Source organism: Staurois parvus, unplaced genomic scaffold (genome assembly GCF_062004578.1).
Source record: "Staurois parvus isolate SC_StPar_1 unplaced genomic scaffold, SC_StPar_1.0 ptg000454l, whole genome shotgun sequence".
In the NCBI taxonomy this organism is placed as follows: Eukaryota; Metazoa; Chordata; class Amphibia; order Anura; family Ranidae; genus Staurois; species Staurois parvus.
This window is the reverse complement of record NW_028318250.1, coordinates 12,123,449-12,411,806: the sequence shown is the minus strand read 5'-3', so window position 1 is coordinate 12,411,806 and position 288,358 is coordinate 12,123,449.

Genomic DNA, 288,358 nt, shown 5'->3' with positions numbered 1-288,358 from the left:
GGTGTGATCCTTCTTCTCAACAAAGAAGATGCCAGCTCCTGCTGGTGATGTAGAGGGCCGAATAAACCCTTTTTCCAAGCTCTCATCAATATAACCCCAGAGGACCTCTAATTCTACTTTGGATAGAGGGCAAATTCGTCCGAAAGGAAGCAGGAGCTCAATAGGACAATCATAGGAACGATGTGGAGGAAGAGTATTGGCACTCTTCTAGTTAAATACATCCAGATAATCATGGCAAGCAACAGGAACGAGTTTCATTGTGTCGGGTTTAGGATGGATACTAAGAAGAGGAGTTGCTGCGCTTGGTTCTTTAGGAATGCAGTGATTCAGACAGTATTCAGAAGGGAAAAAGATCTCTCCAGGCAACCAACTGATGGATGGGTTGTGTGCTTTTAGACAGGGCATGCCGAGAATAACCAGAAATATTGGAGAAGTAATAATATCCAGACAAAGAAATTCTTGGTGTCCCGAGGAGGAGTGGCATAACATTGGCATGGTCTCTTGTGTCACAGGAACAGAACTGATACCGGAGCCATCAGCTAGATGGACCAAAAGTCTTTGTGCCTTGGTACGGAGAGGAATCTTGTTTTGGGTAGCGAAGTTTGCATCCATGAAACAACTACAGGCACCAGAGTCTATAATGGCTGGGACCGTAATCGTCCTTTCGGCCAGTTGTAATTGAAGGTGGAAGGAGAGTTGCGTTCGGCTTGCTCCTTGGGGATGCATCATATAGAACCAGCTAGGAGAGGACTTATGAGGTCTTACTGGACACATCAATACATAGTGACCTGCGTCACCACAGTAGAGACAGAGATTGAACTTCTGTCGTCGAAGACGTTCTGCAGAGAACAACGGTGGTCTCCAAAAGCTCCTTCTAGAAGAATTAAGATGTTCTCCTTTATTGATAAGTAACTCTGATGGGACAGCAGTAGTAGAGGTCACAGGGATCCCCATTTCTGAACATATCAAGATCTCCCCGTTAGTCTTTTCATCCAGTCTCTCCCGGATCCGACGATCGATGTGGATAGCCAAGTCTATCAGGTTCTCTAGCCGGGTAGGTACCCCCACTCGGGCAATCTCATCTTTCAGAGTGTTAGAAAGGCCAAGACGGAACTGGTAGCGGAGAGCAGACTCATTCCATTGAGTGTCAGAACTCCATATGCGGAAATCGGTAACATATTCCTCAATAGGCCTTTGGCCCTGCTGTAGCTTGCTAATCATAGATTCTGCAGTCTGACGCAGGAAAGGATCAGCATAGAGTTGTGCCATTGCTGTGAAAAAAGAGTCTACCGAAGTTAGAGCCGAATAGTGTTGCTCACGAAGGTGGTGTGCCCAGGATTGGGGTACATTCTTAAGGAGTGAGATAATAAATCCCACTTTGGTGCTTGGTGATATAATGGTTCTTGGAAGCAGGGAAAAATATAGCTCACAGGAGTTGCGAAAAGTTCGGAACTTCCTGTGGTCTCCCGTGAAAAACTCAGGTATCAGAACCCGGGGTTCCGGTGGAGGAGAAGTTCCATGAATCACACTGAACTCTGAGTAGTTACATCTGAGACTGCAGAGAGGTTTGTGGCTGTGGGGTCATCAGACTCGGGTAGTAGTTGACTCTCCAGATGCTCAAGGTTTCTTTGCAAATCTTGCATCAAGTAAAACAAGGCAGATACTGATTGACAAATGTCCCCCAATGCAGAGGCCTCCCTTTCAGACTCCATCCTTGGCTGACTGGTACTGTCACGTACCTGATGGGAAACTGAAATGACAAGGTCAGCGTCACTTGTGTCACTAGGGTCATCAACAGTCGGGCAGCGTGGTACAGAATCAGAAGGAAAGCCAAGGTCAGGAGCAGAGCCGAAGTCAGGAACCAGTATCAATCAGGAGAGCAATCAGAGTCAGGTGAGGAACAAGCCGGGTCAGCAACAAAGGAATCACACAGGAACAAGCAGGACACAGGGGAGCTGAAGACCAGTCAGCATCTAACATGGGCAGAGACACTCTTTAAATAGCCTGTCTGGCGCCAATCTTATCCGTGCGTGTGCACCTGCGCGATTGCACATTTGTGCGCGCATGCGCACAACCGACAACTCTTCTCCGGGAGTTCCTATGTGCATGCGCATTTCTAATCACAATTCGTCTTGCCGGAAATCCCTTACAGATGTCCTTGGGTTGAAGTGGGTGTACTGGGATGATAAATACTGGTATTCAGCTCCTGAAAGTGTTAAGTTACCCAGCAGCCGGAAATAAGCTACCCCCCATAGGCAGATCAAAATAACAATTTCACAAATACCAGACCTTAAAGTGGTTGTAAAGGCTGACGGTTTTTAACCTTCGTGCATTCTATGCACGAAGGTAAAAAACTTTTTGTGTGGAGCAGTGCCCCCAGTCCCCTGAATACTTACCTGAGCTTCATCGCGATCCAGTGCTGTTAATGATAGCCTTGGCTGTCCCAGGTCTCTGCCTCCTCATTGGCTGAGACAGGAAGTGGTAGCCATTGGCTCCCGCTGCTGTCAATCACAGCCAGTCAGCCAATGAGGAGAGAGAGGGGGCAAGGCTAAGCCATGGCTCCATGTGTGAATGGACACATGGAGCAGCTGGTGCTCCTACAGCATGCTGCTTGCTGTGGGGGCACCCGACAGAAAGGAGGAGCCAGGAGAGCCTTCGGGGGACTTGAGAAGAGGAGGATCCAGTCTGCTCTGTGTAAAACCACTGCACACAGTAGGTAAGTATAGACGTGTGTTATTTTACAAAAAAAAAAGGAACCTTTAGAATCGCTGTAATATACTTTGCTGTCTTTTTCAAAGTTCATATGTTAAAGCAAACTTCCATATACGGATTAGAAAATTCTCCCATTCTCTCACTAGAAATCAAAGAAATAAAGCCTTTCAAAAAATCACACATGCTGTGCATCTTCTACACAGGCCATTACACAAACTATTCCTTTTTATGCAGAAGTGATTTGAGTGGCTTAATAGCCACTTGATCACTTCTGTGGGTGACACAAAGGGGTCTCCCTCTCCACCTCCATCTTTCTCTGGCTCTCCCGTCCAATCATCGCCGCTCTCCGGTGGTGATGGTGGCACTACACAGAGAGAGGAACTGACATTGTTCCTCCTTCTCTGTGACCCCAGAAACTGGAAGTGATGAGGATTTGGTTCTTTGTTTACTTTGCCGTTAGCAGACAAGTAAGCAGCTGGAAGCCAGAGGAGAGATTTGGGGTCTAAAAGACCCCAGATCTCTCCACAAAGAGGACCTGTCACTGTCCATGTTTTTACAAGGAATGTTGTTCATCCCTTGTGAAAGAAATAAAGTTGATAAAAAAAAAAAACTAAAGAGACAATGTAAAAAAAGTTTCAAATAAAATAAATAATGTTCCGCACGCACTTGTAAACGGTGATCGCACAACACTTGTGACGTATTGTCATGAACTTCAGAGTGAGAGCAATAATTTTAGCGCCAGAACTCCTGTGTAACTCTAAACTGGTAACCCGTAAAGGCTTTTAAAGCGTCTCCTATGGAGATTTTTAGGTACTGTAGTTTGGTGCCATTCCACGGGCTTACACAATTTTAAAGTATGACATGTTTGATATCTATTTACTCAGCGTAACATCACCTTTTATATTTTATCAGTTAGGTATTATATAGTGTTTCTGTGCAATCAAATTAATTAAAGTGTATATTTCCAATAAATTAGCGTTTAAAAAAATGCTGCGCAAATACAGTGTGAAATAAAAAATTGCAACACTCACCATTTTATTTTGTAAGGCCTCTACTAAAAAATCTGTAATGTTTGGGGGTTCTAAGTGTAGCACCCTTTTAGTCAGCTAGGGGGAGCTAGACTCTAATAGCTATAAGGGCTGAGTAGCAGCCTGACTGTGATATCTAGTAGGGTCAAATTAATGTCAGAGCTGAGAGGCTCTGCAGACCAGCTCTGGTCCCTGCTCTAGAACTTTCAAGAAAACGGACGTGAGGAGTGGCTGGTCTGTACTCTTAGCAGATCCTGGCAAATCCCCAACAGGAGATTTGGCAAGGGACCAGGACAGCATTTAAGGCTAACTGAGCCTGCTCAGCAGCAGGAGAGTTGGAGAGAGTTTGGGGGGAAGATGAGGAAGTGAAACTGGAGAGCAGAAGCCTGGGAGGGGGCCCAGATGAAAGAGGGGCTCAACTACCAGCCGGAGAACCTTGGAAGAAGGAAAGCTTGAGAATTCACAAACCCCCTGAGAGAGGACCACCTGTGTAGCAGGGAAGGAGCTCAGCTAGAAGGCCTGGTAGCAGCCACCAACCCACCAGCAACACAGGAGAAGGACTAAGTGAGTAAACCTGCACCCCCTGGGCCAAATAGGGGAAGGAGCACTCAGGTGGGAAATCAGATTAGTGATTACCCGGTACTGTTTTATCTCTTAAAGTGACAGGCACTGGATCCTGCGATCAAGGATTCCCCCAGAACAGTTGGACAAAGGAGTATCTAGGGTCTGGGGTGGTACAACCGGAGATACTGTCTAGCTCTCCAAGAAGGGGATTTTGCTGCAAAAAACCTGTATATAGTTCCAGGAGGTTTTCCTCAGTTTCACAATTCCATTAGGAATCCTGTACACCCCTAACACTATCCCAATTCAAATCCCCTAATAAAGCGTCAAAACAAGCTGAAGGACTGGTTACTGTCTCCTGGGTGCAAGTTATTGGGAAAGTAATAACTTCTAAGGGGGTAGTGCTACATAAGTAACTTTCTAGCAAAAACTACTTATCTTTACATGTAGGAGAGAAGTGTCAGAATTGACCTGATAGGGAAGTAGTTAAAGTGTCAGCACACCAATAAGTGAAACTTTAGTTATAATTTGGGCACGATGAGTATGTCTCTGGCTTATATTTTTTTAATACTCTAACAGCAAATTCTCACTGCCATAATTCCTGATTATGTTTCTGTCCACCTGGGAGTTTTTGAGCATTCTGGCTTATTTTCACATTTCTGCTATTTCAATTGCATTATCCATATTAGAAAATAAATGACAAAACCCAACAAAGAGAGTCGCAATCCCTCATAATGGTAACAGCAGATGTAAAGTGCAGAACTCAAGCACATACAGTGCCTTGAAAAAGTATTCATACCCCTTGAAATTTTCCACATTTTGTCATGTTACAACCAAAAATGTAAATGTATTTTATTAGATTTTATGTGATAGACCAACACAAAAGTGGCACATAATTGTGAAGAGGAAGGAAACTGATAAATGGTTTTCAAAATTTTTTACAAATAAATATCTGAAAAGTGAGGCTTGCATTTGTATTCAGCCCCCTTTTCACTGATACCCATAACTAAAATCTAATGGAACCAATTGCCTTCAGAAGTCACCCAATTAGTAACTAGAGTCCACCTGTGTGTAATTTAATCTCAGTATAAATACAGTTGTTATGTGAAGCCTCCAGAGGTTTGTTAGTGAACATTAGTGAACAAAGAGCATCGTGAAGGCCAAGGCACCAGACAGGTCAGGGATAAAGTTGTGGATACGTTTAAAGCAGGGTAAGGTTATTAAAAAAATCCCAAGCTTTGAACATCTTACGGAGCACTGTTCAAGCCATCATCCAAAAATGGAGTATGGCACAACTGCAAACCTACCAAGACATGACCATCCACCTAAACTGACAGGCCGGGCAAGGAGATCATTAATCAGAGCAGCAGCCAAGAGGCCCATGGTAACTCTGTAGGAGCTGCAGAGATCCACAGCTCAGGTGAGAGAATCTGTTCACAGGACATCTATTAGTCGTGCACTCCACAAATCTGGGCTTTATGGAAGAGTGGCAAGAAGAAAGCCATTGTTGAAAGAAAGCCATAAGAAGTCCCTTTTGCAATTTGCGAGAAGCCATGTGGGGGACACAGCAAACATGTGGAAGAAGGTGCTCTGGTCAGATGAGACCAAAATTTAACTTTTTGGCCTAAAAGCAAATACTATGTGGGGTGGAAAACTAACACTGCACATCACCCTGAACACACCATCCCCACCTTGAAACATGGTGGTGGCAGCATAATGTTGTGGGGATGCTTTTCTTCAGCAGGGACAGGGAAGCTTGTCAGAGTTGATGGGAAGATGGATGAGCCAAATACAGGGCAATCTTAGAAGAAAACCTGGTAAAGTCTGCAAAAGACTTCAGACTGGGGCGGAGGTTCACCTATGTTTTTGGTTGTAACATGACTAAATGTGGAAAAGTTCAAGGGGTATGAATACTTTTTCAAGGCATTGTATATCCTACCAATAGAGTCTCCAAATAATACAAGAAACTGTCAGGTGGTTAAACTGACCACTGTCTACCAAAACTAAAAAATCAGATCTGTGGAAAGATGCTTTAAATAACCAATTACCTTATTTTTCGCTCCATAAGATGCACTTTTTCCCCCCAAAAAGGGGGGAAAATGGCAGTGCGTCTTATGGAGCGAATATGGAGCGGCCAGTCCGGTATTTCCGCCGTCGCCGCCACCGTGTCAGAATACCGAGCCGGCCGCTCAGCTCTTCTCTGCAGCAGGATTTTACCTGTTCCTCGGTCCAGCGCTGTACAGTCTTCCCGCGCCGGCATCTTCCTGTGCCGGTATCTGTGACAGCCAGGTGTCCACTGCACATGAGCAAGAAGCACTGTGCTTTGTGAATAGTCCGGCGTCTTCTGGGACACATGACAAGTCATGCCGGGACAAAGCACAGCACTTCTTGCACATGTGCAGTGGGCACCCGGCTGTCACAGCCGGGTGCCCACATTAAAGGAAGGACAATTCCGCGGAAGTGGGAGCAGATACCTGTCAAATTCAGGTACCCGCTCCCCCTCCCTCCCCAAAGGTCCACAGTCTCTTGGTCAGTCCCTGTACTGTCTGCAGTCTCTGGTCATCTCCTGTACTATGTCCGCAGTCTCTGGTCATCCCCTGTACTGTCTGCAGTCTCTGGTCATCTCCTGTACTCTCTGCAGTCTCTGGTCATCCCCTGTACTGTCTGCAGTCTCTGGTCATCTCCTGTACTGTGTCTGCAGCCTCTGGTCATCTGTACTGTGTCCGCAGTCTCTGATCATCTGTACTGTGTCCGCAGTCTCTGGTCATCTCCTGTACTGTGTCCGCAGTCTCTGGTCATCTCCTGTACTGTGTCCGCAGTCTCTGGTCATCTCCTGTACTGTGTCCGCAGTCTCTGCTCATCCCCTGTACTGTGTCCGCAGTCTCTGGTCATCTCCTGTAGTATGTCTGCAGTCTCTGGTCATCCCCTGTACTATGTCCGCAGTCTCTGGTTATCTCCTGTACTATGTCCGCAGTCTCTGGTCATCACCTGTACTGTGTCCGCAGTCTCTGGTCATCTCCTGTACTGTGTCCGCAGTCTCTGGTCATCTCCTGTACTGTGTCCGCAGTCTCTGGTCATCTCCTGTACTATGTCTGAAGTCTCTGGTCGTTTCCTGTACAATGTCTGCAGTCCATTGGTTCAGAGTATTTTTTCTCTTTTTTATCTCCTCTAAAACCTAGGCGCGTCTTATGGGCAGGTGTATCTTATGGAGTGAAAAATACGGTAACTCTTCTTACAGCAAGCACTATGTGACCCTACTTAAACAAGAGTACAACTTTAATAAGGTTCAGACTACTGTAATATTATGTATAGCATAGCCACTATCTGTCCCTCATTTTAAGGGACTGTCCTTTTGGAGGCAAATCCCTCTGCCTCTGTCCAGCTGTCCCTCTTTTTGCCCTAACATATATAAAATTGACGAAATTTACTTTTTTACTTTTAGCGTCATACTGCACTAAACCTTTTATTGAACCTCTAAATTATTGACTTTGTTATTTTAAAAAGGCAATAAAATGGAAACAAAGTGTTGAAAAAAGTACTTGTGGGTTTGAACAGTCATCATTAGTGTGTTAATTAGTGATGGACTGAACACCCCCTGTTCGGTTTGCGGTCAAACATTTCAACCTAGTGAAAGTTCAACCGCAAACTTTAAAATTAATGCAAGTCTATGGGACTTGAACTTGTAAATTCAAAAGTGCCCATTTTGAAAGCTTATATGCAAGTTATTGGCCATAAAAGGGGTATGGGGACTCAGGTACTGCCCTGAGGGACATGAATCAGTGTAAAAAAAATCAAAAAGTACCATTTTTAAAGGGGTAGTCATTTTTCATTGCTTAAATTAAAAAATAAAAAAGAACCCCAAAGAACCTGGGGGGTCCCCTTAAAACTACCTGCAAAGTTGCACATCTATACAATGTATAGAACCTGCTGCAGTAGGACCGACATTTTCTTAAAAAAAATGGCATTTTTCTAAAAATAAAAAAACAACAACATGGGGTCCCCTCTCTTAATCCTTACCCTTTAGGTCTGAAGGGATCTCACAGTAATTTTTTTTAAAGTATGTGGGCTTCCCCCACTAGGCTCTTTAGGGGGAACCGCACCTCACAAAAATGGGGGGGGGGGGTGCATGGGGTTCCCTCTAAAAGCCATACCAGGCCCTTTAGGCCTGGTAGGAATTTTAAGGGGAACCCCACCCCACCCCCCAAAAATGGGGGAAAAAAAGCATGGGGTCCCCCCTAAACTCATACAAGTGAGCAACCCCCTTCTCCAGAACTGTACCAGTCCACATGTCCACAAGGTTTCTTTGGGGTGGGGGGATCCTCCAAAAGCACCTTGTACCCATGTTGAGGAGGACAAGGCCCTCTTTCCGACAACTCTGGGCTGTGGTTGTGAGGGTCTGCGGGGGTGACTTATTGGAATCTGGAAGCCCCCTTTAACAAGACCCTGCTTGTGAATAGGTATGGGGTACATAGTACCCCTGCTCATTCACCAAAAAAATGTAAAATGTGAATAAAAAGACAACAACAGTTTTTGACAAGTCCTTCATTAAAAAAAAAAATCGTTCCATCGTTGTAATCCATCGTCAATCATGTCACAACAACGCCGACTTGCCGAAATAAAAAAAACTGACGCCCGCTGAGCTGTCTGCACCTGCCAAGCACTCGCCACTATCTGACATTTGCCGGTCAGATGTAAACAATTGGGCGGAGCTAGAGGTGGTGTCACCACTAGCTCCTCCCAATTGAGCCGTGATTGGCCAAAGCATTGCACCTGACCTGTGGTAAGGTGCATTGCTTTGACCAGTCACAATGCACTGTCAGAGTGCAGTGTATTGTGGGGCATTGTGGGCGATCAGCCCGCCGAACGCCCTTAGCATTTGAACAGCCAATGTTCGAGTCGACCATATGTCGACATCACTAGTGTTAATTCTTCGTTGCTTGCATAACTAGAGGGTGTAGAAAAAGTGTTTCTTTTACCTAAATACTTGGTGCTAATGGGTGTCCTACTTTCTCATTTCAGAAAGTTGAGAGGTATGTATAAAGGTTCAAACATTTTTGGAAGTGTGGGTAAAAAGGAATATATTTTGACACAAATCAGATAGATATACATTTGTTAACAAAGTTACATATGAAAAGAAGAGGTTGATTCTTCCTTAAGCTGGACATACATTTCTTTTCATTCAATTGTCTGGCTAAACGAAAGAAAAACTGTGCCAATTTCAGCATCTGCACATTCAAGGTAGATGGGAAAATTATCCCCACTGTGTCATTGTATTCCGACAGAGGGACTTTCTCACCATCAGTATAGACCAGTGGTCTCCTTGGGCAGGATGTGGCCCTTTGCTTGCCTTTATCCGGCCCTTGAGGCATTATTCCTGCCACTAACACCAACAATGGGGCACTATTGCTTCCACTGACACCAACAATGGGGCATAATTTCTGTCACTGACATCAACAAGGGGGCATAATTCCTGCCACTGACACCAACAATGGGGCATAATTGCTGCCACTGACACCAGCAATGAGGCATAATTGCTGCCACTGACACCAACAATGGGGCATAATTACTGCCACTGACACCAACAATGGGGCACTATTCCTCCCACTCACACCAACTACTTCTCCCCCTAATACCAAAGATTGGGCATTGTTTAGTCCCACAGGGCATGGTCCGGCCCCCCCTAAAGTCTGAAGGACAGTAAACTGGCCCTTTCTTTAGAAAGTTTGGAGACCCCTGGTATAGATTGATCTGTACTGCAGCCCATTGGCTGCATGCACTGATCGAATGGAGGCTTTCCAACATGCCCGCTTATGAAAAGTCGATAGAGGGTTTGGCTTCTCATGAACGAGAACTGCCATACATGGATCAAAATTCGTGCTGAATTGGCTGAATTTTTATCCATGTATGGCCAGCTTTAGACTGAGGAGCCCTTGTCACATATCCTGCACTTGGTATTGATGACCTTCAGGCATGTACTACACTAATTAGTAATCCTGACATGAGGGTAAAGATAATATGGGGTGTTTCTTCTATTCTACCTTTCAGGCAACATGTACCATGCATTCCTTGCTAGTCACAACTGGTACTAACAACATTCTTGATCTTTTATGGTAATAAAGAAGCATGGTTGTATGACATATACTGCATTAACAGTGCATGGAAAGGTAACAAGATGATATACACTACATGACCACTATTCTCTAAAAATGTTCTGTAGTTTGCTTCAGATGATACACCATTTGGACTTCAACACACTTCTCACAGCTCAACTAGCAAGGTGATTTCTTGAGAGGAATTAACTGTTTCACTCCCATGACAGCTATTCTATTCTCTTTTGTAGAAACAGCTTACACCAGGGGCATGTCTTTTTGTAGACAGTATTTAAAACTAAATCCATTAAAACACATTAGTTTCCTGATTTTACAAGAGTGATGCAACCTGAAATGTGGCGACAAAGCCTAGAGCATATCAGTAAATAGCAGCTAGCCTGTTTAATTCTTGCCATTCCATTTGGGATGTGAAAGTTGCAAACCTTGAATAAGGCTGATATGGGGATGCAAAACAAACCATCTGTCTTGGGGTTGAAAATGACAGATTCATGTATGAAGTCCACTTTCACATATGTTGCTGTTTTCTTCAGAGAGGAATATGACTTCGGAAGGCATCTGGAAGCTACTAGCTTTGAAGGACCTGCCATCACTCTGCTATAAAGCTGTGAAAATTGCTATTTGAATTTTTAATTTTAAAATTAAAAGCCACAGATTTCCTATATAGGAAACTATTTCAGTAGACATCTCCATATTTTATAATCACAAGGGCTTCGTGTTAATTGATCCTATCAAGATTACAGAACTGTAAGATCGCCTCTAATGTTGTTTTTATTTATAGCACATCAAGTTTAAATTGGTAATATGGTATCCTCCGTGGTTTATATGTATTTCACAATAAATAAAATTTCAAGTGAATCTAGATACCAAACTGTTTTTTTTATCTAGCTTTGGATAGAGGGATGAGGGGTTAGAACTTTTGTTGTGTTTTATTGCTGCCTGTGTCCCCTTTGGAGAGCTTTACCATCTCTATTTGTCACCAATATATAGGGACACCTGTTCTGGTGACAACTATCTACTGTATATCTATGTTATTACCTCTCTGAAAAATTCCCCCTTCTTTCCCATAGTTTCTACAAGATAGGAAGTAGAAGGAAATCTTCCCAGTTTACACAGATGGCAAAAAAAACAACTTACATCGATTTTTACAATTTACTATTCTTTTTGGCTTTAGATGTCCATCAAGGAACACTTTCAATGTGTGTTTTGTTATACAACTTTACACATGGTTAATGCTGATATAAACCCTAACTAGATGACATTTAGTTTTTTTATAGAATTGTGTATTATAAACAATTGTCATGTTTTTTTTCATAAAACAATGTTGTGACCTTTTTTCATATTTTGTACAACTACATGCTGACAATTTCTTCAAACCCCTTTCAATCATTTCCTGGCTAGATGCAGTCCTGTGTCAGCTGTGCACCTGACTTCCTGATGGTGACAATATTGGACTATGGCTGCGCATTTTATTTTAGCAGGACCACCTTTGTCCATCAAGAGATTATGTGACAGGGTGACAGGGTGTCAATGATGAGGCAAAATTGGGAGATAGGCACAGATAATAATCACCGTATAAGTAAACAATTACTTTCATTGCAGGCTCGGCAGATATTGTTTTAACAAAAGCTGTAGATTTACAAAGGCTGAAAGCAACTTTTGAATTTATAGAACAATTTTCTTCCCCGTAAGTGGCCTGTTACTGCTATATTACAGAATAAGAAAGGGAGAGCCTCTTCTTTATAAGCTAGGAAAAGGAGGTCCTGTAGGTCCTGTCAAGAGGAGGAGTTAACCCAAAGGGTGCTGACACGAGGACAGGCCAGGAAAGGATAGCTATGGTAAGTATTGATAACAATTTTCCATTTTATATATATATACAGTCAGGTCCATAAGTATTGGGACATTGACACAATTCTAACATTTTTGGCTCTATACACCAACACAATGGATTTGAAATGAAAAAACAAGATGTGCTTTAACTTGCAGACTGTCAGCTTTAATTTTAGGGTATTTACATCCAAATCAGGTGAACAGTGTAGGAATTACAACAGTTTGCATATGTGCCTCCCACTTGTTAAGGGACCAAAAGTAATGGGACAATTGGCTTCTCAGCTATTCCATGGCCAGGTGTGTGTTATTACCTCATTATCCCAATTACAATGAGCAGATAAAAGGGCCAGAGTTCATTTCAAGTGTGCTATTTGCATTTGGAATCTGTTGCTGTCAACTCTCAAGATGAGATCCAAAGAGCTGTCACTATCAGTGAAGCAAGCCATCATTAGGCTGAAAAAACAAAACAAACCCATCAGAGAGATAGCAAAAACATTAGGCGTGGCCAAAACAACTGTTTGGAACATTCTTAAAAAGAAGGAACGCACCGGTGAGCTCAGCAACACCAAAAGACCCGGAAGACCACGGAAAACAAATGTGGTGGATGACCGAAGAATTCTTTCCCTGGTGAAGAAAACACCCTTCACAACAGTTGGCCAGATCAAGAACACTCTCCAGGAGGTAGGTGTATGTGTGTCAAAGTCAACAATCAAGAGAAGACTTCACCAGAGTGAATACAGAGGGTTCACCACAAGATGTAAACCATTGGTGAGCCTCAAAAACAGGAAGGCCAGATTAGAGTTTGCCAAACGACATCTAAAAAAGCCTTCACAGTTCTGGAACAACATCCTATGGACAGATGAGACCAAGATCAACTTGTACCAGAGTGATGGGAAGAGAAGAGTATGGAGAAGGAAAGGAACTGCTCATGATCCTAAGCATACCACCTCATCAGTGAAGCATTGTGGTGGTAGTGTCATGGCGTGGGCATGTATGGCTGCCAATGGAACTGCTTCTCTTGTATTTATTGATGATGTGACTGCTGACAAAAGCAGCAGGATGAATTCTGAAGTGTTTCGGGCAATATTATCTGCTCATATTCAGCCAAATGCTTTACAACTCATTGGACGCCACATCACAGTGCAGATGGACAATGACCCAAAGCATACTGCAAAAGCAACCAAAGAGTTTTTTAAGGGAAAGAAGTGGAATGCTATGCAATGGCCAAGTCAATCACCTGACCTGGATCCGATTGAGCATGCATTTCACTTGCTGAAGACAAAACTGAAGGGAAAATGCCCCAAGAACAAGCAGGAACTGAAGACAGTTGCAGTAGAGGCCTGGCAGAGCATAACCATGGATGAAACCCAGCGTCTGGTGATGTCTATGCGTTCCAGACTTCAGGCTGTACTTGACTGTAAAGGATTTGTAACCAAGTATTAAAAAATGAAAGTTTGATTTATGATTATTATTCTGTCCCATTACTTTTGGTCCCTTAACAAGTGGGAGGCACATATGCAAACTGTTGTAATTCCTACACCATTCACCTGATTTGGATGTAAATACCCTCAAATTAAAGCTGACAGTCTGCAGTTAAAGCACATTTTGTTTGTTTCATTTCAAATCCACTGTGGTGGTGTATAGAGCCAAACATGTTAGAATTGTGTCGATGTCCCAATATTTATGGACCTGACTGTATATATATATATATATATATATATACTATATTGCCAAATCATTGCATTCAGGTGTTCCAATCACCTCCATGGCCACAGGTGTATAAAATCAAGCACCTAGGCATGCAGACTGCTTCTACAAACATTTGTGAAAGAATGGGTCACTCTCAGGAGCTCAGTGAATTCAAGCGTGGTACCGTGACAGGTTGCCACCTGTGCAATAAGTCCATCCATTAAATTTCCTAGCTACTAAATATTTCACAGTCAACTGTTAGTGATATTATAACAAAGTGGAAGCAACTGGGAACAACAGCAACTCAGCTACGAAGTGGTAGGCCACGTACAATGACAGATCGGAGTCAGCACATGCTGAAGTGCACAGTGCGCAGAAATTGCTAACTGTCTGCAGAGTCAATAGATAAGACCTCCAATCTTCATGTGGCCTTAGGATTAGCACAACAACAGTGCGTAGAGAGCTTCATGGAATGGGTTTCCATGGCCGAGCAGCTGCATCCAAGCCTTACATCACCAACTGCATTGCAAAGCGTCGGATGCAGTGGATTCTAAAGCAGTGGAAATGTGTTCTCTGAAGTGATAAATCACGCTTCTTTGTCTGGCAATGTTCCAATGAACATATCTGGGTTTGGCGGTTGCCAGGAGAATGGTATTTGCCTGACTGCATTGTGCCAAGTCTAAAGTTTGGTGGAGGGGGATTATGGTGTGGGGATGTTTTTCAGGGGTTGGGCTTGGTCATTTAGTTCTAGTGATGGGAACTCATAAGGCATCAGCATACCAAGACATTTTGGAAAATTTCATGCTCCCCACTTTGAGGAAAGAGTTTGGGGATGGCCCCTTCCTGTTTAAATATGACTGCACACCAGTGCAAGGTCCATAAAGACATGAATGAGTGAGTTTTGGGTGGAGTAACTTGATTCGCCTGACCTCAACCTGATAGAACACCTTTGGGATGCATTAGAGCAGAGACTGAGAGCCAGGCCTATGGACCCTATGGACTAAGAATGGGATGCCAATCATGTTCATGTGCGTGTAAAGGCATTCCAATGCTTTTGGCAATATAGTGTATAGTTGCCAATACAATTACAAAATAAAAATGTAATATTCAACAAACTAAAAGAGCTCCGAAACTGTTATTTTTCCCCACAAATGCTTGATCAACACTGTGTATATCTTTGCACTGACAATCAAGATGAGCCAAAAATTTCCCTCTGCTGCAAAGTCAAGAATACCCATTGTAAGCTATATGGACAAAGTAATGGGTCTCTTGAAAGCAAAAATACATACAGTTCACAAATAACTTTTATATTTTCCCTTTACGTGAACCAGCCTTTCTGGCATTTGCCAGTTAACATTTGAAAATAACTGTTCCAAATAATACATTTTAGGTAATTTATTTAAAGTGCAATCTTTACTTTGGTGGCGAGTGTCCTCTTACACATGCATCTCCATACCAAAACCAATTATAAAGTAGACTCAATTGTCTGTTTTTTAGAAGTCAGTTCTATTATCCCTTTCTTTTTTACAGCTGTAATTTATTTTAAGCTATTCTAGCTACCTAAGCTCTCTTTGAATCTTATATAGGTGAAAAGAACATTGGTGCAATCTAATGATGCTGATTTGTACCATGACCATCAGTGATTTTACCCTTGGGAGATCAGTGGTACCCTGGGACCTGAATGGCACAGGCAGCACAGATAAATGACAGTGACAGATAACTGTGGAATTACTTTTGATGCTCTGCTGAACATGGCTGGAGGAAACCACAAGAATGTCTTTGTTGCAAAACACAAATGGTACAAGTGGATAAAAACAACATTGAAAAAGGTATAGGACATGTTTCTAACCATTTAATTATAAGCATTACTGTGTTAAAAGATATTCATTATGCCATTTACATTTGCTATAGACACACATAAATGATATTTAAGGGTGAAAATTGCATTATATTGCAGTGTGACTGTCTCATTGTTTACATGTTTGCTCATCTATGTATTTGCTATTGCATTACGTATGGAAGTTATGCACAAGAGAAGTGCTTGGAGGCTCAATACAATAATATTGTATCTCTTTCTCCCTAACCATTAAAGTAGGATTCCAGTTAAAGACTAACTAGTCTTAAAAATGTTTCCTTCCCCCTCCTAACACCTATACTAACTAACCTATGTAAAACGGATGTATATACTTACCTATTTTCAGCTTGCTCTGGTCCAGTCATATGAACTAGTGTTAGCCAGCGTTGGCTGCAGAGAAGAGGAGAAAATGCCCGATAATAGCCATTAAAGCCTGTTGCGATGACATCACGCATAATCTCCCATGGTGCAGCCATTGTTGGCGATCCCTCCTCTCCCCTGCAGCTGCTGCTGTATGACTCCAGCGGGCTGAAATATGTAAGTACATACATCTTTTTACACAGGTTAGTTAGTATAGGTGCTAGTAGGTGGGGGGCATTTTTAAGATTAGCTAGACTTTAGCTGTAATTCCACTTTAAGATAAGATAGTAGAGAGAGTTTATTGCCATCAGCATATCAAGTGACTCCTATTTACAAGCAGCATTAAAGCGTATTTCCTCATCTGCAGTAACATTTCTGAAAACCACCACCATGTTTGTTTTGTGTTTCTATTCATACATCATACCTAAACAAAAAATTTTAAAGAAAATTACCTTTTAGATGTTTCCAATAGACACAGCGTGTTTACTAACAAATCGATTTTTGGAAGAACATTGGATTCTTGGAGATTTGGATGTATTAGGATCACATGGGGAAATGAATTACATTTTTTAAGTTGTTCGATAATTCAGATTTGAGTAAATTTGTGATTTAATTGAATTTGTAATTGTAACAGTCAGTCAGTTCAGTTCCACAGTCTAATGCAATTCTTACGATTGAAAAATTGGGGGGGGGGGGTGCAACATTTTGCATTATATTTATTTAGTTGAGTCTGAAAATATTGAAAAGTTTTGATATATGAATAATGAATCCACCTGAAATATTGAAACTGAAGACTAATACACTGCTCAAAAAAATTAAAGGAACACTTTTTAAACAGAGTATAGCATGAAGTCAATTAAACTCCTGGGATATTGATCTGGTCAGTTAAGTAGCAGAGGGGTTGTTAATCAGTTTCAGCTTCTTTGGTGTTAATTAAATTAACAACTGGTGAACTAGATGGGCAACAATGAGACGGTCTCCAAAACAAGAATGGTTTTACAGGTGGAGGCCATTGATTTTTTTTCCCCCAATCATCTTTTCTGCCTGTTTTTCACTAGTTTTGCATTTGGCTAGGGTCAGTGTCACTACTGGTAGCATGAGGTGATACCTGGACCCTACAGAGGTTGCACAGGCAGTTCATCTCCTCCAGGATGGCACATCAATACATGCCATTGCCAGAAGGTTTGTTGTGTCTCCCAGCACAGTCTCAAGAGCATGGAGGAGATTCTAGGAGACAGGCAGTTACTCTAGGAGAGCTGGACAGGGTCGTAGAAGGTCCTTAATTCATCAGCAGGACCAGTATCTGCTCCCTTGTGCAAGGAGAAACAGGATGAGCACTACCAGAGCCCTAAAAAATGACCTCCAGCACTCCAAACAATCAGAAACAGACTTCATGAGGGTGGCCTGAGGGCCTGACGTCCTCTAGTGGGCCATAGAGCTGGACTGGCATTCGCCATTGAACACCGGATTTGGCAGGTCCGCCACTGGCACCCTGTGCTTTTCACAGATGAGAGCAGGTTCACCCTGAGCACATGTGAAAGGGTCTGCAGAAGTTGCAGAGAATGCTATACTGCCTGAAACATCGTTCAGCACAACCGTTTTGATGGTGAGTCTGTGATGGTCTGAGGAGGCAAATCCATGTAGGGATGCACAGACTCTACAGGGTAGACAATGGCACCCTGTCTGCCATTAGGTATTGGGATGTAATCCTTGGACCCATTGTCAGACCCTACTCTGGTGCAGTGGGTCTTGTGTTCCTCTTGGTGCACAACAATGCTCGGCCTCATGTGGCGAGAGTATGCGGCAGTTCCTAGAGGATGAAGGAATTGATACCATTGAATGGCCCCCACACTCGCTGGACCTAAATCCAATAGAACACCTCTAGGATGTCATGTTTCGTTCCATCCAACACTTCCAGGTTGCACCTCAGACTGTCCAGGAGCTCAGTGATGCCCTGGTACAGATCTGGGAGGAAATACCCAAGGACACCATACGTCGTCTTATTAGGAGCATGCCCTGATGTTGTCAGGCATGCATACAAGCACGTGAGGGCCATACAAACTATTGAGTACCATTTTGAGTTGCTGCAATGAAATTTCAGCAAAATGGACTAGCCTGCTGCATCATTTTTCACTTTGATTTTTTTTTTATTTCAGTCCTCTGTAGGTTGATAATTTTCATTTCCATCAAACGATGGGACATCTTTATGTTCCTAACACATTACCCAGTCCATATCAGTATAGATATCCAGCATGATATTGTTCCCCATTGAGATCTGATGTGTTTTCAAAGTGTTTCTTTAATTTTTTTTGAGCAGTGTACAAGTACATACTTTACAAGCATCTGAGATGAGAAAGAGGCCGAAGAAACAAAACAAGTTCGAAAAACTAATTGGTTCAACATAACGAATTTGATGAAATTAAATTCGTGAATGAATGAATGAATGCATCCAAAACTAAACAAAAGTTGCACATGTCTAGTTTCTGAAGAGAAGTGTCATGACTGCAAGAGATTATCAATTATTTTAGCGTAATCTGTTCCAATAGCTGGGCTGGGGACTGGGGATTTCAGTTCTCATTAACAGACAGGATTAGTTATGGTAAACACAGCTTCCCAGTCCCCAATAACAAAGAGATCTAAGTAGAATTTTTCCTTGCTGTAAAAGAACGTCTTAAAAAAGATAAGATGCAATTTTTTTTAAGTTATGCTATGTGAAGGGGGATATGCAATACATTCAAAGTAGACAGTATTCCAATTTGACTGCAAAACTGGATATACCCTTTAAGCAAATTCATCATGTAGCACTGCAAAGCAGAGCCTACATAATATGAGCAAAAGTCTGTGGACCCCTGGCAATAGCACTTATATAAGCTTGTCAACATCCAGCTTCAAAACCATAGGCATTTAGAGATGACGCCCCTTTCCTCTTTGCAGCTATAACAGCCTTGGCTGTGAATCTGTACCTATTCATCGTTCAGCACAACCGTTTTGCCTTGGCATTTGGATTGTTGGGTACTCATGTTGGATGAGAAGACCTGACTCACAGTCAGCATGCCAGTTCATCCAAAGGGTGTTTCTTAGGGTTGAGGTCAGAGCTCTGTGCAGGCCAAATAAGGTCCTCCATATCATACTCATCAAACCATGTTTTATGTACATGACTTTGTACACCTGAACTCAATTACTTGGAAGGGTTTTCACAAATTTTGGGCCATTTAATGTACTGTACATTTAGAACCAAGATTTTTAAGACCATTTACAAAGATTGGAAATGTGTTTACAGCAAGCTGATCTCTTTTACATATTTTTATTTAAAAAAACACACTAAAAGACTATACATAATAATAAAAAATAATAGGATATATGGGATTAACATCCCTAGGGATCCAAAGGTGTGTATTCTGGGTTGGAAAAGGCGATTTTCAAAGTATGGATGTTTAGCAGTTAATCGTTTTCTGTTTCTGTCTCGGAAATTGATCGCACAAAGGTGGTTGTCTAGGACACCCCTCAAGCCATACATTATGGGTTAAAATGATAAATGAAGTAATACAGAAGGAACATATGGTATACCATCACAGAGGTAGTTTGTATAAATATGTTAAAATATTGGGTAAATGGGTTAACAACATAGAAGTAATGCCTATTCAGTGGGTGAGGGAAAGTCTAATGGCAAGTGGATAATAAAGACATTTTTTTTGTAAAATAAATAAAGAGTAACTAAATGTGTACTGGGAAATAGATACAAGTAGAGGATATGTGTTATATGTTAAGTATGTGTGTAAGGCAGAAGGGAAGTACATTGTGTTGTGGGGAGGAGGAAGGGAAGGGTAGTGTGATGAATGCGATCACCTGCCCATAGAATTTGATGGATATACCAGAATAGTACATTTTACTAATAATCTGGACTAAATGAATTGTATTTTATATATAAGTGAGATTGTACATTGGTTATAGTTAGTATGTACTATATGGATATGCTCTTTAGTAAGTTGTTTTCTTTAATCCTTCTTCTTCTACATGTGTGGGAGATAGTATGTGGAATTGTTTGTAAGATGCATTTATATGTAATATCAATAAAATGAAATATTAATGAGAAAAAAACACCATACATACCCTTTAAAGCCGCTTGTTGGTTGTGAACGCATAGCTTGTTTTTATTTTTTTTTTTTCCAAAAAAAAACAAAGTTTATTGAAACAAGATACAAGTGATCACACGAAAATGTACAGATGAAGTGTACATAGGACATACAGCAAAGCATGTATCATACAAAGGCAAATGAGGTCCAACGCAAAACCAAACAGTGTGGATGAACTAGGCCACGACAGGGTTGTGCCTGTAATATTTAGGTAGGCTTGTCAAGTGCTAAAAAGAAAGAGACGTTTGGCCTCCTACCATATTGTCTTGCGGTAAAAATCTGTGGGGGGGAGACGAGCAAATACAATACCTAAGTAGAAGTCAATACTACAGAATACGATGGTGGAATTGTGCGAATGTAGGAGTAATTGTCGTGGGAACCGCTGATTAATTGCGAGAGGTGATGCTGACCACCTACTCAATGTGCTATTGGAAAAATTGTCCGAGACGTGTGTAAGCATATGAAAAGAAAAGAAAGGAGAAGGCGAGAAAAAAGGGAAAGAAAGAAAGAGAGAAAAAAAAAAAAAAGGGGAAGGGAGGAAGGGAAGCAAATACGGAGGGTAAAATAAGAGAGGGGACAACTGTCAAAAATATCTTATCCTCAATACAAACAGTAACGGGAGTGGGTGGAACATACGCTGTCATCGGCGTCGAAAGAATGCGCATGTAACACAGGGGGGAGTATGATAGCACCCTCAGGTCAAATACTACTAAATGACACTATCGGGAAGTGTTTTTATTTTTTGATTGTGGGCAACTATTTATACACACTGATAGAATGGGAAGATTAATTTTCTAGGATTATTAGGGACTTTGTTTCACATTCATCACAGACAAAGAAACAGAAAAAGCAATATTATATAACACTGAAAATAAGAAATAAACAAAATGAAAAAAGTAGGATGTATATGGACAAAACCTATGTATTGTACATTTTGTGAAAAAGCTGTTTTTGCTCAATCTTTCTTATGGTAAGCACAAAGACCATGCTCTTCTAGTGGTCATTTATTTTAAAATGAATGTATAACCAAAACTTTTTTGTTTATTTTGTATAGTATTGGTAAAGATAAAATATCTGTCAGGTTATACGGAGACAACAGGAAATCTCACACAAGGTAGATTAATTCCTGTCTCAGACAGTTAACACTGACACTTATACTCAAGAATTTGACAAATGACCGCATAGAACAATTTTTGTTAGAAAACAATATTATAAGCAATAGTAAGCTTAGATTTACAAAAGACCAAAGCTGCCAAATAAATCTGCTTTCTTTTAATGAGGAAGTAAGCATTAAAGAAATATGTAAACCCAACTTTTTATAATCCTGATATGTATCTACTGTACCATGTACTTATATGAAGAAGTACCCTGTTATCTTTGTAGTGCTTCATTCCTGTGAAATCCCTGGTGTTTCTGCCTGCATTCCTACTAAAATCTGTCTTTAGCAGGCATGAAAGCACAGTGTGGTCAGTTTTTCTTTAACTGTGTTGGAAACTTAGCTTGCTTTTCTCCAATGATCAGTTGGATCAGGTGAAAATTAAGTTTTGTGTGTGTTTCTCCTCCCCCAGCTCTCTGAGTTTATTATGCAGCTGAGAACAGAGGGTATGTGATCATAGGGGAAAAAAAGGTGTTTACCATTTTTTTTATATCTATGCACAAATGCTTTCCCTTTCATCCCTATTTTAAACGGAATGGGTTGTTTTCAGGGGCGGACTGACCATTTGGAAATTCGGGCACTGCCCGAGGGCCCGGGGTTATTAGGGGGCCCCATGAGATGCCCCTGGTACCTTTTTCATAGGCTTTTTTGAGTTTGGGCAAGGCCACAGGGGCCCCATGATCCCCTATTGCCCGGGGGCCTCATGAGTTGTCAGTCCGCTCCTGGTTGTTTTACAAGGTGAGGGTTTACATATACTTTAACTTAGGCAAAGGAGTGACTGTGGATATATTATACTTGATCTTTGCAAAATAGTAATTTTTTAGGAGAGTATATAGGCATTTAAGATGCCTAGTATAATTTCTCAGCGTGTTTCCATGCCTGGGGACATGCAGGTGACATGTACAGCTTGGCAGCTATGGGAAAGCACTGGGAAAATACTCTCTCTCTCTCTCTCTCTCTCTCTCTATATATATATATATATATATATATACATACACAGTATATACATATTTTTAAAAAAAAAAGTATATAAATATACACACTCATTGGCCAAGTTATTAGGTACGCTTGTTAAATTGCTTGGTGACACCAATTGCTAATCACAGTGCAGCAACTCCTAGGCTTGTAGACATGGTGAAGACAACTTACTGAAGTTCAAACCGAGCATCAGAATGGGCAAGAAAGGGGATTTAAGTGACTTTGAACGTGGCATGGTTGTTGGTGCCAGATGGGCTTGTCTGAGTATTTAAAAAACTGCTGATCTACTGGGATTTTCATGCACAGCCATCTCTAGAGTTTACAGAGCATGATCCGAAAAAGAGAAAATATCCAGTAAGCAGCAGTTGTGTGGATGAAAATGCTTGGTTAATGTCGGAGGAGTATGGGAAGACTGGTTGCTGCAACATTCAGGTGGTACAGTCAGAATCTAGCGTAAACAACATGAAAGCATGGATCCATCCTGCTTTATATGATCGGTTCAGGCTGGTGGTGGTGTAATGGTGTTTGGGATATTATCTTGGCACTAGCAAAGTGTACCTAATAAAGTGACCGGTGAGTATTTATCTATCTATCTATCTATCTATCTATCTATCTATCTATCTATCTAAGAGAAAAACAAACGAAACCAGCGCTCCAATCTTCATGCAAACCAAGGAATTGTAGAATGCCAACCGAAGAGGTGCTGCCCTTCTGAGATCGGGAAATCTGACCACTAATGAATGAAAACAAACAAGGGCGCACTCTCATCGTGCATTACCGTGGTATAACACGTAATTTATTAAATAAAAGATCTGAGGAAGGGGGTTTAACTCCCGAAACGCGTCAGTTATCCGCATCATTAGACACATTTGCATTGCGACTGTTTTTGTGGATCACCTATACTTCTCATTATCAGGTTGGTTTGTGAGTATACATCCTCTTTATTTAATAAATTACGTGTTATACCACAGTAATGCACGATGACAGTGCGCCCCTTGTTTGTTTTTATCTATCTATCTATCTATCTATCTATCTATCAATCTATCTAAGAAAATGCTAGTACTAAGAATTTTTTCAGAGCTACCAATAAGATGATGAAAATGAGGACTGATGTCCCCACAATGTGTTGAGGTGCAGTCCTCATTCCTTCAAAATTCCAAGTCATTGATAAAAAATGTTTATATTTAAATTTCATGTCTGTGGTAAGCAGCTAAAAAGGTTAAAAATGTCATATAACTCCCACCTCTTCACCGAAACACAAAGGAAATAGTCCATTCTAAGACACATTGACATAAAGCGGATCATGCAGGTGGATCATAAAATCTCACTGAAACAGCTAGAAGGAAAGCTGAAATTTCACTAACAGAGACTTCCAAACCTATCCTACAACATTCTAGAAGTGATACACATCTACAAGTTTATTTTTTAATTGAGACTAAACTTGAGTTACATTCATAAAAAGTAAAAAGCGATTATGGTGATGTATTGGAAGAATCAGTTAGACACTGAACATGCTTATATTAGTAGGTTTAGCAGGCTTATAAAACAGAATAAATCTCCTAAGCAATGTATGCACTCAATTTGCACCATATCTGATCTCTAACAAATCATTCTGTGCAATAATATTTTGGTTGTCCGACCCTCTGATTTGTTGATCTGTAAATGCCCTCTTCTGGGACCTGAAATGTCTGCAATTGGCAGTTGCAGCTCTTGCTTACCATCAATATGTTTAAGAAATGCTAAGGGTCATGTATGAGAGCCAGTGCCCATTGCACTATAACCACCCTGTGAGGATTCCCAGGACAAAAAAAGGCAGTAAACTGCTATCTTCATGTTACTTATGTCAAATTATTACCATTGGGAAAGCAATTGGTGTTTTCGCGGTAGTCAATTTCATTATAGTCATCAAGTCCCAATCCTCTCTTTTCCCTGAAAAAAGCAACGTGGTCCCCAGTTATTTTACAGTATAGGGACATTTACATATTTTTGTATGTATGATTATGATTGACTTTTTCTTGTATTTAGTTCGCTAATCAATGAATTGCATGTGCTGTATGTTTAGAGGAATATATATGACTCTGCCCCAAATTACATCACCAATCTTGTCTCCAAATATCACCCAAACCGTACTCTCCACTCCTCGCATGACCTCCTGCTCTCTAGCTCCCTTGTCTCCTCCTCCCATGCTAGTCTCCAAGACTTCTCCAGAGCATCCCCCATCCTCTGGAACTCTCTACCCCAATTTATCAGACTATCGCCTACTCTGCTCACTTTTAGGTGATCTCTGAAAACCTATCTCTTCAAAGAAGCATATCCTGCCTTCTGCTAATAATGGAATCTTCTATTCCTCCTACCAGTCCATCCCACACAGTTACTAACTTTTGTACCACTAGCCCTTCCCTCTTAGATTGTAAGCTCCAAGGAGCAGGGCCTTCCTAACCCTCTTGTATTGAACTGTATTGTTGCTGTATTGTCTCCCGTTATGTTGTGAAGTGCTGAGCAAACTGTTGGCACTATATAAATTCTGTATAATAATAATAATGTAGTGCAATGCTCATTCACACACTGTGCTCAAATGCAGATGCATGCCCCTTTTTCTCCATTTCCCACAACTCCCTAGTTTCCTGGACATGGCTTCTGTTCCTCAGGATTGCTGATGAGGCAGAGGTAGCTGGGCAAGTGATCTGCAGCCAGGTAAGAGACCCTCCTGATCCCTTTGTCCTAGGGCCTTGAATTCCTCCAGCTGTTCACCTGTGTTACCAGAGCTACCCTGGACTTTATTTCAAAGGACACCATTTGTGAGGATAATCATAAGTAGCTGTGTTCTTTACTGTTTTACCTAAAGTGTTACTAAACCCAGGACCCTGCATTCAGTATATCTGGTCTCCCACAGTACATACAACACGGAAATGCAATTATTTTAGTAAATATAAACTGCTAAATACCTTTTCTTATCAGCAGTTAGAGCAGTCTTGTGACTTCTATCAGTGCTCAAAAGAGCACTGGTTAAAGCTTGCAGGAGGAGTTTTTTTCTGCTCTAGGAGGATGCAGAACCCCTGACCTTTGTTGCTGATTGGCCCTGTGAAGATCACATGCCCTCTCCCAATTAAAAAAACCTGTCTAGCAATACACACCAATCTGAGCATGTGCAGAGAGGCGCCACACAATATCTTATCAGGTGATAAGAGTGGGACACTGGAAGAAGGGGAGAATCAGAGAAGTCAGGATCAAACAGCCTTTTTACACAATGCAGAGGATTAACCCCTTAGGCTCCACAGTGAGTATAACAAGCATGCCTTACTGCATATACAGACTGATTTTACTGTTGTGGGTTTAGAAAAACTTTAAGATTCTCAGCTTGAATCTCTGCTGAGAAAGTCTTATAGAGACTATGCTATGCAGCCACTTGTTATCCTGATTGAGGTACGGAGACATTTTTAAAGAATCCTTAACCACTTGCCTACCGGGTACTTGTACTCCCTTCCTGCCGAGGCCAATTTTCAGCTTTCAGCGCTCTCACACTTTGAATGACAATTGCGCGGTAATGCAACATTGTACCAATATGAAATTTTTATTATTTTTTTTCACATAAATAGAGATTTCTTTTGGTGGTATTTAATCGCCACTGGGTGTTTTATTTTTTTGCGCTATAAACAAAAATAAGCAAAACAATTGAAAATAAAAGATTTTCTTTGTTTCTATTATAAAACTTTGCAAACAGGTAATTTTTCTCCATCACTGATGTGCGTTGATGAGGCTGCACTGATAGGCAGCACTGATGGGCACTGATAGGCAGCACTGATGGGACTGATGAGGTGGCATGGATAGGCAGCACTGATAGGCAGCAATGATGGGCACTGATGAGGTGGCACAGATAGGCAGCACTGATGGGCACTGATAGGAGGCATTTATAGGCAGCACTGATTAGCTGGCACTGATGATGCTGCACTGTTTAGCTGGCACTGATGATGCTGCACTGATAGGCAGTACTAATGGGCAGCACTGATGGGCGGCACTGCTGGGCATCGATGGGTGGCACTGCTGGGCACTGATGGGTGGCAGTGCTGGGCAGCACTGATGGGCGGCACTGCTGGGCACTGATGGTGGTGGGTGGGACTGCTGGGCAGCACTGATGGGTGGCACTGATGGGCACAGGTGGTGGCACTGCAGGACACAGGTGGGAGGCACTGATGGGCACAGGTGGGTGGCACTGCTGGGCACAGGTGGGTGGCACTGTTGGACACAGGTGGGTGGCACTGCAGGACACAGGTGGGTGGCACTGATGAGTACAAGTGGGCAGCACTGATGGGCACAGGTGGGTGGCACTTCTAGGCACTGATGATCAGTGCCTTGATGATCAGTGCCGATCCCTTCGCTGACAATTGCCGGTTCTCGGCAGTACTTTCCTCACGCTGTGACAGCATGAGGAAAGTGCAGCCAATAACCGACAACTGTATTTACCCGGCAATCTGCTGTGTCACTGGACACAGCTGATCATGTGGTAAAAGGCCACCATGATTGGCCGTTTACCATAGCACGTGATCAGCTGTGTCCTTAGGACACAGCAATCACTGGTGGTGTGTTCTGGAATGATGTTCTGGGGGCGTGTTCTGGAATTATGTTCAAGGACGTCGTCCCAGAACTAGACAACGTGTTGTAGACGTCCTTCGGCTATAACGCGGTTGGGAACTGGTTAAAAAATTCCACGTTTGTGCAGCTTTTGTAACATGTTCCCATTATTCTGCGGTGTACGCATGCTCTTTGCCACCCTGAACTTGTTTTGCATTATTGCTTCTATCTTTGCAGTTGTAAACTGCAAGTTACAGTTACTCCCTGTCTGATCATTCGACTAGCCTGTTCTGTTAAACATAAAGTCGGCAGCAAGTTTATAAATATGAGACAGACTTTACAGGACCATTTAGGCAGCATTATTTTGTTTAAACAATGAGGCTAATTAATCCTGCTTGATATTTCAGACAAAAGCCTAATCCCAGAGCTGTCCTAAATTGTGTTGCTATGTTATGTCATGTGCGCTGCAGCCAGTCTCCCATGAACCATTTATATCCATTGTCTGTTAGCGACTGATTTATGTAGTTGGCTTCAGAACCTCATCTATCTTCTCTCCGCCTGCCTGCTGCTCTGTGAGCTATTCAGTAGCTCTAACAGTGGCCTGCATTTCTGATAGGAATCCTGCTGTATCAATGCTGTGTGCTACAGCTTAGATCAGCACACATGTACAGAGGCCAAAAACAGAAGAGCTGTTCACTGACTATGCATTGTTATCCATCAAAGCTATTCATTTTCAATAGGTGCATTGGTTTTTCAGAACAGATAATAGAAGACAAGGTAGGGGGAAAATTAGCATATTACAGAAATACTAATACAAACAGACAAATACAATAATAGCAATCAAAACAGATTAAATTTTAGGAATAGGCTACAAATACTGTAGCTGTGGACTTTTGAAAAAAAAAAGACACTTACCTGTCCAGGAATCCAGTGCTGGCCTCTCCCAGGATGGTTCATCGCAAGTCTTCGGGCATGTTTACTAAGGGAAGCCAGCTGTGATTGCTTGTGGATTCACAGCTGGCTACCTATTGCACATGTGCGAGCTGCGCCGCACAGTATGGATGGTCCTGCATCCTCCTGGTACCTGTGATGTGTCCCAGAAGATTGCAGGCCGGGAGAGAACTGCTAAAACTAGTTACCCACTCTGCCCCCAAAAAACAGACTTGCTTAGCCTGCTGAAGCTTTTACACTGAATTGCTATCTGTTATGCTTTCCTTTCTTCTGCAGGGCTTTTCTGCACATCATTCATTTATTATCTGAGCTACCCCAGTGGATTTCTTCAAGGTTCACATTCTATTCATATACTTTGGTGCATAAATATATAGGATTCCTATTTAGGGACTTTGAAGGAGGTCCACTTGGGCAGGTATCCTGTCAGTTAGTTGTTCCTCGGCTAGACTCCTTTGGTTTTAAACCACTGCCAATGTTGTCATTGCCACTGTTGATGTTAGGTGGAGGTCTTTTGCAATTATGGCTTAAGCTGTTTTGCTTTTCTAATTAACTATTTTACTGAAAATTTTCAATTAAATGTAAAATTTTTTTAGTCAAACTACTGGGATCTTGGTAAATACCTCTTCTTTCAGGTTCTTTCCCTATTTTTTGTTCACACCACTACATTGCAGTGGTGTGTGGTGACAAAAAGTACGGCAGGCTCTATTTTTTTTTCCATCTTAGCACAGTGCGAGGCAATCCATCACCTCAAACCACACTGCTGCCAGTTGAATTTAATAAAAAGTCACTATGTGACATTTTAATAAAGTTTGTTTAAAAAAAAATGGAACCGATCTTGGCGCATTGGCACTGAAGTGATTCTGCCAACTTGCACCGCACACCAGCCACAGGAGCTGGAAGGTGCAGAAACTGGAAGATCGTTCTGTGCTTACCTTCTTTGAACGCAAATGCGCTTCCAATCCTCCTACACTGGGGATGATCTCTCAGTTGTACTCTTATCTCCCCCCTCCAAACAACTTCCCACCTACATACAGAGATGGACCCGAAACCTAGGTTTAGAGTTGGATGCTCAATATTAGTCCCAGATATTGTAAACAACCAATTCCTGTTCCTGTAATGCACTGGTGGTGGAAACAAATTATAAAGTTTTACTACTCTTAAACTGAGTACCCTCCAGAATCGGCCATTGTGTGCCTGGATTATGTTTTAGAGGGTGCCGTCAGACAGGCAACTTTTTCCGTTCATGGTCGACATGCCCTATTGTGAAACAATTTAGGCTGAAAGTGTTCCAGCTGCTCTCCGAACTCTTGGACTCCCTTTTTTGGCTTAACGTACTTTACTAAATCTTTAACCGCCAGGTTTTTCCAAGCATGATTTTAAGCTCTCCCTCCATGTGCTGACAGCAGCCAAATAAAAGATTGTGAGAGCCTGGAAGTCACCTACCCTCCACCTCTCTGACACAAGAAATACTGTAGAATCAACATGAAAATGCTCCATAAGAAAATTGAAACCAAGTTGACAGACAAAATGAACAAATTGCTGGTCGTCTGGCAACCATGAAGCTCTAAGTTTCTCCCCAGTGGTTTTGATTCTAGTGTCTTAGAATTGTGAGTATGGCTGTATATCTATTTGCTGTATATCTTTTTGATTATCTCCTTCTCCCACCCCACTCAGACGAAGACAATCTCGCTGGAACAGAATCCACCCTGTCTGCATATTAGGACCGAGGAGAACTGACTACAATATTGTAAGTGTCCCATGGTCTCCATCAAGATGTTCCTTGTGCTACAGTGACTGTCTTTCAGATTTCTGGAATCACATTACTTTTCTGACATACAGAACTGTTTTATTTACAGCTACACTCAGGAGATGCTTAGTCAAGGAAAGACTATTTGGCTACATACAGAGGATACATACAGATAATCACTTTACAGCCGTGTCTTATGGATAAAGTAAACTGTCTGGGAAGAGATTTTCTTCAAGGTGATTCATCTTAAAGGAACTCACACCTGTTATCTTTTGCAGTGTGTAGTATCCCAATGAGGCAATGGGGTTGGTTTACTAAAACTGGAGCATGCAAATCTAGTGCAGTTCTTCATAGAAACAAATCAGCTTCCAGTTTTCATTGTCAAATCTTGATCGAACAAGCTGAAGTTAGAAACTGATTAGCTACCATGCACAGCTGCATCAGATATTGCATTCTCCAGTTTTAGTAAATTAACCTTAATACATCAGTTACTACTTGCTTTGAAAAGAACTTGTTTACTGCGCAGTTGTTCAGGGCCCCAACACGGACCAATGAACACACCAAATGACAAGTTTTGAACTCTTTTTATTGTTAGCTTAGTTAGGGGAAAGAGATCTGTTGTCTTACATTTGTTGATGTTCTGTTGCCAATACTGTGATTTCATGTTTAACCCCCCTGGCGGTATTCCCGAGTGTATCGGGGTTAACTTTTAGTACCAGAAGCGGTAACCCCGAGCTACACTCGGAATTACCCTGCAGCGTTGCTCAGGGATTCCCTCCAGCACTTACCTTGTCCTGCACTGCCGCTATGTCCCCCCTGCAGCATCCCCAGCCATCTTCTCCAGTCGATGCCGGCATCCGTCTTCCGGGTTCCGTTCCCTGCAAGCGTTGGGATGTACGGGACGTACGGGGCACGGAACCGGTGGGAAATTCAAAAATGTAAAAATTTGACATTCACTCAATACACTAAAATCTGATAGTATCACATTACTGTATCAACCCATTTCACATACATTTTGTCCCTAGTGCTTTGTCCTGTGCCCTGCCTGCATTTTTACTGTTCTTTCTGCCTGGAAACTGAAAAACGTCCATGACATCCAAAAAGCGTCCCTTTAGGGCAAAAGCGGTTTTAGACCAGCTAGAGAACAGCGATAGTAAATTGGAACCACTTGCAGAATTGAGTGATAATGATTTGTGGGGAAATTCGTCATCAGACACTGAAAACGATTTTGCGACTAAGCTCAGTGATGTGCGAACTTGGCGCTATATTTAAAATGTCAATGTTTTTGGTTTGATTATATTATTGAATTAAATGTATTATTATATTATTATTTTGTATGATTATTTAGTACATTATAATTTATGATTTTGTGTTTCAAATTTTATTATACCTGGGATGTTTACTAGACTCTTGCTCGGACAGATTTCAGTGACTTATTCCTAAGAATTACAGGCCTACAATAAAAAAACAACATATTTCCATTGACAACAATGTACCGCTTTGAGCACAGAAATACTGACATAATCAGACCGCTAGGGAGGTTAATTTTTTAACTTGTTGCTCTTTTTGTATTTACCATTTATCTTACTTTCAAAGTCACAAATTTCAAGGGTGTCACTAGATTCAGGTAGGAGCCCATATATTTAGGATACCCACATATTTATCACAGCCAACTCCTAAGGGTATGCTACACAGAATAGGCTGCTATTCCTGATGAGGAACTCTGTGATTTCATAAACCTTCCTTTGGAATGCAATCGTGGCATCCATCATTGAAGAATAATGTAGATTTAAATTGTATCAACACAAAATATGTTCTGATTGTCAGAGACTTAAGTTGAGTGCTTTTGATCATTCAGTTATGCTAGGCATCATTGTTGTAACAATAAAGCAAAGCAACCAGCTGGAGGACTTCAGGGTATGTGCTACTTTTTGCTGAGCCCTTTCCTCTTCATTTATGCTTTTATTAATATTTTACACTAAGGAGAAGACTATTACAAGTTGTCTTTTTATCTGTATTTCAAATGCTGAAACTCTATTTACTGAACAGTATTCTGCCACAGTTCATCCGACCAATGAAAGATGTTATGCCAAACAATAATTCAATTCACAAAGATACATAAGTGGGTCATTTCACCCCAATTTGTAATTTTACATTATTTTTCTATCAAAATGTACAGTATAACTCACAACACAAATAGGTATAGAAAAGATACAGTATTTAAGGCCCAGCTCTAGCTAGAACCTTTTATTTTGTTTTGGATAGGGTTGGAAAAGATTAGAGCCTCTGTAAATTTTATATTTCAGTCCTAACCCTCTTTGAAAAGATTAGTTATCACTTCTTGTCCGGACAGGAAATTGTGGGAAAACTCTCTAACAAGAACATAAAATAAAAATGCATTAAATAAAAATAATAAGAATAAAAAAGAAATTGAAGGTAAGAACATGTGATAATGTTTTTATTGCTGTCTGTGCCTTCTTATATCATTGTTGACTGCATCCCCCTATGTTTTGCAGAGGAATCATAGACATGAAATGAGGCAAAATGTCTCCAATGTAGTCACAGACAGAATTAAAAACTTAACAGAAATGAGATATCGTTCCCATTATAACTAAAGCAACAAAAAAAAAGTAGCTAGACATACCCAAAATTGACAGATAATAGAAGTAGAGATGAGCGAATTATTCAAAAATTCGATTCGGCTGATTCGCCGAATTTTCGGAATAAATTCGATTCGATGCGAATTTATTCGCTGCGAATTTAACTTATTAAAAGGGTTTCTAGGCTTCAGAGAGCCTTTATATTAGTGCAGAACACTGTACCTTTAATTTAAATGCCCTTGGAGTCTGCTGGGGAAGAGAAATAATACTGTCAGTCAGTATGACATGCAGATGAGTGCCGTCGATCTTAGAATCACCGCACACTTCACTCATTTGGGCAGTCACGGGGCACGACGAAGAAGATGAAGAAGAAGATGAAGAAGATGAAGAAGAAGATGAAGATGAAGAAGAAGATGAAGATGAAGATAAAGAAGATGAAGAAGATGATGAAGAAGATGATGAAGAAGAAGAAGATGAAGATGAAGAAGAAGATGAAGAAGAAGAAGTAGAAGAAGAAGAAGAATGAAAAGAAGAAGAAGAAGAAGAATGAAAAGAAGAAGAAGAATGAAAAGAAGAATTAAAAGAAGAAGAAGAAGAATGAAAAGAAGAAGAAGAAGAATGAAAAGAAGAATGAGAAGAAGAATGAAAAGAAGAATGAAAAGAAGAAGAAGAAGAAGAATGAAAAGAAGAAGAAGAAGAATGAAAAGAAGAATGAAAAGAAGAAGAATGAAAAGAAGAATGAAAAGAAGAAGAAGAAGAATGAAAAGAAGAAGAAGAAGAATGAAAAGAAGAAGAAGAAGAATGAAAAGAAGAATGAAAAGAAGAAGAAGAAGAAGAATGAAAAGAAGAAGAAGAAGAATGAAAAGAAGAATGAAAAGAAGAAGAAGAAGAATGAAAAGAAGAATGAAAAGAAGAAGAATGAAAAGAAGAAGAATGAAAAGAAGAAGAATGAAAAGAAGAAGAAGAAGAATGAAAAGAAGAAGAAGAAGAATGAAAAGAAGAATGAAAAGAAGAAGAAGAAGAATGAAAAGAAGAAGAAGAAGAATGAAAAGAAGAAGAAGAAGAATGAAAAGAAAAATGAAAAGAAGAAGAAGAAGAATGAAAAGAAGAAGAAGAATGAAAAGAAGAATGAAAAGAAGAAGAAGAAGAATGAAAAGAAGAAGAAGAAGAATGAAAAGAAGAATGAAAAGAAGAAGAAGAAGAATGAAAAGAAGAAGAAGAAGAATGAAAAGAAAAAGAAGAAGAAGAAGAAGTAGGATGAGGATGAAGAAGAAGAAGAAGAAGAAGGATGAGGATGAAGAAGAAGAAGAAGAAGTAGGATGAGGATGAAGAAGAAGAAGAAGAAGAAGTAGGATGAGGATGAAGAAGAATTCCATTGCAGCAAAAAGTGTATCTGCAGAGAGCTCTGCTATTTCTGACAGTTCTCTGACAGTTCCTTCACATTTACAGCGGTTGAAACATTGTATCTATTTGTTTCCGAATAAAAACATCTGTATCCTAAATGGAAACAAATAGATACAATGTTTCAACTGCTGTAAATGTGAAGGAACTGTCAGAGAACTGTCAGAAATAGCGGAGCTCTCTGCAGGGACACTTTTTGCCGGCTGTAGAAGGGATGAAAATCGGCGGATCGGGGAAAATTCGATTCGTGCATCCGAAGTTTGCTAATATTCGGATTCGACGCGAATCAAATTTTTCCTAATATTCGAAACGAATTCCACTTCGCCAGGTTCGATTCGCTCATCTCTAAATAGAAGCACCCAGAGCTATTGCAGCAAGTTCCAACACAGAGGTAATTATGATCCTTCATCTTTTGCAAGACACTGAATTTGCTTTGTCCACCTTCCAACAAGGTAACTGTAAAGAATAACTGAACGTACACTCACCAACCACTTTATTAGGTGCACCATGCTAGTGCTAATAAAATATCCCCCACGCCATTACACCACTACCACCACCAGCCTGAACCATTGATACAAGGTAGGATGGATCCATGCTTTTATGTTGTTTATGCCAAATTCTGACCCTACCATCTGAATGTTGCAGCTAAAATCGAGACTCATCAGGCCAAGCAACATTTTTCCAATCTTCTATTGCCAAATTTTGGTGAGCCTGTGCGAATTGTAGCCTCCGCTTACTGTCCTTAGCTGACAGGAGTGGCTGCTGTAGCCCATCTGCTTCAAGGTTGTGTTGTGCATTCAGAGTGGTATTCTACATACCTTGGTTGTAAAGAGTGGTTATTTGAGTTACTGTTGCCTTTCTATCATCTCAAAACAGTCTGCTCATTCTCCTCTGAACTCTGACATCAACAAGGCATTTTCGTCCACACAACTGCCACTCACTGGATATTTTCTCTTTTTCAGACCATTCTTTGTAAACCTTAGAGATGGTTGTGCATGAAAATCCCAGTAGATCAGTAGTTTTTGAAATACTCAGACCAGCCTCGGCACCAACTACCATGCCACGTTCAAAGTCACTTAAATCCCCTTTCTTCCCCATTCCAGCTGATTAGCAATTTGTGTTACCAAACAATTGAACAGGTGTACCTAATAAAGTGGCCGATGAGTGTATAAATAATTATGTACAAGCAACAATAATACCCTTCGCATGCACCTTGCCCTTCCCATCCCAATTATACTTACCTTAGATAAGCCAGTGACCTACTCCGCGAGTTTCAGCCTATACCAGCTAATGTGTCTCTGTTCCTCCCAACTAAGCAGGGTTTGCCAAGTCCAGTGGGGGTGGATGCAAGCTCTTTTCAGATAAGTAGAATGGAATATACAGTATACTGTATAGGATGGAATGGGTGAGGGGTGGTTGGGACTTATTTTCTTTTAAAGTGTTCTGTATGTGTAGCCAAATAATTTTAAAAGTTGTGGATAAAGTATAGAAGGATTAAAACCCCTGGCACTTAATCTTTTGCTGCCTGTGTACCATTGGATTTTCTCCTTACGTGTCTTTTGAGGAAAACTCTAAAACTTTAGATTTTCCTTCACTTTCTGTCTTGGTGACAATGGTCATCAGTACAAACAATATTAACAGTGTACAGGGGCAGACTGGCCATTCAAACACTCGGGCAGTGCCCGAGGGCCCAGGGACATTAGGGGGCCCCATAAAATGCCCCGGTACCTTTTATAGGCTTTTTTGGGTGTGTTTTGAGTGTTGGCAAGGACACAGGGGCCCCATGAACCCCAATTGCCCGGGGGCCCCATGAGTTGTCAGTCCGCCCCTGACAGTGTAGCACACTTAAACCTATCTTTCTAATAATAATTTACACACAAAATTTTGTAGGCATCAAAGTTGTAATATATCAGATCAAAAATGTATATTCTGTATCTGACCACCTCTATCACCAACATCAACCAGTGGTCGCAAAGGTTGCACTTGCGACTGGGCCCTGGCATTCCACCACTGAAGGGGGCCCCTAGACGCAGGAAGGGGCCCACTGTTGGCTCAGAACTGCCCGACTGCTGCGTGGCAGGGGGCAGGTCTGGCGGTGTCAGTGCTGGAAGCCCCAAACCCCAGCTAGGAAAATAGAGGCAGAGGCTGCTGAGCTGACCTGCTGAGTACTTGCGTCCTTCCAGAACGCGTCCTTCCAAAATGCGCCCTCCCGCATGCCCCCATCTTTTGCTATTTTTTGTTTATAGTGCAAAAAATAAAACACCCAATGGCGATTAAATACCACCAAAAGAAAGCTCTATTTGTGTGAAAAAAATGACACAAATTTCATATGGGTACAGTGTTGCATGACCGCGCAATTGTCATTCAATATGCGACAGCGCTGAAAGCTGAAAATTTGCCTCGGCATGAAAGGGGTAAAAGTGCCCAGTAGGCAAGTGATTAATTAAGTCGGGAAATAATCTAGTGCATATTGTGAATCAATCTACCTATTGATATATGTGCGATTGGTGAGAAAAAGAGGGGTGAATCACCCCAATAGGGATACAGGCAATAGAAAATATGCAACACAGTATCTAACTCTTTCCAACCCAGTCAACTAAAAGTTTTGCCTAGAGATAGAAGTTTTTATCATTAAAAGGGGATTTTAATCATTAAAGGGGGGTTATGATCACTGTGTATAAATACATAATGGTCCATATTGTAAACTTTGTGGAAAGTTGGTCGATTTAAGGCCACTTTAAGAGGGCATTCTCTTTGCGTGAGGAGCAAATCATATTTAAACCCTGCAAACAGAAAGGCTTGTTTACAGTAAAAGCTGTAAAAATGCTGACTTCCTTAGAAGCTAGTTTTAGCCAATATTTTGTTAACCACATCAGCTCCAGAAGATTTACCCTCCTTCATGACCAGGCCATTTTTTGCTATTTGGTAATTGTGCCTTCATGCAATGCTGTACCTGAACAAAATTTATGTTCTTTTTTTCACACAAATAGAGCTTTCTTTTGGTGGTATCACCACTGTTTTTTTTTTATTTCTTGTGATATAAATGAAAAAAGACTGAAAATTTTGAAAAAAACAATGTTTTCTGCTTTCGGTTATAAAAAAATATGCAAAAAACTTAAAGTTAGTCATAAATTTAGGCCAAATGTATTCTGCTACATGTCTTTGGTGAAAAAAAAAATCACAAAACATTTATAATTAGTTTGTGTGAAGGTTATAGTGTCTACAAACTATGGTATATTCGAATTTACGCAGCTTTTACTTTCTGACTGCCTATCACATTTTTGGAGGTGCTAAAATGTCAGAGCTAAACAAAAACCCTCCAAATGACCCCTTTTTGGAAAGTAGACACCCCAAGGAATTTGCTGAGAGGCATCTTGAGCCCATGGAAGATTTTATTTTTTGCCACAAATTTTTGGAAAATAACAAAAAAAAAATTAGTTTTTTACACAAAGTTGTCACTTAAATGATATATGGCTCATGCATGATGTGGGTATAAGTGGCATGACACCCCAAAACACATTCTGCTACTTCTCCTGAGTATGGGGATACCATATGTGAGAGACTTTTTGGCAGCCTATCCACATACAGGTCCCCAAAATACAATGGCCATCTTCAGGCATTGCGATCGGCGGGTCCCAATCTTTATTCCCTTGCGTTAGGACAGGCAGAGTGATGTACTGGTACGTCACCTTACCTGTAGCTGCCATCTGTTTGCAGTACATTGCGGGCGGGCGGTCTTTAAGTGGTTAAAACTGGATATTTTTCTAAACACACAGAACAAAACCGGCTACTTATATTTATAAGTAATAACACCATAGATTGTTGATTCAGAGAATGTCCATATGCCTTAGAGGACCAGTTAGGATTTATTTCCCTATAGAGTCAAATTGAACAATGCTTTATAGGGGCTTTCTACCTTTCTCTGCTTCAAATGTGGGTTTGGGGTTTGTTTATGCAGGTATTTCATTTATGTATTTACAACATACAGTATAGTCATGTTTTTATTGGTAAAACTTGATAGGCTTGAGCCTTTTTTCAAGCCAACTAGGTAAACTATGTGACATTTGATGACAGATGACATGACGAATAACCTACAATCCTGCATACGTATACCTACAATTTATAAGCATCTTCTTCATTCCTATGTGCCAATGCACAGTAAATATTATCTCCGTGCAATAACATTGCCATAATAGCCACAATGACATGATTGCTTCCACACATATATTTCACACAAGCACAGAATGGATGCATGGGGAGGGGGGGAACTTATCCCAGCTGTATTAACAGTAATTGGTTTCTTATACTCCATCCAACCTTGTGTGTGGCGGTCCCACCTGCATCTTGCCATTTAATTCTGCCCAAGTCAACGGCAGCCCGAACACTCTAAAATACATCATCCATGGAGGTTAAGAAGCAATTTATCTTCATCTTTTCCATCTAATCTCATTTAACAAGGATCCAGATTATACTAATGATCCTCAGTTGTTATTTTATCTAAATGAAACTAAGAAAAAAAAACCCAGTGAGAGTCTGTTACGAATTTGGTGGATAAGATGAGACCTGCTACCCAAAGCGACCTTATTAGCTGCCACTACAGTGAAGTTATTGATTTTTGAAAAGCAGATCATTGCGATCCAACCCAGATGACCGTGATTTGTGTTGCAGCCATTTCCAGACACTGTTGTAACCTGTGTGTGTTTCACACGTCACATCAAGCAATAAGTCACCATGTGACAAAATTCAAGTGACAGAACATTTGCCGAGAGATTGATATGGTTTTTCAGAGTGCTTCAGTGGTCACGAGAACTTGCTGGTGACAGCTTGATGTATAATATTTGGATATGATTTTTTTTCTCAGCCACTCATGTGAGAAGACATGAATTGTGTAGGTTTTTTGGCATTGCAGATTTATAAACAAGCCAGTGCTAAATATAGTAGGTGCCACATACTGTCTTGGGGACTGATTTTCCATGCTGAGATTATTGTACATATGGATTTTTCTTAGAATGTGGCATGTGTGCTAATGCAGTATGTGTATTTATTCTAGAGAAGGACCTTTCTGTTACCTTTCAAACACAGCTCATATATTTTCCAGATGTCTTGAAAAATGTATGATGAATAGTTAAAAACACATTATTACATATTAAGAACTGTTTGTAAGTATGTTACAATACCTGTTAAAAGTATAATATATAGAAGACTATTTAGCAGTCTACCTTATGGTAATTTGTATGCATACTTTTTTTCTATGTATTTTCTTGAACTCAAAGCATTTGTAATTTTTCATTTTTTCTTTATTAAAATAACAAACATGTTATATTTACCTGCTCTATGCAATGGCTTTGCAAAGAGCAGACCCAAACCTTCTCTTCTCAGGTCCCCTGCCGGCACTCTAGGCTCCTTCTATTCTCGGTGTGCCACTTTAGGAAGCTGCTTCCTATGGGGGCTCACCTGCCGGCTCGCTCCCAAGAAGGTCAATGTGTATCATACACAGTGCTGCTCAGCCCTGCCCCTCCACTCTCTATTCAAAGGATTTGATTGAGAGCAGCAAGAGCCAATGGCTGCCGCTGCTGCCTCTGCAAGTAAAGAGAGAGGAGAGAGCTGCTGCAGATAGGCACAGCACTGGATTGAAATCGAGTTCAGGGGTGTGAGGGGGCAATATAAGGCAGGGCCCTAAGAGAGTAGGTCCAGAAACTCTCTCTTTCCAAATCACCCCTTGTCTCTGCCCCTACAGGCACTGTTCCTTGGTTCCACCCTCTACCCACCTCCCAGTACAGCCCTTTTAAAGAATGCAGAATCAAGTATCATTTTGTGGTTCTAAGTAATTTGTATGGAATTTGTTAATGATAACAAGAAAAACAGTAAAATATATCCCCTTCAACCAGCAACAACAGACCCCCCAGCAACATCTCCACAGCAACAATGGACCACCTGCAACGAAATACCGCTCTAGCAACAATAGACCGCTGGCAGCAACAACAGCATCTATCCACAGTCAGCATCAATAGGCCCTTCAGCAGTCAGCAACAATAGACCCCTCCATCTTCAATAGATACATCCCAGTAACAATTGACCCTCCAGCAGCATAAAATCCATCCCTAGCAACATTAGATCCCCCACCAGCAACAATAGTCATCTCCAGCACTAATAGACCCCCAGCAAAATAGATCCCCTCAAACAATAATAGATCCCCCAGCAGCCAGCATCAATAGACTCTCTAGCACAACCCAGCACCTCTTTGCATTACATATATCCAGTGCAGGAGGTGCCGCTGAGAAAAATCCCTGATGCAAGTAATGGGATAATACAGAGAATGCATTAAAGCAAAAAATGTCCAGCCTTTAGAACCACTTTATAGTGTATGTATGGCAAAACCTTTTTTTTTTGTAGGAAAGGGTTAAAAGCCATATGATTTTACAGTCTGTATGACAGTCTGTATCCTTCTTTTCCTCCCCTGAAGATGCAACAGAAAATGAAATCTTCCCAAAGAGGAATTTCTATTTTAGAGAGTTATCAGTGGAATATTTTCCGTTTGGAAGATTTCACACCACATTTTGTTCTGGTGCAAAACTCTAATATTTTCAATTTCCCCTTACTTTCTGTCTCAGTGACAGTGGTCACCAGGACAAAAAAAAAACAACTGCACTAATGCTTGATTCCCGCTGAATGACTGCTCTGCCACCTCCCACAGATAAACAAGCCAAGGGGCGGGGCCACCCAATGTTGTCACTGGGTGACCCCGCCCCCTTATGTTGGGGCATGCTGGGTCATTTACATTCTGCTGTCAGCAGATATTTACTGGTTGTTAAGGACACTGGCTACTGCCGGCATTAAAATACTACTAGCTTTCACTACTAAAATACTGCATCACTTCATAAAATAGCTAATGTGGCATTTTAGTTGCAAATTGCAAAAACATTTGGGAAAAAATGCTAAGAGGCATTTTACCACAGTTCTTAAAGCGGGGGATACCCCTTTTGAATTGAGCCCATTATGTAGTAAAGTCATCCTTTAAATTAAACTAATTCTGAGAACAGGTTTAGATGGCAAGTTTAGTTTACTGGTAAAATCCAGATGCACAATGGCGCTTGTAAATTATTATTAAAATTAGTGTAGGTGTTCTGCATTGGAAGGCAAGGGTACAGACAATAATAATAATAATGACTGCCTAGGGGAGTTATCAGACATATATCTGGACCTGTATATTGTGCAGGGGAGAGTATATACCAGTGGTTTCCAAACTGCGGCCCGAGGGCCAGATGCGGCTCTTTGCTTGCTTTTATCCCTTGGGGCACTATTCCTCCCACTAAAACAGACGATGATGCATGGTCTCTTCCTACTGACATCGAGATCCTTTCTATTCCCAGTAGCCAAAGTTTGGCCCCCATACAGTCTGAAGGACAGTAAACTGGCCCTTTGTTTAGAAAGTTTGGAGCCCCCTGGTATATACAATCGGAAGTTATTTGCATGCAGTACATCAATATACAGTAGACCTCACTACTATGATTGTTCAATATATGATAAGTTATCTGTCAGCCTTGAGAGCTAGACACAACTTTCTGAAATGGAAAAGAGGAATACATTATAGTACAGAGTATGTAAGCAAAGGACAGGCTCCTGCTACACCCCCAATTATGAGAATCGTAGTATTAATATGCAAAAAATTATTTGTTAAACTCACTAGTGCTTTTTCGTTTTTATTACCACCTTTCCTTCATATTGCCTTTTCAAAATAACAAATGAAATCGTTTAGATAGTGGTTCTCAACCTTCCTAATGCCGTGACCCTTTAATACAGTTCCTCATGTTGTGGTGACCCCAACCATAAAATTATTTACCCAGTAATTATAATTCATGAGTGTCGTTTTACCTCCAATACTGCTGCTTTCAACACAGTAGCTGCTTTTAACAGAGTAGCAGCTTTCAACACAGCAGCTGCTTTCTACACAGTAGCTGCTCTTTACACATCGGAAATATGTGTTTTCTGATGGTCTTAGGCGACCCCTGTGAAAGGGTCGTTCGACCCCCAAAGGGGTCGCGACCCACAGGTTGAAAACCACTGGTTTAGAGGATTAGTGAAATAGGCAAACAGGCTGTGCACTTTGCAGGTGCATTTGCACTAATTTTGCCCAAAGCTTAGTAAATGTAGTAAAGCTGATCATCCAATAATGTGTAAAAAAATATTTTAAAAAAAATATTTTTTATATTTGAAGTTCCTTTCCTTGCACCTGATTGAGTATTCTTTATAAAGTGGAGCTTTAACACCTTTATATTTACTAAGAAAAAAAGAGTGCAACTGCACTTGGAAAGTTCAGTCTATTTGCCTTTAGCTTCATCATTCACCTTTTTAAGTGAACCAAAAACTCTTTGTAACTAAGATTTGTGCTGAATATTCAAGTATGAAACTTTCCCAGTGTAAAACATAACTACAGTTGTGGCCAAAATTATTCAACCCCCACTGAAATTGAGTGTTTTGGCCAGTTTGACATTGCTTTTGATCATTCAGTCATCTTGCTTACATTTACATTAAAGAGGCACTTGTAGGTCAGACAAATATAACATAACAGTTATAATGAAATAACCACAAATGTCTTTTCTGTGCTCACAGCATTATCAGTTTTATTCAACCCCCAAGTGACATTCAATCTTAGTACTTAGTACAGCATCCTTTTACAGTTATAACAGCTTTTAAACGTGAAGCATAGCTTGACACAAGTGTCTTGCAGCGATCTACGGGTATCTTCGCCCATTCTTCATGGGCAAAGGCCTCCAGTTCAGTCACATTCTTAGGCTTGCGCACTGCAACTGCTTTCTTTAAGTCCCACCAGAGGTTCTCAATCGGATTTAAGTCTGGTGACTGCGATGGCCACTCCAAAATGTTCCAGCCTTTCCTCTGCAACCATGCTCTAGTGGACTTGGAGGTATGCTTGGGATCATTGTCCTGTTGAAAGGTCCAACGTCTCCCAAGCCTCAGGTGTGTGACGGACTGCATCACGTTTCCATCCAATATCTCCTGGTACTGAAGAGAATTCATGGTACCTTGCACACGCTGAAGCTTCCCTGTACCTGCAGAAGCAAAACAGCCCCAAAGCATGATTGACCCTCCACCATGCTTCACAGTAGGCAAGGTGTTCTTTTCATCATAGGCCTTGTTCTTCCTCCTCCAAACATAGCGTTGATCCATGGGCCCAAACAGTTCTAATTTTGTTTCATCAGTCCACAGAACACTATCCCACAACTTTTGTGGTTTGTCCACATGGCTTTTGGCATACTGCAGTCGACTCTTCTTATTCTTTGGAGACAGCAAGGGGGTACGCCTGGGAGTTCTGGCACGGAGGCCTTCATTACGCAGTGTGCGTCTTATTGTCTGGGCTGAAACTTCTGTACCCACATCTGACAAATCTTTTCTCAGTTCCTCAGCAGTCACACGGGGACTTCTCTCCACTCTACGCTTCAGGTAGCGCACAGCAGTCGAAGTCAGCATCTTCTTTCTGCCACGACCAGGTAGCGTTTCAACAGTGCCCTTTGCCTTGAATTTGCGAATGATGCTTCCTAAGGTGTCTCTTGGTATGTTTAACATCTTTGCAATCTTCTTATAGCCATTGCCCTTCCTGTGAAGAGAAATCACCTCTTCTCTTGTCTTCCTGGACCATTCTCTTGCCTTCACCATGTTTGTAACCACACCAGTAAATGTCTAGAAGGAGCTGAGTATCACAGTCATTTTAAAGCTGCCTAATTGGTGCTTATTATGCTTGATTGCTGCTCGGTGACATCCACAGGTGTTTTCAATACCTGATGGAAAGCACCTGTATGAACCTCTGTTCTTCAGAGTGGTAGTCTTTAAGGGGTTGAATAATTGTGGCAATGAAGAAACCACATAAGAACCATTTACTACTGTATTACATAAACAATTGATGTCATTTTAGTTGCATTTGGGTAGTTACAACGTCCTTGTAGGATTTGATTCTGAATACAATTCCAAATGTACACTATAGTCCCTAAACCCCTTTACAGCATTGGGGGTTGAATAATTTTGGCCACAACTGTATCTGAATGGTCAGAACTCAGATATATATGAAAGTTATATTGACTTTGTTTGGCCTCTCTGAAGCACCAACATTTATATGAAACTTCAAACAGACTTATTCAAGCCATTCATCTAGAAAACAGCACATCTCTGAAGCAAATGGGAATGGTAATTTAGAAAAAAGTACTTTATATCATTTTACTGCTATAAGAGGACACATTTCACAACATAATTGTACCTAAGAAGAAGGATTGTCTACAGGGACAGACAAAGATGTCCTCTGCAGTAAGTGGTGAACAATGGGAAGGGCATGAGATGTAAGGGTAGTTCTAAGCAAGACTAGTAAGAGCCTGATAACCCAGTTTTTAAAGAGGGTGAATAGTTTAAAGTGGTGCTAAATGCTCAAGTTTTTTTATGCATTCTATGCATAAAGGTGAAAAACCTTCTTTGGGTAGCAGCTCCCCCAGCCACCCTAATACTCACCTAAGCCCCCTCTCGATCTAGCAATGTGCACTGGAGTCTCGGCTATCCCGGGACTCCCTCTTCTCATTGGCTGAGAAAGCAGCAGCAGCCATTGGCTTCCACTGCTGTCAATCACAGCCAGTGAGCCAATGAGAAGAGAGAGGGGGGTGCTGAGCCACGAATCCATGTGTGAATGGACATATGGAGCAGTGGGTGCCCCCATAGTAAGCTGTGGGGGCACCTGACAGGAAGGAGGGGCCAGGAGAGCCTGCAGGGGACCCGAGTAGAGGAGGATCTGGGCTGCTCTGTGCAAAACTACTGCACACAGCAGGTAAGTATAACATGTTTGTTATTTTTAGAAAAAAACATTTAAGCCTTTAGAATCGCTTTAAGAAGATGTTTGATTACACTATTTAAAGAATAAGTTCACCTTTGGGAACGTTACATGTTCCATCCAATTTTAGAAGGGATGAGATTATTCTGCTGTCTGCTTTGCTCTGTAAGAAATTATCACAGGGAGATCACTGTCAGTGTGTGTGTAAAGGAAAGACCTGTCAGAGAGAGAGTGAGGGAATTTGAGAGGTCAGTTAGTGACTGCATCATTGGCAAGACCTGTCAGTTCAGAGAGCTGTACCTTCATTGCAGACTGCTTGACTGAGACAGAGAGTGTACAGCTGGCTGCTGTGATCTGGTCCAGCACAGAGCCCTGTCATTTGTGTTGTTGGGGATCTGGAGCATAAAACCCAGAGTAGCTGCTGCTATTGCTACTGCTACTGTGCAGGTCCCAACCAGAGACCGCTGTTGCACCACAGGATTCATCATTCATCCAATCACCATAGGAAGCCACCTGGGAACAACGCCATCTGAAAGGAAGTCCCCTCTATCATAAGAAGCCCACTACAACATATCCAGTGGAGCTGGTGAGCGGGTCACTGACCCATTTGTGACTTCTTTGTGCGTACCCATAGGGAGGATTTATTACCCTTTGTAATTACTGATAATTACCCTCTACTGAGCACCATTAGTCCTGTTGGCCAGAAAATATATATTGGCGTCACCTCCAGCTACCAGCTTCACAGACCAGCCTGTGTCTCTGCAGTGCGTACCTATTCAGCTCATGCCTCACAGTCCAGCCTGTGTCTCTGCAGTGCGTACCTCTGCAGTGCGTACCTATTCAGCTCATGCCTCACAGTCCAGCCTGTGTCTCTGCAGTGCGTACCTCTGCAGTACGTATCTATTCAGCTCATGCCTCACAGTCCAGCCTGTGTCTCTGCAGTGCATACCTCTGCAGTGCGTACCTATTCAGCTCATGCCTCACAGTCCAGCCTGTGTCTCTGCAGTGCGTACCTATTCAGCTCATGCCTCACAGTCCAGCCTGTGTCTCTGCAGTGCGTACCTATTCAGCTCATGCCTCACAGTCCAGCCTGTGTCTCTGCAGTGCGTACCTATTCAGCTCATGCCTCACAGTCCAGCCTGTGTCTCTGCAGTGCGTACCTATTCAGCTCATGCCTCACAGTCCAGCCTGTGTCTCTGCAGTGCGTACCCTCTGCAGTGCGTACCTTTTCAGCTTATGCCTCACAGTCCAGCCTGTGTCTCTGCAGTGCGTACCTCTGCAGTACGTATCTATTCAGCTCATGCCTCACAGTCCAGCCTGTGTCTCTGCAGTGCATACCTCTGCAGTGCGTACCTATTCAGCTCATGCCTCACAGTCCAGCCTGTGTCTCTGCAGTGCATACCTCTGCAGTGCGTACCTATTCAGCTCATGCCTCACAGTCCAGCCTGTGTCTCTGCAGTGCGTACCTATTCAGCTCATGCCTCACAGTCTAGCCTGTGTCTCTGCAGTGCGTACCTCCGCAGTGCGTACCTATTCAGCTCATGCCTCACAGTCCAGCCTGTGTCTCTGCAGTGCGTACCTATTCAGCTCATGCCTCACAGTCTAGCCTGTGTCTCAGCAGTGCGTACGTCTGAAGTGCGTACCTCTTCAGCTCATGCCTCATACTTCAGCCTGTGTGTCTGCAGTGAGTGCCTCACCTCCAGCTTCCAGCCTCACAATCCAGCCTGTGTCTCTGAAGTGAGTGCCTCACCTCTAGCTACCAGCAGTTCAGTCTGTGTCTCTGCAGTGTGTGCCTCAATATTGATCAAGTCTGAGAGTTTCCAGCAGTACACCAACACCAAAGGGATTGGTAAGTTTTCAAGCCCCAGAAGCAAGCAAGGGCGCAGTGTGTCCAGCCATCCCTCCAGTGCTACTTCTACAGGCTTCCAGTAAGGTATTATAATGTGGAACTATAAGTTACTCATATGGTATGTGCTTGCCTGGACTGTCCTGTGTTTCAGATTCAATCCATCAACAGTGATACTCCCAATACACAGCTACTGAGCTCCTGCAACTACGGTTCCATCTATCTAGCCCATCTCTGACATTGTACCTACACCGTGAAATCGCTCGTCCAGCCTGTGAGAAATACATCCATTGTGGATTCCAATCGAGTTTTCACACTGATGTCTCTAACCCCGTTCACTCCACCTGGTCATCAACTCATCGTCCTTCAAGAAATCCTAGGAGTGGAGTTGACTACAGTGCTTTTACCAGCCTACCTAACCAGGTCGGCTAATATCCGAGTCAAACATCAGCACAGCGTTGTCAACTTTGGTCTGTTCTCATCCAGGATATCTTGATTTATCGTACGTTTGATATTTTGTGTTTGAAAGAAATGTGGCAGCAACTTAATGACTTCTCTCACTTGAATGAATCCACTCTTCCTGGGTTTGCTTACATTTATCAACTTTATGTATCCGGCAGAGGAGGTGTTCTCGCGGGTTTTTACTGCGAGAAGTGAAGACTCTCGCTCGTCTCTGTGCCTGTTCATGTTTTGCTCTGCACCGGCATTGACCTACTCCTACTATTGTGGCCACGGTATATCGTCCACCTAAACCCAACAATGATTTTATAAATACGTTTTTTTGCTCTGATCACCCATCTTTGCTAACCCTTCCCTAATATAATTCTGCTGGGAGATTTTACACATAGACAATACCAATAATGCTCTCACAAATGACTTCATATCTTGCCTTGAAAGTTTTGGTTTACACCAAAAAAATTATTTTCCTACCCACTATAAAGGTCATGTCCTGGCCTTGGTTTTGTTCGGGTATTGATGTTACTGCACATGATCTGCCCATTTCAGATCACAAGTTACTGTAATTTAAGATCAACCAGGGGCGGACTGAGAACTCATGGGGCCCCCGGGCAATAGAGGCTCATGGGGCTCCTGTGTCCTTGCCCACACTCAAAAAAGCCTATAAAAAAGGTACCAGGGGCATTTCATGGGGCCCCCTACTGACCCCGGGCCCTCGGGCAGTGCCCGAGTACTCGAATGGTCAGTCCACCCCTGAGATCAACCTTTCATTATCCAAATCCACTCTGCCACTGGTCATTTCATTTTGGAATAATACGGATATTGATTCTATTGCTCTCTCCAGTGGTATCAACGGCTTCCACAGTAAAAACTCTTTATACACTCCTAATGAACTGGTTTCCCATTACAATAATGGCCTTTACAGTCTTTTAAATACCATGGCACCCTTAAGATCCTGGACTATTTCATTCACTCACTCAGCACCATGTTTCACACCAGAACTACATCAACTAAAAGCAAAAGGCCGTCAGTTGGAATGCCTCTAAGAAAACTGGACTTACTATTCACAAAGAACTGTAGGACAACCATATCCTTTACTATAAGGACACTCCACTCACTTTAAAGAATTAATCAGTTCAGGTGAGGATGGCACTAAGTCCTTGTTTTATGTAGATAACAGTATATTTAAGCCACTAGACGTTCTGCCACATCTGTACGACTTCTGTTTGTAACTCTTTAATTACAACACCAAAGTTGAAAAGATCCACCAACAAAATAACTGACTCTGAACCCCTCCCACAGTCTGTTTTCTCCAGTTCTCTCTGCCCCTCTCTCTTGTTCTCAAATGTCAAAGTTCCCTCTGTTGCTGATATAACTAACCTTTTTCAGAAAGCCAATCTCTCTACCTGTCAGTTAGATCCTCTCCCTACTGTTCTTGTTAAAGCCTGCCCTAATAACTGATCTCATACATTCCTCACTCACCTCTAGTATTGCTTCCTCATCTTTCGAAACAGCTGTAATGACCCCCATACTTAAAGGATAAGTTCGCATTTTAAAAAAAAATATTAACTGCCCATTTTATTTTCAGGTAAAAAAAATGTGCATTTACTATTTTTTTTGGAGCCTGGAAAGCATTGCACTAGCTATCAGCAGATCGCTGGTGCCATGCAGGACTTCTGCAAACTATCGGTGTATCTGTGTGCTCATACATCCTGTACAGACAAGCAGATACAGCCTGACAAGAAGACTTCATAAACTACCACAGAGCTCAACAGCACAGTGCTAGTTCATTGAGAACTACAAAAGCTGTCAGGACTTGTAGTTCATTCATTCACAGAACTCTGTGAATTAATGATGCAATCATGTGAGCAGAGCCCCGCACAGCTGTTTTCAAACACTGACAGCAAGTATAGGAGACTTCTCCCTGTGCTACTGTCACAGGTGGGGGGGGGGGGAGATCGGGCAGCAGCTGCAAAGTTAGGAACATGGTACATATTCCACCCTAAAAACAGGTGGAACCTGTAACATGTTCCCAAAGGTGAACTTATCCTTTCAGAGACCTGGTGCAGACCCCAGTGACTTCAGTAAGCTTCGGCCCATCTCCAGTCTTCCTTTTCTATCCAAAATCCTTGAAAAAACTGTTTCTTCTCAGGTCTTTAATTATCTCTTTGACTCACCTATTTGATCATTTCCAGTCTGGTTTCCGTCCCCTACATAGCACTGAAACTGTCTTGGTAAAAATCACAAATGATCTTATGGCAGTTGACTGGTTTCATAACTGTTCTCATCCTCCTCAATTTGAGTGAGGCCTTTTATATTATTTCTCATAATATCCTCCTTGACAAATTAGCCTCTATTGGATTCACTGACACACCTCTGAACTGGTTTAAATCGTATGTCTCTTGCTGTACTCAATTCATTCAACTCAAATCTTTAAAATCCCAACCATCTCCACTCTCTACCGGTGTGACCCAGGGCTCTGTTCTGGGGCCCCTGCTGTTTATAATCTATATTATTCCTCTTGGTCTTATATTTCATAAATTTTACATCCACTTCCATTGCTACATGGATGACAACCAGTTTTACCTGTCCACTAAACCTACTACCACCCATTCACTCAAATCCCTCATCAGCTGTTTACAGGAAATCAAATCCTGTCTCTCTTCCACCTTTCTCAGATTAAACAGTGACAAATCTGAGGTTCTCTTCATTGGTACAAAATCCACCTTGACAAAGCTTAACAGTTTTTCAGTTAATACTAATAACTGCACAATCTTTCCCTCCCCTCAGGTAAAGAGTCTGAGTGTCATCCTCAACAGAACACTATCTTTCCAAGCCCACATCAGTAATGTCACTCAGTCAGCATATTTCCATCTACACAAGATTAACTGCCTCCGCCTGTTCCTCACATCCAACGGCACTGCCATTCCCGTTCACAATCTGGTTGCTTCCTGTATAGATTACTGTACCTCCCTTCTCTTTGGTCTCCCTCAAGTCCCTCCATAAACTACAACTGGTTCAAAACTCTGCTGCACACATTATTACCAGAAGCTCTTCCTTTAATCACATCACTCCTGTCCTTCAGCACCTCCACTGGCTTCCGGTCAAATATTTTATTGATTTCAAGATTCTTTTACTTACTTTTAGGGTCATCCATAACCTCGCTCCTCTGTGTATTTCTGAACTCCTGCATTTCAACAGACCCTCCTGCACTCTTAGGTCTTCTTCCATCCACCTTAATGTTCCATCCACCCGTCTGACTACTATGGGACTGATAGCCTTTAGCTGCTCTGCTCCCTGGCTTTGGGACACCCTGCCACCTGGCATCCGCAACATTGACTTCCTACCCACCTTCAAATCATGTCTCAAAAGTCATCTTTTTAAACTAGCATACTCTGACTTTATTTGTTTATTTTGTAATTAATGTTTATGTATTGTATATTTATTTTATAGATTTCATTTTTTGCTGATCTGTTGCTATCCTTGTAAGGTGACCTTGGGTGTTCTGAAAGGCACCTATAAATAAAATGTATTATTATTATTATTATTATTACTCCTGCAGTCACAGCCCGATCTGCTACCTACCTGTGACAGAAGTAGAGTATCTTCTCTCTGAACTCGATGTCATTATTCGAAAAAAACTTGCCCATGCAGGGCTCTGCCCACCCAACCTCATCATTCATTCACAGAGTTCTGTGAATGGAAAACATAAAACTACCAACAGCCTTTGCGACTTTTGGCTTGTAGTTGTTGAGCGCTCTGGTAATTCATTGATTCTTCCTGTCATTGTGGAACTGACAGCTTACACTGACAGTCAGCAGGAGTCCTGTATTATACCTGTGATCTGCTGATTGAGAGTGCAATTCTTTGCAGGCTCCAAGTCAAAAAAATATTGAATGCACATTTTTTAACTGCAAAAATATGTGCATTTATAATTTTTTCTTTTCAAAGGTGAATCTATTCTTTAACCGCTTCCCGACCGCTCTAGAGCAGAAATACTGCTACAGGGCAGCACGGGTGCGCAAAATCATGTATATATGCGTGATTAAGCATTTCCAGGTAGGGGGCATGCGTGAGCCTTGCACGCGCCCTGCCTGCACCGCCATTCGCGACTGTCAATCACTGGGTCCTGGTTGGTGATTACCCACCGGCGCCCAGTGATTACCGATGATCACCGATGGGGAGGAGGGCTGCTTTGTTTACTAACAATCTTCCTCCCTGTTGGCTCAGGCACACTGCTCTGGATGGCTGTGCACAACCATCCAAAGCAGTGTGCTTACAGTGAAGCACACCCCCCGCCCCCTAGTAAAACATTTCCAGCACATAGTTAACCCTTTGATCACCCCTCATGATAACCCCTTTCTGCCCAGTGCCATTAGTACAGTGTCAGTACTTTTTTTTTAGCACTGATCACCGTATTGGTGTCACTGGGGATGTCAGGGACACCAAGTCAGTTCCCCCCCAGTGTCAGGATGCCCGCCGCAGTCCTGCTTTAAGTTGCTGATTGCAGCCATTATTAGTAAAAAAAAATCCCAGTATCTGTACTGCCATTTGTAAATGCTATAATTGTCACGTAAACCAATTAATTTACACGTATTGGGATTGTTTTAGCAAAGACATACATTTTGGCCTAAATTTATGACGGAATCTGATTTTTACATTTTTTTTTACTGGACATGTTTAACCGCTTCCATTCCACCCTATAGTAGAAATACTGCTACAGGGCAGCATGGGTGTGCAAAATCACGTATATATACGTGATTCATGCTCCTGTGGTTTTCACGCCCCTCCCACATAGCGTCAAGTTACCCATCAGTAAACCAGTAATCACATTTAACCCCTTGATTGCCAGGAACACGCTCACATACACAATAAACCTCCATTGCTAGTATAGTGTCTGAACTGATCAATATCTTTGATCAGATCAGCACTATACCAGCGTTCACATTAGTATACCATCCCCAAAAACACAGCGTTAGTGGGATCAGCCCCGGCACCTGCCAGCACCTGCGTTTAGCCCCTACGTTTAGTCCTCCCTTTCTCCCCCAGCAAATGCAGTGTCAGTAGGTCACTGTCACTTGAAACATTACACACAAAACCACCCTGTTTGCAGAATCAGGCTTGATCTCTGTTAGCACTTGTCAGTAAATTTTTTTGTAGCGGTTCAAGCAGTCCCTGACAGTCAGGTGCTCTTTTTCCCGTGAGTCGCGCTAGGTACCTATAAATTTAGTGGCCAAAATATCAATGGAAAGGTACTCTAGTGAAGAGGCCTACACGATTCTGAGCATGTCAGATGAGAGCGAAGGGAAGACTCCCTGACACAATCAGCCTCAGAATACAAACCTGTAGACAGCAGCGGTACCCTGACAGATAGCTCAGATGATGGAGAAGAGGTCCCTGCTATATTCTAATCACGGGCATACCACATACTTTTTCTGGCAGAGATTTCTTCCCTTTTTTTCATTCAGCCCACAGGCTGCATAAAAAAAAAGAACATAGCATATATACCCAACAAGGACCAGTGATGTACTGGTACATCACTGGATTATGAGTGGCATCATCCTGGGATTGTTTTTTTTCAGCCGGCGATCAGCTTTCATGGAAAAGTAATCCTAGTGGCTAATTAGCTGCAGGATTGCTTTTACAAGCAGCGGAAGAAGATACCCCCCTCCCCTGCTGCCTTCCACGGCCTTCTCGGGCAGTCCTGTGCCATCCGGGGAACCTGAGAATGGAGCTGGTGTTTCTGCCAGCTGACCATAGAGCTGATTGGAGACCAGAATGGTGCCAATCATCTCTATAGTCTAGGAAATCAGAAGCTACAAGCATTTCATCACTTCAATTTTGCAGGATATAAACAACGCCATTTGTAAATTGGGAAAGCATCTGATCACACCGATCTTGGTAAGATTAGATAATATAAGGGCAGAGGAGATATCTAGAGTCTGATAGACCCCAACTTTCTCAAAAAAGAATATATGACAATGCCCATTGAAGTTATAGGGGATATTTGCATTACCTGTGATAGCATTAAAAGTGATCCAAATAAAATAAAAATGAAAGGGACAGTGTAAAAATAATTAAAAAAATCAAAATAACTTTAAAAAAAAAAAAGCACTCTCGCCCCCGTGCGCGCGCACACTCCTGCGTTGACCCTATTCCAGTATGTAAACAGCGGTTGTACCATGCATGCGAAGTATCACTGCAAACGTCAGATCAAGGGCAGTAATTCAAGCACTAGACCTCCTCTGTAAATCTAAAATGGTGGCTTGCAAAGGCTTTTAAATCATTGCAACTGGATATTAAAAATGTATGCAGTTTGTCGCCATTGCATGGGGTATGTGCAGTTTTAAATGCATGTCATGTTTGGTATCTATTTACTTGGCATACCATCATATTTTATGTTTTACCAAATATTTGGCAAATATATTGTGTTTTTGTGCATTAAAAGTAAAAAATCTGTGTTTGAAAAATCGCTGTGCGAGTACTATGTGACATAAAAAATAGCAGCACCCACCATTTTATTCACTAGGGTGTCTGCGTTAAAATATATATAATGTTTGGGGGTTCAAAGTAATTTCCTAGCAAAAAATACATTTTTTTTTCATGTGAACAAAAGTGTCAGAAAACGCTTGGTCTTCAGGTGGTTAGAAAAGTGAGTGATGTGTGGCATAAACGTCTAATGCTGGGCATAGAATGCCCCCACCCCCCAAAACGACCCCTTTTTTGAAAGCAGACACCCCAAACTATTTGCTGAGAGGCATGCTGAATCAATAGAAGAATTTATTTTTTTACCACAAGTTTTTGGAAAATGACAAAAAATATATATATTTTTTTGCACAAAATTGTCACCTAAATTATATGTTGCTCACACATGCCATGGGTATATGTGGAATTATTCCCCAAAATACATTCTGCTACTTCTCCCGAGTATGGGGGTACCACATGTGAGAGACTTTTTGGCAGTCTAGCCAAGTACAGGACCCCAAAATCCAGTAAGCACCTTCAGGCTTTTAAAGGGCTGTATTTCCTCATTACACTTCCAGACTATCTATCACAGTTGCGGAGGCCCAGAAATGGCAGGATAGCACCAACCCCCCCCAAATGACCCCTTTTTGGAAAGTAGACACCCCAAGGAGGCACACCCCCCTCCACACAGCTCACAGAAAAGAAGCTTAGCCTGTCAATCTGCTGGAGGTCCCCATTTCACCATTTTGTCTTGGTGTCAGGAAAACTTGTCAGAAGCGACTCATGCTAATAGCAGAGGAACAAAGCAGCATACAGAAATGACACTTAGTGCTCTTAATTGAGACAGGTACACACTGTAGAGTGATGTGCTTTGTTCATATGTCATGTCTGAGGTTTACAACCACTTTAACATAAATATCCTGCAAGAAATACCTTTACTATATATTTATCAACTGGGAAAGAACAAACCAGAGATGGACATACTGCCTGGGAAACTTCTCACCTTTTCACCCATTTCAGCTATCTTTACATGTAAACTTCATAGGCCTTTACTGAAAAAAAATTTGTTTAACCGCTTCCCGACCGCCCTATAGCAGAACTACTGTACTATATATATATATATATATATATATATATATATATATATATATATATATACAGTTAGGTCCATATATATTTAGACAGGCACAATTTTAGTTTTTCAGGTATTGACCAAAACATATTACAACTATAGTTATATAATGGATATTGGCTGAAAGTGCACACTCTCAGTTTTAATTTGAGGGTATGTACATCCAAATTGGAGGAAGGGTTTAGGAATTACAGCTCTTAAGAGCAGTCCTTTTTCAAGGGACCAAAAGTAATTGGACAATTGAAAACAATCATAAATAAAATGTTCATTTTTAATATTTTGTTGAGAATCCTTTACTGGCAATGACTGCCTGAAGTCTGGAACCCATGGACATTACCAAAGACTGGGTTTCCTCCTTTCTGATGCTTTGCCAGGCTCTAACTGCAGCTGTCTTCAGTTGTTCTTTGTTTGTGGGTCTTTCTTTCTTTAGTTTTGCCTTCAGCAAGTGAAATGTTTGCTCAATTGGGTTGAGATCAGGTGATTGACTCGGCCATTGCAGAATATTCCACTTCTTTTCCTTCAAAAGCTCCTGGGTTGCTTTTGCTGTATGTTTTGAATTATTGTCCATCAACTTTGGTGCATTTGGCTGAATCTGGGCTGACATTATATCTCTAAACATTGCAGAATTCATCCGGCTGCTTCTGTATTCTGTCACAATGATCCAGTGCCACTGGAAGTCATGCATGCCCATGCCATCACACTACCTCCACCATATTTTACAGATGACGTTGTGTCATTTTGGTACAGATACATCTTAGTTTCATCCGTCCAAAGAATGCTTTTCCAGAACTGGTCTGGCTTTTTAGGTGTTTTTTGGCCAAGTCTAATCTGGCTTTTTTGTTCTGCAGGCTTTTGAATGATTTGCACCTTGTGGTGAACCCTCTGTATTTGTTCTCGTGAAGTCTTCTCTTGATTGTAGACTTTGTCAATAATATGCCCACCTCCTGGAGAGTGTTCTTCACTTGTCTGGATGTTATGAATGGGTTTTTCTTTACAATAGAGAGGATCCCACAATCATACACCACTGCTGTCTTCCCTGGATGTTCATGCCTTTTTATGTTGCTGAGCTCACCAGTGCATTCTTCTTTCCTCAGAATGGACCAAACTGTTGATTTGGCCACTCCTAATGTTGCTGCTCTCTCTCTGATGGATTTGTTTAGTTTTTGAAACCTTACAATGGCCTGTTTCACTTGCATGGACAGCTGCTTTGAATGCATGATGTAGGTTCACAGCAATACAGTAGATTCCAAATGCAAATACCACACTTAGAATCAACTCCAAACCTTTTACCTGCTTAATTGATGAAGAAATAAGGAAGGAGTAGCCCACACCTGGCCATGAAACAGCTTTTGATCCAACTGTCCAATTACTTTTGGTCCCTTGAAAAAGGGGGGATGGCTACTCTTAAGACCTATAATTCCTAAACCCTTCCTCCAATTTGGATGTACATACCCTCAAATTAAACCTGAGAGTGTGCACTTTCAGCCTATATCAATGATATAACTATAGCTTGAATACATTTTGGTAAACACTTGAAAAAATCTAAAATTGTACTTGTGTTCAAATATATATGGACCTAACTGTATATATATATATATATATATATATATATATGTGTGTGTGTGTGTGATTTTGCATTTCCGTTTGGGGGGTGCCTGCGCTGCCCTACCCACGCCGCCATTGGCAGCTACAGATGTCAATCGCTGGTTCCTGGATGGAGATTCTCCGCCGGCACCTGGCGATTGCTGAGTATCACTGACAGGGGAGAGACCTGTGTGTAAGCACAGCACAGCAGAGAAATATACAGCAGCATGTTTCCCTAGTAAAACACACAGCACACTGTTAACCCTTTGATTGCCTCAGATGTTAACCCCTCCCTGATCACTGTATTAGTGTTATTGGGATGTCAGTGGCAGTTAGTCAGTTCCCCCCAGTGTCAGAATGTCTGCTGCAGTCCCAATATAAGTCGCTGATCGCCACCATTACTAGTATAAAAAAAATTCTAGTATATATACCGCCATTTGCAGACGCTATAACTTTCACGTAAATCAATTAATTTAGATGTATTGGGATTTTTTTTTAGCAAAGACATGTAGCAGAATACATTTTGACCTAAATTTATGAAGACATTTGATTTTTTAAATTTTTTTACTGGATATGTTTTATAGCAAAAAGTCCAAAATATTGTTTTTTCTTTCAAAATTGTCATTATGTTTTGTTTATAGCGCACAAAAAAAAATAAAAAGTTCACAGGTGATCAAATACCACCAAAAGAAAGCTCTATTTGTTGGAAAAAAATGACATACATTTCATTTATGTACAATGCTGCATGACCGCGCAATTATCAGTTAAAGTAATTCAGCTCCATATTGCAAAAAATGGCCTTGTCAGGAACGGGGGTAATCCTCTGGAGGGCAAGATGTTAATGACCCCTGGGGCCCTTATTTTGATACCTTTGCCCAGTCCATTCTCAGCAGACATTGTCAGTCATACTATTATATTATCAATGATGTGCTTACAGTATATTGTCACAGTTGCCCAGGTATTGCCATGACTGCTCGTGTAGTGCCTCAGTTAATGCCATAACTACCCATGTTTTGTTGCAATTGTGTATTGCCACATCTGCATGTGTATTTTCATAATTTATTGACAAAAAGTTATTGACAAAATTTAGTGCTGTGGTACCTCCTGTATGTTCAAGACAGCACTGTTTATTTTGGAGATTATTTTCCACTGTGTAACCCTTCCTGCAAAGGCTTGTCAATGTTAAACCATGCTCCTTAAACAACATTATTTTGGTCAGCCCCCTAATTTAGCACATCAAGAAAGGTTTCATTATAGAATTGGGTGATTTACTATGTGCAATGACTGTCATTTCTACAATAGTTTAAAGTCAAATATAACATAATCATTTAATAAACATTACATAGTGATCTATGCCTCCTATAGCTCAATTGTACAATTATCCATGCAATTTGCAGTTCACTTTTACTACAAATGTGACATGTTTGCATTTGTTTTTGATATGTGTTGCACTGCATTACATAGCACTGTACTGTGATTTTTGATAAAATTAATAACATATATTAGAATAGGTCTCAATCCTATAGCATGGACTAAAAAATCCAAATTTTAATGTTCTCAGATAACTAGTATTAGTAAGTCAAATTCAGCTGGACTTGATCTGTAATGTCAAGGATATATTTTATCCAAGCCACTTCTTTAGTTCTAATGAATGTCAGGAACATTATTTAAGTACACACAGGTGTGAAGTATGTTCTTGATGCTCATTATAACTGAAGGAATAGCTTGGATAAGCTGCAAAACATATCCAACATTACAGAACAAGTCATTGAATGTAACTAACTACTACTAGCTATATCAACCTTTCTCAACTGAGGTGCTGCTTGCCGTAATTTGATGGCAGGAACCCATATACGTCATCACGAAAGTGAAACTGTGATGCTGCATAAATACAGCATGGGTTTGTGTGATCAAGTGCACTCCCAGTACAGATTCTGAGCTGTTTATCAAATTCTGTTTAAGGCAAGGTTCATACTCTTGTGGGTGCAGGAATGCGTGTAAATTGCACACGTTCCTGCACTCACAGCCAAAACATGCAGCAGTTAGCAAAAGCACAGATCTGACATTAATTCTTAATGGCGCCCCAGCTAAGATTGCCACCTCATTTCTTCAATCCTGAACACGTATTAATTATACAGGTTATAAGAGGCTAATTTAATGCAGATAAGGCACTGAGTTTAATTACCACCTAAATCAGGCACAGAACCTGTGTAATTAATATGTGTTTGGGTTTAAAGGAATGAGGTGGCAACCCTAGCCCCCACACATTAGAAAATGCAGCACATTTTTGGGGGAGTTCCTAGTGGCTGCTATTTTGGTAAACAGGTTGGAGACATTTTCTCTGTGTTTCCCACCCCCCTGGACCTTTCAAAGGTTTATGTCAAGAGGGCCGACTGTGTCTGCCCTTTCCACTACTCTCCACCATTCATAGACTGTACTATAGTTTCCATGAATGAAAAGTGAGGTATGAATTGAAGATATCACTTGATTATGAATATTTAACTGACCTTAGTCAATACCTGGGAGGCTGGCTCAGAAGGTGTGGCTATGGAGAAGATAAATGTTTGGTGGGGGTCTTTTCTCCTGGAGCCCCTGCCCCTTGGAAGCAGCTTGCAGGGATGTGAAGCTGTTGCTGTCAGTCCTCAGCATGTGCTTGTCTGAGGGTGGTGGAGGTACTTGAATGTAAAGAAACTTTCTAAAAGACACCGCATGTGCTGTCTTTGGACATTGTGAGTAGGACCTTGCCTAGAGCTCAAGGTGTGCCTGTGTTTTGAGGGTCAGACACCAGAGGATGCTACATGGACTGTGGCTGCTCTTACAGGGTCACATATCAACTGGCTGTCCCCACCTCCAGTGAGACTTAAGGATGCTATTGAGGAACTTTGCTTGAGAATTTCTCCTCCTGTACCTGCTAGTAATTTGGAGTCTCCTGCACCCTCATACCTCTACCGGCCTGCTTTTATGTACTGCAAAAAATCTTCAAAAAAGCACCCTGAAATGTATCAGTATTTGTAAGTAAAAAGTAAAAATCCTGCCTGTCCACCCATTTTAATTACTTAGCCTAAAGTTCCACTTTAAATAGAACATTACATTAAAATATCCTGATTTGTGACCAGCAACTAGTGAAGAGTGGTATATGGCATTTATGCTGTATCTCAAAAACTAGAGCTGATAGGGAAAAATTGGTGCCATTTTTTGGAATCAGCAGGTCAATTATACTCAGCAATAAGTACAACATTCAGCCTGGATTCACACTGATGCGGTGCAGAATTCGCAGCGATTTCTCTACGAATTCCGCACCGCATCAGAATCGCACCCTGTTCATGCGCACCTATGCGGGTGTGTATGTTAAGTTAATAACACCGTGAAATCAGTCCGCAAAACACAGTGTGATGCACAGAATCGGATCGCATAGGTGTGAATACCCATGTGATCCGATTCTAGTGCGGACCCAAAAAGGGTCCTACACCTTTTTGGTGCGGGTGCGGTGTGCGGTGTGCGCACTGCACACAAATCGCATGTGATTTGCACAGGAATGCGGTGCGGTTCCTGTGCGAATCACATGCAATGTACCGCATCGCATTATTGTGATCCTAGCCTCAAAGCTCCAAAATATGTATTGGCCTATGTTATTTATAACTGTCTATAAACCCTTTAATAGATTTATCCTTGGGGGAGGTGAAGGGAGTCTTTCTAAAGATGACACAGGCATTAGGGAAGGGAAAGAATTGTTAGGATTCTATTGCTGTTTGCCCGTTAGGAATATTCTTCTTACGTCCTGTAAGAAGCCAAAGCTTTTACATGCTGAAATAAACTCCACTGTGAAGAAAACACCACTAATGGAATCAGAACACAGAGCATCCATTCACAGGACATGGCTTGGAGTGATGTTTGCCCTTCTAATATGAAACTTATCTCCCTTCTGAATGATCCTTCAATGATATGCAGTGAGGTGAACATGGCTATCTCCACTATATTGTAAGTGTCTTTCTATGATTACAGGCATTAACATGAACGTTCAGATTGTTTTCAGATACTGTATATTTTGAGTTATTATCACAGTATTAATTTCATAGTACATTTTGATGCAACTTTCAATTTTTATATTCTTGCTCTTCCATATTTTAGTATTGTATATAATAGATATATTTATAGTGCAGCCACTTGAGTGAAATCTGTATTTGATTCTACTTCAATAAAGCTCCTGCCTAATAACTGTTGTGAAAGAAATATATTGGCCTACTAGAGGGTGTATTACATGGCCAAAATAAAAACATCAACGGCCAGGTGCTGAGGCTTTTGGTGAGCCTTTTTCTGGAAGGTCCACAGAGTTTCCCCTTAAATCAGAGTCCACAGAGTTCCCCCTTACATTAGAGTTCCCAGAGCCCCCTTACATCAGAGTCCCCAAATTCCCTTTTACATCAGAGTCAGCATGGTTCCACCTTACAGTGCAGCAAGGGGAACCCTGTGTACTTTAATACACTGCGGGGAACACTGCGAACTCTGGTGTAAAGTGAAACTCTAATGTAAGGGGTCTCTGGTCACCAGAGCCCCCCTCTTACATCAGAGTTTGCAGAGTTCCTTCTTAGATCAGCTCTGCAGAGTTCTCCCTTAAATCATAGCCCACAGTGTTCCCATTTACATCAGAGTCTGGAGAGTTCCTTTTACAGAAGAGTCCATAGTGCTCCCCCCACAGTTCCCCTTACATCAGAGTCCACAGATTCTCCCTTACAGGGCAAAGGGAAACTCTGCGGACTCTAATGTAAAGGAGAACACTGCGGAACCCTGAGGTTAGGGGGACTCTGGTCTATTGAGCCCCCCCCCCCCCATATCAGCATCCGTGAATACACTATATATATATATATATATATATCTAAAAGTGGAATGAGGACACAGATATATTACTGATTTATATCGGTGTTCCCCCTTATTTTACAGTCCCTATTCTCCTTTTACATTAGTGGTCCCCCTACAGACTCTATTTGGCAGAGGGCAGGGCAGTCTCTCTGAGGTGTGGAGCTGTCAGGCACTGACCTCTGTAACAGTAAATTGTCCGGTGTAGGCCAGGGCACTAAAGGCAGATCCTCCTCTCCTTCCTCTCCCCCTCCTTGCAGTCTATTTCAAATTGGTGGAAAAGCCTTCAAATGCCATGATATCACTGCGCCATGCACACCTGGACCAGTGGTCTGCCCCCTCTCACCCGAGCTGGCCTGAGATGTAGATGGAGAGATGTAAATTGAAGCAGCTTGAAGTGAGGAAGGAAAAGGGAGAAGGGTGAAATGAGGAGGGAGGAGCAGCAGCATGATATAGACTGCCAGTGCTCCAAGCTCAGCCAATCAGAAATCATCTGATATTAGAGCTGCAAATGTGCAGTGTTCCCATCTATTAACAATTCTGGATGGGAGCATTGCGCCCTGTTTTTCACATACACTCTTTTTAACCTCCTCTCCTCCCATTCCCCCTTGCAGTCTATTTCCCATCTAGTGTTCCCAACCATTAACAAGTATGGACAGGAGCAAAGCACCCTGTTTGTTCACATCCAATCTCTATAATGGACAATTGATAACTCTGCTCCTGGGGGAAGGGGGGGGGGTCATACCTCCCCTCCCCCCGTTATCTATGTCCCTACCATCGGCCCATTGCTTTCCATGTGCGGCCTGTTCTTTTTGGGCGACTGGGCTTATATTACGGTAGGGGCCTGGAGCTGCAGCTCCTATAGCCCCTGCGTTAATCTGGCCCTGATGCATTATTATCAAGGAGTTTGCAGACACATGTCCTGTTTTGGTGAATGTGTAGCCTCATTTTCTGTTTTAGGGAGACTTAAAGCTGACATGGTTTTCTACTACTACACATCTTCTACAAGGTTCATTGTGTTGTGAATTCAGAAATGGCCTGATATACACCAATGCCTAAAAAAATAGCTATTTGAGCAGTTGTGACCTTGCTTTGAGCTTAAAGAGGACTGGCCTTTCTCTTCTCACTTCTCTCAAAACAACAACATAACATTTTAACCCATGGAACGTCTGCTTTACTGGATGTTTCTAATATAATTCTCTGTAATCTACAGACTGTAATGCGTGAATACTTCAGAAGGTCAACAATTTCTAAGATGCTTTAACCACAATACCTGACACCAGTGCACATTCCATGGTCACAGTTACATAGATCACAAATCTTCCCTAGGCTAATATTTGATTTTACATCTAAATCTAGGAATGTCTGGATGCTTTATGTTTACATTTGCAGCCAGTAATGTAGCAGATAGTCATGGATAAAACTTGTACGATAGATTTAGTAAATATACTGTATATGCAAACTTTCTCTAAAATGAGTTGGCTACCCAGGAATGGTATAAAAATATAAAATATGATAATAAAATATTAATTGCTCCCCATTAACTCGTTGGGCACCAAGTTTGGGTCTTATAAGAGGATTACCCCCGTGGTGGGTTCTTCTGGGCTATGCTAGTCACCTGTAACAGGATCACTTTCAATACATATAGGGTACCTTTATTCTGTGCCATTTTCAACAATGCCCTGGGACTAGGCTGAGATCGTCGTGGGGGAAAACTCGACTATAAGACAGACCCCTGACATTAGAGAGGACTGATACACCATTTTCCAGTTAACTTTCAGGTCCATGTGTAAATGTACATCTTTCCACTGTAGACTTGCAATTGGGTGGGCTGTGACAAACACTGACCACAGCCACCTGTCCAGTGTTTTCCACTACTGTCCCCAGTAATAGAGTACCTAGCATAGACTCCACATGTGGAATCAACCTTTAACTCTTGAATTTCCATATTTCTGTACAGGATGGGGACTTCTGCGGTGCAGATCCACTCCCTTTGCTATGGGAGACAGAATGCAGGGTAGGGAGTGCTGACAACCTCTCTCTCGCAGCTAGTGGCAGTTGCACCTATAACAGGTACACGCAACTGACAGGCTGCTTGCTGACTGTAACTTAATTGCCTATGGCAACAACATGTGTAACTTGAACAAGGATGACTCTTTGTGCTCACTCTTCATACCTCAATGTGTTACATGACCCAAACCTTAGACCACAGGTGTTGGTTAGTTGCACTGCATCCCTTTGAGGCAGGAACAAAGTTTTGAAGCTATACTTGGAAAAGTGCAAAATGAACATCTCAAAGTACAACATGCAAAACAGGATTTTTACTATGTCCCTACTCTTAACTCAGGCTATATGCCACCCCACCATACAGTACCTGCAAAAGGTAGACTCCCTATGCTAAAAGGTCCATCAGTGGCATTTCCCAGCAGCTCATGTCTTCAGGGGCGAACCCAAGAAACAGAGGACCTGCTACGTTATGGCAGCAGCAGGCAACATACTTGTACTGCTCCCGGGTGTGGCTTCCTGATCTTCTCTCTTTCTCTCTTCTTCTCTCCAGAACTCTCAGACCCGGGGCTCCAGGGCTCTCCTTTGCTTCTCTTGGGTCTGAACCACTGTCCCTCTTTTATACCACAGGCTCAGTGGGTCTGATCTAGAGATAAAAAAACTAAAGAACCAGGAAAGGCATTAACCCTTACCCTCCCGTCCAGGGCAGCACCTAACTAGGACATGCTTCAACCTGCCTACAAACTCATTAAGTGAACAGTGACTGGAATTCACAATACCTGTACAGAAGGGGTTGCAGCTCCTCACACCTCTGGCTTTCTACCACCTAGAAGCTACTGAGATCAACAATTGACAAAGAAATCTGCGAAGAGAAAAATAAAGAAAAATAGATAGGAGGTTACATAAATTGGGCTTTAACTCATTGCCTCAGTAATAATCTAGTGCAGTCTGTACCCAGGGGCAAGCTTCCTTCCCTAACCACAGGTACTCGCTCCATGTGTGTTTAAGTCTGAACACACACCACTGCTCTCAGCTTTCTTACCTGTGAATCCAGCCACAGAAATACACTAGATTCTTGCCACAATTTTGAGTGATATCCTGTGTGCACGAGGTTTATGGGGACAACTAAACCCTGAATGGGTTAAAGTGGCAAGAGTCAGTGAAAACATTTTGCTTTCAGAGGAATCACTTCTCTTTCTGTCAACCTTCCAAGAATGACCTTCCCAATAACTCACAATTCTTGCCTACGCAGGTCTTGATTACCATGTGACAGTCAACCGCCAAATAGGTATGAGATCTTACCTATTTGGCGGTTGACTGTCACATGGTAAGGAGGACCCTGCATGAGGTTTATGGGGACAACTAGACCCTGAATGGGTTAAAGTGGCAAGAGTTAGTGAAAACATTTTGCTTTCGGAGGAATCACTTCTCTTTCTGTCAACCTTCCAAGAATGACCTTCCCAATAACTCACAATTCTTGCCTACACAAGTCCTCTTTACCATGTGACAGTCAACCGCCAAATAGGTATGAGGTCTTACCTATTTGGTGGTTGACTGTCACATGGTAAGGAGGACCCTGCATGAGGTTTATGGGGACAACTAGACCCTGAATGGGTTAAAGTGGCAAGAGTTAGTGAAAACATTTTGCTTTCAGAGGAATCACTTCTCTTTCTGTCAACCTTCCAAGAATGACCTTCCCAATAACTCACAATTCTTGCCTACACAAGTCCTCTTTACCATGTGACAGTCAACCGCCATATAGGTATGAGGTCTTACCTATTTAGTGGTTGACTGTCACATGGTAAGGAGGACCCGTGTAGGCAAGAATTGTGAGTTATTGGGAAGGTCATTCTTGGAAGGTTGACAGAAAGAGAAGTGATTCCACTGAAAGCAAAATGTTAATGTATCAGTTGGGAAACAAGCTTGTTTTCACACTACCGATACTTATTTTCGTGTTCTTTTAAAACCCCTACAGTTTTGTGTGTTCTATAAAAATTATATATACTTTTATATTATGATCACATTCTAAATTGGTTGCAGCAAGAGAAAATTTGCTTTGGTTAATATATGAGAAGATAATCTGCTTTCAGCTTTTCAAGTAATTATGTTTTTACACAGCAGGTGGCACTCTTATATAGTTCATATTTCTTTCAGCAATTTAAATCGATGGACAACTAGTAATTTCTTCCCCCTTGCCTATTCAAACATAGAAACATAAGATTTGACAGCACCCAGGAACTGTTTGGCAGATCTAGTCTGCACATTTTTGTATCTGCTTTAAAACAGCAGCCATTTTATGTTTAAGATAGCCTCATGTCTAAAGTGCGGAGCAACTTTTCAACTTAGGAAGCTTCACAGTAATTTTATTCAAGGCGGCTGTGGAATTGGTGTTCCTTAGTTGAATGCATTTTTCATTAACATGTCATACAAAAATAAAGGTTTGATCGCTGTATAAAAGTGGTGTTGAGCATTAATAATGGATTCAATTAAAACTAGAGTGCATTAACTTGAATTAAGCATTCACAAAACATGAATATATATTAATTGAACACAGTTTTTACATTGTATGTGTCTTGCAAATTCAACTGCAGTTTGCAATCATTTCAGTTAACTTAAATCGTCAATTAATTCATTGTAACTTCTGCCTAATGTCTTCATATTAAGGGATATTTTGCATCTGTCTTCATGAATGGAATGATTTCAAGCAGAAGTCTTTGACTTTTTTCATCTGTCAGCTACCAAATGATCACCACAATCTAGCAGCCTATATTGTTATGCCTGTTGACAGAAAGAAGAGAATATTCTTATGACAAAGCAGTACATCTAAATAATTGCTTTGTCAGATGATCACTATCACAAGACAATGATCACTGGTTAGGAATCAAAAAGGGTGATCTTCTAAGGCTCAATTTACATTAGCAGTTGGAGAAGATAAAAGTAGGTAGTTGAGCCTTGTTTTTAACCACTTACCCTGCAGAGGATTTACCCCCTTTCCTGACCAGACCATTTTTTGTGATACGGTGCTGCGTTACTTTAACTGACAATTGCGCGGTCATGCAATGCTGCATCCAAATGAAATGTACGCCCTTTTTTTCCCATAAATAGATCTTTCTTTTGGTGGTATTAGATCGCCTCTGCATTTTTTATTTTTTGCGCTATAAACAAAAAAAGACTGACAATTTTGAAAAAAAATATTTTTGACTTTTTGCTATTAAAGATGTCCAGTAAAAAAATCTAATTTCATCATAAATTTCAGCCAAAATATATTCTGCTACATGTATTTTCTAAAAAAATCCCAATTGTTTAAATTAATTGGTTTACATGAAAGTTATACAGTTCTAAGTACAAATAACGGTATATATATACTGGAATATTTTTTTTACTAGTAATGGCGGCGATCAGCAACTTATAGCGGGACAACAATGACAACAATACAGTGACAGCAATACAGTAATGACTGCTATACTATACTAATGACACTGGGCAGGAAGGTGTTACCATGTGGGGTGATCAAAGGATTAACTGTGTGCGCTTTACATTGTAAGCACACTGCTTTATATGGCTCTGCTTTGCAGAGCCATACAAAGCAGTGTGCAGGAGCTGACAGGGGAGAGATCTGTGTTGTTTATACACAGGTCTCTCCCCCGTCAGTCAGAGATCACCGGGTGCCGGTGGGGAATCACCGGCTGGGACCCGGTGATTGACAGCCGAGGCTGTATGAATGGTGGAACTGCAAAATCACGTATCTATACGAGATTTTATGCACCAGTGCCACCCTGTAGCGGTATTTCTGCTATAGGGCAGCACGGAAGCAGTTAATGTCCTACCTCAACCATCTCCCCTTTAGCTGAAAAGGCAGCCAGGCAGAGGTGTTCAAATGCTGCAGCTACGATGCTTTGCATCACGGCACAGCAGAATGATACCCCCTGTTGCACTTGGCGGGCAGTATTGCCACCGACGCAACCCATTCAAGTGAATAGGGTTACGCCACAACAGCGAGCCAAACATTAGGCTTGCATTTGTGTCACAGTATTCCCACTGAAAAAGATTGTTTGGCTGAAAAAAATCATAGGCATTTAGGAAGTGGAAATTTCACCTCTTGAATGCCTGTCATCCACAACTGCACCACTCAATGATAAGGGGTCTATCACAGATCACGTTTCACAGACTGACCCAGGTGTAAATGAGCCCTAAATGAATTGAAACTGTTTAAGTGAATGTTAGTTGAATAATGTGAAGCTGTGTTTGCTTCAACAAACCAACCAATTTGCTCCAAGTCAGTGACTCACTGTTGAAGTCATTGGGGTTGGATGGCATTCCCCATATTTTCCTCAAGGAAAGGTAACTTTAGTTACCACATTACCAAAGGGCAGATTTGCTATTAGTGCATCTTTGAAGATTAAAGGCCATATCCACGTAAATGATTAATTAGCCCTCCTAACTTGTTCCCCTTATGTGACCCCCCCCCCCCCCCAGAAGGACTGATATGATGGTGTGTGTTGGAAAGGGAAGGACTGGGCACATTAGGCCTTAGTGCCTCTACATATAACACTTCCTATTATTTCTTCCATTCTTAGTGATGGCAACCCCTTTTTGCCCTTCAGAACATTTTATTTCAAGATGAGAAAGATTGTAAATGTTTATGATGGACGCATACTGTATATAAAGGATGGCAGTGCTGACAGGAGGGGACTTTATGTATGTGAAAAACATTAAGAAACCTACAGTGGATAACTTTAGGATTGCCTCTCCTACATTGCAACGATCAGAAGGGGTTCCTGCTACCAGTGGAATGACAAAACTGAGTGAAGTAGCATGGATGGAAGAACAAAGCCCTACACAAGTAGGTTTTGTTCCTTTTGTGCATTTCATTGTAATGTGCTACACTGTTGGTATCTGATATGGGATACAAGGTACACCTTAAGAATTACATAGCAAAGCAGAAAGCAACTTACCTGCCTGCACAGTTGGCAGCCAAGTTACATTTATAACTGCATGTTTTTTTCCCAGCTGTGCTCTGCTGGGGAGATTTTCCTTTACTTCCTATCTTTGTGATACACCAAAAATGAGAAGTTTTACCTTCACGTACACTTTAAAGAAACATTAATCATTTCCCGGCCGCCCTATAGGAGAAGTACTGCTACAAGGCAGCAGGGCTGTGCAAAATCATGTATATATACGTGATTTCATTTTTTACAGATAGGGGGCGTGGGTGTGTGCGAGTGCCACCCTACCCATGCCGCCATTGGTGGCTACAGCTAAGATCACCGAGTCCCGGCCAGAGATACCCCGCAGTCACCTGGCAATCGCCGAGGAACATTGACAAAGGAGAGGTCTGTAGGTAAACAATAAAGATCTCTCCCCTGTCAGCACCATTATGCTGCTTTCTATTGCTCTGCGTAGCAGAGCAATACAAAGCAGTGTGCGTACACAGTAATGCACACACAAACACAGTAAAACAACACACAGCACACATTTAACCCTTTGATTGCCCCAGATGTTAACCCCTTCAGTATATATACTGGAATTTTTTTAAATTATTATTATTTTTACTAGAAATGGTGGCAAATTGCAACTTATTGCAGGACTGGGCATTCTGACACTGTGGGTAACTGACTTGGTGTCAGTGACATCCCCAGTGACACCAATACAGTGATCAGTGCTAAAAAAAAAGATTGACACTGTACTAATGGCAGGAAGGGGTTAACATGAGGGGCGATTAAAGGGTTAACTGTGTGCTGGGTGTGTTTTACTATGGGGCCGTTTGTTTGTGCTTCACTGTAAGCATACTGCTTTGTATGGCTGTGCTGTGCACAGCTATGCAAAGCAGTGTGCATGAGCTGACAGGGAGGAGAACTGTTTTGTTTACAAACAATTATCCTCCCTGTCGGAGATCCTGGGCAATCACAGGGCGCCGCCGAGTAATCACCAGCCGGGACCTGGTGATTGACAGCTGTATCCACACGTGCTCTTTACCTGGAAATGCAAAATCATGTATACATACGTGATTTTGCATACTCGTGCCGCCCTATAGCAGTATTTCTGCTAATGGGCGGTTGGTAAGCGGTTAAAGCAGAGAGCTTCCATGCTATGGTGTGTCCCTCGCAGGCTGGGCTGTCTAATAAGAAGGCCCAATGCTATCTCTGTTCTTGTTAACTGCACCTGAAAAACTGAAATTCAAGATTGCACCATCTCTACAGGAGAAGGGGAAGGTGTCCCTCTCCTCTGTTTACCTAACTCATTCAACTCTGTTAAAAAAACTTGAGATGTTGCGATTTGAGTCTGTATTTACAGCACAACATTTAACCAATTTCCTGAAAATTTGGAGGACCAGTTTAACAATCAACAGCAGCTAACAGGGTGGGCTAAATATGAAATATTTTATATTTACTTGACCCACAAAAATAAAAATCTAAACATTTTATAATTATTATTGAATGACACTATACTGTACATTCCCTTTAATATATGAGAAACTGCTGTTTAATACCTTCAATGGGATTATTCAAAATCTAGTAAAAAGTGTATAAAAAAATATAAGACGGTAGTACTTTAGACAGCCATGTTTAGAGTCAGCATGACACTCTTGCTTTTGTTCAAGTATCTTTTTCCTTTTAGCAATTTTAGTGAAGTGTAGATGATGCCAAGCATGGTAGCCTTATAGGGATGTGTCTTGTTGTTTTATCTACAGAATTAATTATGCAGTTTTTTTTAAGATACCGAGTTGCCAATCTAAATGCATAACCTGTGAAAGTTAAGCAGTTCAGCAATCAGCATCACTATAAAAAAAAAAAATTCCCAACATGATATAACTGCATTGATTTCCAACTCTTCTTCATTCGAAAGTGGTAGTAGTAGAATTCTATAGTAGGATATAATTTCTAGATTTCCTACAGAGAGTTGTAGTTTTAATTAGTGACTCAAATTAAATCCCTGTTGCTCCATGTGGATTTGGAAAGCATACTCTGTTGGTGGTATCTGAAAACAGTTGTTGTGCTGTGGCTTGGGCATTAAAGCGACCCAATCGCTATGTTACCAAAATAGAAAGAGAATCCTTCTGTAAAAGAAGCTTTACAATAATCTTTGGGGCAGTGTCTTAAATCTTTGCTCTCTTACAAAGCTCTAGGCGCTGCTGTGCCATCAGACACAGCGTTCTGTGCGTTGGATAGCTGGGTGCTGTGGTTCCTCCCACCAGCTGCTAAATCATTAAAGGACATAGTTGTGACATACGGGTTTGTTTACTAAAGCTAGGCACGGAATCACTCCACTTCTCTCATATGGGGTACCTTTATATTCATGACATTTTCACCAATGCCCCGGGACAAGGTTGAGGCCACTGTGGGGGAATACTCTACCTTAAAGCGGACCTCTAATTTTAGAGATGAACATACACCATGTACACTTGCTCAAAAACTGTTCCCCAGTTAACTCTCGGGTCCCCGGGTAAAGGTACATTTCCCCACGGTAGCTTACATTTAGGCAGGCCACAGCCACCTGTCCAGTGTTCTTCCACTAACGGTCCCAGTAGCAGCATGGAACCCCAATGTGCACATAGTGCGGGCTCCAATGTGCACTTGACTTTAATTATTGAAGCTTCGTACCTCTGTACAGGATGGGGACCTCTGCGATGCATTTCCGCTCCGGTCACTATGGGAGATGGGATGCGGGGTAGGGAGTGCGAGTCCCTCGTGGCTACAGACAGTTCCACCTATAACGCGTTGCGTCACGATAACACGTGACTTTGCCAGGGATCCCTGGAGAAGTTGTGTTATCGTGACGCAACATGTCGGACTAGAGCGTGGTGACAGTTACGCACAAAAGGCATCCATCTTTGGACTCCCTATGCAAGCACCCTGACTGTGGGTTATATAGTTCATGCCTGGTGGGTCTATGACCCGCTTTTAATGTGTGAGTAGGTCTTTGGCATTTGTATATGGTATAATAAACTTTGCTCTATTACACTATGGTGGCTTTTTCTTGGATTCCCTGTTTATGAGCCATTGGCAGAGTGGAGTAGTTTTGTAAAGGTGCCTTACCATTGTAATGGTTGATTAACCATGGGCTGTGTGGAAGCTGATCCTGTGTCCATCCAGAGAGTGAGATTAATCCCACCTGGAACTATACTGGTGATTTGTTATGCCTCATGACTCCTTGAGGGTCAAAGATTGGAGGCAAGCATGTACACTAGACGGTGACAGATGGTCTGATGCACTTGAGCACGTATTAATTTTCACGGTCGAAGATTGATTCATCACAGTTATACGTTTGGGACCTTGTGCTATATGATTTAATAATATTGTTTATTTATGATCACATGTATTTATATTTGGTTAATATTGGTTTCACTTAAATCACCTATCACTTATATTTAGTCACATGTTTTTGGGCTACACAGGTGCACCACTGTACACCTATATATTTATTCAAACAATTTGTGTTTTCACCCATTTAATAACGAGTTCTTTATTTAATTTTTTATGTCAATTATCACATGATATTAGCGCTACACCACCTTATCTACTTACGTTTCACCTATTCTTACATCAGCATCCTCAGTCCCCTTCACAATCCCCCTTCACATTACTGTCCTCAACCCCCCCCCTTGCATTACTTTCCTTAGCCCCCCCACATTACTGTTCTCAGCCCTCCTTAAATTACTGTCCTCAGCTCCCCATATTATTGTCCTCAGCTCCTCATATTACTGTCCTTAGCCCTCCCCTCTTACATTACTGTCCTCAGTCACTCTCATATTACTGTCCTCAGCCCCCATCACTGTACTGTCCTCAGCCCCCTTCACCCCCCCTTCTTGTCCTACCGTATACAGACAGGGCAGAGGGTGGAAGGCACAGAAGGTCTGGATGGAGAGTGGAAGCTGCAAGCTGGTGATTGGTTGCTAGGACAACCTTGCATCCTAGCAACAAATCACCTGCTTGTTAACTCTGGCAGCACTGCCCTCCATCCAGAACTGTCTTGTGTCCCACAGTGGGCTCTGTGAGGATGACAGCAGTGATGGCTGCAGGGCAGAACCAGCTCCTAAATGGCGGGACCATGGTGGTGCGGATGGGGCAGTGGCTCGGTTCAGATGCGGACAGCGGTCTACGCTTTAGTGATGCCTGATTTACAGTGTAGCATTTCTTTTTTATTTTCATCTTTAATGGAGGGCTTGTGGAGTCTTTATTTACTATTTACATTTTTTTTGTCCGAGAGTAGGTGTACTATATAGTATATATAAAGTACCTCATACTCATTCATGTGGGAGGGGGGGGGGGGGGTATTTGGTGGCTCTCTTATTTTTAAAGAGGGCTTTCAGATTCTGATAAGCTTGTCATCCACAGACACCTACAACCACAGGGTCAGGGATGGGGGAAGGAGCATTTAACATGGAGATAGGGTGATTTGCAGAGGGGTCCTTTCTTGGCAAGAAATCACAATGCTGAGGGCATTTGGCCTGGTATTGTTTTTGGGGGGGGGGGGTGCATGCTTGTCCTCCCACTTTCCTGGCCTCCTAGGCTGCATATTTGGAAATGGGTCTAGTATGGGTTTTGGGGGACTCCATTCTTTTTTTCTTGTTTTTAGCATCAAGTTCCCCTCTGACTTTCCCCTGAAGGCGTGGTATTGAATTTGCGAGGCGATGGCATGCGTTTTTTGTGGCAAGGGTCTCTCATTAATCTGGAATAGGGGTCTGTCTGGCATAGGTGAGGGACTTCCCAGCTGCCTTGTTTACAAATAAAGATAAGTGGCCTGGAGCAATAATGTACCAGCAATATACTGTATATTTCTTTGTAAATATCAGTTTTGCTGTAGTAGGTTGTATACATCATACAGATGCATCATTTCACAGGCAGGTTAAGGGCATTATTTAAAAGAATTTTGTATTTTACTGTTGTCCCAAGAAGCATTATTAAATTGCTACTCACTATAGTATGTATTCCCAGCCCCCCATGCCATTTGTGTGACAATTTGTATAACTAGAAAATGTCCATTAATGTTTTTTAACATTCAGCTTTCATTGACATCAGTTAGGTTCAGATTCAGAACCTAAACTTCAGTAATATTTGGCGAACCCACCCAGGACCAAACCCAGGAATGTTTGTCTCAGGTTTACTTATACTTAGATTGTTTTTTTTAATGGAAAAACTATACAGATTATGCTCTTATGCTACTAATGTTTAAATACATTGACAATATTGTTATTGCATAATGTTCCTGGTATTATGGCTTCAATAGCAAAAGCTAAAAATGTGCATCAATATGGAGTTCTATTTATTATCAAAATCTGCACTGCCTACACTTTAGTTCTCTAAACACCACTCTGCACAATTAACATTTCCCATTGGCCTGCAGCCACTTTGACATCTAAACTGCACTGTAATGCTTTTATGACATGGTTTTTCAAAATTTGGACATTGCAGATGTCAGCAAGGTACTATAGATATGCATCATGTCATAAGTGGTGCATGGTTATAAAATCGTATGAAGAAAGAGAGAGCAAACAAAGCTATACAGAAGTTGCCACCTCACAAAGTGCCCCAATAAGAACAACTCCATATAGCTCAAAGAAAGTCTTTGGTTTCATTGTCAACAAGATAAATACTTCAAAATGTAACTTTAACTTGACAAAAAAACTACAAGAAATGAATTTGTTAGATTTAGCAAGTCACAAGCATGAGCCATAGCTGGAGGAGCAACCTTGCTCACCCATGTGGTTTGATGCTTGTCATCAGTGTGACATAACAGAGCTAGGGAACAGTGTGAGAAAAGTCTGGTGTCAATCAGTCTTCTCACCCATGCAAGTTGAGGGGCTCTAGAATGTCTGTTCTGAGTAAAGAAAACTGGTTTTGCATTTTTTTCCAGGGTCCTTCTCAAGCCCATGATCTTTGTAGATTAGGGGGTGGGATGAAGCCTACAACCCTCGGGCCACATTTTGTCAGCAACCAGAATTCGGATTGTGTAGGTGTGCACAGCCAACTACGTTTCAAGTCTCCACCCAGAAAACAGAGGAGGACTTTGCCCCAGGCGTTAGGATGTGGGCCAGTGTGGCAGGGAGCTGTGATGTGATGCTTATAAGAGCTTTATGAGACTGGAAGAACAGGCAAGGGCCTGGTGGGGGATAGGAGGGAGGTTGATGCTGGTTGTGGATCCTCCAACTACCTTGTTTGTGAGGCTGGCTGAACACTGGCATAATGAGAAAAAAACTAGCAGTGTATGGTTAACTTAAAGTATAACTAAAGGCAATGTTTTATTTTTAGTTTTGGATAGAATTGAGAGAGATTAGAACCCCTGTCAGAATTTATTGCTGTCTGATTAATCCTCTCTATTTGTCCTGTTTACCATTACCATTGAAAGTGAAAGTAAGAGAAAACCCCAAATTTTGGGTTGTCCCCCGAAAAGTAGTAGAGGGGAAATCTTCCAATGGGGATGCTGGTTCTGGTGATCTGGGGGTCCCCAAGGAATTCCCCTGATTTCCTCTCACTTCCTGTTTGGCTATGAGACAGGAAGTAAAGGTAAATCTCCAAAATGGGACACAGACGGCAAAAGGCAAAAAAAAAATCTGACAGGGGTCATAGCCCTTCCTTGCTCTATCCAAAATGAAAAGTTTTGCCTATAGAACTTTAGACGCTTTAAGTTTCCAGGGCTATACCATGTCGGTGTTGGCAGCAGTCAGCTATGGCAGAATACGTTTCTACTTTTCCTAACTTCCTTTGCTCTGCAATCCTATTAGGTTAGGGCTCTTCCTACTGCGATTGCAGAGCAAATGAAGAGAATCATCAAGGGAACAAACGGTCGGTAGGGCCCAGTCCTGCGATAGTAAGGCGGTCATTCTGACACTGACACTGGGTGGGAACTGATTAACTGCCACTTCCACTGACTAATAAAAAGACACTGACATTGTACTAATGACACTGGGCAGGAAGGGGTTAACGTCAGTTGCAATCAAAGGGTTAACTGTGTACTGTGTTGTGATTTAACTGTGTACTGTGTTGTGTTTTACTAGGGGATGTGCTGGCTATCTCCTATCCTGTTTGCAGAGAGATTACAGAGAGATTACAGCCAGCACATCCTCACTGACAGGAGAGAGATCTGTGTTGTTTAGACTCACAAATCCCTCTCCTGTAAGCTGCTCTATCGATTACGGAGTCCCGGCAATGAATCGCTGGCCAGGACCCAGTGATTGACATCTACAGAAGCCAACGACAACTGGGTTAGGACGGTGTGCGTGCGCCCCTACCCAGAAATGCAGAATCATGCTTATTTACGAGATTTAGCGCAGAGCAGCCGTCCTGTAGCAGTAAAACTGCTATAGGGTGGCCGAGAAGTGGTTAAATAAAACAATAGCATCTATTAAATATGCTTAGAATAATAAAACAAATGTCACTGTAAAAATATGAAATTAGCCTACCTTAAAAATGGACAGTTTCAGTAGCGCAGTGGACAAGTCAGGAAGGCAGAGGATGGTGTGAGTCAGTAGGGCAGGGGACTTTGTCAGCAAGGCAGAGGACAATGTCAAGTAGAGCAGAGGTTGGTGTCAGTAGGGCAGTGGATGTTGTCAGTAGTTTTTTATTTTTAAGTTTTTAAATTTTTTTAACAGCCCTGTTGGGGGGCTTTTGTGAAATATCACTTTTGAGATGGAGAAAGGGACTGAGGACAAAGATTTCCCAGTCCCTTTCTTTGCAGCCTCAACTGCACTGGACAGTGAATGCATGGGAAGTACTCTATGCTGAGTGGTTTCCTGTTCATTCTGAAATTGAAGCATAGAAACACAGTTTACTTTACTTCAGTTATAAATGGACACAGGAGTGATCCATACTGATCACTTACTGTGTTTATTCAGAAAAGAAAATGACATATTTACTGGACCCTTCCCCTGCTTTCTATCTTGAAACATGCCCAACAGCAGACAAAGGGAGAGGAGAGGAAGGGGGGGATGGGGGTTTGGGCAGCAGCCCCTGGACAGGGGGGCGGGGGGTGTCACAGTTCACTAGAACCAATTGACTGTATTTTCCTCCTTCAGCCGCTGAATGCTGGAGGGAGAGAGATGAGGACAAAATACTGCTGATCGGTTCTAGTAAATGCTGTCCCTCCTGTCCAGGTGTGACCTGGAGTATGGGGAGCCACAGTCTGAGTTTCAGGAGGACAGGAGGAGGACCCTAGTGGCCATACCCCTCTCAATGAGGCCGCCAGAGGACACATGTCCCCCCTACCCCCACCTAGTTTTGGCCCTGCTTGTGCTAGAAGGTGGGGTGGAAAGGTCAGATATTTGCTGGGGGGACCTTTAGGAGAAGAGAGAACTTGTGCTAGATGGGTAGGATGGAGGAAAGTACAGATATGTGCTAGGGGGACACTGGGAGCAGAGTGGGCTTGTGCTTGAAGGAGACATAGGGGAGCAGATATGTGCTGGGGGCGCTTTGGGAGGGGAGAGGACTTGTGCTAGAATGTGGGGTTGGAGGATTTCAAATCCAACTACCCCTCTTCTAGCACAAGTCTTCTCGCCTTCCAATGTGCCCCCAGCACATATCTGCTCCCCTTCGTCTCCTTCAAGCACAAGCCCACTCTGCTCCCAAAGTGTCCCCCTAGCACATATCTCTTAACCCTGGTCCCCCCTCCCCAAATCACTCCTCCAAATGTTCACTCTTATCTGCCCTCCCAATTCCCTTCCTGGTCACTTTGTCCTACTCCGGGTCACCATCCATAATAAACTCACTGTCACTGCAGACCTCAGATCAGTGTGGCTCATGTAGAGCAGCGTCCCTCCTCCTGGCTCCTCCTCCTGCCTGTGTACAGGTGAATGTCAGAGTTGAGGAGGAGGCTTCAGTCGGCTCTGCAACATGTGCAACAGGCAGTCTACAGGGAAAGAAGCCATCTGCCATTTAAGTCCAGATTGCAGCAGTTCCCAGACACTCCCTGCCCCCCGTTTTGCTTTGCTTTTGTGGATTCCCTGCCAGGTAAGTGCATAGGGCTGGTGATGTCACTTACTGGTTTTTAGAGACTCTGCAGTGTCTGCTTGCATCCTTAACAACCACTGACAGCAGGAAGATGCCATGTATAATTATGGTAGTAATGTTGCTAATATAAATAAAATAAACAATGTGCGCTATCAAAACTTGTAAATGAGCAAATAAAATAGAGCCACTGCAATAACACTTAAAAGGTGATCCCACATTTAAAACATTAAAACATACATAAATAGTGCTGCACTAACTCATATAAACATAATAGACCAGAAACAGATTCAAATGAGATAGTTCAATCAAAATATGAAATATAAATTGCTTGAATGGTGAAAATCAATAAAGTGCTTAAATGGTGAAAAATCAATATGATGTGCTTCGGACAAATGAAGTCTATTTCAAAAAACACAGTGCTCCACCTTGACTTAGTGTTCCTCCAACTAAAAATATATATGGATGGCCGCTCACCTCTTACCGTGGAGCCCTAAATTAATACAGGTCAACCAAGCATGGTAATTCCAAAAAGATGCTCTAGATGGCAGCAGAGAGCTGATGACAGGCACCCCAATGACAGTATAAAGGGGACTCTTCTCAGCTTAGCTCCACATATAGAAAGAACAGAGGACATCTCCCATAGTATAATACTATAAAATGTGTAGTGCAGCGCTATAAAATCCTAAAAACATATAAATCCAAACGCCTGAGGCTAAAATGCACAAGGAAATGTCCAGTATAGCATAGAATAGAATTGTCCGTATCCAATATGAAATAATATTTCCCAACAAACACACTATGTATGACAAAAAATGCAACAATTTTAAATGTCCAATAAGTGATGGGAGTGGTGTAGGTACCGGAAAATGATAAGTTGAACAGGTGACTTCTCTATTCCCAGTGACACATGTGATCCGGTGACGTGCACGGAAAACGGTAAAATTGCACACTCACCAGAGGTGCAATATAAATGCGCATTTACATCAAATACACCAGAGGTCCCCTCTGTCCTGGGAAGGATGTAGCCTGGAATGGATACCTCTCCTGTGGATCATGGTGATGGAAAGGCACTTCTAGAGGTCCCCTTTAAAGATGGCTACGGTCGGGTCTGCTTTTAAATTTCTTTCCTCTGGGCCCTGGGATGGTCGCCTGGGGATCCTGGGGGATTAAGTGCTTGGTGTGGAGCAAAAAATAGTACCCATAGTGTAGTAATTATTCGTAAAATTGAATTCATTATAATCGATTTAAAATAGCAAATGAACACACTTAGGTAAAAAATGTAAATGAATTCCCATGAGCAAAGATGAATCTATGGAAAATAGGTATATGCAGCATAAAGCTGCTCTGTGCACTGACCAGCTGGATGAAAAAGATGGCCGCTGGACCTCCGTGATCCGGCGGCGTGACGTCATGGCGTGCAGGGGCTCCTCCTTAACGCATTTCATAACACATGTACATTCTCAAAAGGGGTGTGTGCCAACTTTTCATAGTATAATACGGTTTTAATTTCACATAAAAAAGTTCCAGAGTGTCACTCACATGACAGAAGCAGTAACAGATCGATTTGTAATTTAAAACTCCGGCTCCGTAAAAAGCAATGACGTCACTAGACTACGCCCCACAAGTTACGCTACCAACCACATGGCCACGTGGCTTCATGAGGGAAGCCACGTGGCCACGTGGTTGGTGTCGTAACTTGTGGGGCGGAGCCTAGTGACATCATTGCCGGCTTTTTACGGAGCTGGAGTTTTAAATTACAAATCGAATATTTATGTTAAACATATGCCATTTCTATGCACAATTAAACTAGCTGGGAATCACACTAGTTGTTCTGAGGGAAGAATGAACAAAGGTCATATTGCTAGTTTCCTTGCAAGGTCTGAGAAATCTTTGATGGTGGCACTATCAAAGTAAAAGTTTAAGGGTCACTGAGTTTCCACATAACAGCCTCTTTCTCCCTGCAATAATGAAACCTGCAAATACCTTTTAGGAGTTTTCTGCTGGCAGGTTTTTGGACTGGAGGGCTTGGGGCACTTTTTCAAAACAGAGAGGAGTGTTAATGGGTTTATTGAGGATGGTACTGAATATTCCTCTAAGCATGTGTTCCAAATCCTCATCCTCTGTGGTCTCTGGTAGGCTGCTCATGTGGACATTGTTTCGATACCCATTCTCCTGAGCTTCAGGTTTGTATAGGGTGGTGCAGTGGGAGATGTGGAGCCATCGGTTTTGTTTTCATTTTGCAGCTCTTTGACCATAGATGCCTGTGTGTCCAAGGGGGATTCAGTATCTTCTATGTGGGTAAGTGTCTGAAAGAGTTTGCTCTGCATGGCTGACAGATTTTAGAGTTTGCTCCAGGTGATCAAACATGGCCTCAAACTCTTTGTTGGCATCAACTTTAAGTGGCCAGATTTGGGGTGTGCTGTGTGCAGTCAACGTTTGCTGACATCTCCAAGGTACTTAGGGATTAAGGAGAGCGGGTAAGTTCTCTAGGCCTAGTGAGGAGAGTTCTCAGACTTTCTTCAATGTGTCTACATGGCTAGCTTCTGTGTGGCCACCCTCAGCTTGTGCTTAATAGACCCTGAAGAAGGAGTTTTGTCAGTTCAGACATGAATCCTTGCTTCTCCATCAAGGATGGTAGGGGTTAGCAGTATAAGTGGTGTAATTAGTGAGATAATATAGGGCAGGTGTCAGAGCTCCAAGCTGATGCATCCTCATAGATTCCTGTCCAGACCACATCCCCTACTTTACAAATGTGTGATCGTTTTAAATGAAATGTGTCTAGGGCAAAGATCCACAGCCAGTAGAAAAAAGTGTATTACACAAATAAAGTACACAATTTACTCAAGTAGACTTTTTACCACCTCTTTCTGGTCATCTGAATTATTTTTAAATGTTGATGGGGATGTTTTTGGAAGTCCAGGGACAGGTAGTTCTACTGCTACTGGGTCTGTCCTGTGAATGTTCTTTTTATTCTGGATGGTAAGTTTGTATGGGTAGGGCTCTCTTATATCGTTTTACATTTTCCTAATGCAATTACTGTATATTTACTTGTTGTTTGATTATTTTATGTACTATATTATATCTATCATACAGTGAGATAGGACATCATGGCTCTATATAAATAAGTCATAATTACAATTATTTACTGTGAAAATTCTGCATTACAGTGTAGACCATGCCTGTCTGGATTTTATGAGACAGGTTCATTAATTATACAGTTCCCATAAGCATGAACAGCAAGCATAGGCTTTCTAGTTTGTAGAATGCCATCCATTACCAAGGGCTTATTGTTTGTAACATTTCTTACAAGTGGGGCTGTCACTTGCTATAGCTGTAGGTGGCTTGTATGCAGATTAGGGCTACAAAAACTCTGTCAATTGTCAATTATATTGCTTTTAATGTATTTGTGTATGGTCCTAGAAAGAAAAAAAACAACAAAACTTGAAGAATGCTTATACACAAGCAATGTTTTTGAAACTTTTCTCAGACCAACACTCCCTACCTCTCCCAGTCTAATTTTGCAGGAAAAGCATTTGTGAACATAACACTGGATATATGGGATATAGGCAATACAATATGCAAAGATTAACCCCTTCATAAAGTGTTAATTCCACTGATATGTGTGTCTGGGTTTAATTTCATGCTTCAGCTGCATGTATGTGAGGTCCACCACCAAATGATGATGATCAGGATGCGATGCTCCCATGGGACAGACTACCTTAATGTCAATGTGTGTTGAAGCTTTACTTCTGCCTTTTCATCCATAAAATACAATTAGCAAGGTGTTATCAGGATATTGCCAGGGTGTATGTGCACAACAGTGTCTGTACTTGTCAGTTATGAGACTCAGTGGACACTGATTAGCCTGGAAGGATAAAGGATTCTTAAATAATGACAAAATTAACACCTGAATGAGGGAGACTTGTGCAGCTTTCAAAGACACAAAGAGCATCTCATTGCACAAAAACAAAACAATTGCTATTCCTTGCAACAACTGTCTAATATCATATAAAATGCAAGTTAATAGAAAAAAGTAAAAACTATGGTAGAAGTATACCTGGAAAGCACACAGTGCATGTCACTTCAAGAACACAAGTGTAAACTAGTCATTATGGTTAAAATTTGAGACAAAGTGACATTTAAATCAGATTATGCTTATTTGATTCAGATTGATTTGCATCTATATTTACATTAAGTACATTAGCCAAGGGTAACATAGTTGTAGTGCTCACCACCAAAGGGGCTGCTGAGAATATGTCCAGGTCTCCCTTGTTAGTACAGAGACTGGCTGTCATAGACCCATTTCCAAGAACACTGACAATACAGGCTCAATCTAGGCGATGTCTTTTTATGGATTTTATTTTCAGAAATCTTGAACAGGAGAGGGGATAAAGATTCAGGATACTCTAAACCAACAGCAGGAAACAACTTCTTACTAAATCGTCTTAAAGCAGCCTTTTCTGGAGGTAATAGGGAATGGGAAGAAGTCTAGATCTCACCAAGAGCAGTCCCAGTCAACATACCAACTTTTGGCACTTGACTCCCTCTAGTACATGTGCACCTTAGATCCCAAGCACAGTATTTTTGGAAAGCTGTCTTTTCCACTTGACTCATTTCAGTTAGGAAGACAAAAGATACTTTTCCAGACCAGATGTCCCAGGCAATGCCCCCCAGTAGAAATCATTTAGCAAATCTTGCTTCCGAGGCCCAAACTGTAGATCTTGTCTCACACTAGCTGCCTCCCAGTTGTAATATCCCCAGGAGAACTGGAACCCTCCTAGCAGAGAAAGAACACCTTGCCCAAGTCTCAAACATTTATCACCTCCCCTGCCACCTTTTGGGTGCCTTCTTCCCAGAGATTGTCAAGGGTCTGATTATTATTATTATTATACAGTATTTATATAGTGCCAATAGTTTGCTCAGCGCTGTACATTACAATGGGAGACAGAACATGAGACAGTACAATGACAATACAATGTGATACACGAGGGGTTTGAGGGTCCTGCTCCTTGGAGCTTACAATCTAGGAGGAAGGGGAAGATAAATATTCATAAATCGTGGCTGATCCTCCTATTCTACTTTCTGGAAGCTTATTCCAGAAACAGACAGGAGCAATCATTCACTGACCTTAGAGAAACCCAGACCAAACCAAAACCAGATAATTTCTCCACCAAATATAGTGGAGGCTAAAACTATATTTAGCCTATATTTTGGTAGGGAGCTACAAAGTGTTGACTGGCAAGGTGTATCAGGGCATGACCATATTTGATCAATGATGTCACCTAGGATCCCCCATGATGTAACTGAGCAAATATGGTTATGTACATATTTGGTCAATGATATCACCTGGTAGACCCCTCCCCTTTTGTTTACATTTAGATGTCAGTAGAAGAGCTGTCATTTGTTGGGGTCAGACTTTTTTTTTCTCTTAGCAGGTCAGTGGCCCCATTCATTATAATTGCTGAGGATCTGCATCACTGGTTGATGTGATTGATGATAGTTTTAAATCATGGAACATTTTTTGTCAAAGTGTGTGATGTCTATATTTCCAAATTATTTTTTTCTGGTGTAGGGGTACTTCCCACTTTTTCACATTGACGGATGGGGTGTGTGAAACTGGAGGTTTGTTAAAGGTTTTTTTTCTTATTAAAGCTTTTGAGAGCAAAATATAAAATACAAAATTAAAAAGAGAGCAACAACAGGCTCCACGTATGCCTCACAGGGCCAACAGAGAAAATCATAACAAAAATAGCCTATCCAAATCCCCACCCCTCCCCGAAAGGGGTTTTCAGATTCTGATAACCCAGTCAGGGTTGTGGAGAACAGACCCTTGTTTCTATCAACTTGAGGACAAGCTGCTTTGCCAGGGAGGTCTTTCCTGGCAGGGTATCCTCCTCATGTTGAGGGCATGTGACCTGGTATGGTTTTTGTTGCATGGGGTCCTTAAAAACTAGCCTGAGAAAGTAACTTTCACATTTAGAATTTAGCAGCAGTAGTAATACTACTGCTAAAATATCACTTTTTGCTGCAAGCAGATCATGCAAATATTGGTCCGAATCTGATCATGGAACCTATGTCTAGTCATAAATGCACAGGGTTTCATCTACTCATTGTTTGCAAATAAAGTCCTTAGGGTTCCCTATCCAACACCTGAAGCCCATGCGACACAAGTACCCAAATGGTGGGTGCATGCGCCCAGTAACACCTTCCTGGCCACCACCACTGACTGACTCTCCAACACTAAGCCACCATGCACTCCGTACCCAAACCGACTGCTAAATCTCACTTTCCCAAAGGTATTGGCTTACCATTACCTTCTTAGTAAGAATAGGAGACCAGTCTAGCATACTCGCTTGCAGAAAAGAACATTTACATTAATATTTGTTCAATAGGTACATCTTACAGTAAAGTATATTATATAACATCTCAACAGTGCAGATCACAACAGTTTCCATAACAGTACAGAACATCTCAAATTGGTACTTTTTTAAAAAGTTACTAGTCCCTAGCACACGATAGAGAGTTTAAAGTACACACAATTTACTAACAGTCTCTAGTCCTTACGTTTGATGGAAATAGCATGACTCCACTTTCTTCTTTTTCCTATTTAAGGTTAATCCTTATTTTCCCTACAGGAAGAGGTGTTATACTACACAACTACATTATGGGCCAGGAGTTCCCCAGCCTTACAGGAGAAACAGGGTGTCTTTGGCCTCCACTCGCTGCTACTCCCTCTTAACTTCTCCCACAACCTGCATATATATCCTTTGCTCAGCTAAGGTGATAGAACAGTTTCCTAGCAAACCATAGGCGAAACCTACTCCAACTATTCTCATCTCCCCAACATAGAAAGTAATTTCTCTATAGTCCAAGATGAGAACTAGGAGGAATCCTTGAGATAACACAGGAAGTGTGTTGAGGAAAAATGACAGCTCTGAGTTTCTGGCATAGAACAAATAAAACAAAATTCTTAAAATTAAATATATAACAAACTAAAATAGAAAAATAAAATACGTTCTTTATTAGGGTTCACATTTAAAATTTAGTTATTTATATATGTTTTCACCCAAGATTCCCACACATTTCACTAAAGATTCATACCTTTCCAATTGCATCCAGTTAAGTTTTTGCTGCACTAATTCAAATTTTCTATTTTAGCATATATACAGTATTATTCCACATTCATTTCCAAAGGCAATCTAATCTATAAAAGTGAATAATTTATTGCTGTGTTTCTGGGCAGAAAATAGCTACTAAGAATGTTTCCTTCATATGTATTCTTTGATACATAAAGTAAAAAAAGTAATTTCCTTCTACACAAATATGCTCTCCAAAAATGTTATTTTTGTGTGTCGGAATCGGTCAGCATTGAGCTTTGAAGAGGGACTGATTATTTTGGCATGTTCTTACTATAAAAGTATAGTACAAGTGTCAGCAAGTTTGTAAGCATTTAGAAATAGGAATAAATGAATTTGCCCTGGTCTGGTTCTTGAACAGTTTTGCAATACATGTTTTTCAATATTGGCCATTTGTAGGGATAATGAACAAGCCATTGTAAAAAAAAAATATTGTTCCTTATTTCAGGTGATGAATTTGTGAAGTATTTGACCAAACGTTTGAGATTTGCCAAGATTTTGGTTTTCCCTGAGAACCCATAGTGGACTTAAACCTGATCAAAAGAGGAAAAAGTGCAGTGCTGATACAGCAGAAATACATATAGTGGAGTCCAATTCAAACACACGAACATGAGTAAATGTGTGTAGTCATCAGAACAGATGTCAGTCAGTTCATTTATTATGCATAATCCCCCCAGGTCAGTCTTTCTGAATCTACACAATCCTTCCCTAGGTCAGTGATTCTTAGTCCACAGAATCCCTCTCTCTCTCTACATACCTCAGCAGCAAATTTTCTTCCTCCTGGGCTCTTACTGACATAATTGCCCTGCCCCTCCTCCAGTGATGCTGAACCTGCCCCCAGACCTGGATGACAACAAATTTGTGTGTGACTATGGGTCACACAGGAATGTATGCTGTGACAGAAGCTAAGCAGCAAGCAGTGACAAGCGCAGCTGTAACGCTTCTTGTGACGAACGTGATACCCGACCCTTGTCCTTCTCACTAACTCATGACAAAGTACTGGCCAATCTCAAACCATGCTGTCACTTATGTTACAAAGCCACTCTCAGCTGCACCCTGCAAAGATTTCCCAGCTTGCGGGATCACAATCTAGGTGCCAGCAGCGAGTGATTGTCACTGTGTAAGTTAATTAGGTGATTAACTCTTTAACCAACCACCACCACCTTTGACTGAAAATGAGGAAACTCACAATCTTAGCAATAAAAGCTATCATTTTAAAATAAACACCTTGAACACGTACTGTCACCCCAGACAGGTATGTTCAAAGAATTATATTACAGTAGAACTTCTTCAAGAGACAGGGATTCTTTAAGTTTGCATTAGAAACTTTAAAGACAATTTCAACACATTTCCAGATATGGTTTAAGTATGAAAAGGTCAAAACGGTGAAAATATAATATTTACAGAAAAAAGGGTGTTACAAGGAACAAAGAGGCAATAAAGCAACAGAGAAATAAAAAGTAGTTGAAAATAAAGAAAATTGGCTAATCCCTTGATTTTAGCAGAGGTCGGTCAATGGGCAAGGTGTTGTTGGCTCTCATAACTTGACAGATGTTTCTTGCTGGATGGTATACGAGAGCTGTCAAAAGGTCCTGACATTCCCTTTTTCTGTGGTATCAAAGGGGTGTTGACAGAGACCATCTAACCAATCATCCGGTTTAAGGGTTGGGTGCTGGGAGGTCACCACATTTATGACCATGTCCCAAATACAGTTTCTTATAAGTATTCATGTTTCTGAATACCTACTGTTTACAGTCTGCTACCATGCAGATTATTGTTCAGCATGAAATTAGCCTCCAAATGGATATAGATATGACAGGTCTCGGAAATCTGTTTCACATAGGAGGGGTGTGCAGGCCTAAGCCACTCTGGTACCTTCTGCATAGGGCTGTTTGGGTTCAAAATGCAACCCAATAACTGATGAAGATAAATATGTCTATATTCTGGCTGTGCTCTCATTATTTCATGAGTTATGAAATATGCTGAAGTTTTAGAGGCTTGGCTGATAACCACTTCATCAGGGATGTGTATTCTCCCTACTTCCATTTAAGGTATTTATGACCCAATGTCTGGTAACTTTCTGGTCATTGAAGTGGCTACGTCAGACACTTTTATGGGCTCTACGATGTATATTGTGGGTTAGATCCTGCTTGTCCTATTTCCAGGCTGATAAGGGGTGTCTGCCAGCAACTAAGATTTTGTGGATTGTATGAGCTGAAAGAAGGAGGGAGGGGGAGAGAGCAATATGTCACTGTGGCCATTTCTCTCTTCTGACAAAATGGCATGGAAGACTTGTGACCTGAACAAGATGGATGTCGCCTACAGCTTTCATGTGCCTAATGTGCACAACCATTACACTTGTCATGGCTGCCATTGAGATAACAATATTCCTCCATGAGTGCAATGTGTCAGAGCACAGTGGGCCCCACCCCCTGGGGGCCCGTGTGCACTGCACACATTGCACCTATGGATGATACGCCACTTCTGCAAACCCTAATGAATATTTTATAGGTAGTAAAATTATTATTGTTATACAGGAATTATATAGCGTCAACAGTTTGCAAAGTGTTTTACAATATAAGGGAGACAGCACAATTACAATACATTTCAGTACAGAAGGAATAGGAGGGCCCTGCTCGTGGAGCTTACAATCCAAAGGAAGGGGGAGGTGATACAAAAGGTGATAGCTGCGGGGGATGATCTGGCAGAGGTGATTCAAGTACAGTTCTTCAGTGGAGGTGGGGTAGGCTTCCCTTAAGAAGTGGGTTTTCAAAGATTGCCTAAAGGCAGACAGGGTGGGGGCTGACTGGACATGCTGTGGTAGGGAGTTCCAGAGGATGGGAGAGGCTCTGGAGAAGTCCTGGAGGCGAGCGTGGAAGGAGGTGATGAGGGAGCTAGAGAGGAGGATATCATGGGTGGAGGGGAGTGGACGATTTGGGCGGTATCTGTGGATGAGGTTGGTGATGTAGCTAGGGGCAGTGTTGTGGATGGCTTTGTAAGCTGTGGTTAGTATTTTGAATTTTATACGTTGGGTTAGTGGAAGCCAGTGGAAGGATTGGCAGAGAGGGGCAGCAGTCGCTGATCGGTTGGTAAGGTGTATGAGTCTAGTACCAGCATTCATAATAGACTGAAGGGGGTATAGCCTGTGTAACGGTAGACCAGTGAGGAGGGAGTTGCAGTAATCGAGGCGCAATATAACCAAGGCGTGGATAAGTTGTTTTGTGGTGTCATTGGTGAGAAAGGGGTGGATTTTGGAAATGTTCCGGAGGTTGAGGCGGCAGGATTTAGCCAGTGAGTGGATGTAGGGCCCAAAGCAGAGGTCAGATCCTAGGATTACGCCTAGCACCCTGGCATGAGGGGAAGGACCAATGGTTGTGCTGTTGATCTTAATGGTAAAGTGTGAGGGATTGGAACGGGGGGGGGGGAGGAAATATTACAAGCTCAGTTTTTGAAAGATTGAGTTTAAGGTAGTGATGTGACATCCATGCTGATATGTCGCTTAGTAGATTTGTGATACATGAGGATATTGAGGGGGTGAGCTGGGGAGTGGATAGATAGATCTGGGTGTCATCAGCATAGAGGTGGTATTGGAAGCTATGGGAGGTTATCAGTTGGCCCAGGGAGGAGGTATAGAGAGAAAAGGAGGGGCCCAAGAACAGAACCTTGGGGTACCCCAACAAAAAGAGGAGGCGGAGCGGAGGAAGAGGAGTTGAATGTGACACTGAAAGTGTGCTGAGAAAGGTAAGAGGAGAACCAGGAGAGAGCAGAGTCATGGATCTTGGAGAATTTGGATTGTGGGAGGGAAGGGTTTTTATCTGTTGCCTCTTTACACCCTGTCCACATGCACTACAGTGGTAACAGGCTCCTCACACAAAATTTAATCTCTGACATCTCACATTGACAGCATATAATTTATCCACAGGCTTAACAAAGGACTCGAACCCTGAAACACATTGGCTTGCAATTTGCAGAAATGCCACTCATTTCTGGACTTTATTCTTGGATCCCTTGTTAACTGCAAGAGCCATATGTTATCATGGATCCTTTTTTGACAATAGCTTGCCTATTATATAGCTTTGAAAATGGCCATAATTTAGTATAAAGAATCACCCCCCCCCCATAAACTTAAATGGAGTTTTCAGCTAAGTTAGGGTTTCCCAGATTTCAAGCAGGATTTGAAGTCACCCTCCCCCCATGGATCAAACCCAGGGGCAGATTTACTTTCTCCAAGTAGCAACCAATTGGTTGTACTTTCTAAATAAACCTATAATGGGAGTAAACAAGCGAATGCACTGAAATGATATAGAACAGCGAAATTATATAATACATTCATGAATATCCATTGTGTCTTTTTATCCAGACAGTATGCCAAATACAATTTTTTCTGTGCTTTAAAAAATGTGACTGTAACAATCATACTGTCATGAGGTAGGCTTAAACTGGATGGTTTAACAGTGCATCTAATAGATGTAACCTGCACTGTCTTTTAACTGACATGGCAGAGGCAGCTGGAGGTGGAAGGAAGTGACCTTAATATTTCATCTTGAGACCAGTAATATTCCCAGTAAAATGAATTGAGTTTGACAGCTCAAACCCAACAGGTGAACTGGCCTGATAGGAAAAGCTGCAGGAAATGTATATATAGAGAACATGTGTGGAAGCATAGCTGCGTGTAACAGAGGCTTCTTCATCTTCTGCATCTGCAGGTAGTGTGAGGGTAACCACTTATATACTTAGTAAAGAAGGATGACAAATGATCCAAAATGACCTCTTAGCAGGCCCAATTAGACAGGCAAGGCTAGCTCTAAAGAAAAAAAAAGTTTTAAACTATTGCTGTGTTAAAATAATTGCTCAAATATGTGTATACAATAAAAAAACAAATCCCTTTATTTTTGCAGGAATGTACACGTTTCAAAATCCAATCTGTAAAACATTTGTACTGTAATAATGTAAATTATTCAGAAAATATAAAATTTGCCTTTCATTCTTTCAGTATGAAGGAAAAGTAAATAAAAATGTATTTGTAATACTACCTGCTGTGATTAGAGAGACTCGTCATAAAATGAAAACATCCTGTGTGAGAAGGCTGTGATGGAAGTAAGCATTCATTATGGGCCTTATATAATGTCTTAGTAAAGTGTTTTAGCGGCACTGCTCCTTATCCTATGTGATAATGGGATTTGCAAGTTCAAACTGCATACAAGTGGGACCGCTAAATAAATCTACCATGGGAGTCAAGAAAAAAAAGATTGCGGAATCTGCTTGAAAGAGAGGGTAACAGAGTGAGAGAAGCAACATCTTAGTAGATCAGGAGATTATTACACAGGCACCCTGGATTTCATACAAAAACTACAAATATATAAAACAGATAAAACCAAAATAAGTTGTGAAGTATATTTAAAGGCAAAATATTTTTTTTAGTTTTAGATAGAGTCAGAGTCAGGCCCTATGCCAATTCTTTTTTATTGCTATCTGTGTCACTGCTTGAGAGATTCATCCCTCCATATGGAGGTTGCTATTGTCATTTAGATTTCCACTAATTTCTTACTCGGTTTCTAGGACAGGCAATACAGTCTCTGCAATGATTCAGGAAAAGCAAAAAAGAACCTAGTAGGGGTGTTGACCTTTTCCTACACTTGCTAAACTAAAAAAAAAAAAGTTGGGGCTATACAATTCAATTAAAATAAAAAAATGAGAAAAAAAAATATAGTTTTATTTTGATCAATTTATTGATGCACAAAGAATCCCAGTTCTTAGGCTCCATGCACACTGGGCATTTTAATAAATCTGGTAATGTTATCTGTGCAATGTCACGTTAAAAACGTTCGTTTTTCAGTGTTTTTAGTGCTTTTGCATTAGCGTTTATCTGCAATTTTTTGCATTTGCATTTTTTAGCGTTATTTGGCATTTTTTTTGCTCAAAAAAACTCCAAAAACGCTGCCATGTTTTACCACGTTTTATAGCGTTAGGGCGTTTGTCCAGCTAAAAAATTCCTCTAGAAATCCACTAGTTCTAGGGGTTTTTTTCAGCCAAAAAAGCCCCTGCCAAACAACGCTGATTACAGTCTATGTGGACATGGACACATAGGATAACATGCTGGGGGGCTTACTAGCTGTAGAAGAAAATGTCAAAAGCCAAAAACAGCAGCTGTAAAAACATCCAATGTGCATGAGGAATAATTATTATACAGGATTTATATAGTGCCAACAGTTAGCACAGCACTTTACAACATGAGGGCAGTACAATTACAATACAATTCAATGCAGAAGGAATCAGAGGGCCTGTTCATTAGAGCTTACAATCTAAAAGAGAAGGTCAAGTGATAAAAAAAGTAATAACTGTGGATGATGAGCTGATAGTATAGTTGTTAGGTGGAGGCTGGATAGGCTTCTTTGAAGAGAATGGTTTTCAGGGATCGCCTGAAAGAGGACAGAGTAGGAGATAGCTGGACAGATTAGGTTAAGCAGTTCCATAGGATGGGAAAGGCTCCGGCAAAGTCCTGGAGATAAGCGTGGGAGGAGGTGACAAGGGAGCTTGAGAGCACTAGGTATTGAGAGGAACGATGAGAACAATTTGGCTGGTATTTTGAAAGTAGGTTATGATAAATATTACAAACATTTACAAAACAAAGACCCTGTTTTCTCTGTTAATATCAGTATTTATATTATAGATTTTTAATGTCTAAACCCTGGGCTTCCATTACCACCTAGATTATTGATATTGTGATTCCAGCTGGATTTTGTGGCTGATGATACAACAGGGATAATAATCAAGTAAACAAAACAAAAAGTAAGCAAACAAAGCAAAATATAGTTAGACCTTAATGCCAATATTTAGTGAAATACAACTCATTTTTGGCATATCTCAAGATATGAGTGATTACACTGTATGATTACCCTTGGAGAAGTCCTGAGCAGATGTGACGAAATGTGTCAGCTCAGGCATTGTGATGTCATCTCATCAAACCAGAAGTGACCAGCTGGAGTTTGTTTCATTAAGATGGTGCCGTTCCCCAGGCTTTAGGGGACATCCTATGCAAACTTAAAGTGCAATCTTACTGTTGTACACTCAAATTTTAAGTGCACTGATGTTGTGAGTGCTGTTTTATTGGCTTTTATTTTAATAAAGTAGTTTTAAAAAAGATGAAATACTATGTTGTTTTCCCTTATGTCCCTGAGTGGATTCTTGCATACTGATTCAAGGTGATTTATTAACATAAATTGAAGATCATATTTGAAGGTTGGAGATAATTCTATCAAGGTACCTGGAATAGGAAAAAAACGCATAGTGACCTTTTTTTATGTATAGGTCAATTAAAGCGGAGCTCCACCCAAAAGGGGAAGTTCCACTTTAAGCTTTTGTCCCCCGCTCCACATTAAGGATTGACACCTTTGGGGAACGGGTACCCGAATTTGACAGGTACCCACTCCCACTTCCACTGCGATCACCTAGGCAATCGGAAGCGGAAGTTTTCCTCCCCACCTCCCTCCCTGTAGTCTTCTGGGGAACGTGGCAGGTCCCAGAAGACTATGGGGCCATTAACAAAGTGCAGAGCTTCTCGCACATGTGCAGTGGGCACCCGGCTGTGAAGCCGCAAGCTGTCACAGCCGGGTGTCCACACTGAAGATGCCAGCGTCAGGGAGAGAAGACAGCTGGTGAAACCAGCGGTGGTGAGGACACCGCTGGACCGAGGGACAGATAAGTCGCTGTATTTTAAAAGTCAGCAGCTACAGGTTTTTATTTTTTCAGGTGGAACTCCGCTTTAATTAAAGTGAGCGTATTAAGTGAATGGTGGTGGTGGATATAACAGCAGTGAAAGTTGTATTCTTGTTATATGCATTATTTATTATACAGTATATTTGATTATATGGATGCTTAAAAATATGGACAATCATATTTTTTTCACATTTTTTATTTGTCATGGTGTTATATTTTGGTGTAAGCACCAAGCAAACAATTATACATTTTTTGCACAGATAAATAGATTGCACAGCACTAGTTTGTATATAAATGCATTAATACCATTTGCTTTTGTAATCTGTGGCATGCTAAAAGCATCTAAAAAAGAAGTAGCATGCTACGAGGCACTGTAAATACACAAGGAAACACTTCCTGGCAACATATAATTTGTGAAGTTAAAAACAGCCAAAGCCCATGTGGCCTTTTCTATTATACACTATAGTTTGTTTAAAATAACTCTTTACAACTTTTCTTTATTAAACTGTTGCTGTCCAAATGTAGTTGCTTCTGTCCAAAATAAATAAAAATGGAAAAAAAAAGAAATATACACAATATTTATATGTGAGCGGAAGAGCATAAAGGAGAAACAAAAGGGAGAATTGAAAGGTTGGTAATAAAAGAGGAAAACATATAAAGTATGAGCTATTTAAAAAGGACATTTGGGAAGAAAAGATACCACAGAACAAATATACAAGTCAGAGATGGTCTTCTTATCTTGTATCCCATTATCTATGGTGTCATTTTTCTAAGATGAATTTAAAAGTGACAGCTGTAGTTCAGCTGGGTGTTACAGGTTGCATCTAAAGTTTGGCTTTCCAACATTCGTGCATAGAATAACACCTGTAAATGCTTTAAACAGAATTACTCTGCATCTGAGCACCAAAAACGCTGTTTAATTCATTTATAATATTTAATGCAAACTCATCCATCCATCCATGTCTCCATGCTTTATTTTTCTGAGAAATCACTGTGAAAAACACCACCTAGCATTTTTACCCCTGGCCATCTTGAGTAAGGGCAGGTGATTCACATAGCATATACTTCCTAGAATCCATGCACCTTTAGCTCAGTCATGCAGGCAGGTGGATATGCTTAGCTGAGAAAACCCCTCCTCCTATCCTAAAGACTCCAGAGATGTACAACATCATTTGTCTAGGCTTGGAGTCCAGGAATCAACTGAAAAAAAAAAGTTTAAAACAAGTAAATATGATACAATTTTATATCTATTTACTAAGGCTAGTAATGGTAAGGCTAAAGATTAAAAATAGTCAATATTGATCGAGAGAGGGTTTGATTTCTTAAAATAGGTTTGGTTCACCAACATATTTTTAATTTTCTGCCCTCTTTACAAAATACTGGCTTATTGCTCTCAAACTCTCTCTCAAACCACCCTGTCACACAGAAACACTATACTACTCCAGTTGCAATGCCATGCAACTTATCTACTTGATTTCATCAATTTAAAATTTTTAGGGGATGGATAAAGCAGTGCAATACAAGTCACAAAATAGCTACATCTCAAAAAAATATTGCAACAAACTAAAAACAAAAGGAACTTTCAAGTATGTCAAACATCTTCCTGTCACTAATACAAACTGTATTATTTGCATTATCATAAAAATAGATAAAATTACATTTTAATGCCCAGTAAAGCTGTTTTTAAAGTATGTCTTTTTTTAATTATTTTTTATCATTGCCTATATATATAAGGCAGGGAGAGGAGACAATGGGTCCTTTTTTCCCCTTTTGTCACTCTTGTATATTGCCCTCTATGTATGCAGGTCTCCTGGCTGGATTGTACATGTTTTATGGAGTACAGTGCAGATTTGACAAACAATAAAATAATGATATGTTTTCATCTTGTGATTGTGCTTACAATACACGTACTGTAGGTGTAACTTATATCCATGATAGATTAAAAGTAGTAGTGGGTGAATCTGCCAAGCTTTAAATTACTAAGGGTTCAGCGTATCTTGTCCTTAGATGTGAATCCCATTAAACTCTATTGGTGAAAAAAAAGTTTAACTTGAGATTTAAAGAAAAAACCTTATTTAATCTACATTGATTAAACTCTTTAATAAACAATACATTAATAATACATTACATTGTATATGCATTATATACACTTATATATGGTTACAATTAGGGATGAGCTGCCAGGTTGGCGCAAACCTACAGTAGGTTCAATCTGAATTTTGCTTGTTTGGAGGTTCAACAAAAAATGGTGTTCGGCCAAATGAAATCTCCAATGGCATCAGGAAGTGATACATATACCAGTGATATTACTATTCCTGCTAAATTTGACAGCTTCCTCTCAGGATGGTTGTTAAGAAGCTGGCACCCACTGACACCCTAACAGCCATGACTCTTCTTTACTCAGCTCATTCAGCTGTCTGATGGGGATTTCTACCATCTGATAGTGGAATGAAAAAAGGGGATAGGTTGTGTAGAAAAAAATGTGGTTACCAGACCCTTCAGGTATGATATGAATATAGAGGGGGACCCCATAAAAATCCACACCAGACCCTGGCCCAAGCTTGAAGCCTGCCTGTTCCAGATAGGAGTGCATTTGATCCTCTCCTGAACCATACCATGCTCTCTACATGAGAGGGGTATGCTGCCATGAGGACCCCTCTTGGCAAAGTCTATTACCCCATGCTAATGAGAACAAAGGAACAACTCCTTCCCACAACTCTGGCCCAGTGGTTGTGTGAATCTATGGGTTGGGGTGTATCAAAATCTAGAAGCCCACTTTGCAAATAAGGGGCCTCCAAATACCAGCCCCCTCATGTGAATTCACAAAAAACCATAAAGAGTAATTAAAAACACTGACAATAATATCAGGTAAATGTAACTGCTGATCTGAAATCAACCACAAAATAAAATAAAAGACAAAAAAAGCCAACAATAATAAGAAAAAAGAATTAAAAACAGCACTATGGCTGCTCTGTGCACCCTCCTTTTAAAATAAGGTGGTTAACATATCCAAAAGCCTTCTTATTGGCTCTTCTAAGCCTGCTGGCCTTAGTTTAAGGCCATACAGTGTATTATGGTTTAAGGAAAATTCTGCCAAGTGCATCCTGAACTTCACCCCTAACTATAAAGCATTGACCTGCACTGGTGTATAAATGTCTGAATTGACACTCATTTGTTTTTTATTTGCATAGAAGTTGTGACTAAGTGTTTTGATAAAATGGATTTTTCCATGAATTGCATTGATCAAAGCAGTCAATCACCCTCCAGTGACATAAGCATCGCCATCTAACTTTTTGGGGTTGTAGATAACATCTGAACAATATATATATGACACAAATAGTTTTTTGATGTAATAAAATATAATACTGTAAAGAATCCTGTGATGAGATAAATGGAGAAATACAATACCATGTAGAAATGGTTTTACTTGGCATGAAAATATCATTTTATCTGTTTTATGAGAATGCAAATAATAAATGATATATTGGTGATAGCAAGGTGTTTGATATCTGTGAAGGTACCTTTTTGTGTAGTTCTTTGCTTGATTTGTTTTTTGAATGAGGATTTTTTTCTTTCCTTATGGGTTTCCATAATTCAGTTCAATTCAACGTAACATATTTTAAGTGTATCAAAACAAAAAGTGTGGAAAGTCTTGCAATTCATCCTCTTTAGAAAGCAACCACAGTAGAAAGGCCAATCCCCTGCCATAATGCTGCAGAGAAGAGTTCTTGAATGTTGTGTGGAAGCAGTGGTCTTTCTACCAAGACCAGACTACCATATATTGAGACCTCAGTGGTTACTTTGACTTACTGCATTTTACACTTTCTTTCTAGTGTGACCACTTAGAAAGTGTGCCTGGACAATAATTTCTTTCACAGTCTTTCTGATACCTATTTATTATATAAGGAATAATTTAAAGGTCTCAGGGAACCCCTGCTAAAAGTGTTATATTCCCAGCTAATGGTACATTAGCATGATCAGTAAACCATGGATATAAGAATAAATAAAATAATAAACAATGTAGTGTATTTAATGTATTTAGGGCCCATAGCGGATGTTTTTAACACTTCCTATTAGACAAATTGTTTTCAGTAATAATCATGAAATAAATAATAATAAATGCTAGAAAATTAATGCAATTAGTGAAAATGGTAATGTCCCTTTTCATTGCTAGTCAATGAAGAAATACCAACCTACACTGATAGTCATTATAGTTTTCCCTTACATTAGTGGTTGTACCCCCTTAGATTGCTGGTCAGAGGGAAAGGTGCCCCTTAGATTGGGGGTCAGTGGGAAAAGAACTCTAATAGATTGCTAATCTTTGGGAGAATGTCCTTCTATGTTAGTGGTTGGTGAGAAGAGGGAGAGGTGCCCCTTACACTGGTGGTCAGTAGGAGAGTTGCTCCTTTAGATTAGAGGACAGTGAAAAAGATATCCCTATAGGTTGGTGGTCAGAGGGAGAAGGACCCCCATAGATTGGTAATTGGAGGTTATTGGGAAGAATGTCCCATGCATTGTGTGTCAGTGTGGTGCCTCTTTATACTGATGGTCACTGGTACCAAGCCAAGGGATGGAATTCCATCATCAGAGCTTGTAGGCGCACCAATTCTAGCACTCTACACAATACATTTCCTTGTTTTTGTGGCCGTAACCTGGCTTAGAAAATTGTGAAAATATGGTTATATACTTATATAATAAGTAATATTATAATACTTATAATAATAAAAAAATATGTGGAGCCATTACCTATTAAGGCTACATATCTACCTCTGGTACCCATAGGCAAATCTGTTACAGACCACACGGCTTTCTCATAGTAATGTAAGCCCAAAAACTATGAAGGCACCATAAGGCTGCTCAAGGTGCTCTAGCAAACTTTGGTTCCACAAAACCCTGGCTGAGAAAGGCTATCATAAAAAACATTTTCCCCACAGTTCAAACAGCAATTGTTTTTAAGTTATGTGGAGCATCTCTCTAAAGTGGTTGTAAAGGCCAGTGAGCCAATGAGGAGAGAGTGAGATTGGGGCTTAGCTGTGGCTCTATGTGTCTTATAGACACATAGAGCTGGACTCGGGAGTAAGCATGCACCAGTACCCCCAGAGAAAGTGTCTTACTATTGGGGGGCACTGGTGAAGGGGGAAGAGCCAGGAGTGTCGGTGGGGTCAGAGAAGAGGAGGACCTGAACCGTTAATGCCACTTCAATATTTAGGTAAGTTAAAAAGGTGATGTATCGGGATATATAAGGCCTCGTGCACACTGAGCGTTCAGTAAATTATATAAAAAACGGTTCAAACCAGTCTTTAAGTGCCAACTCACTGAGCCAGTGCAGTCCCTTCAGCCAAATATAAATACCAAAAAATAAATAACTAGAGCATAAGGCTCTAAAAAAAAGAAGCTGTACTGAGCGTTCAGCTCTGGTGTATGAGACTCCGGCATTTAGATGCAAGTGGAAGGCACAGGCTCCAGCCCCGATGGGGGACACAGAGCAGTACTAACGTTTAGGGCAGTATGCTCCCAGGGATGAATACTCGGAATTCAAAGTGCTTACATACTAGGCATTGGTCCCTGGAAAGTGCCAGAGTCTCCTGCACAAGGCCTAAAACTAGAAAGATAATTCATTTCTGAGTGTCATGTTTACCTTTTTCACCTTTTGGCATGATAGATGCATGTTCAGACTCAGGGGAGAAAACGTTAACATCTCCAATTCGTATGACACCTCTGAACCTCACTGCTTACATTCACTATCACATATTTTTGGAAGAAATAAACTGAATACGTTAAAGTCCCATGAATGCAATGTACTGAGCAGCAGAGCCTTTCTTTTGCAGAGATGATAATTTATTATTCCGAAATGAATTCTGCACCCAATTAAAATGAAGACCCTATTCCCTATCTGGAATCAGATAAACATAAATGTCTCACAATATCCCTTTCCTAAGCATCCGAAACCCCAGACACCATGGGAATAATGAATTAGATTTGCTTGCAGATACAATTGATAAATGTAGAAATTATTGTGCCATTCGCAGGGAGGAGGAAAGGGGGGGGGGAGTGGGTGTGAGGGACAAGGAAGAGGGGGGAGGGGGGTAGAGAGGTCGACTCTATTAAATCTGCAGGAATTGCTACATTTGACACAAAAGCTGCTATCACCCCAAGTCAAATCAAGAATAATATGCTTCGCTGCTCAGGATCACAGGCTGAAATATGTGATTGTCATATTAGCTTCAGCTGTAGCTGAAATCAATTTCTTCTGTGAGATGGGCAGAAAACCGAAAGGTAGAAAGGGAGAGGTGTAAAGGGGTTATTTTTTCACTTTTGTCTGAAGCTGTTTTTTTTCCTGCCTATATCTATATCATGTTTTCCCTTTGATAATAATGCAATGGTTTTTTTTTGTTTTGATTTCTAACTGTTCTGCTCAATTTCCAAACTATTATTATCAAATGCAGCAGTTGTGCAAAAATTCCGTGGATCTGCGATAAAGCAGTCACTGCTGCAGAGAGCATTTGTATACTGTATACTGAAAGCCTATTCTACACCTCAAAAAAATTAAAGGAACACTTTTTAATCAGAGTATAGCATCAAGTCAATGAAATTCCTGGGATAGTGATATGGTCAGTTAAGTAGCAGAAGGGGTTGTTAATCAGTTTCAGCTGCTTTGGTGTTAATGAAATTAACAACAGGTGCACTAGATGGGCAACAATGAGATGACCCCCAAAATAAGAATGGTTTTACAGGTGGAGGACACTGACACATTTTTCCCTACTCATCTTTCCTGACCGTTTTTCACTACTTTTGCATTTGGCTAGGGTCAGTGTCACTATTGGTAGCATGAAGCGATACATGGACCCTACAGAGGTTGTACAGGCAGTCCAGCTCCTCCAGGATGGCACATCAATATGTGCCATTGCCAGAAGGTTTGCTGTGTCTCCCAGCACAGTCTCAAGAGCATGGAGGAGATTCCAGAAGACAGTTATTCTAGGAGAGCTGGACAGGGCCGTAGAAGATCCTTAACCCATTAACAGGTCTGGTATCTGCTCCTTTGTGCAAGGAGGAACAGGATGAGCACTGCCAGAGCCCTACAAAATTATCTCCAGCAGGCCTCTGGTGTGTACCGTATTTTTCGCCGTATAAGACGCACTTTTTCTTCCCCAAAACTGGGGGAGAAATGTCAGTGCGTCTTATAAGGCGAATATGGAGCGGCCGGTCCGGTATTTCCACTGCGGCCGTGTCAGAATACCGGGCCGGCCGCTCAGCTCTGCAGCGGGACCTTACCTGTTCCTCTATCCAGCGGCGTGCTGTCTTCCCGGCTTCTGTAGTGTGGGCACTGGGCATGACAGCCGGGTGCCAAGTGCGCATGCGCAAAAAGCAGTGCTTTTTGTGAATGGTAAGGCGGTACCTGGGACACATGACAGATCCCAGAAGCCGCCGGACCAATCACAAAGCGCAAGTGCTTCTCGCTCATGCGCACTGGGCACCTGGCTGTCATGCCGAGCGCCATTACAGAAGCCGGGAAGACAGCGCGCGGCTGGATTGAGGAACAGGTAAGATCAAACAAAAACTCTGCGGAAGCAAGAGCGGGTACCTGTCAAATTCAGGTACCCGCTCCCCACCTCCCCAAAGGTCAGCAGTCATCTGTACTGTCCGCAGTCTCTGGTCATCCCTGTGCTGCCCGCAGTCTCTGGTCATCCCTGTGCTGTCCGCAGTCTCTGGTCATCCCTGTGCTGTCCGCAGTCTCTGGTCATCCCTGTGCTGTCCGCAGTCTCTGGTCATCCCTGTGCTGTCCGCAGTCTCTGGTCATCTCCTGTACTGTGTCTGCAGTCCATTAGTTCCAAATTTTTTTTTTCCTGTTTTCTGCCTCTAAAACCTAGGTGCGTCTTATGGTCAGGTGCGTCTTATACGGCGAAAAATACGGTATGTCTCTGACCAAACAATCAGAAACAGACTTCATTCTGGTGGGTGGCCTGAGGGCCCGACATCCTCTAGTGGGCCCTGTGCTCCTTGCCCGGCACCATAGAGCTCAATTGGCATTTGCCATTGAATATCAGAATTGGAAGGTCCACCACTGGCCTGGTCTGGAGAAGCTGTGGAGAATGTTATGCTGCCTGTAACATCGTTCAGCATGACTGTTTTGGTGGTGGGTCAGTGATGATCTGGGGAGGCATATCCATGGAGGGACGCACAGACCTCTACAGGGTAGACAATGGCACCCTGACTGCAATTAGGTATCTGTATGAAATCCTTGGATCCATTGTCAGACCCTACGCTTGTGCAGTGGGTCCTGGGTTCCTCCTGGTGCACGGCAATGTGGTGAGAATAATCAGGCAGTTCCTGCAGGATGAAGCAATTGATACCATTGAATGGCCCCCACACTCGCCTGACCTAAATCCCATAGAACACCTCTGGGATATCATGTTTCAGTCCATCCAACGCCTCCAGGTTGCACTTCAGACTGTCCAGGAGCTCAGTGATGCTCTGTTCCAGATCTGGGAGGAAATACCCCAGGACACCATCCATTGTCTCATTAGGAGCATGCCCCGACGTTGTCAGACATGCATACAAGCATGTGAGGACCATACAAACTACTGAGGACCATTCTGAGTTGCTGCAATGAAATTTCAGCAAAATGGACAAGCCTGCTGCATCATTTTTTCACTTTAATTTAAAATTCAGTCCTCTGTAGTTTGATCATTTTCATTTCTATCAAACGATGGGGCATCCTTATGTTCATAAAACATTACCCAGTCTATATCAGCATAGATATCCAACATGATATTTTTCCCCATTGAGATCTTGTGTGTTTTCAAAGTGTTTCTTTAATTTTTTTGAGCAGTGTATTATGTTCCATTACCTCATTTCTATAGGAGAGCTAGTGTGACGATAACAGTATTAACGTAAGAAAATCACCATCTTTTCGCTGATCAGTAATACTGGACAATATTTTGACTAAATAACTGTTGAATGCTATTTTTGTGTGCATGTTTATGATATATATTTTAGGGCCCATGCAGACTACAGTGTGTACAGTGACTGGCATTTTTCTGCACCTGATCAAAGCCAGTCACTGCAAGGGCACATTAAAACAACTGATTTATATGTACCCCATTCAAATTACAACACTGATGTGATGTGTGCTGCAATGGGGAAAAATGCACACATGCTGCATTTTTCCACAACGCATTAGATGCCATAGTGGGTTACTGCAGTGCAGTGCATTCTGTTGTGTGGAGGCTTGAGAGTGGATTCACACTATAGCTGTGCACAAAATTGCATGTGATTCAGACAGTAATCGTACTGCATTCCTGTCCAAATCACATGCGATTCTTTGCAGTGCAATCTGAGCCCATTCATTTTGTATGGGCTCAATTCGCACCTCACTCGCATGAAAAAAGGCGCAGGAACCTTTTTTTTTTGGCCAAAACCCCCAATGCGATCTGAATGGAGTGCAATTTCAATGCGGTGTGGGAAGTGCTCAGGATTCACCGTGTTTTCCGCACTGCATATATGTGAATCGGGTCTCTGTGGAGTGTATATTTGTATACTCTCAATAAATCAAAGGAAAATATGAACAGTGTGATGCTCTAAAACGATGCATTTCATCGGCAACTTACCGCTTGCTTAAATAGACACCAGTCCATGAGATACCTGCATTTTGTTGGTAGTACAGGGGCGGACTGACCATTCAAGCACTCGGGCACTGCCCGAGGGCCCGGGGTCAGTAGGGGGCCCCATGAGATGCCCCTGGTACCTTTCATAGGCTTTTTTGGGTGTGGGCGAGGACACAGGGGCCCCATGATCTCCTATTGCCTGGGGGCCCCATGAGTTGTCAGTCCGCCCCTGGGGTAGTATGAACTGGCCCTTAGGCTTGTAATGGGGTTATTACATAATGTGATTATCTTGTACATTTTTGGAATTTCTAAAGACACTATGAAGCCTTCCCCTAGTTGGTAGTCACTGCTGGAAAATCACTGCTTCAAGCGGTAGACTTTTTCTCGCATTAATTTGCATTGCAGGGCAGTTTTTAAAGATGTAGTGGACTGCAGAAAGTTTGACATGGTCAGTGAGTGTATAGTGGAGATGGGATTGACAAGCCATTATATTCTATGTCAATGTTTTCAATGGATTTTTAAAGTGCAACTGCAGCCAAAACCTTTTTTTCTTGTTTTTGGATAAAGTGGTGAGGGATTAAAACAGGCCAGATTTTTATTCCTGTCTGTGTCCCCTTCAGGGTTAATTTTGATGTCAAATTTCAATTTAGTTTTAGGCAAAGTTTTTTTTACTAAAATGGCATAATAGTTTAGTTGTATTTTAGTAATCTGTTATGTTTTAGTTTTAGTCGTATTTTAGTCGACTAAAATCTGCAGTACATTCCAGTAATCTCAAGGCAGCAGGCGGGCAGAGGAGCCTGCGTCTCTTAGCCAGTACAGCTTGCCAAAAAAGTCAAGGGGCTTTAACAAACAAGCAGAGCTTCGAGGAAAGCAGAAGTTCAGGTGAGTAAATGTTTCCGTTTTCGTTCATTGGTGAAAATTGTAATTGCTTTTCAACGTAGTGTTTGTCAATTGACTTAATTCTGATTTTATTTACATTTCGTTTTCGTCACTGAAAACATGCAGCTGACGAAAACTATGATGAAAATATTTTTGTGGATGAAATTACCACTGGTCCCCTTAGCGAGTTGCATCCTCTGTGTTTGTCCTGTTGACAATTATCATTGAAAGTAAAAGCAAGAGCTTACATTTTGAGCGGTCACTAGAATAGGAATAGAGGGAAAACCTTCCAATGGGGACACTAGCTCTGGTGATCCTGGTGACAATCCGGGATTTTGATCACTTCCTGTTAAAGCCACAGGGAGGAAGTGAAGAAACATCTAACCAATAGGACCCAGATGCACAAAATAGCCTGACAATAGTTATAATCCTTCCTTTCTCTATCAAAAACCATGGCAACAGCCCATCTAAAGAGAGGCTAAGAAGGCGCCGTCTTCAGCTATAAAGAATAGGATTGTTTAGTTCTACTTTTATAAAAGGGAAGCTGACTTCAACTAAATAAAGTATAACAAAATAGAAATATAAAGAATACAGAATTCTCAATAAATATAATAAGTGGATGAAACTAGAAACATAAGACAATGTCTCTGTTTTTAGCCCTATTACTGGCATGTGGAAAAAGAAAAGACACAGAATAAACAAAGAAAAATGTCATGTTTTTTTAAAGAATGTATGATTTAACTAAATATACCACTTATAGAAACACTGGCTACTGCCACAGTGAAAAAAGAACTTATCTCCCTCCTTTATTCTCAACTTCTTGTTAGCTTCACATCCACCCTTTCCATACCAGAAAGGCCAGGCTGGGAAGATGATATGAGTACTCTTACAGGGGATTTTTGGGACTGCATACTGGAGCAGGTCCAGCTGGTGTCTCTATCACTCATCCAAAGACTCTCGCAGCTGTTTATAATACATAGGGCTTATCTAACCCCAGTAAAACGTTTTCCATGTCACAGAAGGGCTAACCTAGACTGCCTTAGATGCCAGATGGCACTGGCAGACCTGATCCACATGCTTTGCTACTGTCCCAAGTTGACTTGCTACTGGCAATCAGAGGTGGAGACCATTGACAAGGCATATCAAGTGTAGCTACTTTGTACCCATTTAGTTTGAAAACTAGGCTATTTGAATGAAGAAACAAAATTAGAGTCCCAGCGCCACACTCCTTTTCCTTGCCCACAAGTTGCTTGCAGTGGAAGGATCTTACCAAGTCCTCCAGCTCTGGAAGAGTGGCAAATGCAGGTTAATACAACTCTCTTAAAAGAACACACAATTTATCAGTGTAGAGAGCCCCCACAAATTAAACAAGCTTTGGGACCCTGTGCCAGGGCTGGCCCCCTTGGCATCTCTAAGATAAGGAAGACTGATATTTATTTTTTTGTGTTCCAACCAACTATTGGACCCCAAAGTCAAAAGTGCATTTCAGTAGCTGAAAGCTGCTCTCTAAAGAACTGGTCTGAATTGCCCCTGAGTTCTAGAGAAAAATGCCTGGGTCTCACATTACAACATTTCTCCTTTACCTGGAGCACAGAGCCAGAAAACTTTACAGCAGTGCAGATGCCCTCTCCAGAACCCACTGTCTCCTAGAGGAAAGTATTTTTCCTGATAGGCAGGGGCGGACTGACCATTTGGAAACTCGGGCACTGCCCGAGGGCCTGGGGTCAGTAGGGGGCCCCATGAGATGCCTCTGGTACCTTTTTCATAGGCTTTTTTGAGTTTGGGAAAGGACATAGGGGCCCCATGATCTCCTATTGCCCGGGGGCCCCATGAGTTGTCAGTCCACCCCTGCTGATAGGTTTAGGGCTGGGGGCATAATGTAACAGAGTCTGGGCTAAAATTGCAGATAAGGTTGTGGATGGGAGATATTTGCAACACTGAATGTGGTTTGGAGCAGTTGTGGCCTCCAGGAAGCCATGTAAAGAAAATAGGTCTTTTTCTCTTTAAGATACTAAGAAAGAGATTGAGTCGGTCCACAACCTGGTCACCTTGGTCCATACATCCACCTGCCAGAATACCGGGTTCATTATAGAAGGGTTGGGAAACCTCTTAGCAAGGGGCTGTGCTAAAAACTTTTCATTACAACTCTGTAGATAAATAACTGGATGACTGGCTGTGCAAGAGCACTTTGAGGGTACATTGAGAAGAATTGTGAGTTACTGAAGCTTAGCAAAAGCCTCATGCATGGACTTTGAGACATTTACTGAAGTAAGGAGAACTTTGTTTTTTGTTTCACTGCTAAAGTGGAGCTTTATTTTATTTTAACTAGCTAAACAAAAATACACGTGGAACCAGCAATCCTTCAAGGAGACTGCATTATATGGAGCCTTCCTGCCACAGAGCTACCTGAGCATGTCCCCTACCACAGCTGTCAACAGGAAAGTCGCTAGGACTCGACTTACTACCTGGAACCAATGTATCCCTCCAATTAACATCTCTAAAATGTCAGGTAGAATCTGATTTTAGGGACAATGCTACCATGTATACAAATGACCACCTTATTTTACACCTGTGTGAAATACTAAAACACTGCATCTTGCTGATGTTTGTTGTATTTAAAACTGGAATCAATATGTGCTATTTCAGCTTACACCAAAGATGAAAATACGTGACAGATTTTTAAATTCAAGCTGTGAGTTTGCTCTTAAAATCTCCTTCTGTCTGTAACCTACCGAAATATTCATCAAGAGAGCCATATTACAAATCGATGTTTCTGTTATACTGTTATTAGCAGCTGTACATGTAGATATATCTAAAGCTTCTTCTGTAGCTCTATGTTCATTTCTTTGTGATATACAGTTTGAGTGTTGGGGAGGGGAGACTGCATTAGTGTTTTATATGTCGTCGGAGTGCAGTATATATGGGCGCCAGGAGGAAAGCACAGCTGGCAAGAGGCTGCCATGCTGTAAATTATATAGTCTTTATGTGATAACAGCCAGAGGTGAAAAAGATAGCAATCATTTGCATTTTGTACAAGCATTTTAGATGCTTGTGCTAAATGAACAGGGAAGGGTATGTTCTTTTTACTAGTTTTGGAGATTTTAATAAAAGTTTTTGTTTTCTTTAAAAGAATATTCAATTTCAGTTTTTGATATTTTGCCAGCACTGATCAAAAGCCAATCGGATGCTTGTTTTCCAGCATTCTCATTCAACAAAAGCCACGGAGGACGAGGAGCTGTACACACAGGCCGAAGGTTGGGTTCCTGCCAAACCAACTGTTTTTGACCGATTTTCAGCCTGTGTGTATCCAACTTAGAACATAACAATCATGTAGCCCTGAAAAGCATTAAGCAGAGCTTGCAAATGTAATGAGAAAATACAGAGTCCCCATAATTAAAAAAAAACTCTCATCAAACTAACATGTTGAGTAGTCATAGGTGTTGACTTTGATAAGTGAGTACAGGTCTTATCCAAGTCTGGTGACACCCTTGAAATTCTGTGACACAGTGAAACAGAAAGTTGTAAATAACATATTCAGTGGTGGACACTAAAAATAAGAAAAAAAAAAGGATGCAAACAAATCAATCAAAACAATTCAAGGTGGTATAACACCAAATGCGTTGGGGTCCTGAACCACTGTGCAGCAACAAATTCCTTTCCAAAGAAACAAGGTATCAACTGTTGTACTTTCTCTTTACCATACTACATACTGAAGATTCCACAGGTGTGACAGATACCTTTAAGGTGCTTTATCTTGATGAAAATCTCTTCCCAGACAGTTTACTTTATCCACCAGGAACTATTGTAAAGCAATTGTCTACATTTATCCTCTTTATTCAGCTGACAGTCTATTCTTGACTATACAATAGAGCCTATTTCTATTACACCAGCTCCTGATGAGAAGAAAAAATACAGTAGCTGAAGATAGGGCAGAATTCACATCAACCTTTTGTCAGTGTGTATAGCATGCTATATACACAGGTCTATAAAGTGCTACAGTATATTGAGCTAAATTATTATAGTCAGTTGCAGTGTGGTGGGCTACATACATTGTACTTCCCTGTGTTCACTGTTTTTTATTGTAATATACTATATAACTTTGAATTGCAGTGTGTTGGTTACATATTTTTGTGTACCCACCTCCCTGTTTACAGTGAATAGACCCCAACAGTCATTTTTAGTACTACCTTTTTTGTGTGTGTCAGCAAAAAAAAATTGTAAAGAAAATATGGGTTTGGGGTGTAGGTTTTTGGGGTATAGTGTTTTAGATGTGTAGTTTTGTGTTAGGCTTAATTATGTTTTATATAGACTTAAAAGGAAAGGCAGAAGTTTTTCACACTCACAGTTAGTAGGAGACAAGTAGGTTCTGCAACCTTGTGACTAACACATGATCAGTTTGCACTTTTGAAAGGCACGGCATGTGTGCCATTTCTTTCTAACAGTGGACATGCTATACAGACAAAGCATGAAGGACAGCAGGTCAAATGCGCCCTCTTCTTTCTCCTCCTTTACAGCTAATCCCATCATTGCCCTGAAAACTGATACGAGGAATCAGCTGAATTATTTCAGTACAGCATGGGTCACTTGATACAGCAGGATTCTCAAGAATTCTTGTTATCCCATGTGGAGGAAAAGGACAACAGGTGCTTAGAAGAACAACAGGCAGGGAGAAGCAATTGCCACTGATGTTCCTGCAGCTTCTAAGTAGGTTTGAGCAATGAAGAGGGTGTGGATAATAAAGTGGCAGACTGGATCTGCGTTCCAGAGAATGTAGGAAGGAAAGTACGGAGAGGAAAAACATCAGCAAGGCAAGATGTCACCCAAGGGCAGCAGCAACTTGCAGAGGAATGTAAGGAGCACCAGTCCTATTCCACTGGATGGCACTGCTCCATGGTTGCAGACCACAGCTTTCCCTGGAACAGATTCAAATAGCTCAGCAATCTAGGCCTTTTTTAACATATCTACTGCTGAAACCTTCATAGTTGATTACAGCCACTGCCTGCAGCATATATCAAGCATGGTAAATTTACCAGTAATTTGAGTACAACATACATGAGGACACATGATTATTCACCAGAAATCTCACAAGAATCTTTGCTTGCATCTGCTTCAATATCTGCATCCCACCCAAAAGGGTCTTCCCCCTCCACTGCCACATTTGGCAGTGTTTTTGACAGGTACCTGCTCCCGCTTTCTGCTCAGATCCCCTCTTTAAGCAGTAGGGATGGAAGTCTAACAAGGATAATACCACCTGAGGAAGTCATGGAACTCTGTGATGAAACATGTTGGGAGGAGCCAATGACTTCATGCTTGTAAACAGGAAGTCAGCAGGCAGCCACCTTGCGTGGGACATTTCCCATTGACTTACGAGTAAAATGTTGTGCACCAGACTTTGTGCACATTTTAAGCTGAGTTTTATACTATTTGGCTGATTTGAAATAAAAATAGTATTTTACAGAGAGCACTATCTATACCTTTCTTTTTTGAGCGTTCCACGCAAAATAACTGAGGGATTGTGGAGGATGGAGGTGGAGGAGACACCTGGACAAAGCTGAGAGGAACAGCGCTCTTGACATACATACCCTGACATACCCTAGGTATTGGGTCAAATCACAAGGTGAAAGTATTGGATTATAGGTGAGGGGATTTGCAAAATATAATGGTGGAAGATACGTTTTAGTGAAGTCACAAAATGCAGTGGCAGAAAGAATAAAGTATAAACAACAAAGGTGGCAAGAAATTAGTAACTGACATTTACTTCATACTTGAATAACTTTTATTATTTATAGGCACATGTTGTTATTTGATAGTGTTTTCCAATAATAGAGACATGTTGTGTGTACTGACTTATTTATAACTTTTATATTAATAAGGTGTCTTCTTCATGTTGTATGTAGACAATTTTTTTTATTTACTCACACTAAGGAAACAGAAATCCCATAGAGGTATTTAAGTAAGAGTAATATTCTAGGTGGTGCTGTAATATCATTAGAGATGAGCGAAGTATTCAAAAATTCGATTCGGCTGATTCGGCGAATTCGAGGAATAAATTCGATTCGAGGCGAATATATTCGCTGCGAATTTAACTTATAAAAAGGGTGTTTCTAGGCTTCAGAGAGCCTTTATATTAGTGCAGAACACTGTACCTTTAATTTAAATGCCCTTGGAGTCTGCTGGGGAAGAGAAATAATACTGTTAGTCAGTATGACATGCAGATGAGTGCCGTCGATCTTAGAATCATCGCACACTTCACTCATTTGGGCAGTCACGGGGCCAAAACCAGAGTGTGGAGCCACAGTGTGGCGGTGGAGGCAGCAGCAATGGGAGGCCATACAGCACCCTATGACAAAATGGAACCCACCAGCAGTGTGAGGAGACCTGAAAGTGGCACATGGCAGAGTGTGGCGATGGAGACAGCAGCAATGGGAGGCCGTACAGGGACCCATGAGACACTCTGGACCTGGCAGCAGCATGAGGAGGCGGTACAGGGGCCCATGACAGATTACGGGCCTGGCAGCAGCATGAGGAGTCGGTACGGGGGCCCATGGCAGATTACGGGCCTGGCAGCAGCAATGGGAGGCCCGTAATCTGCCAGCACCTTATGACAAAATGGAACCCACCAGCAGTGTGAGGAGACCTGAAAGTGGCACATGGCAGAGTGTGGCGATGGAGACAGCAGCAATGGGAGGCCGTACAGGGACCCATGAGACACTCTGGACCTGGCAGCAGCATGAGGAGTCGGTACGGGGGCCCATGGCAGATTAAGGGCCTGGCAGCAGCAATGGGAGGCCCGTAATCTGCCAGCACCCTATGACAAAATAAAACCCACCAGCAGTGTGAGGAGACCTGAAAGTGGCACATGGCAGAGTGTGGCGATGGAGACAGCAGCAATGGGAGGCCATACAGGGACCCATGAGACACTCTGGACCTGGCAGCAGCATGAGGAGGCGGTACGGGGGCCCATGGCAGATTACGGGCCTGGCAGCAGCAATGGGAGGCCCGTAATCTGCCAGCACCCTATGACAAAATGGAACCCACCAGCAGTGTGAGGAGACCTGAAAGTGGCACATGGCAGAGTGTGGCGAAGGAGACAGCAGCAATGGGAGGCCGTACAGGGACCCATGAGACACTCTGGACCTGGCAGCAGCATGAGGAGTCGGTACGGAGGCCCATGGCAGATTACGGGCCTGGCAGCAGCAATGGGAGGCCCGTAATCTGCCAGCACCCTATGACAAAATGGAACCCACCAGCAGTGTGAGGAGACCTGAAAGTTGCACATGGCAGAGTGTGGCGATGGAGACAGTAGCAATGGGAGGCCGTACAGGGACCCATGAGACACTCTGGACCTGTCAGCAGCATGAGGAGGCGGTACAGGGGCCCATGACAGATTACGGGCCTGGCAGCAGCATGAGGAGTCGGTACGGGGGCCCATGGCAGATTACGGGCCTGGCAGCAGCAATGGGAGGCCATACAGCACCCTATGACAAAATGGAACCCACCAGCAGTGTGAGGAGACCTGAAAGTTGCACATGGCAGAGTGTGGCGATGGAGACAGTAGCAATGGGAGGCCGTACAGGGACCCATGACACACTCTGGACCTGGCAGCAGCAAGAGGAGGCGGTACAGGGGCCCATGGCAGAGTGGCGAAGCGTAAGCAGCTTAAATTGAAGGCCATACAGAGGCCTATGTTAAAAATAATAACATGTTTGGGGCATGATTCATGGCGGATTTAGTCAGTTGTGTCAGGAACTGGTGGTTTGAAATCCAGACTAATCCACGCCTGATTCATTTTCACAAACGTGAGTCTCTCCACACTTTGGGTGGACAGTCGTGTCCTCCGCGGAGTTACAATACCTCCTGCCGCACTAAACACGCGCTCCGATGCCACGCTACTGGCCGGGCATGACAGCCTTTCAAGGGCAAATTCAGCTAGTTGGGGCCAAAGGTCAAGTTTCGTTGCCCAGTAGTCAAGGGGATTGTCTACCTCGGTTGGCAGGGTGCTGTCCAAGTAGGCCCAAGCCTGTTGTTTGAGGTCCTGCTCCAGGTCCACCTGATGCTGCTGCTGCTGCTGCTGCGGCTGGTTAGTAGTTTCCTCACTGCGCTGGTGAAGAAAGCTACTCATCATCGACTGCAGACTGAGGCAGCCGCTGCTGGTGGAGCTGCCACTGCTCCTACCACCCCACCCCTCCCCTGCTGCCATGGCAGCGGAACGCGAGCGCACAGGGCCCACAGTGTCTGAGGATGGACGTTGGCGCAGAAAGGCAGAGACCAACTGACTACATAGGTGGTTTTTATAGTACTTTATTTTGGCCTCCCTCTCAGCAGGTGTGAAAAAGGCCACCATTTTTGAACGGTAGCGAGGGTCCAACAAGGTGGACAGCCAAAAGTCATCCCTCTGTCTGATGGTTATTATTCGGCTGTCGCTACGCAAGCAACCGAGCATGCTATGGCCATTTGTGCCAAGGAATGTGAGGGACTCCCTGCCTCCATCTCCACAGCATACTGCCACGGTGCGTCTGGGTCCTCTGTCTCCTCCTCCTCCTCTACCAGATGCTCCTGCTCCTCCACTCCTGTCCGCTGAGTGGAAAAACCACCCATTTCACTCAATAATTCCTGAGCACCAATGTCCTCCTCTACCTCCTCCTCTTCTTCCTGTCCTGCCCCCACAGGGGTCATGTGGCGTTGAGATCTGTGCGCCACGTCTACCGCACCCTGACCAGCCATTGTTAACAGCATTTGTTCCAGGACGTGCAACAGAGGAATGACGTCGTTCATCCCATAGTCCTGCCGACTCACGAATAGCGTGGCCTCCTCAAAGGGCCTGAGCAAGCGGCAGGTGTCACGCATGAGCTGCCAATGGCTGACATCTAAGTTACACAGGGGAGTACCTTTATCCGCTTGTAACATCAGGAAATCGGTGATGGCCTTTCGCTGTTCGTAAAGGCGGTTAACATATGTAGGGTTGAATTCCACCTTGTTGCAACGTCACAGCATGAGGAGTCGGTACGGGGGCCCATGGCAGATTACGGGCCTGGCAGCAGCAATGGGAGGCCCGTAATCTGCCAGCACCCTATGACAAAATGGAACCCACCAGCAGTGTGAGGAGACCTGAAAGTGGCACATGGCAGAGTGTGGCGATGGAGACAGCAGCAATGGGAGGCCGTACAGGGACCCATGAGACACTCTGGACCTGGCAGCAGCATGAGGAGTCGGTACGGGGGCCCATGGCAGATTACGGGCCTGGCAGCAGCAATGGGAGGCCCGTAATCTGCCAGCACCCTATGACAAAATGGAACCCACCAGCAGTGTGAGGAGACCTGAAAGTGGCACATGGCAGAGTGTGGCGATGGAGACAGCAGCAATGGGAGGCCGTACAGGGACCCATGAGACACTCTGGACCTGGCAGCAGCATGAGGAGTCGGTACGGGGGCCCATGGCAGATTACGGGCCTGGCAGCAGCAATGGGAGGCCCGTAATCTGCCAGCACCCTATGAGAAAATGGAACCCACCAGCAGTGTGAGGAGACCTGAAAGTTGCACCTGGCAGAGTGTGGCGATGGAGACAGCAGCAATGGGAGGCCGTACAGGGACCCATGAGACACTCTGGACCTGTCAGCAGCATGAGGAGTCGGTACGGGGGCCCATGGCAGATTACGGGCCTGGCAGCAGCAATGGGAGGCCCGTAATCTGCCAGCACCCTATGACAAAATGGAACCCACCAGCAGTGTGAGGAGACCTGAAAGTGGCACATGGCAGAGTGTGGCGATGGAGACAGCAGCAATGGGAGGCCGTACAGGGACCCATGACACACTCTGGACCTGGCAGCAGCATGAGGAGGCGGTACAGGGGCCCATGGCAGATTACGGGCCTGGCAGCAGCAATGGGAGGCCCGTAATCTGCCAGCACCCTATGACAAAATGGAACCCACCAGCAGTGTGAGGAGACCTGAAAGTGGCACATGGCAGAGTGTGGCGATGGAGACAGCAGCAATGGGAGGCCGTACAGGGACCCATGACACACTCTGGACCTGGCAGCAGCATGAGGAGGCGGTACAGGGGCCCATGGCAGATTACGGGCCTGGCAGCAGCAATGGGAGGCCCGTAATCTGCCAGCACCCTATGACAAAATGGAACCCACCAGCAGTGTGAGGAGACCTGAAAGTGGCACATGGCAGAGTGTGGCGATGGAGACAGCAGCAATGGGAGGCCGTACAGGGACCCATGACAGAATACGGGCCTGGCAGCAGCATGAGGAGGCGGTACAGGGGCCCATGGCAGATTACGGGCCTGGCAGCAGCAATGGGAGGCCCGTAATCTGCCAGCACCCTATGACAAAATGGAACCCACCAGCAGTGTGAGGAGACCTGAAAGTTGCACATGGCAGAGTGTGGCGATGGAGACAGCAGCAATGGGAGGCCGTACAGGGACCCATGAGACACTCTGGACCTGTCAGCAGCATGAGGAGTCGGTACGGGGGCCCATGGCAGATTACGGGCCTGGCAGCAGCAATGGGAGGCCCGTAATCTGCCAGCACCCTATGACAAAATGGAACCCACCAGCAGTGTGAGGAGACCTGAAAGTGGCACATGGCAGAGTGTGGCGATGGAGACAGCAGCAATGGGAGGCCGTACAGGGACCCATGACACACTCTGGACCTGGCAGCAGCATGAGGAGGCGGTACAGGGGCCCATGGCAGATTACAGGCCTGGCAGCAGCAATGGGAGGCCCGTAATCTGCCAGCACCCTATGACAAAATGGAACCCACCAGCAGTGTGAGGAGACCTGAAAGTGGCACATGGCAGAGTGTGGCGATGGAGACAGCAGCAATGGGAGGCCGTACAGGGACCCATGACAGAATACGGGCCTGGCAGCAGCATGAGGAGGCCCGTAATCTGCCAGCACCCTATGACAAAATGGAACCCACCAGCAGTGTGAGGAGACCTGAAAGTGGCACATGGCAGAGTGTGGCGATGGAGACAGCAGCAATGGGAGGCCGTACAGGGACCCATGAGACACTCTGGACCTGGCAGCAGCATGAGGAGGCGGTATGGGGGCCCATGGCAGATTACGGGCCTGGCAGCAGCAATGGGAGGCCCGTAATCTGCCAGCACCCTGTGACAAAATGGAACCCACCAGCAGTGTGAGGAGACCTGAAAGTGGCACATGGCAGAGTGTGGCGATGGAGACAGCAGCAATGGGAGGCCGTACAGGGACCCATGACACACTCTGGACCTGGCAGCAGCATGAGGAGGCGGTACGGGGGCCCATGGCAGATTACGGGCCTGGCAGCAGCAATGGGAGGCCCGTAATCTGCCAGCACCCTATGACAAAATGGAACCCACCAGCAGTGTGAGGAGACCTGAAAGTGGCACATGGCAGAGTGTGGCGATGGAGACAGCAGCAATGGGAGGCCGTACAGGGACCCATGACACACTCTGGACCTGGCAGCAGCATGAGGAGGCGGTACAGGGGCCCATGACAGATTACGGGCCTGGCAGCAGCAATGGGAGGCCCGTAATCTGCCAGCACCCTATGACAAAATGGAACCCACCAGCAGTGTGAGGAGACCTGAAAGTTGCACATGGCAGAGTGTGGCGATGGAGACATGGGCCCCCAGGCCACGCTTGACTTTCTGGCCACATAGTCGACATACGGCTACGTTTACTTCCTCGGGCGGCTTGACGAAAAATTGCCACACCGCCGAGTAGGAAACTTTGCCCCCGCTACTCCTCACTGGCTGACTGCTACTTCCTCCGTGCACACCCGCACCACTACTGGCCGTGGTGGTAGGCTGCAGTGGAGCTGGTGCTCTACTCCGTGGCCGTTTGCCTCCACTGACACTGCTGTGACCCTGCTGCCTCCTGGGCAACCCACCGACTGTTTTGCTCGCTGCCAAGCTGGCACCCTCTTCTCCTGATGATGCGGAAGCAATAGCCTGATGACGACGAGGCTGCCAAGTGCGATCAGCCTCGTCATCATCAATTAGGGTCTCCGCCTCACTACTAGCCCCCTCGGCTGCGTGTGGGTCAGGAGACAGACCTGTCTCTAGACCGGCTACTGAGCCACTCTCCTCGCCAGTACTTCTTCGCCTGGCTGCTGAAGAGGCGGATGTCTCCCCCGTTCCTGACCGCCCTCTGTTAGCTCTTCCTCACTGTACAGTGGGGCTGAGCCCACAGCATGCGATACTTCGCTTGGTGAGGGAACACCAAAGGACAGGGGCAGGTAGAGGACGCGTGATTTCAGTGGGCTTGCTCCCGGGCCATGCCAACTAATGGTTGTGTCTGACGTACCCACCGATCGTTGGCTGTAGGTGTCAGAGGTGACCTGGGAAGAGGAAGACGACCGAGCCAACCAATCGATGACGACAGGGTTGTCGGTGGAGACACGACCGCTGGATGACACCGGGAGCACTGGCCTCTGGCTGCGACTAGTGCTGCCTCGACCCCTTCCTCTGCTGCCACGTCTGCTCGCTCCTGAAACATTGCCTCCTCTGCCACTCCTCTGCGTGTTGTCTGACATACTCTTTAATTCAACGATTCTGTGTCCCTGAGTAACGATTCTGTGTCCCTGAGTAACAATTCTGTGTCTGTCCCTGAGTAACAATTCTGTGTCCCTCAGTAACAATTCTGTGTCCCTCAGTAACAATTCTGTGTCTGTCCCTGAGTAACAATTCTGTGTCCCTCAGTAACAATTCTGTGTCCCTCAGTAACAATTCTGTGTCCCTCAGTAACAATTCTGTGTCTGTCCCTGAGTAACAATTCTGTGTCCCTGAGTAACAGTTCTGTGTCCCTGAGTAACAATTCTGTGTCCCTGAGTAACAGTTCTGTGTCCCTGAGTAACAATTCTGTGTCCCTGAGTAACAATTCTGTGTCCCTCAGTAACAATTCTGTGTCCTTCAGTAAAAATTCTGTGTCTGTCCCTGAGTAACAATTCTGTGTCTGTCCCTGGGTAACAATTCTGTGTCCCTCAGTAACAATTCTGTTTCCCTGAGTAACAATTCTGTGTCCCTCAGTAACAATTCTGTGTCTGTCCCTGAGTAACAATTCTGTGTCCCTGAGTAACAGTTCTGTGTCCCTGAGTAACAATTCTGTGTCCCTGAGTAACAGTTCTGTGTCCCTGAGTAACAATTCTGTGTCCCTGAGTAACAATTCTGTGTCCCTCAGTAACAATTCTGTGTCCCTCAGTAACAATTCTGTGTCCCTCAGTAACAATTCTGTGTCTGTCCCTGAGTAACAATTCTGTGTCCCTCAGTAACAATTCTGTGTCCCTCAGTAACAATTCTGTGTCCCTCAGTAACAATTCTGTGTCTGTCCCTGAGTAACAATTCTGTGTCCCTGAGTAACAGTTCTGTGTCCCTGAGTAACAATTCTGTGTCCCTGAGTAACAGTTCTGTGTCCCTGAGTAACAATTCTGTGTCCCTGAGTAACAATTCTGTGTCCCTGAGTAACAATTCTGTGTCCCTCAGTAACAATTCTGTGTCTGTCCCTGAGTAACAATTCTGTGTCCCTCAGTAACAATTCTGTGTCCCTCAGTAACAATTCTGTGTCACTCAGTAACCATTCTGTGTCTGTCCCTGAGTAACAATTCTGTGTCCCTGAGTAACAGTTCTGTGTCCCTGAGTAACAATTCTGTGTCCCTGAGTAACAGTTCTGTGTCCCTGAGTAACAATTCTGTGTCCCTCAGTAACAATTTTGTGTCCCTCAGTAACAATTCTGTGTCCCTCAGTAACAATTCTGTGTCTGTCCCTGAGTAACAATTCTGTGTCCCTGAGTAACAGTTCTGTGTCCCTGAGTAAGAATTCTGTGTCCCTGAGTAACAATTCTGTGTCCCTAAGTAACGATTCTGTGGCCCTAAAGTCTCTTTGGCCCTAACTCTGTCCCTAATACAGAGAGGTCTGTCTCTCTTGAATGACCGGAGGCTAATGGAGAATTGTAAGATGGCCGCAATTTATAGCTCGACCATTACACAGGGCTGTCTGGCTGGCTGCTGATTGGCTAATGCAATCACATGTCATGAATGAATGCATTATGGGTCAGCGCGCCTTGTCTGCGCGCCTTCCCAGAGATCCCCGCTCCGTCGCCACACATGTCGCCGCCATTTTTGGAAAAGTTCGATTCGCGCATCCGAAGTCTGCTAATTTTCGGATTCGGCGCGAATCGAATTTTTCCTAATCTTCGAAACGAATTCCACTTCGCCAAGTTAGATTCGCTCATCTCTAAATATCATGAATGACTTCAGGTCATATAAATCAAACGTCATCTGTCTAGACCAGTTGTTCCCAACCTGTGGAACCTCAGAACCCACATGTGTCCTTGGCCACTAATTTGCGACCCAAAAATAATTTAATTTCTGAAATATTATAATTTACAACAATTATAACATTACAAATAATGTGCAGTATTTTACAATGTTTATGCACTTTTTAAATAGTACACAAATGGCTTCTTTCCAAAATGGATTGTGCAGTAATCACAGCACTAGTGAAAATGAAAGTTCTGTTGAGGTAAAAACCCAATAAATACACGGTAATTAAAGCATATGAAATTAATCAGAACTAGTGGCAAAACTGGGGATGCTTCTTGCTCTTGATAAGTGTCTCAAATTCTATGGTATACAAAGCAACTATGAGGTCATGTTCAATGTTCATTCTGTTCTGGCTGGCCATAATAATACATATATTAGGACTAGCCATATCTGCAGTCCCGGCTGGATTTTTATTTATGTTTATTGCATTTATATTAGTACGACTGGTGTCTTTTATTGAGCAATGTTGTCAGGGCACTGGATGTTTTATTGGGGCATTAGAGAAGATTGCGGGGCACTTGCCCCATGGCCCAGTCCGCTCCAGGATAAAACCCACTTTTGGGTCACAACCCACTACTTGAGAGACATGGGTCTAGACTAGCTATCTCAATTCTATTGCTCCTTTTTTTTAATATTTTAATATTTTATTTATTTTTCGGTTACCATTTCAGGTATACAAAAGCTAATACAACAAACATATACATAAAAATATTTTCAATTTCATATATCCTTATATCAAACCATTACCACTCATCTAGTAAACCTTTACCCCTCTCCCCTCCCCCCCACCCCTCTCAGCCCTGATTATGCATTTACCTTCTTTTTCAATAATTCCTAATCTGAATGTAATATTTAATACTACAGTTATTGCACATATTCTAGGTATAGGCTTGATTTTTTTTAACTTTTCCCATTTTTTCCACCATACACAGAAAGCCAGCACTGGTGGTGGTGCAGGTGGTAAGGCACTAGTCTTGCAAGCATGAGGTCGTGAGTTCCAATCCCTGCACTACTGCGTGGTGACTTTGCAGTAGCGTTTAAATGCATGGAGCACAGCATCAATTTTATTGTTCCAATTGTTTGACATCCCTGTTTATGTGTTTGATCAGAGAGATAATCTGAATGACAGGGACAAATACAAATGTGTCCTTTTTTGGGTGTTTTTATTATTTACAACAGGTCAGGCAATGGTATTCTGACCCTCCTGTCTGTTTTGCTTTGAAATAAGCAAAATGGTTCCAAAAGGCTCTGGGTAAACATTGGCCTATCTATCAATAGACTGTGAATGACCTCATATATAGCATACAGACAAAATAATAAAGGTTCTTTATCTTCTTTTCATGCTGGAGCTTGTTCACCATAATTATCATCAAATATGTTTCGTATGGATATTACAAAGCTTTCTCTTACACTGTGTCTTTTATTTTATAATGTTATTCTGATTTCAGCAAATCATGGTTTGTTCTAAGGTATTAGGAAGGATAGTTCTTGGAATGAGGAAGCACAAAGGAGGACTCGGTTGTCTGAACTATACTTGAAAAGCCTTCTGTTCATGAAGTTATTTAAAGTTTATCTACAGTGAACACTAACAAATAACATATTTTTTTCTCCCTGTTGGTCTGTTAAATATACCATTGAAAGCGTTGTGCTATATCTGTTCTAGTAAGTGTGCAAGTTCCTATGCACACTGTAAAGTTAAAGTTATCTCAAGTAGTGTTATGAGCCCTGCCCAGTCTTCTCTTTAAATTACAAAGCAACTACTTTAATGCCCTATTTTTTTAATGATAAACCACACAGCACCTCAATGTACAACAGAGGGAGGCTTACCAGAATCATATGACCCTTAATTAAGAGTGGTCAACCAGCACTTGTGTATCAATCCAGGATATCCAGCTTTCCTCAAAACCACATGTCAAATGATGGTACTGCTGCGTTATATACAGTAGATCACTGTGCGTATAGACTCAGTTGGACATAGTATCATGAAAAAGAAAAAGACATGCTCTCCATTTTGTAATCCCAATTAAAACACCAATTTAATGTGGTAAATGCACTTACAATGAAAAGATGATAACCAGGCACTTCATAGCATGTAAACAAACTCGTTCCAGAATCCAAGATGGCCACAGTGAGATCATGCGTGTGTAGTGGCATGTGTTCTGTCTCTGCCCTACTAGTTTCACCAAAGATGACATCATGAGGAGCTTGGGACACATGCTGCCAATCATCCCGTTTATACAGAACAACACAAGAAGGAAGACATTCTAATTAGAGCAGAGTACACAGGGTGGAGATTGATAGTTAACCCTGCATACAAACTGCAGTGAAAGCTACATTCGGTGCTGTCTCGTGCTGTACTATAGCAACATAAGTGTTGACAACTTCTATAATGTGCCGTCGTGTGGCCAAAAGTAAAATTGACTACAAAAAGTTAAAAATAAGTGCAAAAAAATTTAACAAAAATAATCAACATAATAATATTCTTTGTATGTTGTTATAAAAACATTGATTTAGAAACAAGAAATGTATTACACAAATATTAAAAGATCTTATTCCCTAAAAATTCCTGGAAATATGTTAACCTCATATTTATGTATATAAATATTATTACTAAATATAGGATCTACAAAAATAATTATATAAAAACTATAGAAGCCCCTGAAATTTAACTGAGGTAAAAAAAAAGAGAAACACTGACCCAGAGGTCAAGAAAGAGGGACAAACTCAGAAATAAAAAATTAAAGTTAAATATAAAATTAAAATTCTAAATAACATTAGCAATAAAAATCTAAATCTAAGAAATCTAATATGTTACAATATTCTAAGAAGAAAAACCTTGTAGCCAAAAAAAGGAAGAAATAGAAAAAATAAGGGTACAAATCATTTCAACTACTATAAATGAAACAATTATGTCCCACTCTATGTTGAGACCAAATGGAGTATATCAATCTAGTCTCAAGACGTGAAATGTTTTTATGTACATTTGTACTTCTCCAATGAGGGTTATGGTTATCAATTGCCATAAACATTGTACCAGCAGGATTTTTATTATGACATAGGGCATAATGTTTAGATACACTGTGTCATCGAACTCCAGGTTTTATATTACCTATATGTCTCTCTAATCTGACATGTAATTCTCTTGTGGTCTGGCCCACATATTGAAGCACACATGGGCATTGGAGCATGTAGACCACACTTTTTGAATGGCAAGAAATAAAAGACCTAATGGTATAGTATCGTAAAGTCTGAGTCGAACTAAACTGTAACATCTTACGTTCTCTGATGGTATTAATGCAACACACATTTATTAATTGTCACAGAGGACAAGGGGGCACTCTTTACGTCTGGAGAAAAATAAATGTAATCTCCAAACACAGAAAGGTTTCTTCACAGTGAGAGCTGTGAAAATGTGGAATAGACTCCCTCAGGAGTTGGTTCTGGCCAGCTCAGCGGATTGCTTAAAAAAGGCCTGGATTCTTTCTTGGATACACAGAATATAACTGGATACTAACATTTATAGGTAAAGTTGATCCAGAGAATATATGATTACCTCTTGGGGAATCAGGAAGGACTTTTTTTGGATCATGGATCATGCTTTGCTGGGTTTTTTCTGTTCCTCTGGATCAATGGGTATAGGATTAGAACTTTTTTTTTAATGATGGAACTGGATGGACTTTTGTCTTTTTTCAGCCAGACTAACTATGTAACATTGCATTTTCTTCAAAGGTGGAAGCCTTCCATATTTTGGAAAGAAGTAGGTCTTTTCACGGGATCTATCACATTGGGGGCAATCATGATCCTCAGTGAGGAAAACAAATTACTGTGCAATCGTGGACCGAAAATCCAATTGTTCTTCAAAATTCTCCCCTGTTTCCTTATTATTCTTCTTATTTGTGTAGTGTTGGTCTAAAAACAGTGTAATAAAAGAAAAACCATACATATAGGAATTTGAAGAAAGTCTTATATTTTCACTCACAAGGCTTCCTTGTTCTAAATTGTCTGTATTGTTGAATACCTGATCCAACATTGTCTCATTCTAACCTTTATCCAGGAATTGTTCTTTTATCATTAAGGCCTGAGAGGAATAGTCCTCAATGGTGGTACAATTATGTCTCAGCCTCATAAATTGACTTTTAGGCATGAATGAAAACCAATAAAGACGATGGCCTGAGCAGATCGGAATGAACCCATTTCTGTTGTTTTAAAATATGTGGTAGTTTTTATTTTATCCCCCCAATATCAAAGTAGTTAAATCCAAAAAATATATTTTCACAGAGCTAGCCTCATGGGTTAAGTCAATACCCCTTTGATTGTTATTCAAAAAAGCCATGAATGAGTCAAGGGAGTTAGCATCACCATTCCACACCAGGAGGATGTTGTCTATGTATCTCCTCCAGAACACCAACTCAGATCTCTGAGCTGCAAAGACAACATTCTCCTCCCATTTAGCCATGATGGGGAGGGGAGAAGGAGTCGTTCTCCCAACTTCCAAAGAGGCTACTTATTTCATCAAGAAATAATGGATGGGGTCAATCTACCTATGAAAGAAGATAGGATATACCGAGACACCAATATAGGGAAGGGAGAAGAAGCCATTCCCCTAATTTCCAAAGAGGCTATTTTTCCCCAACAAATAATGGGAATGGTCTACCCACCCACAATGGTAGATGGGGCACACAGACACATCAGTATGGAGTCCCAGTTCATAACATATATGAACCTTTAGGAGATGTTAGAGAAGAAAGGTTCATTAGGGATCATGTGCTTACATCAGCACCAAAATTTAAGGCTTGATAGTAATTCAGAGGAACAACCATACACTAGATATCATGATTTTCTGTATGTTCTTCGGCATGCAGACATAGCACGGGCATTGCTTAAAGTACGAAGCCAATTCTTTACCTTGCTTGTAAACCCTTACATATAGCCTGTTAACTGATTGGCCTCAGGTGATACACAGAGATTAAACAAATCTTCCTACATACAGTCATGGCCGAAATTGTTGGCACCCTTGATATTTTTCCTGAAAATCATGTATTTCTCACGAAACGTATTGCATTAACACATGTTTTGCTATACACATGTTTATTCCCTTTGTGTGTATTGGGACAAAACAAAAAAAGGGAGGAAAGAAAGCAAATTCGACATAATGTCACACAAACCTCCAAAAATGGGCTGGACAAAAGTATTGGCACCCTTTCACAACTGCGGATAAATAAGAATGTTACAAGCATGTGATGCTCCTGTAAACTCACCTGGGGCAAGTAACAGGTGTGGGCAATATAGAAATCACACCTGAAAGCAGATAAAAAGGAGAGACGTTCACTTAACCTTTGCATTGTGTGTCTGTCTGTGCCACACTAAGCATGGACAACAGAAAGAGGAGACGAGAACTGTCTGAGGACCTGAGAACCAAAATTGTGGCAAAATATCAACAATCTCAAGGTTACAAGTCCATCTCCAGAGAACTAGATTTGCCTTTGTCCACAGTGCGCAACATTATCAAGAAGTTTGCAACCCATGGCACTGTAGCTAATCTCCCTGGTCGTGGACGGATGAGGAAAATTGATGAAAGATTGCAACGCAGAATAGTCCGGATGGTGGATAAGCAGCCCCAAACATGTTCCAAAGACATTCAAGCTGTCCTGCAGGCTCAGGGAGCATCAGTGTCAGCGCGAACTATCCGTCGACATTTAAATGAAATGAAACGCTATGGCAGGAGACCCAGGAGGACCCCACTGCTGACACAGAGACATAAAAAAGCAAGACTACAGTTTGCCAAAATGTACTTGAGTAAGCCAAAAGCCTTCTGGGAAAACGTCTTGTGGACAGATGAGACCAAGATAGAGCTTTTCGGTAAAGCACATCATTCTACTGTTTACCGAAAACGGAATGAGGCCTACAAAGAACAAAACACAGTACCTACGGTAAAATATGGTGGAGGTTCAATGATGTTTTGGGGTTGTTTTGCTGCCTCTGGCACTGGGTGCCTTGACTGTGTGCAAGGCATCATGAAATCTGAGGATTACCAAAGGATTTTGGGTCGCACTGTAGGGCCCAGTGTCAGAAAGCTGGGTTTGCGTCCAAGATCCTGGGTCTTCCAGCAGGACAATGACCCCAAACATACGTCAAAAAGCACTCAGAAATGGATGGCAAAGAAGCGCTGGAGAGTTCTGAAGTGGCCAGCAATGAGCCCAGATCTAAATCCCATTGAACACCTGTGGAGAGATCTTAAAATTGCTGTTGGGAAAAGGTGTCCTTCCAATAAGAGAGACCTGGAGCTGTTTGCAAAGGAAGAGTGGTCCAAAATTCTGGGTGAGAGGTGTCAGAAGCTTATTGATGGTTATAGGAAGCGACTGATTTCAGTTATGTTTTCCAAAGGGTGTGCAACCAAATATTAAGTTAAGGGTGCCAATACTTTTGTCCAGCCCATTTTTGGGGTTTTGTGTGACATTATGTCATATTTGCTTTTCTGCCTCTGTTTTATATTTGTTCCAATACATACAAAGGGAATAAACATGTGTATAGCAAAACATGTGTTAATGCAATACCTTTTTTGTGTGAAATACTTGATTTTCAGGAAAAATATCAAGGGTGCCAACAATTTCGGCCATGACTGTATGTTGTACAGTACCTGTTTATTTGCAGTCTTTTCTTCTCTACAGCTGTTCAAAGTCCATAATTTATAAAGCTTGTCTGAGGAATGAAGCAGCAGACAGAAATGACACTTAGTGCTCTTAATTAAGGCAAGTATACACTACAGAGTTCACTTCATATTTTATGTCTGAGCTTTACAATCACTTTCACGCAGTTGTCTTATACAAATGTTTGCATGTTATACTTAAAGAACTGAAGGAAAAAGTGTTTTTCATTTGGGATAGAGTACTTTGAGCAGATACCTCTAACAAGAACAATAGAAGATAGCACCTGTAAAATGTTTTATGACTTTAAATAAATTCTTCACTTTTTATGAGGATTTTTATGTCTTATTTTTATTTACTGGGACACATTGGGGCTTATTTACTAAAACTGGAGAATGCAAAATCTGGTGCAGCTCTGCACAGGAAACCAACCAACTTCCATGTTTTTTTGGTCAAAGCTTAATTACACAAGTGGAACTTAGAAGCTGATTGGCTACCATGCAGAGCATTACCAGATTTTGCCCTCTTTCACATTCTTTCATATCTATTCTTTCTCCTCCAAGTCTATGAGTCTGTTTATTTTTTTTTCTTATCACAGTTGTATACTTATGGTCATATTTATGAAGCAGTCAATGTGCCTTTTACCAATCATTCACTAGTGATAAATCAATAACCCCTTGAAAACACATGCACATGTAGGCTGCGTGCACACTGGCTTGAAAAAACGCTGCTCCTAGAGGAGTTTAGCATTTTGGCTATAGAAGCAATTAATGCTATTCTATGTGTCCATGCACATTAGGTAGTCTAGAGGTGTTTTTAAGCTCCTCATTTAGAGGCAGAAAAACCCCCTTTTGTTTTAGCGTTTTTGAGAATGATTTTCTGGAAAAGCAATAAATGCTCCTACACACTCCTAAACGCTAGTACAAAAAAACCACTCAAATTTAGCATTTTGTTTCTGAAAAGAGCACTGGCATTTTTTAAGCCAGTCTGCATGGAGCCATAAAGTACACATGCTGTGAAAGTTTGGTGAATGTAAGCTTCAATGCTTTTTAAATGTGCCCCTCAGTCCTGCCGAAATGTGTTCATATTATCACAATATTGTAAGCATACACTATGTGGTTTGCTGCTGTTTTTGTTTTTATTTTGTTATATTTCTCATGGGATCGGAGACAGAACCTGAATTTTCAAACATTAATGAAAAAATAGATAACAAACCTTACAAATGGTATGATCTGGCCGCGGCCCTTTTATTGTTGGTATTAACATATATGATAATAATTACCTCTTATATGTATCAAATAATAAAAGAAGTTCATAAAAGAACTAAAACCAACTGTTAATTAAAACTAAAGATTAGTTCAGCCATTACAGCTCAAACTAACAATAAATTGTCCAAAACTGTCCTCTTACTTAGAAGGGACAAAACCACACAATAATAATCCGCGACATCCGGGTCGGGAGGAAGGGGTGGCTCTACTTCTCTGTCACTTCTGTGCTTCTAATGACTAACGACTTCTTCTTCACCTTTCATAGGCTTTGCTCTAGACTCCTGACCAATGGTTGTTTTTCAAGATAGGTAAGTAACCAATCAATTTAAAAAATGTCATTTTTTTTTTTTTTAAACTCACACTCAGGGTCTGTCCCAGTTCCATAGGTAAGGTTCACTAATGCTTCCCCCCTACTTTAATTCCATGATGAAGGTGAAGTTAAACAAAATGATAGAATTGTTATACCCTTATTTTAGTCCTATGCTGGTAGTAACATTTTCCTTCAGGTTGCCCTGCATACATACTTCACCGTTTTTAGCACCTTTTTTCAATATTTCCAGTTTAATTGGTATTCTTGTCACCAGTAACTGTTTTTGCCATCATATACTTTAAAATCTTTAATAAAAAGCCTTCGAAGACCCACCTAATATTTTCAGATTTTTTTTTTAGTAATGTATTGTCAAAATGTGATTGACTGTAACTTCAATCTTCTGAATCCACACTGGTAATTGTCTACTTTCTCCTCCATACAAGGCTTCAGTCTCATAGCTAGTATTTTTGTAATACTTTTGTATTTCATTACTAACTAATCTATGCTCCTATAATGTGTACTGTACATATTAATGTATCCTTTATTTTAGTTTATTACTCAATGGACAATCTGTTTTGCAGGGTCATTTAAAGCTGTTAAGATGGGACAGTGCCAGGGGCGGACTGACAACTCATGGGGCCCCCGGGCAATAGGGGATCATGGGGCTCCTGTGTCCTTACCCAAACTCAAAAAAGCCTATGAAAAAGGTACCAGGGGCATCTCATGGGGCCCCCTACTGACCCCAAGCCCCCGGGCAGTGGCAGAGTTTCCAAATGGTCATGCTGCCCCTGGACAGTGCACATCTTAGTTTTTTTCTGCAACTTGCTGTGATATGCTTAGCATTTCTATGAGCAGAATGTTCTGTGGGTGAGTCTGTACATAAACCATTTACCTTTTCTGTTCTCTTAATGCACATCCTTTACCAGTGCTTCATTACTTAAAGTGGAACTTTAGTCAGAAAATTAAGTCCTGCTAGATTACTACAGGCTGGCCCCTTTTGCAGGTATAGCTATGTAAAACATTAAAAATAAATGCCTACACTGTTAAAAAAACAATAATAAACTGTCTCACCCTGCTCTGCACATGCTCAGTTGCTCTCTATTTTTTGGCACTATGCTGAAGATGTAGAGGCTGATCTGCTGACTGCCTAAAGATTTACTGCTGCTCAGGGGCTCTGGGCTTCAGCAAAATGGCAGCCTCCAGCATGAAAAAACAGAAACAATGCTGCAGGCAATTTGCAGCACTCACTCATTTTTGTTGCATTGATATTAATGTGGAAAATCACAACAACACCTACATACACACACCAGTCTCCTCCCTTTTGCCTGGTGCTCCATAGCCAACAGTACATAATAAAAAATACTTACTGATCAGAACACCAGAGCAAAATAATCTTTAAAAGTGATATTTATCTCCCACATTAAGCACAATCCTGTTTTTTTATGTAACTGGGCAAGAACAATCTATTTTTTAAATTTATACCAATTTATATTTCTATTAATTAATGGATACAGTATATCAATCAGTATCCTACTTGTCTTTCATTGAGTAATATGACTTTTCTTGAATAGTAGAAGATGAGCCTCACTATTATTCTGGGCAGAAAAGCATTATTCAGACAAATGTGATATACTTTAAGAGTGTACAGAGCAGGTAACTGCAAACTTTAACCATTAAATTAAATGATAGTCTGAAATATAAGTAAGGTTGTAATTGGAAAAGTAAACTAGGATCCACCAGTAGTCTCTTGTCTATATTGTTGACCTCTTTCTCTGTTCCAGTCCTGTTAACCATTTTTCAATTCCTGATTTATAGTCTTTACACTATTATCCTGTCTCTTCCTGTATCCCTTGCTTCTCCAATTACTTCCTTTTTTGATTCCAAACTTTTCTGGTCCCTCAGTACATTTCACGTGCCCATGTGACTTTTGAGGTATATCAAAACACAAAAGGTAAATTAATAAAAAAAGATTTTTATTTGTAAATATCAAACAATAAAAATATTTTCATGAAGCAAACTTATTTTTTAAAAAACAACAAACTGATTTACTGTACTCTGTTCATAGTTAGAGTGTCATATTTTGTTCATAATACTTACTGTTAAGTACCACAGAACAACAAATGAATATAGAAATAAAAAGCGTCACAGATCTCAACACGTTACGTGAATGCTCATTCACTTCATCTGGCATGGATGCTGTTGACAAGGTTTCTACAGACTATAAAACAAACTGGCAAAAATGAATACTCATAATATTGCAATATATATCCTTTAAAGGGGTGGGTGTGTACTTAAACCCCCATGATTAATCAATAGACCAATACTTACAAATCAGCTTTGAAAAATTAAAAACCAAGCGTCCCTGCTGGGCAGCTTTCTTTTATGGTGTTGGATCACCTTTTAAGGATAAATTAAGGGGGCAGCTAGAAAGCGGCAAGCCTGGGAAGCCTGTTTTGAGTCACAAGGATCTCACAGCCCTCACATGTAAGGCCCCAATGACTGTTGGTATGCACCTACTTGGCTGTTTTTAGGCACTATGGTTTATATGTTCACTTCATGTTTGGTTAAGGGCTCTTTTGATACTTTACACACTATCTTATGGTATATTTGCTTTCAGTATTTCATTTTTGTCACCTTTTTTCATCTCTTTCTTGCAAAATTGGTTTATCTTCATATTTACCTGTTGTCATCTTGGTTCACTTTAGAAAAAATTCTAGCATTGGGATATATGGTGAACCTCTTAGTTGTCACATGTTATATGTAAGGTACAACTTTGGTGATAATACTTTTCACTGAGGGTTACAGGTGTGAATATTTTTTTTAGGCTTCACTCACGCCTATGTTTGGTGTGACCATAGACTGTGGTGACCTTTAATTTCCATCCCTCTGTTACCTGCCCCCTCCCATTGTCCTGTTGGGACATTGTGAATGCTATTCTCACAGCTCTCGGGGCAGACACCCTTGGTTGTTACCATCTGGAAGTGTTGTAATTTATAAACCATTTTCAAAGCTGATTTGTAAAATAATAGGCTTTTCATTAATCATGGGGGTTTAAGTACATGCTGACCCCTTCAAAGGATGCACTGTATGTGTTTTAATATTATGATTATTTTTTTGCCATTTTGTTTTCTAGTCTGTAGACAACCTGTCAGTAGCATTCACCCCTGATGCCTGATGAAGTGATTGAAAATTCAAGAAAGTTGTTGAGATCTGTGACATACTTTTTCTCTATGTTCATCTGTTATTCTGTATTTATGAACACAATATGACACTGTAAATATGAATTGAGCACAGTAAAGTAGCTTGTTGTTTTGTAAAAAATAAGTTTGCTTCAAAAATATTTAAATTATTTGATATTTACAAAAAAATCTTTTTTATTAATTTACCTTTTTGTTTTAATATACCTCAAAGAAATCCCATGGTCATTTGAAATTTATTGTTGGGTTGTATTATGAGGAATGAAGGTACATCATTTCATGTAGCAGATCACTACACATATAATGTACTTTCTAGTCCCTCCCTGTACTTTTGCCCAATTTTTCTGTCTCTTCTGTATAGCTTCATTTCCCCAGTAAATGTCTGTGTTAATACCCTACTTTTGTGTTCTCTAGTTATTTCATTCTCTCCTATCAGTTTACTCCTTTCCCAGCCAATGGGAGAGCAGCAGACCCAGTTGTACATTTTCCCATTCCATAGTGAGCAATTCTAGTGCTGAAATATTTAAATATTAAGAAAATCATATGTGCTGAGAGCTTGCGCCCTGCGTGCTCCCAGCACACATGTCTGGTACTCTCGAAAAGGTCCCGATCTCCTCTTTTGATCGGGACCTTTCCCAATCATGTGACCACTGTGATGCCGAATCACGGTGGTCACATGACCTTAAAACCCCACCTAGCCTCCCGGCTTCTCAAACCCTTAAAGGGCCGGGAGGCGCAACAGAATTGGAAAATCGGTCAACAGAAACCGGCGTACATTCGGCCTGTGTGTAAGGCAGACGGTCCAACAGAAGGCTGGCATTTGTCAGGCTTCTGTCAGAGGCGCATGACTGAATAAGGTCTGCCAATCGGCTTCTGATTAATGCCAATGGGGGCGTTCCCCTGTCAGAACACAATAGCACAGCAGGGGAGACTGTTGGGCTGAATGAAAAAAAAAACTTAGTGTGGCTTTAGATCACTGTCTTATTGGTATATACAACCTCTGATCAGTTTATTGCCTGACTATAGAACATTAGCCTTGAGCACTGGTTAATGTTTAGGAGCACATACAGGAAAAATAAAAACACTCAACTTTAAGAGAGATAATTTTCCAAGGCTGAGAGTTGCTCTCCAAGACTTAGAATGGGAGGGAATATTGGCATTGATGAACACAACACAGAAATGGATGTTCTTCAAAAAGACTGTGCGTGAACACACTGCAAAATATATTGCCATGGGCAACAAGTTTTTAAAAGGCTAAAAACAAAACCTATGTGGCTTATGGCCAAAGTTAAAAAAAGCTATAAATAAAAGGAAATTGAAAACGAATGACGGATTGCAAAAGATAGCAGGACAAACCCCCAAAAATTCTTCAAATATATTATTAGTAAAAAGGTCAGTTCCAAGCATGTAGGCCCTTTACAAAATAATCTTGAGTAGGTGACGGGGGACAGAAATGGCAAATGTATTAAATACCCTCTTCATCTCTGTGTATACAAAGGAGCATGGAGGAGCTCTTGTCCATAATGGGCATGGTATTGACACAACCCCAGATGATCCACATTGGCTCACAATTGATATGATCCAGAAATATTTAGACAGAATAAAGGTGAATAAAGAACCTGGACAGGATGGCATACACCCATGGGTCCTTAAAGAATTGAGCTCTTTAATGACTGGCACAGTACCACTGGATTGACGTAAGGCCATTGTGGTGCCTATATTTAAAAAGGGAGCAAAATCTTTACCAAGTAATTATAGACCTGGTAACATCTATAGTTGGGAAGATACTGGAGAGTTTAATAAAAGACCACATAGATGAGTTCTTGTTTGAAAAAAATATTTTAAGTAACAGACAGCATGGATTCATGAAAGACAGAAGCTGTCAGACAAATCTGATTTCTTTTTATGAGGAGGTGAGCAAAACCTTGGACAGACGGGTGGCTGTGGAAGTGGTATACTTGGATTTTGCAAAAGCGTTTGACACAGTCCCCACACACGGCTAATGTGTAAGGTTAAGTCTACAGGCTTGAAAAAAATCCGTCTGTAAATGGATAGAAAACTGGCTAAAAAATCATATTCAGAGAGTAGTGGTTAAGGATTCATACTCTGAATGGTCTAGGGTTGATGTTGATGTACCCCAAGGTTCAGTACGGGGGCCCTTACTTTTTAATATATTTATAAACAATATATTGTCTGGGATTAAAAATACAATTTCAGTCTTTGCAGATGACACCAAGCTGTGCAGTGGAATAACATCCTTATAGGATGTCTTGAACTTACAAGCCGACCTCAATGCACTGTGTAATTGGACAACTATGTGGCAAATGAGGTTTAATGTTGATAAATGTAAGGTTATGCACTTGGGGGCTAAGAATATGCATGTATCATACATACTGGGGGGGGGTACAACTGGGGGAATCAATAGTGGAGAAGGATCTGGGAGCTCTGGTAGATCACAAGCCTAATAATGACATGCAATGCCAAGCTGCGGTTTCTAAAGCGAACAAAATCCTCTCTTAACCACTTGCCAGCCGTGCTATAGCCGAATGCGAATGATGGCTACAGCACGATTGTCCAGTTCTGGCAGGGAGTAATATGATGTCCTACCAGAACGCACCCTCTCGTTCTCCCCCAGCAACGCGCACCCGGCGATCTCTGTGATCACTGTGTCCAATGACACAGCAGATCACCGAGTAAATACAGTTGCTGGTTATCGGCAGTACTTTCCTCATACTGTCACAGGATGCAGAAAGTACTGCCAATAACCAGCAGGTTTCACAGAGCAGATTGGCACTGATTATCAGGACACTGATGATCAGTGCCCTGCAGTGTCACCCATCAGTGCCCAGCAGTGCAACCCATCAGTGCCAAGCAGTGCCACTCATCAGTGCTGCCCAGCAGTTGCACCCATCATTGCCCATCAGTGCCCATCATTGCTGCATATCAGTGCAGCATCATCAGTGCATCCTCATCAATGCCCACCAGTGCTGCTTCATCAGTGAAGCCTATCAGTGCCCTTCAGTGTTGCCTATCCATGCCACCTCATCAGTGCCCATCACTGCTGCCCATCACTGCTGCCCATCAGTGCCCATCAATGCTGCCCATCAGCACAGCCTCATCAATGCACATTAGTGAAGGAGAAAAATTACCTGTTTGCAAAATTTTATAATAGAAACAAAGAGAAACTTTTTTTCTTTGCTATTATTTTGTTTATAGTGCAAAAATTAAAACACCCAGTGGCAATTAAATACCACCAAAAGAAAGCTCTATTTGTGTGAAACAAATGATAGAAATTTCATATGTGTACAGTGTTGCATGACTGTGCAATTGTCATTCAAAGTGTGAAAGCACTGAAAGCTGAATATTAGCCTGGGCACGAAGGAAATAAAAGTGCCCAGTAGGCAAGTGGTTAAAAGAGGTATTAAAAAAGGTATATACTCCAGAGAGAGATATCATTTTACCTCTGTGCAAATCATTAGTAAGACCTCATCTGGAATATGCAGTTCAGTTTTGGGCACCAATTGACAAAAAGAATATTGCGGAACTGGAGAAAGTGCAGAGAAGGGCAACCAAACTGATAAGAGGCATGGAAGAGATCAGCTATGAGGAATGATTAAAGGAATTGAATTTATTCTCTCTTGAGAAGAGAAGATTAATGGGTCATATGATCAACATGTATAAATACATCAGTTGTTCATATAGTGAATTTGCTATAGAGTTATTCACCCTGAGGTCAATCACAAAGGACAAGGGGGCACTCTTTACATTTGGAGGAAAAGAGATTTAATCTCCAAATACAGAAAGGATTCTTCAAAGTAAGAGTTGTGAAAATGTGGAATAGAGTTGGTTCTGGCCAGCTCAGTAGATTGCTTTAAAAAAGTCCTGGATTCTTTCCTAGATACACATATCACTGGATATTAACATTTATAGGTAAAGTTGATCCAGCAAATATCCGATTGCCTCTCGGGGGATCAGTAGGGAGTTTTGTTCCCCTGCAGGAGCAAATTAGATCAACTGGATCTGGATCTGGATCTGGATCAACTGTGAGTATAGGATTATAACTTTTTTTTTATGGTTGAACTTAATAGATGTTTGTTTTTTTTCAGCCAGACTAACTATGTAAGGAGAACATGTACCTGTACAATTTACCAAAAGCATAAAAGACCTACTATGCACTGTTGGCAAGGTGTTCTTTAAATGCTCCCTTTTATTGACCTAGGTAAGTGTTGTGTGGTACATTTTAGATGATGACTTTGATTCATGCAGATCATATTTGTGCAATCAGTGGACCAATGCACCACTACAGTACATAGTAGGGAGCATATTAGCTGTCTGTTTTCAACTGGTATTAAAGATTCAGCTACCTTTATCTTCATATATTAATAGTCAGTTGCTTAGAGAAGCCCATGGCTAATAAATGTAAGAACAACAACTTGAAAGGATACATGGGTTAGAGAATTTAAACTCCTTAATTGTCATCACCTAACTTGACTCACCAAGTCAATTAACATCATAATCTCAATTTCTACTTTTTTTTTTACCAGAAAAAAAAATATATAATTTCATCGGTAGTGTCCTGGTTTTTGCATGTAACTGTGAATTTTTATAGTCAAAGGTTTGCTTAGAATAGTCACAGAAATAGCATAGCTATCCTTGCTTTACTCTTGATTAACTTAAATATATTATTTCAGTGTTTGGAAGGTCAAAAAACAAACACACACACTTCCCCACATACACACAGATATGCATGCCTTTCTATTGTATAGCCAAACTCTTATAGCTGTTGGAAGTAACACATATTTAAGGCATTTGTCAGGAAGAAAACTGTCTGTCATCATCTCCTGGGGTAACTGACATCTGCGGACATATCGTGCCAAGAAAATCACGGCAACATTAAACAATAACTCCTAATAAAGCTTGATGTCTAACACAAGGGCTGTGTGTTACTTCACGTAATCCCCATACTCCTGAAGCTTTCCACACTGCATAACAAATAATAGCTACATTAAAATAAAACACACTGTGAATTTTCTTGCATTTTTACAATTTGCATATTTTGCCATTTTTTACATGCACAAAAATAAAGAAGTTACCCATTGGCAGAGTTGCTATATGGATGATTACATACAGTACTTGAGATCAAATCCCAGAACACCATGCTTATGATGCATAAACAAAATTAGGACAAAACATGGCTGTAAGGTGTAACTTGTCCATTATGTTTTATTAACCGCTTGCCCTCCTGAGGATTTACCCCCCTTCCTGACCCGGCCATTTTTTCCGTTACGGCACTGCATTATTTTGACTGACAATTACGCAGTCATGCAATGCTGCACCCAATTGAAATCTACGTCCTTTTTTTCCCACGAATTGAGCTTTCGTTCAGTGGTATTTGATCACCTGCGCGGTATTTATTTTTTTTGCGCTATAAAAAAAAACCGACCAACAATTTTGAGAAAAAAACAATATTTTTGACTTTCTGCTATTAAACATGTCCAGTAAAAAAATGTTTAAAAATCTAATTTCTTCATAAATTTAGGCCAACATGTATTCTGCTACATGTCTTTGCTAAAAAAAATCCCAATACATGTAAATTCAATGGTTCACGTGAAAGCGTTTACAAATGGCGGTATATATACTGGGATTTTTTTTTTATTTATTTTTACTAGTAATGGTAGCGATCACCGACTTATAGCGGGACTGCGGCGGACATTCTGACACTGGGGGAACTGACTTGGTGTCACTGACACTGTACTAATGGCACTGAGCATGAAGAGGTTAACATGAGAGCGATCATAGGGTTAACTGTGTGCAGGGAGTGTTTTACTAGGGGGTGGTGTCTGTGTGCTTCACTGTAAGCACACTGCTTTGGATGGCTGTGCTGTGCACAACCATCCAAAGCAGTGTGCCCAAGCTGACAGGGAGGAAACAGTTCTCCTCCTCGTCGGAGATCCTCGGTAATCACCGGGCCCTGGCGAGTAATCACCCTCCGAGACCCAGTGATTGACAGCTGTGGATGCGAATGGCTGCGTGGGTAGGGTGCACACATGGTTCGTGCGTGGCCCCTACCCGGAGATGCAAATTCACGTATATATACATGATTTCGCGCACCCGTGTCACCCTGTAGCAGTATTTCTGCTATAGGGCATTTGGGAAGCGGTAAAAGGATAACCCATATTAAGAAAATATTATTTAAAGACTAAGTTTAGTCAAGAAAAAAAAATCAGTGCAAGGGATTTTACTTACTAATAACCTGATTTGTCTCTTGTGCTACTGGCTACAGCTTTCACTTAAATCTTCATCCTCTGACCCACCAGTGTGGCAGGAGTTAATAGAATTGAGGGAGCTGTACCAGGCACTCATCAAGCATTTCTGACTATGCCCACACTTTCTGCCCAGCTCCTCCATTTATAGAACCCGCACTAGAGCTTCTGTGAAAGAAACATAACACAGGTCTGCGACTAAAAAGCTGTTTGATTATTTTCATCTAATTTCCACATATTTTGGTGTGCTGAAAACAAATAAAATATTGAAAAAACTCCTAGACGTCATGATTTGCCACAAAATGCAAAATTGCATCTATGAATCGAGGATGGGCAGATTATTGGATCGAAAGGTCTGCCTTCTCCATTCATAAATCGTTTTCATTCTCATAAACTGTAGTACAGAGGAGGTGGGTGGAAAGATTGGGACATAGTTGGGTATTCTTTATACTGTAAATGCCTGTCACAGCTGCCTATCACACACAACAGGGTGCTACCATTCTACCACTCCCACCGCACCACAAGATTAAAGGGACAGGGGGTCGGAGGAGGAAGACTGCAAGGAAAGCAAGAAACAGCAGCACAAGCAACACATTGGATTGAAAGTAACGAAAGTTCATTGTGCTTCTTTTTTTTTTTTAATTTTGACTAAACCTAGGCTTTAACCAATAGAACATAGATATGTAAAATAGACACCTGCCATAAAAGTCAGGCTAATCAAAAATGAAACAACAAATATAAAGCAGAAAATATATGTCACTGCAGCACTAAGCTGAAACCTCTGTTGGGGTATTTATGGTAACTCTGGGTTTGATTTACTAAAGCTAAATATACTGTGCACTGCAAGTGCACCACAGTTGCTTTAGATCTGAGGTGAAGCTCTGAAAAAAGCAGAAGCTCTTCTGATTTCTTTCATCCAATCATGTGCAAGCAAAAATGATGTTTTTTTTCCCCTTGCATGTTTCCCTCAGATCTAGCACTTTCAGTGCTCATGCAGTGCACTTCCAAGTGCACAGCCTGTTTGCCTTTAGTAAATCAACCCCTTGTCTCATTGAAGGGATTTTTCTCTCCTGGAGATGTAACAGGAAGAGGATATTTCTACAAAGTGAAGAAGTGAAGGACATTCCCCTATTAGATGCAGTGGTTCTAGCCTTTCTCTGCAAAAAAAACAAAACATTGGGTTTGATTTACTAAAAGTAAATATACCGTGCACTGCAAGTGCAGTTGCTTTATATCCAAGGGGAAGCTCTGAAATGAGGTGAAGCTCTGCTGATTTCTCTCATCCAATCATGTGCAAGCAAAAATGCTGTTAGTTTAATTTTCCTTGCATGTTGCCCGCAGATCTAGAGCAACTTTTAGCGCACGTGCAGTGCACAGCTTATTTGTCTTAGTAAATCAACCCAATTATATTTATTAGGTTCAAACCCATTTTTGCTCCTAATTAGGATTAGGATTTTGGAAGAGTTTTAATCCTTTTAGCACTGTTTCAAAGTTTATTTCAGTCTGCCTGCTGTTATCAAACTGATTCTGCACTATTTAAAATTCTTCTTCACGATACTAGAAATGTAAACCAAAGCATGGCTAAAGGGTAGTATTACACTATAAAATAGGGCTTAGTAATAAATTAGATTTATTAAAGAAAATGAATAGTAAAGAAATATATTGCAGAACTCAGATTTATTTCAGTGCTAGTCAGTTTAGTACCAAAAGACAATTTATGAAAACTAGCATTGGTCTGTAATTAAATGTTATAATAATTTATAATGTACATTTAGACAATACTAAACATAATTAAACAATGTGTAGATTTAACTATTTTGGAAACAGAAGTATTTCATCATGTAATTAAATCATGCACATAAAAAAAATGTTCTCTCTCAGCACATGTAGTTATACTTCTTAACTACTCAAGGCTAGGTGGAAGTGTTTGCTAATACAAGGTCTTTAATCACGTTCTGTTTAAAAAAATTATACAGCTTTATTAAATTATTTGCAGTGCTATCTCCTGCAATTTTCAGTTTTAATTCCAACTCTGTCAAATGAGTAAGAATACATTTAAAATTATCATTTGAATTTCCTGAATTCTATTACAATAGTACCTATCTGATGGTCCTTTCGTTTTGAGAAAATCAATGTAATAAGTATTCTCGTATTTCACCCATGACAAAAGTATTTCAGAGAGAGCCTACTAACCACAACACCTATGCTATTACACCCCCATTTACTGGTCAACTCACCTCAAAAAATAAACAGATCATGTTTAGTGGGATTTAATGGCCATAGCAGGCTTTTATTACAAATTCAAAACATTTCAATAAATAACAATGAAAAATTAGATACAAAATGAATACAAGGCACGTATCCCTAAACCCTGTTCAATAGACCCTCAGACACACTACATCAACTCAGGGCCAGTTATACAAACATACTGCAGATATACTGTACATACCACAATCCCAGATCACTTTAAGTAGAGAAAAGTACATGATGAAAACTTTCTTCGACATACTCTATCCAGTGGATTTAAATGTAAGATTAACAATCAAAGGCATAGATCCAGGAACGACACTTTACTCACCACTCCTATACTCAATTCTGTTATCAGGAAAAACCTTTTTTTATAATTTTGGAAACCTGAATTTAATGGAACACCATTTTATTTTTGGCAATTTCTTACTACGTATTTTTGTGACTCATGCCATATATCTCTATGGAGCTCCTACTGTCTCTATTTCCACAGTCCACATTCAGCTATTCTTCCTTCCTTGGGTGTTGATGGTTGCCAAGCAATAGGCTCTGCAGCAATGACCCATTGCTCTCTATGGCTGGCTTTGGGAGATGTGCTCATTGCTGATCACAGCTTGGCACTGTCTATTCCTCCTATTTCCCCTCTGAACAGCTTTGGTGCTCTATTTGAGCATCACAAGTGATTGTCATAACGTAGAGCTTGCTGGCTCTGTATCTTTGCCTTGCCTATATTATTACTGTTACATGAACCCTTGTTTGACCCTTGCCTGGACTTGGACTATTCTACTGTTTGCTGCCTGACCTAAAATTGTCTGGAAACGAGTTACTTTACTAAATGCCCTCTGCCCTGACCTTTGCCTGGATAATGGATATGCATCTGGTTGTTGCTTGCCCTGATCCCTGCATGGATAGAGACTACCTGCTGCAGGATAGCCATGACCACTGCATGCTTGGCATACAGGTAGTCTCTAGTCAGGGTCACTCCTGCACACTGTACCTGTCCTGAACCATCTCTCCATCTTGAAGCCATCTAACACGGCACATGAACTCTTCTACTGGGTTGCTAGGGAGTGTCCTGATACTATGAATATACTGCCATTCTTTAAGTTACTGCTGGGACTTTTCAAATTTCAAGAACGATTTCAAGCTGCATTTTCAGCTTTACCAACCCCCCACCCCCCACCACTTCTCTGTTCCTGTACAACAATATGTAGGGATCCATTGTCCTGGGGCTTTAGCTGTAGAAGTGGAAGCATTATTCAATGCTTATGGTTTCCTAATGTTGACCATGTGCGTACATCAGAAGGAAACCCCTGCTTTTTGCCAAGGCAGTGAAGCCACCAAGCAGTATTGTTCTGAGTTGTGGAAATGGGTCCTGACTCTGGCTGTACTAGTCCATTGATCCAACACACAGTCTGTTCATAGTGCAAGTTTTTGAAGGTTAATCGCCCCACAATGAAAACACAACGTCTGCAGTCATCACTATCTATGCATTCAAGCACTTCTAGCCTCTATTGCCAATAATTCTCTCCCTGAGTGATACCAGGAATGCTCCAACATATTCAGTGTCAGATGTGGCACTATGCTATCATGGAATCAGCCTTATGAGTACCTGATTGATTTGCTCTCTGGTGCTTCACTGCCCAGTGGATGATTTTACTTCCTCTTGGAAGCTGAGAATAGGATCTGCGAGGGGTACAAATGGAAGACATTTTTCACCACTAGAAATGGACAGTACCAGTACTTAATAATACACCTTGGTTTGTGAAATGCGGCTGTCTTCCAGGAATTCGTTAATGACATTTTCTGTGACTACATGGGCAAGTTCCTGATAATCTATCTGGATTATATTCTAATTTTTTCCTAGTCTTTGACAGACTATCAACAACATGTCAAAGCAGTGTTGGCAATGCTTAGAGAACACTTCCTGGGGTTTGCCCATTTTTATGGAAAATTATCAAAGCTTTTGAAACCCTAAATAAGCACACAAAGAAAACACTAGTACATGTGCTGATCTTCATGTCCCATCAATGCTGGTATTGCTAATTCATACGTGCCTGAAAGGTCAATGAAACCTTGGCAGCTGCAGCTCTCAATAATTCCTCTGGGTGGCAGGAACACATCTAGACCAACAACAAAAACGAGAGAAATCGTACACTCGACCTAGTGTAAAATCATTTTTAAAATAGATTGCAAAAACTTAATCCAATGCACTCACATGAAGTGAAAAGAAGCAGGCACATCATGACTTCATAGCTGCCTCTCCTGGATGGTACCATTCACAGTCCATGGAGGAGTACATCTAGAGATAGCCATAGGTAATCTGACTCTCACCTATAATGTTGTAGACTTTCCAGCACGTGGGACAAGTCTCTGGTTTACGCCGGTAGGGATGCAATGATAGGCTGAAGAAATACATCCACACACTGCGATTTCCTACTAGAAATGCTATCCATGCTCAATATTATATCTCTCCACCCTTTTCTTCAAACAATTGTAAGGTTTCATGGCATTCCAGTAAATATTTTTTATAATTGAGGTCCTCCATTCATCTTTCATTTTTATATCTCTCAGTTGGGGACTAACCTATCTGTTTCTTCTGCATATCAATTGCAATATTACCTCTCTCTCTGCATCCCATCCTACTGCCTCTACTGTCACTATGTAGCTGCTCTTCCTTACTTGGCCTGACTGTTTCCACACAACCTCGCCTACACTAACTACAGCACCACTCCATTCTCACTTGCTGGTGGTGGGATGCATCCTTGTGGCTAGGCAGATACTTAACACTGCCTGTTCCTTATCAAATATAGCCCCATGCCTTAAGCTTGGGGGGCATCCAAGTACCATTAGGCATACTAGCCTAAATGGAATGTTGGCTGTTATAGGTAAAGTTTTACATAGGTCTCCTTATTTTTGCAAAACAGGATGTAAACTGGAAACGCTTACACCCATGCGGTTTTTTTTTAATTGTGGGAGCAAATCATAGCAGCTTTACACAATCCCATAAAAACATGAAGAAAGAACACAAACAAATGCAGATGGTGACTTTGACAGAAATTGACAACAGTAGCACAGCAATGCAAGTGCATAGTGCTCACTATATATTATTATATATTATATTATCCCTCATCTTACCTATTTTGCTTGTGTAGGATACGATATAGCTTGTATGAGATTCCCTGTTTTTACAAGGTCTTCTATCGTACCAAAACCCAACAGAAATGATTACTAAGCCAATGCAAAAAAGACAAATATATTTATAGTCACTTCGACTACCGCCCTTCTCCACACATTTCTGACAGTAGGCATAGCATTTATATTCAAGGAAAAAGCCTGGAAACATGGATGGTCATTAGTAGAGATGAGCGAAGAAATGAAAAATTCGATTCGACTGATTCGGCGAATTCGTGGACAATATTCGATTCGAGTCGAATAAATTCGCTGTGAATTTAACTTAAAAAAGGGTGTTTCTAGGCTTCAGAGAGACTTAATATTAGTGCAGAACACTGTACCTTTAATTTAAATGCCCTTGGAGTCTGCTGGGGAAGAGAAATAATACTGTCACTCAGTATGACATGCAGATGAGTGCCGTCGATCTTAGAATCACCGCACACTTCACTCATTTGGCCAGTCACGGGGCCAAAACCAGTGTTTGGAGCCACAGTGTGGCGGTGGAGGCAGCAGCAATGGGAGGCCATACAGCAACCTATGACAAAATGGAAACCAGCAGGAGTGTGAGGAGACCTGAAAGTGGCACATGGCAGAGTGGGAGCAATGGGAGGCGGTACAAGGAACCATGTCACACTGTGGACCCAGCAGCAGCGTGACCAGGTGGTACGGGGGCCCATGGCAGATTACAGGCCTGGCAGCAGCAATGGGAGGCCCGTAATCTGCCAGCACCCTATGACAAAAAATGGAACACACCAGCAGTGTGTGAGGAGACCTGAAAGTGGCACATGGCAGAGTGTGGCGATGGAGACAGCAGCAATGGGAGGCCGTACAGGGACCCATGAGAGACTCTGGACCTGGCAGCAGCATGAGGAGGCGGTATAGGGGCCCATGGCAGATTAGGGGCCTGGCAGCAGCTATAGGAGGCCCGTAATCTGCCAGCACCCTATGACAAAAAATTGAACACACCAGCAGTGTGTGAGGAGACCTGAAAGTGGCACATGGCATGAGAGACTCTGGACCTGGCAGCAGCATGAGGAGGCGGTATATAGGGGCCCATGGCAGATTAGGGGCCTGGCAGCAGCTATGGGAGGCCCGTAATCTGCCAGCACCCTATGTCAAAAAATTCAACACACAAGCAGTGTGAAGAGACCTGAATGTGGCACATGGCAGAGTGTGGCGATGGAGACAGCAGCAATGGGAGGCCGTACAGGGACCCATGACACACTCTGGACTTGGCAGCAGCATGAGGAGGCGGTATAGGGGCCCATGGCAGATTAGGGGCCTGGCAGCAGCTATGTGAGGCCCGTAATCTGCCAGCACCCTATGACAAAAAATGTAACACACCAGCAGTGTGAGGAGACCTGAAAGTGGCACATGGCAGAGTGTGGCGATGGAGACAGCAGCAATGGGAGGCCGTACAGGGACCCATGACAGACTCTGGACCTGGCAGCAGCATGAGGAGGCGGTATAGGGGCCCATGGCAGATTAGGGGCCTGGCAGCAGCTATTGGAGGCCCGTAATCTGCCAGCACCCTATGTCAAAAAATTGAACACACCAGCAGTGTGAGGAGACCTGAAAGTGGCACATGGCATGAGAGACTGTGGACCTGGCAGCAGCATGAGGAGGCGGTATAGGGGCCCATGGCAGATTAGGGGCCTGGCAGCAGCTATGGGAGGCCCGTAATCTGCCAGCACCCTATGTCAAAAAATTGAACACACCAGCAGTGTGTGAGGAGACCTGAAAGTGGCACATGGCAGAGTGTGGCGATGGAGACAGCAGCAATGGGAGGCCGTACAGGGACCCATGAGAGACTCTGGACCTGGCAGCAGCATGAGGAGGCGGTATATAGGGGCCTATGGCAGATTAGGGGCCTGGCAGCAGCTATAGGAGGCCCGTAATCTGCCAGCACCCTATGTCAAAAAATTCTACACACCAGCAGTGTGAGGAGACCTGAAAGTGGCACATGGCAGAGTGTGGCGATGGAGACAGCAGCAATGGGAGGCCGTACAGGGACCCATGAGAGACTCTGGACATGGCAGCAGCATGAGGAGGCGGTATATAGGGGCCCATGGCAGATTAGGGGCCTGGCAGCAGCTATGGGAGGCCCGTAATCTGCCAGCACCCTATGTCAAAAAATTGAAAACACAAGCAGTGTGAAGAGACCTGAATGTGGCACATGGCAGAGTGTGGCGATGGAGACAGCAGCAATGGGAGGCCGTACAGGGACCCATGACACACTCTGGACTTGGCAGCAGCATGAGGAGGCGGTATAGGGGCCCATGGCAGATTAGGGGCCTGGCAGCAGCTATGGGAGGCCCGTAATCTGCCAGCACCCTATGTCAAAAAATTGAACACACCAGCAGTGTGAGGAGACCTGAAAGTGGCACATGGCAGAGTGTGGCGATGGAGACAGCAGCAATGGGAGGCCGTACAGGGACCCATGAGAGACTCTGGACCTGGCAGCAGCATGAGGAGGCGGTATATAGGGGCCTATGGCAGATTAGGGGCCTGGCAGCAGCTATAGGAGGCCCGTAATCTGCCAGCACCCTATGTCAAAAAATTCTACACACCAGCAGTGTAAGGAGACCTGAAAGTGGCACATGGCAGAGTGTGGCGATGGAGACAGCAGCAATGGGAGGCCGTACAGGGACCCATGACACACTCTGGACTTGGCAGCAGCATGAGGAGGCGGTATAGGGGCCCATGGCAGATTAGGGGCCTGGCAGCAGCTATGTGAGGCCCGTAATCTGCCAGCACCCTATGACAAAAAATGTAACACACCAGCAGTGTGAGGAGACCTGAAAGTGGCACATGGCAGAGTGTGGCGATGGAGACAGCAGCAATGGGAGGCAGTACAGGGACCCATGACAGACTCTGGACCTGGCAGCAGCATGAGGAGGCGGTATATAGGGGCCCATGGCAGATTAGGGGCCTGGCAGCAGCTATGGGAGGCCCGTAATCTGCCAGCACCCTATGTCAAAAAATTGAAAACACAAGCAGTGTGAAGAGACCTGAATGTGGCACATGGCAGAGTGTGGCGATGGAGACAGCAGCAATGGGAGGCCGTACAGGGACCCATGACAGACTCTGGACCTGGCAGCAGCATGAGGAGGCGGTATAGGGGCCCATGGCAGATTAGGGGCCTGGCAGCAGCTATTGGAGGCCCGTAATCTGCCAGCACCCTATGTCAAAAAATTGAACACACCAGCAGTGTGAGGAGACCTGAAAGTGGCACATGGCATGAGAGACTGTGGACCTGGCAGCAGCATGAGGAGGCGGTATAGGGGCCCATGGCAGATTAGGGGCCTGGCAGCAGCTATGGGAGGCCCGTAATCTGCCAGCACCCTATGTCAAAAAATTTAACACACCAGCAGTGTGTGAGGAGACCTGAAAGTGGCACATGGCAGAGTGTGGCGATGGAGACAGCAGCAATGGGAGGCCGTACAGGGACCCATGAGAGACTCTGGACCTGGCAGCAGCATGAGGAGGCGGTATAGGGGCCCATGGCAGATTAGGGGCCTGGCAGCAGCTATGTGAGGCCCGTAATCTGCCAGCACCCTATGACAAAAAATGTAACACACCAGCAGTGTGAAGAGACCTGAATGTGGCACATGGCAGAGTGTGGCGATGGAGACAGCAGCAATGGGAGGCCGTACAGGGACCCATGAGAGACTCTGGACCTGGCAGCAGCATGAGGAGGCGGTATATAGGGGCCTATGGCAGATTAGGGGCCTGGCAGCAGCTATAGGAGGCCCGTAATCTGCCAGCACCCTATGTCAAAAAATTCTACACACCAGCAGTGTAAGGAGACCTGAAAGTGGCACATGGCAGAGTGTGGCGATGGAGACAGCAGCAATGGGAGGCCGTACAGGGACCCATGACACACTCTGGACTTGGCAGCAGCATGAGGAGGCGGTATAGGGGCCCATGGCAGATTAGGGGCCTGGCAGCAGCTATGTGAGGCCCGTAATCTGCCAGCACCCTATGACAAAAAATGTAACACACCAGCAGTGTGAGGAGACCTGAAAGTGGCACATGGCAGAGTGTGGCGATGGAGACAGCAGCAATGGGAGGCAGTACAGGGACCCATGACAGACTCTGGACCTGGCAGCAGCATGAGGAGGCGGTATATAGGGGCCCATGGCAGATTAGGGGCCTGGCAGCAGCTATGGGAGGCCCGTAATCTGCCAGCACCCTATGTCAAAAAATTGAAAACACAAGCAGTGTGAAGAGACCTGAATGTGGCACATGGCAGAGTGTGGCGATGGAGACAGCAGCAATGGGAGGCCGTACAGGGACCCATGACAGACTCTGGACCTGGCAGCAGCATGAGGAGGCGGTATAGGGGCCCATGGCAGATTAGGGGCCTGGCAGCAGCTATTGGAGGCCCGTAATCTGCCAGCACCCTATGTCAAAAAATTGAACACACCAGCAGTGTGAGGAGACCTGAAAGTGGCACATGGCATGAGAGACTGTGGACCTGGCAGCAGCATGAGGAGGCGGTATAGGGGCCCATGGCAGATTAGGGGCCTGGCAGCAGCTATGGGAGGCCCGTAATCTGCCAGCACCCTATGTCAAAAAATTTAACACACCAGCAGTGTGTGAGGAGACCTGAAAGTGGCACATGGCAGAGTGTGGCGATGGAGACAGCAGCAATGGGAGGCCGTACAGGGACCCATGAGAGACTCTGGACCTGGCAGCAGCATGAGGAGGCGGTATAGGGGCCCATGGCAGATTAGGGGCCTGGCAGCAGCTATGTGAGGCCCGTAATCTGCCAGCACCCTATGACAAAAAATGTAACACACCAGCAGTGTGAAGAGACCTGAATGTGGCACATGGCAGAGTGTGGCGATGGAGACAGCAGCAATGGGAGGCCGTACAGGGACCCATGAGAGACTCTGGACCTGGCAGCAGCATGAGGAGGCGGTATATAGGGGCCTATGGCAGATTAGGGGCCTGGCAGCAGCTATAGGAGGCCCGTAATCTGCCATAGGCCCCTATATACCGCCTCCTCATGCTGTTAAATTCTACACACCAGCAGTGTGAGGAGACCTGAAAGTGGCACATGGCAGAGTGTGGCGATGGAGACAGCAGCAATGGGAGGCCGTACAGGGACCCATGAGAGACTCTGGACCTGGCAGCAGCATGAGGAGGCGGTATATAGGGGCCTATGGCAGATTAGGGGCCTGGCAGCAGCTATAGGAGGCCCGTAATCTGCCAGCACCCTATGTCAAAAAATTCAACACACCAGCAGTGTGTGAGGAGACCTGAAAGTGGCACATGGCAGAGTGTGGCGATAGAGACAGCAGCAATGGGAGGCCGTACAGGGACCCATGAGAGACTGTGGACCTGGCAGCAGCATGAGGAGGCGGTATAGGGGCCCATGGCAGATTAGGGGCCTGGCAGCAGCTATGGGAGGCCCGTAATCTGCCAGCACCCTATGTCAAAAAATTGAACACACCAGCAGTGTGAGGAGACCTGAAAGTGGCACATGGCATGAGAGACTGTGAACCTGGCAGCAGCATGAGGAGGCGGTATAGGGGCCCATGGCAGATTAGGGGCCTGGCAGCAGCTATGGGAGGCCCGTAATCTGCCAGCACCCTATGTCAAAAAATTGAACACACCAGCAGTGTGTGAGGAGACCTGAAAGTGGCACATGGCAGAGTGTGGCGATGGAGACAGCAGCAATGGGAGGCCGTACAGGGACCCATGAGAGACTCTGGACCTGGCAGCAGCATGAGGAGGCGGTATATAGGGGCCCATGGCAGATTAGGGGCCTGGCAGCAGCTATGGGAGGCCCGTAATCTGCCAGCACCCTATGTCAAAAAATTGAAAACACAAGCAGTGTGAAGAGACCTGAATGTGGCACATGGCAGAGTGTGGCGATGGAGACAGCAGCAATGGGAGGCCGTACAGGGACCCATGACACACTCTGGACTTGGCAGCAGCATGAGGAGGCGGTATAGGGGCCCATGGCAGATTAGGGGCCTGGCAGCAGCTATGTGAGGCCCGTAATCTGCCAGCACCCTATGACAAAAAATGTAACACACCAGCAGTGTGAAGAGACCTGAATGTGGCACATGGCAGAGTGTGGCGATGGAGACAGCAGCAATGGGAGGCCGTACAGGGACCCATGAGAGACTCTGGACCTGGCAGCAGCATGAGGAGGCGGTATATAGGGGCCTATGGCAGATTAGGGGCCTGGCAGCAGCTATAGGAGGCCCGTAATCTGCCAGCACCCTATGTCAAAAAATTCTACACACCAGCAGTGTGAGGAGACCTGAAAGTGGCACATGGCAGAGTGTGGCGATGGAGACAGCAGCAATGGGAGGCCGTACAGGGACCCATGAGAGACTCTGGACCTGGCAGCAGCATGAGGAGGCGGTATATAGGGGCCTATGGCAGATTAGGGGCCTGGCAGCAGCTATTGGAGGCCCGTAATCTGCCAGCACCCTATGTCAAAAAATTCAACACACCAGCAGTGTGTGAGGAGACCTGAAAGTGGCACATGGCAGATTGTGGCGATAGAGACAGCAGCAATGGGAGGCCGTACAGGGACCCATGACACACTCTGGACTTGGCAGCAGCATGAGGAGGCGGTATAGGGGCCCATGGCAGATTAGGGGCCTGGCAGCAGCTATTGGAGGCCCGTAATCTGCCAGCACCCTATGTCAAAAAATTCAACACACCAGCAGTGTGAGGAGACCTGAAAGTGGCACATGGCATGAGAGACTGTGGACCTGGCAGCAGCATGAGGAGGCGGTATAGGGGCCCATGGCAGATTAGGGGCCTGGCAGCAGCTATGGGAGGCCCGTAATCTGCCAGCACCCTATGACAAAAAATGTAACACACCAGCAGTGTGAGGAGACCTGAAAGTGGCACATGTTTGGGGCATGATTCATGGCGGATTTAGTCAGTTGTGTCAGGAACTGGTGGTTTGAAATCCAGACTAATCCACGCCTGATTCATTTTCACAAACGTGAGTCTCTCCACACTTTGGGTGGACAGTCGTGTCCTCCGCGGAGTTACAATACCTCCTGCCGCACTAAACACGCGCTCCGATGCCACGCTACTGGCCGGGCATGACAGCCTTTCAAGGGCAAATTCAGCTAGTTGGGGCCAAAGGTCAAGTTTCGTTGCCCAGTAGTCAAGGGGATTGTCTACCTCGGTTGGCAGGGTGCTGTCCAAGTAGGCCTAAGCCTGTTGTTTGAGGTCCTGCTCCAGGTCCACCTGATGCTGCTGCTGCTGCGGCTGGTTAGTAGTTTCCTCACTGCGCTGGTGAAGAAAGCTACTCATCATCGACTGCAGACTGAGGCAGCCGCTGCTGGTGGAGCTGCCACTGCTCCTACCACCCCACCCCTCCCCTGCTGCCATGGCAGCGGAACGCGAGCGCACAGGGCCCACAGTGTCTGAGGATGGACGTTGGCGCAGAAAGGCAGAGACCAGCTGACTACATAGGTAGTTTTTATAGTACGTTATTTTGGCCTCCCTCTCAGCAGGTGTGAAAAAGGCCACCATTTTTGAACGGTAGCGAGGGTCCAACAAGGTGGACAGCCAAAAGTCATCCCTCTGTCTGATGGTTATTATTCGGCTGTCGCTACGCAAGCAAGCGAGCATGCTATGGGCCATTTGTGCCAAGGAATGCGAGGGACTCCCTGCCTCCATCTCCACAGCATACTGCCACGGTGCGTCTGGGTCCTCTGTCTCCTCCTGCTCCTCCTCTACCAGATGCTCCTGCTCCTCCACTCCTGTCCGCTGAGTGGAAAAACCACCCATTTCACTCAATAATTCCTGAGCACAAATGTCCTCCTCTACCTCCTCCTCTTCTTCCTGTCCTGCCCCCACAGGGGTCATGTGGCGTTGAGATCGGTGCGCCACGTCTACCGCACCCTGACCAGCCATTGTTAACAGCATTTGTTCCAGGACGTGCAACAGAGGAATGATGTCGTTCATCCCATAGTCCTGCTGACTCACGAATAGCGTGGCCTCCTCAAAGGGCCTGAGCAAGCGGCAGGTGTCACCCATGAGCTGCCAATGGCTGACATCTAAGTTACACAGGGGAGTACCTTTATCCGCTTGTAACATCAGGAAATCGGTGATGGCCTTTCGCTGTTCGTAAAGGCGGTCTACCATGTGTAGGGTTGAATTCCACCTTGTTGCAACGTCGCAGATCAGGCGATGCTGTGGAATTCCGTTCTGCCGCTGCAGCTTAAGGAGGGTGTGCTTTGCGGTGTAGGAATGGCTGAAATGCATGCAAAGTTTACGTGACATTTTAAGGATGTCTTGCAGTGGGATGGTGGATTTTAGGAACTGCTTGACAACCAGATTGAACACGTGAGCCATGCATGGCGCATGGCACAACCTTACTTGACGCAGAGCAGACACCATGTTCTTTCCGTTGTCGGTCAACATGGTTCCGATTTTCAGTTTGCGCGGAGACAGCCATCTGTCGATTTCTCTGTTCATTACACTGATAAGTTCCTCCCCTGTGTGACTACGTTCGCCTGGACCTGGCAGCAGCATGAGGAGGCGGTATAGGGGCCCATGGCAGATTAGGGGCCTGGCAGCAGCTATAGGAGGCCCATAATCTGCCAGCACCCTATGTCAAAAAATTCAACACACCAGCAGTGTGAGGAGACCTGAAAGTGGCACATGGCATGAGACACTGTGGACCTGGCAGCAGCATGAGGAGGCGGTATATAGGGGCCCATGGCAGATTAGGGGCCTGGCAGCATCTATGGGAGGCCCGTAATCTGCCAGCACCCTATGTCAAAAAATTCAACACACCAGCAGTGTGTGAGGAGACCTGAAAGTGGCACATGGCAGAGTGTGGCGATGGAGACAGCAGCAATGGGAGGCCGTACAGGGACCCATGACAGACTCTGGACCTGGCAGCAGCATGAGGAGGCGGTATATAGGGGCCCATGGCAGATTAGGGGCCTGGCAGCATCTATGGGAGGCCCGTAATCTGCCAGCACCCTATGTCAAAAAATTCAACACACCAGCAGTGTGTGAGGAGACCTGAAAGTGGCACATGGCAGAGTGTGGCGATGGAGACAACCCACCGACTGTTTTGCTCGCTGCCAAGCTGCCACCCTCTTCTCCTGATGATACGGAAGCAATAGCCTGATGACGACGAGGCTGCCAAGTGCGATCAGCCTCATCATCATCAATTAGGGTCTCCGCCTCACTACTAGCCCCCTCGGCTGTGTGTGGGTCAGGAGACAGACCTGTCTCTAGACCGGCTACCGAGCCACTCTCCTCGCCACTACTTCTTCGCCTGGCTGCTGAAGAGGCGGATGTCTCCCCCCGTTCCTGACCGCCCTCTGTTAGCTCTTCCTCACTGTACTGGATGACACCGGGAGCACTAGCCTCTGGCTGCGAATAGTGCTGCCTCGACCCCTTCCTCTGCTGCCACGTCTGCTCGCTCCTAAAACATTGCCTCCTCTGCCACTCCTCTGCATGTTGTCTGACATACTCTTTAATTAAACGATTCTGTGTCCCTGAGTAACAATTCTGTGTCCCTGAGTAACGTTTCTGTGGCCCTAAGTAACATTTCTGTTGCCCTCAGTAACAATTCTGTCTGTCCCTGAGTAACAATTCTGTGTCTGTCCCTGAGTAACAATTCTGTGTCCCTCAGTAACAATTCTGTGTCCCTCAGTAAAAATTCTGTGTCCCTCAGTAACAATTCTGTGTCTGTGCGAGTAACAATTCTGTGGCCCTAAGTAACAGTTCTGTGGCCCTCAGTAACAGTTCTGTGTCCCTGAGTAACAATTCTGTGTCTGTGCGAGTAACAATTCTGTGGCCCTAAGTAACAGTTCTGTGGCCCTCAGTAACAATTCTGTGGCCCTAAGTAACGGTTCTGTGGCCCTCAGTAACAATTCTGTGTCCCTGTGTAACAATTCTGTGTCTGTGCGAGTAACAATTCTGTGGCCCTAAGTAACAGTTCTGTGGCCCTCAGTAACAATTCTGTGTCTGTGCGAGTAACAATTCTGTGTCTGTGCGAGTAACAATTCTGTGGCCCTAAGTAACGGTTCTGTGGCCCTCAGTAACAATTCTGTGGCCCTCAGTAACAATTCTGTGTCTGTGCGAGTAACAATTCTGTGGCCCTAAGTAACAGTTCTGTGGCCCTCAGTAACAATTCTGTGTCTGTGCGAGTAACAATTCTGTGTCTGTGCGAGTAACAATTCTGTGGCCCTAAGTAACAGTTCTGTGTCCCTGTGTAACAATTCTGTGTCTGTGCGAGTAACAATTCTGTGGCCCTAAGTAACAGTTCTGTGGCCCTCAGTAACAATTCTGTGTCTGTGTGAGTAACAATTCTGTGTCTGTGCGAGTAACAATTCTGTGGCCCTAAGTAACAGTTCTGTGTCCCTGTGTAACAATTCTGTGTCTGTGCGAGTAACAATTCTGTGGCCCTAAGTAACAGTTCTGTGGCCCTCAGTAACAATTCTGTGTCCCTGAGTAACAATTCTGTGTCTGTGCGAGTAACAATTCTGTGGCCCTAAGTAACAGTTCTGTGGCCCTAAGTAACAGTTCTGTGTCCCTGTGTAACAATTCTGTGTCTGTGCGAGTAACAATTCTGTGGCCCTAAGTAACAGTTCTGTGGCCCTCAGTAACAATTCTGTGTCTGTGCGAGTAACAATTCTGTGTCTGTGCGAGTAACAATTCTGTGGCCCTAAGTAACAGTTCTGTGGCCCTCAGTAACAATTCTGTGTCTGTGCGAGTAACAATTCTGTGGCCCTAAGTAACAGTTCTGTGGCCCTCAGTAACAATTCTGTGTCCCTGAGTAACAATTCTGTGTCTGTGCGAGTAACAATTCTGTGGCCCTAAGTAACAGTTCTGTGGCCCTCAGTAACAATTCTGTGTCCCTGAGTAACAATTCTGTGTCTGTGCGAGTAACAATTCTGTGGCCCTAAGTAACAGTTCTGTGGCCCTCAGTAACAATTCTGTGTCTGTGCGAGTAACAATTCTGTGTCTGTGCGAGTAACAATTCTGTGGCCCTAAGTAACAGTTCTGTGTCCCTGTGTAACAATTCTGTGTCTGTGCGAGTAACAATTCTGTGGCCCTAAGTAACAGTTCTGTGGCCCTCAGTAACAATTCTGTGTCCCTGAGTAACAATTCTGTGTCTGTGCGAGTAACAATTCTGTGGCCCTAAGTAACAGTTCTGTGGCCCTCAGTAACAATTCTGTGTCCCTGAGTAACAATTCTGTGTCTGTGCGAGTAACAATTCTGTGGCCCTAAGTAACAGTTCTGAGGCCCTCAGTAACAATTCTGTGTCCCTGAGTAACAATTCTGTGTCTGTGCGAGTAACAGTTCTGTGGCCCTAAGTAACAGTTCTGTGGCCCTCAGTAACAATTCTGTGTCCCTGAGTAACAATTCTGTGTCTGTGCGAGTAACAATTCTGTGGCCCTAAGTAACAGTTCTGTGTCCCTGTGTAACAATTCTGTGTCTGTGCGAGTAACAATTCTGTGGCCCTAAGTAACAGTTCTGTGGCCCTCAGTAACAATTCTGTGTCTGTGCGAGTAACAATTCTGTGGCCCTAAGTAACAGTTCTGTGGCCCTCAGTAACAATTCTGTGTCTGTGCGAGTAACAATTCTGTGTCTGTGCGAGTAACAATTCTGTGGCCCTAAGTAACGGTTCTGTGGCCCTCAGTAACAATTCTGTGTCCCTGTGTAACAATTCTGTTTCTGTGCGAGTAACAATTCTGTGGCCCTAAGTAACAGTTCTGTGGCCCTCAGTAAAAATTCTGTGTCTGTGCGAGTAACAATTCTGTGTCTGTGCGAGTAACAATTCTGTGGCCCTAAGTAACAGTTCTGTGGCCCTCAGTAACAATTCTGTGTCCCTGAGTAACAATTCTGTGTCTGTGCGAGTAACAATTCTGTGGCCCTAAGTAATAGTTCTGTGTCCCTGTGTAACAATTCTGTGTCTGTGCGAGTAACAATTCTGTGGCCCTAAGTAACAGTTCTGTGGCCCTCAGTAACAATTCTGTGTCTGTGCGAGTAACAATTCTGTGTCTGTGCGAGTAACAATTCTGTGGCCCTAAGTAACAGTTCTGTGTCCCTGTGTAACAATTCTGTGTCTGTGCGAGTAACAATTCTGTGGCCCTAAGTAAAAGTTCTGTGGCCCTGAGTAACAATTCTGTGTCTGTGCGAGTAACAATTCTGTGTCTGTGCGAGTAACAATTCTGTGGCCCTAAGTAACAGTTCTGTGGCCCTCAGTAACAATTCTGTGTCTGTCCCTGAGTAACAATTCTGTGGCCCTAACTAAAGTTTCTGTGGCCCTAAGTAACAATTCTCTGGCACTCAGTAACAATTCTGTCTGTCCCTGAGTAACAATTCTGTGGCCCTAATAACGTTTCTGTGGCCCTAAGTAACAATTCTCTGGCACTCAGTAACAATTCTGTCTGTCCCTGAGTAACAATTCTGTGGCCCTAATAACGTTTCTGTGGCCCTAAGTAACAATTCTCTGGCACTCAGTAACAATTCTGTCTGTCCCTGAGTATGAATTCTGTGGCCCTAACTAGCGTTTCTTTGTCCCTAAGTAACGATTCTGTGGCCCTAATTAACAATTCTGTGTCCCTGAGTAATAGTTCTCTGTCCCTAAGTATCGTTTCTCTGTCCCCAAGTATCGTTTCTGTGGCCCTAACTCTGTCCCTAATACAGAGCGGTCTGCCTCTGTTCAATGACTGCAGGCAAATGAAGAATTCCAAAATGGCCGCTATTTATAGCTCGACCATTACACAGTGCTAGCTGGCTGGCTGCTGATTGGCTGATGCGATCACATGTCGTTGAGGAATGCATTATGGGTCAGCGCGCCTTGTCTGCGCGCCTTCCCAGACATCCCCGCTCCGTCGCCGCACATGTCAGCCGCCATTTTCGGAAAAATTTCGATTCGCGAATCGAAATTTTTCCGATATTCGACTCGAATTCCACTTCGGCTACTTCGATTCGCTCATCTCTAGTCATTAGATATGGACATGTACATTGTCTTCAAGGAATAATAACAGAGCAAACTGAGAAAAATAGCTTCTAAGGAAATCCATCTCTGTGCTGCAGTTCAGAAGATGTCTTATGTCTGAACTTGTGCACTTGACATCCAGTGCTGTTCCTAGAAGAATCAAAACAAAAACATTGTTTGCACAGTAATTTTATTGAGCATTATTGGTTGAAGTTAATATATTATGATACTATAAAACTTGTTTGTATATGAAAATTGCTTAAGACTCTGTTCACACTAGTGCAATTTCTTATGCAACTGGTATTGCACGGAATTGCATGCAGTGCTGGATTTATAAGGGCGCAAAAAGGGCAACTGCCCTGGGCCCCCTTGACAGAAGGGGCCCCACTCTATACAAGAATAATATAAAACAATATAAGCATTGTATAAAATGAAAAATAAATAATAATTAAATAATATATATATTAAAATACTAAAAATAAATTACTTTCTTTTATTAAATGTATCTTAGGAAGTAATATTTTGCCTGCCATCACATGTAGAGCGCTTACGCTCTTAAGTTAGGTGGCCTATGACTGCGTGTGAGTATGTGCACGCATGACTTCAGAATGATGTGTCATCCATTTTAAAAATGTGTGACTGTCATCGAGTATCTAAATGAACTCTGTGTATGGTCCACCCCATAATATTGGAAATCACATTGTTTTCACTTGTGCCTGTTCACATCAATGCAACTCGGCATGACATGATTTTGGAAAAGCTTCCTCTACTGCTTTGGTGCTATTTAATTCATTTTGTTGCTCCATAGAATATGCAAACCACATCCAATTGTATCCAAACTGCACTATATAATTGTACTGTAAATCAGATCAAATTTGGATCGCAGCAGTGTGAACCCAGCTTTACTGTGAACAAATTAGTTACAAATGTGTTAGAGAGAACTTGAAGCCTGAAAATATCAGTAATGTTGTCCTTGTCGACAATTTAGATTTTTGGAACATGTGTAATATTATATATTCTCTTAAATTATACATCTGGTACAAATGTGAAAAGCTTCATAACTGCATATAAAATAACTGTATATTAACAAAGGCATACACAAAGAATGATGAATGAGACATCATGTCATCATGGAATTGCACCTGTTTGATTTTTTGCTATTACATTCTACAAATAAATGCAGCAGACAATAATGAAAGTTTGCTGTCAATTCTACTTGAGAGCTGGAGGATTTAAAGTGCAGACACCATTCCCTGTAATCCCATTTCTATGATGGATTCATTGCACAATTCACAATGGGAGTTGTAAAGTAAGCAACGCTGTGGCCTTAGCTGTGAAAGAGGGAGCATGTAAGTGTCAGCTTTGATCGGATGGCTTGATAACAGAGATTTAGTTTGTTTTTATGACTCTATATTCAGGCCTCTGTAATACACATGAGTCTTAGTGTGAAAACAGTCAAATCAGACCACTAAGCATAAGATAAAAGCACACTGGTATGCAATTGGGGTACATAGCTATAGTGAAATATGTTCAGCCAGGCATTTTGTTCTGCAGTGTGACATTTTGTAGTTTGAGGAGTCTCTTTACCCCAAAATTTTGGTTTTAGGTAGAAAAGGGATGCCTTAAACGCAACTGTAGTTTGGGAAAATAGATCACTCCCCAGCATGAGTTAACTATTGAAAAGCAACTCCAGCTTACCCTATCTCTGGTGCTGTTTCCCATCACTGGAGGAAGAAATCCCTATGGGGGCATTTGCCACCAGACTGAAAACATCAGGAAAAAAGGCAAGAACACTGATTTTTTTTCATTTGGATGGGGTGGGGGGTGGGGGTGGAGCTCATGCTTGGGCTTAAATCAACTACAGGCTTGTTATATGTGTTGCGAACTGTTTGCATCATGGAGCATGTCGCAAGGTAAGTGAAACTCTTCATTTTGCGAACAAACAAGTGAAGTGTGGAGGAGTACAGAGCTAAGAGGTATGAATGTACCCAGTGGCATATTTCTATACCTTAGCTATTACTGTTGGGCAAAGTGACCATTTCACAAACTAAAATAATTTGAAACATGCAGATAATGTAGCCACAATTCAGACAACCAGCCATCCATTCTTATGCTGTGATTACACTTACCATCTGAAAGTTTGTATGGTTGCTATAGGGAGCTGCACATCAAGGCTAGGTAACTATATCATGGTGTAGGTCAGTGCAATAGCAGAGTTAGTTCTAGAATGATATTAGAAGATAGTCAGAAATCTTTTCATTTCCACAATACCATTTACTGTATTTCATGCCCCTCTGAATATTTCCTTTTATACATTTTGTCTTTTGTTTTTCAATTTTTGGTATTATGATCATTTATTGGTATGGACAGTGCATGCATAGAGAAACATAATGCAAATTGATCATTAGACTTGCAGAAGAGGATATTTCTGATGACAAGAATATGCATAAGGTGAATGTAACAGAAGTCAACTTTAACACGAATGTTACGATAGGGTCCACCTGTCAGTTTATCAGGCGTATCCGATCAGAACCTCCATTTTCCTCTGTAAAGCAGCGGGTGTTAATGGACCCGTTTACACCTACCTACATCCAATCCGATCAGATCCACTAAAAACAGATGGATGGGGACAGTTTCCCTTCTGCCCAGCGGATCAGATTGGATGGCAGTCAGGTGTAAACAAACAGTCTGTCCATTTACATCCGACCATCGACCACCCATAGAGGAGAGCGGGCTGTGTCCATGTGCGCTCTGCATAAGCAGAGCAGACACTGACCTATCATCTGCCTGTTCAATGTGGATCAGCAGACAGATCTTCTGCTGAGCAAGTGGATTGCAGGCCCAACCCACCCCCTGTGAAAGGGGCTGTAAACTACTGTATACATGATAATAAGTAGCAGGGGGGGCAAAGAAACCACTAAAGGTGTTTCCAAAAAGATTGCACTAAATAAGTAATGCTTAGCCTATAGTTCCTAGGGGATGGGAAACCCATTTATTGAAATCAGATTCCTACAAGTTATTTAAAAATGAATAGAGGAAAAAGAACTGTCAGGGAGGACAAAGGATGCCCTTGTGCACATTAATGCACCAATGCAGAATGCCCAGCAGCTGTGGCCATTTGTGTGCGCCCATGTATGCGCACACGTGTCTGCACTGGCATGCCACCAGTCCAGCACCAGGCGGACTATTTAAACCACACAGCACTATGGGACCTTGCCTTTTGGTCTACTACATTCCTACTATCTGCTACCGGTTGTATCCTGTTTCTCCTGTTGCCGACCTGATCTGTCTTCATTACGCATGAACTCCACCTGTACCGACCTTGGCTTACCTTTGGATTACATGTCTGCCTGCTCCCTTGTTTATCTGCCTGATGGTTGCTGACTTTTGGCCTGAACTCTGCCTATCCACTTGCCTGCTGTTTGTTGTTGATCCACCTGCTAGTTCCTGACCCAGCTTGTCTGACCCTGCTATCTGTTCCTGCCCGTGCCCATCATCTGCTACCAGTCATCTACAGCCGCTTAGTTCCTGCTATCCAGCTGCCAGTGTCCTGCTAGCCCACTGTTCCTGCTGCCCTGCATCCTCAGCCAGCCTGCATCCTGCTACATACGGTCAACTCACCTGCAGCTGACATAGTAGAACTGTCAGGCATTCGTGCCACTCCTGGCTCTCGTGCTTCCTGTCTACTCTATCAGGGGTACTGAGCGGGAGGTGTAAGAGGACACCTTCATCTCCACATCTAGCTCCTCCACCAGCTACGTGGTAGGAACACATCTTCAAAATGTTTGGCATGTTTGCATGTATCTTGTAAGAATCTTCACTAAGTAAAATGGATTTCCATCCCTTTAACTTGCAGACTGAGTTTCACTGTTCTCATTTTTCTTTTGATACTACAAATATAGACTTCAGATCAAAGATAATTTCATTTTGTATCATAATTATTAATGATGAATTTCTCAGAATAATCTATTGTGCATTCCTTCGATACTTTATTCTGGTGAAAGCAATGAAGGACACGCACCATGGTGCCATTTATTTGGTGCCCTGTATTTACTGATATTCCAAATTAAGGTTTCCTTACATCATTGGAATTATGTGTAATATTGATTTTAGCTCATATAATGCATTACTCCCATTAGTTCACAGGTGATTTCCACTTTAACATATTTTCACACTTGTCGTTATGAATTGTGGGCATCTTCCGCTGTAGACTCACTGTGGATGGAATTTGTATATGTTTCCTTTTTTTTCTATGAAAATATCAGTATGGTTTATGGTACTGAAAGTATGGGGAGCCTGCTGGTGTGTCACAAAATCAATTTTGAAATATAGTCTTATTTACTGCCTCCTGTGAATAGTGCTTTTATGATTGTTTTAAGGTGGAATTATTAAAGGTTTGAAGAGGTCAAGTACACTGCGTAATGTACTTGAAGATTGCAGGCCCTTATCAACAGCACTGAAAACAAAAAGCCGGGAATTTCTGTCCAAGGTGAGTAACTTTTCATATTTACTGTTGAGAAATTGTTTTTGTAGACACAGAAGAGAAGGGGAAAAAATATTTTATAAGCTTGCTTGCCAGAGGAATTTTAATCTTATACATTAGCACCAATGATAACGGTGATAGAAAGGTTACTGCTTAACAAAAAATGACATAAGATGGTCAAATAAGATTTAGTAATCACATATGTATTACCTTTGTTTATTTGAGTATTTTTGCTTGGATTCCACGACTTTAAAAAAATCATCTTTGTATTCTACATGAACAAAAAAATCAGTACTGTAGATTAGGAAAACGAATACCTTTTACTATTAAAGGATAAATCCAATTTAACACAAATTTCAATTATCCCCCCCCCCCTTTCCCTGACCTGCCCCCTCCCCCCTCCAAGATGCATGCCCAACTTGATTTGGCTGCCATGGCTGCTGTTTTTTATATTTTGTTCTAAAAGTTTTCTGTGTGTCTGGATAGCAGCTTGTCCAGAGGCCAGAGACACTAGGGAGTAAGACCCACAGAAGCCTCCTGGTTACAAGCAACTGACCCTTGCCAACTATTATACTAACTTGAAGTTCACCTCTTTTGCTTATTACAATCTTCACACTTTCCCAGTCAAAATCTTCTTGAAGTTGGGTACATCTACACAGTCATGAAGCACAAAGCAATTTCAAATAACAGTTGTGCAGCAGGCTCAAAATTCACTCAGTTTAGTAGAATCTAAATTCTAATTAAACAAGCACACATACCTCCCTCTAAGTTCTGTGGGAGTCTCTCTCCACTCCTTTTCTCTTGTTAATGTGTCATCAATAATTCAGATATCCAGTGCAACTATAAATCTGATTGGTAGCTGAGGAAAACCTTTTAGTATGGACATGTTTTTCCATTTTGCTTTTAGTATGCAAAGAGTCTCCAGGGGGTGTGTTTGGGAATTTCTCTACTCACCTACAAGTAGGGATTCCCAGATTACCTCCCAAAAAACCTATGCTGAACTGGCGCACTACACTAATAGCTGTATGACAACTGATGTACTGAGTAGAAAGGCTGTATACACTGTATGTACACTATACTGCCAAAAGTATTGGGACGCCTGGCCTTATAGGCACATGAACTTTAATGGCATCCCAGTCTTAGTCTTAGTGCTTCAATATTGAGTTGTCCCACCCTTTGCAGCTATAACAGCTTCAACTCTTCTGGAAATGCTGTCCACAAGGTTTAGAAGTGTGTGTATGGGAATGTTTGACCATTATTACAGAAGCACATTTTTTAGGTCAGGCACTGATGTCGAACGAGGCCTGGCTTGCAGTCCCCACTCTAATTCATAACAAAGGTGTTCTATCAGGTTGGGATCAGGACTCTGTGCAGGCCAGTCAAGTTCCTCTATCCCAAACTCGCTCATCCATATCTTTATGGACCTTGCTTTGTGCATTGGTGTGCAGTCCTGTTGGAACAGGAAGGAGCCTTCCGCAAACTGTTCCCACAAAGTTAGGAGCATGAAATTGTCCAAATGTCTTGTTATGCTGACGCCTTAAGAATTCCCTTCACTGGAATTAAGAGGCCAAGCACAACCCCTGTAAAACAACCCCACACCATAATCCCCCTCCACCAACATTTGGCAAAATGCAGTCAGGCAAGTACCATTCTCCTGGCAACCGCTAAACCCAGGCACGTCCATCAGATTGCCAGATAGAGAAGCGTGATTCATCACTCCAGAGAACACTTCTCCACTGCTTTAGATTCCAGTGGCGGCGTGCTTTACACTGCTGCATCCAACACTTTGCATTGCACTTGATGATATAAGGCATGGATGCAGTTGCTCGACCATGGAAACCCATTCCATGAAGCTCTCTATGCACTGTTGTTGTGCTAATCTGAAGGCCACATGAAGTTTGAAGGTCTTTAGCTATTGACTCTGCAGACAGTTGGTGACTTCTGCACACGGTGTTCTTCAGCTCTGTAATTTTATATGGCCTACCACTTCAACGCTGAGTTGCTGCTGTTCCCAGTTGCTTCCAGTTTGTTATAATACCACTAACAAATATGAACAGAACATGCAGCGCTGTTGAAAATCAATCATACATGTAGAAAATAATACATTATAAGAAGAGTGATAAGGCTACCGCTGCTAAATAATGGCCCGTCAAAATGTTCATAAATTGCAATGACATAAATATCTCCAATGAGAGTGTTCTTGTGGTACACAGTGCACAATATCACAATGAAGTGGTGAACAAATTGGTGACTTCCGTGACCATATTCCTCCCACCGAAATGAGTGTAGATTGCACTAACCAGAAAGCGCAATAGAAATGCGCATTTGAGTATTAACCAACTCCTGGTCATCCGTCTATTTAAGCTGGATCACTGGGAGGGTCATCAGGCTAGCGTCCGCTGGGCAGAATATCCTAACCACAGGATCTCCAGATGTCAGGGGGTGTACACTCGTCTCACCAGCAGGGGGAGATTAATCGTTCCCAGTGTGGCCACCAGATGGTCCCCAAACAAACATGATATAGTAAGCAGCTGTGTATGGGGAATACCAGGAATCATCAAAAGAAGGCAATGGCCGCCGGCCGTCCACAGGGGCCGTGCGGTGTGACGTCACAGAGTATGAGGCAATCGTGGGGCAACTCTCTAACGCGTTTCGTGCGCTTGCACGTTTTCAAAGGGAGTATGCAAGCGCACGAAACGCGTTAGAGAGTTGCCCCACGATTGCCTCATACTCTGTGACGTCACATCGCACGGCCCCTGTGGACGGCGGGCGGCCATTGCCTTCTTTTGATGATTCCTGGTATTCCCCATACACAGCTGCTTACTATATCATGTTTGTTTGGGGACCATCTGGTGGCCACACTGGGAACGATTAATCTCCCCCTGCTGGTGAGACGAGTGTACACCCCCTGACATCTGGAGATCCTGTGGTTAGGATATTCTGCCCAGCGGACGCTAGCCTGATGACCCTCCCAGTGATCCAGCTTAAATAGACGGATGACCAGGAGTTGGTTAATACTAAAATGCGCATTTCTATTGCGCTTTCTGGTTAGTGCAATCTACACTCATTTCGGTGGGAGGAATATGGTCACGGAAGTCACCAATTTGTTCACCACTTCATTGTGATATTGTGCACTGTGTACCACAAGAACACTCTCATTGGAGATATTTATGTCATTGCAATTTATGAACATTTTGATGGGCCATTATTTAGCAGCGGTCGCCTTATCACTCTTCTTATAATGTATTATTTTCTACATGTATGATTGATTTTCAACAGCGCTGCATGTTCTGTTCATATTTATTATTAGAGGCTTTTGGTGTTTGCCTTTCATGCATGTCGCTTTCTGTATTTTGTCCAGCGCTCGTTTCATTTCTGTCTCCATAATACCACTAACAGTTGACCGTGGAATATTTAGTAGCAAGGAAATTTCACAGATGGACTTATTGCACAGGTGGAAACCTATCACGGTACCACGCTTGAATTCACTGAGCTCCTGAGAGTGACCCATTCTTTTACAAATGTTTGTAGAAGCAGTCTGCATGCCTAGGTGCTTGCTTTTATACACCTGTGGCCATGGAGGTGATTGGAACACCGGAATCCAATGATTTGGAGGGCTGGCCCAATACTTTTGGCAAGGTAGTGTATCTTAATGCTTCACTTTTTAAATGCTTCACAAATTAAAAATGTTCAAAGTATTGCAGTTTATTTGCAACCATAGCCTGTTCCTTGGCAGCATGACTTAAGCCGGCCATAGACAGATCGAAATTCAGCTGAGCCAGCCAATGTACTGATGTCAACTGCTCAATCGACTTTAGTACAACCAACCTATTGGGTCTTTTTCATTTGATCACAGCAGTCAGCAGTGATCATTGTATTCTGGTGGCTGGGAAATCTTCCACTCTCAGAATACAAAAGCTCTGCCAGAGGGATCCCCCATCAAAGCCATGGTTATAGGAAAGAAATTTGCTTAATGTATGGCCTGCTTTAGAGAAGGTTCTCTTTGTAGAAGCAGTGGACTCCCTGCAGAAGTCCAACACACCCCCTGCTCATTCAAAAACGCACATACTCCCTGCTGATTGGGAAGGTTGAGTTGTGGCTCAGCAAGGGGTTTCTTGAACACAAACTGTAGGTCTTTGCACATTTTTGATTTTGGTGCTTTGATGCACCTGGAATGTATTTAGGTGATTTAAATTTGAAACTCAATTGAGTTTTAAAGTGAGAGAAAAAAATGGCAGGACAGTCTTTGTTCTGAAAACTGAGAACATCCAGTAGCAGGAAAGAAGTACTCAGTCTTCAGTGGAATGACAGAGAAATAACACACTACTAAATTTAGAATAAAATGTTGATTCTTTACATTAGCCTTTTAATTGTGTTGCATACTGTGGTCATTATGATTTCTTCCAAAGAAATGACCTAAATAAAAATAAATAGAAATTAAAAATAAATAATTTTTCTTTGGACATGCAAAGTATGTACTTTCTTAAAAAAAGAAGCCCTGGTATATTTGTCAATAGTGTTTTAAATGCCAGCATGCATAGCGGAAACAAGCTAGAAAATATTTCTATCAACTTAATACCATCTCACTTCACTAGCCATTATGTCATACACAACGCTTTCTCAAGTACAGATCAAAGAGTCTAATCCTATATTGTAGGAAATAACCACGGTAACACTTTTTAAACTTGTTTTAGAACATATAGATAGAAATTCTTATTTTGGTGCACATTAATTTGACAAGACAACCAGTTAAAGCAGTGAGCAAGAAACTTCTAATCCTCTTTTATCTACAGTTCATGGCACTCACTCTACCTAATGCAATGGCCTATTGATTTTCTTCTTTGTGTCTTTCCATTATGTCATGAGAAAGGTTAAAAAACATAAGTCTGGAATATGTACAGCACAGTTCTTTTCATCTAAAGGTCCAACAGGTAGCATATGTAGACATCACGAATTGTTCACTGCATTCCAGCACACAGGAAGGGTAACTGTCACTGGTTAAGCCAAGCAAAATACACATGGATAATGTTAAACAAAAATGTAGGTTGCTTGAGAGTTGAGAATTTTTGCCACGTCAAACTTCCAAAAATTTATTTTACTGCAGATTTATTCATGCATTAGATCATTGTGTAAATGTGTTTTAACTTTTTTTTTCCAATGAGTCAAGAATGGTAAAAGTTCTCGTTTGTCCTGAAACTGTACTGATGAGTCCACTGTGTAGGTAGCCTCTAATAGCAAAGCTGAATTTTAATACTGTGCTTCTTTAGAACTGCTAAACTTTAGACTTAATAAATAACAAAAGGTGTTGTAAAATGGTTAAACATTGGCTTTCAACAGCTTGCTCAAACTAGTTTTGTGTTTGCTGACTTCTGATTTTGTAGGGGTTAGTCCTAGCTACTAGATGAATGAGAGTTTTAAAAATAAGTTGGTTTGGTGCTAGTCTGGTGAGATCTTCCAGTGTCAACCCCACAGTTGTTGTCAATGGGATTGATTTACTAAAGGCAAATAGTCTGTTTACTGCAAGCGCAGGTGCTCTAGTTCTAAGGGAAGCTCTGAAATGGGTGGAAGCTCTGCTGATTTCTATCATCCAATCATGTGCTAGCAAAAATACAGATTCTTTATTTTCCTTGTACGTGACTGGGTATTCTTTGCAAAGTGAAGCTTTACCTCATTTACTAAGCTCTGGAGCAACAGTATATTTGCCTTTAGTAAATCAACCCACCGTGTCCAACCATCTAGTAGCTGGTCTCCCTCTTTGCCTGGTGCCTTTGATCTTCCCAAACATTATTTCCCTCTCCAGTGATCTCTCTCTGCTATCAGTGTGACCAAAAAAGGACAGTTGTAACTTCATCATTTGGGCTTCTAGCGACATAGCAGGTTTGATCTCTTTCAGAATTGAAATATTAATTATCTGAGCTGTCAACAGCATGCATAAAATCATTCTCCAGCACCAAAGCTCAAATGAGTCCATCTTCTTTCTGTCCCATTTTGTGTCCAGCTTTTACAGCCGTAATTGACAACTGAGAACACGAGTGAATGCACAAGTCTGATCTTTGTTTTGAGTGTCATTTCTTTACCCTTTAATACTTTGTCAAGAGTCTTCATTGTGTGGCTACCAAGTGCTATTTTGCAGAGTATTTTGTCACTACTAGTTGCTTCTTTGTTTATGAAAGAAACAAAGTAGATTAAAATGCTTTACAACTTCTATTCTATCGCCGTCAAGCTAAAAATCATCAGCATTTTCTGTGTTTATGATCTTCGTCTTGTTTCTATTCCACTATAATCCCATGTTTCAACTATTAGATTTGACTTTTCACAGTAAATATAGCATATCTTCTTTGCATCTGGTGATGAGCGTTGTGTCGTCTGCATAGTACAGGTTGTTTATGTTTTGTCTGCCATCTTTCATACTGACAGACTATTCTTCCATATATGCATTTCTGAAAATGGCTTCACCATATAGATTGAACAGGTAAAGGGACAAAATGCATCTCTACCAGATGCCTCATGTTATTGGAAACCAGTCAGTGTTTCCGTATTCTGTTCTCACTGCAGATTCTTGATTTTTGTAGAGACTCTTCATCAATGAGTTATGTTTTTAGGTATTCCCCTTTGCAACAGAGTCCTCAAAATGTACAAGAAATACAAGGATACTCTTTTAATATATTTAGTATGGTGTGCCAACTCACTTCAATAAGTGTTGTCACCATAACCTAAATACTCAAGAAAATATAATACAAACGCCAGCAAGAATGCAGAAGTTGAAAAAGGGGTTAATGTAGTTGACAAACGTGGTTTGCGGAATAATCAAATACTATTGCATATAAAAAAAAATTGGGTAACACAAAATACCTTTCGGTGACCATTGAAGAAAAGCATTACAGTAATGTCAAAAAGAGTATGGACGTCCGTGTCTAAATCACTGTCCGCTGCATCATAACTGGTCCCTTGATAGATCAGTTATATGATGTATGAAGTCAACAGTGATTGGGGGAACACCCCACCCCCATAAAATATATCATCACATGTGTAAATCTAGGACAGTATTTCAAATTCTGTATGACTGGAACTAAATGGATCCACTTAAACCTCAAGCATACTGAAAACCCTGGGGGTATTGTCCTCAGCTTTTTAGGACACTCCTATACCTTGCCCACCTGACTATAACAATCAATTAAGTGTCTTAGGTAAACAATAAACCACCCAATCATAGGTTACCTTTTCTTATTCGTAAGTGTTTTGGTCCTGGTACCAATGAGTCAGTCAGTCTCACCCTCCAAACTTGCCCATATCACTTACCCACTAGGCTAAATAGACCCTGTGGGCATAGGTGTGGCTAGGTCTAAAGTTATGGGGGATCATCAAATCAGGTAGATCATAAAGTGAGGCACTGCCCAATAAGTTATCAATTTAAACATGACAATGGAACCACATTGTAGACCTCCACTGTTAACAATCTAAACAATGTAAACCTCCATCAACATCAAATAATTGCTGATAGTTCACAGTCTTATTCAGCAGTGATTAATCATATAGGGAAATCCTTGTTGCTTTCATTTGTATGGGCGCAAATTGCACTGCAAAGGGGTACTCGGTATCGGCAAGTACTTGACTGAAAGTATCGGTATTCGTAAGAGACGATAAAACCCTAATCAGTACACATTAAAGGTTACATATTACATATACAGCACAATTCTGCCTTAAGGAAAGGTTCACACCTATGTGGTTTGCGTTTGAACCTTTTCTGCAGTGCGTTTTGCCCCTCCCCCTCCTAACACCTATTCTGACTAACCTCTGTAAAAAAAACATCTGTATAGTTGCCTATTCTTATTTGACCGCTCTGGACAGGTCACGTGGTCGCTCCTCTGTCAGCCAGCCGTCACTACAGGGGAGAGGGAGAGAACCTGAACTGTTGGTAATGCCTTGGAGCAGTGTCATCACCCAAGGACTTTTATGGCCCATTCATTGTCGTCGTCCTTTCTCTCTGTTGCAGCCGACAGGGGAGATCATGTGCCTAAAAAAAGAATAAGTATATAGATGTTTCTTACACAGGTTAGTCGGAATAAGTTAGGAGAGGGGAGGGAGCATTTTTATGAGTAGTTAGGTTTTGCCTGAAATTCTGCTTTAAGTGAAGAGATTTGGAAAAGGGATCACTATTAGCCATATATATGTATATATATATATATATATATATATATATATATATATATACGACATCCTTATCTATACCATGGGAATGTCGTTTCAGTAACTGTCTCCTTATTTATATCATTGTAGAATAGAAAAGCACATAGGACTTAAATGGGGTTAAATATGGAATATGTGTACAGGAACAGGCACTTGACAGATAGATGAGCTGCAGCCTGATTTCAAGGGCATTTCACTCCTGTACTATAGTATAGCTTAGCTTTACTTGGCCCTTTCGTGCTGCAAAGTAGCACAACTATAAATAAATAAGTGTTGTAGAACACCTCATTCATGGATCTAGTGCTGTAACTGCCTTATTTATTGATAGTTTACTGAAGATCTTAAGACCATGTACTTTTATATACTGTATGTGGGCAATAGATATTAGTTGTCTAGCATTTGTGAGTCCAAGAGCTTTGGATGACAATTATAAAATGTACTATATAAAAAATGACTGTGGGAGGTAACCATGGGAGGTTATTTACTAAAACTGGAGTGTGCAAAATCTGATGCAACTTTGCATAGATCCCAATCAGCTTCCAGGTTTTATTGCCAAAGTTTACTTGAACAAGTTGAAGTTAGAAACTGACTGGCTACCATGCACAGCTGCACCAGATTCTGAGTTTGAGTAAATCCCCCCCTTTTGCAGGCAATACATGGTTCGAATTCTGTACGATTTTTTGTCCAAAAATCGAAAACGTTGTTTGCTCGGTAATCCGATGGTGCCATCAATGATTTTGAAAATCGGCCGACCAAGTCATAAAGTTTATCCCAAATAACAGGTGAAACTTCTGTTCCTTCCAGGTCTCGGCTCATGCTAATATTCTTTTCAGAAAAAGAAAATTGGTCGTTTTTCATGACTTGTCCAAAATGCCCGATCACCAAAAAAGGGGAGGAACCATGAAAATTGGCCGGTGCCATTGACCCACTAAGAGAGCGAATATCAGCCTATTATTCTTAGGCCCGATTTTCGGATGAAAAATTGGTCGAAGTTATGAAGACTCATAACTAATCACTTTCACATATCTTTTATAACCAATAGTCTGTTATGTTCCAAAGTTACATGACTATGGCACAACACTACATTAACCCACTTAAATCCACTTAAAAATTACTGTTTATTTCTGTATCTAGGGGAAAAAAAGATCTTCCAGTTTCCAATAAATGAATTGTATTTTAAAGTCCATGTAGACAGTTGTGTATAAGTACTTACTAAACATACTGTGAAAGCTATAAACATTCACCGCTGATTCAAGCTTTACTACAAGGATTTTTTAGAATATCTTTCAAATGTTTTATCATATAAAATAAATTATCTGCAACTGCTAAAAAATAATCATGCATGACTTTTACAAACTCTCAACAATATATATGCCCATTTACACTGTACAAGGGTCAACCTACTAAATATACTTTATCATTTTACATTTCCCTTTTAATTCCTGATCATACAGTGATACTGAAATGTTGATCTGTCTAGGGCAGGTTCCGGGATGACCTGTTTTAGCTATGCAGAATAGATGCAGCTCCCAAGCATGTGGAATTTCTGAGTAAGAAATCTTTTTATAGGATGGGATTAAATTTTCAGATCTTATTAAGATTTTTCTGCAATGTAACAATGAAAATAGGCAGCTCAATAGCAACATTGAGAAGCAGAACCAGAAGTGACAGCCTTAATCGGAGGCTTTTGCTCTGTCTGTGGGTGCTAAGCTCTCGTTGGGTATGTATTAAGAGCACATGTAATGTGCTTTTAGCTAGCTTATTAATATGATACCTTTCTGCTTCACCTCACAAGCTTTTCTAACATGGTAAATTGACAGGAATACATATGCAACTAAAAGGCACACAATTAAATTAGCAACTCTTATAAGCATAACATTAATAAGAAATGTTACGGGAACATTTTGATCCTAGGAACACTGAAGTCATTATATTATTTATTTATGAAGTGCTGGGTTATTTTGTGTATGGTCATACTATAACTAAAAAGTATTTCTGGCGTAGCACGTTAAATGTGTGTGCTCAGCCAGTAACACAAAAATGTTTATGTAGTCACTCTGGGGTCCGAGGTTCAGTTCTCACAAGGGACATTTTCAGCTGAAAGATTTGGCTGCCAGAATCTTATTTTAATTGCATTAAAAACAGCCAATGATGGAGCAATAATGTGATAATGGTGCACAATTCAAGCTAGTATTGCAGTGTTTACCTTTCACTAATTTTTGATTCAATATTCACTAATGTATATAAAGCCAAAACTTTTTTTAGTTTTGGATAGAGTAGCCACTTGACCTCTAGAGGATTTACCCCCCTTAATGACCAGGCCTCTTTTTGCTACTTGGCGCTGCACTAATTCAACTGATAATTGCGCGGTCATGCAATGCTGCACCCAAACGAAATTTACGTCCTTTTTTTCACACAAATAGAGCTTTCTTTTGGTGGTATTTGATCACCTGTGCGCTTTTTATTTTTCACGCTATAAACAAAAAAAGGCCAAAAATTTTGAAGAAAAACAATATTTTTTACTTTTAGCTATAAAAAATATATAGTAAACTCAAAGTTGGTTATAAATTTAGGCCAAAATGTATTCTGCTACATGTTTTTAGTAAAAAAAATCCCAATAAGTGTATATTGATTGCTTTGTGTGAACGTTATAGCGTCTACAAACTATGGTATACATACTGCAATTTACGCCATTTTTTGCTATATTGTTTAACGGACAATTGCGCGGTCATGCAATATGGTACATCCTTTTTTTCCCCACAAATTGAGCTTTCTTTTGGTGGTATTTGATCGCCTGTGCGGTTTTTATTTTTTGCGCTATAAAAAAAAAGGCTGACAATTTTGAGGAAAGAAAAGCAATATTTTGGACTTTTTGCTATAAAACATGTCCAGTAAAAAAAAATTTAAAAATCAAATTTAGTCATAAATTTCTGCCAAAATGCATTCTGCGACATGTCTTTGCTTAAAAAAAACCCAATACGTGTAAATTAATTGGTTTACGTGAAAGTTCTAGCGTTTACAAATGGCGGGAAAGATACTGGGATTTTTAGTTTTTTTTTATACTAATAATGGCGGCGATCAGCGACTTATGGCGGCGATCAGTGACTTATGGCGGCGATCAGCGACTTATGGCGGGACTGTGGGACTGCGGTGGACATTCTGACATGGGGGGTACTGACTTGGGGTCACTGACATCCCCAGTGACACCAATACAGTGATCAGTGCAAAAAAAAAAACACTGACACTGTACTAATGGCACTGGGGAGGAAGGGGTTAACTTTGTTTTTCAGGGAAGGGTTATCTGTGTGAGGGGGAGTGTTTTACTAGGGGGCGGGGGTGTTTGCTGGATGGGGACAGGCTGATCGGGAAAGAGAAACTCTTCTGTCCCGATCAGCTTGTACTCGAGCTGTCAGGGAAGTGACAGAAAGCACAGCTACTGCAGCTGTGCTCTCTGTCACTGATTGCCGCCGATCGCCGGGAGATAGCCGGTAAGGACCGGCTGTGACCCGGCGACTGACATCCGCGGCTGTGATCGGCGGGACAGGTAGGGCGGCGGCACACCTCGTGCACGCCCCCCTACCTGTTTACAAAACACACGTTTTAAAACGTGGTTTTGCCTGCCTGTGCCGCCCTGCCGCCGTATTTATACAGTGGCTGGGCGGCATGTGGGTAGTGAACCATTAGAACCTGTGCCAGGTTTGTATTGATGACTGTCTACAACTGTCACCTGAATCTAGGTCCCTTTCACATGAGTGGCCAGGAGACAGTAAAACAGACAGTTTTATCCCCCCCTGACTGCCCACTTAAAGCTGAACTACACTGCACCTGAGCACCACAAACCAAAAAAACTATTTATTTCATTTTTAATATTCAAAGCAAACTCTCCCTCCCAACCATGTCTCCATGCTTTATATTGCTGAGAAATCACTTTAAAAACATCCCCCTGCATTTCTGCCTTTGGCCATCTTTCCTTTCAACCTCATATCAAATCTCTCACAAACTCATGCAGGCTCCACCTCCGGAACATCTCCAAGATACGCTCCTTCCTTACCCCAGACACCACTAAACTACTCGTTCACTCCCTGATTATCTCACGCCTTGACTACTGCAACTCCCTCCTCACCGGCCTACCCCAGTGCAAACTCACCCCGCTTCAGACCATCCTGAACTCAGCTGCCAGACTCATCCACCTCACCAGCCGCTCCACCTCTGCCACCCCCCTCTGCCTCTCCCTCCACTGGCTCCCCATTGCCCAACGCATTAAATTCAAACTGCTCACTCTGACCTATAAAGCCATTCACAACACTGCCCCTAACTACCTCACCGACCTGATTCCCAGATACCACCCTACCCGTACCCTTCGCTCTTCACAGGACCTCCTTCTATCTTGCTCCCTGGTCTCCTCCTCCCACGCACGACTGCAAGACTTCTCCAGGTCCTCCCCCATCCTCTGGAACTCACTACCCCAACCCATCAGACTGTCACCTTCCCTCCTCACCTTCAGGCGCTCCCTGAAAACCCACCTCTTCAGGGAAGCCTACCCCACCCTCACCTAACAGCCGCTGCCCTTCCCTCCTCCTTCCACTCCATCCCCCACAGCCATTTCCTCCTGTACCTCTACCCCCTCCCTCCTAGATTGTAAGCTCGAAAGAGTAGGGCCCTCTTACCCCTTGTGTGCTGTTTGATGTTACTGTACTGTTTCATGTATTGTCCCCCCTCTATTGTACAGCGCTGAGCAAACCCTTTGGCGCTATATAAACTCGATAAATAAATAAATAATAAATAAATAAATAAATCTTGAGTAAGGGCAGATGATTCATGTAGCATTTACTTCCTGGAATCCATCTGCTCTTAGCTAAGGCATGTAGGCAGGAGGGTGTGCTTAGCTGAGAAAATTCCACCTCCCCCAAAGACTCTTGGGATGTATGACATCATCTGCCTAAGCCTGGAAACCAGGAAATAACTGAAGAAAATTAAAAAAATGTTTAAAACAAACCAATATAATTTGCTACCCTATCTATTTACTAACGCTAGCAGCATAAGGATTAAAAAGAGTAAATGTTGATTGAGAGAGTGAAATTGTGCTTTAACCCCTCTGGCCGCATTCCCGAGTGTAGCTTGGGGTTAATCATCAGTGCCAAAAGTGGTAACCCCGAGCTACACTCAGGATTACACTGCAGCATTGCTCTGGGATCCTTGTTTCACTTAGCTTGTCCTTCGCTCCCACGATGTCCCCCCTGCAGCGCCTCCGGTCATCTCCTCTGGCCGATGCCGGCATCCATCTTCCGAGTTCCGGTCCCTGCGAGCGTCGGGACATACAGGGCGTACGGCGTCCGGACCGGCGGGAAATTAAAAAATTTTAAAAAGTGACATTCACGAAATACACTAAAATCACATAGCATAACATTACTGTATCAAACCATTTCACATACATTTTGTCCCGAGTGCTTTGTCCTGTGCCCTGCCTGCATATTTACTGTTCTTTCTGCCTGGAAACTGAGAAATGTCCATGGCGTCCTAAAAGCGTCCCTTTATGTCAAAAGTGGTTTTAGACCAGCTAGCGAATAGCGATAGTAAATCAGAACCACTTGCAGAATTGAGTGATAATGATTAGTTTGTAAAGCGCTGCGTAAATTGATGGCGCTATATAGGTACCTGAAATAAATAAATTAGTGCGGAAATTCGTCATCAGACACTGAAAACGATTTTGCGACTAAGCTCAGTGATGTGCGAACTTGGCGCTCTATTTCAAATTTCAGTGTTTTTGGTTTGATTATATTATTGAATTAAATGTATTATTATTATATTATTATTTTTTCTGATTATTTATTATATTATAATTTACAATTTCGTGTTTCAAATTTTATCATACAAGGGATGTTTACTAGACTCTTGTTCGAACAGATTTCAGTGAGTTATTCCTAAAAATTACAGGCCTACAATAAAAAAACCATATTTCCATGCAAAAAAATGTACCGCTTTGAGCACAGAAATATTGACATAATCATACCGCTAGGGAGGTTAAAGCCTGCCATACAATGGGAAGGGGCTGTTCCCATGCCATGGCCATGATGCTTTGTGTCTCAGCCGTGGCAAAGTTAATGCAACATGTTGAGTTAACAGGTGGCACCACTCATCACCCATGCAAATCAATAGGGCTGATGGCTGCAACTCCTGAGTTCTATTGATTGCCATTCACCAAAAATAAATAAATAAACAAATGCAGGCATTCAGGAGGCGGCAAGATCACCTTCTGATTGCCTCACAACAAATTGCTATTCACAGAATATACAATATATATATTCAGAGAAAAAATCAAAACTTTTCAGCCCTTACACAACTGTCATTTCCTTACTTTGAAGCAATTTTCTTTCACTTCCTGCTGTGTTTCCAATGCGGTAAGTAAAAGAAAATTGAACACAAAGAAAAAAATAACTTAATTAAATATATAAACCTATACATTCTTATAAACTAGAAGGATCACTCAGGGTCTGAGTGCAATAATTCTTTCTCTCAGCTCTTGAGATATGGCGGTTGATTTACTAAAGGAGTAAAGGAGTTGAAAATGTTCACACATTAAATTATGTGACGATTCACTTCAATTATCCAACCAATTATCAGATATGGCTGTCACAATGTACATTTATTTTTACAAATGAAGCTAGTATTTTATTGTACCACCATTACATTCATGGTGCACACTCTGAACATCAAGATGCTAAAGAGTGGAGCTGAATACTGGGATAATGCAACTCTATTGTTACATGCCTAACATATGAGTTAAATACCGGCCAAGGCTGGGCTGAGTGAGGGTTAACATATGGTCAACAGTTTGTGGGCTTTTTGGGTTTCTGTCAGAGAAGATGAACTATACAGAGGCTCCCAGGATGCCACCAATCATGGACCATGTCTCTGATAAATGACTTGCCACCATACATGGACTCTAGCTCAATTACAAGGTATGCCAGGGCCGATTCATAGTAAGTCAGGGATGTAAGGAACTGTTCATAATTCATCCTGTATCATGTTTGCATTAGAAGAAGAGTAAAGACTGTTAAAATTTTTTCCTGAGCCTGGTCTGAAGTTATTCCTAAAACAATGCATAATGAGGATGGTGTATATAAAGAACCTGGGCCTATAATGGCACTAAGGGGTATGAAGTATATGGTAGCCAATGGCATCACCCCTACTGCAGATGTGTGTTTACACGAAACGCGTCTAGGAGGAGCCCCTGCACACTTTGACGCTACGCCGCCGGATCAGGAGGTCCGGCGGCCCACATTAGATGTATACTGGTCAGTGTTTTTGGGTGCTTTTACTGCACATAGCAGTCTCATAGCAGTTTCATACTATATACAGTCATTTATGTATGTATCTCTGCTCAGATTTTAATGCAATAAATTTATAGTTTTAAATATTACACTATGAGCACCTTTATTCTCCATATCTGGCACTGAGCCTCCATGTCTCAGCCCCAGTGATTTAGGTATTGCTGCAGACTTGATGAAGTAAATACTTGGAGACCAGATCGGTATCCTTTTCTTACACCACTGAGGGACCATCAGAGGATTCCGTTCCCGGGCTGTCTTTATTCAAGATCTTAGGATGCATGTGATACAGATATGTGTTTATTACTGGGTTTCTGGTGAGTAGGCAATCTATTCATATTATCACAATGGGAGACCGGATTGCATCTACAACGTCTGATATTTCACTGTGGACTGAGGAATCCATATATTGATATTACAGTGGACTTATTTTAATATTATTTTATTTATTTTTCTTTGCCATGTAATCTCATCTCAAAGTCTAAGGAGACGGTCTTAATGTTCGACTGTACACATGATGACCACAGTTCCTGCCTAGTCCTGGGCATTAATGAGCACACCCTCAGGCAGAGGTACCCCTAGTTCATGGGTGTGATAGGCCCCATCCACAAAATGGTGTAGTCAATAATAGGAGGTGCCAAGTGTGGAGGAGAATGGCCACAGAAGTAAGTTTGCTATAATGTGCAAGCATGCTACACATACAGTACAGGCATATCATGGCAAGTACTCCCATAACTCCACTTCTCCTCAATTCCACTTTAAATGCAGAGTCTGACAATGATTAACACATATCAGCTCTTCATCCACATTAAGACAAACGATTACCTTCTACAGATCTCTTGCACTGGAAAAGCATTATGGGGAGAATATGTATTAACATTTTATACAGTATCTTGTACAATTAAAGGGAGACTAACAAATATGACTGTGTACAATATCGTATTCTGATAACTATATGAAATGATCCTTTTATATTTAGCATGCCTTTATTTATATTTTTCTTCACAATTATACCACTGCCAGGGGAGTTTTCAATGATTAACCTTTGCTGATATGGATTAAATCCTATTTCTTTTTAACATTTGCTATTCATATCTAAATTGAATCAGTATGAACAGTATTGCGCCTACCAATATTTCACTTCTTCAGGTCATGTGGAAAGTAAAATAACAATCCTCATCATTTGAGATCATGTGCCTATGCACTGAAAGTTGCTCTAGATCTGAGGGAAACATGCAAGAAAAATAAAAAACAGCATTTGTGCTTGCACATAGTTGGATGACAGAAATCAGCAGAGCTTTGCCTCATTTCAGAGCTTCCCCTCGGATTTAGTAAATCAACCCCTATGTGATTATTTTAATGGGAGCAGGGTATTAAAGTGAACCTGTTGTCATACTAAACATTTTAAATGAAACCATACCTGTAAATTAAGTCTGTAAATAACTTTTGTGCTGCCCATCCCACTGAACTTCCATAAGTGTCGGTTTCCCCTGTGGACCTTGCTAGAATACCTCTCAGGATTGGGTGCAATGTTCATTTGCGTAAGCTGAAAGAAAAGGTAAGTATTTATTGAGCAGGTATGGATAAAATTTAGCTAGCACTGAGGGATGTGTGTAAGTGTGGCTAAGTGTTTTGGAGCTGCACAGCTTCTTTGTCAAGCCTGGCTTGACAAAGCAGCTGGGCGGCTTCTGAAATGCAGAAAGTACCTGGACTAGTGACTGGCTGGATGCCAAGCTTGCAGTGGTCAGAGCTAGCTAGCAGCAGGCAGAGACAGAATTTGTTATTCTAGCAAGGGTCAGGCCAAACTGATATTGCCAGAAGTACACTTTGCATGACACAGGGGCACCTACGAACATTCAAAGTGGGTTTGTCTGGCACTTTTATTCAACATAGCAGTATACAAACTTAGTTTTAACACAGGAGGACTTTGTACAGCAAATTTAGGTCAGTTCTTGACTAATAGTGTGTCCACTAATGGGGTACCCAAAACAAACAATTACCACTTATACCTTTTAAGTGTTCTGTCAGCAGTCAGTCCTTTTCATAAAGTTAGCAAGCTCTAGCAAAAGAGAAAGTGAGAAAGAGAGTCCTGAACATCAGTCAGCTCACATATAGAAAGGCCTGTACACAGCTGAGACTAATCATGAGGTCACAAGATCTGGATAAGATGTGGAAGCAGGAATGGAGGATGTATCTCCTCCAAAGCTCCACAAACCTTGAGGGCTCCAGAACCCAGAACAGATCATATTTGGATTCCGAGAAAACAAAAAAGCCTGTTTTTTTTTTAAATCAGTCACAAACCCTGGAGCCCCTCACCATGTGTATTTGAGAAACTTCGGTGGCACATACAGTATACGCTGTCCACAACCTTGCCAGGCGGTGCCTAACATATTTTCTCTCTCTTTGGGAAGGAGCACATTTTGCTGCCATGGTGATAAGCACTTTGGGACTTGACCATTCACTGTGAGATTCATCTGTGACCCCACAAACTAACTTTTTCTGTACCTCTCTGAAATGGCTTTTATCTGAACTTCAGGTACCCTATAAAGTCTCAAATTTATTTTTACATGAGACTCTGCCATATGTCAAAAATCACAAAAAAGAGAAAAAGAGAGAGCAGCATTTAAATGTGAACATTTAATTAGAATACTCACAAACAGAATACAATCACTGGCATATCATCATATCCCATAAATAAGGCCTCTTCACATCTTCAGAGACTGAATATTCAAATAAAAGGACAACTCACAGCAGAATACAGTAGGTGCAAGTCTACTAGTGTATTTCAAAGGAGAAGCCCTCTTCCTCAGAGCTGCAGCACTCTTTTTGTGATTTTAGTACTGAAGATTTTCCTGGTCAGAGGAGAGCTACAAGGCCATGTTGTAGCTCTGAGGAAGAGGGCTACCATATGAATTGGACAGAAATTTAGGAAGAAGTATTTTTTAGCCTGGTATCTCTAAACATTTCCCTTAACATCTGAACATCTGAGCATAGACAGGTGTTAAACGAAATGTATAGAGATGATAGGCTAGAAAAACGTTTTGTTGTTAGTCATATGTCAAATAGAATTTTTTAATTCAGCCATGTAATTCTGAAAACTCCTCTCAATTTTCTGCAAGGACTCTCTCACTTTCTGATTCTGAGTAAAAGAATGAGTCTCTGAATCTTGAATGCCTTTTGGCAGTGATGCTTTAGCGTTGCTTTCTCCTTAAAGTCAGTAAAGGGGCCATGCAGCTCTTTTTTTATTTTTGGGGAAGAACTTGGATGGGGTGGGGATGAGTCTAGGGATACTCCAGAAAACTATAACTTGATAATGAAGACTCTTAACTGAATTAAAACTTCCGGGTAGAAACACCCACTTTGCAGTTGTAGATCTGAGCATCAAACAAACAGGAATCCCAAAAGAGATGCAGCCCTGAATGCCAATAGTAGCAACTAAAGGTCTTCAAAAGGAGTTAAGGAAAGTCTTTGGATCCCACAGGTAAGTACTCACTGTTTCTTATTTCCAGCCAAGTGCAGGTTCAGCAAACTACTCCAGTGGCCTATGTACCAGATCTGTAGTGGACTTTCTGAAAGCACTCCCGGATGGAAAGGGCAGAGGTCCCCTAGCCAAACTGTAGCTGCAATTTTAAAATTAAGCAGTTTATCAACTGTAGTACATCACATATTGTATGTGGTCTCATTTGTCCAAGTGGTCTTCTCTATGTTGGTCGAACAACCTCACGCTCCTTAAGAGTAAGATTCAGTGAGCATAAATGTAGTATTATTAACATCAGCAAAAAGGAAAACAAATGGGATAAATATTCAGTACCCAGACATTTCCAGGGAAAACACAACAGTGACCCTACAGGCATGAGAGTGTTTGGCATTGAATCAGTTGGTGATGATTCTGATAGTGGTAGGAAGCTTCAAAGATTATGTACAAAAGAAATTTATTGGATTTTTACTTTGGGGTCCCTTGTCCCAGGAGGCCTCAATGAAGATTTAGAGATTAATAGGGCATTATAGTGAGCATTTTATTAGTAATAAACCCAATTGTGGATTATATTCTCTTTCTGTCCCTTGTGTATTTGAGTCTAGACCTTTCACACTACCATTTATTTACCATCTTATGGTAACATTAGTGGGTACTTTTATTGCCTTTTATTTATTAGGCACCATCTTCTATCTCCTGCTGTTTGAGATATTGACAAGACAGATATAGTGGTTACTTATATTCAGTATGCACAATATGCGCCCTTCTCTGACCTTATAGCTGCATCTATGTCCCCACATTTCCCTATTAGTGTCTTTTGGGGACACCTGTGTATTGTACAGTGGGGATCGAAAGTTTGGGCACCCCAACTAAAAATTTATATTAATGTGCATAAAGAAGCCAAGGAAAGATGGAAAAATCTCCAAAAGGCATCAAATTACAGATTAGACATTCTTATAATATGTCAACAAAAGTTAGATTTTATTTCCATCATTTACACTTTCAAAATAACAGAAAACAAAAAAATGGCATCTGCAAAAGTTTGGGCACCCTGCAGAGTTAATATCTTGTTCTGCCCCCTTTGGCAAGTATCACAGCTTGTAAACGCTTTTTGTAGCCAGCCAAGAGTCTTTCAATTCTTGTTTGAGGTATCTTTGCCCATTCTTCCTTACAAAAGTCTTCCAGTTCTTTGAGATTTCTGGGCTGTCTGTCACGCACTGCTCTTTTAAGGTCTATCCATAGATTTTCAATTATGTTGACGTCAGGAGATTGTGAAGGCCATGGCAAAACCTTCATTTTACGCCTCTTGATGTAATCCCCCGTGGATTTCGAGGTGTGTTTAGGATCATTATCCATTTGTAGAAGCCATCCTCTCTTTAACTTCAGCTTTTTCACAGATGGCAACAAGTTACCATCCAAAATTTGCTGAAATTTTATTAAATCCATTTTTCCTTCTACTCGTGAGATGTTCCCTGTGCCACTGGCTGCAACACAACCCCAAAGCATGATTGATCCAACCCCATGCTTAACAGTTGGACAGAGGTTCTTTTCATTAAATTCTGTGCCCCTTCTTCTCCAAACGTACCTTTGCTCATTCCGGCCAAAAAGTTCAATTTTAACCTCATCGGTCCACAGAACTTGTTTCCAAAATGCATCAGGCTTGTCTATATGTTCATTTGCAAAGTTCAAACGATAATTTTTGTGGTGAGGACATAGAAGAGGTTTTCTTCTGATGACTCTTCCATGAAGACCATATTTGTACAGGTATCTCTTTATAGTGGAATAGTGTACCACAACTCCAGTGTCTGCCAGATCTTTCTGGAGGGATTGTGCAGTCAAACGTGGGTTTTGAATTGTTTTTCTCACAATCCTGCGAGCTGTTCTGCCTGATATTTTTCTTGGTCTTCCAGATGTTGCTTTAACTTCCACTGTTCCTGATGACTGCCATTTCTTAATTACATTCCAAACAGAGGATATTGACATCTGAAAACGCTTTGCTATCTTCTTATAGCCTTCTCCAGCTTTGTGAGCGTCAACTATTTTCAGTTTCAGTTTTCTAGACAACTGCTTAGAAGAACCCATGGTGCTGATTGTTGGGGCAAGGTCAGATGAGTCTTGGCATTTAAAACTTTTGAGATTGACATCACCTGGTCTTCCCAGACGATGATTGAGAACAATCCATGACACTGGCAGGTCTCAGCTTTGCAAAGGGGGCAGTGCATGCTATAAATTCTGCAGGGTGCTCAAACTTTTGCAGACGCCATTTTTTTGTTTTCTGTTATTTTGAAAGTGTAAATGATGGAAATAAAATCTAACTTTTGTTAACATATTATAAGAATGTCTAATCTGTAATTTGATGCCTTTTGGAGATTTTTCCACCTTTCCTTGGCTTCTTTATGCACATTAATACAAATTTTTAGCTGGGGTGCCCAAACTTTCGATCCCCACTGTATATATTGTAATGTTCTGATAGTGATATCTGGTTTTGGCATGGATATGGGCATTTGTACATATGCGTTTGCACATATGTGCAGACATGCACGCCACATTAACCATCTAGCTATTTCGCACTTGTCATATAGGACACAAGCCCTTTACATCTTTATACCTATATTTAGACCTATAGCTATCATACGGGATTGTGTTTTTTTTGGTTGTTTCATAGGAAGGTTGATGTTATTTATCTATTTATTGAGTGTGCATATTTGCAAACAGAGAAAATACATATTTTTATATGTATCTGTTCATTGTTTTTCTTATTCAGTTTTTATTATCTTTTATTATCTTTCATTATTGTTTTTTATAATTGTATTTATATATATATATATATATATATATATATATATATATATATATATATGTGTATATATACTTTCATACTTTTAAGTACTTTTATTACAAGTTCTTCCATCAACTTTGTGTTGTATGCTGTGGGTGCGTGTAGTGGCCGCAGGGGTGACACTTTATCCATCCACGTACTTGTTACCAGGAGCAGACTGACCATTTGGAAACTTGGGCACTGCCCGAGGGCCTGAAGTCAGTAGGGGGCCCCATAAGATGCCCCTGGTACCTTTTTCATAGGCTTTTTTGAGTTTGGGCAAGGACACAGGGGTCCCATGATCCCCTATTGCCCAGGGGCCCCATGAGTTGTCAGTCCGCCCCTGCTTGTTACATACAATATATCTGTTACTTTGATCTTAGAGTTTTTATTATATTTTTGGTCATTATAAACATTTATATATATCCATGTCCCTCCTTTCCCAAACCTCCCCCCACCATGCTCATTATAGCTGGCCACCACCAGGATATTCCTTATTGATGCCTCACATTTAGTTGGCCAGGAGCCATTCACTCCGCAGGGCATTGCCACCTCTGACCATAGGGGACACTAATTTCCGGCCGGTCGGCCTAACACAGCTGATTTGTGTTCCAAGAAGCGCACTGCTATCTTACATCCTCCACAGGGCGCATGCGTTTTAGGCTGGAGTGCCACGTGGTTTGCATTCCTGGTTGGAACGCACTGCCTTTTCACACTCTCTGCGGGGAGCGCCCCTCTATTTGGGGGTTCCGTGGCGGTCGGGTGCCCCCTGTCCTGAGTATTTGCTATCACAGTATAGCAATCCTTTGCTCCAAGTGATCATCACAGCATCAATATTTGCAACAGGGGAGGGGGCAGTATTTTGGGGAGCCCGACTTTTCATGTGGGATAGTACTCTAGACATGAGTTCATATAGTAAGAATCTGAGGCCGAATATGATTCTAACATGCCCATGGGACAAATAATATCTGCATCTAGGTAAGCCCAATTTATTTATCATTTTACTATACTATATACTGTTTTTTTTTCTCCCTCTTCAATTTTGCAGCACTTATAATCTGGATGGTAGTGTCATTTCTCTGTAGTCTTGCACGCGCTTTATAGCCTGTAGGATAAATACATACAAAGGGGCTGTTTCTTGGTATTCTGAGACAAAAAGAGTTAATCCTCGCCCCTGGGCGGTCTGGAGACATCCCTGGACTAATTGGTGGTTTGATATCACACATCATATAACAGTCTAGGAGCAGCTAAGAGTTTTGTAGGCTCTGAGGAAGAGGATAAGTCCTCTAAATGTGTCAGCCTGTGTCGGACTGTTTGTGCTGTACTCGTGAGATGAACTTGTACTTTTAAATAATTTGTGAGTACAATACTTACCTTTTTACACATTAAATACTTTAAAGGATAATGCACTAGGCCAGTGCGCCCTCTATTTGTTTATTGTTATTGAATCTCCCAGGGGTGATGCAGCCTTCAGGCTGGGTCTTATTTCCCCAGGATCAAGAGGTCCCTGCTCTGGACTCTAGCCCATTTATACTTCTATCAGCCCCCTGCTGGTCACCTGCATAACAACCGGGGATTGGCTGAGGAGATATCAATATGCAGGCTGGGGTCATCATTCACCAACCCACTATGTCCCCGGATCCCGTGGGAGACAGGGGGGAGCAATTGAACCCATACCTTTGGAGTCCAGAGCAGACCTGGCTAATCAACACATACCTTCCTGATTACAGAGAGGCAAAAAACAAAATTTAGCAGAACAGTAGCTCTGAGGGCACTACATATGATATTTACATGGGATTTCTCTTTCCAAAATCATATGGTGTAGGCATTGCCTGAGGCTCCTGTCTACAGCCAGGCCTGTCAGTTGTGTTTAAAAAATGACTTAAAAGCATCACTGGACAGCAAAACCACTGGTCCTACTTTTAGTGATTTGAGGATTTGAGGCTCATTGGGCATAAGAGCCCCATCACAGGAACTATAACGACAAATTTTCACATATGTCTGGTGCACAGGGAGTGCACATTCAGTGCGGATTGAAAAAGAGTCCTGTTTGATTTCTGAGCAGTGCGGTCTGGTTTAGGTGCGAATTACAGGCTCATTGACTTCTATGGGAACCCCTTTTGAATCACACATGCCATGAGTTTGTGAACACGATTTTAGGTCGGTTTTCCTCCTGATCCTGATGTAAACCTGACCTGATCTGATATAAACCTGACCTTAACTGCTGAACAAATACTTTATAAATTAGCTGTGAAAACAGCTTCAATTCACACTGCACATGTGTGAATCCACACCTTCTACAACCCATGTCCACTTGCATGAGTTGGCTTATCCCATGGTGTACAGAAAACCACATCTTTATGCATATTACAAAATATTCCTAAAGAAAAAGAAATGAAGACCAAAGGCATACACTGCGTTATAAATTATATTTATTCTCTGCATATTTATAACATAATGCAGGAAGAATGACAACAAAGATTATATACTTGTTCAAGATAAATTAAACACAGCCAAAACCGCAGCAGATGGATTTGAAAAGTAGTGAAATCATACTCAACAACAGTTGCAAGTTAGGCCAACTGTTCTTGCCACGAAAGCTCGTCTGGAAGGGACATAAAAATACTTAATTAATGAATTGTAAGTTTGCATTAGCTTTCTCAAGATTTTATAAAAATCCTTCTCCATTTGAATGTAGTGCAGACAGGAAACAGGTCAGGGAAGGCGCGGCCAGTAATGTGAAACAACAACACAGGCCTTACAGTAATCATAGTGTGGCTCAAAGTGATCAGACAGTACTTATGTATGTACTCCATTGATTTACACCATCATAAATGTCTCGAAATAGTCAGATTAATTCTGCAACTGGGGACCACAGACTTTATGGGGTTTATTTACTAAAGCTGGAGAGTCCAAAATCAGACTCCCTTCTGCATAGAAACCAATCAGCTTCTAACCTCAGCTTGTTCAATGAAGCTTTGGCAATGAAACCTGGAAGCTGATTGGTTTCTATGCAGAAGGGCGTCTGATTTTGGACTCTCCAGCTTTAGTAAATAAACCCCTATGTGACATGCTGTTGCTTACCTTCTTCTGAACAGGACCTCTCTCTTAGACATCGGAGAGTGTGCTGTTTCTAGACTTCAAAACTTTCCTCTCCTTGTGGCACAGGTACATTACCACTTTAATGTGGTGCCTGTAAACCCTGTACTACTATTTCAGTCAGTTTGACTAAAGTACCACTTGCTATGTCACTAGGGTGTTCACTATAATTTTCTATCCTGTAAGAATAGCTAGCTTACACAGGTTCTTTTTTTACATCAGCCAGTAGGTAAGTACATGGTAAGCATGCCATTGCATCTAGGAACTGTTTGCACCCTTTAGGAGCAGGTTGAAGATGCTGCTCTGGATTACATTACTACTTCAATATTGACAGTGCCCCCAAATGTCCTCCTTTGTGCAAGATGGGGATTGATAATAAAGTTGGCAGTGCATCCACCCATGACAGGGCCTCTGTGAACAGAGTGGATTCTCTTCCTGGGAAATTAACCAGTAATCTAATCAATGTAATTGGGAGCAGAATAACTAGTGCAACCAGCATATAACATTAACCATAAATATATAGATGTACAACAGCATGGAAACATTACAAGCTTTATATATGAAGTGATTAAAAATAGCACACGTCCAATGCACAAACAGATATTTTCAGCAAAGGGACCAACAAGAGTCCTGATGGAATTGTGCATATAAACCCGGGTATATATAGTTTGTTAATAAGGATACCTCCAGATGAATGTTGCAGAAAAGGTCAGTTGCAGGAGCCCTTGGGGATGATCACAATTAGAGATGAGCGAATTTCTCAAAAATTCGATTCGGCTGATTCGGCGAATTCCAGTGTGAAATTCGATTCGATGCGAATTTCTTCGCTACGAAGATGACTTATAAAAAGGGTTTCTAGGCTTCAGAGAGCCTTTAAATTAGTGCAGAACACTGTACCTTTAATTTAAATGCCCTTGGAGATGAGGAAAGAGAAGGAGAAGGAGAAGGAGAAGGATGAGAAGAAGGAGAAGGATGAGAAGAAGGAGAAGGAGAAGGATGAGAAGAAGGAGAAGGAGAAGGATGAGAAGAAGGAGAAGGAGAAGGATGAGGAGAAGGAGAAGGATGAGAAGAAGGAGAAGGATGAGAAGAAGGAGAAGGAGAAGGATGAGAAGAAGGAGAAGGATGAGAAGAAGGAGAAGGAGAAGGATGAGAAGATGGAGAAGGAGAAGGATGAGAAGAAGGAGAAGGAGAAGGATGAGAAGAAGGAGAAGGAGAAGGATGAGAAGAAGGAGAAGGATGAGGAGAAGGAGAAGGATGAGAAGAAGGAGAAGGATGAGAAGAAGGAGAAGGATGAGAAGAAGGAGAAGGATGAGAAGAAGGAGAAGGAGAAGGATGAGAAGAAGGAGAAGGATGAGAAGAAGGAGAAGGATGAGAAGAAGGAGAAGGAGAAGGAAAAGCAGAAGGAGAAGGATGAGAAGAAGGAAAAGGAGAAGGATGAGAAGATGGAGAAGGAGAAGGATGAGAAGAAGGAGAAGGAGAAGGATGAGAAGAAGGAGAAGGATGAGAAGATGGAGAAGGAGAAGGATGAGAAGAAGGAGAAGGAGAAGGATGAGAAGAAGGAGAAGGAGAAGGATGAGAAGAAGGAGAAGGAGAAGGATGAGAAGAAGGAGAAGGAGAAGGATGAGAAGAAGGAGAAGGATGAGAAGAAGGAGAAGGAGAAGGATGAGAAGAAGGAGAAGGAGAAGGATGAGAAGAAGGAGAAGGATGAGAAGAAGGAGAAGGATGAGAAGAAGGATGAGAAGAAGGATGAGAAGAAGGAGAAGGATGAGAAGAAGGACAGTTCTGTGACAGTTTCTGTCTATTTCTGACAGTTCTGGGACATTCACTCCATACAGCTGTTTCAACCGCTGTATGGAGGGAATGTCATGGAACTGTCAGAAATAGACTATTAATGACAGTTCTGGGACTGTCCTTCCATGCAGCGGTTGAAACATTGTATGTATTTGTTTCCATAAATGGATCCATTTATGGAAACAAATAGATACAATGTTTCAACCGCTGTATGGAAGGACAGTCCCAGAACTGTCATTAATAGTCTATTTCTGACAGTTCTATGACATTCCCTCCATACAGCGGTTGAAACAGCTGTATGGAGTGAATGTCCCAGAACTGTCAGAAATAGACTATTTATGACAGTTCTGGGACTGTCCTTCCATACAGCGGTTGAAACATTGTATCTATTTTTTTCCATAAATGACATTCTGCAAATACACTTAGAGGAGCGCTGCAGATACACTTTTTGCCGGCTTGGAATTAATCTTATTTTCATCCTACTTCTTCTTCTTCATCCTCATCCTCATAAGAAGAAAAAGAAGAAGTAGGATGAAAATAAGAATAATTCCAAGCCGGCAAAAAGTGTATCTGCAGCGCTCCTCTAAGTGTATCTGCAGAATGTCATTTATGGAAAAAAATAGATACAATGTTTCAACCGCTGTATGGAGTGAATGTCCCAGAACTGTCATAAATAGTCTATTTCTGACAGTTCTGGGACATTCACTCCATACAGCTGTTTCAACCGCTGTATGGAGGGAATGTCATAGAACTGTCAGAAATAGACTATTAATGACAGTTCTGGGACTGTCCTTCCATAGAGCGGTTGAAACATTGTATGTATTTGTTTCCATAAATGGATCCATTTATGGAAACAAATACATACAATGTTTCAACCGCTGTATGGAAGGACAGTCCCAGAACTGTCATTAATAGTCTATTTCTGACAGTTCTATGACATTCCCTCCATACAGCGGTTGAAACAGCTGTATGGAGTGAATGTCCCAGAACTGTCGGAAATAGACTATTTATGACAGTTCTGGGACTGTCCTTCCATACAGCGGTTGAAACATTGTATCTATTTTTTTCCATAAATGACATTCTGCAAATACACTTAGAGGAGCGCTGCAGATACACTTTTTGCCGGCTTGGAATTAATCTTATTTTCATCCTACTTCTTCTTCTTCATCCTCATCCTCATAAGAAGAAAAAGAAGAAGTAGGATGAAAATAAGAATAATTCCAAGCCGGCAAAAAGTGTATCTGCAGCGCTCCTCTAAGTGTATCTGCAGAATGTCATTTATGGAAAAAAATAGATACAATGTTTCAACCGCTGTATGGAGTGAATGTCCCAGAACTGTCATAAATAGTCTATTTCTGACAGTTCTGGGACATTCACTCCATACAGCTGTTTCAACCGCTGTATGGAGGGAATGTCATAGAACTGTCAGAAATAGACTATTAATGACAGTTCTGGGACTGTCCTTCCATAGAGCGGTTGAAACATTGTATCTATTTGTTTCCATAAATGGATCCATTTATGGAAACAAATAGATACAATGTTTCAACCGCTCTATGGAAGGACAGTCCCAGAACTGTCATTAATAGTCTATTTCTGACAGTTCTATGACATTCCCTCCATACAGCGGTTGAAACAGCTGTATGGAGTGAATGTCCCAGAACTGTCAGAAATAGACTATTTCTGACAGTTCTGGGACTGTCCTTCCATACAGCGGTTGAAACATTGTATGTATTTGTTTCCATAAATGGATCCATTTATGGAAACAAATACATACAATGTTTCAACCGCTGTATGGAAGGACAGTCCCAGAACTGTCATTAATAGTCTATTTCTGACAGTTCCATGACATTCCCTCCATACAGCGGTTGAAACAGCTGTATGGAGTGATTGTCCCAGAACTGTCAGAAATAGTCTATTTATTAGTTTCCATTTAGGATACAGATGTTTCAACCGCTGTACATGTGAAGAAGCTGTGAGAGAACTGTCAGAAATAGAGGAACTCTGCACATACACTTTTTGCCGGCTTGGAATTATTCTTCTTTTCATCCTACTTCTTCTTCTTCTTCTTCATCCTCATCCTCATCCTCTTCTTCTGAGGATGAAGATGAAGAAGAAGAAGAAGTAGGATGAAAAGAAGAATAATTCCAAGCCGGCAAAAAGTGTATGTGCAGAGTTCCTCTATTTCTGACAGTTCTCTCACAGCTTCTTCACATGAACAGTGGTTCAAACATCTGTATCCTAAATGTAAACTAATAGATACAATGTTTCAACCGCTAAACATGTGTTCCTTCTGTCAGAGAACTGTCAGAAATAGCGGAGCTCACTGCAGGGACACTTTTGCCGGCTGATCGGGAAATGTTCGATTCGCGCACCCGAAGTAGGCAAAATTTCGGTTTCGCCGCGAATCGAATATTTCCTGAAATTCGACTCGAATTCCGGTTCGCCTGGTTCGATTCGCTCATCTCTAATCACAATGCAGTATACATCTTTGTGTCGAAGACCTGAAGACAAGATCAGCAATGATCAGGAGATCCTCCAACCTATGTCCAACCAGCTCTCTCTCTCTTTCTATATATATAAGGGTGTTCAAGTCAAACTGGAAAGTTTAATTTTACAGGTATAAAAAGGGCTACTAGTGTGGTGGTACTACATGCAGTAGTAAGTGCCAAGTGTGTCCTATTGCTGATAAGCAGCAGACGTCATGGAACAGTCCAGAAACCGTTAATCAAGGCCATAAATATATATAATATAAATAGCTTGAATTGCGCTTATGGTTCAACTGTCAGAGTGTATTAGATGTACATACACTTCATATCATAGTGTACTCACACCAATATGACGTACAGATAAACACGTTAAATGTCCTGTTGATTTCTATATTTACATACAATGCCCCCCCCCTTGTGATTTGGTGCTGTGCATACTGGTAAATTGGTGATAAATGTAATGAGCTATAAATCTGCTTGAATATAATGTCAGTGAGTCTGAGTTTTTCAAGAGTTGCTATTGCTGTGCCTGGTGTTTTGAGTTCCATTAGAGGACGCTAATAGCAGCACAATGTGTTCTATAAAACAAACAAGGGAAAAACCAATCTCCTGCGGCATGAAATCTTTCATTTGTGAAGTAGTGCTCTTGTAAACAGCTACAAGTTTTTTCCTTTATCATCTCTACTATATGCATGCAATAAGAGTAGTGTCTCTACAGGACATGCTTACAGCAGACTATGTTTGCTGTTAGTATATGTTTAAACATATATAACATACTCACATACAGTAGTCATTGTTAGGTTATAATGACGATGTGAAAGACTTAAAAAAAAATACATATTGACTTATTATAAGGGAATTCGATATAGTAAAGTAAAATGAACCTGAAAAGTATGGCATATAATATCAGGATGAGAAAAGCCCTCTACCAGGGCTCTTCCTTTATTGGTGGCCTGTGGAGAGATGGAGGAGGAGCCCACACCCCCCGGACCTATGACATTTGATTGGTCCTGACCAGGGGGATGTGGGTGGCCTCTGGGAGCAAATCACCAAACCTTAGTATGTATGTATATGAGCTGGTCTTGGCATGGCTTGTAGGGGCCATGGTTAGCCATGTGGTGGGAAGTTGATGTCTGCAATTTTGCTGGTAAGAAACACAACTTCGAGACCTCTATCGAATCTTATTGTTTCAATGGTTTTCATTATTTTATACCTCAGGAACTGGAGAGTTTGTTGATTTTCTTTTCTCCTGTTTGGTCCTAGTTTTCCAGATCTCCATATTCTAAGCTTGGAGGGTTTTGAGTTTACTTTGTTACTAGTGCTTTAAGTAACTAATATGGGGGATAAGTCATCTTGACTTTCTGGTAAGCATTGTAAGCGCTTATAGCTCTTTGATAGTTTGTGGGTCTGGAAGTAATGTTGAGCTATATTCATTATGATACATCATCCATGATACCTCTATCTTTTAGACTATTACATCTGGTTGGTGGTTATTTCCCAAGGGGGTGGCAAGGCTTGCCTGGATTTGTCTGTTTATATCTTCTAATGGCTACCTTTACAGATTAAAGGTAAACATATTTATCCATATAGAATTCATGTGTTCATACGTGATTTTTTTCTTCTGGTTTCTCTAATTTACATACTTTACATTTTTTCTTGTCTCATTTTTCCCTTCTCCCTGTTATTACTTTCATTTAATGTGTTATGGTTTATTTATTTTCCAATAAGTGTATCTTTTTTTTTTTAATTAACAATTTTTTATTAGAATATTGCATATTACAGTGGTAACAAATTCCCTGTATAAAATATTTGAGTACAGACAATCGTGTACAAAAGAGGAAAGGGGTAACAATCAGTTACAATAATCAACTCAACAACATATGTCATGTAGTAATAACCCAATGATATGGATATTCAAGCAATTTTAAACCAGAAAACAGATTAGAAAAAAGAAAAAAACAAGAGTAAAGATGGGTGAAAATGTTCCGATTACCTACAATTAAGGCTATTGGTCGTCCTGTTGGTCAAAAACCGCTTAAGCCATGCTGAATCATGAAGATGCCACCTTCCCCAAATAGTATTATGTTTTTACACAGTATCATTAAGTCTAGCTTTAAGCAGTTCCATTTGCTCCACATCTTTGATCCTCTCATATAGGGAGGTTGAAGTAGGGGGTTCTCTTTTCTTCCATTTAAGAGCAACTAGACATTGTGCAGCTGTGAGAATGTCTCAAAAATTTCTGCTGGGATGTAGGAAGTTTACGGGGCGTTAGTCTCAGTAGAAATAGTTTAAAGGAAAACGGGAAGGTCGTGTCTAAGAGGTTTTGCAATAGAGCATGAACCATTTTCCAATATGATTCTATAAGGGGGAAGGACCAAAATATAAGGTACTCCTTGCTCTATGACAATGCCAACAACTATCATTTACATTAGGGTGAATAGCATGAAGGAGATCTGAAGTGAGGTACCAAAAAAACAGGATTTTATTAGCATTCTCCTTGTGCAGGGTGCAGAGTTTGCCAGGTCATGAGAGGTAGCTCTTCACCCAGGATCCTTTCCCATTTTAACATATACAGTAGGCATGCTTACTGGATTGTGATACAGGATTTGTGTTAAGACGTTTGTAGATATCAGATATAAGCCATTTTTGGGAGGGTCCACCCTGAGATAGACGTTCAAATTTTGTAGGGTTAGAGAACTGTAGAGATGGAGTAATGGTCATAGCGTAATGCCGGAGCTGGCGATAACCAAAGAATGCAGTTGATGGTAGTTCATATCTATCACACAATATGTTGAATGGCTGCAATTTTTTAGTGGTTACCTCAACTATTCGGCAATACTGGAAGAGTTTACGCTGCATCCAAGGTTGTGTCATAGTAGCAGTTAGGCTATCTGGCACTGCAGGAGTAAATACAAAGGCAGTCATTGGTGAGGCTTCTGACATCAGGGGATATTTGCGTGTAAGAGTATTCCATAGAGTACACAAATAAGATATAGAAAATAGGAGGCGATGAGAATCGATTGTGGGAGCTCTCATCCAAATCAGAGTATTCGGATGTATAGGTGCAATCCATATTTTTTCAAATTCAGTCCAGCGGTTGTATGCTGGAAGGGTGGACCAGGAAGTTACGGTTTGGAGTTGCGTTGCATGATAATAAGTAAGAAAATTGGGGAATGCCAATTTACCTTCTGAGCGGAAAGCGTAGAGTACTGATATGGGAACTCAGTGTCTTTTGTTGGCCCAAACATAATTAAGTATATCAGATTGTAGTTTTTAAGGTGGGAAGAATCTGATTGAGATAAAGAATTTTTGGGAGATTATTCATCTTGATGGAAATAATATGACCCAGGAGAGCAGTATGCAAAGGCCTCCATCTGGTCATAGACGCCCGTATCAATTTAAAAAGAGGGAGGTAATTTTCCTTATAGAGTGATTCATAGGTGGGGGTAATTTGAATTCCCAAATATTTGAGGGAAGTGGTCTTCCATGTGTATGAAAAAAATGTGGTAAGTCATTGAATTTCCAACTGAGGCATATTCAATGGGATTGCTACAGATTTGGAGTGATTAATCTTGGAACCTGACAAACATCCATAATTCTATAATTATTGAAGTAGGTTAGGTAGGGTGATATGACTATGCCTCAGGGAGAGGATTATATCATTGGCAAAAGAGAAATCTTGAAATGTTTACCTCTAACAGGTATATCGCGTATGTTAGGGTTATTACGGATGTGGGCAGCCAATGGTTAAATACAGAGGGAAAATAATAGAGGTAATAAGGGACAGCCCTGTTGAGTACCATTTGAAATTAGAAATGGTGAAGAAATTGCATATAGTGTTTTAATTTGTGCCGTAGGAGTGGAGTACAAGTGCATAATTGCTTGCAAGAAGGGGCCTTTAATGCCCACGTGTTTAAGTGTGTTAAATAGGAAAGGCCAACTAAGGCAATCAAATGCCTTCTCTGCATCTAGACTTAGCAATAAAGCTTCACGTTTGTCTCTGTTGGCAACATCTATCAAGTCTAACTTTTCTGGTATTATCTCCTGCCTAGCGAAAAGAGACACAACCAACTTGATCCTTGTGGATCAGGGAGGGAAGGAGTTCACAGAACCTCCGTGAGAGCAAATTGGTAAATATTTTCAAGTCCAACTTTAATAGAGCTATATATAGGCCTATAATTAGTACATAGAGTATGGTCCTTATCATGCTTAGAGATTACAGTGACATGTGAACATTGCATATCCAAAGGCACTGGGCCCTTGAAACTATTAAATACATTTGCCATAAAAGGTGATAGTATGGGCAAAAAAGATTTGCATTTTTCATATGGCAAGCTATCTGGGCCAGGGGCTTGTGCCTAGGGAGCAGCTTAAGTGTGGCCTCAATTTCTTTTACAGTTATAGGAATGTTAAGTGATTGAATAGCCGAGGCAGATAGTTTTGGAATCCCACTCTGCGTCCAGTATTGTTGGATCTGGCTTAGAGACTCTTGGGAAAGTGGATTATGTAATATTGAATCATTGTTGTAAAGAGTTAAATAATATTCTCTAAATAGGAGGACTATGGAGGTTAGATGGGACTGAAGTATCCCAGCAGAATCTTTAATTGCCTGTGGAGTATTCAGGCAAGTTTTATCTCTCAATTGGTTAACGAGCAAAGAATGGGCTTTATTGCCTTTATCATAATAAAATAGGTTCAATCGAGTTAGAGCCTTCATAGCTTTGCCTAAAGCTAAGCCCTTAAGAGTGGTTCTAATATCAATAATAGCTTTCAATTTGCGTAAGGATGGGGCTACTTGAAGTCGCATTTCAAGTGCTCTCAGCTGCTTTTCTGTATGGGTTTTAAGCACATTGGTTTGTTTTTTCATATTTGCGGATAATGCTATACATTGACCTCGGAATACAGCTTTATGAGCCTCCCAGATCGTGTGTAGGGTTATATCAGGGGTGTTATTTTCAGTAAAGTACTGTTTAAGTCCCTGTTCTACTTCAGTTCGGGATGGTAAATGCTTCAGTAGAAAATCATTAAGCTGCCAGTGGCATGATCTAGATTGTGTGACCTCAAGAGTCAACATGATAGAGATGGGAGCATGGTCAGAATCATAGCTTGTTTTAAGGCTTGCATAGTAGGATTGTTAAAAAAAAAAAATCAATGCGCGAGTGTGTTATATGGGAGTGCGAATAAAAAGTGAATTGTCGCGACGAGGAGTTGTCCACTCTCCAGGCATCAAAAAGAGCTTGCCGTCAGGTCAGTTGGTGGAAAAGCTGTGTTTGCTTAGAAAGACGAGAGTTCAATATTCATGCACCAACCGTGTTGCGATCAGCTGTTGTTGAAAATGGCAGATTAGTATCCCCTCCTATGACTAAAAATGTATGTTCCAAGCGAAAAAGGCGAGAATACACTGGAGAGAGGAACCCTGTTTGATTATTGTTAGGAGAGTAAACGTTGCATAAGGTAAGTTCTTGAGTTGTCCATCTGCCTTTTATTATGAGAAAATGACCATTAGAGTCCACATCCAAAGCTAAACAAGTAAATGGAGAGCCTTTTTTGATAAGAATAGCCAATCCAGCTTTCCTACGGGCATTAGAAGCTTGGTATATGTGGGAATAATATCTAAATGCAAAACATAGCAAGTCCCTGTTTTTTAGGTGAGTCTCCTGAAGAAAAATGATCTCAGCCCCTGACTGTCATAGTTCCTGAAGTGTCAAAGAACGCTTGTAATTAGTAACTTGTAAAAATGGATAGGTAGAAAAGGAACATATATTCCTTGTATAAGGGGGGGGGGGGGGGTACTAGAAACCTAGCAACACAAAGCTTCATTATGTCACAAACCCACCTATTTGTAGCAAGAGAAGGGAAGAGAGAGAAAAAGAAGTGGGAGGAGTAAGGGGGAGAGGGGATTGGAAAGAAAGGGATGGAAGGGAAAAGGGAGTAGGAAAAGAGGCGAGAGGGAAAAGAGAGGAGAATTGGGAGGAGGGAGGGGAGAGAAGGGAATGGAAAAAACAGGGGGCAAAGAAGAGAGGGGAAAAGTAGAGAAGAAAAGAATAGAAATTACTCAAGAAGCCCACACACCATCTTTGAAACATCTTTTAAGCAGAGGGGAGAATTATTTAGATTGGTTGAGTAATAAAAAGAGGAAAAATGGCAAACAGCAAACCCATGTAAGTATAAGGAGTTCCCCACTGGGAGGGAGGGCATCCCACCCTGTCCAGGCCACAACAATATGTAAAAACAAATTAACAATTAAACATAGCCATCAATGAAGATGCATGTAGAGCAATCAAGTTTCAAACCATCTCCTTGACTGGAAGCGTTAAGATTGGTTTGGTAAGTCCTCAGTCCTCTCAGGTTAGGCAATATTTGGGGTTCTTACGTGCAGAATTAGATATTCTGGAGCGCTTTTTAGGTGTCACTCTATGCCACATCACTGGAGGGGGTGGAGCAGAAGAATGTCCCAGCCAGGTAGATCAGGTGGAGGTATGTCCAAAGTAGCACAGAAGGTAAAAAGGTGCTTGAGGACCCTCATAGTAGCAGATTTCCCATTGCTCGAGGCCGTAAGGCTAAATTGAAAGCCCCATTGGAATGTAATATTATGGGTACATAAAAACGATAAAAGTAGCTGGAGCAGTCTTCTCTTCTGTAGGGTAATGCAGGATAAGTCCGGGAAAAGCTGTACAGGCGCTCCCTTATGGGAGATATTTTGGGTCACTCGGGCTTTACACATGATATCTTCCTTAAGAGTATAAGAGTGGACCTGGCAAATAACATCACAAGAGCATGAAGGGGTTCTTGGGGTTTCAGCGCCCTGTGGGCTCTATCCAGCTCCACTTGATGAGAAGGGGGTTCACCTAGAAGACCACTGAACAAGATCTGCAATTTTTATTTAAGATTCAGGGAGACCTCTAATACGAATGATAATTCCTCACCCTCTATTTTCCAGGTCTCTCAGTATCAGGTGTTAATCAGAGAGTTGATTCTGGACTTTATGGACTTCCATTTTGGATGTTTTTAAATTCTTTTCAATCATTTCCATCCTGTCAGCTAAGTGGTGCAGATCTGTTTGTGGAGCTTTAATTTTCGTGCGATAGGTTTCTTTGACATCATGTAGTAATTGACGGAAATCTTTGGTAGGTAAAGATTGTAAGGAAGTCTGCAGTTCTGCAGTAGTAGGGGGAACCACAGGTAGACGTAAATGTCGGTGTGAAAGATTGTACAGACAGAATGGAGGTTTGTGTATCAACCGTAACACCTGTATAGTGTGGTGAGCATCCCATAGATGGAGTAGAGGGGGGCACTGTGTCCCACGGTTCATACCAGGCCTGAGGGTGATATGGAGATATAGAATCTAAGACTTGTTCAGGCCTCACAGCAGCGGAGCATGAAGGAAGAGATAAAATTACTTTTTGTTTAATCTTCCTGGAAAGACTAGAGTCCCGGGACCTAGTTAGGTCTTGAGGCTTAGGGGACGTGGAGGCTGCAGAGGTAGGCCGTATGGCTGGATAGGAAAGTTATTTTCGTTCTCCCTGTATTAAGGTTGCCATGATTAAACTGGAAGGGGAGATCGCACGGTCTGAGAAAGCACTGAGGACCAGATCCTAGTTGAGGGGGGAGTTACAGGGGCAGCAGTAGGCATCATTAGGGAGAGGGAAGAGAGAGTCCACTCCAAGGGTGAGATCCCACAGGGGCTAACAGGTTGATGGAGAGATGGCGGTGAGATGCTGCATGCACGACTCACCTTGTATAGGGTCACCACTGGAGATTGCTGTCCAGGGAGGGATGTGAGCCGCAGTAGATCATCAGTCTGCTCCAGTCCCTGCTGCTGCTAGCTACGGAGAGAGGAGCCAACCGGCGCCATCTTGGCTGCACTGATGCAGGCTGGATCTGTCTCCAAGGGCCAAAATAGGAATGGAAAGTCTGAGGGGTTGGCTGAGCAGTTCTGAGGAGACCCCCAAGTTTAGCGGAGCTAGAAGACCGGGGTTTGCCCATTGAGAGAGAGATGGTGTGGATGTGGAAGGAGAAAAACCGCAGGTTCGGTCAGAGCTTCAGACTCACAGCCCTCCCAAGTGTATCTTTTTAATAAAATTCTAGTGTTTGTTTTGCTTGTATCTGAGATCCAAGGTCCTGATGAAGTGGGTGAAACCTTGAAACGTGTCACCCTATCTACAGTGATCTCTTTCGACAATGATACATTAGCTTCATTGCCAATATTATTTGAGGAAAACCAGTATAATTGACAGATGATTATATGCTTTTATATTGTAAAATTACCTAGTGTTGGTCATTTTTTTAAGATTTTGAATCTGTATGTCTTAAATATGTTACAATAAAGCTGTACAATTTTTATTTTATTCTGGTTAGATGTACTTTACAGTTAGAGGTATTTAAAGTCTCAACACATACCCGTACTCTATTTTCAGAAAAGCACTGAATAGTGGTCACCATAAGGTGCCAAATAATTTTTGGTACTTTATAAAAACAATCCCTCTGCACATACCAAAAGCAAATAATTGTGCTACCCCCTTCTAAGGGAAAGTTCTTGATGTTTGAGCAGCCTAATGTAAAGGCAAATTGCTGTTAGGTTGGAGGCTAATGAGGCATACCTAAACTAATGCAAATGCTGACTTTTAGAAAGCTGTTATTTATATAAGCACTTTTATGGGATCAAGCATGAATGCATGTAACACAAGTACTGCCTGGCACCTTCAAGTGCCTCATTTTTTTAGCACTCAGCTCAGTTTGATATATTTCCCAATACAATTAGTCTTTGAAGTGAATCAGTGCCTTGTCCATCCATGGCAAAGCAACAGGTTCACTTTAATGCAGACCTCAAAAGTTGCATATACTTATTTTCATTTTACTCACTCATGAACCTTAAAAGGGGAAATGGAAGCCCTGTGTAAGCTTCACAGGAATATGACAAAATTACAAAATTGTAGTGTGGCTCTACCAAATGGTGCTATATTCCTCCACATGTGTAGGAGGAAGGTGTTTTATAGCACCAGTTGGGAGCACCACACTATAATTTTGTAATTTTGTCATCTTTATCCATCTGAGGATATAAGAGGAGTGGTAGGCAGCTACATTTCTGTAATCATCAGTCCATAAACGTGGATAACAAACAAATACACAGGAATATGGTCTACCATGCAACACCAGGATGGACCCAACACTGTCACATGGATGAATAGATGACTGCATCCTTAACCTGACTATCCATGAAGCAATTGTTCTTGATGAAGCTTCTTTTCCCTTGTTTTTGCCCAAGGGGATGACAAATAGCTTAGACGAGTCCCTAAACGATGCTGTAGCTTGAAGATAGCACCTTAGCACACTAGTAATGTCCAGCACATGATACCCATTTCTGGATCTGAAAAGGTTGGCAGAACCCATTGTTCTTTTACCAGATATATTGCTATTAGAAAGGCCTCTTTTAGAGTCAGCTTCCACAAAGAGGTCGATTCAGATGGAGAAAAGAATTGGTTGGATAAAGCCTCTAGGACTACAGACAGATCCCAGGTGGGAACAGAGTTTTTTGATGGGTGGACGTATTTTTTTAATGTCTTTGAAGAATTAGACCACAAGTGAATCTTCAGCCTACCTCTTGTCTGTTGCCAATGAGATCATGGCCACCTGCACCTTTAAGGTGCTTAAGCCTAGACGTAGGTTAAGGCCTGCCTGGAGGAAGTCCAGAAGCTTAGAAGTTGAGGGCAGATATGGATAAGGCAGCATGGAGGGAGGAATTGTGTGTTAAAAAAGAAGATTTATATAGGGAGAATGCTTGTTGAGATTGTGTTTTACGCCACAATCGCTCCAGTGCATGACTATGTCTCTTAAGATCTCTGGTGTCGTCAGTCTGCCACGATTGTAATGGTCAGGGCCTGATACTTCGTGTAGTTAGAGGAGCAAGTGAGTCTAGTGTGGATGAAAGCGAACTGTTGTAGTGTTGTAGACAGTAATGGTCAGGGCAGGACAGGAGAGTGATTCTTTCATAGAGGCAGTCAGTTGCAGAGTGAAAAAGAGAAGGGTTTACGTTGTAAAGGTTTCTGCGGGTAATCGTTTGCTGCTTGGAGGGATAAGTGTTTGAAGACGAGGACACTGTGAAAGTGATGAGATTGTGATCAGAGAGAGGAAAGGGGGCGTTTGTGAGGTTGTAGGGAGAGCAAAGATGGGAGAAAACAAGGTCTAGTGTGTTCCCATCAGATTGTGTGGAGGACTGTGTCTATTGTGTTAAGGAAAAAGATAAGGTTAGGTTGAAGAGTTGGGATGTTGCTGGATTGTTCACAATAATGGGGATGTTAAAATCTCCAAGAATGATAGTGGGTATTTCAGAGGAGAGAAAGTAGGGTAGCCAAGCAAAGAAATCATCAAGAAAGCGGGACACCGATCCTCAGAGAAATGGGAGAAAACAGGCGAATGCAGTGAGTCTCAAAAGAAGAGAAGGATAGAGAGGGAGAGGTAGGGAGGACTTGAAAGGTGTTCAGTGGGGATAGATGCATACCAACTCCACCTCCTTTCTGACCACTGGATCTGGGTGAGTGAGTCCAGAGAAGGCCTCCATAGGAAAGTGCTGTGGGAGAAGCAAAATCTGATGCTTGAAGCCAGGTTTCTGTAATTGCTAGTGGGTTAAGGGAGTGGGAGACAAAAAGGTCATGGACAGAGGTGAGCTTATTACAGACAGAGCGGGCATTCCAGAGTGCACATGAAAAAGGGAGGGTGGTTTTTAGCAGCATTGGGATTGAGATTAAATTGAGTGGATTGCGGCTATTCCCAGAGGAAGGAGGGTGCTTGGTGTGGGGGTGAGATACTGGAGGATCAGGGTTTGGGGAGATATCCCCAAAGGTTAGGAGAAGAAGGAGGGTGAGGAAAGTAAGGAAAGTAAGATGGGAGCGGGATGTATGTGAGTGCACATGCCTTCCTGTCCTGATGTTTGGGTCAGCAGGTGAGTAAAGTATCAGCAGGAGGTGATGAGAGCAGTAGTAGGGAGATGGTAGCAGTGATGGTGATGTGTTTAAGCTTTGAGGTGGAGCAGAGGGGTAAAGAAATTAGATTTTGAGAACAGATGATAGTAATATAAAAAAGAGGAGTAGAGGGGGCATATTAATAGGTACATGGAGTGAGAATCAAACCTGTTTCCCAGGTTGTTTGCTTGCAGTCCTTCTAGCGTGCAGTACAGTTCTTTGTTGTATCTTGCTGCTGCTTGAGTTATCCTGCTTTAGTTAAACTGCTGTGTTCAACTGCTGTTTTTGCACTGCAGCAGAAAATGCACTTTTGCAGAAAGTCAGTGCATTGCAGGGAGACAGTTTAAGGTGGAGATCACATAGCAGCATTTACCTGTGAAAAAGCAGAGGACATGATCAGGGTGCTGTGTTCAACTGCTGTTTTTGCACTCCAGCAGAAAATGCACTCATGCAGGACAATGCCCCCATCTGTGACTGTACCCCCGTCTAAGACCTCCCCATAAGCTGGTCTAAATTTATAGGGAGATGAATAAATGAGCAATTCTTCTCCACCCCAATTAGGAACTGATAAGGATTCCATGAATTGGGGGGAGTTTGGTCAAAATCAGACCAGACCAGACACAGGCCAAAGTCATAAAAGATTATTAATTCTCTGATCACAGAAAGGCAAAGGAGGTGAGAATCAATCACCACAAACAGACAAAAAGATATAGGACTAATTATCCTGAGTTTTGCAGAATGTCAGTGCGTGGCAGGGAGACAGTTTAAGGTGGAGATCACATAGCAGCATTTACCTGTGAAAAAGCAGAAAGGACATGATTCGGGTGATGTGTTCAACTGCTGTTTATGCACTCCAGCAGAAAATGCATTCACGCAGGACAATGCCCCGTCTGTGACTGTACCCCCCGTCTGGTTGGCTATGCAAAAATACAACTCTGATCTGAATCTGGGAGGAGATTCAACACACTGCCACACTAAAATACTTAATGATTTCATTAAAGACATTTGCAGCTATTTACTGTATTAATACTGTAGTATTTTTGCCACATGTAGTTTTATACTTTGAGCGTGTAGTATCCACAGGTAATAAAACAATACTTTAAGAAAATATTTTAACTACAACATGATAAATCAAAAAAAGGAAAGAATGCCCCAACAAATACTAAAAAGGGCAGTTCATCACCCCAAGTTAGGGCTTTTGTTGCCTTTCCACCATTGAGAGCCTGGAAACATCAGATTTGCTAAATAAATAACAAAATATTAATTCTCTTCTTTGCAAAATAATTGCCTCATGTATATCTCTCTTTTCTACAAATATATGTAATTGGACCATAATCATAGGCAAGCACTAAAGAAGATACCTACAAAACAAACATCGTCCCGTTACAAGGGTTACATGTCTACAAGCCCTAAAGTCCATCCATCTAATCTGTGACATGCAGTGTATTGATTTCACATTTACTTGCCCATGAAGTAGCTGAGCACATTCAGAGGCAATAAAGAGGAGTTATTAAAGTACCCATGGAGAATGTTTATCCTGGATAGAGCGCAGGAAGGTTATTAAATCAATCTCTGCTCTGCTGTTAAGTTGCTGCATCCTGGACAGCGGGGAAGGTATCAAATTCTCTGAAATTGTGAGAATGGATCTGGAAATCCCATATCCACTACTTAATGGAATATTTACACTATGAATACATACTGTGCACACTAAAGAAACATGCTTGAACCAATATAGAACTTGTTCAAAGTCTCCTGCTCATTTTTATCTGAAATGTTATCCGTAGGTATATATACAGTATATATATATATATATATATATATGTATATATATATATATATATATATTAGATGCCTAAATGCATTTAGTTGCTGCCATGTGGTTGGCTGATTAGCTATTTGTGTTACCAAGCAATTGAACAGGTATACCTAATAAAGTGGCCGGTGAGTGTATATGCAGTATATACACACAAACATACCATGTAAAATATTATTAATTATAATTAATTAGACTGGTTTGTGACATTTTAATATGAATGGTGATGCCTGCACACAGATGCACAGAAAACGTTTGCATCTAATTGAGGCAAACATGGTCCACAAAAGGGTGTACGTTTAAGTACCCCCATGTGAAGGTGTACTTATAAGTTTTTATCTGACCCAGCCAAACCCTGAGGAGCTATATTCAGTGGAATGGCTTGGTAACATAAGGAACATGTTTAGGAGTACCTGTCCAGAACTCTCTTTCCCCTGGGGCTTCTTCCTGGGAGGAATCCTGCATGAAGAACTGATGTCTGGGCCTTGCCTCTGCATGAGCCATGTGTTGAGGGCCTTCTAAACTAAGCTCAAACTGAAATGGATAGCTGAAAGGAACTGGTCCAGAAGAGGATCTTCTTGCTGAAGAGTGTCACAGAGAAGTTGGGTAAAAGCTGCCATCAGAACATTGTAAGAATGATTCTTTGCTCAAAGTCTTGGGTATTTTGTCTGCTTACAGAGGGACAGAAGCCAGATCAGTGAGCAAGGAAAACACTGTGACTGCTCTCAAAAAGGTTACAAATAAATCTGGTTGTTTGCTGTCCATCATCTATTTAGAGGTCACTCTTATAGGTCCTGCTGCTACAACAAAATTGTACTCCTGTTTTTTTTTTTGCTTTTTATGTATCTTGAACCCCTAAATCTTCTTTCCTTTAATTTCAAGTTCAGCAATAATTGATAATTAACAAAAAACAGAGCTTAATTTTAGGCTACTGAGGTGTTCATTTGGTTCTGACTGGATTACAAACGGACATGGCAGAAGCTGGGCCAGCTGTAGCCTTTGTGATCTGGGGAGCAGTAAAAAAAACAGGAAGGCATACAATCAACACACCTTCATTTTATCATGTTTGTCAGAGTTCCCCTCATAACATTAACACCCCCCTTCACATTGGAGTCCTCCTTTCACATCAGAGTCAGCCCCCCATCATGTCAGAGTTTGCCCCTTCACATTAGAGTCTGACTTTGTTGAAATCAGAGTCAACCCCTTTCAAAACAGTCCTTAGTCTTTCCTTTTAAATAGAGTTCCACCTTCAAATCTCATCCCATCAGAGTACCTCCCTTCACATTAGAGTCCGCCTCTGTTTACATCAGAGTTAACCCCCCTAACAACAGTCCTTAGTTCTGACGTCAAATCTTCAATGCAGCTGAAGCATCATGACAGATGGCAGGATGCAGAGCGGGTCTGGATGGAAGCAGAGCTTCAGTCATCTTCTGAATTCCCACCTTGAATTAACATTGTCTGTTTTCATGGGTTGGCCACCATCAGCATTGCAATGAATGTTGTAGTGGAGGTGATAGGTTCAAGGCGTTGTGCAGATATGCAGAGCCCTTCCACTTCTTGATACCAATGTCATTAGTCCTGAGGGGTCATGACTGAAATCTGGGGGTGGGTGGGAAGCCCACTACGGCTCCTACATAGATATGACCCTGGGCAGGAGGTACCAGTACAATTACCAGTGGAAAGGGTTAGCATTACAATAATAAAGTGCATTTCCTTCCTTTGCAAATTATACTCAAAATTTTTTCACCTTGATATTTAAAAAGAAATCTGGTAATTGTAATCTATTTACTTAAATATAAGACTTTTTATCTATAAGCAAAATTGCTTCCTGTCCATGTGCAGTGCTACCTGATGTTCTGTCTCCTGGGCCAAGAAACCTTGAAAATATATAACTGATGTGGGAATTTTTCCCATTTAATAGCGTGCAGCAAAAGCCCTGAAGAAGGGAGAGTCTTTTCTCCCGAAATGCGTTGGCTTGATGTACTTGTCTTTACTCTCAATAAATGCCTCCTAATCTACTATCAAAATTGCATTTTTTTGAATGTTGGGCGCTCCTTCTTTTCTACTTTTCCAAGCATACGTGAAAGCAGTCAGTGATATACTAATGCTATTTAGGAAAGTGCAGTTGTGCATACAATTGAACATTCAATTTAGCTGAATACAAGAGTTCAGTAATCTACTGCAGCAAGAATCCACAGAGTACCTCACAGGGTCACTGGTAGTGAAAAATATGCTTTGTAACTTCCTTTCTGTCTGTTTTTATGCTCAGTGCAGATCTGGATAGGATTGATTACTCTGGGAAACTTTTTATTACTGACATTTTTACTTCAGACGTTCAGTATATGAGAGATGTGGGGTGATTGGAACTGTACCTTTGGGTGCCAAAGAATGAAAAATAGATAATTTTCTATGCTACTGATTTCTGCAGAATAGACCCCACAAGGAACTGCTACCAAGTCATTTAAGTCAGATTTATGATACATGAAAATGGTGGAGTTGTTTTTTTGTTTTTTAGAACTTCCTAGAATTTGACTCTAATTTTAATTTTTGCTAAGGGGAAAGTTTTTATCAGATAAAACAGTTTTTAACACCAGGAAACCTTTGTTGTATTGATCTTGGAGCTTGATTTTACCATTGTGAAGTTGTATTGATCAATCATGTGTTTTCTTTTATTATTTTTGGGGGATCTTGCACTGTATCATAAATATGCCCAGAAAATGGAGACCAGAGCATTTATCTATGTACCATGTCTCACAAGATCAAATAACAGTTCTGTTTCAAATCTGTTACTCCAATTAATAGCAATACAATTATAAGCAAGCATTTTAAGGAGCATATTCATGCTTGTCACAAATGTATTAGCTGCGGAGGATGTCACCTCCAAGATATTTTACTGAAGGCACATAAATTGATGTATGTCATGGTTTCACTTTATGGGTTCACATAAAGATCAATCTAAAGTAAAATGTGCTGTGAATTTCAGTAACCCAGGAATGTCCCTTGTTAATCGTGTTGATGACTGAAATCGGAAGCATCCGCTGCTGATCATACGGCTAATTTGAACATCTGTAGAGGCAATCAAAATCTCGATATATTGCCATGATGGCTGCCCATATTGGAAATGATCTATTCTATGGCAATTATTCCTACACTAATTGTTTCCCATTCTGTTTAACAATGTGGAAAGAAAACTCCTGAGCTTTAAAAAATGCAACAGAATTCTATTCTAAATAAACATATTTCTTTTTATAGAATATGAACATTGTAGACTGGCATGGTTTTAATTAGCTTTGATGAGCAAAAGATGGCATTTATAAAGATTACAGTGCATGTTGCAGCTTTAGGTTAAAGCAGAAGTAAACCGACAGAAAAAATGACAAGTTCTGGGCCTCCAGGACCTTGGTGCAATAATGTGCAAGTACGCACAGCATATTTTCCCTGTTTAGTTCTTCCATCTTCACCCGGTCCTCTTCTGGGTTTGGGTCTTATGCCATCTTGATTCAAGTCAACTGGGGTGTCATAATTTCTGCACAGCACATAAAGGTTACTATGTCCTGGCAAAAAAAATCATGCTGAAGCTGTACACTGAACAGCACATACTTCTGTTCTTCTCTTGCAAGGTTTCTCTAATCTGTTCCTTCAGCCATCCATTTGCACAACCCTTGCTGGAATTGCAGCAACATTAGGCTGCTTCCCTCTGGAGTACTACTACCAGTTGCTACTTTCATGCCACTTCTATCTCTATTGTCTGGCATGGCAGATCCCAAGATGCCAAGTTACGCCACGTTTAAGGGGACAGTTTAATTTAATGGGTGACCATTGGGTTTTGTAATATTGTCTGGATCCATGGCTTCTCCTGGGAGTCTTCAAGATAATGGTGGTAGAGCAGGAAGAAGCCATCACTGAACTTCTAGAGCAGTGGTTTCTAAACTGTGGACTGGGGGCCAGATGCAGTCCTTTTCTTGCTTTTATCTGGCCATCGGAGCACTATTTCATCCACTGACACAAACAATGAGGCATAATTATAATTCCCCCAAACTGACACCAATGAAGAGGCGCAATTCCTCCCAATGATACCAAGGAAGGGGCGAAATTCCTCCCAATGACACCAGTGATGGAGCACAATTTCTCCCAATGAAACCAACGATGGGGCAAAGTTCTGCCCAATGACGCCAACAGTTGGGCCCAATAACACCAATGATGGGGCATAATTTCTCCCAAGGACACCAATGATGAGGCAGAATTCCCCAATGACACAACGATGAGGCACAGTTCCTCTCATTAGCACCAAAAATACTGATACTGGGACATTTTCTATTCCCGATGTTCACAGTCCAGCCCCCCTAAAGTCTGAAGAACATTAAACTGGCCCTTTGTATATAAAGTTTGGAGACCCCTGCTCTAGAGAAAGAGATGTTGTGTCTCACCAACTTGGACAGGTTGTTTGAAAAATCCCTTATGGGCCTCAATGGGTTTGATAGGGTTATGGTGTAGGTGTGTCTTTTTTTTTCTTGGATTCCTTCTCTCTGAAAATCACAGACTGTCATGCCTGTGATATCCAGATGTAGGAAAACTGATATAGGAAAACTTGAGGGACATATTCTTGTAGCAATTGTACGTACTAGAGATGGATGCGGTCATCCATCTTGCTACAGATCCTCCATCCTGTATCATTCTCTCTCCCTCCAATCCCCCTCCCTCAGGAATGTGGTCTGTATGTATGCTGAGATCACAGGCATCAGGCATAGCGGGATAGCTTCATGGTTATAAACCCCAATTAGCCTGGACCCAGTATGTCTGTGAGACTCTTGCTTGGAGGTGATCGTAAAGCTATAAACCAGTCCTTCACTGACCATGAAAGACATTCCGAGATAGCTGTAAAACAGACATCACATTTAAAAACCACTTTTCCATATAATTTCATATCTTAAGATAGGAAATAATTACAATGAAACAAAACATATATTCGGATAGCTCAGTTTAATGCGAGTCGCCTGATATCTTACACCCCTATTTAAAGTCTACAGGAGAGCAGAAAGCCATATAGTTCTCGCTGAAATAGTAAGGTATGGCATATTTGATGTCTGGACGTTCAGGATATCATTCTGCATATTAATCTACTAGTGGCTAGGTTGCTACATGTACCTAGGGAAGGTTATTGACCATGGCATAACTTGGGAGGGATTTGGTCATAGCCTGAGTTCCCCGCCTAAAACACCCCTCCCCAAATGAGGCGATTGGTTCTCTGCTTTAAGGAGAAACCCTGCTGAGTTCCTAGAAAAAACCTTATTCAAACATCATAGTGTTATTGCTAATATTGGCGAGTTTCCTCCTTCTCTGTACAAAAAGGCGGTGGTGGCAGTGTGAAGGGTTAATTGCGTAATTAACCTGACCAAGTAACAATCGCTCTCAGGCTGTGGTACATAGATTGTGGTCCATTAGCTGGAAAATCTTTGTGCAGGGTGCAGCTGAGCGTGGCATTGTTACGCACGTGACAACGCGGTTTTAGATTGGCTAGTCCTTCGGTCACGAGTTGGTAAGAAGGGCTGGGGGTCTGACGCCGCGACCGTCACAATTCCCACAGTATTTACAATTTTCATTCTTGATCTATGCCTTTATGTCAGATTAGCACTCAAGTTGAAGGTCATAGTCTGAGGCTTCCAACACTCCCTGGTCCACACATGGCCTGTTTTTACCAAACCGCTGGACTTAATATGGGTGCCATTTCTACTCCCACTTCCAGGATCCAGAATCCAGGCTGAATAATCAATTAGAGAGTAACTGTAACTTGCAATTTACTAAACAGAGGCAATGTTAGCGGCAATAATGTAAAACATGTTTACGATGGCAAAGAGTATTCATACATTGCAGAATAGTAAAAAACAGATTATGAAAGCTGCACAAACATGGATTTTTAATGGCAATGTCTCTTTGACTCAATCAGTGTAACATGGGGCTGCGTAGTATAGTCTCTATAAGACTCTTGAACAATAGAGAGTATAGCTGAGAATCACTACTTTAGTAACACATTTCAGAACACAAACCGCTACTTGCAATTATCCCCATAAACAGTATCCCTCTCTGTGAAGTCCAGGGTAGCACTGGTAACACAGACAAACAGCTAGATGGATTCATGGGTACTTCTGAGGTATTTGAGGAGAGAATACTAGCATTTAGAAAATACAACATGGAAGGGACATTCTAAGCATTGCAACAATTTCTGCAGGAGAGCAATCAGAGTAGCTAAAACAGAACATGAAAAGCAGATTGCAAAAGTAAGTAAATTAAACTTAAAAAAGTACTTAAACTATATCAGTAGTAAAAAGGTGAGAACAGAATATGTAGGCCTCAGAAAATTGAACATGGGAAGTAAGTCACGAATTATAGAGAGACGACAGATGTATTAAATTCATTACTAAAAACACAACAGTAAAAAAAAGTCTGTAGATGCAGTAAAGCATGCTTGATATACTCACAGTGGAACCTAAAGGGTTAATTCTCTGCATTGTGTAAAAAGGCTGTTTGATCCTGACTTCTCTGATCCTCCCCTTCTTCCAGTGTGCCCCTTCTATCTCCTAATAAGATATATCTTGTGGAGACACTCTGCACATGCTCATTTTGGTGTGTATGGCTAGGAAGGTTGTTTTTTTTCTTGGGAGAGTGCATGTGATCAGCACAGGGCCAATCAGCACTTTCCAGAATGAAAATTCTTCCTACAAGCTTTAACCAGTGCTCTGCTGAACACTGATAGAAGTCGTAAGACTGCTCTAACTGCTGATGAGTAAAGGTATTTAGCAGTTCATATTTACTAAAATAATTGCATTTCCATGTTCTGTACTGTCGGATACCAGATATATTGAATGCAGGATCCTGGGTTTAGTAACACTTTAGGTTTATAAAAGGAAAAAAGATGAGTTTGATAGAAAAGTACTGCTAATAACATTTTACTGAGTGTACCTTTGCAACTGACAGAAAACCTGGTTCAAAATAGATTAGAAAAAATAAAAGTGATTCTAAATGCCAAAGGTTTTTTTCTACTCTCCTGGGTCTCTCTCTCCTCTCATAGGCTCAGACATAGCAGCGGGAGCAATTGGCTTCCACTGCTATCACAGCTAGTGAGGAGGGAGAGGGAGGTGTGGCTGAGCCCCATTCTGTGTGTCTTATGGACACACGGAGCAGGGCTCAGGAGTGAGCATGCATGAGTGCCCCGAGAGCAAGCAGTGTGCTCTGGGGACACTCAGCAGGGGGGAGGGGCCAGGAGCTCTGGCAGGGGACCGGAGAAGAGGAGGATCAGGGTTGCTCTATGCAAAACCATAGCACAGAGCAGGTAAGTTTGACATGTTTGATATTTTTTTTGTAAAACATTTTTACCTTTACTATCAGTTTAATGTGAATAAATCACCCAAACCAGACACTTTAAACCCAAGAGTCTTCAGGAAGCTTAGCTCTGTTATAGCCATGCTGCTATTTCTAGCTTTCAAAGACAACTTACTGACTGGAATGGTACCAATTAATTGGTGTACAACAAATGTAGTACCAATATTTAAAAAAGGAGTGAGATGTATACCAGAAAATTACAAACTACTCAGTCTAACAACAATAGTATGTAAAGTATTTGACCAAATGGTAAAGGGCTATATTTTATAATGTCAAAAAATAGAAATAGTATATCTGGATTTTGCTAGAGCATTCAATACTGTACCTCTTAATTGATTAATCTACAAGCTAAGATCTCTTAGTGTTGAAGAAACTGTATGGATTGATAGACAACTGGCTGTTTGATCCAGAGAATAGTGACACATGACTTTCCCTAAATAGTCCAAGGTTGTGAGCAATGTGCCCCAGGTTCCTGTCTTGAGGCCAATAGTTTTTAAGCTGTTTATTAATGATTTTGAGGTAGGATTTTTAGAACTCAATTTTAATATCCATTGATGATATCAAACTATACCGGGAAATAAAATCTGCACAAGATGTAGCAACATTAGTTAAACTAGAAGAGGTTCAATATTGAAAAGTGTAAAGTCATGCACTTGGGTGCTAAAAATACGCCTGCAAAATATTCATTAGCAGGGTCCCCTTTGAGAGAATGGATGATGGAAAAAGATTTTTCATTTTGCATACGTTAAAATCTGCATTTTAGCTACAGAGTTACTTAACCCCTTGGCGCTGGTACCTCCCGGCCCTTTAAGGGGTTTGTGACGCTGGGAGGCAGGGTTTAGGGTCATGTGACCGCCGTAATTGGCAGTCACATAATTGGAAAGGCCCCGGATGCAAGAAGCGATTGGGACCATTCCGTGAGGCGCCAGTAAATGTGGCAGGTACATGCAGGGTGTGCACTCTCGGAACATGTTTGTTTACTTTTGGTACGCAACAGTGCAGCCACTCTGCATCAAGGCCCAGCTGCTGAGCCGCTGTACCCTCAGCGTCAACATAGTAAAAATCCAAGCACATTACATATTTTCTGAACACAGAGGCCCTGTAGATTACATGTACAAAAAACACTGGCACTACGCTACCAGAGTGCACTAACGGTGACTATGCTAGGCATAAAACTGTATGGTAAACACTGTCAGTAGTTGAGAGGCCAATGATGGGTATAGAGAAATGTAAGGGGTTTGCCTGCTTGTTATTTAATAGAGCAGTCCTTGAAATGTTTCTTTTGCTGGATATACATTGGGGCCTTTAAGAAGCGTTGGTACACTTATCGAGAGTGCTGATGAACCTGCATGCATTTAAGAATTACTACAAGGGTGGTATAGCCTCTGCACAGATGCAATGTAGATGTGGGACAAATACTGGGTAAAGGTGCATCAGATATGTTCAGTATAGCGGTGGTTTGGAGTTGGTAGAGGTGCAATACAGTTTGGGATGAATGCGTTTTGAGCTGGTGTACTTGGCGCCCTGCTCACTGATATTCAGTCCCTGCTAGTAGTGTAATGTGTGGGCCAATAGTCCTCTCAACAGTCTCCTGGATACAGCTGCAGCATCTACAGAGGAAGGGGCCTCCACAGTCTCTCCTCTAAGTCTTTTGCAATCAGCAGTGTAAGCAGATGGATGCTCCATGTTCTCTCAAGTCCCCCTCTCTAACTGGCTCTTGGGGTGAGAGGAAAGAACTGGCAGAGTTCCGAACTCCTAGGGATCTTGGGCACAAAAGCCCCAAGTAGGGACGGACTGACAACTCATGTGGCCCCCGGGCAATAGGGGATCATGGGGCCCCTATGTCCTTGCCCAAACTCAAAAAAGCCTATGAAAAAGGTACCAGGGGCATCTCATGAGGCGCCCTACTGACCCCGGGCCCTTGGGCAGTACCCGAGTTTCCAAATGGCCAGTCCGCTCTTGTCCCCAAGCTTTTCCAGTGCAGTGTACTGTAAATCCCCGTTCAGCTCCTGAGTCTCAGAATCTATTTGGATTTGTAGTTCAAAAAGTGATGCCGTTTTGGACTACATCTCCCATGATCCCAAATGCTCTTCATTCCAGTCTATGAGATTGCTTGGCTAGCAATCCTGCTCCCTGATTGGTCCTTTGCTCTGCTGCCAGGAAGGGAGGGTCTCACACAGAGCCACAGCACAGCCAGCATGACAGCATGAGAAGAGTATTTTACACAGGCTGCTCTGGCTCCCACAATGTAGGCGGGGGGGGGGGGAGAAGGGGAGGCAGATGAATTGGCAGTTACATGGAACAGCAGACAGTCAGCTACATTTATCTCACATGATATTTGCAGAACTGTTTCTATATTTTCAGGAAAAAAATACGCTAAAATGAATTTTAGTACATACAAGCACAATCTAATTAATCTTTTTTTGTAGAAAATAAAAGATGAGGCAGTGTTGAGTTCATACGTTGTAGATACCAAATATATCAAGCCTCCAAACTGTGTGCGCCCACGAAATTGTGGTACCCAAATAGTCAATGGGTGATGTTTTAATAGCCTTTACAGCTTGGAAGTTTAGAGTTAACTGTAAATAAATGACCTAGAATTACTACTCTTGTGCACAATTCTCAGGATGTCTTACATAATCATTTAACCAGATCCCGCTGGGCCTATACCAGATTGACAGCTGGGCGGTCCTCTTCTCCCTGTGACTGGGCGTCATATGATGTCCTGTGCATCGCGCCGGGGGCGCGCAGTGCAGTCGTTGCTGTCAGGCTGTGTCACTTCCCTGCTGAAGGTAAAGAGCCAATGAAATTGGTTTTTTACCATGTAAAAAAATTACGTGTTCAAGAGACTCATTATGCCTCATATAGAATATACGTTGGTGTGTTTACTTTCCAAAATGGGGTCTTTTTGTGGGTAATTCCATTGTCCTGGTGCTCCAGGGCCTTCAAAAATGTTAGAGGTAGTCAGGAAATGAAAAGTGTAATTTATGCCCCTATTATTATTATTATACAGGATTTATATAGCTCCAACAGTTTGCTCAGCGCTTTACAATATAACAGGAGACAATACAGCAACAATACAGTTTAATACAAGAGGGATGGGAGGGCCCTGCTCCTTGGAGCTTACAATCTAGGAGGGAGGGGCAAGTGGTACAAAAGGTAGTAACTGTGGGGGATGGACTGGTTGGAAGAGTAGAAGATTCCATTATTAGCTGAGGGCAGGATAGGCTTCCCTGAAGAGATAGGTTTTCAGAGATCGCCTAAAAGTGAGCAGAGTAGGTGATAGTCTGATAAATTGGGGTAGAGAGTTCCAGAGGATGGGGGAAGCTCTGGAGAAGTCCTGGAGATGAGCATGGGAGGAGGAGACAAGGGAGATAGAGAGCAGGAGGTAGTGCGAGGAACGGATAGTACGGTTTGGGTGATATTTGGAGACAAGATTGGTGATGTAATTTGGGGCAGAGTTATAAATGGCTTTATATATTATTGTTAATGTTAGAACACATGATGGTGCTACTTGGATGTTGGGTCTCTGTATGTGTCTGGGCTGTGTAAAAGTCTCACACACGTAGTATCGCCAAACTTAGGACAAGTAACAGAATGTGTTTTGGGGGTGTAATTCTTGGTATGTACATGCTATATGTTAGACATATATTATAAATTGACAACTTTTTGTAAAAAAAAAAAAAATGTTTTAATTTCCTTTCCACATTTTTCAAAAACTTGTGGAAAAAATTGCATGTTCAAAAGACTCATTATGCCTCATAGAATATAGGTTGGGATGTTTTCTTTCCAAAACAGGGTCATTTTGTGGGTAATTCCATTGTCCTGGTGCTCCAGGGCCTTCAAAAATGTGATAGGTAGTCAGGAAATTAAAAATGTATGCCTCTAGAACACCTGATGGTGCTACTTGGATCTAGGGCCTCTGTATGTGGCCAGGCTGTGAAAATGTCTCACATATATGGTATCACCATACTCAAGAGGAATAGCAGAATGTGTTTTAGGGTGTAATTGCAAGTATGCATATTCTGTGTGTGAGAAATAACTTGTTAATATGACAATTTTGTGTAAAAAAACAAAACATTTCTTCATTTTCCCAAGAATTGATGAAAAAATTACAATGTCAAAAAAATCACCATGCCTCTTACTAAATAGTTTGGACTGTCTATTTTCCAAAAGGGGGTCATTTGGAGGGAATTTGTACTTTCCTGGCATGATAGGGCCTCAAGACATGAAATACATCAGTACATCAGGTGTGATACATTTTCAATGACTGTTACCATAGCTTGTAGACTCTATAACAGACTAAATAATATACTCGGATTTGGGTTATTTTTATGTAGCAGTAAAAATTGTGGCCTGAATTATGAAGGAAAATTAACTTATTTGCAACATTGTTTAATGGAAACAAAATGGTGATTAAGTACCACCAAAATAAAGCTCTGTCTCTGAAAAAATTGATAAAAGTTGTTGAGGTACAGTGTAGTATGACTGAGTAATTGTCATTCAAATTGCAAGAGCACTAAAAGCTGAAAATTGGTCTGGGCAGGAAGGGGGTGAAGAGCCCGATATTGAAGTGGTTAAATACACATGCTCGTCCTATGCACACATTTGCATTCATATATGTGTGCACAGGGCAATGATAGTGCTTTTAAACTTTTTTTCATTATTTTTATTTAATATATTTTATTTTACATGTTTAACACTTTTAAAAAATTGTATTGCTAACAATCCCCCTATATGATAGCATTAAGCAAGTAACATGTACTCTTTATAGAGCCATGAGGGGTCTACTAGACCCCTCATTCCTACCCTGTCCTTCTGTTCCAGTGGATCAAGCACAGAAATGTGCTTGACCTGCTGTTTACCCAGATGGGATTTTGAGTACTGTGTACCAGAAATGTTCAGAGCTGAACACTTTCAGATCCACACTCAGCAGATGGTTCCCAATCTCCTACTGATTAACATTCTGACATCCTTTGTAGTGGTCCTGGGGTTCCAGGAGGAGCATAAAAGAAAGGGAATATTGGACTCATCACCTACAAGTTATGCAAAAGTTATCACTACAGCCACCCACATCACGTTTACATAAAAGCTGAAAAAGTGGATGTACTAAACTAGGTGTTCAAAGAGCTGAAGCAGTTAAAAAGGGATTTGATTACAATGTTCAAATTCATCAAAGGCAAGTCTAGTAACTGTAATAAATTGCTTACTCTATAGCCCCCAAATAAGACACATGGCCACAATTTGAGATTGGACGAAAGGAGGTTTAATGTTAAATTCCGTAAGGGGTTCTTTACTGTTGGAGCTGTGAAAATGTGCAATTCCCTTCCGCAGGATGTAGAATTAGCCAAAAGTGTTGATAAATTTAAAAAGCTTTTGGATGCCTTCCCCAATGAGCATAACTTAATGGACCTGTATCTTTGTTCAGCCATATCAACTATGTAACTTTTAAGCTTTTACTTTGCTGTGTGCATGCCCGTTTTGACATTGGAGGGCCTCTCACTTGGCTGCAGATCACTTGCTCAGTTACCCCTCCTCCTCTTATGTGTGGCCTATCTGAGCTGCTAAGCGAGGGAAGCTGAAGCTATTATCTGCCCTAGGCATGTACAGAAACTCAGGGAGCTGCGGGAAATGGAGTTAAAGGGGCATATGCCTGCATCTGATGTAAATGGGCACTCACGCTACACATTTATGACAGAAGAAACATACAAAGTCTCTTTTGTCATAAAAAGCTGTCAGAGTTTTTTAAAAATGAAGTTTACTTCTGGAACATTGCAGCACCAGCTTTTGTAGCTCCTGCTTACTGTTCACCTTACTCAAAATATCTGTTGTTCAGTCGATATAAATGCCACAGGGAATGGGTTAATCAGAACGTGAGAATGGTATATGAAATATCTACTGTACTTAAAATCAATTACTACAAAAAGAGAAAAACAATAAAAACAAAAATATAAGTTGATAAGGGAAAGACAGGCATATTGATTTAGAGATAAAAGTGACACCTGTCTGACACAAACAGTAAATAGCAAGGGAGCAGGTTATATATGGGTGTGTGCACACTGCAATAATACAGCAGCATAACACAGATCAAACACAAGAATCTCAACAGAAATAAGTCATAGCGGAGCACAAACTTAATACAATTTGAGCTTCTTCCAGGGAAAGAGAATCAGATTCCCATGACAATAATGACAGCCGGATTGTAGCCATTATTCTTGTTGTACATAATATTCACCTAAAATAATTGTTTTATGAAAATGTGTTAGTATTCCATTAGTATTCATTCCTCTGAATAGATTTGTAAAATAGAAATAAAATAACATAAAGTGGCTGGAAAGACAGTGAAAGGAATCTTAGTAAAGAATATTTAGGAGACAGCTGCTTGTGGAATTTAGAGATCTCAGTGACCCCGTGCTGCTGGCCCTTGCAGGTCTTCACATCTCTGCAGGCACCATATGTCCCACCAGATGCCAGCAGTGTCCAAACCTTGCCTCTTACAGGCTAATTAAAAAGGACATCTTGGTCCGTAAGCAGGGGAGCCCTAGGAAACATCTGGTAATGCCCACACAGTCTGGGTGAATTGCATGTATTCAGGCTGGTCAGAGGTTTGCCAGATAAGTGCACAGAAGGTTCTGCTTTTAAAATGAGAGAGACCTGTCATATGCCAGCTAGAAATGTTCACCCTGGAGTCCTCTTCAACTGGATTTGATTATTTTCTCAGGAGAAAAAAATCATTACAAGCAAAGGTCATTAATTTACAGCAAAAGCACAAGTGATTCTGTTTATAATAAGGGTCCATTAAGCAAAGATTTATGTAAAAAAAAAATCAAACTGTCCCCTCAAAAAGAAGGCTTATGCTATCGCTTAAATAAAGTGTGTTAGCTGTTTTTAAATGAAAAGCTGTTTTATTGTTTTTATAGCAGAACTGATTTATTACTATTTTATGAATGAAAATAATTAACATTGATGCTGCACTTCTATTGTTTATATATATATATATATATATATATATATATATACATATTTTTTTAAGCTGAACTCCTGGGCAGCACCCACACTGCAAGGCATAACCACTTGCCCTCTGGAAGATTTCATGACCAGGCCCCCCTTCATGACCAGGCCACCCCTTCATGACCAGGCCATTTTTTGCTATAAGGTGCTGCGCTACTTTAACTGACATTTGTGCAGTAATGCAACACCATACAAAAATTAACTGTATATAATTTTTTTTCCACACAAATAAATCTTTCTTCTGGTGGTATAAGATCACCACTGTTTTTTTTTTTTTGTGCTATAAAAGAAAAAAAGACTAAGCATTTCAAAAATATATTTTTTTTCTAAAAAAACATATCCCATATAACAAAAAAAAAAAATAATTTCTTCATAAATTTAGGCCAAAATGTATTCTGCCACATGTCTTTGGTAAATCAGCGACTTATATACTGTTATAGTACAGTAGGCATTCTGACACTGACATGACCATGTGCTAATAAAATGCACTGACACTGTACTGATGACACTGAGCAGGAAGGGATTAACATTTGGGACAAACTGTGTGCTCAACTATGTGTAATGTGTGCTGTTTTACTAAGGCATGTGTACCATTTGTGTCGCCCTGCTGTGGTTGGAACCCACAGATCTGCATGTAAAGGAACCAGTGAGAGCGCAGGTAGACTTTTCCGCCCCCTACCCAGCAAAGCAGAATCACGTGTATATATATATATATATATATATATATATATATATATATATATATATATAACTTCTGACTTTTTATTGATTTAGATATTCATTTTTAGATATACATGTCAGAGGGATTAGCTTAATGTAATTAATTCTATTAGTGTGTTAAAATGTATCATTTCTAAAGCAATATGTACAGTATATAAGAGCAGTTATATTTTTATATACAGACTATTCTTTTTGCATTGTTATGCTGTGTTACGTAGTACATTACTGATCATTAATGATTTACGTAAAATAAGGTGCAAAATATTCAATATGTAAAATGTATGTACATATGCATCAGAAAAATGCTTTAAGGAACCTTCAAGTTTTGCACTAAAATCAGTTTGATGCTGATGACTTGCTTATCATTTCCTTTTGACTTGCTTTTATTTGAATTTACATAAATGGGATTATGCCACTGCTTTGTACGATTCAGTATTCAAACATTATGTCCCAAGCCCTTTCAAACAGCTTAACAAAGAATAATGTAAATAAATCTAATACCCTCATGCGCAAGCTCTTCTGGTAGTGCAAGGGCTGCTTTTATCATGGCCATTTACCTTACCCCAGCTTCCATACTGCAAGAGATTATGTGACTGTACTTTCCATCGATATCCCAGGCATTGCTGAATACCCAAAATGTGGTGAGAAGATGTTCTACCACAATGCAGCAACATCTGAGTGCAGAAGCTGGCGTAAGGTAAGTATGTTATTTGACTTTTCTGTCCATATGCTTTTTCTTTGTTTTGATACAGTATTATTGGGTGGGGAGAAGCCATGCAGTCTCCTTTAAAGGAACTGGGCTTTTTTAATGTTTCACCTTAAGCATTTAAAAAAGTCACTGGTCCTGGTTTAAAATATTTTTTAAAACTTTTTTTTGTGCATTGGTACATAAAAGAAATTTAAAGGAGAACTCTAAACCATACAATATACAGTGAAAATTTACTGTATATGCAAAAACTATTTTATCTTTTTATTATTATTATTCATGATTTATATAGCGCCAACAGTTTGCACAGCAATTTACAATAAAAAGGGGGAAAGTATAATTACATTTCAATACAGAAGGAATTGGAAGACCCTGCTCATAGAGCTTACAATCTAAAGGGAGTGAAGGTGGTACAAAAGGTAATAGCTTTGGGGGATGATCTGATGGAGGCGGCCAAGGTACACTTTTTAGGTGGAGGTGGAGGTGGGGGTAGGTATCCTTGAATAAATGAGTTTTCAAGGATTGCCTAATAGCAGACAGGATAGGAGTTAACTGGACATTGGGAGTTCTAGAGGATGGGAGATGTTCTGGAAAAGTCCTGCACGCGAGCATGGGAAGAGGTAACAAGGGAGCTAGAGAGCAGGATGTCTTAGAAGGAGCCAAGCGGACAATTTGGGCGATGTCTTGAGATAAGGTTGGTTATGTATCTGGAGGAAGTGTTCTGGATGGCTTTGTTTACTGTGGTTAGCCTTTGGAATTTTATGTGTTGGCCAGTGGTAGCCAATGAATGTATTGGCAGAGAGGGCAGCAGTCATGGTTTGGTTAGTAAGATGTATAAATCTCCCTGCACCTTTGTAAAGGTAGGCCAGTGAGGATGGAGTTGCAGTAGACAAGGTGGGATGTAACCAGGGACTGAATAAGTTGTTTTGTGGTGTCATTAGTGAGGAAGGGGTGAATTCTGGAAATGTTGCAGAGTTTAAGGTGAAAAGATTTAGCCAGTGATTGGATGTGGGGTCCAAAGAAGAAGTCAGAGTCTAGGATTACACATATCTCCCTGGCATGTGAGGAGTGATGAATAATTGAGCTGTTGATCTCAATGGTAAAGTCACAAAGAGGATATCGGGGAGGAGGAAATATTACAAGTTCAGTTTGAAACAAATTGAGTTTGAGGAAATGGTGTGATATCCATATTGGCGTGCCTCAGTAAATTTGTGACATGTGAGGAGACTGAGATGGTGAGCTGGGGAGCAGAGAGATAGCTCTGGGTGTCATTGACATAGAGGTGGCATTGGAAGGCATGGGAGGTTATCAACTGGCCCAGGGAAGAGGGGTAGAGAGAGAATAGGAGGGGCCCAAGGACAGACCCTTAGGTACTCCAACAGAAAGAGGAAGAAAAACAGAGGAGATAGAGTTGTAGGTGACACTGAAGGTTTGCTGGGATAAGTAGAAGAAGAACCAAGAAAGAGCAAAGTTGCAGAGGCCAAGGGAGTGGAGTTTATTGAAGAGGAGCAGGTGGTTGACTGTGTCCAAGGCAGTGGTAAGGTCTAAGAGTAACAGTATAGAGTAATGGCCATTCGTATTAGCAGTTAGTAGGTCATTGGTGAGTTTTAGTAGGGCAGTTTCCGTGGAATAAACCAACAAATGAATATAGGACCATAGGAGAGCAAACACAGCTTTTTTGTTCAGAGAAACCAAGTAATATTACTCTACTGTCCTTTGTATTCTCTTCTGCACATCCTGGCCATCAGTGGGCCTTGAAATTGCCATCATATCCTGAAGTGACCTATAGTGGGTGTCTCTCATGCTTTTGATCTCTTATTATTTGGAGATCATGGCTATAAGGGAATATGCACATTTGATTACAAGGTGGTTTAGGACTATTACATGTGAAATTGTGGCGCTTGATCTCTGTTCAATATCTTACGCTGACCCTTTGGGAGCCCTGAACTTTCTTTTTGGGAGTAGACGTTTATTAATATTATTACATTATTTTGATTTATATTGAACACAATATTTGTGATTTTTTTGTTTGATTCTTGTCACTTATTAGTGGTTTTTCAACACATTAATTTGTGTTGATTGTATTTATACCACTTTGTTTGTTTTCACAATTTTTTTTGCTCTGAGTTTTATGTTTAGTGGTTTTGTGCATTCTTTTCTAATATTATTAGAATGTTGTGGGCGGAAGCCAGACTGTAGGGCGTTGAGAAGGTTGTTATCAGTGAGATAGCAACACATACGTTTGTGGACAAGACATTCAAGAAGCTTGGATGCAAATGGAAGCAGAGAGATGGGTCTTGTGTTGCTCAAACAGGTGGGGTCCAGTGAAGGTTTTTTAAGTATGGGGGTAACCAGTGCATATTTGAGCTGGGAGGGAAAGGTGCCAGTGGAGAGGAAGAGATTGGAGATGTGGGTCAAAGAGTTTAAGATAGAGCAGGAAGGGGGCTATAGTAGTTGTGAGGGGACAGGGTTCAGTGTACAGGTGACTGAGAAATGAGTTTGGCAACCTCCTCAGTGGTAACAGGGTTGAAGGAGGAAAGTATTGAGTGTGGTATTGGACCTGGTATGTTGGTTGGAGGAGAAAGCTGGATGCTGGAGATCTCATCATGAATTGTATTAATCTTATTTTTCAAAAGAATGAAAAGTGGGCAGGTGAAGTAGGGAATTAAGGGTAGAATAGAGTTGACAAGTTAAGGATGAAAAGGTTTTGATGAGATTGGTGTAATAGGTTTGTTTAGTACAGGCATGTCCAAAGTCCGGCCCGCGGCCCATTTACGGCCCGGGGGTCGGTTTAATACGGCCCTCCAACAGCCCTCCCTGCTCTGTGTAATGTGGCCCTCCCACGGCCCTCCCTTCTATGGCAGACAGTTTTCTGCTTGAGAGCAGAGGGAAGTGCGCATGCCTGACTGCGGCGCGTTCTCCCTGGTCTGTGTAAATGCGGCTGTCGCACGGCCCTCCCTTCTGTGGCAGACAGTCTTCTGCTTGAGAGCAGTGCGGCTGCGTGACTGCGCCGTGCTGGGAGCGACAGAGGGCGGTGATGTCAGGGCCGGGCTTCCAGCGTGAAGTGTGTTTCTCTTCCCCTCCCTGCTGCCGAGCAGAGACTTGAGCTCCAGCTACCTTTTTCACCCTTCACATTAGTGCAGGTAAGTTTTTTTAAAATTTATTTTCAATACATTGTGAAAACTCAGCTGTCAGTTGATCTTAATGTTATGAAATGAAAAGTATGTTGTTTGCAATTAACTTGGCATAAAATAATTTATTTGCATTTAATTGTAATGGTTCAAAGAATGTTCGGAAAAATGTTCGGCCTTGCTAGTCAATATTTTTTTCCTTTCATCAATGGCTGACCAGTCAGATAAAAGTGGGACTGTTATAGCAAATGCAGTTTAGTTCTGGTAATTACTATTAGAATACTGCTCAGAGTATACGTCCCAATTTTTTGAGATGGGAATGAGGGACAGTTGGGAGCTACAGTATGCTCAGAGTAATGTTGTTTTATTGATTGTTTGTATAAGTACACTTGCTAATTCTCTCTTCTTTTAAGCTATGCTTGGCCCAATAAATTCTTTGAAATAGCTCAAAGTATGTTGGTAAGTGCTGGGTGAGCGAGGTGTATCATTTTCAGGTGAGCAGAGAAATAAAACAATTCACTGGCTCCTCTGGGAGTAGCATTGCATATGTTTGATAATTTAAATTTTTACCAAGCACATTTTGATACCTGGGACCCTACTCTAATTGTGATCACAAAGTTGCACATGGATGTTTGTAGTACATTGTGTATTTACTTTGTCATGGAAGAATTAAAGATCTTTAGATACAGTTTTGTTAAAGGATCAAAAAAAGCAGAAATAGCCCAGTCCCCACCTCACTTCTCATTATTATTCTGATCAATGTCCAATTATATTTGGTAAGTAGAGCTTCAGGTAGAAAATAATCTCAATAGAAAAACAAATCAGGGGCCTATAGGCCTTTTCAGGGCTTTAAGATCTCAGCATCAAAACAGCAAGAAAATCTTGCATGAAGAAAATTTAGAATAGCATGATTGTTGAAGCAATTTGTTTTAAAGATGTCACTTGCTACATTTGCTGTTATAAATACTTTTTTTCATTTTGCGGCTGCTTTTCATTTTAGTTTTGTGCTTCATTTTCACATTATAGTGGCTGATTGAAAGCTGACAGGTATTAATCAGGAGTGCTGATGAATTAAAGATGAGGTGGTGCAGATGCCCCTCCAGTGAGGGATAAAAAAAATCTAAGATTAATCTTTGAAAAGCCTGTCATAATGTTAATGGATGGGCCTCCCTCCTTCTTAAATCTTACAGTCTGCACTGTGGCAGCCATGCCTGGGAGGGCTATTCCATTAACCCTCTCACGCTCTAGTTGTAAGATCAAGCATAATGCTGATTGTATTAAAGGAGAAGGCAGATGTCATTTTGGAAAACAAGAATAAAATAAAACAGGTAATAAACTAATTTTAAAAAAATGTGTGAATAAGGTTGTTTATTGAGAGTTTGAGCCATCTGCTCATTATCAGTTGTGTTGATGGAGTATGGACCCAGTGCATTTTTATCCTGGTTAGCCGGACATAAGGACGTAGATAGAGTATGATCATTTTTTATATGTTGAAAAATATCTCGGTGTCATAATGAGTGCATCCAGTGCTTGGATGCCCTTGTTATTAGCCCCTAATTAAACCCTACATGGCCTGAAATTAGTCCATTCATGCCAAGCAATGTTTAAATTTGTTGGATTGATTGCTAATATAAAGCCATGCATGACTACCTTTGCAACTTCAACCTTCTGCAGATCAGATTGAAACCCCTGAACTTTGAACTCTGCCAACAGGAGCAGTTTTCAAGAAGGTTATTTGTTGCCAAGTCTCTTCTAGTTACCTTCTTTAAAATATAATCCTATAAACCCTACAAGAGATACTGAAGTAAATTTAACTATAGCAGAAAAAAAACTGTCAACATTGAGGATGCTCAGGACAGTGGGAGTGAGGTGTAAAACAGCATCATCTAGGAAAAAATTCAAGGTAGCAGAAAATCTTGGGCTGAAAAATTTGTGTGAACAGATGGCAGGAATAGAAATGAGAAAGGAGTAAATTGAAAATGATGTTTCTACAAGGTTCATTATATGGGAAGATTGCATTTAACTCTTCAGTGGTTTTGCATTTTAATAAGAGAAAGTCTATTCTGATTAAGAGTATGTTGAATAGGACTAGTAAACAAAGAAGCAAGAAGATGAAGTTGTGTTTCTGTCTAATCTCAGATACAGCCCACAGGTCTACATCAAGGGAAACTCCTCTCCTGCAAACACCATCTGTATTGTGATCATTAGCAGCAGCAGTAGGAGGTGTTTCTGAGTAATACTGACATTTGTCTGGTGTGGCCTGTGGAGAAGTGATCGGTTTAGTGAAACCATTGAAAGACAGTTTCAAAAGTGCTCCAATTTATCACTGAATATAATTAAAATGTCTGATTTTTAAGGCTTTTTTATACTCCAAAATGAAAATGTAATATATAGCCACTTGCCGTTGTTTGGATGTGGTTTTCTTTTTTAGACTATTTCTCGGTTTTTTTACCCGGCAATCCTGCAAGTAGCACACTTCCAATTCTAAGTAAACAGAGAAAGAGAGAGAGCGCACATCCGCCCTAGTGTGATACAATTTATTGATAAAAACCATATAAAATCTCAATCATTGCACTCACAAAGAATGGTGTAATGATGGCCATTTATAGGAACTCAACCTTGGCTCCTTGGTCACCGCTGTATGATCTTGGTGGGGAGATGTAACCTGCAGTCTAGTAGCTGGGACTCCTAGTATGAATAGCGCACTGTGATGGCGCTGTGGCGGTCATGACATTCCCGGTCACGATCAAGTTGAAAAAGGAGGCCACAAAACATTTCATTATAGCAACCCTGTTCTGGGTCCTCCCCCCCCCGATTGTCATTTTGACGGAGTAATCCTTCGGGGTGCGGCGCTGGCAAGACTGGGCGCATGCGCAGTGGACTGGGCACATTACAGCCGCCACAGCTCCATTATGGCAGGCTGTTTGTACTAGGAGTCCCAGCTGTCACCTAGCAGACTGCAAGTTATATCTCCCCAATGAGATCTAACAGCAGTGTACCCAGGAGCAAAGGTTGAGTTCCTATAAATGCCCACCATTCCACTATTCTTTGTGAGTGCATTGATTGAGAATTTATATTTTTTTTAGCAATAAATTCTATCACACTGTTTACTTAGATGTAATGCCACCACCCAGTAGATTACTTAGAGAGCTGCAATGCCAAATTAAGTGACAAACTATATTTAGTGAACTCAATGTTACCAGCGTGCCCAGAGGGTCATTCTGATCAGCGCGATGGCTATTTTATTTTTTGTCTGTGGTTAATCACTTCTGATTCTAGCATGAAAACACTCATTCACTGTATATGGACAACAAAAATGGGACAGGACTACTGGGAAATCCTCCTGTCCTCTTGATAATAACATAGATGGGTGGGTTCTGGCAGTCCCCTGAGTAATATAACTGATAGCAGTGCAGCACAGGCAAACAGCACAGTCATTTTTCAGCTCACGCTGTCTTCGCACAAAAGTCCCAAATAATACCAATAAAATGAGGGAGACCTCTGCATTGTGTACAGAGATTCCTTTGCTTTCAATGGATCAGCTGCAGTCTTGTCCATTTTTCAGAAGGTGGGGCAAATGGATGAACTAATGGGTGTTTTGTTAAGAAAACCTGCAGCTGCAATGAGAAGTGAAACAGTTATCAGCGGTATTAATACCGCTGATAAATATGACAAATCTGTTTAGGGCTCCTGATAGAGAGTGGGCAACCACAGGTGGTCTAACAAGCAGTGACTCATCTTTGACTGGCACATTCAACTGTCATCTGGGGATTGCCAGCTGTGTCAGACTATGTGTCAGACCTTCTGGTTTGGTATGTGTTTTAAGAGAGCCCCCCCCCAAATGTTATATTAGGTACTGGTATGGATTGTAAGGGCAACCCCATGCAGAAAACAAGGAAAAATCGTGTTTTACCCAAACCAAACCTTTACCACATGCCCGCAACATGGGGATCTCTGTGATGTCACTGAGGTCATGTTCATATTTGCTCATTGACATCACCCTGGAGACCACACCTTTTTGTTTACTTTAGCAGCAGGACCAGGAGATGTCATTTAGTGTGAGTTAGGTGACAGAATCTGACATGTCAGTGGTCTGTAGGTTTTTTCTTTTGGCAGTTCAGTGGAAGCTGTTTGTCATGATTAATATGGATCTGTATCCCTGGAACACATGAATGATGGTGGATTTCCATCACGGGACTTTTTTGTACCTCTTAGTCATTCACATAGGAGGGCTGGTATCTGGTAAAGGGGCTTCTAGATTCTGATAAACCTCCACAGGACCAGGGTTGTTTGGTTCCCCCCATGTTAAGTGCATAGGATCTGGTATGGTTTGGGGGGCTGCATGTTGCTTGTCCCCATGCTTTCTTGGCCAGCTGGGCTGCATGATCAGATAAGTACCTGGTATTGATTTTTTTTTTTGCATGGGGTTCCACCTTAAAATCTGAACGGGTCTGGTATGGCATTTAGGGGTAACCCCATGTTGTTTTGTGTACCTTCATCTATCAGCCAGAAATCCCCATCTGACAGCTGTGCAGGGTGGGAATGAGTCACTGATTGTTAGGACAGTGGGTGCTGGTTCCCTAACAACCAGAAGCCCTGTACTAGGAAGTTGTCACATTTAGCAGTGATATTAATATTGCTTCTAAAGCAGCCCAAGCATTAATCATTTTTTTTCATTCAATCAGCAGGTTAAAGAAAAATAAGGACTTGATTCCCCCATTCATGCATTCAAGGGAGATGGAGGAATCCTACCCGCTGAGCCTTTGTAATCTGACAGCACTGAGACTTCCCACGATACAGAATACACTGATCAGCACTGCCAGTTATAGTTAGCAGTGCTGATCAAGACGAAACAATTCTACAGGGCAGTTGTACAGATGTTGAGTGGTAGATTGACTTCTGTACAACCACCCTGCCCATACATGGATCGAAATTCAGACGGTTCCTGAATTTTGATACATATTTGCCTGGCATAAATGTTTCACTTCCTGCTGTAACTGGCAGTTTAGTTCATCTGTTTGCCAAACCTACCAAACAATAAATCTGCAGCTGATGTCTAGAAAGTACAAGAATCTCTGAGATCCTCAGAGGCAAGCATGTTGCTGGACACAGGACTGTCAGAGGCAGGTGGGTCATGGGGCATGAGACCATCCGGTTGGGTATCAAAGAAAGGACCCCCAAGTTGGGTATTAGGAACAGGACCCCCTAGTTGGGCATTAGGAACAGGACCACCAGGCTGGACATCAGGAACAGGACCACCAGGCTGGGCATCAGGAGCAGGACCCTCAGGCTGGGCATCAGGAGCAGGACCCTCAAGCTGGGCATCAGGTGCGGGACCCTCAGGCTGAACAGTAGGAGCAGGAACCTCAGGTTGGACAGCAGACACAGGATCACCAAGCTGGGTAACAGGCAAAGGAGCATGAGAGACAAGCTTGGCATAGGATAGCACCAGAGGAAGATTTTGCAGCGGACAGCAGGGCACCAGCAGCAGACTGAACCCATTCAGCAAGCACCCATCGGGACTACCCCGTTAGTGGGCAGCATGGTCAAGCTGAGTTGCTGGAACGCGGGCTGGATGCATGGTGTTTTGAAGAAAAGGACAAGGCCCCCACTTGACTGAATGAGGCAGTCTGTCCAAAGGATGGATAGAACTCCTAAGACAGGATTGAACAGATGTAATTGCCATAGGGTGAGACCTGGTTGCTGAGAGTCCCAAATATGAAAAGGCAGACTGCAGGACTGAGGATAGGTCAGGAGTAGACTGGCCCATGGTTGAGGTAGTGACAGGCATGGTGGCAGGCTTCATTGGAGCAGCTGGCATGGTGGTAGGCTTGACCAGAGCAGGTGGTGTTGTGGTTGGCTGGACCGGAGCAGCTGGCACCATGGTAGGCAGGAACAGGGCAGCTGGAATGGAGGCAGGAGAGAACAGGGGAAGAATTGTACGAGTTGAAAAAAATTCCTTTTCTTTTTAGGTCTAGACACAGGAGTCCTGCAAGTGGTTGTAGGTCTATAAACAGATTGTGCATCAGGTGGCGGAGTAGCAACAGTACTAGGAGATGGTAGAAAAGGAGGAGCAGTAGCAGAGGATTTCTGAGGGGTTGCTAGGAACAATGGAGTAATAGAGGGGGTTTTCACTCAATTAAATACAGGATATGTGCAGAAAGTGAAGACAGGATACTGACATACAGTTGGAAGCAAAATATACTGAACTGCCGCAGTGGTGGCTACGGGTAATGGAGCGAGGGATCTCTGAGCAACCTGGTGTCCAGAAGCAGGACCTTGCTTTGTGCACTGGTGCACAGTCATGTTGGAATATGAAGGGGCCATCCCCAAACTGTTCCCATAAAGTTGGGAGCATGAAATTGTCCAAAATGTCTTGGTATTCTGATACCACAAGAGTTTCCTTCACTGGAACTAAGGGGCCAAGCCCAACCCCAACCCCTCCAAAACAACCCCACACCATAATCCCCCCTCCACCAAACTTTACACTTAATACAATGCAGTCAGGCAAGTACTGTTCTCCTAGCAACCGCCAAACCCAGATATGTCCATTGGATTGCCAGACAGGGAAGCATGATTCATCACCTCAGAGAACACGTCTCCACTGCTCTAGAGTGCAGTGACAGCATGCTTTACACAACTGCATCCAACGCTTTGCATTGCACTTGGTGATATAAGGCTTGGATGCAGCTGCTCGGCCATGGAAACCCATTCCATAAAGCTCTCTACGCTCTGTGCTAATCTGAAGGCCACACAAAGTTTGGAGGTCTTTAGCTATTAACTCTGAAGACAGTTGGCGACTTCTGCGCACTGTGCACTTCATCATGTGCCAACCCCGCTCTGTCATTTTACATTGCCTACCACTTTGTGGCTGAGTTGCTGTCGTTACCAGTTACTTCCACTTTGTTACTATACCACTAACATTTGACCGTGGAATATTTAATTGCAAGGAGATTTCACGGATGGACCTATTGCACAAGTGGCAACCTATCATGGTACCATGCTTGAATTCACTGAGCTCCTGAGAGCGACCCATTCATCCACAAATGTTTGTAGAAGCAATCTGCATGAATAAGTGCTTGATTTTATACACCTGTGGCCATGGAGGTGACTAGAACACCTGAATCCAGTGAATTGGAAGGGTGTCCCAATACTTTTGGCAATATAATGTATCTGACCAGGCTTGGAGTAGCAGCAGAACAAATCTCAATTTACAATTTCCTTGTCTGACTAAAGAGTGTACTGCATTGATACAGTCCAGCAGAGCCTCTTATGAATATACCAAATAAATAATGTTGTTTGAAATAGGGTTTATCATCTTCCAATAGCCACACCAGAGATTCCACCTGAGACACACTAAAAGGGGGAGAGTAATAATTACCACCCTTAGGAATGCTAGACAAAGTCAAATCTGCACAGATCTGAATAAGTGGCTGAATTTCTCCAAACAAAACTCTGCCCTGATCAACAAGAAAGAGAGCCAGCCGAATGCATTCCAAAAACTGTTCCCTAGTCTGCTCTTTTAAAATTTGGCGGCAATATCCCTGTCTTCTCTTACAAGCAGTACAAAGTACAAAACCTCCTCTAAGTGCATCTTGAAGCAATAGCTAATGCTGAGACCCAATTCCCAGGTGCAGCCCATCTAATCGTTAATTACTTCAGTATTATGTCAGGGATGCAGGCATCCAACAAGTGATCAGATCAGTAGGCTGTACCTGAAGGAATTAGGAACCAAACTGAATAAGGTTAAAATAAGTTTGTTGAGACAAATGACACACTTCCAACACCAACACCAGTAAACCATAAACAATGCAAGGGACAAAATAAAGGTGCAAAACCCCAATACAAACCTAATTATATACAAAATGGAGGGAGTACACATTGCGGGACAAGGTCAGGACAGGGACAGGAGACAAGGGGTGCAGGAAGCAAGGTACTTGAGAGCAAGAAGCAGGATACAGAAAGCACGTCACAGAAGCAGGTCTCAGGGTCAGGTACAAGGATCAGGAACAAGGCTCAGGCAGTGACACAGCTTGCAGGAAAATACTGAAGCCCTGAACCTCAGTTGTGGGTGGGCTTGTATACCTCCCAGCAGTCAACATCAGGTGTAGCCTAATTATCTGTACAGTCAACCCGCTAAGAGACACCCGCTGATGGCCACTGGAACTTCACCCTTCAATTCCAGGAGCAACAGTGCCACCAGCAGGTGACTCTAGTAATCCAACAGGTCCTGACAACATTGCACAATGGTGTTATAATATACAGTACTTTCTTATGGGATTTAATTTGTTTAAGTTTTTTTTCTCTTTTTTCATATATGAGTGTATATGTTTGTTGCTCTACACCATATTGGTATATATTTGGTTACAGGTGCAGTGAAATCACTACACGGTTTTAGCAGCAACAATTTATAGCATTATTATGATTTTGATTTGTGTTGCACTGATTGAATAAGGTTTGGATGTCTTTAATTCTAGGTTATTTGTTTTTGTTTTTTTTTGTGAATGAGTAGCAGGATTCCGATAAACCCACTGACTTCTGACCCCCATAACCGGGCAAGGATTGTGAAGAAAAAACTCTTGTACTCATCAATGTGGGGACAAGGTGCTGTGCCAGGGCAAGGCACCCCTCCCTATAAGAAGGGCATATGGCCTGGCATGGCTCAGAAGAGCCCCCCCCCCTCTTCCTGGCCAGCTAGGTTACATATTCAGGTTAAGAGTCTGATGTGGATGTATACATCAATGGCTGCTTCCTAAAAATCCACACCAGACTCCTAGGGTCTGGAATGCTTGTGTATGTGTGTCAGTGAGATCTGCACATTTTTTTTCATTCTTGCCATAGGATATGCTAAAGAAAAATAAATTTTCACAGTAAAAAATATTATACAGTTTAACCCTTTTGCTCCCAGGCCCTGTGCTCTACTTTTAAACTGAGCTGGCCAGACCATTTTTGCAATTTTTCATTGCTTTTTTAATTTCCCTTACAGCTTTCAGAGTTTGTAAAAGACCCCCAAACCATATATTTTCTGAAAGCACATGACCAGTAGAATAAAAAAAAAGAGCTACTGATTTTTAAGGCCCACGATATATGCACAAATGTTTATCAAAGCAATATTTACACCGAAAATACACTAAAATCATTATTAGCAGATAAAACAGGACATTTTACAAAATTATCGGACAGTCTGTGTGATGTTTGATGAAGATGTTAATGTAACAGAATGTTGACTTATGGGGCAGCTTTCAGTGATCTCTGAGATTTAGAAGAGATTTTATGCCGTCAATTGATAAGAGGTCATATACATCTTTAACACCTTTTATATGCCACCATCAAAAAGCTTGTGGGTTCTCATATGGGGAGAGGGAAAAAAGGATTATGTAGAGATGCTGAGCATGTTGGATGTGAGGTGAGATTAATTTGATAGAATATTTCATGAGGCCCCATTGTTTTAAGGAATATTGCATAGCAGGATCTGTTATTGGGGGTCTTTGGTGAAGAGGTAGCCAAATTAAGGTAAAGATAGGGGATGGAGTTAATTCAGTAATTATAACCTGGGTCCAAAGGAACATTTCAAGGGAGGTACTCTATGTAATGATGCTAGCTGTGTGATTTGGGTTGCAGTATAATACTTTTTCAGATTCAGTACAGCAATGCCACCCACTATCCTGAGACAATATAATACGGTGGTTACTGCAGACGATGATGCCAAATAAATTTCACTATTTTCATTTGTTCAGCGCACATTATATGACTGCGGATTGGAATTGGGAGGAAACCTAAAATAATATAACAGTTTAGGTAAATAAGTTATTTTTATTGCATGAATCCTATCGATCCAAGATAGCTGGAGAGTATCCCAAGAGACAAGAAGGTTAGACAGTTCTTTGAGGAGATGGGGATAAGATGGGCTGAGATTAATACATAAGTAAAGAACTGAGTTGGGCTAGGTAAAATTGCAGTTCTTGAAAATCTGGTGAAGAAGATGCGGGTTCAAAATTAAGTTTAAGGTTTTGTATTTAACTTCAGTGACCTGAAGATTTGATATGGCTGTAAAGCCTGAGAGAGTGTTAGACTAATCGGACGGGGTAATGTTTGCCAGCCCCAAAGTTCTTGGCCCCAAATGTCTGGATGCATTTGAATGATAGCAGCATGGAGCTCTAGGGCCAAGAAAAAAAAAAACACAAAGACCTCCAAATATTTAAACAAATTACTGTTAATTTAAAAAAAAAAAACATTTTTGCCTTTTGCCACCCCCTTCCCCTATTGTATTTTTTTTGTCTATTACCTCCCAAAAATGGGCATGTTTGTTATGACAGATTTAGCTTTCGTTGATTTTAATGGGCTTTGGGTTCAGCATTCAGTCTTCTTTGAAGTTTGCCAAGCCCTGCTTGAACCAAACCCAGGGAAGTTTAGCTCATGCTTACACAGCAGTCATGTCAATATTGTTGCCCATTAATTTTATTTAGTATACAGTATCTATACCTTATTATATTCATTAGTATGTTGTAGTAGTCAGTTATTCTTCCTGCAATCACTTACCTTCACAGCAGTCATGTTTATAATTAGATGTATCATCTTTACTTGGTTTCATATACATTTAATGTGTCATTGCATTTGTCATAAATTATTTTCCGATTAATTTTATTTCATAATATTTGGTTAATAACCTGGAATAACTGGTTGCTGCTGCTGCTGCTGCTGCCACTGCAAATAACTCAGGCACAACTAGTTAAGAATTAACCTATACAGGTAGAGATCCTTTTGTTTTACAATATTATTCTTTTTTATTGCTGTTCACCATATTTATTACATATGTTTGTGGGCGGGGCTTAACATGTCCAAGTGGGGACATACTTGTAGTACTCGCTAATGCCTGTACTCACAGGCAGAGGCTGTTGTCATGTGAAATCATTGTTAAGGTGGCATTCCAACTTAAAACCCAGCATTCTATGCTTGCGCAGTTAACCCTTTCTGTACGCTCCTCTTCTTAATTGTACACACCTCATATTGGGCTGCCCTGTGACTCCTAATGAATTCTGCAATTCTGAGTGGGTACTGCTGAGCCTGCACCACACTTACCAGCACAGCCCGACATGTTACCTCACTTTCAGTGATATTACAAGGCTTCTCCCTGAAACAAGAGATCATCCGTTTGCATAATCCAGAACTTCTCCACTCTTGAGGCCTCCAATTTTCTCTACTCCTCTTCTGCGACATCTCAGGCTAGGTACATGGGATACCCCATGCCATGATGTCCATCACTGTATGTGCCGGGAAGGGGCTAAGCTGGTAAACCCCCTCACTATCAGGGACTTCCATCACCAGTTTCACATCACCACAAGTCCTGCTGGCTGGTTGCTTCAGCACCCGACATTCATTTGGTTACCCCTAGCAATGGCAGTATAGCCTCTTCCCCTTTTACTTCAGGTTAGACCCTTGCAATGTGTCTACACTGACCTCTCTTCTAGGACCTGTCATGCATGCACCCGTTTAGTGACATCAGACCAGACTGATTTAACAACAAAGTTCTTTTTTGAAGTGAAAATGACCAGTTCTCAGAATCATCTTCTATACACATTGCTATCCAAAGTCCTCTAAGTGCCTTTTTAGTGCATTCCTGGCACTCCCTTTTGTCCCATGAGGTAGTCATACCCTAATCAGATATGAAAGTCTTTTAGTCCATGTAGCAACCAAGTCCATATTGTTAGGAACCCTGGTGGGGCTCACAAATAGGGGTGGTGAAGTAGCAAAGTGGAGATTACATTCTCAGCAGCACTCTCCTTCCCATGCAGAGAGTAACCAACAACCTGACCTAGATAGAGTTCCCCTTTTTATATGATTGGTCCAGTAGAGGGTGGACCAGCTGGGAGATGCCCGGAAAAATCTGGCTAACAGTGTTAAACGTGCCTACCAAACAGCACCACCCCTGATGGACAACATTAACTAATTAGTACAACGTACCCAGCCAGAGAACACACTTAACCCATTAAGTAATAAACATAATCCACATAGTATTATCTCAGTAAGAACCTGCTTACATGTTCTTTTCATTCTTATCTATACAGATTCAATTTTTTTTAACTTGAGTTCAATTAAAGTTCTGACTAGACCTTAAGATTTGCTTTCATTACTTGTTTCACTGATTATGAATATATATATATATATATATATATATATATATATATATATATACACACACACACTGCCAAGTTTTGGGATGCACCTCCACAACATTGGATTCAGGTGTTCCAATCACCTCCATGGCCACTGGTGTATAAAATCAAGCACCTAGGCGTGCAGACTGCTTCTACAAACATTTGTGAAAGAATGAGTCGCTCTCAGGAGCTCAATGAATTCAAGTGTGGTACCGTGATAGGTTGCCACCTGTGCTACAAGTCCATCCTTGAAATTTACTTGCCACTAAATATTCCAGTCAGTTGTTAGTGGCATTATAACAAAGTGGAAGTAACTGGGAACAACAGCAACTGAGCCATGAAGTGGTAGGCCACGTAAAATGAGCGGGGTCAGCGCAAGTCACCAACTGTCTGCAGAGTCAATAGCTAAAGACCTCCAAACTTTGTGTTGCCTTTAGATTAGCACAACAATAGCGCATAGAAAGCTTCATGGAATGGGTTTTCATGACTGAGCAGCTGCATCCAAGCCTTACATCACCAAGTGCAATGTAAAGCGTCGGATGCAGTGGTGGAATCAAGCTTCTATGTCCGGTATTCCAATGGATGTGTCAAGGTTTGGCGGTTGCCAGGAGAATGGCACTTGCCTGACTGCATTGTGCCAAGTGTAAAGTTTGGTGGAGGGGGATTATGATGTGGGTTTTTTCCCAGGGTTGGGCCTGGCCCCTTAGTTCCAGTGTCAGCATACCAAGACATTTTGTACAATTTCATGCTCCCAACTTTGTGGGAACAGTTTGGGGATGACCCTTCCTGTTCCAACCTGACTGCGCACCAGTGCACAAAGCAAGGTACATAAAGACATGGATGAGCGAATTTGGAGTGGAGCACAAAGTCCTGACTTCAACTGGATATAACACCTTTGGGATGAATTAGAGTGGAGACTGCAAGCCAGGTCTTCTTGTCCTTCCCAGAAATGTTGAAGCTGTTATAGCTGCAAAGGGCGGGGCCAACTCAATATTAAACCCTACGGACCTAGACTGGGATGCCATTAAAGTTCATGTACATGTAAAGGCAGGCATCCCAGTACTTTTGGCAATATACCTTATACAGTACATATAATTGGAATCTATCTATTTTGGTTTAAGCATATTTTATAAATGCAGTGCAGACGCCTGCATGTTGTGGATTGCAACATTGTTTTAGAGTACTGAATTATTAATTATTATCTGATAAATGTAAACATACTTCCACTATCTAGCCATAGTAATGACCTAAGTTTACTTTTTATTGTATGATTTTAACCTCTAAGCCCTGGTTCACATAAATGTGGCATTGCGGGCTGTGTTTTGCACAGGCACGAGAGCCCATTCATTTCAATGGACTCCCGTGCCCCGTGACACGCAGATAAGAAATCCCTGCACTTCTTCTGAAAATGCAGCCCGCATGGGAACTTTAGTTCGCAGTACGGTTGCGTTTTCTAGTGCATGCGGTGTACCATTAGAACTAATGGCACCCGCCAGCGGGTCCGCATTTCTCTGTGCTAGTGGTGTGGCTGCACGGATTTTCATATCCGCACCGGCACCACCCGATCAGATGTGAACCTAGTCTAAGGGCTAATTCTCCTTGTGTTGGGAGGCTATTCCAGTGTACTGTAAAGTATGGCCGTACTTTTTTCCAGCACATTGCAAGTCAATCCACTTCCTCACACTGCGCATCGGCCAATAGAACTCAATAAAATATCGCTGTGTGCTATTTCAATTAAATGTGTTTTTAAAAAAAGGAAACAGTGAGATGTGCTGCGATCGGCTCATTCGCACTGCAATTATTCTGCCAGACCACACCACACACCAGCCACTGTGTTGTAGAGCAGCAAATGGCGTGAATAAACACTAAAGTGTCCATTCACACCATGTGCATTGGGCTGCATTAGTCAACCTTTCACAATGCAGTCCCAATGCATAGACCCAAGACAATTCACCTTGACAATTTGCTAATGTTCTCAATTAGCATATTTGTTCAGTTCACACCATCATGCTGTAGTGGTGTGCGCTAAAAAGAGGTAAGACGTGCACTGCTTTTTTTCAGCGCAGCATGTTGTGATGCACCAAGATTAATAAATTGTCACTTTGTGATGTTCCAATAAAGTTAAAAGTAAAATAAAAAAGGTAAACAGTGTGATCACTGCGAACTGTAATCAGCGCATAAACCTATTACCTTTATAGCGGCTGCAAGTTGTGCTGTAACATCCCAAATTTATGATCCCTATTTTTTTAAACCTTCTCAACAATTATATAAAATGTTATTACTTATTTCCTTTTAGTCTTTTGAATGTCTATTGTTGAGAAGTGATTCTATGATTATGTAAGTTTTTAGATTAATCAAATAGAGATTTACTATTGTAAGCTACAAGAAGGATTTGGAGTCCCACATACATCCAGTTATTTTCGAGTTGTGCAAATATCCCAACTCACTCATCTTTATGCTTAGGTTAATGTTCCTCTCTGGGTCAACTTAGAAGCCTATGCTATTGCCTCCCTCCACACAAATATTCTTTGGTTCTTGCTGTCTGGGCGCAGAGAACTTTGTAATTCTATTGTATCCATCCTGTTAAGGTGTGGGATTTGGTTAAATATTCAAACTTTTATCCCCTCACTTTCCTTTAATCTCTTTTTTCAATAACCCTTTTTTCACTCCTGGTGGGGAATCTCCCTGATTTCTTTCTTGGTGGTTTGGCACAAAATTGCTTCACCTGCTTGAAGCACCTCTGGACTGAAGTCCTTTGAAACCCTAAAAGAATCACATAATATACAATTTAAAGAAATGAATCAAAAATCATGGGTTTACCCTGCTTCATTACTCTGATACCCCTTTATGGGTTACAGCTCTCAAACACCATAATACCAACCCTTACACCCCAGGAATTATTTCCACTATCTGAACCTTGTGATTGATATTTTTATTTCTATTTATTGGCAAGATACAGTATATGGGTCAACAAGTCCAAGAGCTCTGTCAATGTTCTAGCTACTGAAACCAATTACAAACTGCTAATGTGGTGGTATCAGGTACCTTATTATAACTTTTTTTTTTTTGGTTGAACTGGATGGACTTTGGTCTTTTTTCAGCCAAACTAACTATGTAACTTACCATCTATCTCGCATGATTCCTGGCTATCCTTCTGCTTGTTTTAGGGGCTGCCCAGAACCTGGTATATTTAGACATTTTTGGTAGGATTGTCCTAGAAGCTATCGTTTCTGGTCTTGTACCGATCAACTCACCTGTACTGTCTTAGATAAACCCCTGCAGAAGCCTTGTTTAGAGGCTTTATTAGGTAGGAAACCAGAAGATTGTTCTAGGATGAAATTCCTTTTTGACTTCATTAATATTTATGGCAGTAAAACAGACCATTGCAAGTGCCTGGAAAAAAAAACAACTATCCCCTTTGGAGAACTTAAAGCTTGTATAAACCTGTGTATCACATATGAGAAAATGGAGGCCACATTAGATGATACAATGTGCACCTTTGTAAAAATATGGGAACCTTTGATGTCTTGGGTTTTCCTTAGGAAGAGCATATATGCTCATATACCTTACATTTCTTTCTATTGCTTTTTCTACAATCCTTAGGCTAAGTTCACACTTCTGTGGGTGCAAGACTGTGTGTAAATCACATGCTTTTCCACACCTGCAGCAAAAATGCGCTGCTGGTAGCAGATGTGCAGGGATGCCATTAATTCCTTATTGCACCTCCAAGCACTGGAAAGTGCAGTGCATTCTCTTGTACTGGGTGCTAGCACTATGTGGTTTCCCTGGCTGCAACTTTGGAAAAGGTGCAGGGACCTTTTTTCCTGCATTTTCTGCAGGTACAGCAGCCCATTCAAATGAATGGGTTGCTGTGCCTGTGCAAACTCAGCTGCAGGGAAACTGTGATAGTGCAAATCTAGCTTTAGACAACCCTATTCATCACAAAAGACCATCTCCTTGTACAATTTCAGTAATTTTACAAATGATATATGATCCTGTTTTTCATTTTAATTTTTCAGTCAGCCAATGTCTCCTTCTCCTTTTTTTCACTGCTTACTCTGAAGAGAAAGGGACACTATCCTATACTGAGCTGCCAGTTTAAAACTCTGAAAATTTTAGACCACTGTAAATTGCTCAGCTGGAGACTGTTAGAGTTTCATAGAGAATACTTTATCCCTTTTTAATGGATTTAGCTTAATCGCTGTTCTTTTGCAAGGTCTTTGGCAAAGGAATAGACAGGGAGATACCGCATCTGCTTTTCAACAAAGTAACTAATTCCATTGTTGGGACCCACCATATACTTTGATGAAATACGCACGCACTGTTTTCAATTTAGTACTCCTCATCAAGGAGAGAGAAAAGAATCAAGATCCATTTGCTGCCTGAACATTTCTATTCCCAAGTTCAGAAATTATTCAGTTGTTGCAAGCAATACATATGATGGGAGCATCTTTTTTTGAGTTGTTAATGACCAGCTTAAAAGGGTTGTTTTTAAATCACAGTTCTTATGTTTTAGCTACAAATAAGTTACATGTCTAGAGATCCTGAAAAGAATATAGTAAAGGGAGGTGTAAAAATAACTCTGCTGATCTCTAGTAAAGAACATGATGAGAAACAGCACATTTTGTATTAGTTGTCATCTGACATCTTAAACCAAATGGAAACCTAAACTGTAAGCAGCTATTGGCACCTGACACATCTTAAAATATACTGGCATGTATTCCCAAAAACTAAAATCTCACCAAACGTTTAACATATTATTGTAAGTTCAAATAATTTTTTAACATTTTTATTTTACAAGTTCTGAATAAAATATCACATGCTAATCCTGCCATGAAGGGCCATGTACAAGCACTTCCTGCTAATAGTCTGTCCCTGTCTCCCAATTGTGCCCCTGCATTGTCACTCTCTTTAGTCTGTCCCCATGCATGATGACATGTATTGAGGGTACATTAATCTGTGTCCTCCCCTTGACAGATAGCAGCCACCACTGTGGGTAGCTGCTACTGAAAACTACAGCCCCATTAACATTTGGGAACCAATCAGAATGGTTCTTCATTATCTGATAACTTTGTCAGTTATGACATAGTGATATGTCAGCTGAAGGCTTCATTCTAATTGTAACTGTTAGATATAAATTAGTTGAATAAATTAAAATATAGAAAAATGTACAGTTGCAAGAAAAAGTATGTGAACCCCTTGGGATTATGTGGAGTTTTGCATGAATTGGGCATACAATGTGCTCTAAACGTCATCTAAGTCACAACAATAGAAGAACACAGTATGCTGAACATAATACTACACAAACATTAGATGTTGCCATGGTTTAATTGCACATAACATGTAAACATTCACAGTGCAGGGAGGAAAAAGTATGTGAGGCCCTAGCTTAATGACTTCTCCCAGAGCTAATTGGAGCCAGGAGTGAGCCAATCTTGACTCCAATCAGTGTGATGATATTGGATGTGTTGCTGACAGCTGTCCTGCCCTTAAAAAACACACACCTGTTTTGGGTTTACTGGTTTTAAGAAGCACTGTCTGATGTGAACCATGCCTCGCAGAAAAGAGCTCTCAGAAGACCTACGATCAAGAATTGTTGACTTGCATGAAGCTGGAAAGGGTTACAAAAGTATCTCCAAAAGTCTTGATGTTCATGTGTCCACGGTAAGACAGACTGTCTACAAATGGAGAAAGTTTAGCACTGTTGCTACTCTCCCTAGGCGTGGTCGTCCTGTAAAAATGACTGCAAGAGCACAGCGCAGAATGCTGCATGAGGTAAAGAAGAATCCCAGAGGGTCAGCTAAAGACCTACAGAAATCTCTGGCACATGCTAACATTTTTGTTGACACATCTACAATAAGGAAAACATTAAACAAGAATGGAGTACATGGGAGGACACCACGGAGGAAGCCATTGCTGTCCAAAAAGAATATTGCAGCACGTTTGAAGTTTGCAAAACAGCACCTAGATGTTCCCCAGCACTACTGGCAAAATATACTGTGGACAGATGAAACCAAGATTGAGTTGTTTGGGAAGAACACACAACACTATGTGTGGAGAAAAAAAGGCACAGCACACCAACATCAAAACCTCATCCCCACTGTAAAACATGGCGGAGGGAGCATCATGGTTTGGGGCTGCTTTGCTGCCTCAGGGCCTTGACGGATTGTTGTCATTGATGGGAAAATGAATTCCAGAGTTTATCAAGACATTTTGCAGGAAAACGTATGACCATCTGTCCGCCAACTGAAGCTCCGCAGAGGATGGGTGATGCAACAGGACAATGACCCAAAGCATACAAGTAATTCAACAAAACAATGGCTGCAACAGCACAGAATATGCCTTCTGGAGTGGCCCAGTCAGAGTCCTGACCTCAACCCGTTTGAAATGCTGTGGCATGACCTTAAGAGAACGATTCACACCAGACATCCCAAGAATTTTGCTACACTGAAACAGTTTTGTGAAGAGGAGTGGTCCAAAATTACTCCAGATCGTTGTGCAGGTCTGATCTGCAACTACAGGAAACGTTTGGTTGAGGTTATTGCTGCCAAAGGAGGGTCAACCAGTTATTAAGTCCAAAGGTTTACATACTTTTTCCTCCCTGCACTGTGAATGTTTACATGTTATGTGCAATTAAACCATGGCAGCATCTAATGTTTGTGTAGTATTATGTTCAGCAGACTGCGTTCTTCTATTGTTGTGACTTAGATGACGTTCAGAGCACATTTTATGCCCAATTCATGCAAAACTCCACGTAATCCCAAGGGGTTCACATACTTTTTCTTGAAACTGTATACTGTCTGCCGCTCCACTTGAATGCATCGATTTTTATAACTCCTGTTTGCCAAATCGAGTTATTATTAGTGTGTGCAATGTTCTACACAAGAGATACCACATCTGGGATAAGGATTGGGCTGCATTGGGCTAAATGATCAGTAATCTCTAATATTTCTGCAAGTTTCATCCTACATTCTTTACAGAAAACATTGGAACATTCAATGGGACTGTCAATATGGCCATCTAGTGCTTCAACAAAATTTGAATAATTGAAGAATTTATTTTGTGGTCTTATGGAATATTACTTTAAGTGGACCTTCATTCATTACATCAACCAATTCTTTTCCACCTCCCCATACAGATATGAAAAAAGATCAATATTTTTAGGAAAGTACAGTAAGTTTTTGTTCCAGTTTTCTTGCCTAGGCAGGAATTATGTAGGCCCCCTTGCTGCCTCATGAAATTGCCATGTTATACATTGCAGAAGTCAGTGCACACACTTCAAGATTCAGTGCATGCACTCACCCAACAGTTTTCTTAGCTTGTCTGCACATGTACAGGGAATTCTTACACATGCACATAAATGCCTTGGATCACTACAATGCCCTAATACCAGAAACAAGTGCCATCTGTGTGCATGTGCCAGAATCTTCTGTGTGCATAGGCATGCTGCAGGTTCCAAATAACTGGCAGAGACCTGCGGCACATATGCCCGCATGTTGGGCTTTTAAAGATGGGGGTACGGAAGAGTAGCACGGGGAAGGGTATGACGGCAAGTTGAACCCCCCCCCTTAAAATTTACAGGATACTTGAGGAATGATGCACACGAATGTTCACTTGGCATCTTCAGTATGGATGAAGAAAGAATTTAATAACGAAACACACCGGAATTAATTTGGCTTGCCCGGCCTTTATTTACCATCCTTTTACAGGATCTAGAAGTTCAGATATTAACATGCTATAAAGATGGGGCCCATGTAAGCCCAACACTGTGAGCCGTTGTGTTTTCTCCCACGTTCCTCAATACATGCTATGGGTTAGATTTACTAAAACTGGTACACTCAGAATCTGGTGCAACTGTGCATGACATCCAGTCAGCTTCTAACTCCAGCTCAGGGGTGGACTGACCATTTAGTCACTCGGGCACTGCCCGAGGGCCTAGGGTCAGTAGGGGGCCCCATGAGATGCCCCTGGTACCTGTCATAGGCTTTTTTGGGTGTGGTTTGAGTGTGGGAGAGGACACAGGGGCCCCATGATTTCCTATTGCCCGGGGGCCCCATGATTTGTCAGTTCGCCCCTGCTCCAGCTTGTTCAATTAAGCTTTCACAATAAAACATGGACAGTGATTGGTTTCTGTGAAGAGCTGCACTAGATTATGCACCGTGAAGTTTTAGTAAATAACCCCCAATGCCTGTACAATACTTGCACCCAACTTGTTCTCCATCCTTACTTACTACTGCTGATCTTTAGTGTCTCCATCTACTCCACATCAGTGTTAGTCTCAACAGATGGTTCTTCTTCCAGATTCCATTCATGTCCACCTCCATAAAGTGTTTGTGTTCATACACAGAGGAGCTTTGTTGGCCCCAAAGTTGCTGGTTTCTTTTTCACCTGTAGTAACAATGCCTCAATCTTTACGCTTTTAAACGTCCAGTATTTAAAAATGTATCATGTAATACGATCAACATTTTATTTTAGGTTTAGAGGGCCTTTAATTTAACCCATCAAATATAGCAAAACTGAAAAGTCACACCACGGTTATTGTATGAGGCTATACAGGAAATCTACTCATTAGAAACGAGCAGAAAGTAAGAAGCATGCTCTCTTGTATTTTCTGCACTGTTCCTATTCTCGTGCTGTTGCTCTTTTTTCCTATTGTTTTTTGTTTCTAAAATTCACTAAATAAAGTTGAAAAAGAAAATAAATCCACCTATGTGAACAAACCCTAAAGTATATTTTGAATGCTAAACTGAAAGACATAAGAATTGAAGAGAATAAGGCTGCACTGAACAGACTCAGTATAATTGAAATGTTTGACACATGCCAAATAAAGAATTATTTAATATTGCTGTTCTTTGGTAGTCTGGTGTCATCATTTACTTGTCTGCAGGTGGCAGCATTGGAAAGCAATAAAAGTGCTATCCTTTTATCTGCTGGTTCTGCTGTTAATTAATTTACTCCTGATAAGACAGAGGACATAATCCTGCAGATTCTCAGCATTAACACTTTGCTCCCGAGTGCTTAGCCCTGAGTGACTTAGACATGTCTGGGGAAATGGAATCTGTGTTAGTGCTCAGCCTGTACTGCAAGATGTGTATAGCCATCTTGTGTAAATAGCATTAGCTCTCGGTGCTGACATAAGATCAATAGCAAGCGTATCCAAACACTCCCAGCCCACACTGTATGCAATTCACTTTTGGGAGGAAAAACAAAACCGTATTTCAGCCTAGACAGATGCAGGATTAATTTTTATTATTGTCATTGTTGTAACATTTTGCTTGGCTGCACTTTGGGGAGCAAAAGTGAAAGATGCTCCTGCTTACATCGAGTAAAATATTGGTCATGTGACCTCTTTTGATGAAAGAGACCATGACTTAAAAGATAGATAGATAGATAGATAGACCAATAACCCCATAACCCCCCCCCCCAGCCTCCCTCTCCTCCACTAGAGCATATCCCAGCATTACTGTTTTTATTACCCTTGTTTTGTAGTGAAAAATAAATGGTTTTATTACTCCCTGTGAGATCATTGCTATGCTTGTAAAAGTTCTTGCAGGAATATCTACTAGACAGAAGGATCAACAGTGTGGCCTACATCAATTCCTATCGACTTAGGCTGGCCGTAGATGGATGAGTGTGCTGATTGAAAAAACAGAACGGATTCCTTCATCTACACAAGTGAGGTGGAATGAGGAATCCTCCCCACTATATTCATGTATTCTGACAGTGGGGACTCCTCCACTGTCAGAGTACACTGCTTAGCGCTGCAGTACTGATCTAAGAAAAATATTCCAGCAAACCAGTTTGAGAGAAGTCAATCAGTATATTGACTTCTCTGGCAGGGGAATGACCATATTTGGATCACAATTCCGCTAGTCTATGCTGAACTAGCCAAATTTCATTCAATCTTTGGCCAGCTTTAGAACAGAGCTAGGTCTACAAAAAGATCTTTCACTCCAGGCCATCTGTGGGCAGGCTCCTGGGAGCAGGGGCAGACTGGCAACTCATGGGGCCCCCGGGCAATAGGGGATTATGGGGCCCCTATGTCCTTGCCCAAACTCAAAAAAGTCTATGAAAAAGGTACCAGGGGCATCTCATGGGGCCTCCTACTGACCCCGGGCCCTCGGGCAGTGCCTGAGTTTCCAAATGGTCAGTCTGCCCCTGCCTGGGAGTCAAGGTGGCAGCATTGTTTTGCTGGTAGAGGAATCAATGTGTACCTGTGAGGAATGTCAAGGATGGGGGGCATAGAAGAATTTTAGTGCAACAGAGTCATTCTGTTGTGAGCTCAATATAGGAAATAAGGAGCATAATGGATTTGTGGCACGATCATCAGATATGTTTTCTGTATTTTCAAAGGGCAAATGTTCATGTATTGTAGAGATTTATTAGATACATTAGGTTTAAAGTCAATCTATGAAGCTTGACTGCTTTTTTTATGTTTGACTAGCTGGTAATTGTTCTGGGTATTTTTTAAAATTGTATTGCTATGTCTGCCCTTCCCATATGCACCTTTATACTAGTTTTAAACTGATTGGAGTGGTTGTCATTTTTACTTGGATTTGATGCAGATATATATACTGGCGATCATCAATTGCCATTGAGCAAATCTGGTACAGTTCCTGCTCCTGCAGTATAAAAAGGAGGGGCTACCTGATCCTAATTTATTCATTGCCCCAGGTAGGGAGATCTTTTACTGTATATATGAGTAAAGCTGGCCATAGATGAATGGATGAAAAAAAAAATGAATGGATTCCCCCATCCATGCATTCCAGATGGATAAAGGAATCCTCCTCACCGTGCTATAGTATTCTGACAGTGGGACTCCTCTGCAATCAGAATACTCTGATCATCACTGCAGTCGATTGGCTGCGTGCACTGATTGAATGAAATATTTCCAACATTCCAAATTAAGAGAAGCTGATTCTTAGATCGACTTCTTTCTAGTGGGAACAGTCATAGATGGCCATTTTAGCAGCATTTCAGAATTTCTATGGCTAACTTTAGGAAACGTGCCATGTAGAGGGGCATTGGTGTGACAGTATGGCTTTACACTTATTTACAAATGTATATAACAAAAACTTCTGTTTAAAATGAAAATAGTTGCAACAGTTTATACTTTGTTTTTGTGCTGACTAGCTGGTAAGTGTGCCATTGGTAATGTATTGTATTATATTGTATTTGTGGTCTGCCTTGCTTATGTGTGATTCTTTTTTTTGCTTGTTATAAATAGATCTGAACGAATGCCAAATTTATATTTCTTTTAGTTTTAACCCTGATCAGGAAAGCTTTATCACTGGGTAAAAAGTAATATTATTTTCTAAGCTCACTTTAGCTTTTCAGTTGCTAGAAACAAGCAAATGTTAGAAAGCAGTCCACAGGGTATTTGTTACATTACAATAGCAATGTTGGCTTCAACAAAAATTTCTATAAACCTATTAACAAAAAACTGTAATATAATATGATATACTCTATATTGCCAAAAATATTAAGATGCCTGCTTTTACACGCACATGAACTTTAATGGCATCCCAGGCTTAGTCTGTATGGTTAATATTGAGTTGGCCTACCCTTTGAAGCTATAAAATCTTCAACTCTTCTGGGAAGGCTGTCCACAAGGTTTAGGAGTGTGTCTTTGGGAATTTGTGACCATTCTTCAAGAAGTGCATTTGTGAGGCCAGACACTGATGTCGGACAAGAACGCCTGGCTCACAGTCTCTGCTCTAATTCATCCCAAAGGTGTTCTATCAGGTTGAGGTCAGGACTCTGTGCAGACCAGTCAAGTTCCTCCACCCCAAACTCGCTCATCCATGTCTTTATGGACCCTGCTTGTGCAGTCATATTGGAACAGGAAGGGGCCATCCCCAATCTGTTCCCACAAAATTGGGAGCATGAAATTGTCCAAAATATCTTGGTATGCTGATGTCTTAAGAGTTCCCTTCACTGGAACTAATGAGCCAAGCCCAACCCCTCAAAAACAACCCCACACCATAATCCCCCTTCCACCAAACTTTATACTTGGCACAGTGCAGATAGGCAAGTACCCTTTTCCTGGCAACCGCCAAACCCAGGCACTGGATTGCCAGACAGAGAAGCATGATTAGTCACTTCAGAGTCCAGTGGCGGCATGCTTTACAACACTACATCAGACGCTTTGCATTGCATTTGGTGATGTAAGGCATGGATGCAGCTGCTCGGCCATTGAAACCCATTCCATGAAGTTCTCTTCGCACTGTTGTTGTGGCAATCTGGAGGCCACACAAAGTTTGGAGGTCTTTAGCTATTGACTCTGCTGACAGTTGGCGACTTCTGTGCACTATGCGTTGACCCTGCTCTGTCATTTTATGTCATTGCTGTTCTTCTCAGCTGCTTCCACTTTGTTACAATACCACTAACAGATGACCATGGAATATTTAGTAGCAAGGAAATTTCACGGATGGACTATAATAAGATATAATAATGTGGTGCTGCGCTTACACATACAACATCACAGAAAGAACATACGAGTACACATTACATCAAAATAGAATCTACATGAATTTATATATACCAGAACACCTCAAAATGTAATATCTAGGGGGTACTTATATGTGACTATAAATCACAAAATTAATAAAAAAACACTTGAAATACCAAATCATAAATACCAATGAAACCAAAAAATAGTGGTAGGAATAGAGCTCCCCACTCCTGTACTAAATTGCACAAAAAAAATGGGTTGTGACAAATACCCTTAGGTATATTATGTGCAAAACTGATATGATCAGAAAGAAGGAAGAGTGTTGAGAAATAATATAAATCAGTGAAACCAAAAAATAGAATCCCCCCACTGTTGTACGGAGTAGTACAAATGAATAAGTAATGTGAGAATATACCCACTGGTATATTAGGTGCCAACCTGGTATAATACGAAAATCTACCAAAAAAAGACACTAAAAGTGCCCATAGGTGAATAATGAGGTGATTATAAGTGAAAAAAAACACAAATTACCCGCAAACGAATATTATATATAAATCAACACAAACCAACTGATGTATGACTAAGGAAAAAAATGTGAACCATATAATAGTGATCCCAAATTGGGGATAAGGAGAAATATAGTGACTAAGTGACACCAATATAGACTGTATATGGTGAAAAAAGAGTATAGGGTGCACCGCCTATAAATATACAAGAAGAAAAAATACAAATAATACGTGACCCCAGTAGCGGGGATAGAAAAGTGGCGTACACGTGAATCTGTGACACAATCAATATGGTGAGAAAAAATATAGGCTGCACCACCTATTAAAAAAGAAATAATACATGACCCCCATTGCGGGGATAGAAAAGTGGCGTACATGTGAATCCGTGACACAATAAATCACAAAACCTACAAAAGTAAACATAAATAAATAGTCAACTTATAAAGTGTATCTAACTCCAAAAAAATAAACTAAAAAAAGTTCAAAACCACCTAAATGGTGGATGTTTTCTGTAGTCCTTTAAATGTATGTATATGCAGGGCTAGATATTGGGAGTCCAACACTAGGTGAAATGCCCCCTCACCTCCATGAAGCGACCCCACAGGGTCAAAATGCCTTTTAGAATAATACCACACCGATCGGGAAGCCGGACCTTCTCCTGCAGGTATAGGGTCCAACGTACAGTCAGTCCTCCTCACTGGTGGGCAAAAGGTACCGTAAGTAGTCTCCTCAAAGATGTCCCGGAAATGATCACTCCTCATACGGCCAGAAAGAGAAAGGCAGATGCTCCCTTAGTGTATTAAAGTTTTATTAAACCATATCGCTAAAATAATACAAGTCCCACTCACATTTCAAAGATCAAACATAAGCCTTGTGCATAACCACATGCTGTGGGTGTACTTTACATGGATGCTTATTGTAGTCCCAAGATGGCGTCCACGCCAGAAATTGCATCAGCGCGACCGGAAATTACGTGACCGCGTCCACGGAGCGCAGCACCACATTATTATATCTTATTATTGTTCATTGTGGTATGTGGTAGGGTGTTAGCAGCTTTATTTAGAGTTTTACATTCTGAGCACAGGAGCACTATACAGTTATACTTCGTTTTCACGGATGGACTTATTGCAGAGGTTGCAGCCTATCACGGTACCACGCTTGAATTCACAGAGATCCTGAGAGCTCTTTCACAAATGTTTTTAGAAGCAGTCTGCCTTCTTAGGTGCTTGATTACATACACCTGTGGCCATGGAGGTGATTGGAACACCTGAATCCAATTATTTGAAAGGGTGTCCCAATGCTTTTGGCAATATAGTGTGTATATATATATATATATATATATATATACAGTGGGGATCGAAAGTTTGGGCACCCCAGCTAAACATTTGTATTAATGTGCATAAAGAAGCCAGGGAAAGATGGAAAAATCTCCAAAAGGCATCAAATTACAGATTAGACATTCTTATAATATGTCAACAAAAGTTAGATTTTATTTCCATCATTTACACTTTCAAAATAACAGAAAACAAAAAAATGGCGTCTGCAAAAGTTTGGGCACCCTGCAGAATTTATAGCATGCACTGCCCCCTTTGCAAAGCTGAGACCTGCCAGTGTCATGGATTGTTCTCAGTCATCGTCTGGGAAGACCAGGTGATGTCAATCTCAAAGGTTTTAAATGCCCAGACTCAACTGACCTTCCCCCAACAATCAGCACCATGGGTTCTTCTAAGCAGTTGTCTAGAAAACTGAAACTGAAAATAGTTGATGCTCACAAAGCTGGAGAAGGCTATAAGAAGATAGCAAAGCATTTTCAGATGTCAATATCCTCTGTTCGGAATGTAATTAAGAAATGGCAGTCATCAGGAACAGTGGAAGTTAAAGCAAGATCTGGAAGACCAAGAAAAATATCAGACAAAACAGCTCGCAGGATTGTGAGAAAAACAATTCAAAACCCACGTTTGACTGCACGATCCCTCCAGAAAGATCTGGCAGACACTGGAGTTGTGGTACACTATTCCACTATAAAGAGATACTTGTACAAATATGGTCCTCATGGAAGAGTCATCAGAAGAAAACCTCTTCTACGTCCTCACCACAAAAATCATCGTTTGAACTGTGCAAATGAACATATAGACAAGCCTGATGCATTTTGGAAACAACTTCTGTGGACCGATGAGGTTAAAATTGAACTTTTTGGCTGGAATGAGCAAAGGTACGTTTGGAAAAGAAGGGGCACAGAATTGAATGAAAAGAACCTCTGTCCAACTGTTAAGCATGGGGTTGGATCAATCATGCTTTGGGGTTGTGTTGCAGCCAGTGGCACAGGGAACATCTCACGAGTAGAAGGAAAAATGGATTCAATAAAATTTCAGCAAATTTTGGATGGTAACTTGATGCCATCTGTGAAAAAGCTGAAGTTACAGAGAGGATGGCTTCTACAAATGGATAATGATCCTAAACACACCTCGAAATCCACGGGGGATTACATCAAGAGGCGTAAACTGAAGGTTTTGCCATGGCCTTCACAATCTCCTGACCTCAACATAATTGAAAATCTATGGATACAGGGGGGCGTGGCCGAGCCGCGAGTGAGGATGGCCGCATAGTCACGGAGCTCCCGCCGGCCGGTTCCTGCCTTGCTGCCGCTCTGCACTGACGGGTGAGACATCTCCCCTCTGCTATGGGGAAGACCGACAGGGCACCCTCTGGGGCCAGATCGCGGTCCCCGTGGGGTCAGCACACACAGGGGAGGCATATAAAGGAGCTCTTCCGCTCCCAGCTGAAAGACGGGCCGCAGCCCTCTCCTCCTCCAGCTTCATCCCCCTCTCCCCCTCCCTCTGCAGTCTTTGACACAGGCTCTGCAAGCACAGCCGAATATGCTGTGCTGGACACAGTGCCACAGCTGGATTCATCCTCTGCTACACATTCCCTATCATTAAGGGACCTCCAGGCTGTGGCAGCTGATATAAAGTCCACCTTAACCACTACATTAACCTCTGCCCTCACTGAAATAAGGGATGACATCCGCTCTATGGGCACAAGGGTGGAGCGGGTGGAGCTGGCTATCAGGCAGAATCAGGCCGCAATTTCTGATTTACAACAACAATCAGCGCTGCACGTGTCGACCATTCGAGATTTTTATAGACACATTGAGGACCTAGACAATCGTGGACGCAGACGCAACATTAGGGTACGGGGCCTTCTTGAATCAGTGGAACCTTGTGATGTCCCTAAAGCGGTAATAGCGATCTTTAATGACCTCCTAGGTCGCCCACCTTCAACCATGATTGCTATTGAACGTGTACACCGGGCGACCCGTCCTAGGGGGGGAGACACAGACCCCCCCAGGGACATAATTTGCTGTCTTGAAAGTTACCCGCTTAAAGAGGATATCCTCAAATGCGCCAGGGGGAGAAGACATCTTGCTTATGAGGGGGCGGAGATACAGCTATATCAGGACCTATCCAATCTGACCCTGCAACAAAGGCGGGCGCTGCGCCCCCTATTGGATACTCTCCGCACGCACAACATCCCCTATAGATGGCGGTTTCCGTTCTGCCTTTCTGCTCAAGTGAATGGCCATAATTTCAACCTACGTGTTCCTGAAGAACTGCCATCTTTTTGCTCTGCTTTGGATATTCCTCCGATTGCCTTACCCGATTGGACCGGATCTATGAGGTTGCCACGTGCCCCAGATCTGAGAGCTGAAAATGGTGCAACGGGCGGGCCTAACCCTGCTCAGCGACGGCGCCGGATGGTCCCTTCGACACCTCCACGATGCCCTGCAGGGGCCTCTATGGACACTTCCAGTCCCACGGCCTCCCCGGCGCACAGGAAGCCTCGGCACGAGAACCGATGATCCGCTACACCAGCAGGCTTTCAGCCTCCGTTTTTCAAGTTTTCCTGTTGATTTGTGATTGGCCAGCTACTTTTGCTTTGAGTAGGGCTCTACTGGTTTGCCCCAACGGTTACTGTTGCCTCGTTACAGTCGCTCCCGCAGGCTTTAGTCACCCATGTTGATATGCCACCTCCCCAGGTTTTGGGGTGATGTTTATTAGCATACAGGTCAGGAGACTTGTTCAAGATCGACACCCGGTATACGCCCCATTGGTTTGCGGATTCTCCTTGCTCTAACAAGCCTACTGCTCTTGCTATGGATCTCTGCGCCTATTGCATCCTGGAGCTATCTCCCCGCAATATATTGCCTACTGCAGAAGAATGGTCTTGCTCTCACGGCAGGGGTCTCTATCTCCTTCCGGGTGCCCGGTTCACTTCCTGTCTTCAGCTCCTCTCGTTCCGGTTTGGTGAAAGCTCTCGGGAAGGCCGGCTCCTTCCAGTTTGTACTGCACTACAAGCCCAGGCCGCGACCCGGCTTCATCTGAAAGATTTTTGCAGCCTTTTGGGGTCTGTTTGACCGGAGGGAGTTGCCTCTGCTCCTGCTTCGGACCCGTGCTCTATATGATACCCGTGGTTACATCTGATATCCTTTTTGAGTTCTGCACTAGATACGGGATTTTGATGAGGGGTAGTTTTTATTTAGGGGAAGGGGGGTGGGACGGGGGGGAGAGGGATCTACCTCACAATGCTGCTGCCAGGGGAATGATGGGAGCCCTGTTACATTCTGAACGACGCCGCGTGAATGACCATCACCTCTGCGCACTTTGTTTGAGGCCTCACGGAGCCGGTTGGTGTACTCCCCTGTGACCCGCTTTTATGTAAGAGCTTACGGCTGTTTTGGGGCTCTATGCTTCCCCCCAGTCCTGGGGGTGTGCCCCCCCCCCCCTTTCAGCATTGGTTGTGGGAGAGGTGCTGCTCATTCTCGTGGGTGTCACAGGGGTTTTGGTAGAATCCGTTCCATATTTTGCAATAATTATATGAGCTCGTCTCCACGGGATAACAGTTCTAGCACTGAGTCTGGGGATCCTGAGTAGTATGGATGCCTGAAGCTGGGGTATACTGTTTTTTAGGGTTCTCTCCTGACCTCAGTTTTTGTATTGTAATTTGTTTTTCCTGTATGGCATTTGTTCATATGTTATGTTGTATTATTGCTTCTTTAATTGATAGGCCTGTATTACTCCTTACGGCCTCTCACAGATCCACTGTTTTACATGTCCTGCCTGTAGGTTTTGTTCTTATACGGATATAATTTGCCCTGTCCTCATGCAGGATTGGTTAGCCCCTCGATATCTTCTCAATCCGTATATTGGAATATCTGTGACCTATTATCCCGTCACTGTTGCCCCTTTTTGCCAGCGTGCCCGCCGCGGGCACCCGCATACGCCTCCTGGCTTGTCACCTCTTGGGGTTGTCAAAGGTCTTTTCCCTTTTAGCTTGGCCTTTACCGTACACAGTATTACATGCCTTGCTTGAGCCCCCCCTTTTTTTTCAACACTCACCCTCCTTTAGTCTTGTCTTTTTGATTATGCACTTTACAAGGCGACCGGCCGGCGGTTGCTTCACTCTTGGCTCAACGCTTACTTCGTTCCCCACACAGTGAGCTCTGTGAGCTTTCACTGACCTCATACATTAGGCTTCTATTATTAGTTTTCTCTCCTCTACTTTTTCTTCTCTCTCGTTTTTCTCCCTCCCCCCCTTTTTTTTTTCTTCTTTCTCTCTCTCTTTGGCTCAAATTTTTTTTTTTTTTCTCTTTTTCTATTTTCCCTCCTTCTTTCTGTACTTTTCCTTTCATACGTGGACTAGCTGGTCTTCTCCCCGAGCCGTGTAGTACTTTCCCCCCCTTTTTTTTTCTCCCTCTCTTTTTTTTTCTCTCTTGGGAGTTCTCTTTCTCCTTCTCTTTCTTCTCACTCTCTACCCCCTTACTTCTCCCCCTCTTCTCCTACTCCACCCCCCCCCCCATTTTTTTTTTTTTCTTTCTCCTCCCTCCCTGTACATTTGCAGTTTTGTCAGCAGGCTTCCGCGAACAAGCTCGACAGTCATGCTTTCTCCCGCCTCTAACGCGGGACTGCTGTCCTTAAAAATTCTTTCGCTCAATGCTCAGGGTTTGAACACTCCCGAAAAGCGATCTATGTTGCTTTCTTACGCGCATAAGCAAAAGGCGGATATACTCCTCCTCCAGGAAACGCATTTTCGCAGGGACTCCATACCCAAGCTTTTTAACTTCAGATACCCTACTGTTCTTCATGCCACCAATCCACTGGCTAAATCGAAAGGAGTGGCTATCCTGTTTGCCAGACATCTTCCATTCGTGCTACAGGATTCCCTTGCTGACCCGGAGGGCAGATATCTGTTTGTAAAGGGCTCTTTTTCCAACAGACCCATCACACTTGCCAACATTTATGCTCCCAATACCAAACAGGTCACGTTCATGCGTATGACTGCTGCTACTTTGGCTGAGTTTCAATCAGGTATGCTGATACTGGGGGGGGACTTGAATGTCCCATTAAACCCATTGCTAGACTCCTCCTCCGGCAGTTCGTTTTTGCCTTTTAAGGCCCTTAGGCAGATACATTTGCAGTTGCAACACTTGCAATTACATGACTCCTGGCGCACACTCCACCCCACTGTTAAGTATTACACGTTCTTTTCTCCGCCGCACAATAAGTATTCTAGGATTGATTACCTTTTTCTGTCACAATCGGACCTCCCATTTCTACATGCTGCTTCTATAGAGCCGATGGTCCTCTCCGATCACCACCCCATAACCGTAACCTTGCGGCTCCCGGAGAAATTTGCTCGCTCGAAGCTATGGCGCTTAGACGCCTCGCTTCTAGCAGATTGTGCTATTGAACAAGACATTCGCTCTGATCTGCGTGAATATTTCTCTTTAAATGGCTCTTCGGATACCTCCCCCCTTACGCAGTGGGAAGCTCATAAATGTGTTATCCGGGGTTGCCTTATAGCGGCAGCAACGAGACGTAAGAAAGACAGACAGCAACGTTTGCAGCTACTTACAGATAGGATACGCTCTCTGGAGAGGGCACATAAACAGACTCTGGCTGCGTCGACTCTTTCGGAACTCACAAATGCTCGCTTGCAACTTCTCACTGAGCTGGGCAAAGTGGTCAAGAAAAGATTCATCCTCTCCCAAAAGCTTTATTATGAGTTTGCCAATAAAAGCGGGAGGTTTCTAGCTCGGGCTCTTCGGGAAAAACGATCCCATATGACTATACATAAAATAAGAGGCCCTGGGGGTGTGATGGCCACATCCAATCCTGATATTGCCTCTCAGTTCGAACATTTTTATAAGTCCCTTTATAATCTTCCACCAGAACGTCCCCCGATGCACATTGACAGGCCTAGAGTGTCCCTAATCTCTGAATTTCTTCGTCTTCATGGTCCAAACGCTCTCTCTGAGGAGACGGTTTTATCGCTGGACCAGGATCTAACCTTAAGCGAATTGCAGTGCGCAGTACGGCAGTTGAAAGCGGGCAAAAGTCCGGGTCCTGACGGCTTGTCTGCGGCTTATTATAAATCCTTTCTGGACATTCTGAGTACTCCATTTCTTTCCGCTTTCAATACTCTTTCTCAGTCCCCTGGGCCACACCATAGGCTGTTGGAAGCACACATTTCCGTCATCCCCAAAAGCGGTAAAGATATCTCTCAGGTGTCTAATTACAGACCCATCTCCCTGCTGAATGTGGATATTAAGTTGTTTGCAAAGATGCTTGCTAACCGACTTCTCCCTTTGCTCCCATCCCTCATTAACTTGGATCAGGTGGGATTTATCCCTGGTAGAGAAGCAAGGGACAACACTATCAAGGCCCTTAATCTCCAACACTGGCTTTGCAAATCAAACTCTCCGGCCTTCTTCCTTTCCTTGGATGCTGAGAAGGCCTTTGACAGGCTTGCTTGGGATTATTTGCGGGGATCGCTGGTAGCTTTGGGCCTGGGCGAGAAAATGCTGAACTTTATTATGACCCTATACTCGGGCCCTACAGCTCAAGTTCGCGTTAATGGACACTTATCCAACCCTTTCCGCCTTGGAAATGGCACTCGTCAGGGTTGCCCCCTATCCCCGCTTTTGTTCGTCATTTCCCTTGAACCTCTTTTGAGACAACTTCGCGCTAATCCAGATATTAAGGGGATCAAGATAGCAGACAAAGAATACAAAATTGCTGCTTATGCGGATGATATCCTTCTTTTTCTGGCTGACCCTCGCACCACTCTACCGAGTTTGCTGAAAGACTTTGCTTTTTTCCGCTTTTTGTCGAATCTGAAAATTAATTTTTCAAAGTCATTCGCCCTCAGCATAACCCTTCCCACTGATCTCGTCTCCTTCTGTGAGTCTCATTTTCCATTTCAGTGGGTGAGGGATGCCCTTCCATATCTTGGTATACATCTCACCCGTAATCTGGACGACCTTTATGCCAAAAATTTCTTACCGGTTTTCAAAGTCATACAGGAAGACCTAAACAAGTGGCATCGCCCTTGCTTCTCTTGGTTTGGTAGGGCTGCAATTATTAAAATGAATATACTTCCGCGTCTCCTCTATCTCTTCCAAACTTTGCCAATTCTACTTCCAATGACATTCTTTGCTTCTTGTAAGAAACTATGTTCATTCTTTTTATGGAATCACAAGCGTCCGCGGGTCTCGTTCTCTCAGCTAACTCGTCCCAAACTCAGCGGGGGCATTGGGCTCCCTGACCTACACCGCTATTACTGGGCGTGTCATCTTTCCCGCATAGTCGACTGGCACATTCATTCTGCTTCCAAAGACTGGGTCCTTTTGGAGAAGGCTTTTTCGCCCACTCCCCTACCATCGATCCCTTGGCTATTGCCGAAACACACACCTCAGGTTCTCCTCTCCCATCCTTTGATAGGTCCCACGTTAGAAGTTTTCCGCAAGGCTTGTAAAACGTCGTCCGTTTCAGACTCTCCTAGTCCCTTGACGTCGCTCCGCCTGAATCCAGATTTTCCCCCAGGGTTGCACAAGGATTTTTTATCAAATTACTGGCCACACGATCAGATTCTAGTAAAACATTTTCTTCACTCCGGCACGGTGAAAACATTACAGGAGCTGAAGGTTAGCTTGAATATCCGCGAATTCCCTCTCTGGGCCTTTCTTCAGATTAGACATTTCCTGCTTTTCCATAAATCCCGCCATAATTGGACTCGCCCTGTTACTCCATTTGAATCCTTATGCTCTAAATCCGAACCACGGACGCATTTGATCTCTGAGATTTATCCTCTCCTAGGGGACAGCAGGACTTGCACTTCTTTCCCCTCTTGCCGTGCGTGGAACAGAGACCTAAAGACGGATTTATCGGAGTCGGATTGGGACCGCATTTTTATGTACTCCCACTCCTGCTCGAGTAATGTCTCGACGCAGGAAAATGGCTACAAATTAGCCACTAGATGGTATCGTACTCCCTCCAGACTTCATCTGTTTAACTCTTCTGTCCCTGACGTGTGCTGGAGATGTGGGACACCTGATGGCTCTTTCTTGCATATTTGGTGGTCCTGTCCACTTATTCAACCATTCTGGCTGGAGGTCCACCGGTTGGTGACTTCAGTGACCACTTTGCCCATAGTTTTCTCTGCTGCTCAGCTATTGCTTCATCATACCCCCATTCCTAGGAGTCAATATTTCAAGTCCCTAGCGATGCATATGATCAACGCAGCCAGACTCTGTCTTCCTGTGCTATGGGGCTCCACTCACCCCCCAACTATACGCGATTGGCTCAATCGAATAAGCAAAGTGGCGGAAATGGAGGAACTGATTGCGACTGCACTTGACATGCCAACTAAATACTCACATGTTTGGGCCTGCTGGACCCACTTTGTAACTACCCCTGAATTCGGATCTCTCATGGGTCGGGATACCTGATTGAGCTCAGCCCTACCTCTGGTTATGCCCTTGGTTCTTTCCTGATCTGCGTGGTTATGACCTCCTTTCCGGTAATTTATATTTGCCTGCTTAGCTTTGGTGTGTGTTTAAATTCTTGACACTCTCATTTCTGATCTCCATTAACACTGTTGACACAAACTTTGCAGCCTGGACCTTTCGCTTCCCTTGCGTTCCCCCCCCCCCCCTTTTTTTTTTTTTTTTTTTCCCTTCTTTCTCTTCTCTCTATCTACTATGACTCCCATTCTTTTCCTTTTCTTATCCTTTTCTTTCTTTCTATTCCCCTTTTTTCTTTTCTTTCTCGACAACCTCTTAGTCTTCGATCAGGCTTAGTCTTCATTTTATCCAGGATTACTTGGTATATGGTTAGCTTATCTCTTCTAGGATAGTCAATGGTACTCATGACATCTTCTCTTATACTGCGATGCTCATTTGGCCTCATGATAGCGTACTGCTTTTGGTTTAGGCTCTGAAGGTTCATTTTCTCCATGCATAGGCCAGTACGCCGATATTCACTTGGTGGAAGTAAGCTGTTATTACCTTCTCTATTGTACATTTTTGAACCTTGAGTACTACAGGCCTATCTCTGCCGTAATTTGCCATGCTTATGTTATCCACAGTGTCGCACTCTACCATGTTGTTTCTTCCTGTATTTTGGTTTAAGCTGTAACTATGACCTGATTGATGCTGTATGTGCATTTCTTTATATTTTCCTGTAACATGTTGTCACTTCTAAATAAACTTTTATGGAATAAAAAGAAAATCTATGGATAGACCTTAAAAGAGCAGTGCGTGACAGACAGCCCAGAAATCTAAAAGAACTGGAAGACTTTTGTAAGGAAGAATGGGCAAAGATACCTCAAACAAGAATTGAAAGACTCTTGGCTGGCTACAAAAAGCGTTTACAAGCTGTGATACTTGCCAAAGGGGGCAGTACAAGATATTAACTCTGCAGGGTGCCCAAACTTTTGCAGACGCCATTTTTTTGTTTTCTGTTATTTTGAAAGTGTAAATGATGGAAATAAAATCTAACTTTTGTTGACATATTATAAAAATGTCTAATCTGTAATTTGATGCCTTTTGGAGATTTTTCCATCTTTCCTTGGTTTCTTTATGCACATTAATACAATTTTTTAGCTGGAGTGCCCAAACGTTTGATCCCCACTGTATATATATATATATATATATAACACACACACTGCTGAAAAAAATTAAAGGAACATTTTTTAATCAAAATATAGTGTTAAGTCAGTTAGACTCCTGGGATATTGATCTGATCAGTTAAATAGCAGACGTGGTTGTTGTTCAGCTGCTTTCGTGTTAATGAAATTAACAACAGGTGCACTAGATGGGCAACAATGAGACAACCCCCAAAACAGGAATGGTTTTACAGGTGGAGGCACTGACAGTTTTACTACTGGTAGCATGAGGCGATACCTGGACCCTACAGAGGTTGCACAAGCAGGCCAACTCCTCCGGGATGGCACATCAATATGTACCATTGGCAGAAGGTTTGCGGTGTCTCCCAGCACAGTCTGAAGAGCATGGAAGAGATTCCAGGAAACATGCAATTACTCTAGGAGAGCCGGACAAGGCCATAGAAGGTCCTTCACCCATCAGCAGGACCAGTATCTGCTCCTTTGCGCAAGGAGGAACAGGATGAGCACTGCCAGAGCCCTTCAAAATGATCCCCAGCAGGCCACTGGTGTGAATGTCTCTGACCAAACAATCAGAAACAGATTTCATAAGAGTGGCTTGAGGGCCCGACATCCTCTAGTGGGCCCTGTGCTCACTGCCCAGAGCCATGGAGCTCGATTGGCATTTGCCATTGAAAACCAAAATTAGCAGGTACGCCACTGGCACCCAGATGAGGGCAGGTTCACCAGGTTCTGGAGAAGCCGTGGAGAATGTTATGCTGCCTGTAACATTGCTCAGCATGACCATTTTGGTGGTGGGTCAGTGATGATCTGGAGAAGCATATCCATGGAGGGACCTACAGACCTCTACAGGCTAGACAAATGCACCCTGACTGCCATTAGTTATCAGGATGAAATCCTTAGACCCATTGTCAGACCCTACGCTGGTGCAGTGCATCTTCGGTTCCTCCTGGTACAGGACAATGCCTGGCCTCGTGGCAAGAGTATGCAGGCAGTCCCTAGAGGATGAAGGAATTAATACCATTGAATGGCCCCCACACTTGCCTGACCTAAATCCAATAGTACACCTCTGGGATATCATGTTTCAGTCCATCTGACACCGCCAGGTTGCAGCTCAGACTGTCCAGGAGCTCAGTGATGCCCTGGTCCAGATCTGGGAGGAAATGCCCCAGGACACCATCCCTCATCTCATTAGGAGCATGCCCTGACATTTTCATGCATGCATACAAGCACATGGGGGCCATGGAAACTACTAAGTATCATTATGAGTAGCCGAAATGAAATTTCAGCAAAATGGACTAGCCTGCTGCATCATTTTTTCACTTTGATTTGTGTGGTATCTTTGAATTCAGATCTCTGTAGGTTGATATTTTTCATTTCCATCAAATGATGGGGCATCTTTACGTTCCTAACACACAACCCAGTCCATATCAGTATAGATATCCAGCATGATATTTTCCTCAATAAAATCTATTTTATATACAGTGGGGATCGAAAGTTTGGGCACCCCAGCTAAAAATTTGTATTAATGTGCATAAAGAAGCCAAGGAAAGATGGAAAATTTTCCAAAAGGCATCAAATTACAGATTAGACATTCTTATAATATGTCAACAAAAGTTAGATTTTATTTCCATCATTTACACTTTCAAAATAACAGAAAACAAAAAAATGGCGTCTGCAAAAGTTTGGGCACCCTGCAGAATTTATAGCATGCACTGCCCCCTTTGCAAAGCTGAGACCTGCCAGTGTCATGGATTGTTCTCAATCATCGTCTGGGAAGACCAGGTGATGTCAATCTCAAAGGTTTTAAATGCCCAGACTCATCTGACCTTTCCCCAACAATCAGCACCATGGGTTCTTCTAAGCAGTTGTCTAGAAAACTGAAACTGAAAATAGTTGACGCTCACAAAGCTGGAGAAGGCTATAAGAAGATAGCAAAGCGTTTTCAGATGTCAATATCCTCTGTTCGGAATGTAATTAGGAAATGGCAGTCATCAGGAACAGTGGAAGTTAAAGCAAGATCTGGAAGACCAAGAAAAATATCAGACAGAACAGCTCGCAGGATTGTGAGAAAAACAATTCAAAACCCCCGTTTGACTGCACGATCCCTCCAGAAAGATCTGGCAGACACTGGAGTTGTGGTACACTATTCCACTATAAAGAGATACTTGTACAAATATGGTCTTCATGGAAGAGTCATCAGAAGAAAACCTCTTCTACGTCCTCACCACAAAAATCATCGTTTGAACTTTGCAAATGAACATATAGACAAGCCTGATGCATTTTGGAAACAAATTCTGTGGACCGATGAGGTTAAAATTGAACTTTTTGGCCGGAATGAGCAAAGGTACGTTTGGAGAAGAAGGGGCACAGAATTGAATGAAAAGAACCTCTGTCCAACTGTTAAGCTTGGGGTTGGATCAATCATGCTTTGGGGTTGTGTTGCAGCCAGTGGCACAGGGAACATCTCACGAGTAGAAGGAAAAATGGATTCAATAAAATTTCAGCAAATTTTGGATGGTAACTTGATGCCATCTGTGAAAAAGCTGAAGTTACAGAGAGGATGGCTTCTACAAATGGATAATGATCCTAAACACACCTCGAAATCCACGGGGGATTACATCAAGAGGCGTAAACTGAAGGTTTTGCCATGGCCTTCACAATCTCCTGACCTCAACATCATTGAAAATCTATGGATAGAACTTAAAAGAGCAGTGCGTGACAGACAGCCCAGAAATCGCAAAGAACTGGAAGACTTTTGTAAGGAAGAATGGGCAAAGATACCTCAAACAAGAATTGAAAGACTCTTGGCTGGCTACAAAAAGCGTTTACAAGCTGTGATACTTGCCAAAGGGGGCAGTACAAGATATTAACTCAGCAGGGTGCCCAAACTTTTGCAGACGCCATTTTTTTGTTTTCTGTTATTTTGAAAGTGTAAATGATGGAAATAAAATCTAACTTTTGTTGACATATTATAAGAATGTCTAATCTGTAATTTGATGCCTTTTGGAGATTTTTCCATCTTCCCTTGGCTTCTTTATGCACATTAATACACATTTTTAGCTGGGGTGCCCAAACTTTCGATCCCCACTGTATATATATATATATATATATATATATATATATATTAAAGTATCAGAGTAGATAATAATTTTATCCCTGTAAAATCTAATCCTGGTTACAATACAGTACCAGAAACGTTTTTAAAACATATTTTATTTTGACAAGCTTTTTAACAGTTTCATGTAGGCAGTACAAAAAGCAAGGTACAGAACCACTTTGAAACTGCAATGAATTAGAACACATTGTTGTAAGCACAAAATATCTAAAATAATGCTGAACAAATGTTCACATCTGATTATCAGGTAAGATAGCTGTGTGAAACACACACTATAGTGTTAGGCTGGGTTCACACATATGGTCAATGATTATTGAAAAGCCCGGCGAAACCAATCAAAGCACATGAAACTGTATCACAATGCATGCCAACACACATTAAATACAATAATAATTCATAGATGTGAACCTTGAGGTTAATTACAACAAAACTACCAGAGAAATCCTTTTTCTCCTGGCCTGAAGGCCAACATTTACACCTGAGACTTGAATACTTTACTTATTATTATACAGGATTTATATAGTGCCAACAGTTTGTGCAGTACTTTACAAAATGAAGGCAGACTTTACAGTTACAATACCATTTGGTACAAGAGGAATCAGGGAGCCCTGCTCGTTAGAGCTTACAATCTAAGAGGGAGGGTTAAGCGATACAAAAGGTAATAACTGTGGGGGATTGAACTGATAGAGAAAGTAAAAACACAGTGTATTAGAAGCAGGATCGGCTTCTTTAAAGAGAAGGGTTTTCAGGGATTGTCTAAAGATGGATAGATTAGGAGATAGTCAGACAGATTGGGGTAGGGTGTTCCATAGGATGGGAGAAGCTCGGGAGAAGTCCTGGAGGTGAGCATGGCAGGAGGTGACAAGGGAGATAGAGTGCAGGAGGACTTGGGAGGACCAAAGAGAGTGGTTTGGTTCATATTTTGAGAGCAGGCTAGTGATGTAGCTGGGGGCAGAGTTGTGGATGGCTTTGTAAGTTGTTGTTAGTACAGTGGAGGGATTGACAGAGAGGGGTACTAGACACTGAACAGTAGGTAAGGTAGATGAGTCTGGCAATAGCATTCATGATGGACTGAATAGGGGGATTGCCTATGTAAAGCTAATCCAATGAGGAGGGAGATGCAGTAGTCGAGGCAGGAGATAAACAAGGGAGTGAATTAGAAGCATTATTGTGTCTTTGGTTAAAAGGGGCATATTCTGGAAATGAGGTGGAATGATTTAGACAGGGATTGGATTTTATTTAGGTAAAAAAAACAGAACATACATGATGAGAGACAACATGATGAGTGTTTGGTGGAATTTTTTTGGTGTTTGTGAAATCAACACCATTAAGGAAATGTTTTTTATCCCATTGAAATATACAGTATATACTATATGTGAAAAAAGCCCAGCAAAGTATGATGCAATTTGCTCCTGTAGTGAAAACATTCCTTCCTGATCCCCCGAGAGGCATTAGGATATTCCCTGGATCAACTTTACCTATAAATGTTAGTATCCAGTTATATTCTGTGTATCTAGGAAAGAATCCAGGCCTTTTTTAGTGAATGATCAATGGAGATGTATATCTACTTTGTATTGTTCTTTGTTGGTAATTGTAATAAAGTGTGATATTCCAGAACAGAACACTAATTGTTTTAAAGTTTTTTTTCTCGGTAATACAGAAGGAACCAGATCTGTTCCTAGAAGTTAAGAAGTTTCCATGATCTGTATAGTTGGGACTGAGCAAAAGGCTTAGATAGAATAATCATTATGGATTTGGTGATGTATAATCTGTGTGCAGAAATATGATGAACATACTATAAAGGTTATCGCGAATGTCCTTTCAACCATGGTTAATTAATGACAACTTTTAATGGACGTCCTTTAATGAAAATCCACATGGTGATAATTAATATGAGCTCATTAAATATGGGAAATAGAGAGTCAACAAAATAATCGACATATGTTTTGTATAATGTATGTTTTGTACTAACCATTTGTTTGTTTCTAGGAGGGAACTGTAATGATACCACACTAAGACCTTTCATTTTGTTTAGTTCCTATATAGTACTGAACAGTGTCAATCCACCTGTCTGATATGGTTTGATGTCTAAGAACTAAAGACGAAGATTACAGCTTCTATGAATAATTTGTGTCATTTTATTGTTGATGTTATTTTATGTAAATGTACTAAAAGTGTTTGTTGAAACTGATGGTAAAACAGAGCAGCTAATAATCTCAGTGCTGCATGATGGATATCTAAGAGTTTTCTTTGATTAAGTTGAACAATACAGAAAAAAAAATAGTGTTTGGTTCATAGTAATATTTTAATATGTGGGATGGTTTACTTAATTTTTATGCCTTGCAGGGAGTTTAAACCCAAACATTTATAAAAAAAAATTTAATTGTATATTGTCCCTTTCTGTGTGTGCATAAATTAGATTATGACAGCTAATATACTTTGGTATATTCTGCCATAATCATTGTAGTGGAACTGTAATGCAGAACCACTGGCAAATGAAAAACAGGATCCACAGGATGTGCACAGTACAGGGGAAGAAAGAGTGATACTGCATTAAAGGTTTGAAGTTAGGTTTTACACATAACTGGCGTTTGATTTGAAGTATATTTTTGTACATGAATTACAGTTTACATTTAAGACAATCATTCTCTATATGAAGAAAAAAATAATAATTTCATGTTTTCTCCTAATTGTGCATTTTGGTTAATATTATACTTTCAATCAAAGACAATTATGTTATTGCAATGGACACAATTTAAACATATTTAAAGAAGAGGTGTTTTCTAGTGATATATATATATGATCAGTTATATCTGACACTCAGTAATCCTTTGGCCACCATGTTCAATAAACCTGATTGAGTTTTTCATAAAATTTGCTTGGTAAATGATTATGAAATGAAATAGGTTCCCAAATTTGGTTTTCCTCAATCCTCCCTGATTGCTTGGTTGTGGGACTAGCATGTAGAGAATGGTGACACATAATGTATGGGTAATTTGTCAGTGTAGACAAGAGCCAGTTAACCTGCCAGAATGTCTTTAGATTGTGGGAGGAGACCGGAGTATACAGAGGAAACACCAACATTAGGTAGTTTAAAGTTGGGCCTATAGTTGGACTCAATTTAGATACAGAGTGGTGCAGAGTTCAGGAGGTAGATGGGTGGTGTTACTGTAATAATATTTAATCTTTACTGTAGAAAGCTGAGAGCTCAGCTGAGTTCCTTTAGTGCTAGGCCAGACCACTTAGTGATCATTGATTTGCCTGTTCAGAAATTTATAGCGGGCTATATGGGCATTGTTGTTAATTATGGAATGTTGGACTGACAGTTTTGGTAACAACTGCCTTTATGTTAACCAGAAGTATGTTGGAGAAGGAGACAAACACTTTTGATAGCAGCAACTGTCTATAAAGACTTTGGCATTTATCAGCAGATGAACTGTTTGTGCAGGTTTCAAGGTCCACCTGCTATGCTGGTCAAGTACCTGAATTATCTGTACTAATAAGCTAAAGTTCCATCATTGAGTACCTGCACATCTATGACTTGTGAACTACAACAGTCTGGAGGAAAATATGGTCTTTGTATACTACAGTACTTTGAGTTCTACAGTATAAAGTTGCAATTGCTGTGCTGCAGTTGTGATCTCATCATTGGATGTTTAAGACTCTGTTGTCCATCACAAGATATGGACTTTGACAAGTTTCTAGGCTTTCTCACTCTCGAAAAAGAAAGTTTGACAAACAGTATCAGCTCCTGTGCTTTCAAATTCCATCAAAGGGAAAGTTTAGTGTTCTTTTGTTAGTCCAACATGTAGTTTGTTTTTGACGTTTGGATATTTTTATATTTTTCAGCCCTAAGATAGGTGAATGAGATTTGCTGGATAGTTAAATCAGAGAGAAAGTGGGTAAAGAGAGAAATCTGGATACGACTTACATTTAGGTAAGACTTAAAAAAAATTTTTATACATTAATTTACATGTAAAAAATTAACATTTAAAACATAACTAAATAGGTACTCAATATAGTCTTCATATGTAAAACATCCTATAGTGTGATGTTCCAATGTATTCAGAGGAGTGAGCTGAATCCTTCGACTACAACCCTCCCCAGTGGTCACAAATAGTACCATCCCACAACAAGATGAATACCGTTGTTTTACATGTTCCTCCCAATGGTTACTAATACATAACACTCCCTATATTCTTAGTATGTGATGTTCCCTCTATATCATATCACTATTATATAGGTCTCCAAATGCTCCCTCCAAAAGCCATATTTATAACATCTCCTCTCTGATCTTAATATAGGAATACACTTATTTAATGTTTACCTCCCTGCTCTACATGCTACTTCATTAAAACCATAAGTCCTATTTTGTGAATTTTTGAAGGGCCCATTTAACTGCATCCATTCCATCCCAATTGACATCTATAGTGGCAATAATTATGTTTTCTCCTACTGCCATATTTTCCAGTAAATCCACCGCATCCTGTCCATCTTTTAAATATGCAGGCATCTGCCTAACTATTGGTTGTAGATATTTATCCACATATTTCTCAAGTCTAGAGTGTACAGAATTAATTCCACTAACAATAGGTCTGCCAGGGGGCTTACTATGGCTTTTATGAATTTGAGGCAAATAATAAAAGGTCGGTACTTTACAACAAGAAGGGACTAGATATTTGGCTTCTTTGTTGTCCAGAATATCATTCTTCATTGCTTTCCCAACTAGATTACTAAATTACTTTTTACATTTCTTTGTGGCATTTCCATTCAGCTTCATGTACCTGCATCACTCAGCATCCAACTCATCTCTTCTTCATAATCTTTCCTATTTAGGAGCACTACTCCTCCCCCCTTATCTGCTGGACGTATAATAATGTCCTTCTTCTTTTCTAACTCCTCCATCCCTTTGTTGATAAGATTAACATTAGAGATGAGCGAATTATTCAAAAATTCGATTCGGCCGATTCGCCGAATTTGCGGGAGAAATTCGATTCGATGCGAATTTAACTTATAAAAAGGGTTTCTAGGCTTCAGAGAGCCTTTATATTAGTGCAGAACACTGTACCTTTAATTTAAATGCCCTTGGAGATGAGGAAGGATGAGAAGAAGGAGAAGGATGAGAAGAAGGAGAAGGATGAGAAGAAGGAGAAGGATGAGAAGAAGGAGAAGGAGAAGGAGAAGGATGAGAAGAAGGAGAAGGATGAGAAGAAGGAGAAGGAGAAGGATGAGAAGAAGGAGAAGGATGAGAAGAAGGAGAAGGATGAGAAGAAGGAGAAGGATGAGAAGAAGGAGAAGGATGAGAAGAAGGATGAGAAGAAGGAGAAGGATGAGAAGAAGGAGAAGGATGAGAAGAAGGAGAAGGATGATAAGAAGAAGAAGGATGAGAAGAAGAATGGAAACAAATAGATACAATGTTTCAACCGCTGTAAATGTGAATGTCAGAGAACTGTAAGAAATAGCGGAGCTCTGCAGATACACTTAGCGGAGCTCTGTAGATACACTTTTTGCCGGCTTGGAATTCTTCTTATTTTCATCCTACTTCTTCTTCTTCATCCTCATCCTCAGAAGAAGAGGATGAGGATGAGGATGAAGAATAATAATAATAATAAGAAGAAGTAGGATGAAAATAAGAATTCCAAGCCGGCAAAAAGTGTATCTGCAGAGCTCCTCTATTTCTGACAGATACACTTTTTCCCGGCTTAGAATTCTTCTTATTTTCATCCTACTTCTTCTTCTTCTTCATCCTCATCCTCTTCTTCTTCTTCTGAGGATGAGGATGAAGAAGAAGAAGAAGAAGTAGGATGAAAATAAGAAGAATTCCAAGCCGGCAAAAAGTGTATCTGCAGAAAAAGTGTATCTGCAGAGCTCCTCTATTTCCATTTCATAAATGGAAACAAATAGATACAATGTTTCAACCGCTGTAAATGTGAATGTCAGAGAACTGTCAGAAATAGAGGAGCTCTGCAGATACACTTTTTGCCGTCTTGGAATTCTTCTTATTTTCATCCTACTTCTTCTTCTTCTTCTTCTTCTTCATCCTCATCCTCAGAAGAAGAAGAAGAATGAAAAGAAGAAGAAGAAGAATGAAAAGAAGAATGAAAAGAAGAAGATACACTTTTTGCCGTCTTGGAATTCTTCTTATTTTCATCCTACTTCTTCATCCTCAGAAGAAGAAGAAGAATGAAAAGAAGAAGAATGAAAAGAAGAATGAAAAGAAGAAGAAGAATGAAAAGAAGAAGAAGAAGAATGAAAAGAACAATGAGAAGAATGAAAAGATTCTTCTTCTTCTTTTCATTCTTCTTTTCATTCTTCTTCTTCTTTTCATTCTTCTTCTTCTTCTTTTCATTCTTCTTTTCATTCTTCTCATTCTTCTTTTCATTCTTCTTCTCATTCTTCTTTTCATTCTTCTTTTCATTCTTCTTCTTCTTTTCATTCTTTTTTTCATTCTTCTCATTCTTCTTTTCATTCTTCTTCTCATTCTTCTTTTCATTCTTCTTCTTTTCATTCTTCTTTTCATTCTTCTTCTCATTCTTCTTTTCATTCTTCTTCTTTTCATTCTTCTTTTCATTCTTCTCATTCTTCTTTTCATTCTTCTTCTCATTCTTCTTTTCATTCTTCTTCTCATTCTTCTTTTCATTCTTCTTCTTTTCATTCTTCTTTTCATTCTTCTTTTCATTCTTCTTCTCATTCTTCTTTTCATGAAGAAGAAAAGAAGAATGAAAAGAAGAATGAAAAGAAGAAGAAGAAGAATGAAAAGAAGAATGAGAAGAAGAATGAAAAGAAGAATGAGAAGAATGAAAAGAAGAAGGAAAAGAAGAATGAAAAGAAGAAGAAGAATGAAAAGAAGAATGAAAAGAAGAAGAAGAATGAAAAGAAGAAGAAGAAGAATGAAAAGAAGAATGAAAAGAAGAAGAATGAAAAGAAGAAGAATGAAAAGAAAAAGAAGAAGAATGAAAAGAAGAATGAAAAGAAGAAGAAGAATGAAAAGAAGAAGAATGAAAAGAAGAAGAAGAATGAAAAGAAGAATGAGAAGAATGAAAAGAAGAAGAATGAAAAGAAGAATGAAAAGAAGAAGAAGAATGAAAAGAAGAAGAAGAAGAATGAAAAGAAGAATGAAAAGAAGAAGAAGAATGAAAAGAAGAAGAAGAAGAATGAAAAGAAGAATGAGAAGAACGAAAAGATTATTATTCTTCTTCTTCTTTTCATTCTTCTTCTTCTTTTCATTCTTCTTCTTCTTCTTTTCATTCTTCTCATTCTTCTTCTCATTCTTCTTCTCATTCTTCTTTTCATTCTTCTCATTCTTCTTTTCATTCTTCTTCTCATTCTTCTTCTCATTCTTCTTTTCATGAAGAAGAAAAGAAGAATGAGAAGAATGAAAAGAAGAATGAAAAGAAGAAGAATGAAAAGAAGAATGAGAAAAAGAATGAAAAGAAGAATGAAAAGAAGAATGAGAAGAATGAAAAGAAGAATGAGAAGAATGAAAAGAAGAATGAAAAGAAGAAGAAGAAGAATGAAAAGAAGAAGAAGAATGAAAAGAAGAAGAAGAATGAAAAGAAGAATGAAAAGAAGAAGAAGAATGAAAAGAAGAATGAAAAGAAGAAGAAGAAGAAGAATGAGAAGAATGAAAAGAAGAATGAGAAAAATGAAAAGAAGAATGAAAAGAAGAAGAAGAAGAATGAAAAGAAGAAGAAGAATGAAAAGAAGAATGAAAAGAAGAAGAAGAATGAAAAGAAGAAGAATGAAAAGAAGAATGAAAAGAAGAAGAAGAATGAAAAGAAGAAGAAGAAGAATGAAAAGAAGAATGAAAAGAAGAATGAGAAGAATGAAAATATTCTTCTTCTTTTCATTCTTCTTTTCATTCTTCTTTTCATTCTTCTCATTCTTCTTTTCATTCTTCTCATTCTTCTTCTCATTCTTCTTCTCATTCTTCTTTTCATTCTTCTTCTTCTTTTCATTCTTCTTTTCATTCTTCTTTTCATTCTTCTTCTCATTCTTCTTTTCATTCTTCTTCTTCTTTTCATTCTTGTTTTCATTCTTCTTCTCATTCTTCTTTTCATGAAGAAGAAAAGAAGAATGAGAAGAATGAGAAGAAGAATGAAATGAAGAATGAAAAGAAGAATGAGAAGAATGAAAAGAAGAAGAAGAAGAATGAAAAGAAGAAGAAGAATGAAAAGAAGAAGAATGAAAAGAAGAATGAAAAGAAGAAGAAGAATGAAAAGAAGAAGAAGAAGAATGAAAAGAAGAATGAAAAGAACAATGAGAAGAATGAAAAGATTCTTCTTCTTTTCATTCTTCTTTTCATTCTTCTTCTTATTTTCATTCTTCTTCTTCTTCTTTTCATTCTTCTCATTCTTCTTTTCATTCTTCTCATTCTTCTTCTCATTCTTCTTTTCATTCTTCTTCTCATTCTTCTTTTCATTCTTCTTCTTCTTTTCATTCTTCTTTTCATTCTTCTCATTCTTCTTTTCATTCTTCTTTTCATTCTTCTTCTCATTCTTCTTTTTATTCTTCTTCTTCTTTTCATTCTTCTTTTCATTCTTCTTCTTATTTTCATTCTTCTTCTTCTTCTTTTCATTCTTCTTTTCATTCTTCTCATTCTTCTTTTCATTCTTCTCATTCTTCTTCTCATTCTTCTTTTCATTCTTCTTCTCATTCTTCTTCTTCTTTTCATTCTTCTCATTCTTCTTTTCATTCTTCTTTTCATTCTTCTTCTCATTCTTCTTTTTATTCTTCTTCTTCTTTTCATTCTTCTTTTCATTCTTCTTCTTCTTCTTTTCATTCTTCTTCTTTTCATTCTTCTTTTCATTCTTCTTCTTCTTCTTTTCATTCTTCTTCTTCTTCTTTTCATTCTTCTTTTCATTCTTCTCATTCTTCTTTTCATTCTTCTTCTCATTCTTCTTTTCATGAAGAAGAAAAGAAGAATGAGAAGAATGAAAAGAAGAATGAAAAGAAGAAGAAGAATGAAAAGAAGAATGAGAAGAAGAATGAAAAGAAGAATGAAAAGAAGAATGAGAAGAATGAAAAGAAGAATGAAAAGAAGAAGTATTCCAGTACAGCAAAAAGTGTATCTGCAGAGAGCTCCGCTATTTCTGACAGTTCTCTGACAGTTCCTTCACATTTACAGCGGTTGAAACATTGTATCTGTTTCCGAATAAAAACATCTGTATCCTAAATGGAAACAAATAGATACAATGTTTCAACCGCTGTACATGTGAAGGAACTGTCAGAGAACTGTCAGAAATAGCGGAGCTCTCTGCAGGGACACTTTTGCCGGCTGATCGGGAAAAATCCGATTCGCGCACCCGAAGTATGCTAATATTCGGATTCGCCGCGAATCAAATTTTTCCTGAAATTCGAAACAAATTCCACTTCGCCTGATTCGATTCGCTCATCTCTAATTAACATCATTAAACTGTTTAATCTATAAATTTCTCAGATCATTTTGAACACCTCAATATTATGGTTAGATGTCCCTGGAGGGTTGAAAATTGATTTATTCCTTAAACGACTGTATTATCCCTTGGTTCATACCCACTTGATTTGCTTTCCTTGTAGGGACAGTTAGGGTTGCAAAATATATCTCAATATTTAATTTCCTCACATTTATTCACGCCTATATAAGCTTGAAATGTATTCAAATTAGACCTAGGGGCGAATTTAAGTCTCAAATCCAGTACAGCCGTTTCCTCCTTGGATAAGGAGGCTGAACTCAGATTATAAATCCCTTCCCATATGTTTCTCTCCTCCTTTTCCTGTTATTGTTTTCTTCTGCCTTCCCCCTTGCGCCCCCTATGTGTTCTTGTATGGGGCTTCTGAATTCTCTCTCTCCTCCCCTTCCACTGTATTAGGGATCCTCCTGAAGTTCTCTCCCCCAGCTCCGATTGTATCCCGTAGTTCTGGATTGATATACTGGCATCCTGGGTTGGTACTAGGGGTCTCCCCCTGAAATCCCTTAAAAAATTCCCATTGTTCCTAGGACTACGACTATAATGAGGTCTTTCCCCTCTCCATTCTGTCAGTGGATGAAATCTATTCTGCAGAGGGACATTATAATGTTTGTAATAATTATGTCCCTCAGATCTTGATATTGTTGGGGGGGGGGGGCTATATTGTGTCTTATCTCCTTTATGGTTCTTTGTTTGTAATTGAGGTCCTCTACTGTTCAGATTCTGTGGATTTTTACCCCATATGTTAGCATTCTTATTCTCTCCATGTCCAGATGATCTAACTGAGGATGACTCCGCTGAAGCACTCAGTTCCATAGTATTTTCTTGCAATTTATAAATGTTATTATTCTGATAATCTCCCATATCTCTAACATAATTTTTGTGCTTTTTCTTTTTTGCTTCTAAATCATTTTTAGCCTATTTATCCTGTAGTTGTTACATTAGATCACCATATTCTTTACTATCTTTAATGGGATCTAATTTATCCTTCATCTCAAGTATTTTACTTTCTACCTTCACCAAATTTCTCTTTTTCCTAGCGATTAGCGTTTCCAACAATTGTCTCTCACAAGTGGAGAGAAAGGTTTTCCAGTCTTTTAGAGATTCCTCATCAGCCAAACCATCATTTGGGACTAAGTCCCACCTGAGATGTCTTGGTGTAATATTTTCTTCCAAGTATTTCTCAAATGTGACAATGTCCCACCAAAGTTGTATTTCCTTCTCCATTATATAACCTGTTTTTTTTTTAATTAGAGGTGTGTTACTGTAAAGACCTCCTCTAAATTCACCTTCCTATTGTGTACAAAATTAAACACATCCATTTACCATGAAAACAATATATTTTCTCGGATGTTAGATATTAATCACTACCAACCCGTGGTGTACTAGAATCTATCAAATAGTAAACCAGCGTCTGAGGGATTCTGTATTCTTTTGCACTGCTAGATAAAAAACTACCCACCCTGGGTAGATACAGTCTATATAATGTAAATATCCAGTGCAAAACTAGTGTCCGCAAACTGTAAAATTAAATTTTACAGTCCCAGGAAGCATTCCATGTACAAGTTGCTATGTTCTCCTTATGCTCTCACCAGAGGATGAAGTTGATCAAGCCCTTCAATCTATGCATATAAGTCTTCCAAAAGCTCCAATATGACTCCGTGTCTCTCTCTCACCATGTAAACAATATAAATCCCATGATATCTTTCTGATAAATTGAAATTAAACCGATTAATAGTACTCACATGAATAAGATAATGGGTCACACTTATCCACCACGTGAACAAAATGTGCTCTTGCTGAGCTACCTATGTGCTACTTCACCTTTAAAGGAGAAATGGGCTCCCTCCAGGCATACCTAAAAATTCGTTTTTGGCCTCCCTGTAGCCAGAACAGTGATCACTTGTATGTGTCTGTTTTGGATTCTGCTGGTGCAGGGTCAGCTACTTTCCTCTGCATCCCACTGAATGTTGGGATATAGTGGGCGGGAAAGTTTGACCCTGGCCTGCATATTCGTGATCCTTAAGCCAATCCCTGGACAGGAAAATGAGTGACCAGCAGGGGGCTGAGAGGGGTATTATTAGGCTGGGGTCTAGAACAGCTCTCTCTTGTTCCTGGGGCAGTAAGATGCGACCTGAGGGATGAGGAACCCCTGGGTGGTCAGTTGCAGCATTGAAGAAATCTTTTTGGGGTTTCAGCTCCAGGTAGAGCTCAGATACAAAGTATCCTGAAACAGTGCAGAAAGCTACACAGAGAATCCAGGCTGCAGGCACCAAGTACAGAGATTGGCTGATACTACAGGAGGCATTACAGTACCCAGGGTACAGCACGTAGTAGTCTAAAGAATCCTAGAGACTTTTCTTGCCACATTTGGGAGATCAATACTCCTGTTGAGGAGTTCCTGCATTGACATTCATTTAACCATCACATTCAAAAGGGTGGTTACACCTTGAAGGAGCTAATCAGTTTTAGTGTCCGCTGTTGCATCTTTGCTAGCTGTTATTTGAGTATCCCAAGCTCACCCTCACCCCATCCAAGGTTTAATCAGCAAATAAACTGCAAAAAGACAGGTACGGTCTGTTTCCTGACTTGAGGGACTATGAACTACCATGTGCCTGGCTGCCACGTGCTTGTCAGGGAATGGAACCCAGGATTAAATAAGTGGCCCAGTCTGGGATATGTGCTACATGTGCAATGCCCTTCCATGTGCAACTTGCTTCAAAAACTAGTTATAAATTGGGCTGGTTGCCATTCTTGTATAGCTTACTCTTTGGATTTGGTGGTGAAACATTGGATGCCTTCAGCTGCCATTGTGCTTTTGTTGGGCTTCCAATATGTCACTTTTCCTTTATGGAGAAATGGAATCCCTCCTGGCATGCCTGCTCTTAATTTATCTACTGATATATACAGTATGCTCCCACTTGAAGACTCTCAAATTATAGAGTTAGGACTGCACTTCACAGAACCTTGTTGAAGCAGTGAGGCTTCCACATATATTTGCAAATGTGTGCAACTAAAACCCGTTTTTAACATAAATTGTTAGAGAGGGCAAATTTGTTTTTTTCAGGCTAGCTTGTGAGTGTGCTTGAAAATTTGTTTTTTTGTTTGAACTTATTTAAAATTAGCTTGTATAAGAAGCATATTTATTCTTACATTTTCAGCATTCCAAATCCTAAAACTTCAGATTTTCAGATCTCTGGCTGCTGCAGCTATCACTGCAGGTGTTACAAATCAGTGTGCATTAACTAATTGCTCCCTGGCTGCTCCCTGTGGTTCCTCCCACTGACTACTTAGTAGGGGCCTGGTGGGAGGAACCACAGCATGGGACAACTGCCTACCATATTCTACAGGCACTAAAGAGATGGCAAACGTTTTGATGAGAATTTAGGTCTCTGCATTGAGTGAACTGCTGTCATTCAAGTCAAAACCTGGCTTACTCATTTTCTGTCTGCACAACTCTTTGCCTAAGCTAATTTTGAATTAATTGTTAACAAAAATATGTAGCTGCCGTAACTTGAAAACCAGAATGGCGCTTGTAATATATTCAAATGTATGCAAATAACGGAATCTACTCCACCTCTAAAATGGCTCTTCACAAAATTACATTCCTGCACAGCAGGAAGCCATATAAAACATCTCTGCATACATTTTTATTATTCACATGCCTCTTCTTTAACAGAAAAAAAATATCCAAATCAGGCTGATTTTTATCATCTCAAAAAATAACATGTAGAGAAATGCTATTCTTAACAGAAAAGCTTTAAAGTAGTAATAACTTCAGAAATAATAAAAGTTTGGTGGAAAAGCATTAACTATCAAAGTTTTTTTTTCCGGGCTAATCAGTATTCTGTTTCTTCTCACAAATAAGAAACTCCCTACTAAATCAGAAAGATAACATTCAATTGCAGATACCCAAGATACCAGAATATCCTGCTATTTCCAGACTATATTGTGGTTCATGAGAAGAAATGTATTGGTCCTGTAGGAATTTAAAACATAGTTGTCATAAATTCTTTTAACTGACAGGAGTTCATCATCACCAAAGAAATTGTATCCGTGTACACTAGCAGTGAACATTTGACTGTGCAATTTATTTTGTAACTTTAAATTGATTTAAATTATAAGTTCTCCTTTAAAAAAAACAAATACACATATTTTTCCAGGTAAAAAAATGTGCATTTATTATTTTTTTTTTCAGGAGTCTGAAAAGCATTGCACCCACGATCAGCAGATCAGGGGTGAAATCTCAGGCTCCTGTAGAATGTCAGTGTCGCTGTCTGCCTGTACCTCAGACAGGCAGGCAGTTACTGAATGACAGGGAGGATAAATTAACTACCTAGAGTGCTCATCAGCGCCCTGGTAATTCATTGAGTACTACAAGCTGTCAGCCACAACACAGAACTGACAAATGACACGGCTGGGTGGGTGGAGCCCAAATTGTGACAGTGGGTTTGGGGAGAAGATCAGACTCAGGGACTTAAGGGGGGGGAGGTTTGCAGGGACTGCTCAGTTAGTAACATGTTACACTTCAGACAGGGGTGTAACGTGTAGCAGGTTACTGAATGTGAACTTATCCATTAAATACAGCAGCATCATCACTCCAATGTGATTCATTATGTAATAATGTTTTAGGTAGTTTTGGGTGTAAAACAATCTGATTTTGTACCCAAAAGTAATAGCCCTGAATTGAACGGTAGAAGTAGCAGCCACAAGGGATCTAAAAACTATAGTAAAGCTAAAGCCTTCAGCTTTGAAGAAATTGGCCGATCGCACAGTAGTTTAATAGTATAGTATGTGATCTTTTTTCATAAAACCACATTGCATGTCTTAAAAATTTAATATAATGCCAAGGACCGCACAAAAATATTTCTAAATCCAAATCCCACGTCCTCCCATCCTTGTATCCTCATTATTCCTATAATATTCAAACTATAGACTTCAGGTATGTGTTTGGTTGAAATTGGCTAGTGTCTAGTGCCAGCACCAGAATATGCAACAAATAGGACAAGGCAGGTTTTGTTTTGCAATAAAAATCAAAGTGCATTATCTGAGCAATAATAGCCACAAATATTGTTCAGTGGCTGGACCGTATGCAAGCAACTTGGTTAGACCACAATATAAAAGGTGGATATGAGGCAGGCTTAATCTTGAAAATAAAATTAACTAGTTGCCGACCGCAGATAGCCGAATGATGGCTACACTGCGGCTGGCCAGTTCTGAGTGGACGTCATATGACGTCCTCCCAGAACGCGCTCTCCTGCGCGCCCCAGGGGGCGCGCACCCTGCGATCTCCATGATCGCTGTGTCCTACGTACACAGCTGATCACGGTGTCCAATGACACGCTGATCACAGGGAAATGCAAGTGCCGGTTGTCGGCTGCACTTTCCTCACGCTGTCAGATCGTGAGGAAAGTACTGCCGAGAACCGGCAGTTGTCAGAGAGGGGATCGGCACCGATCATCAGGGCACTGATGATCAGTGCCCTGATGATCGGTGCCCAGCAGTGCCACCCGCAATTTCCGCCCACCTGTGCCCAGCAGTGCGCCCACCTGTGCCACTCTGAAGTGCCACCTACCTGTGCCCAGCAGTGCCACCCACCTGTGCCCACCCACCAGTGCCGCCCACCAGTGCCACCCACCAGTGCAGCCCAGCAGTGCTGCCAGTCAGTGCCACCAGTCAGTGCCCAGGGGTTGTGCCAGTCAGTGCCCAGCAGTGATGCCAGTCAGTGCCGTCTATCAGTACCCATCATCTGTGTCACCTATCAGTGCCGCCTATCAGTGCTGCATATTAGTGCCGCCTATCCGTGACACCTCATTAGTGCTGTCTATCAGTGCCGCCTATCCGTGCCACCTCATTAGTACTGCCTATCAGTGCCCTTTAGTGCTGCCTATCAGTGCCCATCAGTGCTGCCTATCAGTGCCCATCAGTGCTGCCTCATCAACGCACATCAGTGAAGGAGAAAAAATACCTGTTTGAAAAATTTTATAATAGAAACAAAGAAACTTTTTTTTTTTTTTCAAATTTTTTGCAATTTTTTTATTTATAGCGCAAAAAGTAAAGCGCCCAGTGGAGATTAAATACCACCAAAAGAAGGCTCTATTTGTGAGAAAAAAATGATCAAAATTTCATATGGGTACAATGTTGCATGACCACGCAATTGTCAATCAAAATGCGGCAGCGCTGAAAGCTGAAAATTGGCCTGGTAAATAAGGGGGTATAAGTGCCTGGTAGGCAAGTGGTTAAAGTGTATTATTTGGGAGACAATAGCCACAAATATTGTAGTTAGACTGCAGCTCCAGATATCATTGGGCATCAACTGCCATCTGGAGCTGCAAAAATGCTACATTATAACTACCGCCAGGCAAAACAGTTTGACTACACTTTGTGTAGCTTTTGGTTCAATCATTTTTATTAAAGTTTTGTGCAGCAGAGAAATTAGTAGGAGAAGTTACAATTGTTATCAAAAAAGATGACTGTTGAAGAGTTTCAGAAGCTGAGTAACAGCAGACACAATAAACCTGAAACGTACAGCTTGTTGAATTAGAAAAGCAGAACTCTAACATGTACAAAGTATCCTTACTTTGTACAGAGAGTATAGAAGGGATGGGTAGAGAAAGAAATACAGGGGTTCCTGGGGGCCTGCAAAACAATCTAAGAAGAGTGGTAGCCAAAATATCAAGTCTTATCAATGGCCCAAGGCTCAAATAAAGACTCATCAAAACCTAGGGAGAATAAATGTGCAACCCGAGGCCGCTACATTTTGGAGTATGTGGAGATCCTATTGTTAAGATGAACAAACAAAATAGAGTCAGACCATTGTAATTTATATAAGCATACACATATATATCTGTATTTTATTCTGTGTTCCTCTTTATCATGGTATCTCAGAGACTTGATATTGTTCTGAATTTCTTTGGTATTATTTCATAACCTTTGTATCATATCCTGTTATTCTGTTGTTCATTGGGACAGCTGTGATTTCCTTTTTATTCCGAGAAATGGTTAGTTTGGCAATAATAATGGCAATAATAATAATTTTCCCTAAATAATTAACATGTTTCTGAGTTTCTTGCGTGAGTGTTGTTTTTGATGGAGTGCTAAGAAGCAGTTGAAGCAGCAGGAAGATACAACAACAAGAAACTCTACTGAGTGCTGGACAGACTGCAAGCAAACACCCTGGGAAACATCTCTTACAAGTCTGAGTCCCACTCCGTGTACCTTTTAATATGTCCCCTCTACTCCTCCTTTTCACATTACTATTCTGCGTTCCCAAAATCTCACTTCTTTACCCTTCTGCTCCACCCCCAAATGTACATCTCACCCTCACTGCTACCATCTCCCTACTACTGCTCTCATCACCTCCTGCTGATACTGTACTCTCCTGCTGACCCAAACACCAGGACTGAAAGGCATGTGCACTCGTGTACATCCCGCTCCCATGTTACTTTCCTCACCCTTCATCTTCTCCTAACTTCTGGGGATATCTCCCCAAATCCTGGTCCTCCACTATTTCACCCTCACACCAGGCACCCTCTTTCTTCCAGGAATAGCCGCGATCCTCGCAATTTAATATCCATCCCTATGCTCCCAAAAACCGCCCTCCCTTTTTCATGTGCGCTATGGAATGCCCGCTCTGTCTGTAATAAGCTCACCTCTGTCCATGACCTTTTTGTCTCCCACTCCCTTAACCTACTAGCAATTACAGAAACCTGGTTTCAAGCAGCAGATTCTTCTTCTCCCACAGCACTTTCCTAAGGAGGCCTTCTCTGGACCCACTCACCCAGACCCAGTGGTCGGAAAAGTGGTGGAGTTGGTTTGCTTTTATCCCCACTGAGCACCTTTCATGTCCTCCCTACTCCTCCCTCTCTATCCTTCTCTTCTTTCGAGACTCACTGCATCCAGCTGTTTTCTCCCATTTCTCTGAGGATTGCAGTGATCTATCGACCTCCTGAACCGGTGTCCCGCTTTCTTGATGATTTCTCTGTCTGACTACCCTACTTTCTCTCCTTTGAACTACCCACTATCATTCTCAGAGATTTTAACATCCCTATTAATGTCAACAACCCGGTTACATCCCAACTCTTCAACATAACCTCATCTTTTGCCTTAGCGCAATGAACACAGTCCTCCACTCACTCTGATGGGAATACATTAGACCCTGTTTTCTCCCATCTTTGCACTCCCTACAACCTCACAAACACCCACTTTCCTCTCTCTGATCACAATCTCATCACCTTCACAGCCTCCTCATCTTCAAACACCTATCCCTCCAAGAAGCAAATAATTACCCGCAGAAACCTTCACAACTTGAACTCTTCTCTTTTCCACTCTGCAACTGACTGCCTCTATGACAGAATCTCTCCCCTGTCCTGCCCTGACCTGGCCACTGCTGTCTACAACAGCTCACTTTCATCCACATTAGACTCACTTGCTCCTCTAACAACACAAAGCATCAGGCCCCCGACCATTACAACCTTGGCAGACTGACGACACCAGAAATCTTAAACGAGATAGTCGTGCGCTGGAGCGATTGTGGCGTAAAACCAAATCTCAACAAGCATTCACCCTATATAAATCTGCTTTCTTAACATACAATTCTTCCCTCCATGCTGCCAAACAAGCCTACTTTGTCACTCTTCTTAATACCTTGTCATCCAGTCCTCGTCGTCTCTTCTCTACTTTTAACTCTCTACTTTGAGCAGATTCTTCTTCTCCCACAGCACTTTCCTAAGGAGGCCTTCTCTGGACCCACTCACCCAGACCCAGTGGTCGGAAAAGTGGTGGAGTTGGTTTGCTTCTATCCCCACTGAGCACCTTTCATGTCCTCCCTACTCCTCCCTCTCTATCCTTCTCTTCTTTCGAGACCCACAACCCCTGAAGCACACTGGTGAATAGGTGAGGAAAAATGCATTTATGCATATGGGGACCAGATACCACCAGGATAAAACTTTAAATGAACATTCAAGTGCTATCATATTCTGTGAACAGGACTCCACCGGGATCAGCAATCCATTTTCAAACATAGGAGGGGGAAAGAGGGTAGGGTTTAGCAATGAAGTTGGAATTCAACTGAGCAATAAAACCAGGTGAGTGGAAGTCTTTAATTCACATACCTTTGAATGGTAAGAGCCGATAAACGACATCTGCATGGAGTCATCCTCTGATAGAAATGCTTAAGTTGAAGGTAGCAGAACACCTCTGATAAGGCAGTTAAGACTTTGATGAAAGATGGAGAAAAGCAGGATACCATTTGGTCCTGCCAGTTGATAGAGGTGGCTGATAATCAGAGCTGACCATGGGGTGAACGAATGTGGCAATTCATTTTCTGAGTAGAATAATGGATGATGAAGGACAGAATTGGACAGTGAGGATAAGGAAAGCTAAACTTTTGTTTCAAATCATACAGCTGGTGTAAAGCCTGGTGGGTTATAGGATTCATCAGCTGAGCTTGGTCCAAGGGGTTAGTCATAGCCATAGTAATTTCTCTATAGAGGATGAGCCACAGTCTGCTGCTTTAATAGAGATGTTTCCCAGACAGCATGGTATTGGGTCAGTTGGGCCAGTTGCGATGCACAATAATAGCTGCAAATGTAGGGAAGGTCGGGACGACTGCCCAATCTGGGTAGATATAGTGTGTTGATTTTGACAGCCAAGGTCCCCCCCCCATATATTGTAGCACACTGAAGGATCTGGAAAAAGTTTGCTGGGACTGAGATCAGGGCTAAAACTTTATACATTTTTGGGTAGCAGGGTCATTTTTACTGCAGCTACTCTGCCCATCCAGGAAGGTAACAAGAAGGCCCATTAGATTAAAAAAGGGGTCAGTTTATGAAACAGAGGTGAATAGTTGTCATAATACCGGCCTTCATAAGTTGCCGTCAGACTTATACCTAGGTAAGGTAGATTATGGGGCATCTGAAGAAAGGAAAACAAGCATTGCAATAAAGTAAGATCACTGGGGAGAGAGATTAAGAGCTTGTGTTTTTGTTTGATTAACCTAAAGGCCCAAGAGTAACGAAAATGATGTTCAATAAATTAGGGGTTTATATACAGGTAACTGTGACAAAAAGTAGGACATCATCAGCAAACTAAAACTACATTTTGTAGTGATGACCCACCAATTGTACACCTTTGATATCAATGAAACATTGGATTTTTTATATCAAACACTTTATAGCCAAAGCACAAAGCAAGGGCAATAGGGAACAGTTCTGTCTCCTATCCCTGCTGACTGCTGAAAATTCATATTTAAATCTGAATCTGGCCCCTTGAGTCACCTTCTTGGAGAGACTGTCCAGAAGCTATACTAGCCAGAGCTATTGGAAGTGTCATCTTTTGGTTTGCATAACATCTCTTTTTGAGCAGACACCGAAAACTTTGCTTTTGTGGAGCCTGCTTTATGTATTATCTATAGGGAGATTGATAACATCAAGGATTATGGGTGGAGTTATTTAGACATGCAATTGAGTTTTTTTTTCCCCCTTGTTCAATATCATTGCTTTGATTGTCCTGTGTATTTGTGACCTTTCATTAAGACAAAGAGAAAAAAAAATATTTTCAACATACGCAAGAGGTATGAATCCTCAGGAAGGGAACTTTTATTGAAATGAGTCAATCAATTTTAAATACCCATTGTCAGATTATTGTAAATAATCTCTGTGCGTGCACCATATGAAATGTGATATGTTTTTTTTCTATTTTTATCTAATTACTAAATATTCATAACATATTTTTTATGTATGTATTCTCTTTGGAAACACATTCAAAGTCCAATTGTTTTCTCTTCCTCCATGTTCTCCATTTTGGGGGCTGGAGGAATATGTTTATTGTTACAGTTGTGTCCAAAATTATTCAACCCCCAATGCTGTAAAGGGGTTTAGGGACTATAGTGTACATTTGGAATTGTATTCAGAATCAAATCCTACAAGGACGTTGTAACTACCCAAATGCAACTAAAATGACATCAATTGTTTATGTAATACAGTAGTAAATGGTTCTTATGTGGTTTCTTCATTGCCACAATTATTCAACCCCTTAAAGACTACCACTCTGAAGAACAGAGGTTCATACAGGTGCTTTCCATCAGGTATTGAAAACACCTGTGGATGTCACCGAGCAGCAATCAAGCATAATAAGCACCAATTAGGCAGCTTTAAAATGACTGTGATACTCAGCTCCTTCTAGACATTTACTGGTGTGGTTACAAACATGGTGAAGGCAAGAGAATGGTCCAGGAAGACAAGAGAAGAGGTGATTTCTCTTCACAGGAAGGGCAATGGCTATAAGAAGATTGCAAAGATGTTAAACATACCAAGAGACACCTTAGGAAGCATCATTCGCAAATTCAAGGCAAAGGGCACTGTTGAAACGCTACCTGGTCGTGGCAGAAAGAAGATGCTGACTTCGACTGCTGTGCGCTACCTGAAGCGTAGAGTGGAGAGAAGTCCCCGTGTGACTGCTGAGGAACTGAGAAAAGATTTGTCAGATGTGGGTACAGAAGTTTCAGCCCAGACAATAAGACGCACACTGCGTAATGAAGGCCTCCGTGCCAGAACTCCCAGGCGTACCCCCTTGCTGTCTCCAAAGAATAAGAAGAGTCGACTGCAGTATGCCAAAAGCCATGTGGACAAACCACAAAAGTTGTGGGATAGTGTTCTGTGGACTGATGAAACAAAATTAGAACTGTTTGGGCCCATGGATCAACGCTATGTTTGGAGGAGGAAGAACAAGGCCTATGATGAAAAGAACACCTTGCCTACTGTGAAGCATGGTGGAGGGTCAATCATGCTTTGGGGCTGTTTTGCTTCTGCAGGTACAGGGAAGCTTCAGCGTGTGCAAGGTACCATGAATTCTCTTCAGTACCAGGAGATATTGGATGGAAACGTGATGCAGTCCGTCACACACCTGAGGCTTGGGAGACGTTGGACCTTTCAACAGGACAATGATCCCAAGCATACCTCCAAGTCCACTAGAGCATGGTTGCAGAGGAAAGGCTGGAACATTTTGGAGTGGCCATCGCAGTCACCAGACTTAAATCCGATTGAGAACCTCTGGTGGGACTTAAAGAAAGCAGTTGCAGTGCGCAAGCCTAAGAATGTGACTGAACTGGAGGCCTTTGCCCATGAAGAATGGGCGAAGATACCCGTAGATCGCTGCAAGACACTTGTGTCAAGCTATGCTTCACGTTTAAAAGCTGTTATAACTGTAAAAGGATGCTGTACTAAGTACTAAGATTGAATGTCACTTGGGGGTTGAATAAAACTGATAATGCTGTGAGCACAGAAAAGACATTTGTGGTTATTTCATTATAACTGTTATGTTATATTTGTCTGACCTACAAGTGCCTCTTTAATGTAAATGTAAGCAAGATGACTGAATGATCAAAAGCAATGTCAAACTGGCCAAAACACTCAATTTCAGTGGGGGTTGAATAATTTTGGACACAACTGTATTTGGCCCTACTGCCCACATGATGATTCTGACAGTGGATGGCCTCTCACCTGTCTACTGACTACTTGTCAAGCTGCCTTTTCCTCAACAGGTGTGGCTGCTGAAAGAAGGAAGCAGAGAATATTAACTTTCCTGAGCATGCCCAGGAGTTATAGGAAAAGGAGTTAAATTGACCTGTATGTGTACCTGAGCATAGAGAGTAAATGTGCACTTTGTTACACAATTATTTTCCATTTGGTGCAGTTTAGTTGTAAAATGAAAGACAAAGTGGCAATACAAAGCTTAAAATGCACATTTAAAATGAATTCAATTAAAAATGATTTACCATAGGTAGTTAAATAAATTGTTTTAATCTAATAAATGGCTATTCTTCAATATTTTAGATTAGAATGAACCACACTACAAATGAATTGCAGAATAATAACTATCCATATTATTTCTATAGTAACTGGCAAGCCTGTAGATTGGGAAAAATGTACAATCAACATTGCACTAATTGCAGAGCAATTTCGTATAAATTAATTGCTGAAGAAATCCAGAGGGCAGGCACTATAATTTTAATTTTCTCTTTCTTTATCATTTAGTTTTCTAGTTTTCCTCTACACATTCTACAATAGCTATTGTCAAAGCTTTCAATATAAGTATTGAAATAAAAAAATTAATATTTTGATTGTTTACAACAGGGTTTTCAATTCTTCTCCTTGATATTTCCAATCTTATGTTCAAACAGAACTACATCAAATTAAGTGTCAATATATCCAAAGATATAAAGCAATGTTGTATATACAACCTTTTACCCCTGCCTTTTCCTTCTGTGCTTTGATAGCCATCATCACAGGCTCAGGTCAGTGTAAAAATGCATTGACTAGGATTTAGAACAAGAAAGACAATGGAAATAGATCACAATATACTAAAAGGAACCACTCAGAGTCAGTAAACAGTCCTTGAGCTTGGTTTTATATTGTTTTTCAGGGGTATTGAACTTAGATGTGGTTGAGGGGTATATGGGATGCCCAAGGAACTGTAGAAACTTGAGGACAAACTCCTTAGCAACTGTGTACAATTCCATAGACAAACAGTCTCTCCTTGAAGAGCTCTCCAGCCCTTCTGGCGTACCTCCTCAGACCCCAGATGAATCTTCCTCTTTACCCAGCTGCCTGAGGGAATCCCTGGGCATGGGAACCCAGAAACTGCCACAGTTGTATAGCAGCCCCAGATGAGGAGCTAGTTGGTTTTGCCACTTGACTACCCTCTCCCCTTACCTGGCCCAGGGGGTGCAGGATTACTCACTCTGTACTCTCATGTAAGTTTAGCTTAGTTGGTGGCTGCCTTCAGGCCTGATGCTGGGCTGGCTCCTTTCCTGTTTCCCAAGCTGTCCTCTCTCAAGGGACAGTTGAGGCTGACAGATCCTCCTTCCCAGCTCCTGCCTGCAGGTAGGATCCTCCCTGGGCCCCCTCCAGGGCTTCACACTCCAGCCTTCTCACATCATCTTCCACCCAACACTGACCACTTCCTGATCAGGCTCTCCCATACTTAAAGGCTGCCCTGACCCCATGCCAAGTCTCCTGCTTGGGGATTGGTCAGAGTCCCTTGAGTATGCAGATTAGCCTCTCCTCAACGCCACCCACTGCCTTCCAGAAACCTCCCAAGCTTCCAGAACAGGAGGGGGGGGGGTTATCAGGGAACTGACCTATAGAGCCCTCAGCTCTGATCTAAAGTTACATGACTGACTCATCCCAGGCTGACTCATACCAGGCTGCTATCCAGCCTCTAACTAAAAACCTAGTTAGCTCCCACTAGCTAACCAGAGGGGCGCTACATGTATATGGCAGTTACTTTGTACATAGGGAAGGGCAACACTTAGATAATTACAGTATATGCAGAGGTTACTTTCCTTTAGCAGTTTTTTATCTGTTTCCTGTGATTACATGAGTGCGGTTCAGTATAAAAATAATCAGTTTGGGATCTTGGTACTTAAGATTTCAATGAATACACTGCTCCCACTGCTAGACATACACCCCACTGCATAACTAATCCCCCACCTCTGCCTCCACCATTTTGCCAGTCATGGCAAATGCATTAGCATCACCGGCTAATGGCAAATGGCTACAGCAGCCACTATACTCTAATAGTCTTGATGAAAATTTAAGCATAGCGGACCTTTTATTGTGGTAGTTCTAAGCTATGACTCTATCGATTACTATGTGTGTGAGCTGTACCAGAGCAGTATCACAGCCTCCTAATCACACCTACCTCCACTATACCTGTCTGCTACAGGCTCAGTGTATATTGTTTTGTTAGGCATTCTTATGCTCCCCTTGCTGCTGCTGTTTTGAGTATGTAAATGCTGAACAACAATAACATACAAAACATTTTTAGCTTTGCCTTCCATATCCACTAATTGCAGCTCCTCAAAATAAAACAAAAGCAAGGAAAGATGTATTCTCTTATTCAATGTCAACTTCCCTTTGTTTGCTTACTTAATAATGCTAATTAAAAAATATTCTTCTATCATTTCCTTACATTCAGTTTCCCCAGTACAGCACCCAAGATGAAAATTAATTTGCTAGAATCGAAGTTAGCAATTACATTATCATACACATGTTCCCTTATAATATCTTATTTTAAAGCCCTTCATTAATATGTGCTCAAAATAAAAAGGGTGCAGTGTATTGAAACCTAATAGTCAACACTCTTCTAAAAGAAGACCAACGTTGAAAAAACCTTTGGTAGGAGAATTTGTTAGTAATGGTGGAATCAGACTCAGACTCTTGGGTAGGCACACTGTGAGGGGAAATGTTGAGAGGTCTGCTCAGCTTGATATCAAAACATATAAAAACTGGAGAGTAAGTAGAGATTTATATTTTTCTGGGTTAAACTGCATTTTATTTGAATGCCATAGTGTGTATTTTTGAAAAGGAATATTGAGTTCACAGATAAAAAAAAAAAGCCACACAGGCTGACCATGTCTAAAAATCAGTGTCACGCTTCTCAGCTAAAGGAAGACTATAATAAAAATAACCGTTGAATACATTTTATTAGTGTCTGAGTAGGACATGTACTCCCTTTTTATCTGAAGTTCATGTCATACATCTAGGAGTCAGCTGAAACTACAAAGGACTTAAAGCTTTTGCAGTACTTTCTACGTGGGGTGATTCATAGGATCAAAAATGAAGACGTTATCTAAAAGAAAGCAAAGTTTCCCAGCTTATCATAATTGAATTTTATTTTACAGGGATTATATTAGCCACTTATCTTCTGAAAGAAGAGTATGCACAGGCTAGTCCACACAAGTGATTGGAGAAGGCCAAACATTCCACCAGTAACACCTTCTATCTCCTACCCAACTTTAATAAAGTTACCACCTTTTTTGGTTTATTTCCTAATAATAACATTTGCGACATGTCCAATTTTTACTAGTCATGCTGCTAAAATATCGGCAACACTATTCACAATGTTTGTGTAGTCTAATCTTCTGACATTTTTATTTTAGTGCCTGCACTTTCAACTTGTTTTTCATTTAGTTTTTCAAGTAAATTGGAGTTCATATGACCTTCATAGATTAGCTTCTTAAATCGGTTGGAAATTATTATTTTTTTTATTAAAATAAAAAAGAGGGTATACTTCCATGCTTGGTGCAATGGTATTACACAGAAAGGTCTCTTATCTCCACTTCTGGATTCTCTATCCAGCACTCTCCATTTGTCCTCTTTGCCCTTTCTTCCAAGTGCACAGCAAGCTGTGTGCTGAGGCGACACCTGTGCGGGCATTGTCCCGAGCCCAGCTGTGTGCATCCATAGACACACACAACGTGACTTGGCCATTCTTCCTGCTCCCTCATAAGCAGGATTTGACTGACAGCAGTGGGTGCCTATGGCTTCCACTGCTCTCAGTGTAGTCTGTGACAGCAGAAAGAGGGGAAGGGAGAGTTGCAGGCAGACACAGTGGTGGATGGATAGAGGAAAAATAAAACTTGTAAAACAAGGTAAAAAAACCTTTTGACTTTCGAACCACTTTATTTAAAGCCCAGCTAAATTTTCAATAAACTTTATGTGCATTGAAACAAAAGCTGTGCAAAATATTACAGGTAACTGTCCTCAGAAAACAGTAGAAAGCCTGTGTCCTGCCGGTATGATGCAAGGATCCTTGCAGGTTTCTCTGCAGGGGTACTACATGACCCTGCTGAGACAGACCTATAACTCTGCAATTAGGAAAGGATGAACTGACAGAAAGGTCACTGTAACTCAGATAATCTACAGGTAGCAGAAAAGCATCTCAGTGTGCACAACATGAAGAACATTGTGCCGGATGGGCTACAACAGCAGAAAACCACATTGGATTCCACTTCTGTCAACAAAAAACCGAGACTGCAGGCTTTATCACCCCCACCTTGCAAGGTACCCTCCCAATGTTGAGTGGCATGGTATGATTCAGGGTCACCCTGGATGCCTGGATAAGGGTCTGGTATGGGTATAAATGAAAACCCCACACCATCTTTTTTATCTTAAAGGGACAATACATATTTTTAAGAAAAACAAAAACAGCACTTGGTCTCCTTAAAGGTTTATTTAAAATGTTTCAAAAAAAAAAAAAAAAAATAAACAGTACCAATGCAGTGCCAATCACATCATCCAGCATCAATCATGATGGCCCCCTTCCACAATGACCTGTGGGCACTATGACCCTCTGCACCTGACCAGCTGCTGTGGTAATGTAAATATAGTCATTGCCATATCTGGTCAATGACATCTCCCAGGATCTGCTGGCCACTTTGTTACAAACAGAAACCAGGATCTGCCATTTATACTAGTTTTTTTGTCACATACAATAGAGTACATTGTACTGAAACAAAACTTCACATGCAGATTCAAATGCATCCCTGAAGCATGTTGTTTAAAGAATTCATGGATTTTTAATATTACCCTTAAGACCACACTAAAAGACTGTCTCCCCACTGAACAGTGTATGTATATAATTTTTGTATGCATTGGTGCATGTTACACATGGCAGTGCCCAGCTACATATCCCCTTTTAACAAAAGTCTGCAAATTGGCCTTGAATAATGCCAGGAAATGGAAACCAGATTCAGCACCAATAGACTTCAATAGAATTTGGTTCTGTGGTCAGGTTTAACTGATTTTTTCCTGAGTTTGCTGAAACTTCTGTGAACCAAAATTTGACCAGTTCACTCATGACTAGTCAGAGGGAAAATCCATCTTTCTGATATGTTATATAGTTATTTATTTTTAGAATCCATACAACTGGAAACAGATCAGATATTTTACATTTGAACTGTATGACTTCCTGGCGCAAAGGAACAAATGGATACAGCATTGCATGAAATGACAGTCAAAAATCAGGAACTGACAGCTTCCATCAATCATGATATCATACAAAACAATTGCATAAAGGATGGAAAATAATGATTGTATTATAGTAATATCTTAACACAATTTTTCTATATAATTCAAAATTGTGCTCTTTGACTAAATATATGTATGTATATATAGTCAAATCCTATTTTTAATATTTTTGGAGAAAGTACAGGATGGTTAAAACCCCTGTCGGTTTATTTTTTGCTAAATGTGTCCCATTGTAGAGATTTCCTATTATTTCCTGCTGCTCCCGGAAGGTCTGGGTGGAGGCAAAACCTGACTGGGGTGGACCAATAGCATTGTTATTCAAGTAGTGTTTCTTTAAATAGAAAAATAGGTAGTATGGGGCAGGGGTAGGTAGAATCTTTAAGATAGGTAGGAATTAGCTGCTGAGTGAAGCCAGGCCCGTTCTGGGACAAAAAATAGGCCCAGGCCTAGCAGCCCCAAGCCCAGAGACCCAAGAAAGACAGGAAGGAAGGAATGGGAGGGAGAAAGAAAAAGCAGGAAATAAGGGGGGCGGGAGCAGCCATAGGGGGGAGCTTACAGGAGCCCACGGCAGCAGGAGATGATAGGAGTCGCGGTGGGGTGGCACATAGAGGAACCGGACCATTCATTTCTCACCAGCAGCCAAGAAGCAGGCATTCAGTGGCGGCAGGGGAGAAATGCACTGTCTGGTTTCTCTATGTCCTCTTATCCAGGTGGCCCTGGCCCACAGGAAAAATGCCTGGTGTGCCCTATGACCAGTCCGGACTTGAGTGGAGCTCTAGAAGGTAAGGAATGCAAGGTCATTTCCACAGCAGAAATTTCCTTCTGGCAGAGTAATGGAAGTGATCCTACCTATCATCCCCTAGATGTTTTTTGGTTATTTTGTTTGGGATTTAAGGGGGGGGGGGGGTTATTTGTTAGTTTCCACAAGCATGGTTTGTGGAGGATAAATACATTTAGTTATTGACAAAGGTCAATAACAGGTGTGGGCTTTCTTTCTTAAGAATGCTTTTCTAGTCTAGAATAGTCACGGTAGTTTGACGCACTCCTGAAAATGCAGATGTGACAAAAAAAAATGGAAAAATAATGGAGGAGATGTTGGTGCAGAATGGTTTGTTAGACCATGGGGGTCTTGTTCCTGTCACAATCTTTGGTTTCATGGATGTACCCACCATGTCAGATTCACTCAAAGGGGCCAGTGTCAAGTACAGTTAACTGGGTTGCATGATATATTACTCCGTAGTTGGAGTATGGTGTGATATTATCAGGAGCGTGTAGAAAGTCTATACCATTTAGATCTGTTTTTGTTCTTCTTTGTTTCAGGTTATGTTCTTTTTACTTGGTTTGGGTTTATTTAGTTTATTGTATTATTTATTTATTTAAGTTAATTTGTAAAGTATTTTATATTGAATTTTTTTTTATGTTATAGCAGTATGGCCTACATATTTTCTATATAGATAAAATAAATTTAATTCAGCTGAAATGTTTTTATGCGTGTAACACTCTCCTAGTTTAGCTAGTGGAGCTAGATTCTAATGGTTAGACAGGAGCTGGTTAACAGCTCAGGTGTAATAGCCAGAGGGGTCAAATTGTGCTCTAAGGCCCAGGAAAAAAATTTCCAGATTGCTGGGTGAAGAGGAGTTCATCTAAGGTCTGGGGTGGTAGAACAAGCAGATGATAGCTAGCACTTCAACAGAAACTGTGCCAGAGAAGAGAAGTTTGTGAATAGTTCCTGGATGTTTGTCCTCAGTTATTGATTCCCTTAGGCATCTTATACCTCCCTTACCCTTTCCAAGTTTTAATACCCTCAATAAATAACAAAACCAAAGCTCAAGGACTGTTTTTTGGCTCTGAAAGTAAGCTTGTGTGGAAAATGCTGAATGAATGGCTGTGCAGGACTTTAAGGGGACCCAATTCATCAGCAACCCCTAGGGGTAGGGGTAGGGGGATAGGGGGTAGTGCTACATATGGTTAAGGAGAGGACAATTTAGTCCTACCACTGGTCATGCAAAATTCAGTAAGAAGTGCAATGAAATCTTTCCAAAGTGAGGGTTACTGGGACAAGTTTCTTTTTTAAGAAGACTCTACCTATATTCCTGTTCTCGTACAACGCAAAATTTTTAATTCTCCTTTATTTTCAGTTCCAGCAAAAAGGGTCACTAGAACAAATAGACAGGGAAAATCTCTCCAGCAGTCCCACAAACAGCAATAAAAACTTGACAAGGTTTCTAACACTTCTTGACTCTGTACACTATTCAAATAAAATATGGCTTTATACATACTTTAACTCTGCAAAAATGGGTTTGCACTTGTACTGCAAGAGTTAATTGCCTGTTTTGTCTAGGGAAGAGGAGAAACATTTTACTTACCTGATCCTTCGCTCCCCCAAAAATGGTGCCCCCCCCCAATTATTTGGAAGTGGACTATCTATCAGCATCAACATGTCCAATTTAGTGCTAGGGACCCTGCTTTGGTTTAGATATTGTCAGGGTCCTAGCCCGCTCAAGGTTAGGGGAGAAGAGGCTGTGGGAACCAGTCTAGCAGTGGGGAGGAGCTAAGGATCAGGTAAGTGAATATTCATTTTTTTGTTCCCCTAGACCAAAGGTCTCCAAACTTTTCAAACAATGGTCCATTTTACTATCTTTGGACTTTACGGGTGCCAGATTGTGGCCAGTGGGGGTAAAAAATGTCTTGGGCCCAGCATCAGTGAGAATATAACATGGCCTCAGGGCTGGTGGTCAGTAAAAGGAGGAGTAGTGCCTCATCATTGGTATTAGTAGGAGAAATAGTACCCCATCATTGCTATCAGTGGAAGAGAAAGAGTGCCCTATTGTTGGTGTCAGTGGGAGGAATAGCACTTCATATCATTTGAAGGAATAGTGTTCCAAAGGCTGGATAAGGGCTAGCAAAGGGCCGCAGTTTGGAGACCCCTGCCCTAGATCTAAATGAGCAATTAACCCTTGCAATATGGGCACCGCACCTCTGAAAGGAATTTTTTTTAGTTGCCTAAAGTTAAGCATTACAAATATTTTATGGAAAATATATAAATAATGCTAATAACTATTTATAAACAGAGCGCTTGAACCCCTCTTTTATAACACAAACAAAATACAGTAAACAATGATCCTTCCCTTAGCAGCTGAAGTCAATTTGTTACCCTCACAGAAAGAGATGGTAATGATAAAAAGTGACCAGCTCTCTCAAAACAAGTTCAATATTGTCTCTGTATAACCGAAGATCAGATGTCAACTTCTTCTTGTGATTCCAATTTTCTTATACAGTAATCTCCAAAAAGAAATATAATATAGTGTAGTATGCTCAATACGCCTCAAATCCTGTCACATTTATAATAAATAACCATGTGTATTTGTTCACCAGTGTTCTTCTTTATCTTCCCTTACCCTTCATATACTCTTCGTATACTTCAGCTCTGTGTCTCCTTGTGTCTGGTACTTCAGTGGTTGTCTCACATGAAGATCCACAAGGTTTTTCCCAAAATACAAAATACCAATATAGTACAATACTGTTTTCTAAAAATCTCTCTCAGATAGAAAACCACTCACATTATAATATATTAACTGTGCATTCCCATTACTACCCATTGAAGAATCCACCAAGTGTATCAGCTCGCCAAGGACACTCCAAGCTCCTTTCTGAACTTCCAAGAAACTGTGCTTTAAATAAACCATTACACCTTCTTCCTGCTCTTTACCAACGTGACTTGTGCGAATGGTCCCCAAAAAAATAAAGACTAATGTAGTTTGATATTGCTTATAAACAACACTTGAAAATACAACTTAAAACCACTCTTATTTCCATACCATCAAAATAACACACATCCCTTTAAAGCAGAATTCTGGGAAAAAAAACTTTTTCCATGTCCTTGTTGCTGATCTCCTACCTTCACTGAATATATCCTCCATCTTCTGTTACACTCAGTAGTTGCTCTGAAATCCCCTGTGGTTTCCTGTTTGTAAGACCAGTGGCTGCTATGCTCCCTATTCCCCCAGCCACTGGTCTTGGCACATCCCATCTG